General features: G+C 33.2%; 3 protein-coding genes and 17 non-coding genes across 21 annotated transcripts; 1 reads left to right on the top strand and 19 right to left on the bottom strand.

Annotated features, from left to right (window-relative positions):
* Positions 1 to 63,150: 63,150 nt before the first annotated feature.
* Positions 63,151 to 198,344, bottom strand: LOC129220630 (adenosine receptor A1-like). The gene is made up of 2 exons (XM_054855059.1): positions 197,760 to 198,344; positions 63,151 to 63,738 (listed from the first exon to the last, which is right to left on the bottom strand). The coding sequence occupies exons 1-2, from the start codon at positions 198,342 to 198,344 to the stop codon at positions 63,151 to 63,153; spliced, it is 1,173 nt and encodes a 390-aa protein (XP_054711034.1).
* Positions 198,345 to 202,567: 4,223 nt separating this feature from the next.
* Positions 202,568 to 202,640, bottom strand: Trnar-acg (transfer RNA arginine (anticodon ACG)). The gene has a single exon. It is a non-coding gene; the product is annotated as a tRNA-Arg (tRNA).
* A 616-nt stretch (positions 202,641 to 203,256) lies between these two features.
* On the bottom strand, positions 203,257 to 203,329 carry Trnar-acg (transfer RNA arginine (anticodon ACG)). Its single transcript has one exon. It is a non-coding gene; the product is annotated as a tRNA-Arg (tRNA).
* Positions 203,330 to 203,608: 279 nt separating this feature from the next.
* On the bottom strand, positions 203,609 to 203,681 carry Trnar-acg (transfer RNA arginine (anticodon ACG)). The gene has a single exon. It is a non-coding gene; the product is annotated as a tRNA-Arg (tRNA).
* Positions 203,682 to 204,303: 622 nt separating this feature from the next.
* Positions 204,304 to 204,376, bottom strand: Trnar-acg (transfer RNA arginine (anticodon ACG)). The gene has a single exon. It is a non-coding gene; the product is annotated as a tRNA-Arg (tRNA).
* A 594-nt stretch (positions 204,377 to 204,970) lies between these two features.
* Trnar-acg (transfer RNA arginine (anticodon ACG)) lies at positions 204,971 to 205,043 on the bottom strand. Its single transcript has one exon. It is a non-coding gene; the product is annotated as a tRNA-Arg (tRNA).
* A 616-nt stretch (positions 205,044 to 205,659) lies between these two features.
* Trnar-acg (transfer RNA arginine (anticodon ACG)) lies at positions 205,660 to 205,732 on the bottom strand. Its single transcript has one exon. It is a non-coding gene; the product is annotated as a tRNA-Arg (tRNA).
* Positions 205,733 to 206,016: 284 nt separating this feature from the next.
* Trnar-acg (transfer RNA arginine (anticodon ACG)) lies at positions 206,017 to 206,089 on the bottom strand. The gene has a single exon. It is a non-coding gene; the product is annotated as a tRNA-Arg (tRNA).
* Positions 206,090 to 206,711: 622 nt separating this feature from the next.
* Positions 206,712 to 206,784, bottom strand: Trnar-acg (transfer RNA arginine (anticodon ACG)). The gene has a single exon. It is a non-coding gene; the product is annotated as a tRNA-Arg (tRNA).
* A 3,598-nt stretch (positions 206,785 to 210,382) lies between these two features.
* On the bottom strand, positions 210,383 to 210,455 carry Trnar-acg (transfer RNA arginine (anticodon ACG)). The gene has a single exon. It is a non-coding gene; the product is annotated as a tRNA-Arg (tRNA).
* A 285-nt stretch (positions 210,456 to 210,740) lies between these two features.
* On the bottom strand, positions 210,741 to 210,813 carry Trnar-acg (transfer RNA arginine (anticodon ACG)). Its single transcript has one exon. It is a non-coding gene; the product is annotated as a tRNA-Arg (tRNA).
* Positions 210,814 to 211,428: 615 nt separating this feature from the next.
* On the bottom strand, positions 211,429 to 211,501 carry Trnar-acg (transfer RNA arginine (anticodon ACG)). Its single transcript has one exon. It is a non-coding gene; the product is annotated as a tRNA-Arg (tRNA).
* Positions 211,502 to 211,786: 285 nt separating this feature from the next.
* Trnar-acg (transfer RNA arginine (anticodon ACG)) lies at positions 211,787 to 211,859 on the bottom strand. The gene has a single exon. It is a non-coding gene; the product is annotated as a tRNA-Arg (tRNA).
* Positions 211,860 to 212,814: 955 nt separating this feature from the next.
* On the bottom strand, positions 212,815 to 212,887 carry Trnar-acg (transfer RNA arginine (anticodon ACG)). Its single transcript has one exon. It is a non-coding gene; the product is annotated as a tRNA-Arg (tRNA).
* Positions 212,888 to 213,867: 980 nt separating this feature from the next.
* Positions 213,868 to 213,940, bottom strand: Trnar-acg (transfer RNA arginine (anticodon ACG)). Its single transcript has one exon. It is a non-coding gene; the product is annotated as a tRNA-Arg (tRNA).
* A 2,006-nt stretch (positions 213,941 to 215,946) lies between these two features.
* On the bottom strand, positions 215,947 to 216,019 carry Trnar-acg (transfer RNA arginine (anticodon ACG)). Its single transcript has one exon. It is a non-coding gene; the product is annotated as a tRNA-Arg (tRNA).
* A 1,290-nt stretch (positions 216,020 to 217,309) lies between these two features.
* On the bottom strand, positions 217,310 to 217,382 carry Trnar-acg (transfer RNA arginine (anticodon ACG)). The gene has a single exon. It is a non-coding gene; the product is annotated as a tRNA-Arg (tRNA).
* A 287-nt stretch (positions 217,383 to 217,669) lies between these two features.
* On the bottom strand, positions 217,670 to 217,742 carry Trnar-gcg (transfer RNA arginine (anticodon GCG)). The gene has a single exon. It is a non-coding gene; the product is annotated as a tRNA-Arg (tRNA).
* Positions 217,743 to 222,841: 5,099 nt separating this feature from the next.
* LOC129220629 (serine/threonine-protein phosphatase PGAM5, mitochondrial-like) lies at positions 222,842 to 235,194 on the bottom strand. The gene is made up of 5 exons (XM_054855058.1): positions 235,037 to 235,194; positions 233,941 to 234,122; positions 229,925 to 230,138; positions 226,381 to 226,515; positions 222,842 to 222,989 (listed from the first exon to the last, which is right to left on the bottom strand). The coding sequence occupies exons 1-5, from the start codon at positions 235,192 to 235,194 to the stop codon at positions 222,842 to 222,844; spliced, it is 837 nt and encodes a 278-aa protein (XP_054711033.1).
* A 3,458-nt stretch (positions 235,195 to 238,652) lies between these two features.
* LOC129220332 (ketohexokinase-like) lies at positions 238,653 to 279,174 on the top strand. 2 transcript variants are annotated; one of them, XM_054854734.1, is made up of 7 exons: positions 238,653 to 238,917; positions 240,953 to 241,069; positions 243,287 to 243,421; positions 255,246 to 255,318; positions 258,550 to 258,785; positions 266,506 to 266,720; positions 279,062 to 279,174. In XM_054854734.1, the coding sequence occupies exons 1-7, from the start codon at positions 238,820 to 238,822 to the stop codon at positions 279,073 to 279,075; spliced, it is 888 nt and encodes a 295-aa protein (XP_054710709.1). In that variant the 5' UTR covers positions 238,653 to 238,819; the 3' UTR covers positions 279,076 to 279,174. The 2 variants fall into 2 exon arrangements, with proteins under 2 accessions (XP_054710709.1, XP_054710708.1); XM_054854733.1 differs by lacking the exon at positions 279,062 to 279,174 and having other exon boundaries at positions 266,506 to 266,842.
* The last annotated feature ends 9,184 nt before the right edge of the window (positions 279,175 to 288,358 follow it).

The raw sequence follows: 288,358 nt of genomic DNA, 5'->3' as shown, positions 1-288,358 counted from the left end.
AATAACGCGAAACTGAATTCGAACATGAAGTTCAATATTTTTTCACATCATTCCTATGCCATTCTAAACAAAACCCTAGGGGTTTTTTTTTTTTTTTTTTTTCAAAATATTGACGGATCTTCTTTTTAAAATGGGTCAAAAAACGAAGAGACAGAGAAATAACACGCCACAAAAATGATTGTTCACTTCAAATATTTTCGAAGAAATTCATAATTAAAATTATCATATGTCTTTTTTTTTATTATTATTTTTGCATTGTGTTGAGCCTTTAAAGTCATTTAGCTTTAATTTTTTTTATTATTTATTCCCTAACATTTTGCTTATTACTTTAAAATGGCTGGTATTCGTAAAAAAAAGCACAAACACCATTCAAAATTTGAATTTTTTCCTAACAGTAGCGGTAAACTGGTTTGAAATGTCTCTAAGTTAGTAAATTTATTCTATTCTATAGTAAAGTGCTTGATAAAATGCTTTAAAGAAAAGAAGTGGACCGAAAACAAGGTAAGAAAAAGTCAACCGGAGTAGGGGAAAAAGGACAGTTCTGCGACAGCCGGCGCAGCCCGCAGCCAGCTGCGCCGTCCATCTCCCCGATGCCGCCTCCACCGCCTCCTCCACTTCCTCCCCACCCCCTCCCGACCTTGGGGTTGACCCTCCCCACGACCGGGGGCCGCCGCGAGAACCCGTAGAAGGTGACGAGGGTTTTTCCCCGCGTTTTAGATATTTTTCCCGCGTTTTCGGACTTAGAATATTTTGAACTTGTTGTCATGGTATCCACAAAGTTTTTACTTTTTGGATGGCAACACTTGTTTGAGTTTCGGTTTTGGAATGGCAACACTTGTTGTCATGACAACCAGAGTTTTTAGTTTTCGGTTGGCAACACTTGTTGCTATGTTTTAACTTATGCTATGTTTAACGTCGGTGGCGCCATCTATTGAGAGGTTTATTTTTTTTATTTCTACGAATTTAATTATTTTTATTTTTACAGAGTGTTGAAGTTGGGAATCGAACACCCAAACTTTGAGTTAGCAAAAACGTATGCTAACCACTATGCTATATTTTTCATTGCTCTTTCAGTCTTAATGTGAATCTGTACCATGACAACGAATATTACAATTAAATTAATTTTAAAACCATCAGTTAATTCACTCTTTAGTACTAATCATGGCATATCATTAACTGTATTTCAGCTCATAATTGAAACTATCATCATTATTATTATTTTTCATAATAACAAAGTTTTCACTTAAGTAAAGATTTATTTAAATACAACCCATTCGAGATTTTAGATTTGGTTCAATGCTTTGTGGACTTGAAATATATTTTAAACTTTGATTTTCTTTTTCATGCATTTCAAACTTTATCATTTTTATTTTTTCTAACTTGTTAAATTTTCTTAACTAATTTCATTTTTCTTTGTCAAATTTACAAATATTTTTTCTAACTTGTAAAAATTTCGAAGAAATAATTTTCTTAACTAATTTTTTTTTTTGACTTTCATACAACAAAATATTTTTTCTTACTTGTTAAATTTTCAAAGAAATAATTAACTTAAATATTCTTTCACACATTTTGAACTTTAACGTTTTTTCCTGTCATTTAGCACTTTGATTTTTTTTTTCACTATTTTAGCGTTTTTCAATTATTTTCAGTCTTTAACTATTTTCTTAACTTTTTAGTCTTTAACTAATTTCAAGCATTTCAGACTTAGATTATTTTTTCGTGATTTCGATTTTTTTTTTTAGTATATTTTAGAGTTTGATCATTTTCTCGCTTGTTTTTACTTTATCGTTTTTTTTTTTTTTTCCCGATATTTTTAAACTTAGAAATTTTTCACAAGTAGTGACAGGAATCGAACCTTCAAATTTTTCAAAACGTTATCATGTCTTCAATTTTTGCAATCATGTCAAACTTGCAATCAATTTACTCGTAGTAGTAATTAACACTTATCATTAACAAATTTTCTCAGATTTTAAAAAAATCAACTTAATTAATTTTTTCCAGTAAGCAAATTGCGCACTCAAGTTACATTCCAACACTGCATATATGTTTCAAGAGTTTCATTGAATTTATCACATTCCATTTAATTAACTCTAATAATTACTTTTTCATTAATACTTAACTTAATCATTTTATCATACATTTATTCCAGTTACAAAATTATGCTTAAAAGTTATTTATTTTTCTTAGCACAAGAGATTTTAACATGTTCCTACTAAAATGCTTTTCACTCTAGTTTGAGTTTACTAAAATAGCAACTCATTTACGATTTAGATTCATTTAATCGTCTTTGATTCTTTTTTCATTGTTAATATTTTAAATTATCACATACGTTATTATTTTTATACATTTATCCATTTAATTTTCGAAAATCTTCAATCAATTTACTTTTCGTATTAATTAACACTTATCACTATCAAATATTTTCATGAATTTTAAAAAATTATCTTCTTAAATAATTTTTTACTGTAACCAAATTTCCCACTCAAGTTATATTTTATCATTACATATGCTTTTCATGAGTTTCACTTAATTTATCGCATTTCATTTAATTAACTCTAATAATTATTTTTTATCATCGATATTTAAGTTAATCATATTTTCCTTTCTTTATTTATTTTTTTTTTTTTTTTCATGCAAACACTCTTGATGGAATAAAACAAAATTTTCAACTTTCATGAATTAAATCCCCTCTGAATATTTTATTTTACTTTACCATACTTTACTATTTTACTTACTGCGTTTTACTATTTATCATTCATTACAGCTTTTCCAAAATATTACTTTACAACCAACCAATTTCATTAACAGAATTTTCATTACAATTTATAAATTTCACTTTTATTTAATTATTTTTACCTACGGTAAAATAAAACACATAACACAAAAATGTTAAACATCAATGAAGTACCCAAGAAATGTTAAAATTATAAGTCGAGTATCAAAACTTCATGTCAGCAAATTTTAAAAATAGACTTACCGAAAAATAACTTCTACTGAAATTCATTTCAAAACTTGGAATCAATTTACTCTTAGCATTAATAAACACTTATCATTAAGAAATTTTCATGGATTTTAAAAATCAACTTATTTAATTTTTTTCCAGTAAGCAAATTTCGCACTCAAGTTACATTTCATCACTTTATATGCTTTTCAAGAGTTTCATTTAATTTATCACATTTTATTTAATCAACTCTATTAATTATTTTTTTTGATTAGTATTTAACTTAGTCATTTTATCGCATAGTGTTTTACTTTATTATTATTTTTTTTTTCATACAAGCACTCTTGTTAGAATAAAACAAAATTTTCAACCTTCATGAATTAGAATCACTTTGGCTATTTCATTTTCCCAATAATATTTTACTTTAACAACTAATTTCTTTAACAAAATCGATATCATTTATTTTAGTCTTTATCCTTTTCGAACGATACATTCAAATGGACAGCTATACGTTAAATTAAGAAACTTAATCTAAATTTTGACAAATTAAGTTATAGCTAAATACTGACTAAAATTAAGTACAAAAGACTAACCTTTTTGGGGTGAAATCCCTCAAGTACCAGCTATCGCGAAGTTATTTAAAAACAGTGAATGAAATTGTAATAAGTGGATTGTTAATTATAACTCAATCTCACAAAATTACAATTACATGCATGTTTTATTTGAAATCGCTGCATACGGCTGGCTGCCCATCGTCGATTTGCAGAACGCATGCCGTGATATCGCAAATCAACTCGGCTGTTGAAAGAAACTACCGTAATCCCACAGCACTTCGGATCGTCCACACACACACGTCGAGGCGAATTGAGAAAATGACTTTATCAATATTGCTATCTACCCCTTTACCGATAACAGATAACAAACCCCACGTGCTAGTATTATTCACCACCTGGCCTACGTCTTTCAAGTGATGTCACTGTTTCTGACCAATTAAAATTAGTTCACGTTTCTCAAATATCAAGCACATAGATCGGCAATAGCCTGATGTCAGGTTTTCCAAACAAAATTTTAGATTTTAATTCGTAGTTTCGAATTAATTTCTTTTTCATTTCAAACTTATAAAAAAAAAAAAATTTCCAGCTTGTAAGAATATTTCTTTCAAAAACAGATTTTTGATTCAAAACAGTATTTTTTCAAACTTGTAATATTTTTCTACTTAGAAAATGAAATCAAAAATTTTTGTTTTCTTTAATCATATAAAATGTTTTTAAGAAATAATTTCTCAAACTTGTAATATTTTTCCACTAATTAAAAAAAAAATCAATTTTTTTTTTCAATCATATAAAAATAAATTTTTAATCTTACAACAGTAAATTTTTCCGCAAAAATATTTTTTTCAAATCAAAATAATAATAATATTTTTGTAACATATTGTTTTTTTTCCTTTCAATCTTTTTTTTTTTTCAAAAATTTTCAAACTTACAAAATAAAATTTTTTCAACTGAATCTTCAAACGAAATGCTTTAATTAAATTTAAAACTCAATATCACTTTACTCTTAGTATTAATAACCAATAGCACTTAACCATTTACTCTTTGCACTCTAAGTATTAATTAACACACACGCATTAGAAATAATAATAATAATGTTTAAGATACTTACAAATCATTTACTCAAGCTTTCAAATATCCATCTAGCATGTTATTGTTCATTCGTGTGAGGGAACTTGTAATAAAACTTTACTTATCAACCGAAATTATAAGCGAAAATATCGCATTTTTTAGCACTTAATATAATCCTACAATTAACAAATTGGTTTTAACTTTGAATTTAAGAAAAATAAAAACTATTACACACTTAGTAACATATCTATCGATGTATATTATTTCATGACAAATCACAAATAGGTGAGGATCTTTTTATCGATCATGTGACCAACTAAGTTAAGAAAGAGCGTTCTTATCTCATATGAGAATTTATAAGTCTTTAATATTTCTCTTTAATGTAAGTGTATTGATACGTACGAGTTTGTGTATGTGAATATAACTGTGTATTGTTTTCAAACCATTGTCATGTTTAAGCTTTACGGTTCTAATTTTGACTTTCCACTTAGCATTATTTGAAGTCCTTCGCATGCATTAAACTATAGAAATATTACAAAAATTATATTTTCATTCAGTCTTAATTACAAAACCATACAATAAGATGAAGACAACACCGATAGTATAAAGATTACTTACAATAAAGTGCATATAAAAAATATATGTAAGAGTGATTTCAAAGTATAATCCATCAACCATATTCAACAACTCAATCAAAACACAAGTCTCTTTTAAAATGATAAACACAATTTATTCACACACACAGTAAAAGACAATTTAAAAAACTTTCATCTTTAAGTAAAACTCTTCAAAACTTTCAAGCGTATTTTTAACATCGATTGCATCAAATAAATCAGACACATGACATTTTAAACATGGACTATCAACATTCAAAGTAACGAAGTCACGAGTCAAGTTTTCCCAATTAACATTAAAAAGAGCCCGTTCGAAAAAAAGTGTCGAACTTTCGACCCCTTGTTAATGATTCACATTCATGCACTCTCATGTAAAAAATGAATCCATTTTTACAATCCACACATTCTTTTTTAGAAAGGTAGTTTATGTTGCATATGAGCTCATCAAATAGTCACTTACGTAGAGAATCAGCCAGTTTACGAACTTCTTGTGATGTATATGTGCTGATTTTATCACATCGACAATCACAGGGATATTTTTTCTCAATTTCCGAAAGGATGTACTCTTTTAGAGTATAAGTCATAAGTTTGTCTTCGACACTACGTGAGATACAAGGGGATGCGTAGCACAATTTGTCAATCTGGCTTTCCAAAAGTAGAACTCTATCAGGCATCAACTGGAACACTTCTCGTTTCAGTTTGAACAATCTTTGCACACTAACACAGATGTTACCATTCGCACTCGACTCTCCTTTTTTATAACAAAAGCGAAATCACGGTCTTCGATTAATTTTTGATTTACATTTTTACATAGGCTTGAAATAAGTGATCTCCACACATCTGGTTCTAAGGAAATACCATCCATAGTTGGTCGAAAAATACCATCTTTCCCACACGTATATCTTCTAATATGCACGCGTGTACGTTTCCGAAAAGTATTCACCTAAAGTGAAAATACAATCACCCAAGTGTATCATATCATCAGGCTGTGGAGAAGCCTCAATGTTCATTTTCATGTTCGTTGCATCCCATCTGTTCATCTTCAGGCTTCAAAGTTTCAGAATGATTTTCACCAGCGTTAGTCATTCTTAACTCTCATAGGATTAGGAGTCACAATACTAAAACAACTTCCTGTGAACTTAAAAAATAAATCAAACTAGGTTTTAACACTAGCTGGTGAAGAAAAATCCTAAGTACATAGAATAAAATTTCACGATCTCTTTCAAAGCTCAGAATCACCCTGAAAATGATTCTCCAAACATCCACTATAAACCAATGAATATTCACTTTAACCAATGAGAAGTGTACATAAATCTCTTGCTACTGACGTCATAGAATATCACATGAACTTTTGAGCAGAATTGAGTTGTTTTACACAGTATTCAGATTTTTAGAAAATGCCAACACTTTGACTTCCAAATTCATCATGACCTACTACGAGTAATTTTAAGATGGTAGCAGGTTTTCACATCACATCGAATGCCGATGACGGTTTCACATCTCATGCAAATTGACATGATCAATTACACGTGATTGATCATGTCATGCGTGAGATGCGAAACCGTCATCGGCATTCGATGTGATGTGAAAACCTGCTACCATCTTAAAATTACTCGTAGTAGGTCATGATGAATTTGGAAGTCAAAGTGTTGGCATTTTCTAAAAATCTGAATACTGTGTAAAACAACTCAATTCTGCTCAAAAGTTCATGTGATATTCTATGACGTCAGTAGCAAGAGATTTATGTACACTTCTCATTGGTTAAAGTGAATATTCATTGGTTTATAGTGGATGTTTGGAGAATCATTTTCAGGGTGATTCTGAGCTTTGAAAGAGATCGTGAAATTTTATTCTATGTACTTAGGATTTTTCTTCACCAGCTAGTGTTAAAACCTAGTTTGATTTATTTTTTAAGTTCACAGGAAGTTGTTTTAGTATTGTGACTCCTAATCCTATGAGAGTTAAGAATGACTAACGCTGGTGAAAATCATTCTGAAACTTTGAAGCCTGAAGATGAACAGATGGGATGCAACGAACATGAAAATGAACATTGAGGCTTCTCCACAGCCTGATGATATGATACACTTGGGTGATTGTATTTTCACTTTAGGTGAATACTTTTCGGAAACGTACACGCGTGCATATTAGAAGATATACGTGTGGGAAAGATGGTATTTTTCGACCAACTATGGATGGTATTTCCTTAGAACCAGATGTGTGGAGATCACTTATTTCAAGCCTATGTAAAAATGTAAATCAAAAATTAATCGAAGACCGTGATTTCGCTTTTGTTATAAAAAAGGAGAGTCGAGTGCGAATGGTAACATCTGTGTTAGTGTGCAAAGATTGTTCAAACTGAAACGAGAAGTGTTCCAGTTGATGCCTGATAGAGTTCTACTTTTGGAAAGCCAGATTGACAAATTGTGCTACGCATCCCCTTGTATCTCACGTAGTGTCGAAGACAAACTTATGACTTATATTCTAAAAGAGTACATCCTTTCGGAAATTGAGAAAAAATATCCCTGTGATTGTCGATGTGATAAAATCAGCACATATACATCACAAGAAGTTCGTAAACTGGCTGATTCTCTACGTAAGTGACTATTTGATGAGCTCATATGCAACATAAACTACCTTTCTAAAAAAGAATGTGTGGATTGTAAAAATGGATTCATTTTTTACATGAGAGTGCATGAATGTGAATCATTAACAAGGGGTCGAAAGTTCGACACTTTTTTTCGAACGGGCTCTTTTTAATGTTAATTGGGAAAACTTGACTCGTGACTTCGTTACTTTGAATGTTGATAGTCCATGTTTAAAATGTCATGTGTCTGATTTATTTGATGCAATCGATGTTAAAAATACGCTTGAAAGTTTTGAAGAGTTTTACTTAAAGATGAAAGTTTTTTTAATTGTCTTTTACTGTGTGTGTGAATAAATTGTGTTTATCATTTTAAAAGAGACTTGTGTTTTGATTGAGTTGTTGAATATGGTTGATGGATTATACTTTGAAATCACTCTTACATATATTTTTTATATGCACTTTATTGTAAGTAATCTTTATACTATCGGTGTTGTCTTCATCTTATTGTATGGTTTTGTAATTAAGACTGAATGAAAATATAATTTTTGTAATATTTCTATAGTTTAATGCATGCGAAGGACTTCAAATAATGCTAAGTGGAAAGTCAAAATTAGAACCGTAAAGCTTAAACATGACAATGGTTTGAAAACAATACACAGTTATATTCACATACACAAACTCGTACGTATCAATACACTTACATTAAAGAGAAATATTAAAGACTTATAAATTCTCATATGAGATAAGAACGCTCTTTCTTAACTTAGTTGGTCACATGATCGATAAAAAGATCCTCACCTATTTGTGATTTGTCATGAAATAATATACATCGATAGATATGTTACTAAGTGTGTAATAGTTTTTATTTTTCTTAAATTCAAAGTTAAAACCAATTTGTTAATTGTAGGATTATATTAAGTGCTAAAAAATGCGATATTTTCGCTTATAATTTCGGTTGATAAGTAAAGTTTTATTACAAGTTCCCTCACACGAATGAACAATAACATGCTAGATGGATATTTGAAAGCTTGAGTAAATGATTTGTAAGTATCTTAAACATTATTATTATTATTTCTAATGCGTGTGTGTTAATTAATACTTAGAGTGCAAAGAGTAAATGGTTAAGTGCTATTGGTTATTAATACTAAGAGTAAAGTGATATTGAGTTTTAAATTTAATTAAAGCATTTCGTTTGAAGATTCAGTTGAAAAAATTTTATTTTGTAAGTTTGAAAATTTTTGAAAAAAAAAAAAAAAGATTGAAAGGAAAAAAAACAATATGTTACAAAAATATTATTATTATTTTGATTTGAAAAAAATATTTTTGCGGAAAAATTTACTGTTGTAAGATTAAAAATTTATTTTTATATGATTGAAAAAAAAAATTGATTTTTTTTTTTAATTAGTGGAAAAATATTACAAGTTTGAGAAATTATTTCTTAAAAACATTTTATATGATTAAAGAAAACAAAAATTTTTGATTTCATTTTCTAAGTAGAAAAATATTACAAGTTTGAAAAAATACTGTTTTGAATCAAAAATCTGTTTTTGAAAGAAATATTCTTACAAGCTGGAAATTTTTTTTTATAAGTTTGAAATGAAAAAGAAATTAATTCGAAACTACGAATTAAAATCTAAAATTTTGTTTGGAAAACCTGACATCAGGCTATTGCCGATCTATGTGCTTGATATTTGAGAAACGTGAACTAATTTTAATTGGTCAGAAACAGTGACATCACTTGAAAGACGTAGGCCAGGTGGTGAATAATACTAGCACGTGGGGTTTGTTATCTGTTATCGGTAAAGGGGTAGATAGCAATATTGATAAAGTCATTTTCTCAATTCGCCTCGACGTGTGTGTGTGGACGATCCGAAGTGCTGTGGGATTACGGTAGTTTCTTTCAACAGCCGAGTTGATTTGCGATATCACGGCATGCGTTCTGCAAATCGACGATGGGCAGCCAGCCGTATGCAGCGATTTCAAATAAAACATGCATGTAATTGTAATTTTGTGAGATTGAGTTATAATTAACAATCCACTTATTACAATTTCATTCACTGTTTTTAAATAACTTCGCGATAGCTGGTACTTGAGGGATTTCACCCCAAAAAGGTTAGTCTTTTGTACTTAATTTTAGTCAGTATTTAGCTATAACTTAATTTGTCAAAATTTAGATTAAGTTTCTTAATTTAACGTATAGCTGTCCATTTGAATGTATCGTTCGAAAAGGATAAAGACTAAAATAAATGATATCGATTTTGTTAAAGAAATTAGTTGTTAAAGTAAAATATTATTGGGAAAATGAAATAGCCAAAGTGATTCTAATTCATGAAGGTTGAAAATTTTGTTTTATTCTAACAAGAGTGCTTGTATGAAAAAAAAAAAAATAATAAAGTAAAACACTATGCGATAAAATGACTAAGTTAAATACTAATCAAAAAAAATAATTAATAGAGTTGATTAAATAAAATGTGATAAATTAAATGAAACTCTTGAAAAGCATATAAAGTGATGAAATGTAACTTGAGTGCGAAATTTGCTTACTGGAAAAAAATTAAATAAGTTGATTTTTAAAATCCATGAAAATTTCTTAATGATAAGTGTTTATTAATGCTAAGAGTAAATTGATTCCAAGTTTTGAAATGAATTTCAGTAGAAGTTATTTTTCGGTAAGTCTATTTTTAAAATTTGCTGACATGAAGTTTTGATACTCGACTTATAATTTTAACATTTCTTGGGTACTTCATTGATGTTTAACATTTTTGTGTTATGTGTTTTATTTTACCGTAGGTAAAAATAATTAAATAAAAGTGAAATTTATAAATTGTAATGAAAATTCTGTTAATGAAATTGGTTGGTTGTAAAGTAATATTTTGGAAAAGCTGTAATGAATGATAAATAGTAAAACGCAGTAAGTAAAATAGTAAAGTATGGTAAAGTAAAATAAAATATTCAGAGGGGATTTAATTCATGAAAGTTGAAAATTTTGTTTTATTCCATCAAGAGTGTTTGCATGAAAAAAAAAAAAATAAAGAAAGGAAAATATGATTAACTTAAATATCGATGATAAAAAATAATTATTAGAGTTAATTAAATGAAATGCGATAAATTAAGTGAAACTCATGAAAAGCATATGTAATGATAAAATATAACTTGAGTGGGAAATTTGGTTACAGTAAAAAATTATTTAAGAAGATAATTTTTTAAAATTCATGAAAATATTTGATAGTGATAAGTGTTAATTAATACGAAAAGTAAATTGATTGAAGATTTTCGAAAATTAAATGGATAAATGTATAAAAATAATAACGTATGTGATAATTTAAAATATTAACAATGAAAAAAGAATCAAAGACGATTAAATGAATCTAAATCGTAAATGAGTTGCTATTTTAGTAAACTCAAACTAGAGTGAAAAGCATTTTAGTAGGAACATGTTAAAATCTCTTGTGCTAAGAAAAATAAATAACTTTTAAGCATAATTTTGTAACTGGAATAAATATATGATAAAATGATTAAGTTAAGTATTAATGAAAAAGTAATTATTAGAGTTAATTAAATGGAATGTGATAAATTCAATGAAACTCTTGAAACATATATGCAGTGTTGGAATGTAACTTGAGTGCGCAATTTGCTTACTGGAAAAAATTAATTAAGTTGATTTTTTTAAAATCTGAGAAAATTTGTTAATGATAAGTGTTAATTACTACTACGAGTAAATTGATTGCAAGTTTGACATGATTGCAAAAATTGAAGACATGATAACGTTTTGAAAAATTTGAAGGTTCGATTCCTGTCACTACTTGTGAAAAATTTCTAAGTTTAAAAATATCGGGAAAAAAAAAAAAACGATAAAGTAAAAACAAGCGAGAAAATGATCAAACTCTAAAATATACTAAAAAAAAAAATCGAAATCACGAAAAAATAATCTAAGTCTGAAATGCTTGAAATTAGTTAAAGACTAAAAAGTTAAGAAAATAGTTAAAGACTGAAAATAATTGAAAAACGCTAAAATAGTGAAAAAAAAAAATCAAAGTGCTAAATGACAGGAAAAAACGTTAAAGTTCAAAATGTGTGAAAGAATATTTAAGTTAATTATTTCTTTGAAAATTTAACAAGTAAGAAAAAATATTTTGTTGTATGAAAGTCAAAAAAAATTAGTTAAGAAAATTATTTCTTCGAAATTTTTTACAAGTTAGAAAAAATATTTGTAAATTTGACAAAGAAAAATGAAATTAGTTAAGAAAATTTAACAAGTTAGAAAAAAATAAAAATGATAAAGTTTGAAATGCATGAAAAAGAAAATCAAAGTTTAAAATATATTTCAAGTCCACAAAGCATTGAACCAAATCTAAAATCTCGAATGGGTTGTATTTAAATAAATCTTTACTTAAGTGAAAACTTTGTTATTATGAAAAATAATAATAATGATGATAGTTTCAATTATGAGCTGAAATACAGTTAATGATATGCCATGATTAGTACTAAAGAGTAAATTAACTGATGGTTTTAAAATTAATTTAATTGTAATATTCGTTGTCATGGTACAGATTCACATTAAGACTGAAGGAGTAATGAAAAATATAGCATAGTGGTTAGCATACGTTTTTGCTAACTCAAAGTTTGGGTGTTCGATTCCCAACTTCAACACTCTGTAAAAATAAAAATAATTAAATTCGTAGAAATAAAAAAAAATAAAAATAAACCTCTCAATAGATGGCGCCACCGACGTTAAACATAGCATAAGTTAAAGCATAGCAACAGGTGTTGCCAACCGAAAACTAAAAACTCTGGTTGTCATGACAACAAGTGTTGCCATTCCAAAACCGAAACTCAAACAAGTGTTGCCATCCAAAAAGTAAAAAATTTGTGGATACCATGACAACAAGTTCAAAATATTCTAAGTCCGAAAACGCGGGAAAAATATCTAAAACGCGGGAAAAACCCTCGTCACCTTCTACGGGTTCTCGCGGCGGCCCCGGTCGTGGGGAGGGTCAACCCCAAGGTCGGGAGGGGGTGGGGAGGAAGTGGAGGAGGCGGTGGAGGCGGCATCAGGGAAGCGGAGGGATTGGGAGGCGGTGGAGGCGGCATCAGGGAGGCGGAGGGATTGGGAGGCGGCTCATAGCCGCAGAGCCGCCTCTTGGGGCAGAACTCTCCTTTCTACCCTACTTTTCTGCACAAAGGACCCTGGAAAAGCTATCTCTCAGAACCTGCAAGTGTAGCTGACCCGTTTATTGAATGAGAGAAAACACAGAAAACTATCAATCGATTCAATGAGTGCGTTATTGAACAAGTCGCAGACTGCAAGGTCGAGATTAGAACCTGCGAGCTCCAGATTAGTAGCCAAATACGTCAGCGTTGAACCGCAAGATGGGAAACATCAACTGCAATTGAATAAATGTTACAATGCTCAAAATAGCGCACTAATTTTAAAACCGTAATATTATCTTTCAACACATTTGCATCATTCGAAAATGTGAATCATTGGCAGAAATTACCAAAACTTTTACAGATAGTATATCAAAACGAAAAAGAAAAAAGCAATCTAAAATAGCAAATTGAAAGAGTTATCAGGATCTGCTCAGATAGAAATGTGACTTATTTCATAAAAATCGCTTATTCTTGAAAATTATTTACAAAATACAAAAACTTAAATCGACATTCTATAATTGACGCACCTTGAATTGATTGACAGAATGAAAAGATATTTTGCATACGTGAGGATAGTATTGATATAAGAAAATGATTAAAAAATAAAAGCTAAAGGATCATTAAAAATGGGAAGAATCTCAAATGAATGGAGGTTTAATTACCCTGTTGAGCCACCTCAAATGTGAAGGTGTATGAGACGATGCAGAGAGAGAGGCTAGCATTGAGGCATAACAGGCTCGCACGATGTCCTACGTCATCTTGTTCCAAAGTTTCTGTAAATTAACTCGAAAATTGCTTAACTTAAAGTCCCAAGTGAATCCAGATATGCACTAGTTGTGATAAATCAGAAGCTCAAGCAGTCCAGAGGAGTCGACAATGTGGAAGAGGAATTCTTCTGACAATTTTGCTGTGAGTGACCAATTATTGTTTAAGAAATATCTCCCGGGAACATTGCCATGAGTGACTCTACACATGTGACTGAAGCATGGCACAAACTTACCGCTGGGCTGTCATGGCGCTGCGGATTAATATTAGGGATGACCATGTATCTTATGCTTTGGCACTCAGTTGTATCCCCAAAGTTATAGGTACTGTATGTCGCTGAGAACAAGGAGGGATTCATAGGTCTGGGACATTCTTAGTCACAAGGGTATCGGGACTTCCCTTTCCACATTAACTCATCTTTCTGGCTTGCTCCATCCTCTGATTTGTCACAGATCGAGCATTCTAGGATCAATTTTGACGGTAAGTTGGACAGGCTACAAGTTTGATCGAATGGGAGGCGCCTTTACAGTAAATGTGGAACGAGATGACGTAGGATATCTTACGATACTTTTAAGCCTCAATAATCACCTCGTGCGTGCATACTAAGGAGAGTTAAACAAGGTATTAAAGCCTCACCTCATTTGAGGTTTTCCTAGTAATAAATGATCATTTTGCTTTCATTTTGTAATCACTTTCATATATCAGTGTTGTCCTCACGTATGTAAATTTTCAAATTAGTTTAATTAATCCTTCTTGCTGAGTGTCAATTTTTTATTTTTAACTATATTTCCAAATAGCTTCCTCCCTGAATACACATACCTTTGTGATGAATTCTTTCCCCCACTGAGGCCAACTTTGAAATATTCAATTAGAAAGCGATCGAGTTCATAACGTCCAATGAATTTTTTTTTTTGCAAGTTCTCTTGATTGTCCAAATGATGACGTTTTAAGCTGAATTTTAACCGAGTTTACAGAAATAAGTCGCCGATGGCATATTGGTGCTGTACTTGCGACAGTGGGCTTTACACAGGCGAAGAAGGCTTGATTGAGTAAATCGAATACGAAGACAGGGTCGGATCTTCGATTTTACCAAGCTGTGGCAAATCTTGAAAATACCATCCTTACCCATCTTTCTTCCAGTTTTTTTCAAGTTTTTGTATCGAGTTCCAACTAAAAAAGCACAGAAAAAGGGTAAATTTGAGCAAGGGCCAAGGGCTGCGGCTTGCCGCCCCCTCCCCTTCAGAACGGTACTGTCCGAAGACCATGCTCATTGCCTTCTATACGATACCAAGGGAATATAAGAGTGCATTCTATCCGGACAAACAGCTAATGCTATTGAGCTAAATGAGACATTTCTTATCTTAATGGTCAATGCATGGTCGTATGCAATGGTTGTATTGCTATATGGTCTTTGAACGTTGTATTTCACTTAATATTTCAAATTAAAGTGAAAGATACACTTGCGCAAAAAGCACTTTTTTTGTGCTAGCGAAGGTAACTTTGTTTTGGAAACAAAGATAAAATAAAGGTACGCTTTTTCTTGAGCTTTGGTCTACTAATCCTTTTGATTTTTCCTCCGTCTCTTTATATTTCTTTTGTTGATGCAATTACAGTTGCTGATAATCCAGCAGGAAATACACTGCAGCGTGATTATGTTGATGATTAAAACGGTCTAAACCTTTTAAGTCACTCTAGACATTAAAAAAAAAAAATACTATCAACTTAACTATACTATAAATATCTTCTCTTTGAAAAAAAATGAAGTCATGGGAAAAGAAGCATTTGATGTTCTGTTTAAGGCAATCTGTTTTGTAAATCTTAACTGAACTATTTTGAAACAATTGAAAATAATGAACCCAATTAAAATGCTTATACTTTGAAAGGAAACGTTTAGAAAATTTTACGGTATTTCACCATAACAAATAAAGACACCTGTAGATTTATTTGTAAAAAGTTCTTTCTTTCGTCTGCGCTTGACAAGGAAAATATAATTACTCCTCGTCTCCAGGGCAAGGGTGCGGCCGAATCCTAAATGAAAGGGAGAATAACCGGAAACCATGGCACGAGAATTTTGTTCTGAATGTTACCCTCGCTTCTTTTATTACTGTATTTATATCGCCTCTCTCAGAACAAGGATATCCTTTATAACATAGTTCGAGGAATGCGGAATTATGTCTCTCAGATGAGGAGTTGATAAACAAAAGATTAAAAACAGTCGCTTCAACCGGATCAGGTAATGCGTCTTTTTATGCAGCGTGGAAAAAAATGGCCGGCTGTGTTAAATCCAAAATTTATACTCAAGAGGATAAGTAGTTCGTGTTTCGGTTTTTTGGATAGTCACGCTCTTTCTGCGGCGAAATTACGGCAAGATGCAGCAGCAAAACAACTCTAAACGACCTTGATTTCGAAGGGACTTTTTGCTTTGGTCATTCATTATTTTATTTTCGGCGTGCTTGTTGATGAAACCTAACCACAAGAGCGGATTCAGAAATTTTTCAAGGAGAAATCCAGAACTGCTTTTTTACCTTATCCCTTACTACGTAAGATTTACACCTGATGGGGGGTGGGAGGGGTGCTACATCATTTTTATTGAAAACAACAAAAACACAGTGATTCAGTCAACGAGGTTCTTTCCTTTTCCGTTGATAGAGCTATTCTAAAATTGCGTTTTAGAAAATCAATTTGGTAATGTTTCCGAAGGAGTTTTTTGATACCCCCTCCTGCTGACATCATTGAAAGTCGTCTAAAATAGTGCTTTTTTGAACTTCAGTTTCCAAAATATACCGGAAGAAAATTTCTGAATCAATTCCTTCTTCTAACACTACATGACATGTCTATAATTAACGCCTTTAAGACACAAAATTTGAAAAATGCCCGGATAAGACCTACTCCTCCTCCTAACAACATTACAGATCGTCTAAAGTTTTGCCTTTTTGAAATTTCAATTCCAAAACGTTTCAGGGAGGGAGGGAGATTCGAACACGATTTCTTTCCTTTTCGTCATATCAAAGATGGCTTCACACTTTCGTTTTAGGACTTCAATTTGTAAAACAATCGCCGAGACAGGGTCCCTCAAAGGCGGGATGATCACCTCCCATCGCCCCTTCCTTGTATTCGTTTTTACCTGACTATCTTTTTAAGCGTAATGTAAAATGAGAATCAGATCTTCATTATGTCGAGTGGAGTGAAGTTTCTCATAAACAGGAACGCTTATACGGAACACCTTAAAAGGTTTCGTAAATAAAACGATAAAAAAAATAGATGATTGTTTTGATCTCCACTTGAAGTATTCATTTTGAAACGGACATACCTTTTTTGAGCATTATTTGAATTATTACTACTATAGTAAACGAATAGAAAGGTATTCTCAAAATTTTTTATTTGTTCTCGGAGTTGGATGCTTAGTTAATTTCAGAAAACGTAGTTTCGTTTCAATATTAACACTTCAAAGATATATCAAAATAATTCTTCCTTTTTTTTTTCTTTTATAATCATTTTATTTACAGAACCTTTTCAAGAAACTCTGGCGTACTCTACACCATTTTCGCAGGTTCTAATTTTCTTTTGCACATCGTCTCCTAGCGTCGGTAGAAAAATACCAGATGTTCCATCAACAAAGTTCCAGAAAAAAGATATTTTCCATACTGCTAATAGAATAAGTATCCTCCAGTACCCATATTTGTGGTGAAAACAAACCTTCGAATGAATAGTGATTACGTTCGCTAATCCAAATCTGATTGCAATGAGGATTTTAACCAATCATTTAAAACTTGCTTGACATCTTAAAATTTATTTTCGTCTGATAAATATTTTCAAAGTTCCCAAAACGACGGTTATCTCGGAAAGAAATTTTCTACACATTACATTTCTGCGCGTCAGTGTTAAGTTTACGATGTTAGTTAAATTTATGAGCACACAAATAAACTTTAATGTCGGTGTAAATCTTTTGATTAATAAATATTTACTGATACACGAAAAGTCGTTGCATAGTTATAATCTTTCATGTCGTTACGAGGTATGCATAAAAAATGCCGTATATGGGAGAAGAAAAATAACTAGACGTTTGCGGATGTTTGATAGCAGATTATCATCAATATCGCCATTTAAGATAAAATTATAGCATGATCGATTCCACACTACAAAAATATACATCAGTATCTTTTTGCGTACAAAAATTGCCAGGAATATGAAAAGTTTGGGAGCGCTTCTAATCAGGGTTGGCCGGATTGGACCCAATTGGGTTGGACCCAATGGGTTTTTTTGAAAAAACCCATTTAAAAAAACAAATTATTTAACCCACTTTTGGGTTTTTTTTAATTTTCTGAGAAGTTTTTAAAAAAAATTAATTTAAATACTTTCACAATTTAAACTTTTTTATTTGTTTTTACCACAGACAATGGACATAAAAAATGAATTTTGAGCTTGAATAGTATTTCTTAACTCTTAACGGCATTAAAAAATAATTCAAAGATTTTAAACAAATATATTTAACTTTTTTTCTTTAACTGGTCAATAAATAACTCAAATTATCTTGACTAAGTCCTGTCACGTCTGATTTTCTGAATATTTGTAGATGGTACAGAGGAAACTACTGTAGCTGAAAGGCTTTCATGTGAATTATTTTCTGCAAACCAACACGTCACAAATCTCGAATAAACAAGGTATATTTTTTAGACATTTACAGGTTTTACAAACGGCAGGACAGAAAACAGAATAAGATGTACAGTATTTTCTTTATCTTACGACGAAAAAATTCAATATTTCTCTCTATACACAGAAATAGAAAAACGGGCAACATAAAATTCAAAGAAATGTCTTGATTAAGCTGGAATTCAGTAAAAAAGGGATTTAAACTACTTGAGGTTCTACAGTAGTTTTGCATGACAAAATGAAATACAATAAAGTAAAATGCAAAAAAAAAAAAAAGAAAAGAAAAATGTAATTAAAACGAACAAACGAACAATAGATTTTATCACTCGAAGAGTAACTTTTCCCTAACTGTTGGCAATCATGGAAACTAAAAAATCTGAAACTTCACCATTCTTGGGTTTCGTCCTCTTTTTTACTTTTCTTCAGAAAACGCTGGATTTTAAAGCTTTTTTACCCCAAAACAATTTTTGTGCTTTGTCCATAAACTTACGCTACAGTATGCTCAATCACCCCACATTTTCCATAAAAAAAGACAAAAAAAAAAACCCACATTTCTTTTAAAAAACCCAGCTTTAGTTGGGTTTTTTTGGGTTTTATTTAAAAAAATCCAAAAAACCCTGGGTCCATGGGCTTTTTAAAAAAAACCCGGGTTTTTGCCAACCCTGCTTCTAATAAATTGAAAAGAAGGACCCATATACAACTAATTTATGCTGTGCCATTCCCACGGAAAATAGGACATTTTGTCTAGCACATGACAGCTCATAAATTTCATTAAAAACAATAATTTAAAACGGCAATGAACAAAATTTTATTGCTTAAGAAATCACAAGGTAATGTAGGGTTTTTTTTATAAAAAATGTTGTTCATTTACTTTTTAAAGTATTACTTATGTGTGGAACAAAATCAGGAGCGGATACAGACAAGAGGAGGGTCACATCATAATCCCCCCTCCCCCCCCCCCCAAAAAAAAACATCGACGACAGTATCCTTCCACATTGTGTTCAAACTCATTAATTATTTTTGAAAGGAAATATGAAATACTACTTCTTTTCATTGCTTATGAAATTAATTTTGAACGTGCGCTTATTGTCTTATTCCCAGCCGATTTAGTGCTTTTTATTGACACACAAGCACTTTCAGAAATTTTTCGTACTAAAACTTTTCGTACTTTCGTTCGTTTAGGGGGGGAAGCTCATTTTTCAGCATGACATCCCCCTCCCCTATAATGGTAGTATGCATCTTCCCTTGGACAAAATGGCGACTTTTTTGTTGGATTACCCTGTTGAAATCGCATATAGTTAAAAATCAAAATACTAATAAGAATGTAACTGTTCTTAACAAAAGCCTTTTTGTTAACGACGTAAACTTCCTTTCAGCTGCAGAAAACGAAATCGCAGTTAGTTTTGCTTCACCGAAGTAGTAGGCTGATTTTATCATCTTCGGGGTTTCCCCTTTTCACCATTAGCTAAAAAATGTGTTATGACACGATAACAGATAGGTAACTGCAAGAGCTTTGTTGGGAACAAAAAAATGTCACGCAAACAAGATTATTAAATAATGAAGTAGATTTTTTTGTTAACACAATGTTTTCTCCCCCCCCCCCATTATTTTCTGGAGTTATTATTGAAATGGTTTGTTAGTGATCTTTGATTTGGAACAATTATGAAAATAATGTCGCCAAAGAAGTTTTTTATGTAGGTTCTGTGAGAAACAAACATTGAATAGCACAATCGAGAAAGTGAGAAACAAACGGATTTTTGAGTATAAATTCTTAAGTTCCTTGGTAGGTTTTCATTGAAAAGTTAGCAGAACATACAATGGGTTGCAAAACGACATGACCACCTATAGTTGGGACAAAACTAACCTGGCAGCATATAAACAACCTTTACTCAGCTAAAGACCTTGTAATATTTTGGGACCCCTGATTGGCCACTGACGCTAGTGCGTCGGCCGTGTTTATTTTTCTCCATCCAGCGCATTTGAACAAATTTTTTTTCTTCAAAAGTTTAAAATTCACTTTTTTATGTTATAATCCCTCCCTCAACCCCATGTCTAGATCTTGTTTAGAGCATGCTAGACAAGCTGTAATAAAACAGATGGTTGGCGTTTTTACGTGTTAGCCATTTATCATTTTTACGTGGTCTCTAAAAAAGGAAAGGTTCTTTACATGCAACCTAGATGCGTGGAAACGCTGTGATCTGCATTGAACTCACAATGCTGCCCTTCCTGCAACTATAATAATTTCGGTGCATCAAAACAAAAATTTAAATATAACTAGCTTTCTACCCGTTCCTGCCGGATCTTATTAATACCACATACCTTTTAGATCCTTAATGGGATGAATTCTATCTGTATGGACGTAAAAAATTGCATCAAAATAAGTAATGAAAGGGGTCGTAATTACATAAAAGAATTGCACAAATTATATTTATAACTCAAATTACGTTCAAAGACTATAAATATTTATTTTCACTTGAAATACATCCTAAGTACACATTTAAAGTAAAATTATAGTTTTTTTTTTAAATCAACGCAGACGACAATAATATAGGTTTAAATCTATCTTCAGAGGAAAAAAAATAGTTAAAAAAAAGCTCATTTTTGTATTGAGGAAACCTTTTGAAACATCCAATATTCCTTTTATCAATGCGCTGGGAAAAAAAGGGATTGTTAACTTTTCTGCAATACAACTGTATTTATATACATCTGTACTTTTCTGCATACATCTATAGACAACTGACAATAGAAAAATTTCCGATGCAATAGACCTCGCAATAACTAATTAATAATAAAGCTTTCAAAAAAACTGCAAACATATTCACATATTTTAGGATATTTTTGGTGAATACAAAACATCGAACCCAAAGCATCTGTGCTAATTCTATATTAGCTACCAGTTTGTTTGGCTCTCTTGGTTCCTTAAAGAGGTTTTCCGTCTCCAGCTCAGTTACTTCCTATTCCGGACTGGTGAGTGCTAAAAAGCAAGAAACTGCAGTCCTCGGATGGAATAACTGAGCTGGAGGTGTATTTTATGTAAAAGATTGATGTTGGAAAAAGCATCTACACTTAAACGTCTTTTAACGTGGAGAATTGTTGATGCATTAAAAACCATATTATAATTAAAAAAAAAAAAATCAAACATAAATATTTTAAACATTATATTTTCCCTCGATGATACACTATTATTAAAAATGCAAGAAGTGAAAAGGTGAAAACACGCTTGCCTACACTTTTGAGGCGTATTTCCGACTTTCAATACGTGAAATACGCTTATTGAGGTGTAAAAGAATCCCTGATCATAACTATAAACTATTCCTACTCGTTTGAATAAACATTCCTGTACACAAGCGTGGCATAAATGAATCGTGTTTCATACAGTACAACCTCGTTTATCCAGACTAACTAGCTAGGACCAAAGGCAGTCAGGATAATCCGGGTAATGTGGGTAATAAGTAAAACACATTTGTAAATAAGCGGACGTATCTTTTAATACAGTGGCCGCCGTTTATATGAATCACGTTTGTTGTGAACAGTTTCGATTCCATAAAGAGGCAGATTTAAAAAGGCTGGATTTTGTTTTGTTTTTGATGATTTGCTTCATTAAAGGGAGTGATTAAATTAACCACTGATTAAATTAACCAGCGTCCACTGTACAACAAAAAACGATGCTTTGAGACAAAATTACATAGGATTGCTATCGCAAACCCTTAATCATTTATAGTTTAGCTGCAATGGGTATCGGTTAAACACTCCAAATACCCTATATTGTTTTGATGACTATGATAAAAGAGATTCTACAGTGTTTTAAACACTGTACTCGTAACTATAGAAATATCGTTTTTATTTTTTTTTTTCGAATGCCAAGATAAACGCAGGGTTGCCAACTGCTCCGCAAAAATAGTGAAACTCAGCAGCTCCGCAAAAAAGTTAATTTGCTCCGCATTTTCCGGCCAAGCGTTTAAAGCAGTTTAGACATAGTTTTAGGCACTGCTGACATATAGTGTTAAAAGCTGTTTTTTTTTTTAATGCTAGTGTTTAAAATGATTGTAAAAGTTCAAAAACAATTTGATAAGTGGTTTCAGTTTTTTTATTAAATGTTATGCAAAATACCGAGCTGCTCCGCAAAATTTCAAAATGCTCCTCAAAATCACCACAGTTGCTCCTCAAATTGTTCCTCCAAGGTTGGCAACCCTGTAACGGTATTAAAGTTAGTATACACTTAAACAAATCTTAGTTTTAGGAAGAACTTTGCAATTCAAAACAATTCAACTTTAAAAAGTTATTTTTTACCTGGAAGTAAATAATGTCAATTACATGACTTTTAACTACTTAAGCATAGCATGAACGAAAGAGTTCTCTTCTTATATGTGAAAAACATTACTCAGGGCCCCAAGAGAAAAATTCCAGACCTCTACCTAAAATCTGACGTGCGACTTGAGAAAAAATACGGCTGTACAACTATAAGGATGTTTGTAAATGTCTGAAATTAATGCATTTATGATATAGTTTAAACAATCAAAGTCTGTTTTTCAGTTTATTTTGATCAAATTTCATCAAACCTATTTTCTGTTCAATTAGTTACGCTTCTCAGGAGCCCTAGGCTCACATTCAATTTCCTCCTCCGTCCCCTCTGACGTTATTGTTCAAAAATGAACAATTTGTTCCATTGGTGAGCAGATCATTTATTCAGAGGGAAAAAAAAGTAAAAGAAAAACCCCCCCACCCATATGCTAATTATGTGCGTGTTTTAACTATTGCTCATTTTATTATTAACACAAGATCTGTATTTTATGATTATTTTCTTAAAAATATTTAAAACGGAGTAAAAATATTTACAGCAGGCACAAACAATAAATAGTTTTCCAGACGTCAATGTGAAACTTCAAAGAAAAATTGATTGTTTGTATTTTGATTGATGAACAATTTTAGTGAAAAAAGCAATTATTTTCCGAATTCTACATAACAAAAGTATCAAATGAAATTAACTTCTTAAATAAACCCAAATTCAGCATAAACAAGTTTAAATTTTGCATGCAAAATTACCAAAACATTGAAATAAAGAATATTACTATTACCACTTATTTTCGATAACTCGAATTTCAATCCAGAAATGAAAACTTGGAAATATTTCATATTTGTTACAGTAATTCCAATGTCTTACATTTTTTTTTTTTTTACTAACAGAAATACAGTCGTCCCTCGCTACTTCGCGCTTCGACTTTCGCGGCTTCACTACATCGCGGTTTTTTCTAGGTTTTTTTTTTCTTTTCAAATATAGTAATTAGCCTTTTTTATGCGCTCGTGTAAAATTTTTTCTATAAAAAAATAACAAAGTATATGTCTTTTAAGTACGGTAAGCTTTTAAGTAAGGTCTGAGGGGCTAGTTGTACTAGTTGAGGGAGTGGAGGTATAAAATCGCCGAAGAAAGTGTAGGGAATCGCTATCTCACTTTAACCGTTAAGCACTAACTGGAAAGTATAAATCACTATATTATTACCAGGGTCTAAATACAACTGTAAATGGTGTTTAACAATGTACTAGCTTTTTAAGTTGTATACTTAATGTAGACGAAGAACGGGTGCTCCTACGGTGACTAACGGACAATTGATTCATCATCGAACAAGCTGAGGTTTTTTCATATTAGTAGTATTGTGTAAGAACTGCGTGTGTGGGTAGTTTATTTCCCAATAATTTACAGTTAGATATCTATTACGTGTAACATACCTAATTTTCTCATATTTTGTGCAATATATTAAGTAATGCAAATGTAATGGTGGCTAAGGGTGCTTTTTCATGTCTAGGGGGCTCTAACAATGATAAAAACCTATTTAAATTGCCGTAAGTAAGTTTTATGCGCTCTAATTACAAAAATATATACAGAATCCTACTTCGCGGAAATTCAGCTATCGCGGTAAAGTCTGGAACGAATTAACCGCCATAAACGAGGGCTGACTGTACTTAAGTCATTTGTGTGATACATTTGCAGTCACTCTACGGAAGAAGAAACATTGAGTAAAAACAACTTATGCTGGACCCATTTGTAATTTTTCTATTGTAACAGGAATACTTTAACGGAACATTCAATTTTTAAATTTGTTTTACAAGAATGCTAAATAAACATCTCAAGTACTTACGGGAGTACTTTTAACTGCTTCAATTCTTGGTTTGGTTTATTGACAACATACGTTTCGAGTTCGTTTACTTGGTCTGGTCACACAGGACCCGTTTATAAACTCACGTCCAATATGACAAATAGCACAATACAGGCACATAGCTTGGTTCGACGAACCTCTCCGGTCGACCGTTGAGTACCCTGTTGCTAACCGCAGCGTTCTTGGGAGTTACCGGTTAAGTGGTTGCTTCCGATGTCGTTCAATGAGCCTCACCGGTCGATCTACCGGTCAACCGCAACTTAAGCTGGTTGATTTGTTGATGGAACCACGTGACATTTTTGACCAGTTATAAGTATTTTTAACATGCGTGTTATTCGTCTGCGCCATGTCTGCGCAGGTAACCAGTGATCAACCGAAAGCGTTCGATGAAGCATTGCTTCGTGAACAAACGGTTAGTAACTGCTGACGTCATTGTTGTCACGTGATTAACCAACTGGTCGCTACCGGTCGTGCTCGTTGAACGAAAGCATAGTGTAGGATATAATTTACAGCACAGAGAAGAAAGTTACAACCAGGGCAATGGGCGGAAATCGAACCCACCACCTCGAGATAACTACAATGACGGGCGAACCAACTGCGCTACCGAGGCCCCTTCAATTCTTTGCTGTTTCAAGTTCAATGATTACAAACATTTTCAAGTTAGTGCACTACATGTCTTTAAAACCGCTTGTATGTTGTTGTTAAAGTTGAGGATTTCAGATTGAAGTTTCAGAGAGTGTGCCTGATCTGAGAAGGATGGCTTACATATCGGCAGTAATAATTAAGACGTCTTTTTTTTTTCAAAGTTTATTAACGTATAAAACAAGACAAGAAAGGTTTATAGCATGAAAAATGGAAATCGCACCCAGGGCACCGGTGGGAATCGAACCCAGCACCTCTTTGGCCATTTGCTGAAACACTTGGCCCAGAGGCCCTAAAAGTTGCAGTTGGTATATGATAGGTTTACAACATGCGTAGAAATAAATATTTTCCTGGGTTTACACGGATCGTTTGCAAATAATCTGTTTTTATCACGAATTATACTGAGCAATTGCAAGCAAATGTTGTGAACGATCCCTAACGAGTTGTCGCCTATCCAAGATCTATTCAAATTCGGCTCATTATATCACTTATAACTTTCTGAAATTTTAAGATATTGAACTAGAATTTTATTATGAGTTGGAGAATCTATGTAGGGTTTGGATTATGTAAGGTATAAATTGCTATCTTTCGCGCATGCGCAGAGAAAAATTAATATATCTTCATGAATATAAGTGGTCTTTTCTCGAAAGTATGTAAAATGATTGTACATAGTAAGGTAACTAATTTCTGAAATTTACAGCTTATTCTCAGCTATTTACGATGAACGATGATCAAAAAAAATTTTTGTTTTCCTCAATTTGTTGCTGGTCCCCTAAATGCATGAGTGACATAACTTTTAATGGGAAATGATAGCTGGAACATATTTTTTATGTGACAAAAGTTACAAAGCAATTAGTCTTTTATTTCTTGAGAAATCCTTAAAATGTGAATTTTTGAAAGTGTCCCATTATTTTCGGTCATATAGTCTAGCTTCTTGCCTCCGTAAACAGCACAGGAAAGATAAAATCACAAAGAGAAGGAAACTACATCTGGGCGAAAGCTAGAGTCGAACCATCCACTTCCAAACTGCACGCATGCAGGTACCGGAGCCCGGTGCTTATCACCTCTCAACCACTGAGGATCCAGAAATCAAAGGTAAAAGAATGACTCCCCTCCCACCCCCAAGACATCGTGCATCGTCCAGAGACCACAATGGCAAGGCAAAATTAAATGTCAACTTTTGTTTGCTGTGCGCCAGAAACAGTTAAATGATCTGATGGATCGGTTTTCCTTTATGCAAACATTCAATGAAAAAAAAAGAAAAAAAATGAAGATTTTATCTTTTTGTAATTTAATGTTTCCCAAAGACTAATTACTAGAACTGTACAAGAAGCGTATATACATTTAGACGATTGCTGACAAAGCGACTTGCCTCTGAGCAAATGCACAGGACAGCTTAACATGACAAGGACAACGAAAAACACCCTATGCGCGGGTGGGAATAGAACCTATGGCCTTCTTTACTGCACTCATGTAGCTGTCAGAGCTACTGAAAGAGAGAGAGAGCAGTCAGAGTCCGAATTAGAACAGGATTAATAAATGTGCAATATAGTTTTAGTTTAACATCAAAACTTTCCAAAAAAAAAAAAAAAAAGCCAACGGCGAATTTTTATCCCCATCTTAAAAAGCTAATTACCCAACTGTCAAATCATGTGAGTTATCATGCATGCGAGTTTTTTTTTTTTTTTAATCAACATTATCTCTATTTCACACACACTATTGATATGCAACGCAATATTAAAAACAAAATTTAAAAAATAAAACATCTTTCTCATTTAAAAATTACGTTTTGTTTTGAAGTCATAGATAGGAAATTCGTAAATAATGAAAACATTAGTTCTACGATAGAAGGTTTACCTAGTTTCTTTATTTATGTTTTTTCTTTTTTGGTTTCCTGTTTGGCTTATCATTGTTTATGTCAGCGGTTCCCAACCTTTTTCTCTTTGCGAACCCCTTGAAACAGGCAAAAAAGTTCGCGAACCCCCTGATGTTAAAATTAGTAACATGTAAAACAGCATGTTTGCTTTCCATTTTTTGCAGCATTTGATTGCAATAAACAAAAATATAATTGTAACATATCATTACGTGCAAACATTAATAAAAAGTTAAAACTACATCTACAAGAAAAATTATAAACAAGAAGTTTTATAAACCAACTATTTTTTTTAAGCATACTTTAAATTGGGGAAAAAATCCTTAATGCGATATTTGTGGCTGTTTGACGGAACAAAGAAACTGAAAGTTTGGTTCAATGTCTGACAGTTTGAGTCTTAAATCAGGCTCTGCATTCAATCTGCTTCGGTATTTATTTTTGAGATAAGTATAGGAGGAAAATCCTTTCTTGCACAGATATGTTGTACAAAATGGTAATAAAATTCGAATTGCTTTTTTGGACAAAACGGTATAGTCATTTCTTACACTGAGCCAGAAGTCAATTAACGAGAGCTCTTTAAAGGTAGTTTTCAATGAATTATCACAGGATAACTCGATGAGCATTGCCTTTTCAGGTAATGTCAGGGTGTTCTCTAAGCATGGATTTCCTTCAAAAGGATTGCGTATCCAGTTGTTTGAGAGAGGGACGTTACGCCTATTAGGAAAATACTCGTCAAAAGTTAGTTCAAGATGTTGCAGATGTCCACATACATTTCTTTTACCGCTTTCATCAAGTTTCATTGAGTTTTCTGATAAAAAACTACTAAGAGAAGTGAAACAAGAAAACTCACCCATTTCCAGGCATTGGATCCAGAAATTCAATTTTTTTTTACCATAGCTTCAATTTTATCATATACAACGAAAATATTAACAACTGCATCTTGCAAGGATAGATTTAATTCATTTAATTTTGAAAAGATGTCAGCTAAATATGCAAGCCTTTGCATCCAAAGAGGATCGAATATGCAAGTGGACAAGTGAAATGGATGATCAACAAAAAATGCTTGGACTTCTGACTTCAATTCAAATAAGCGTGTCAAAATTTTGCCACGGGAAAGCCATCTAACTTCTGTGTGAAGAAGTAAAGTAACATGAAGGCTTCTCAATTCCTCACAAAGCGCGTGAAATAGACGGCAGTTTGTGGCACGTGATTTTATGAAATTTACAATTTTTACCGCATCATTCAAAGTAGCGGATAATTCTGCGGGAATACGCTTACATGCTAATGCTTGTCTATGAATGCAGCAATGAGTCCATTCAATTTTCTCGTTGATCTTCTTTACTCGCACCACAAAGCCAACAAATTTTCCTGTCATTGATTTTGCACCATCCGTGCACACACCCACACACAAAGACCAATCTATTCCATTTTCTTCAAAGTAACTGTTGACCAGTTCGAAAATTGCTTCTCCAGTTGTGTTGGTTTTCAAAGGTTTTGTAAATAGTACATCTTCTTTAATTGTATCGTTAAAAATATACCTAACATAGACAAGTAATATTGCAGCGTTTGCTACATCAGTCGACTCATCAAGCTGGATCGCAAAATTATTCTCTTTTATTCTATTCACAAGTTCTTTCTCCACATTACTTGCCAAATCAGTAATTCTGCGTGATACTGTGTTGTTTGATAGCGGAACCAGGTCAATTTTTTTTGCTGACTTTTCTCCCAGCATACACTTAGCAATATCTTTAGCACACGGTCCAATTAAATTTTCTGCAATTGTATGTGGCTGTCCAGATCTTGCAATTCTATAACTGACTCGATATGAAGCTTCAAGGGCCATTTTACTATCTTCGTTGGATTCTAACAGGAACGTAGAGACGCTACACTTTTTATTATATTCCAATTTTCTTTTAAAATATTCGATAGGTTTGTCCTTGTGTGTCGGATGCTTTGCTTCGAGGTGTCTTCTCAGAAGTGACGGTTTCAAACTGCTGTTCGCTAGAACTTCGTTGCAGAGAAGACAAAGCGGTCTAGGTTCAGACTCTTCTCCAGTAAAATAATAGCCCATTTGTAAATAGTCACTGTCATATTTTCGCTTTTTTCCTTTTTTCTCCCCTAGTTCACTTTTCTGTTTAGTCGGGGGAGGCGGCAGTTCATTACAGCTATCTATTTCAATATCCTGTGTTGATTCGAAAGTTACTGCTGATGTTGAGGGTTGATCGATTGACTGCTTGTCCATTTGTCGCTCAACCAAACTATCAGTTTTCAACCATCGATCCATAACAGCAGAAAGTTATTAAATCATAAAAATTACCAACACGATTATAACTTCACAAACAGAGTAGCAAGTTCACGTAGCAAAACCAATTGCAAACAAAATCACTTGTTTTCAAGCATCTCTAAAGTATCTCTAAATACGTCTGTTAACAACTATTTCCCCAGAACTATGAGCATGCTGATGTTATATATTTTTGAAAACGAACAGATGGGTAAAATCTAGTAATAAGTTTTAAGTTTGCAGCCTTTTGCTGTCATGTCTGCTATTCGATGACTGAATTCGACGGAAATTCCCGAGTTATATTTCAACCAGATTAGAAATAATACCACTATGAAGCATTGTTTGAGAATTCTTTATTTTTTTCGACATATGTATATTATGTATATTGTTTGATTGACTCCATGCGATGGCGCCTTTTTAAGGTCATCGTGATCCCCGCCACAGCTTAATACAACGTTTCTGCATGGCGCCTCGCAATAAAGAAGGAAGGATATCTCTTTTTGTTGTCTATCGAAAAAAAAATGAGAAAATTTCTTTTTAACCAAGATTATAAAACCGCTGAAAGGATTTTTTTTTTTTTTTTTTTTTTTTTTTTTTTTTTTTTGAGCTTAATACAAGAGTCTGGCGCGTTTTCAAATTAAAAAAAAAATTTAGTAACTATGTGTGCAAATTGAATATTTTATAATTTTTTACCAAACTAGGAAAAATCCGCCATTGCACCGAAATTTTCGCGAACCCCCTTCCTGCACCTCGCGAACCCCTGGGGGTTCGCGAACCACCGGTTGGGAACCTCTGGTTTATGTGTTTTAGTTGAAACATAAAATGTGTGTGTTTTTTTTTTTTTAAATTTAGCGTGCTCTTTAATTAAATGAATGAATTTCCCTTATTTCATGATTTCAGAATGCGTTTACTTGATACCACTGAGGCCGTGCTTGATTTAAGTCAGGCTTCCAATGCATATGAACTTTTCTACTAATTGGTTACTGTCGGCGGAAAATGTTCAGTTTTGCTGAGTGATATTGATCAAAAAAAAAATAATAATGCCATTAATATGAAAAGAAATTCTCAGTGTGTATTAATGCAAGCTAAAGTAGACTTTATTTAAATTTTCCTCACGAGTAACGCGTGTTGGGAATATTTTTTGTACGTATTTTAATTAGATAAATGAAACATAAAGTGCTTTTTTTTTTTGTAATTTTTATTTTAGTTTTATAAAATGGCCGTAAGTGACTCTTTTTAAAATTTTTGACGTTTGTATCACGCGCAACGCTAATGGGAAGACTTTTGTGTGTGTTTCGAGTAGATAATTAAACCTCAGGGTTTTGTTTTTTTTTTTTTAAAGCGAACTTTAAATTTCGCTGGGGGAGGGGATTTAGTTAGGTGATTCTTTCAGCTGCTTGTCTGTCGTCGGCTGAGAATAAGAGTGCACATTAGGGGAGAAATAGCGTTCTTCTCTTTTGCTTAAACCTTTTGTGTGGAAGAAGACATAAAAATTTAGAAATTTTACTTCAATAACATTTTAATTCAGTAAAATTTCGTTTTCCCCGATCCTGGGACAAATTTGTAGATTAATGAAATGTAATTATATGAAAATATAATTATATTTATTAAATGAAATTTTAAAGGAGAAGCGTTTGAAGTTGAACTCTTCAGGCAATTTGCATTTAAGAAGAGTAAGTTTGCTGTGCTCTCCAGTGGTGTACATTCGAACAAAAAATCCGTCATTATTTTCCAAGGAAGATAACACACGTCCTTTAAAGGCCTTCAAGTGAAAAAAAATTTAAAATTTCGTATTGTGGCACTCTTCTTCCAAACGAGCGATATACTTTTAATGTCGAGCTCGCTTAAATGCTTAAATTGGCCCTAATTTAACGAAAACTCGAATTTAGTGTGAAAGTCGTAAATACTTGGTTGGTATAACGTTAAATCTACGGAAGCATAGTTTGCTTTTTACGAGCAGACCCCGCTTAAAGCGAGCAATATTTTTGTGATTCATAAAATTTCTACTGACTTAGCTTTTCCTTTCTTGGAAAATTTCCTTTCACATTCCGAAGTCAACCTAAAGTAATTAATCAATTATAAATCCTAAGAACTAGTAAAAACAGCCCATTTTTCAAAGTTTATTTGTATAGAAGCACTTGAAAATTATGTATTTATTGAAGTCAACGTTATCGCTTCCGAGTATACTGTAACTCAAATTCAAGCAGGGATGAATCCAGAAAGTACTCAAGGAGGGGGCGATCGACTTCGGAAATTTACCATTTCATAAATTTTCAAACTTCCGCCCCCTGACATCATAAAAGATCCTCTGAAATAAAGTTTTTTTTTTTTTTTTGGAATTTCCATTTCTAAAAAATTTTGGAGGAGTTTATACTGAACCCCATCCTTTACTTAAATGTCATCAAAGGTGTCCTATAATTACTGCTTTTGGCCTTCAATTAAAAAAAAAAACTTTACAAATGAAAGCTCCTGAATCCCATCTAAGATCGCTTAAAATTGAGCTTTGGAAACTTTGAAAAACTTCCAGTACAAAGTACCGATCCTTGAGTGTTAAGAAATTGTTAAAAAATTACGCTTTTAAGACTACAATTCCGAAAAATTTCCGAGGGAGAGCACTCTTTTTCGCAACATTATTAAAGATCGTCTAAAATTACGTGTTTGTAACTTCAGTTATCGAAAATAAGCCGTAGGAGAATTCCTACATCTCGGCTCAAAAGAGGGGGCGATCGCCCCTCCCTTGTATCCGTCCTTGAATTCAAGCTAATGAAGATGGAGAGAAAAAAAGAACGAAAGTAACGGTGATAATGACGAATGTGAAGTATTTGAAACTGAACTACCCTCTATAATTTCGATGTGCAGATAAACTTATAACTTTTTCGTAGAATATGTTGCAAATGACAATGTTCGTTGGGCCATGAGTAATCCTCAAAAAAGATTAAAACAAGAAAGAGACAATATGACCGATCAAAGCAAATTAACTAACTTCTTATGTAGTTTACAGAAAAAAAAGCAAATATGTATAAGTGTTCTGGATTTTTTTCTTCACAAACCCGATTTTTGCGAGCACTCGGTTATAACGAGAAAATTTCGCGATCCCTTCATGCTAGTTATAAGTGAGTTCGACTGCATAATAATTCTAAATTACGATAGCAAGAACAGTACTATAAATAGCGCCAAATATTCGCTTTTTATTCTCATTAAATGTAAAACTCCTGCGTAGGTCGTGCAGTAAATTATAGTAATCTAGTAAACAGAATGGAGTATTAAATGATTCAGTTTGACACTACTGCAGCTGACCTATAAATGATAAACCACAGAGTGTCCCGAAAAAACCTGACTGTTTTCAAAAATTTATAACAGGAAAATAGTTAATGATAAAAAAAACGATTTTTGCAGCAAATTCATGTGGTGGGTCCTAAGTTTCGTCCCCCAGATCTCCAAATTTTATTTCAAGAATTTTCCAATAGACGGCGTTGCAGATTGTAGGAACGTAAATCAAAGAAAGTCAGATAATTACATCATAGTTTTTCGAAAAATGTTATTAATACACAAAATTACACAACAATATTTTCAAAATAACTGCAGTCGGCTTCAACCACCGGTCGCAATCGGAGGAAAAAATCGATGAATTTCAATTAATTCTTTTTTTTTTTTTGAGTTAGAGGCTTACTATCTGCAGCGCCATCTATTGAAATATTTTTGAACTAAAACGTGGAACTCTGGGGGAGAAAATTTACGGCCCACCACATGAATTTTCGCAAGAATTTTTTTTCATCATTTACCTTATATGTGTACCGCATAAATTTTTGAAAACAGTCAGTCTTTTTCAGCCAACTGTACTTGCGAGTAACAATCTTATGTAATTTTGTTACAAAACATCTTTTTTTGCTGTAATAAAAGATAAGTGCTTATTTACGAATGTGTTTTACTTATTATCCACACTACCCGGATTACCTTTAGCCCCAGCAGTTTGTCCATATAAACGAGACTTGTATTGCAATCACAGTTACCACTGCCTTAAAGATTTGTTCTTTAACTATCAGTATTTTTGTTAAAGAACCAATATCTCCTTGTAACTGAAAGACAATGTAATATAATTTAAAATTATGCGCCTATTAATAACGTAGCGTGAGACAATAATCTCTTGAAGTGCTCAAAATTTTGCTGGACTGAGGCATAAAAGTTAGATAGACCCAGAAAATACAGTAGAACCCTATTTATCCGGACTAACTGAGACCAAAGGCAATCCGGATAAACAAAAATCTGGGAAATATAGGTAATAATAAGAATAAAACACATTCACATAAATAAGAAGACTTATCTTTTATTTCGACAAAAAAACGATGTTTTGTAACAAAATTACATAGGATTGTTACTCACAAACCATTCATTGTTCAGCTGCAGTAGTGTTGGACAGACACACCAAATACGCCATTTTGTTTATTAGATGTCTATAACTATTTATTGCACTGCCTATGCACCTATGCAGGAGTTGTTTATTTAATCAAAAAAAGAGCGGTGAGATTTGGTGCATTTATAGTTCTGCTCTAGCTGTCGTAACTTAGAATTGTTATTTTAGTAAATATGAATTATTTCAAACTCTACAAATTTGATCCGGGTAAACAAGAGATCCCGATAAAGATGAAAAACGAGGTTGTACTGCAATTAAGTTTACAGCCACTTTTTGAAAAACTGGTATTCTTGAAGCTGGGTGTTGTTGCTCAAGAGGCAGAATTATTAATGATAATTGAAATCTCGTTTATTGCAAAATTTATGGTTCTCAGAAAGTAAAAATAGAAAGAACGGTCATACTTTTGTTAAAATTGCAATGTTTGGTCATGGCGAAAGACATCGAAAGATATTGCGAAGTAAATTATTTAGTTTACTTCATAGGATTAGATTTTACAACAAATCGTCGAGCAATCAATTTATCGAAAAGCTTCGCTTTTAAAGTAGGAATTTGTAAAGGCATAAAAACCAAAAGAAGTATAAAAGTTTGTTATGCACAGAATATTAAGAATAATCTATCTTTACTTTCTTTACTTTTTATGCCTTTGTTATCACTTTCCTTAGTAATTTCGATTTTTATTGTATATCCTCAAAGTTTAATGCGGCTTTGTTAGTAACATTTTTTAGTACTAAGTAACTAAAACTACAACTTTTGGTGCATGCAAAGAATATATTGCAGTAATAAATTTCTAGACGTCGTTCAATCGATGTGTTTCTCTGAATAATAAATGAAGACTAACAACCATTGTGTTTCATTTACGGGTGTGGAAAATGTATTCAACAAATCGATTTATTAGAGATGTGATAGGAATGAAATAGTATTTTCGATCGCCTAATAACAGTTTAGTAGTTTCCATCCTCGGCGATCATAAATTGGCTTTTATATTCATGTTTTGCTCGATAATAAAATTTCGTTGCAGCTGTATTCTCTGGAAAAGAAGAAACAACTTAGTGGTAAAGGTTCGACTTAATGCGGAAATTAAATGAGGTATAACAACGGAATAAATTTAAAAAATATTGTCTTAAGGAAGCGAGGACTATGCTTCTGGCACAACGCTAAGTCCTGCAGCTTTTTTGATGAGTTTGCTGTCCCTTTGAGGCAACCTGTAGCCTTTTTAAAGATAGTCTGAGTAAAAACTTTAAAGCCAGTAAACTTCTATGAGAAAATGGACATACCTTTAACTGAGGTTCAAAACATAATTTGAGTGATAATTATTAACCTTAAATACAAGTAAAAAGGACAAAAAAGTCATTTGTAATTATTTCGTTATGAGAAAATATTGCAGATCAGCATTTGAGCCTGAGTAAAATCTTTAAGGCCAGGATAGAAAAAATCATTGGAAGAAAAAATAGAAACATTTAGAAGCTTATGTAGGAGCCACTCCTTCGAATGACTTCAAAAATTCTTGTTTTCAAGATAAAACAAGTTTTTGGCTAAGTTCGAGATCTGTTTTATACCATTCATCTTCTACAGTAGATTTCAGCTCTATTGATGAAGTAAAATGTCTCCCATTTGCATAAATTCGTCTTGCTAAGATAAAGATAAGATCTCGATTGGTTTGAGATCTGTAGACTTAGCTGACCGTTTCAAAATTTCAACACAGTTTACTTGGAACCAATTTTTCGTACTCTTACTCGAATGGATAGATACATTGTCTTGCTGATATGTTCAATTTTTTCCAGCAATAAACTCAGCATTTGTTTGTTTGAAACTTTTAGTTTTAAAAACGCAATTTTAGCCTTAAGAACGCGATTGTAGGCCATGTTTATTGACGTTAGGGTAAGGGCTTAGAGACTGTTTCCGATTGATTTTTTATAAAATTAGATCAGGATTAATTCTTTCTCTTCCCTGTAAGTTTTCGTAATTGAAGTTTCAAAAACGCAACTTTAGACAAACTTTGAAGATTTTATGGGTAAGAGGATCTGAAGCATTTCCCTGGAAAATTTTTCAAAATTATGGTGCAAAAAATTTAAGCAATAATGTTTTACATTCAGGGTCTATTCCACTTAATTTTTTTGTAGCTCGTATCTTTTCTTAAACTCAAGTCTTAAAATGCAGTTGTAAGACCACATTTTGTAATATTAGGGCCAGTAATTTTTTGAAATTGATGCTCCAAAATCGCAGTTCTGAGAGATTTTCGATGTTGTTGAGTATTTGTATGCTTTCCCCTAACACTTACAAATATTTGATGCAAAAAGATAACATCTTTGTTTTTATCATATATGAAAGCTGGTATTAAGTTGGTACAAGTAAAACCAAAAAACTCTTGAAAAGAATTATTGGATGAGTCCAGATCGAAATTTAATTTTGATGTAATTTACTTCGATAAATACATTTTCTATTTATAACCAGCAAATTATTTATTCCTGTTTTTAGTTTGATCAATATGAATAACTAAGTTTTAAATGTTTGTTTTTTATCTAGTGGGAAAACATTTTACTAGATAAATATTTGGATTTTTAACGTTTCCATTTTTCGAAAATTTTTGGGTATTAATGTTTCACAAATAATGGAAACAGATTAATTGCTTGCATTTTAATTTGCATTATGCATAGCCTTCTGATTGTTCTGTATATTAATATGTAAAAAATCAAGTTTGACGTGTTCACGCGTATTATGCACTGATGTTATAACTACATTTTTCTGTGTGTATAAGGGGGCGGGGGGTGCCAGGAAAATTTCGCCCCGGCCGCCGTCAGCTCTTCCGACGGCCCTGGATACAATTCAACAATGCCATACACTTGCTTTGATGACACATGAAGGGAAAAGTGGTACAATCAACACTTTTCGTCATAACGCTGTACTCTTTCATTTAGCATCTGGTTTGCTGCTAGAATTTAGGATTGAAGCTTTAAATAGTTCATTTTTCACAATTTATAACTAATGAGAAAAACATATTTCAAGATATTTTTCAATGATCATGTATATGACAGTCATGATGAACTTGAAAAATCAGCTTTAAACTTCTCGGTGATATTTTTTGGCCCAACGATCGACCCACGTCCGTCGCTTCGTGAAGCTGTGCCCCATTTCCGTGTTCTTGCGAATTATGATTGTTAATGTAAACACTTTCATCGTCTTGGAATCTCACAATTGTCTTTTTTGTGACATTACAGAGCACGTAAATAGTAATGTTCACCTCCATTGATATATACTTCACTGAATTCTAACCCTTAAATGTCACTGAACTAGCAATAAGCAAACCAGAGCAGAGGACTTTTGAGGCAATGACTTCGGTTGGACTTTTTTTTTTTTTGAGTGTGTGTGTTTTCCCTCTCATGTTTCTTTTATTTCTGGATAATTATTTGTTGGTACTTCAGGTTCACTTCCTTTTAATTTGCCCTGTGTTGGGGAATAATATTGGAAATCTTTACTTATAATATCTCTGTCCGGATGTCTGTGACGCGCATAGCGCCTAGACCGTTCGGCTGATTTTCATGAAATTTGGCACACAATTAGTTTGTAGCATGGGGATGTGCACCTCGAAGTGATTTTGCGAAAATTCGATTTTTTTCTTTTTCTATTCCAATTTTAAGAACATTTTACCGAGAAAATTATCATAACATGGACGAGCAAATTACCATAACGTGGACGAGCAAACTACCACAACATGGACGAGCAAATTAACATTGCATACTGGCGAGAAATTCACATCATCCATTATTTGCAAATATATAGGCGAACCAAATGACATTTTAATTTTTTACTACGGTCAAAGCCGTCCGGGTACCGCGCGATAGTCAAGAAATAAAGCTTTGGAATGCTATTTTGTTGCTCTTAGACAAGTCACCGAGTTGTTAATGCATACCTTAGGTAGCCGACACTTTGGTTTACTGCATTATGGTACATATACTGCCGAAAACTTATTTTTCTAAAAAGCAGAGACGAGGCCAGGGGCGCCTCGATGGGAGGTCACTGTGACCTTCCGAAAAATTCCTTGTTTGGCAAATTTTATCTGGCGGTTCGGCAAATTAGGAGATATAATTGCAATATTTCAATTTTTAAATGCCCGGATGTCGCTTTTCATTAAATGTACGTGTGTGGTGCATACCCGTATTTTATCATTCGCCAAAATTTAGGTGTTCTATTCAGCAAATTGCGAATTTCTCCCCTTTGAAAAATCTAAGTTCGGGGCGCCTCTAGACAGGGTATAGGGGAGACCGGGGGTAGTATGCGAAGGGGTAAGTGTGAGAATGTTAAATAATTTTCTCGTTTTTGGGTTTGACAGCTCTGAGTGAGCTATCCCGTAACCACATAGAAGCCTCGCTACTGTCAGTGTATTTTCAGTGAAATCTGCCAAACCAAACGTGATGCACGAGAGAACGTCTTTTTTTTCGCAGTGTTAAGTAAGTTTTTTCATCCTTAGATATTTTCTTATAAAACGTATAATGGTAGAGTAATTTATCAAAACTTATTAATATTGAACAGCCCATGCTTCTACGCAACAAATGACATCTTATTTGGATTATTTTATGAAACCATTTTTGAATTAGTGTACTAATTTGATTTCAATACGGCGAGTTGGGGCTAGTAGGCGAATTTTTTTCGGGGTAAGTGTGCGAATTCGCATATTTGCCCCGATTTATGTTTTTAGAGTCAAAACGTTAAACAGTTGAAATTTAAATTCTGTAAATTGTCAATTTAATGAAATAATTGCATTAGTTACACTATTCTTGGGCTTATCATTTCTTATAGACATGCTTATACAATTGCCAAAACATACGTGCTCTTCTTTTCGGAAATGAGAAAATACAAGAGAACATACAACGGGAAAACCGAACCAGATGTAATACTGCTTGTATGCTGCATTCCCTAGTGGGTTGATGACAGCTGAAATGTTTCCAAATTTCTTAACTGGTTTCGCTAAAAACACTAGATTTTCAAAGAAAAACCTCTGATTCTCTTACTAGACATTTACGACTCCCACGTCAATAGAAGGGTTTGATTTTTGTAAGGAAACTATTACACTATTAAAAATAATGTTAACACTAATCTCTTTCCCACTACATTGTAACCATAAGTTGCTGCCTCATGATAAGAGTAACCACGGCCCATTGAAATATTATGTTAATTCCGCCTGTGATACTTGGATGGTGAATAATCCAGGAAAGCCTATGACGATTTACGACGTGCCAAAGGCGGTAACAGTTGCTTTTTCACAAGAAGCAAGCCCCATAAATATAATGAATGGTTTCAAAAGAACTAGTGTGTTTCCCTGCAATTCAAACATTTTTCAAGACTGACTTCATGCGAAGTTATATCACTGATTGATCAGACGCCCAATATCCTGGATCTACGAGTGAAACTGTTAATCCCTGCAGCAACCATGTTGAAAGAATGTAATAAAACTGGGTGTACCTGTCCTAGAGCAGATTCAGTTGCTACTTCATCTAATAATTGAGATTTCGAGTTTCTTACTGAAGATAGCACTATGTCTCAGCTTCACCCACATACGTCTCTGAGCATTACTCCAACTCATATACGACCTTATCCTAAAACTGGAGAGGAACAGATCAAAAAAGGATGGAAACGAAAGAGGTCTACACAGCAATACTCTTTAACACTCCAGTCAAAAAAAATTTTTGAAAAAAAAAAAAAAAAAAAATAGAACCGACTTCAAAATTGCTCTAAAAGGTGAAAAATAATTTTATTCTTTAAACACCATCGATAATACTTTTAAACATAATTTTTGAAGTTGGCGCAAAAACAAAAAGTAAAATCCATTGTAACCATGCTTCGTTCATATTGTTATCAAAAAATCATCCAAAGTTAGGAACGAAACATTTATATCGTTACTCAAATATGCTGTCATCAATGCGTAATGCATGTGGTTTTGAAGAAACTGGGCCTGATTTAATTTATAGTTGTAACTGAGTTATGGCTGTGAATGATTTTATCGATCGTTTTTGCGCCAACTTCAAAAATTATGTTTAAAAGTATTATCGATGGTGTTTAAAGAATAAAATTATTTTTCACTTTTTAGAGCAATTTTGAAGTCGGTTCTATTTTTTTTTTTTCAAAATTTTTTTATTTTATTCTTTTTAGTGTAAATTTATTTCAGAAATATTAAGAAGTTACTATAACGAAACTTTACCTTTTTTTTTCATAAAAATGCTCCATACTAAAAAAATAAAAACACGCCTTAAACTTTAAGCGATTGACAATAAAAATTTATCTTTGTTCCTCGCTGGAATTCATTTGTGTGTTAATTTGATTATAACTATTTAAATATTACGTTTTCCCTAACTAATTTACATTTCACAGCATAGCTGCTTTTTGTGCAATCCTGTATCTCCATACTCAGCCCAAATCATCTGTTATTGGCATACTTGATAACGATAAAAATACTACTATAGTTGAAGCAAACCTAACCTAGTAGCATTGTGAAGGCTAAGCAGATCCTAATCACTGCATAAACCTCGCTTCCACGTTAGGTTTACCCCCACTATAGAGCAATGACACTGAAGAAACTTGATGCTTGCTTCAGAGAAGTCTCCATTCAAAATTATCACCACAATTACTATTAATATTATTGTTGTATGGCACCAAATTGTTGAAATGATGGGTTTTATGTTTAATCATTTAATAGAGAAATTGCATGAAATTTACTGTTTTTTGTCCATAACTTTTTTTCTAACGAACAAATATGGTCAAACAAAGTAATGGGACCTAAGTTGAGCCATCCCCTATCCATTAAAAGAAGAATCATCAAAATCGGTCCACTAGGTGAGACGCTGTGAGTGGACGAAAAAAAAAAAAAGAACATACATACGGTATGAACTGATAACCGCCTCCTTTTTGAAGTTGGTTAAAAAGGCTCTTCAAGAAGAAAGAATCGTAGCAGAAAAACGCAAATCATCACAAAAAGTCCCCAAAACATACAAGAAATCTGTGAATCAAAAAAAAAAAAAAAAAAGGGAAAATAAATGCAAAAGAAACATAAAACAGCAGAACGGAGGCAAATAAAATATTTCATTTCAAATAATGTTCGCATTTTTCAGCATTTACTTCTAAAATCAGTTAAATCTTTTATATGGCGTAACATATCTAATTTTAAAGCAATTACGATACTAATTTCTTTTTCTTTCTTTCATTCATTGGTAAGTTTTACTTGCGTATTTAAAGCATCATTGAGGCTTTATGTGAAATATTCTGTGTCTACTATAAGTTTTTTTCAATTCGCTAACTTACCCCATACGGCTCGCCAACTTATCCCGTGACGAGACAAGTGTGCGAACTCTGCAAAAGTTCACAAAAAATTATGTGAGAAATAGATAAAGCATAGTACTGTTAAAACAAAAATACGACATTATTGCTTATACCATACAGATTATCCAAGCAATAAAAGAATTATTTACAATCTTTAAAAAAATGAAGTTTAAAAAGTTCGCCAATTATCCCCGGTCTCCCCACTCGACGTTAAATCCCGGTTATCACAAATTTGCCATTTCAACTGCGCTTGCGCGCGGACTTAGCTGATTTCAAAAATCTTGCTAAAATTAATTACAAACATTTAAAATTTGGTAATAAATATGAGATAGCAACAGTTAAAAATTAGAAATCACAAAGTTTTCTCTGATTTAGTTTTTAGGCCTCGGTAACGATTGAATTTTTAGTCTTAATTATTAATGGATTTGGTGTCTGATTTGTATGTCCTTTCTCAGGACCATTTTTAACCTCAGAAGAGCGTACTACAATTACAGCATCATTTCAACTAAAAAGTCGAACTCTCAACCTAAATAAATGTATAATACTAAGTTGTTTACACCTAATGTAAAATATCCGCAAAAAGCGGATTTCTGTACTAATATTGCAATCATTTTTGAAGTAAACAACGTGTTTTACATTTATGTTAAATAAATATTTCCAAACTAATAAATATTGAAGTGTCATTTTTTTCTTAAGATTATCAGTTATTCATATCCGTAGTTTCATATAATATCTCACGAAATCACTGTGAAAATATTCTAATCGCATTCATTAATTTGGTGGGACTCTCGCTCAGCCTAAAAATAAACAAACAACACGAAATCTTAAAACAGAAATCCCAAAAAGCATTCATTAATTTGGTGGGACTCTCGCTCAGCCTAAAAATAAACAAACAACACGAAATCTTAAAACAGAAATCCCAAAAAGCTAAGTCCGCGCGCAAGCGCAGTTGAAATGGCAAATTTGTGATAACCGGGATTTAACGTCTAGTATAGCTTGACCACGAAAAGAAGGCGGATGATCTTGAAGCAAAAACATCATTTGTATCACTTGAAATAGGTTTTTTGGTATTATTTTGGAATAGATAGGATTAACGAGACCGTACGTCTTACCATTTGATACTTTCTGGCAGATTCTACCCATTACGAATGATACAAATGATGTTTTGCTTCAAGGTCATCCGCTTTCTTTTCGTGGTCAAGCTTTAGTCTCCCCTACTTTAACCGTACGCTTGATGCAAAATAAAATAATCGTAATTAAAAAAAACTTTGTTTCGAAGTAAGAATTTTCGCAGCCTCTGGCTCGATTAATTGCAGTCTTTATTCGATAACAAATTTTCAACTAATGGCTAAAACAAAATGTATGTGCAAGAAGAAGAAAAAAGCTTCGCGCAAAGTATTACAGATAGCAAATATAAACGAACAAAAAGCTTCAACGGAAACATTATGGTGAAAAAAATTACCCTTGCTTCACGGCAATACTAATGGTCTCGAAGACATCGGGTGTGAAGCTGTGAAGCGCAATAATGCATTCGGAAAGCCATCAATTTATTCCGTCAGACATTGACTTTAATTAGAGTGGCATTACTGCCTGCTATTTATCTTACGTGCGTCGTGGTAGAGAAACATTTATAAAATATCTACGCAATTTCTGCTTTCAGAGATTTAGTTAGCGGTATAAATGAGCTTATATATATCGAAAATAGTGCAGCTTTCGCCATCAAATAAAACCTGTTCAGGAGAAATTGTATAGATACATCGTCGGTCAAGAACTACAACGAGGTAACAGCAAAGTTGGGATAAATAGAATGTTTCACTATTGTTTAAAATGTTCGTTCGAAAAAAGATCTAAAGCAAAAAAAGCTGCTTCCAACAAAATAAAATTTAGAAATGCTAGTTTAATAACGTTTAAATTCAATCTTGTCATTCGCCAAAAATTGTGAGTAAAACATTAATTTGTTACGTTTCCTCGCAGCAGTATGAAACAAGCTGAATCATACCTACTTGTAGCACTCACCACACGATATGTGCCACAAGTAATCGTGTAAAAGAATCAGAACTTTCCAAGGAACTCATTCATCTCGGTTCCATTTTTACAATACTAATTAATACAGGTACTAATTATAAAGAGCAATTTCTATTCTTTCACAAATTTCTATGACTTGCATGTTCAAAATAACAGTCGAAAGAACGGGCCCTGAATAAGATTGAATTTATTTGGAGTTTCTTTCTAAGTTAGTTGGAACTAGAGCTATGAGTGTTTTGGTTGGAATTCGAAAACTTTCCTCAATTCCAATCATTAACTGGATTTATTTTAAATATGTTTTATGAGCGTTTAGTTGAAGTTTATAAACTATTAAACAGCGATATTTGATGCTACTCATAATTAATGTTATTAATTATTACTTTAAAGTAAAAATTTCACAATATTTTGACTATATGTTTAATTTAATATTACATATGTGTACATTTCGTGCTGCATGAAATTTATTTCAATGATTACTTTATGTATTATGAATAACTTTTGAAATATTCTGATTTATTAGTGTTCTTTTCGTAAGATATTTAGTATAAATAAAATATCTGAGAGGATAGACGGAAAAAGTACGCACAATTTTAAGTTTTAGAAACATAAAGTACCAAACTGAATTCGAGACAAAAAAAAAGTTCCGAGGAAAAACACACACACACACACACACACACTGTTTCAAAAACTGGCTGCAATCTTTAATGATGAAAACTTGAATTTTTCAGAAACAAAATAACTAAATTACCAAAACAATTAAATTAAATTAATTAAGAAGCCTGACTTCGGTTGAAAGATGTTCTAGTTAAAACAATTTAAGATTCTCATATCATACTCCAGCAAGCATCCAAACATATTATTTTGTATTTATCGATTGTTGGGAACAAAAAGCATTAAGAAAAATATTAAGTAATTATTTAGTGTTAGTTAATAAAAGAAACTTATTAGTTACAAATACTTAATTAAAATACCAGAAAGCGCAAGAATGAAAGTATTTATTTTTCTAGTGATTCAAAATAAAAACAGAGACCCAAAATCATCAGTATAGAACAATTAATGTTCACATACAGTTCGATTTTGCAGGAGAAGAAAAAGAGCAAATAAATTTAATTTTTTCATTTATCAAATCTGAAATTATTGTTACTTTTGCTTGGAATCAGCTTACGTACTACATACATAACATTTTAGTCAATGAAAAAAAAATAAGGGTGATGTGAGGGGTTCGGAAAACCTGGACCCTCCTCTTCTGTGTGCCACTGACTGCAGTTAAACTGTTCATTGTTAAAGCAAGGCAAACAACGTTAAAAAAAGCACAAATTTGCCAATTACAGCAGACATGTGTTTCGGCGTTACAGGGAACGCCTTTTTTCAATGCAAAAAGTAATGAGCTTATGGATGAAAAGACATCCGACAAAAGCATCCGACAAGCACTCGCTTTTGTCGGATGTCTTTTCATCCATAAGCTCATTACTTTTTGCATTGAAAAAAGGCGTTCCCTGTAACGCCGAAACACATGTCTGCTGTAATTGGCAAATTTGTGCTTTTTTTAACGTTGTTTGTCTTACTTTACTGTTCAGCACAAAGGTATTTATTTATCTTGTTCAATGTTAGATCAATTGTTTTTCCTACGATTCAAGTTTTTTTCCCTCGCAAAATCTTATATAATTAACAAGAAGTTCTGTCTAGAACTAAACGAGCCTACTTTCCCATATACCCATACAACTTTCTAGTACCTGATCAATATTCTCAAAAATAGCTGAAATCGCAAATTGTTTCAAAAATATTTTTTAAATATTTTAAGCTGATTTCAAGGAATAAAATATTCCTCACTCATCTTTAAAAAAAAAAAATAGCAGCACCTTTTAAACAAAGCAGCTTATACACTTTTTTTCGATTAAAAAAATTCTTTAATAGCTTTACAAAACGAAAAAATAATAATTAAAATTAATAAGTTTATTAAAATAAATACAACATATCAAAAAAAAATTCGTTTCTTTTTCTTTTGTTGCCAAAAATAATTTTTTAAATGAATTAATGCAATTACCAAAATAAATAAAAACAATAAAATGTCAACTCAAAGAAATAATTTTCATTGTCAAAAAAAAAAAAAAAAAAATCGTCTGCGCATACAACATGAATGACTTCGAGTTTATTCGCCGAAAACTGAATGCCTAAATTAAAACTTCAGCGTGAAAATAAAAACAAGTCATATCAACAATAATTATTTCATAGTTAAAACCATAGCTGCGGAGTCGGAGTCGAAGTCAATCTCATTTTGGGATAAAGGAGTCGGAGTCGAATATCCAAGAATCGGAGTCAGTCATCTGTCCTCCGTGTATAAATTTTTGCCAAAGCTAAGAAGTCAGAGTCGAAGTCGGGGAGTCGGAGTCCGATTAATTATCGGGCACAGGAGTCGGAGTTAGGTGCCCCTAAATTCTCGGAATCGGAGTTTGGAGTTTGGCGTCAAGAGCTATTTCCAACAAAATTTGTTTGAAGTAAATCCGCCTTCAAGTACAGAATATACATTGACTTTCAGTTTCCCCGTAGGCGCTAATGTTAAGGGATTTGAACTGTTCAAAATTGAACGGAAAATTGTTCAAATGAAAAAGATATTTTATCTACAAATTTTTCATCAAAAGTTTTTTCCCACAAAGTTTGTTTGAAGCAAATTCGCCTCACAGTTCGGAATTGCCTTGAATTTCCCCGTAGGCGCTAATGTTAAGTTTTTTTGAACCGTTCAAAATTGAACAAAAAATAGTTCAAATCAAAAAGTGAAATATGGGAATGAGGTGTCCTCGCCGAGATCTTTCGAACAAAAAAAAGTTTGTTCGAATCGGACTCATTCAAAAGTTACTAGGGGGGACAGACAGACAGACCGACAGACATTTTTCCCCATCTCAATACCCTACTTTCCAATTTTTAATTTTTCAATATTTATCCAACTATTTTATTTATTTTTGACTTTTTTTTTGTTTTTCGGGATATTTTTAAGATGCATTAAGCCTTCTTTCATGCTTTTTTCTTCTTTTTCTGACTTTTACTGGGAAAGTAGGCTAAAAATTGAGCTATGTACCTATGTATCTATGTATGTCCAAGCATCTTCTCCCGAAAGACAGTGAACTGACCATCGAACCAGGTATGGATGGATTCGTAATCTTCCCGTCTTCATATTTGGCTATTTAACATAGTCCTCTGATAATAATTAGCAGAGATAACACTTAAAAACTATTAATTACCACACTTAAATTTCGACATAAAATCCCTATTTTTCGAAGGCTTTCCTCCATTCAAATTATGATTCAGTGCTTCATCTCAACTTTCCGCAACAATGCTTTTATTAAAATGTATAGCGTGAACAAAATCATTGAGATAAAAGATCTGTTGCCATTTTTTTTCTCGAATACGAACAGGTAAAATTCTTGTTTTTGTTTTGAGGCTTTTCCTGTAATCACACTAGTGGATTTAAAATGTTTACTTTTTGGGTTTTTTTCCACAATCTGCCGCAAAATTTCACTGACTTTTTATTTTATTTTGGTTCAAGCCTGAGTGTTGAACTCGATTTTCGAGGTGGACCGTGCAAAGCCGGGCGACGCAGCTAGTTTCATTTAAAATTTTTACACACAAAATGTCACGTGCATAAACAACTGCAAGTTTAATCTGCGAAAGCACCACTTCTTTATTAACGACAAAGAGCACCAGGCTGTTGCTCAGAGTCGGAATGTCCTCACCCTTTCACTAATGTACAGCCCCACCCTCACTCTGGGGAGATTTTCCATCCTCAGCCGCTACGTTTTCACAATGAAAGGGACACAAGAGATCGTGAAGGATTCTCCGTGAATCCACAAGTGTGTGTTCGTGAGAGGAAAGGCCGAAAAGAATGATTCGGAACGAATTATGGTAAAACAATTTATCTCTATCACGAAGATTAAGAAAAAGTGTACAAAGCGGAAACTGCAAAATGACGGTGAGAAATCTCATTTACTAAACAAAAAGGTCCTCCAGAACTAAGCTTACATGCTCTCAGTCTTTAATTTTGAACTGCAGTCAGTGGCACACAGAAGGGAAGGGTCCAGGGGGTCCGAACCCCTCTCTTTGCCCTTTTTTTTTTTTTTTAAATTGACTAAAACTCTATGTATGTAGTATGTAAGCCGATTCCAAACAAAAGTAACAATAATTTCAGATTTAATAAATGAAAAAATTAAATTTATTTGCTCTCCTTCTTCCCTGCAAAATCGAACTGTATGTGAACATAAATAAGCGCAGCCAGAAACATCTTCTGAAGGGGGGGGGGGGGGTGATCAAAAATACCTTCTGGAGAGAGTTTTGTTTTGATAAAAAATACCTACTGGAGGGTTTTTTGATCAAAAACATTGATCAAAAATACTTTCTAAAGGAGTTTTTTGATAAAAAATACCTTCTGAAGGGGGGTTTTGGATCAAAATAGCCCTTTTATATGCATAAACTACTGTGTTAGAATTTGCATTTATGCCAAAATCAATGCATACCTGCCAACATCCAAAGAAAAAAATCCAGTAGATTTTTTCAATGTAGCGCAATATCGCTTTTTTCCATGTTATTGAGGGGAATATGGGGATTTTTTATTATCTCTTAGGAACTACTTTGATATACTCCCCCCAAATCGGAAATTTGGCCACTTTTTTTCTCACTTATGGTACAAAATACAAGAAAATACTAAATTTGGCAACAGCAAAAACCTAAAAGCTGAAAAAACCTAAATGTGCAACACAAAAATAAGAAACAGCAACCCTAAAAAGTCCGTAGGGAGTGCCAGATTTTGCGCGTAATTTTTTTTTTTGGGGGGGGGGGTATATCAAAGTTATACCATCTCTTAAAGTACAATCATATGCAAGTTCCTTGAGTCATATACAGAGTTTAATTAATGAAATTATTAAATGGAAGAATAAAAGTTAAAGTAATACTTTTTCAATGAAAAGTTATTTAGGGAAAAAAAGAATTTCAATTATCTGTAAAAATTCAATCATAGACAGGTTTTTTTTCAGGTCTTCAACAAGATTTAATCTACTTTTTTCGGCCGCAAAGTGCCCGATAATAGCGGTCGTTTTGTGTACAGGAAGAAATGTTGTAATTAAGCAACATAGGCTTAGCGATGAGTGCGCGAAGCGAGATCGCAAATGTAAACAAGAACTGATGTTGCCAAATTCCAATGTGCTAAAGTTTGAAATTGAGTGGGAAACTTTCAAACCATGGAGTAAAAGCGCTAAAATGATGTAAAAATTTATTTTAAAGGGGTTTGGTGTTTTCATTTTCAAGAAAATTCCTAAATGGAAGGATTTTTTTTAGAGATTAATAAAAACCGGGAGATTTTCAATAAAAATCGGGAGACCTGGAGAAATGTCAAAAATCCGGGAGTCTCCCGGAAAATCCAGTAGAGTTGGCAGGTATGTCAATGGCTCTGGGGGTGTTTTCACCCCCCAAAACCCTAACTTTGCTGCGCCACTGCTACTTGGACTGTATGGTAATATAGTAATGAAAAACTTGAAACAACTAACAATTGAAAGAGCCAAGTAAAATATGTTTTTGGACGCATAAATTATTTGGTCTCGCAACCCCGTTATCGAAATATGAAGACTGCAAGTCTGTCAAAAACAAAGAAAAGTCGCTAAATTTAGCGAGTTCCAACGAATAATGGAAGTCATCTTCCACAAGCTTTGCAGATGGATGTTTTGCCATATACAGACCGTGAAATCACTCGGTATCTTCAAATTATCGCCAAACCTTGAAATTTGGTGCTTTTCTAAAAATGACAGCTGAATTTAAGATATATCTCGGTAACAGGGGCACGACAGCAAATACTTTTTGTGCCAAAAAAATGTCTGAATATGCACTTTCAAATGCTACTTATTTGAATTTTTTTCATTGTTGCACTATTAGCGTGGTTTCCTAGTTTTGTGTTAGAACTTAGACTACTTCCTGTTGTTCGTGAACGTACTTGTCTAAATGACAGACTCTTTAAAATGAACAGTGCAGTTTGATTTCTTAAAAATGAACGGTCGTTCTTTTCGACAATTATTTACTTTACAGGTTTCTCTCTTTCAATTTCCAAATTATTTTTAAATGTCTTTTGATATTACTTTCATTTAATACACATTGAAAATCATTTTTTGTTTTGTTTACATCTGTGACCACATAACACTTACAGAGAAAGAATGTTCAAATTTGTAGGATTAATGCGCTATTACATATAAGTTCACATTTTGCTTATTATTATTCTTCTTTTTGATAATGAAATTGTTTTATTTGGACGGTATTCGGTGATTTTTTTAAGATCGATTAATCATTTTTTTCTGACGTCACGTAAATTTTATTTATATATTTTTCATCAAATCAAATTTAAGTAGCTAATTTTGTACCATGCTGTAATCAAATAACGACTTTTAGAACAGAAAACAGAAGTCTCACCACTCGTTCACCGAAAAATAGCTTTCATTATACGTATTCTATATTTGCTTTACATATCTTAACCTACATAAAATATTTTTTTTATTGAATTTTATGAGCATATTTTCTTACTGTTAGGTAATTGCAATTTTTCCTTAAAAGAATATTACTGGCCCAACGAAACATTTTCATTGTACGTGAGTAAACCGCGCAGATAGATCACATGCAACTTTTTTAAACAAACGAAGTCGTTCAAATGGACGAGTTCAGTGTTCAGTTAAAAAAAAAAAAAAAAGAACGATTCTCTGATGAATAAGTGTGTGGAATAAGTATGGTTTAGCTTCGATAACTTGAACTCCGATGGACTCTAATTCATTGCAATCTTCTCTGAAGATTTCTAAAGAAACAAAGAATCAAAAACTTGACAATTAACAACCATTGACTAGACGCTTTGACCCTCGGTCAAACACCCAAACAGCCTTCTTCAACCAATTAGAAAGCTTCGACCTGCAGTTCAGGTGTCTGACCAAAAAAATCGAGTAGTCGGATGAAAACGGACGTGTCAAAGTGCTTTGGAGTGATTGTGTGGTTTAGCCTTGATAACTGAACTCCGATGAAAGAAGGATTAAAAAATTACAATGGGGTCGTTTCCAAAATTTTAAAAGTATTTTTTTTTTTTTTGCTGAAAGAGCATGCTTAAAAACATAGGATCTGACCATTTTTTAAATAATTTATTTAAGTTTAATAATTAAAAAAAATTACTTAAATTGTTTCGCTTTCATTGTTTACACTTCTGTCGTGTGACTTCACAAATGATGAAATGCCATTCAATGTTGCCATTCACAGAACAAAATATTTAATTCGCATCTTTACTCACGTGTATTGGCAACGATATGGTTCATAGCAAGCGTAGAAGGCAATTTTAGTTCGCTGCGTGATTATAACAACGTGGAAACGTAGTAGAAAGATGCAGCAAAGTACATCATTGTGACGTCATGAAGACCACGCCTTGTTTGAAAAATCGGACATTTAAAAAAATTAATAAAAAAAATAAGTGTTGAGAAAATAAAAGTATTTTCTAAGTCCATGTTATTATTATTATTATTCTTTTTTTTTTTTTTGCTTATTCTATAAAAAAACGAAACACCATTTGTACCTTGGATTTTATTTACAACATTGTATTTACAAGTTATTTCAAAACGTTTATTAACAGTAAAATCACAAAAAATGATAGATGAAGTCATAGAATTTGAGAAGACCAAGATAACCAAGATACACCTAAGATATCTTTCATTTTTTAAAGATGTAAAAGTTCCGTTTTATGCACGTTATCTTTTTAAATAAACCCTTTAAAACGATTTTTTTAAATCAAAGTCATTAAATCTAGCGAACTTACTATTATTTTTCATTGTGGTTGGCAACAATCAAAATCAGAAATATTATAACTTTATAATTACGATCATTTTTCATTGTTTTTGGAAACAATTAAAACACAACAACGTCACCTCCGTCACTAAAAAAAAAAGGAAGAAAGAAAGAAAGAAAGAAAAAAATAATAATAATAAAAAAAAAATCAAAGTCTCCGCACAAAAATATTTTGCTTCAAAAAAAAAAAAAAATACTGTTCCACAAATTTATTTATAGTTATTAAAATAAATAAATAAATAAAAAAACAGATAAAAAGATATGATAGAAATACCCATGGATAATTCGTGTCTGCAGTAGAAACAGCTGATTCTGGTGACTTTGAACTGGTGTTGTTTACTTACCAAAAATAAACAAATAAAATTTAACAAACCTACTTCGGTCAAACGAGTTTTCGGTTAATAAAGTTTCGGAAAACCAAGGTTCTACCGTATTTAAGGAAGCACATAACAGTGTTAGTCAACAAGTCGAGCAGTTTTTAGACTGTACGTACGTTATTGGACAACGGTCTTACAGCTCGTTCACGTGGATCTGCCTTTTCTTTTCTAAAAGTAACATGGAATCATAGAGGAAAGAAATTTATATAGAGCGGCCCTATCTATGGTAAAAGGGAGATGAAATTGAAGCCAGAATTTTGGGATACAGCGGTGCAATGATGAGCGGGGTTATGATAACATGATCGCTGCGCGAGAATAGTTTTCACCAATCTCGCAAAGACACCGGATAAAATAGCTGGCGGATTGGTTTGCATTTTAATTCATGTGTTAATGCAATTTCAAAAACGTGCTTCATAAACTTGCAACAGTATCTAAATTTAAATTAACAACCAATTGAGATTGTGTAATTGAATGCTTTGAATCAAAATGTATCTTAAGATATTTAGCAAGAAGCTAAGGATCTTGGGATGCAGCGGTGCAACTTCCGGCTTCAATTTCTTAGTATAACGGGGCCTCTCTATGTAATTTCTTTACTCTATGCATGGAATAAACATCGTTCTTCTTTGACAGACTTACAAACTGAAGGGTTTTTTAAGGTTATCTTTTGCAGAAATTCCACTATCAACCCTCTATAATGAAAAAGGCTCCAACTTCAGAAACGTCTCTCATGATCATGAAAAAATTTTTGGAGGAAGATAACGACACATTGTTCACATAATCGTAAACATTCGATCTCAAAGACGTTCAAGTCAGTCACCCGAGGTCTCGTCTATGGCAAATATTTCAGGAATTTAACCCTAATTACCAATCACTAAGAAAACAAAAAGATATTTTTTCACAGATTTCGTCAAGGAAGTGCTGGGACAAAGCTCTTCCCCGGTATCAAAATCCTGCTTCTTTTCAAGTTGCAAATAACAGGAATTACATACGTAATTTTTTCAAAACATTCTTAAGAACATGGATCAATCACTCCCTAAGTAAAGTAGGTTATTTAATCCTTTTGTTACCGACTTCAAACTACATATTTATATCCATTCTAAAGGTATCAATCTAACATATCATAAGCATTTGACAAATCCCCAACTACTTTAATATTAATAATCAAATATCAACCAGGATAGTTTTATGTAAAATGGAAACCTAGCTGTTTCGTTACAGTAAGTGTGATGAAAGCTCAGTACACATATAAAACTTCTTCAATTTTCAGATTCTGTTCAACCTACAGGAGTTGAATCGCTTATGTTGAATTTGACAAAACCGATGATACATTGATCGCATTTGATTCAAAGAATTTTGTACGTGCCCCCCGATGTTGTTTATTTATTTTTTTTTTATTTTTTCAAATTTGCTCCAGAAGCAGATGACGACACGCAGTTGATCACAAAAATACAGCAACAAATTTTCTCATGACAATTTTGATTTTATTTTTAATTCAGCAAAGCGGCATGATGCGTATTACTGGGCAGGAGCTTTTTTTCTGAGGCAAATATTAGAAGTAATTATAATAGGTAGGAGCTTAAACGATTTTTGAAAAGAAACTACTATTGCTTCAAAACGTTCTTCTTAGTGTGGTTTATTTATCAGTAACTGCAGTTAGTATAATTAAAGGGATTACTTAAAAAACATTGCAGTACTGGGAAAACTGCCGTGTACAGTTTTGAAACCTGTTTTGCTTAGTAACACTTATAACTGGCGACTAAATATTTGACGAGATTTATAATTTCGCCAAAATTTTCAATGGCCAAAAAACATCCCATTATTGGTAACACATTTCAAACTTATGTCTCCAGCATGACGTGCCAGCGATCATCGACATTAATCCCTGACGAAAACGTCATTAAAAGTAAAAGATGTCAGTTTGCATGTGCAATTGGAGTTGATGGATGTCCTGTTAGAGAAATCAAGGAACCTGGGCAATGAAGTACCTGGACGGACATCATGACTGGTAAGTGGATTAGCTGTCAAAAAGGACTGCAAACTTGTCTTACTAAAAAAAAAAAAATGCGGTGATATTTTCTCATTGCATGTAAAAGAACTCTTTTCTAATTGAATTACCTAAAATGTAGTAAAATGTGTCTCCAGCGGAGACAGAAGAGCTTTACTGCAAACAGCCGAGTTTTACCATACACAAAGCAACTGAATGGACAACGTGATTTTGCAAGTTCAGTAAATAGCCACCGCAACTGCAAAACAATTCTAAAGAACTAACTTGTGAAACTCAGTATTTTAGTGCAGTTAGTCTTAACTAAATGAGTACTGTAAACTGGACAAATCTTGTTCGCAAAAGTCAAATAAAGCTAAGCTAGTTTTAATCTGGACTCGGAGTATAAAACCTTTGAATTTTAAAGAGATAATCTGAATAAATTCACACAGCCAGTTCATTATTTTTCTATTTTCATAATACAGACTAAAATGAACCAAGAAGATAACATTAACCATTCAAATTTTAGTCATTGCGTTTAATTAATGGAAGTTACTTTGCTATTTGTAAGTTGTGTGATACAAATCTGCAAGAACACTTATCTAAAAACAAGAGCTTGCTTGAACGGAAATTTTTGAAATAAAGTTGAAGTACCATGAGCAAATGACTGTTTAATTAGTACGAATTAGCACCATAGTAGGATGTAGTTACTATTTTACTTATTGACTAACAATGAGAGCCGTTAAATATAGTCATGATTCTTCACAAGAAATTTTTTCATTGGATAATTGGAGCTCTCATTCATTAAAGCGTTTTTGAATTCCTGAGAATATGATGGCAACAAAAAAGTGAAGTTGTACATATGTTCAAGCATTTTACATAAATATGACATCAATAAAAATTTTTTAAGCAATTTATCAGAGAAAAAACAGCATAGATGGAAAAGAAGCTTGAACGTAGGGGCGGGCTCCCCGATAGGAAGTTACTATGACTTTTCAAAAATATCCCTATTCGGCAAATTTTGTCAAACGATTCGGCAAAATTATCATCATTCTGCGAAATTTAGAGCTCCATTCGGCAAAATTATCATTATTCGGTGAAATTTGGAGTGCCGTTTGGCAAAATTATTATTATTCGGTAAAATTTGAGGTCCATTCGACAAACTGAAAAATTCCGCCCTCCCAAAAATTTAAGTTCAGGGCGTCCCTGCTTGAACGCACCTCATTACATATTTATGATAGAAATCAAGTTTTACAAGCATACTAAAACAGATGCCTACTATCAATATGCCTACAATCTGTGCACTAAAGCAGTGTTTCCAACTTTTTCCCACCTACGAACCCCTTCCAAATTCCGAAGAAGTTGGCAAACCCCTCGTGTTGTAAGTAATAAGTTAGCAAGCAAACACACACCCACGCACAAAAGCACACTATAAAATTTGGAAGATTTTTTTTTTTTCAGTTTGATGTTGCTTAATAGCTCATAACAAGACAAAAAACATAAAACATTGCTAAAAACTAAAATAACATCTAGAAAATGACTGCAAAACAAATACTTTGTTGAGCATCAGTCAACTTTGAAAACACTAACATACTAAACATTTGGTTCAAATATCTGACATTTTAGTCATTCATTTGGTTCATCAATTTATTTGCTTCAGCCAACTTTAAAAACACAAAGATACTGAACGTTTGGCTCAAATACCTGACATTATGGTCATACATTAGATTCATCAGTTTATTTGCTTCTGTATTTGCCTCTTTATGTGTTTAAAATCCTCCTTTAAGTAGAAACGTTGTCCGAAAAGAGAATAACGTTTAAAATTTCTTTTTCTGGCGCAACAGTACATGTATCTCACATTAAATCAGAACTCAATTAAAGAACGATCTCTAAACAATACTTTTCGGAGAACTCTTAGATTGAATAATGATAGTTTTTCCAGTAAAATCACATAGATCTCAATATTTATGTCTTCCTGAAAATGACTAAGTTTTCAATTGTTTGATAAGCTTACATTTATCGTTTGCGTGCTAAAACATTTTCTTGTCCTCATACTAAAAGTGGGGAATAAGAGCACAAAATTCATGAATTCCTTTTTTAAACAAAGAATTTATTATTTTTTGTCACTTTCTCTGGCATTGTTTGGGTTGCAGCCATTCATTCTTATTTTTAGAAACAAAGTTCAAATAAATTATACTCAATATGTAGTGTGAAAATTTAGCAACAAATAGCAGTGCGATCGCATAGCTACACCTTTTCGACACACCCCAACAGCTCCATCAAGTTTAATCGAATTATCCGTTCAAATGCTACTGAGAAAATTAAAGGATTCATATTATTTTATCGAATACAGTGTGTTCGATTAAACGTGTTGTTGTTGTATTCAACCCCCCCCCCCCCCCACCCGTGTAACCTTTTCGACATGGCTTCAGTTCTATCATTATCAATGAATGCGGTAAAACCCACGGCTTGTTATGACAGACTTAATTGTTTAAATGTAAAATATGTAAGCAAGTATGTGTGTGTGCTAACATTTTCATGCTAGCATCGAATGTGCGAGAGACAAATGAATAAATGTATTTAAATAAACCTGTTGAAGTATAAATATATATTTTTTTAAGTGAAAATGCTTATGGATGTATTCATATCCTGAGTTGAAAAATAGTTTCTATGGAAATACGAAATCAAACTAAGTATTCTTTTAAATTCATAAAATAACCGCCAGCTCAATCATTCCATCCGAGGACTGCAGTTTCGTGCTTTTAGCACTCATCAGCCCGGTATAGGAAGTGACTGAGCTGGAGGTGGAAAACGTCTTAAGGAAGCCGAGAGTGCCAAAAAACTGGTAGCTAATATAGAATTAGCACTAACCAGACGAGTGACCGAAGCAATGGTTCGGTTCAACTTGAAGATTGAAGTCAAGGCATGGTATTTTCAGTAAGTTACCGCCCTACAGTCAAGGCTTAGGCAGAAATGCATTAAATACACCGCCAGCTCAGTCATTCCAGCCGAGGATTACAGTTTCGTGCTTTTTAGCACTCATCAGCCCGGAATAGGAAGTAACTGAGCTGGAAGCGAAAAACCTCTTAAATAAGCCAAGAGAGCCAAACAAACTGGTAGCTAATGTTCAATTAGCACACCAGACGAGTGACCGCAGCAATGGTGCGTTCAACTCAAAGAATGATGGTTCAACTCAAAGAATGGCAAAGCTAGGGATTTTGCAGTAAGTTATTGCTCTTAGCTACCAGTTTGTTTCGCTCTCTTGGCCTCCAGCTTAGGTACTTCCTATTCCGGGATGATTCTGTATTAGCTACCACTTTTTTTTGGCACTCTAGGCTTCCTTAATAGGTTTTTCATCTCCAGCTCAGGCACTCCTACGCCGGGCTGATGAGTGCTAAAAAGGAGGAAACTGCAGTCCTCGGATGGAATGACTGAACTTGCGGTGTACTTTATGTATTTCTGCCTTAGCCCTGGCTTAGGGCGGTCACTTTCTGCAAAAAATTATATTAAATTGTTTACCCTTTATTTCAAGACTGAAGTAATCGGAACATTTTACATATGGTTTAATTTTTGTTAATGAATGATTTTCTATTTCAAAGAAATAAAAAAGAAAATTAAAATATTAATTTTTTATATTTTTGTTTAGAGTATGATTTTTGACTGAAGAAATTTGTGCGAAAGCACCAACCTTGAAGTTATTTTACAAAGAGATCTTTGATTCAAAACCTTTGGACGAGTAACAGTAAATAACCAGGCGTGAACAATTCAACCAACTTTTAATTTCTCCACTTAAGAGAAGACGTTTATGTCAAGTACCTAACACGATCCTATCAGTCGACTTCACTGATCATAACAAAACATAATTTTGAGACAAAGTCGATTCCAAAAATGAAAACATTTAGAGAAGACTGAAAATGTTTACATCAAGCACCAAGTAATCACACACAAATTGTACAAAAATGCATTGTATAATGGGCATAATAGTAAAAAATAATATGTTTTTCATTTTAGTTCGTTATTTCTTAATTAACAAAATCTACTCTTTTTAATTTTCGCAACTAATGAATGTCTTTTTTAACATAACCTTGAAACAAAATAGCTAAAAATCAATAATGCAAATACAATTTACGCTTAAAACATACCGTATACACCACTCAAAAGATTTACTCGTGTATAACTAGAACCAATAATTTCTTGAGTATGTGATTTTGGAAAACATTGAATTTTCATGTTCAAGTGTCAAGTTGCACTTTCCTGATTTCCTCTTTATTTTTCAAATTCTGGTGAATCGTCCTTATAAGCTGATAATGTTATACAATCCGAAGACACGTATAATAAAGGTGCAGAAGAAATATTGGATTTGCAATCAACTGAGCATTGCAAATACAAATTCCAAACAACATTCTATATTTTAACAACAGGTTTCATTAATAAATTTTAACTTTCAAGTAAAAGCAGTATATTTTTTAGAACTTGTGAGTTTTGCATATTATTATTTGTTTTCTTTAAAGAACATGAATATCAACAACTTGATGAGTAATATTTTGAATAACCTACACATAAGTTGGTTCAGCCTTTTCAATTTCCAAATTTTTTCAACGATCCCTCACCTTATACGCGAGTGTATACGGTGAATAGTACAAAAAGAAAACTACTCATCCCTTTTATGTCAAACAATACTAAATACAAAAAAAGAACGACCAAGCTGCTATTAATTGACGTTGCCACCCAAATCATTAAATTTTGTGTTTATATGGATTAAAACCATATGGGTTTAGTTCCCAAATAACTCTTATATTATTAGGTACGTATAATCACATTCACCAGGCGATTCGAACCTTCGTCAGATCCTGGAATCGGCGATTAGATACCTTCTGATTGGTTGAAAATTTCAACGGCAGCTTGGGTATCTTAAAGCCCTAATCGTAGCTTAAGAGGTGACACGTCCGCCATCTTGGGGTTAACTGCCTATTTTTCCTTATGTGTACTTCGATGAAGTAGAGATAGTAGTTTGCTTCTTGATGATGTCATTTTTATTTAGTCCATATTCTACAACCAAGAAGGAGCATCACAATCGAGAAGCAAAACGTGCTACTTCACCATAGCCAGTGGTTGGAAACAGTACATTTTCTTTGTAGTGAACTAAAAATACTTTCTTACAAATGTGGTTAAATACAACTACTTTTGTTTTAAATGCAGCGACTACAAACTACTTTTGAAACGTTGTCACTACTTTGCGACGTTTAAAAAAAATAAATAAATAAAAAGCAGACACACACACCGTTGATTGAACGAAAAAATTCGAAAAGTTGCTCAGATTAATAAATTAATTAATTCAAATTAACCTCATTTGAACAAGAAATATTACTTAGAATTATCATTTTTTCTTTTTCTTTTTTAAACCATTTTTACAAATAATCGCAAAAGGAAAAGATTAAAAAGTTGAAAGATTCATTTTTGCCATTCGGCTATTTGAGAAATGTAAATAGAAGCAGTCACATAATTTGATTTACATTTTACATCGACATTGATGTACATAAAATTGATTAGATGAGGAAAACATCTTTTAAAAAGAAATATAAATTTGAATTTTTATACTGGAATTAATTTTATAGGAACTTATATTTTGCGGGATTTAATTAATTAATTTTGAACTTCAAGCTGGGGGGTCTGGATCTGGACACCATCTCCTTTCTTACGCTAGTGATAAAATGTTTTTAAAGTAATTTCCAGAAATCGCTATAAACTATTTTTTTGTGTCGAACTACTCGCTACTCTACTTTTTTTTAAAAAAAGGAGTGCGCTACACTACAAACTCCTAAAAAATGTAGCTACTTCCGACCTCTGATCATAGTAGACATAGGAAGAAAGCGGAGTTTAGCCCCAAAATGGCGGGCGTGTAGCTTTAGGGTATCTGACTGAGGAACGAATCAATTGATAAATACGACCATTAAAATACTTATCTAAAACCAGTAGATCTGTGGGCAGTGCAGTTTGACACTAAAGCTACGAACTATCAAACTAAATTTATAAAATAGAATCAATAGCTGTTTTATATTAAATGTGGGTATGTTCAACATACTTATAATTTTTTCACCAATATAAAGCGTATAAATACAATATGTTACTTTTTCCTGCAGTGACATGAACGATTATAATACCATAATGTTACATGATTTTTTAGCTACATTTTAAAATGAAAATGGTTAAACACAATAACTTACAATGACATAAGCTCACAATACATCTGTTCAAAAATATATCACATAATATTCATAAATAAATTACGTGGACACCTATTTAGAACGTCGTAACAATAAATTATTTCATATTTCAACAAAGGAATAAAGAGATGATATTGTTTGATCAGGATTTCCGTTATTATATGATCCACTTTAAATACACCTTGTTTAAAAGTATTGTGCCGTTGCAGTGCAACAAGAGATAGGTTTTTTTTAAAGAAAGGTAAACCAGTTGATATCGGTCAGATTGAATTCTACTCACTGACACAAGTTGTCACATCATTTTAGTTTGAATTCGTGCAATTATTGTTATATTTCTCACTCCACATTTCACTGAGCATTGTTCATTTGCTCGCGTGAAAACAAAATAACAATATATGAACGAATTAGTTCAACATACTGATGATTATTGATTCACGTCAGTGTCAAATTACGCATGAGATCTTCAAACTCATTAATTGCAAAACGATACATCTTCCTTTGACTTACGTTCTTATGAAAGACAGAAAATGATAAAGGAACAAAACTAGGATCAACGCTTCGATTTGATATACAGGGTGTTTCAAAGAATGGCAGGGTTTCAGAACACTTTCAATTTCGGAATATTGTCCTTACAGCCTAGTGGTGCGACATCGATGGCAAAACATCGATGTTTCAGAACATCGATGTTGGAAATTAAAACATCGATGGTATTGATACATCGATCAAAAAACATCGATGTTTCCGAACATCGATGTAGTAAAACATCGATCTTTTTGTCAATATTTGATATACATTTTTCAATATACTACACTACAAACTTACATAGATGATAATCTCTAACAAAGTTTTTATTAATGGATCAGGGAATTCTTTTGGCATTGCGTCTAATTTAAGCAATACAAAAGAATACGAACCCCACGAATATATTGAAACTACTGAACCGCAAATCATGAATACAATTTAATAGGAATAATTTCGCAACATTTTGGTACTATAATAAGACAAAAAATGATAGTAAGACATGCAACAATTAATACAAACTAGTTAAATCTACAAAAAATATATCATAGCACTTACAGTCAGTTGTATGATGAGAAAGAGTTGTGTAAATTATATTAAAAGTACAAAATTAATTCTGACAATTATTATTAAGAGCAAGAAATATGTTTTGCACTGTTAGTGCTATATAATTAAACACAAATCGTGAGTAATTGAGGGACGGCTTGTTGGGGGGTAGACGCAGTGGCGGATACAAGTTAGGGGGTCACAACATCCCCCCCCTCCCAACCCGCAACAGTATTTGAATGTTTGCTCGAAAAAATAAAAAACTTGATCGAAACCGCAAGAAGTGTATACGAGGAAAGGGGGGTCATGACCCCCTCCTCCCATCAAAATCTGCGACAATACTTTGTAATCTGTTTCAATGTTCATTGCATTTGAGTATGAAAATGACTGCTTGAAAAAAAAAAAAAAAAAAGCCGGACCGAAACCATAATAGGAAACAGTAAATAGTTCTCGATTTTTTAGGGGGGGGGGGGTATTAACTGTTACTTTTCTATTTATAGCATATGTATTTAAAATATGTAGACAATAAAAATAGCTGTTCTTGAGACAGTTCGTCTGCGGCGCTGGGTTCAGGAGCCAGTATAATGAAAGGTAACAAAGAAGTGTCTGACACCCGTTTGCTTTTTATAAGCAACAACTTTAATCAACGATAGTTTTTGTAAAACCATATCCAAAGCTTCAGGCATCGCTTCAATCGATAAAACATTTGAGTCCGTAAATGTTTTTTTTTTTTTTTTTAATGTAAAGTCTCTATAGAATATAATTTCTTTCTGTTGTAATTTTTAGATAGTTCAGTTTTTAGTCGTGCTGAGTTTATTTTTAAATGTGCTGTAAATAGTTAATTAGTTTAAATCAGTGTTTAGGATTTATTATCGTGCAAGAAATGTAAAATTTGAGTCGTGTTAGCGCAAAACCTCATTATATGTAGGTTCTCGCAAGGTTGTCCACCTAGGCAGTGGCGGATACAAGGGGAGGGTCATAGGGGTCATGATCCCCCCTAAAACGTCGACAATATTATCCGTTCGCATTGTATTCAAACACTTTATGGATAAAATGTAAATGATTTCAGTTTTCGTTTCAGTTTTTGAAGCATTTTTAAAAGTAAATACTTGAAATACTACTTCTTTTAATTGTTTATAAAATTTATTCGTGAGGTTTTTGTCCCATTAGGTGCCATATTCCTGACCGATGTGGTATTTTTTAAACACCTAAGCAGTTTCAGAAATTTTTCATACCAAAAATCATAAGTTTATTAATGGAGGAGGGGGAAGGTCACTTTTTAGCATGAACCCCCAAAAATGTTTGTCTGTATCCGCTCTTGCTGGGTAGACGATAAGTAACCCCCAATATTTGGTGTTTAAGCGCATTTCTCTTCTCGCTGACTATTCCACCAGGCAGAGAAAAAAACTCTTTCCGATGAAACAAAAGTCGCCATCACTATCAAATACTTCGTCACAACTTTTAACAGTTCTGAATTTTTACAGTTATATAATATTCACCGTAGTAATATATAGGATTCTCCTTTAGTTTAAGATTGGAGCCTTAGAATTGACTGTAAGTTCTGGCAACAGACTACCAGTGTCGAGTTTTTCCAATAACTTTGACCTCTTCCTCATTCTCCAGTTATCTTTAACCATCTTGAAGTGATCTTTCCAAAAATCATCCTTTACACAGAAAAATCAATCTTTTTAAATGTGTGCAAATAAATGAAATTTTTGGAGCAATTTCATAAGTAAACTTAATTACCTAGCGAGAAAGTTGGAGCAAATTTTACTATAATTTTCAATTATAATACAAAAACATCAACATCGAAAAAACATCGAAACCAAAGTATCGATGTTCCGAAAACATCGAAAGTAAAACATCGATGTTTTAACAAAAACATCGATGTTTTAACAAAAACATCGATGTTTCCAAAACATCGTCATCGATGTCGCACCCCTATTACAACCCTCTGTTGGAGTTTGAGTGAAAGAGCGAGTAGTTAAGTTTCAACTAGCTACCGCGGGATGTCTCTGCGTGTTGTCGTATGTGTCTAACTTGTTATTTATCGTTTAGTAAGTCGAAATAGCGATTAAAGGAGAGGTGATTTAGCTCTTTATAACTGCAACCAATACGCCAGAACGAACACCATGTGATTTTTTTTTCCTGTTGAGACATATAAAAGATACAGTTGGCTCTCCGTTTAACGACGGTCTATTTAACGACTTTCTCTATTTATAGACGAATTTTCACAGTCCCAGATGCTCCACTGTAGCTTTAAAAGCATTCTATTTAAGGACGCTTTCTACTTAAGGACAATTTTTTGCAGTCCCTTGAAAGTCGTTAAATAGAGAGCCAACTGTACCTTGTTTATACCCCCTTACCTTCTAATCTTGATGAACTGAAAAAAAAAAGGATTACTGCAGCAATTGCTTCTGTGACTGCGTACATGCTACACCATGTATGGTAGGAGTTGGAGAACATGTGTCACATTGTTTAAGTATCAAGAGGAAGGCACATAGAACATCTTTAGAACGATTTAAGTACGTAAAAAATTCATATTAGTAACAGTTTTACTCTTAGAACTATACACATTTGAAACTTTGCCATTCTTTTTGAATCACCTTGTACAGTCTAGCACTTGAAAAACCACACAACTAATTGAGATCTGTGAACTTTGTCCTGGATTCCTGGTTCTTCTCCATCATTTGAGCAGCCAACTTTGACAATGCTGGAGCGGACAGAGACTCCATTTCGACAGATCTCGATTTCATCCTCAGATTACACCTACCTTCTAACCGACCCCCGCACAAGAAGTGCTGCTTCAAAGCGTTCCGAAAGTCACTCATGTGGTACGCGTATAGGAAGGGGTTGAGAGCAGAATTGACGTGTGAGAGAACAATGAAAGTGTCCAACAGCCACGAGGGCACTTGGCACCGACTGCAGAAGGCCTGGACACAGTTGACAGTGTACAACGGCATCCAGCAGATCATGAAGAAGACGACTATGATGGCCAAGTTCTTGGCAGTTCGGACCTCCCTCTTGCTGGCCTGGTGAGGGCGTGCTTGAGGTGTTTCGTTTGGAGACTGCACGCGATTCAGATGACGGTTCATTTGGAGGCTTCGCTCCGAGCTGGAAGTGGACGCGTTGCCTCTGTTGCTATGACGACTAGAATCACGGTGACGATTTTCACGACCAGAGTCCTCCCTTGGCAACTGTTGTTCCAAAGCCGTAATTTGACGTAGCTGTAAAAAACATAAAAATCTTTCAGACACTTTTAAATAAAAAAATAGCATAGGAGACAAAATCATTCTTTTCAATTTCATTACATACAAAAAATTTGATAAGCAAGCACAAGCTAGAGCAACAAAATTCGTCTTTCATTTAGTTTTTCGTTTAGCATTTCAAAAATATTATGAAAGAAAATAAAAGTAATTAAACAACTAAATGCTGCTAGTAGGTGGAGTTGATACTGATGGTACACAAATAAATCAGTTGCAAGCGAGACCAGAAAATGTCCCTGTCATAACTAGCAAGTGGGAAGAGAGCTAATAGTTCTTTTCTATCAAAGACGATTGGTCAAAGTTGATAAGTTTTTGTCACGTGATCCAGATATTCTAGGTCATTTGTAGGATTGAAAAAGGGATCATGATTCATCGAGTGAAGTCTGGGGGAAGAACAAATGCATACTTTAAAAAAAAAATAAACTATTTGAGTAATTTTAGCTTTTACGCTTTCATGAAAAGCGGCGATAGAATGAACACAAACAATAAACTTTTGCTGTTGGACAAAACAGGTATATTTCTCAATTTATGACAAATGTCTACATGTGATAAGATATTCACACAACAATCCATAACTATGCCGTTACGTTTAAAAACATTACACCTCAAAATAGCATGATAATCGCGTAAAAAATGATTTTTTGTCACAAAGAAATCCTTGAGCAAGCTTAAATTTTCTCATTTGAATGGTCGAATTATATAAACCTTCAGTTATTAATTCTGTTAACATCCGAAATTTGAATAGATCTTTCTACCGGAATTAATTCAACATTATTTTTCTTAATGTGATCGAAAACTAAAAGACACAGAAGTAATACCATGGACTCAGACCAACGGCTATCTCGGAGTTGACCGGCAGAGCTTGAGCCAGAGCAACATGCAGTGGCGTACCTAGCATAGCTATGTAAACATGAAAACATGAAATCCATACAATTTTCAGGAAATTGCATTTGTGAAAAACGGAATTTTAAGTGGGTTAAAGCACAAAATACAAATAAAAACTATGAATGCTTTTTACATAACATGCCCAAGACGCAAATGTGCTGGCCGTCGAGAGGTCAAAAACGTAAGGAGGTGTATGAAATTGATCGCACCTTAATTATTTAATACGTATCTCAAACACTGAGAAAGATAATGGGGTTCAGTTTTTTTTTATATAAAAGGAAATCACTACTAGGTCTAAGTGTTGGCAATATGAACATAATCCTGAGTATAGTATTCACTCTATGATGTCGGGTGGGAAGGGAGGGGGGGGTCCAGGAGTTTTCCCCCCGGAAAATTTTTAGCTATAAAAATGAATTTCAGTTTCATATTTTTCAAAAACTTAGTGTGTAATTTGGGTGTAGTGACACTCGAAGAGGACCACCCCCCCCCCCCCCCGTTAGTGACGCCACTGGCAACTTGGTATCAGGTGCGTGCCAGTTTCCCTTTCCTCTAATAACAGTTAGCAGAAATTAATAATCCAAGGTTTCGTTATCTTTTGTTTAATTCTTTAAGTTTTAATTACGTTTCAATGAACCGAAGATGTATGATAATGAAAAGGGAGCTTTTGCGGAAACACAATTTTCAAATGAATTTTGAATAAAACTTTGGTTTATCTCTTGTGAACACATTTATATATTTTTTAAGAAAAATACCGAAGTGATAGAAGATATTTCAGGGAAAATTCAAAACAAATCTTGCAGAAAATAGGGGAAACAGGGATCAAATTTTGAAAAAAAAAAGGATTTTAAATTAAAAAAGGTAACAGTCGGGAACCCAAGTGTCGCGCACTGAGAAACTGTCAAATAAATACCTAAAAGGTAAAGTGATTTTTTTTAAAAAACAGATATGCTTGTAGGGTAATCTGATCAAATTAGCAACATGTCCCAGCAAAATAATAGCACGTATTTTTTTTTAAAAGTCATTTCTTTCAGGATAAAATGGCAACAGTTACTTCTTTCTGTAATTGAATTCCAAAAAGGAAAGAATGCACGGATAGAGAGAGGGTTGATGCGGGCGGTCGCTCTCTTCCTTGAGGGATTATCCGATGGTAGTTTTGTTATTGAAGTGGAAAAAACGAAATTTTAGATGATCTTTGATGTTGTTTGGGGAATGCGATTTCGAGGGCTCCCCAGAAATTATTCAGAATTGAAGCTCGAAGCATTTATAAACCAATGTGACTAAGGAGTAAATGGTAAGAAATAAATATCAAAATCGCCTCTCCCTTGAAAAATTTCCGGATCCACGTTTGAAGAAAAGAGTAAAGAAAAATAATCTATGAAAGAAAAAAATTGAAATAAGTCAACCGGAAAGCAATGGGAACAAAAATTTAATAATAGAGAGTATGAAACAAAGGATACGTGGAAAAAAAGGCGCCTTAAAAAAGCAAAAAACAAAATTCCCATATATTCATTGACTAGAAAATGTTGCTATTGTTCACTGGTTATGCATGTTCATTTGTGGGTTGCTACCAACAAACTTTATTTAAACCCTTAAAAACTGAAGAAGAAAAATTAAAGTTCTATCAGTTTTTATTTTTTAATTAGTTTTTACAAAAAAAAAAGTCATTACTGTCATGTATCAAATGCTACATTTTAAATGATATTGGGAATTTCTGAAAGAAAATAAAAGTGCTCAAGCTAACGCCCACTTCTCTTATGAGAGGACTGGATTGTGTCAAAATTTAATTGCCTTCACCTGGCACCAATTCAAAAGCATAGCAATTTAGGTAGAACTTTTCTCAATTATATTTTTTCTTTTATAAAACACAATATCGGAAAGTTCCGAGCATTGCAAAAGCTTAATATCAGCGCCTAGTTTCTAATGTGGATTGAAAAACTTAAAAAACTAAGCATTTTTTTTCTTTTTCGTCAACAGATATTTCTAAGATTTGCTGAAATCTTTAAATCACTTTTCTCTTATCATTGGAAATTGGATGAGGAGTTTATTTTTTTTAGCCTAAGTTCAACAGTGATTTTTTGTGAAACGCAACATAAAAGTTAACTACAGTCGACTCCTGCTACAACGCGATTCGACTTACGCGAAATGGCTATAACGCGATTTTTTCACGAGTAACGAATTTATAGCTAACGCGAATTCCTAGTCCACAACACGTCAACACGAATTGTTTTTGAAGGAAGTATCGAATTCGTTATTGGCTACTAAATACTGATTTCGTGAATCTTATTATATCCCTTCAGCACCACTGACACCAAAAGTTCCCACACCAAACTAGTTTACACATCATGTTGTTAGTGCATCAAATAACCACTCAGTATCTTTCATTCATGTGTTTTTCATTCTAAATATAAAAATTGATGAAATTGTATGCAAATGTAATTTTCTGACAAAAAAAAAAAATTTTAAGACTCTTGTTATGCTCGAACAACTACAAAACGTTGACGGTAGCACGACAACAAGTATGAGTGAATGTACCGCACATACAATTAAAAAGTCAAAACAAAAAGATATCCGTAAAAGTTCAGAACTTAGTTTCAATATTGAAGCTTGCAGAGTAACGTCTAAGTAAAGTAAATATTATGAAAAGTGAAGCTGTTCTTGTATTGTGGATTGAAGGGATTAAAAAGAGGGGCTGTTGCCATAAATGAAAAGGTTATAAAAGAAAAGGCATAGCAACCGCATTTGAAAAATGTATTAGATAACGATCTAATCATAGAGCATAAATCATCATCATCTTCATTTTTTAACCCATAAATATTATTACTGTATCTACTGTACAGTACTGTTATAGTGCAGCATTTTATTACTACTACATACTGTGCGTACCGTGCTGTTTTATTTAAGTCTTTCCCTCCCCTTGATCATTCATTTTGTGCATCTTAAAGTACTTCATGTTGAATAAAAAAGCTTTATTTTTTTTTCAAATACAGTAAAAGTACAGTTTTTATGTAAGAAACTGTAATGTACAGTTCAGGAATACTTTAAAGCAGTTTGAGGAGTGTTTATAAGTGCCTAAAAGAATTTGGTATGTTCCTGAAAAAATTGTATAAGTACATTTTTCCACACCGCGAAATTTTGACTTACACGAGGAGTCTTGGAACGTTTCCCTCGCGTAATGCAACATTCACATTACGTCCGCACATCCGTTACCGACGCATACTTTTCTCCCTAAAACCAGTTTTCGGCCGGCTTTGCCATGACAGCAAGCCGTGTTGTGCGGGACCCGTCAACGGCATAGAAGCCAGATATCTGACGGCTCTGACGTTCGTAGAGTTAGGAGTCGCATTTCAATGGTCTCCACGAGATGAGCGCGCTCTCGCTATTGGGTGAGAGTATCGACATGTGTTTTACGGCCGTTCGAATGTATGAATGCGGTATGAATGCCCGTTCGAATGTCAAGCGGACACACTTATGTTCGGAAAACATAAGTGTGTCCGCTTGACGTGGCGAACGTGATTGCACGGACGGACGCTGTTTTAAGTCGACTCGACTGCTTTCGGACAGCTTTTCCGAATTGAAGGATGTCCCACAACTGAGCGTTAACTATTTTTATAACGAGCTTTAAGTGATAAGAATAACATTTAATCATCTAAATATTAATTTGTTTGCAAAAAGAAAAAAGTAGCAGGACAGCTGCATGAGTAGTTGTTTTTTTTCTTTCTTTCTTTCTTTTTTTTTTTGAAGGAATGGATGTTCTACAGTTAAGCGCAAATTATTATTTTTTAATAAGATTAAAATAATAGGAACAACTCTATTCACCAAAAAGTTAATTTTAATGCAAAAAAATACAAATAAATAAAAATCGGGGTATTCTCTCTTGCTACAACACATATCAAGTTTCAAATCAGTCCGAGCGCGTGGGTAAAATTTTAATTGCAATTCAAACACCACACGTGCATATAAGTTGATAAAATTTGCTCTTGCAATTTTTGAGCTTCGCGTGGCACTTTTTCCACATTATTTAAATTTTAAAAGAATACAACCCTTTCCCCAATCTAGGGCGCCTTTTCTCTTTAAAAAAAATGCCTTTAGGTTTTTGCTTATTAATAACTTTTTTTTAACAGCACAGTCACTAATTTTATGTCTATTATTATTATTTTTTTTAATGTCAAATCATAATTTTTTTTTCATCGCATACCTGCCGACTTGCTCTACGCCAGAACTTTGGCTCTGCCTAATTGATAACTAAGCTCTCGAGTTGCCTGACCCGTAGTGATTGGCCCTCATTTATTCCATCATTAAAAATTACTTTTGCACAGAGGACCAAGATTTGTTGACTGTGTAGTGCGCAGTGACAGGATGTTCCATTACATACGATGACTCATTCTCCCAGCCAGAAACAGAAAATGTTACTGTTAATTAAAGACCGTAACTACAACAAAATTTGAGTAATATCATGTGATTCTACATAAAACAAAAATATTGCAGCACTTTGGTGGTTGACTTCTGAACTGGTATTTGAAAAAAACTCACACACACACACACACACAAAGTAATAATTAATAAATAAACAGACATTGTTGTATCGTAAACTCCAAAAGGTGCTTACAACAACTTGTAAGGAAAAGAATTTTCGAATTTAACCTATCTCAACAGCAGGAATAGAAACAAGCTTTATATTTTGAGGATTTCTATACTGTATTCGACGAAATTGGAACAGTCACGAACTTTGTAAATGAAAACAAGCTCAGCGACTCCATTATTCCCTAAGATGATCTTATTTTTATCTCTGATTATTAAAAAATTCGGAACAAAATGTTGATTTAATAATATAATTCGTGATTCGTGTTTTCAACGAATTTAACACCTTTTAATAAAACTTAAGTGTTTTCGTTGGGGGTTTACATAGTTAATGATACACAAAATCGGAAACTATTATTATAGAAAGTTAGGCCAGAACGCAGGGCGTAAGTGAGATACAAAAGTCATTCTTTTTTTGTGTGCATTGAACATAAATAAATATTTTTCAGTGCAACAGTTTAAAAGCCTTCATTTTATTCGAAAGTTTCAGAATGCAGATTACAGAAGAGCATCCGAGTAAAGAATGATTTTGATCAAACCGCTCACAGCTCTGAGCATGGATAAATGGGTTCTTTGTAACTCCAAAACACGTGCGTAGGATTTAAATTTCACAGCTGGTGCTTTAAAAAGGTTGTTTTTCTACATCTAAAAGACGTAGTTCAGGGCAAGATCTCATTTTTTGCGAAAACTTGAAAATTCGTTTAAATAAGTAGAATATTTTTGTTTGAAATAATTTATACAATTGCTAAATATCTTCTGCTTATAACAGTCTCAACTTTTAAAATAAAAATAAATAAGCCAAGGATTTTCGACTAAATTCATACTTAGAAATAAAAAACACAAAAAGATTACGGAAATACTTCACAAAATTATTTTAACGCAGCAATGTAAAAAAATTTAGAAAGATAAAATGACAAACGTTTGATTGTTGAAAAACTAGGAGGAAATAAATTCTGAAAACTTACTTCGCCACAAAAATAATAGAATTCCTTTTAAAGCTATTCCATTACGCACTTAACAATAATAAGCCTTATCGTCGTTTCTTTTTTCCTGGGGAAAAAATCTCTACCACAAGTTAAAAATAGGTTTTCATTATAAAACACTCTTTTTTTTTGGAAACTTTTAAGACTTTTTGAAGAATGACGATTCTTATTCATTTCTTATTATCTCTGCAACTCCACAAATCATTTTTTAAAGATCGGGAGTAAAGGAAAATGCATTGTTTAGGGTGTGTCTTAAAAATCTTTCTTGGAGTGATGGTGTCTGGAAAATTCACCACTATCGAAAAAGGGGAGTCCAAAAGATTTTTATTAGTAGAAATAAAAGATAATGTAAAGCGATTAGATTATTGTAGGACTAAAAACTACTATTCTTTAAAATTTTTTTTATTTAATTTTCTGCATTTGAAAAAAGAAATGATTTCAAGCGAATTGGAAAAAAAATAAAATGAAATTAAACCCTTAAAAGGACCATGGGGCATATGCACCCCATGAGGTCAAAAATTATTTTAGATTATCGAATTCAAATAATTTCTAAATTGTATTTTTTCAATGTTTCTGAGTCATGAAAATCTTAATATTAGAGAAAAAAAATCTTGTTTAAAGATACTCTAATTTTATTTTGAAAAAAATCGCTAGTAGTTTCATAAAAATGTGTTGATTACTCTTTTTTTTTGTAAATTAACGCAAGGACATTTTGCATTTACTTACTACTAAATCAAACAGGAAGATTTGCTGTGCCATACACAAGCGATACACTAATGTTCTCTAAAAAATAAAATAATAAGGCATTGATAAACTAAGATCACACAACAAGCAAACTAGTTTTCGCATAATTCTCGGCTTTCCTTTACTTTCACGATATTTAGTGGAGCATCTCTCCCAAAGCTAAAGTAGTCCTTTCTCAACATATTTGCTGAGTAAAAGACCAGTACCAGGAAAGCAAAACTTAAAACGCCCAGAGCAAACCCATTAAATTGGCTTTCACAAAGCAAACATCTGTTCTCGTGCTCAAAAGGGTTTCTTAAGCTCTTTGTGATTTTAATTTTATTGCCGAAACTGGATGCAAAAGTGGAGTATAAAAGCATAAGCTTATATCTGTTTTGTAGAAATTCTAGCAGAATATGTATGTACTTATGTTAGTATGACGAGTTGAATATTCTTTCTCAAATGCAAGGTTTATCGACATCCGAGCTATTCGGAGAGAAAGAGAGTGAAAAAAAAAAGAGAAAGAGGTTTTTTTTTAAGAGTAGGAAAAAAAGTGGTCGACGAATATGCTTTGAAAGATGAGAGATATATAATTATTTTGCCGAGGGAAGGTAAAGTACAGTATCTCCAAATTTTACATTTTTCTTTTTTTGCATTTTTGTACTATAGCTTTGTTGAACAATCTGCTTATTCGGTTTCCGCCAAAAATGAAGCACATATTAAAAATAAGTAAATTAATAAATAAAAAAGCCTAAAGTCTTTTCGAAAATGAAGCACACATTAAAAATAAGTAAATTAATAAATAAAAAAGCCTAATTCCAACATTTCACTATTATTACTATGGAATCCAAAATGGATTTCTTTAAATATCTAAGAAACTTATTTCTAGAGAGACTGCGCTTTACCTACCCACGGCAGTCTAGTACTCAAAAATAAACACGTGTTTCGGAGTTAGAAGGAATCTCTGTTCAATGCAAAAGAAGTGAGCTAATGAATGAAAAAAAATTCCGCCAAAATCCAATTTACGTTGAACTCATTCATTTTAAGAAGGTATTATTATCTTTAAAGTGCTCAATTGTGTACTTAAACTCAGGCCCGTTATTTGGATAATGAGGAAGCGGATTGGAATTCAAAAATATAATAAAATATATTAAAAAAAGAAGAGTTAGAAATTGAGAAAAGGATTTTGAGATGGTGTAAATGAGTGTGTTTTGGCCTCCCCCCCCCTCCTTCCCCCGCCAATAACTTTTGAATGAACAGACCGATTTGAATCAACTCTTTTTTGTTCGAACGTTCCCGGCAAGGGCACCTCATTCCTTGATGCATATTTTCTTGATTTAGTTATTTTAAGGGTATTTTTGAACAATGAAAAAATTTTGAACAAAAACAACAACATGAAAAATAATTTTTATTTTGGCATCGAAAATTGCAAATTTCGCACATTTTGAATTTTTGGTTTTAAGATAAAAAAGTTATTAATAAGGAATGAAGTATCATATCATGTTAGGGCTGGGCGATGTAGGAATTTCTACAACGTGATGCATCACGATGTTAGCTTTTTTTAAACATTTTTTTTTAAAACTAAACTTGCTTAAGTTTTACAAAATATATACTAGGCAGAAAAATTATATATCATTCATAGATGGGTCATTCCATGCGAAATCAGCAAAATTCGCAAAAAAGTGGTGGCCGCATGGTAACAGATTTTTATGAAATTTGGTATACAGGTTCCTTTTATGCCTACATAAAAATATCTAAAATATTTTTGCTTAAAATTTTTTATTTAAATAGTTACATGCGATTGAAAATTAGTCAAATTGAACAGCATTCTCATAAATGCTAAATGTTGCACTTTTGAAGGCTTGTATCTTGTTAACTATTAAATGAAAACATAAAAGTTATATGTTTTTGCAATCTATGGAGTAGGGTAATCAATCTGATATCAGTAAAATTTTCAAAGTTATTATAATTAACTTTTAACCGAGTCTCTAAAACTGAAAATATTTCAATTTTCTCATAATTAAGCATTTTATTTTTTAATCTCAATCTTTAAGGAATGCATTAGCTTTGATGAAATTAATACCCAATAATGTGCTAAGTATCATAAAAGAAATACCTTACTTTTGAAGTTGTATTTTAACTCATTTGTCTTCAAAATCAGTTTTAAACTTAGTGACATTTTGTAAAATGATGATTTTCCCCTTCACGTACACACAAAAATTCAAATGAGGGAAAATTCAGACAACCTTAAAATTTTTCAAGAATATAGAGCTGTGTTTCTACTATTTACTTGAAGAAATTCGAAATTGGTTTTTGATTTCCAAACGTAAAATAAAATTCAGAAAAATAGCATTTTCTTTCTGTTTTATGGGTCAATCCATACAGGTTCGACGGATGGTTGCGCTCGACCATTTTAAATTTTTTTGAAATTCATATCCCTAAAAGCTGCACATGAAAGATGTTTAAAACCTTTTTTATTTTTTCTCTCAACTTTGATTTTTTGGAGGTCATCAAAAGTGATTTTCGTAGTCAAAAATGGGACTTTTAGACCTTTGCATTTTGGCCAAAATCTATTTGAATTACATTTATGACAGTTAATTTAATGCTTTGATGTTAAAGTGCATAAGTTGATAGTCTTACATGCTGAGTTACGTAGCTGTACGTTAATAATTAAAATAATGGCAACAGGTTAGTTCAAGATCAAATGTAAAAATTTTACTCATTTCAAAGGGGGATAACTCACGTAGGGGACGGAAACACAAAACGAAATACGGCAAAAACTAATCACTTGAACCATGCTAAAAAGAGTATGTAACTGTTTCTGTGTGTTTGTGTACCCTTTATAGATTACAGCCCCTAAAAATTCGGAAAAATGACAAAAATGACATTTTTAGACCCCTATAAACCGAAAGAGGATTGAATTAAAAATAAAATTTCTTGGCCAATTGAATATTCCATTCAAGTACTACACATGTTATACATAGTTTTTTTATTTGGTTTGTAAAAAAGATACAGGTCTTTGAAATTAAGCAATTTCGCTAGTCAATTCACACACTAAAACAGAAATAAAAAGTGTAAAAACTTCATGGCACCTTCTTAAATTACGTATATTGTGCCCTATATAATACATTATACTGAAAAAACATATTATAATTTTCAAAATAATTATTTTAATTTGATAACTTGGAAATATTTGGACATGAATGAGAAGTTTATACTGTGTGGAACTTGTATGGATTGACCCTTATGTGAAATAACGAGAATTCAAAGAACTTGATAAACGACTAAATGATACAAAAGCAAGTAAAATTGACATTTATTTCAATTTAAAAAAAAATGTACATTTCAGCATGTACTCCATAAACATGCTTTTGAGAAAATGAAACACGAAAAAAATGGTTAGTTTTGCTAAACTTACAAAACAAAAAGAAATAACTAATGAAATTTTACCTTAGTTCAAGTTACTCTAGTAACAAAAATACGCTGATACCAATGACTAAATTTTAGTAGCATCTAAAAGACACTTCAATATATTATGCAAAAAAAATTGAGCAAATTTAGAGCATTCCCTCATTTTCAAAAAAACATCTGAAATAGAGGAAAAAATGAAATGTTTGGAAATTTTCGATTTTTTTAAGTACAATTTCGTCATCAAGAAATTCATAAACAGTTACTAAATTAGAGCAGATAGTTACTTATAGATGGTTTTTCAATCTGAATCATTTTTACTGTTATTTTTTCATTAAAAGAGCTAGAAGAGTGATTTAAAATCTGAAGTAAATTGGCAAAATTTCAATCTTTGTTAATATCTCAGATTCAAAAAAAGATCCGAGTAAATTTTACTTTGCTCTTTCTCAATAGAGATTTGTTTATAGAATGCGGAAATATTTATTTTTTAAGTGTACGTTTATAACGTATGGAGTTATTGAGTCACAAACTGGCAGCAATGAACTCTTAGCGTAATTTAGGCTTAGCGTAAACATCAACTTCTAATTTCAATAACAAAGCAACAAACAGTTTTTAAACTTTCATACTTTGCATTTCCTCATAGATATGCATGGTTTACCTAAATAAAAATTTTTATTGAAATCTGTGACATGTCAGCCACAGCTGATTTGCTCATTTCGCATGGAATGACCCAGATATGAACTAACAGATTTCAGCTCGAGAAAGAAATTTATTATACTATAAAGCAGTGCGCAAAGCGCAAGTTACTAAAAAATATGGGAGACAAGTTTTGAAATTACAATGAGTTTTTTTTTTCAATGCAAAAATATGTAAGTAAATGGACGCAAAGTTATGCATTCCATTCAAAAGCTCACATATTCTTGCATTAAAAAGAATAAAAAAAAAAACTCATTGTAATCAGTAGCTGGAGAGAGGGGCCGCACCGGGTAACACTCAAAGCGGATTTCTTAGTTTATAAAAAATGTAAATATTTTAATTCTGAAAATGTTCACCATTTGGTACATTAGGGTTTAGTTGGATTAAATTACATTTAATCCAACAAATTTGACAAAAATGAAGTGCCCAATATTACAGGGAGAGGGGAAGGTTACACATATCATCTAGGACAAATTTTGCATAAAATGGATTCGCAGTAAAAATTTGTCTTCCAACCTTTTGTTATGCAACAAAAATATAACTGAGTCGTCTTAAAACATTTATAAAGTTTTTGAATCTTGGGGTTAGGGGTCGGTGACAATACGAGTTACCGATCCGTATGACATCTGTGCTAGGATGTCACACGGTATCCTAGCACAGAACTCCACTTCTTGTAACCCCAAAATACATGTTGCAGTTTTTGTTGCTATTTTGCTCTTTACATTTTGCTTTTTTTTTTCTGGCAAGTGACAAACTTACTAGTTCATCAACACATCTTTCGCCTATAACTAAGAACACAAGGGCAGTTCTTACATGTTTTAAGAGAAATGAAGGTCCAACTCTTCGCACCTTCATCGTTAAACCAGATTGGATTGACACTGCTAATTAACATTAGTGTGAAAAAATTAAAGATTAAAACGGCATCAACCCTGCACCGGTGTCTGTACATCGGAGCAGTATCGACGCATCGGTTTAGAGAAAAATTCTAAACCGATTTAACGATGTAGGATGCACACCAGTTTTTGGCGATGTATCGATGCATCGTCCAGCCCTATATCACGTAGACTTAACATTGACGGTAAGTTAGAGATAAATATGACTGAATCAAAATGAAATGAATGTAAACGCAAATGTTTTTCCCCAAGGCTTCGTAGTCGGTTGAAAAATGACCAACTCCGACCCTGACTAAGAGTCCGGCAATTTTAGAGCCTCCGATTCCGACTCCGCAGCCCTGATTGATCGTTGTTGAGATAATGTTTTTTTTTTTTCATTTTCAAGTTTTAATTAATTATTTTTATTTTTTAGCAATGGGAAAAGCAATTAAAAGAAATTCGGAGTACATTATTTTTTAACAGACAAAAAGAGCAGTGCAGACGATGTCATTTATAAAGAAAAAGTTTCATTTAAGAGGACATTTCATTACATATTTATTTTTTATTGCTGGCAATGAGGGATATAAAAAATTTGAAGTGCTTTATTTTTAACCAAAAGAAAGCGCAACAAGTATTTCTTTTCCTTTTCATAAAATTACTTAATTTAATATGGTTTTTGATTATCTATTTATTTTTTGCTTTATTTGTTGAAAACGATTAACGAATTTTTAAGGGAAAAAATACATTAGTTGCATTGCGTAAAAGATCCTACTACTTTATTTGTTCGTTTATATATTTCTTGAACATCTGTTTCCGCAGATAAGAGAGGTATATTTTGTTTCATGAAGTTAGCTATAAAGGCTAAAAAGGTATGTTTAATATCATTTGTTTTCTTACGACCAAACGGCACGTCGCGGATTTGGACAAAATTCTAGCCATAGGTCCTTTTCCACTAGATATGAGCGCAGATAAAGCGGTTTGAATGCATAGGCCCTAGTTTCTACGCAACGAGGGTTCAAAGGTGCTAGTTTGGCCTCAGAAATGCAATTCCGTTTCCATTGGAATTTCAGAATTCGACACTATGTTCGATCATCCAACACCTTTGGCATCTTTTGTTAGTAAATTGAGTACAAGAGAGAGCACGTGCTTACTTATGGGCATTATCTAAGTTATTTGAAAATTCGAAACGATCTTTTATTTTTGTTCTTTTGTGTGCTCTGTGCAATAAATCAGAGCTTTTCTCCTCCCCCATTTTTTGCTTATTTATGTTGAATATCTTTGAAAGCAGACTATAAATACCCAGTTAAAGTAAATGCTTTTGTTAGAAAATGATAAATAATTTTTACTAGCAGACGATTAATATAAATGGAACAGTTTCATTTGCAAACTGTAATTAGTTTCATTTGCAAACGATAAATATCCTGTAACTCTGTTATTTTGGCATTCAAGTTATTGAAATTAAAAGTAGTATCCAATTTGAATTTGAGAACCGCTTAATAAAAATTAGTATTCAACGTAATTAATTCAAAGGTAGGCATGCAAATGGCGGATACTGCAGTACAATAGCAGAAAAAGTGATAAAAATGGTCATTTTAAAGGAAATGCCATTGCATTTCTGTGTTCAAATTATCAACTTTAGAACCTCGTTACAGCCGAACTAGGGCCTATGCAGTCAAACTGCTATACCTGGGCTCATATCTAGTTGAAATCGACCTATATCTAGAATTTTGTCCAAATCCGTGACCTTCAAGGTCGTGCCGTTTTGTAGTTAGCTAATTAAGAGAATATTGATCAGATGCTAGATATTCGATGATGGTGTATGAGAAAGTACGCTCGTATAGTTCTGGGTGGAACTTCTTGTTTTAAAGCCATTTAAAGAAACTTTTAAACATTACATTACGCTTATTTAAGGCTTGCTTTTTTTATTATGTATCAGATCATGCGCAGTACTTTAAGGGCACGGTAATGAAAACGGTTTCTTTGGTAAACAGTTTAAATAAGTAGATACATTTATGTTTACTATTATGAAAGGATTTATAAAAAAGAAATGTCATGCAATTTAAATTATTATAATTGCATTGGGAAAGACAAAAACAATTGTACATAGAATAGGTAATTTCTGGAGGTCATGTGAACAAGGGTATTAAAATACTACAGCATAATAGTGACCTCTATATTAACGCAACTTTTCCTCCAAATCAAAATTAATCTGATTTTAGGTTTCCTTGATTTTATCAAACCTGCAATCATTCTAAGACGTTTTCTCAGAAAAAGTACTATGTTTCGATTTAAAAAAACAGGTTTTGACACCCTGTTACCTGAAAAATCTTTTGAGTGAAGTATGAAAGAAACATACGCAGTGACACTAAAATCTTCGCAAGAATTTGCAAGTCTGTTATTACAGCCTGTTTTAATGTCATATTTTTGTTTTAATGTCATTTTTTCTTCTTAAAAGGATGTGCAGACATGAAGTAATGTGTAATTTACAATAAGCATTGCAAGCAAGTAATAGGACGTAGAATTCCAGATATGTTGGTCAACGCAATGGAGGGTTGAGACTTTTTTAATTTCCGTCAAATATGAACGTTACATGAACAACATATGCATTTTCGTTCCAAGAATACGATCAGTCTCGTCTACAGGCACTCCCATATTACATGACAGATGTTGCATGCTAGAACTACAACAAGTAGGTACAAGTTTAAATTTCAATCCCATAAGAGCATCATGTGAACAACACGAGCATTTTTACTTCCTTTTACAAAAAAGGAAGTATTGTATTTGCCAAAAAAAATTTCACTCAAAATTCGGCCTTAATTTCCATTTTTCTCACCCCCGAATGAATGTTGAGTTTTTTTTCCGACCCGACCACACGTGGATATATGCCTAGGAACGTACAGATACCAGAAATATCCATTTTGACGACCCCCGAGTTAATTACAACGAATTTTCTCGTGACATCCGTATGTCTGTGCGTATGTGTGTATGTATCTCGCATAATTCAAAAACGGTATGTCCTAGAAAGTTGAAATTTAGTACGTGGACTCCTAGTGGGGTCTAGTTGTGCACCTTTAATTTTGGTTGCATTCGGATGTTCCTAAGGAAGTCTTTTGCCCTTTTTTGGGGAGAAATCATTGTTAATTTCGATGTAAACTCAAGTTGTGTTATACTTTTTCGGACACTTGGCGATATATCGCCAGTCTTTTGGTTGCCAAGTTTTGTCGCCAACTTGGCGACAAATTTGGAATTTTTTTTTATTTATTTTTTTTTAAATTTGGTTTTAGTTTGGCCACTGTTGGTGATATTTAGTGAGTAAACAATTGAATCACATTAAAATTGCCAATAATGGGGAAATGACATTAAATTGGAGTAAATGGAAGTCATGTGATGCACACATCAGCTCGTTGTATAAGCAATATGAACACTCTCGTTTACGAACACTTACATATTGCATGATGCATGTTGCATGCTATAACCGCAAAAGCTTCGAATTTTTTCACGAAAAAACCCAAACCCGAGTTTTAAAGCCCTGGATGCCAATTACTATTTCCAGCAAATCAAACTTGTAATCTTCTTTCTAAACCAACAAGGAACTTCTCATGTTTCAACTTTTTAACTGAAACTTTCGGCAATAAAGTTGCTTCTAAAAGCGTAAACAAGACAACTAATGACATTTTCTTAGCGGGGAAATTTTTTTTTATTTTCCTTAGCTCATCAATTTGACGCCGGGATTTTACAATTAACAGTGGATAAGAGCATCGTAGTAACGCTTCGCGTCTTAAATTACAATGCGGAAGTAATTGAGTCATTTTCTCGTCACTGTCAACTGCAGTCATTTGACTGAGCTTTTGCTTTTATAATATTTGCCGCAGAATTAATTCCAAAGCCAATTTTTATGCCGGGGGCAGCTGAAAGGCAGTGTCTGCAAATTTTTCAGTTTTTATTTTCTTTTGAATTTTTGTCACCTATTATACGTTAGTTTCATTGTACAAGCTTGCTTATTTAGCTTCCGCTGAAAAAAAAAGCGCGAAAAAAAATAAATAAAAGAACCCCGCCTAATTCCAAGATTTCCCAATGGTTTAGAATTGAATTCAAAACGCTTTTCTTCTAAAGTGTTCGTAAACGAGAGTGGTCATATTGCTTATACAACGAGCTGATGTGTGCATCACATGACTTCCTTTTACTCCAATTTAATGTCAGTTCCCCATTGTTGGATTTCTTCAAATATCTCGAAAATTCATTTCTGCAGATACTGCTGTTATCACATAAGATTTCTTCATGCTGAAAAATTATTTAACTATAATTTACACACCATATCAATCAAGTTAATTAAACTTTAAATTAATGAATTTAATTAAAATTAATTTATAAATTGTCTAATATATTTATATGTTATGCTGCAAAAACAGTTTTGGATTTTTAAAATTGTTAACCCAAGTTTTCAAACTTTCGTTGCATTTTTTCAATAACTAAAACAATTAGTAACAAGTAATTTTATTAATCTAAATATAATTCTATGTAAGGATTTCTGTCATCTTTTTTTCTTTTGAGGAAAAGAAAAACTAAGTTTAACAACACTCAATGACCAATTTTGAATTATCTATATAATTTTGATGATACAGTTTTTTCTATTGTGATTAAATAAAATAATATAAATAGATCAACTCGCAATAACTCGAAGCATGATCCTTTATCTTAAAGTTTTTATTAAAACCCAAACTCTTGAAAAGACTTTAGGAACTTCCCATTACTCAAACTATTAATAACTCCTAGGTTTCAGCTGTATCCTTGGGACTTGAAGGTATCAAGAGTTGACTGTATTCTCTGTTCATAAATGCGCTAAAATTTGCTTGAAACGATCAAATTCGTGTTAGTTTCTAATAGCTTTTGAAGCAGAAACTGGACCATAACTTGGGTGTAGGATCTCAGTTCAGGATGTCGTAGCAAACGAATGATGGAAAGTTTTTAGAAAAACCAATAAAGCTCATGTATTTCAGCGTTGATTGAGAGAATCATCTCCAGTTTTGGATTGACCCTTTCCAAACTTAGAAATAAACTTGGTGTACAGTAGTCTTCAAAATTGGTTACTGCATGACTTAAAAAAAAAAAAATAATAATAATCGGCCGAACCGATTTAAATGAAAATCGGCCGAAACGGTTTAGGCGCAACGCGCGTCACGGAGATCCAGACAGAGAGACTAACAGCTTTACTATTAGTAGAGATAATAATAGCTCTTTATGTGTCTTTAATTCCACAGATAAGCAACTTGATGAATGAAATTACGCTTCGGATTTTTTTTTATAGCAAATCGTTATAAATCTAAAATCGTCACGAAATTTATTTTAGTGTATGAAATCAAAAGGATCACTTGTTACGGTAATTTTGTTGCCAATACTGCAGTTTTAGACAAGTTTTGAACAAAATTTTACGGTTTTGACCGTTATGTCAAACCATGTCAAAAAGGGTTTTTTCCATGACAGTAAAAACCATGGTTAAAACCGGGTAAAACCACCAACTGTCAAAAACTTGACAACCCCAGATTAATCGAATTTTTGGACAACCGAAATTCGGACAAAAGGGACTCCACTGTATTTGCATTGAAATTTCAAGCCATTAAGATTTGAAGATCCATTATATATTCTTTCGAATAATATTCTTTCGTTTTTATCACTTATTTAATGCTTAAAGCAAATAATTCGTAATTCATCTATTATCATCTATTACGTACCATATCATTATTTCTTTTAATGATCAAGAAAATTTAACTTTAGTTTTTAAAATATTTTTGGGAATTATTTATGAAGATTTTTAGTTATGCTTAAAAATAATAATTCGCAATGCTTAATTTCCAACAAAATTAAGTGCTGGATTTAACACAAAATTTAGTGCAAAATTAAGTCCTCTAGTCTCCAGAGCTGTCTTTAATGTACAACTATTCTAAAATACGTTTACATGTAAAATTCCACTGAAAAAAAAAAGTTGATGCACCAGGGGGAGGGATATTTAGGTATATATGTCCATTCCCGAAACAAAAATTTTCCTCGTTTGACCAAAGAAAATTACTGAAATTAATCAACCATATCTCCCTTCGAAATTTAACCATATACATCTCCAAATGTCTTATTACACCAATTCCGCGAACTCCAATGAAAATACGACCTGGATCAAGTAAATGCATTAATATCTTAGCAGTAGTACTTTTAATGAAGGAGATAATTAAAGCATTGATATTCTTAAAAATACAAAGAAAAAAGTATTAAAGCCTTTAATTTCGATTTTCTTTATCAGTAAATGAGAAATTAAATTGAAGGACTCGGGGTAGAAATGTGACAACCACAAAGAGCGATTTTTCGTTGAAAACTTTTGTTTATCATAATTAAAATTGAAATAAGCATGACAATGGTTTATGTCCAACATATCTGGTTTTAGTATTGCAGAATATTGAATGTAAAGTGGCGGCAAAAAAATATTTACATTTGGTTGGCAATTAAAAACTTTAAATGTAAACTTCTTGACATGATTTTACTTGGCATGTTACTAAGTGATTTGACCAAATACTGAATATTCGGCCAGATTGTAGCCGAATTCGATTGAAATCTAAATTTAAATTCAATTCATTTCATTTTAATTAAAGTTTTAAAATTACTTGCCCAGTCATTTTCTACCAAATATTTGATATTTCTTTCAACAATATGAAATTTTTCCTTTATACTCAATATTGGCAAAGGTAGTTCAGCCGACAAGCATTACTTTCCAATATTCTCTTGAAAAGCGTCTATAAAATAGCTAGTCTGAAACCGTTCCTTTTACATCACTTTCGCAAAAAGAAACAAAAACGTGCATTACTGAAAGAATCAACTTTCCTGCTTTCTAACATCAATCAAATCATTTTAAAATATCTTTCGAACAGTTAAAACAATGTTTCAAAGACAAAATATATCTTTTATGCGAGAAAAAAAAAGAACAATCATTTGCGTTAAAAACTGCCTGCAATTTATTTTCTCAAACTGTTAGTCATTATTTCTTCGTACATTCCAGTTATTAAAGGGTTCGTTAGTAAGAGCATTTTGACTTAAATAAATAAATAAATTAGATTTTATCATGAACGAGACATAAAGTGTGAAATAGTTATGTCTGTTTGGAATTCTTCGTATGATTAATTCATAAAACAGAATTTTTCATTTCTTAAAGAAAAAAAATTGAAGCAAAGGATGCGAGTCTTTTGGAATTGTACTTTATATTTGTTTTGAGTGCAGAGACAGATCTCCACCATTTATTTTGTCTGTTGTTATTAAACCGGCTGTTTTGTTACATTCGGTTTTAAAACGCACAGTGTTGTAATTTTATTCGTTCGTTGTAATTTTATTCGTTGAATAATTAACGAATAAAATTACATCATTCACGTGTTGTAATTTTATTCGTTAATTATTCTTGATCTAAAGAACACGAAAGATGAAAAAACGTACAAGAATAACTGCCAAACAAGGGGTGGAACTTCAAATTTTGAAAAAGGTAAGCCAAATAAGTCAGAAATAAAATTCTAATTTGAGTGAAACGTTAAGTATTTTTTTAAAAAGTCGGAGTATTCTTTAGAAAGAATAATTAAATATTTTTGGAAACCGTTAAAGAATTCTTTAGACAGAATAATCAAATACCTATTCTTAAAAAAAGTCAAAGTATTCTTTAGAAAGGAAAATTGAATATTCTTTAAAAAGTGTCTATGTATTCTATAGAAAATGCAATTAAATATTCTCTAAAAATCGTCAAAGTATTCTTTAGAAAGACAAAAAGTCCGTCCCCAGACGGAAGGGGAGCAAATTAGGATTTAAACATGCCTTCCAATTCCAAGAGTTAACTTAAGATGGATGAGATCGCTAGGAAACCTTCAGAGGAATTTTACTCTACTAGCACTAAATTTTTTTACATAACTGATGTGTGATGGTGTAAAAGCAATATAATTACCAGTGGCACAGCATACAATTTCACAGTTTACCGAATAACTTTTTAAACCATAACCAAACAAGGCTACAAAAATCAGTCAGTAAACGTATCACTAATATTTTGCTTATATTGTGGTATTTGAGGTTAAAAGTGATCGTACGTAAAACCTTAACTTTCTCCAATACTGTTTTATTTTTTATTTATTTATTTATTTATTTTTAGATGTGTCATTTTTTTTCACCGGTGAGCGATATGTCGACTAAAAACATGCAAAGGATGGTACGAACCAGCACATCAGTTGGGATGAAATTTTTATCCCAAAGAAAGTTTCTCATAGCGCTAACTGGAAATAAATCAAAATTTTAAATTATATTCTGCATATTAAGTTTAGTTTTAGAGACTACATTAAACGCAATGTTTGAAATTTCATATTTTAAGCGAATTCCGCGGCGTTGCATGTCATTGCGGATTTTTCACTTGTTTTAAACTTGTTAGGCCATAAAAAGAACTCAATGTTTTTCTACTTAATACATAATTTCTGACGCTTAGTTATCGTATTTCAAGTCATTATCAATCATATTTAATGAAACTGTTGCGAGAGAATTATGGCACTCGAGAAATTTGAATCTCGAAAACATTCGATACTTCACCCTAAAAAGTGGTTTAGCGCAGTTTTTTTTTTCTTTTTTAATTAGTTGATTATTATGTTGTTTCAGAATGTCTCAATACGTTTATTTCATTTTTCTGCAGAAAAATTCTCTTCACACGAAAATATCTCGATTTATGGATGTCGTAATTTCACAAAAGATTTTTTTCTACCTCTTGTTATTTTTGTTCCTATATGTTGAAGTATATTTTACATAAATTAACTATCTTATGTATGGTCATAAAATATGTTACCTAACAAATAAATCCAACAAATAAATCGTTGAAAACTGTTGTGTTCATTTAAGTTATGAAAAACATATTTTTGATTCTCATTCAAATTCCTAGCATTCTACTAAATATTTTTTTTTTTTTTTGTTAATAGAAAAATTGCTACGCAATTGCTCATAGCAACTTTTCGACAATTTTAACAGCACCAATCTAAAACAAATTTCATATGGCATTTCAATAAAACACCCCCATAGTTACACTACTAAATCTCTCTTAATGGCACAGGATGTCGCTATTTATGTGACCGTTTTCTGCGACATATACTGCACAGACCTCAATAATGAAAAGTTAAGTATTATTTATTTGCAAAAAAGAACTTTCGGGAATTTAATTATGATAGTTCTGATAACTAATAAGAATTAACTGTTTTGTTAAACTAATTTCGACATCGCTAAATTAAGCGTCAGCAGTTCAATATAACGGCAGTAAAAACATTTTACATGACCGATTGCAGTGAATTTTCTTTATTTTACACAGCTATTTTCTTAAAAGAAAAACTTTATTAAATATGCTCGACCCTATCAAGACGCATAAAATCCTAGGCATTAAAAAAGAAGACAAATACTGTCAAAAACGAAAAATAATGTTTCAATGCTAGTTTTATTATAAAATACAATGCTCTTTCTTTATGTACAGTAATTTTCAGAACAATTTTCCGATTTATTCATTTTGAAAAAACTTAGTCATCTCAACTTAGGCACAGGGGTTCTAATCTCAACCATTTCACTTTGCTTCACAGTCCCCTACTTGGTGTGTGTGGAAACTATATCCATCAAAATTTTTTGGTTCCCTCTGAATGCAAAATGGCGTTGAGAGCAAGTGAAATAATGACTTCTTGGCATTCTTTGTTATTGCTTCGTGTAAGAATAATGTTGATCTGATCGGGTCTATTTTAATCAGCTATGAATTTACAGAGTATCATTGATCAAATATTTTCTTCATTGTTAACTGAGTATTTACTCGTATTTAGTGTCGGTGTCTTTTACTGGAGCCATTTTGGATTTAGTTTTTATCTGCCTATTTTCAGGGTTCGACGAATCCCAGACGCCAGGTCACCCGAGGAACTAAAAATTATATAATATATCTTAATATATAAAAATCAATGTCCTGAGATAACATATGTACATATATATATACACACACACACACATATATATATATATATATATATATATCAACGCACAGCCGAAACCGCTGAAGCTTCAGACTTGAAATTTGGCAGGCATGTCCGCATGATCACGAAAGTAACCACTAAGAAAGGATTTTTCGAAATCTCAATTAGTTCGGGAGAAATTAATTAAAACCTCTTAATTTCTGCGAAATTAAAACCTGTCATTGAATTCAAATCACTTATTTTCGAAGGCTTTCCTCCATTCAAATCATTATTCAGTACTTCATCTCAACTTTTGGTCGATAGCGAACTATAAATTTGATATTGTTTTTGTTTCTCACGTGGTTAATGTTTCGAGGCTTTTCTCAAGTCAAATCATAATGTTTCTGTCTATTGCTTTCATTTTTTTCAAAACTAAAAACGAAGTTTTTAAGAACATCATCACAGGCGGACTATCCTTTTGAATTTAGAAGAGTGCAGTTTCCTGTTAAAGTTTGCTTTGCAATAACCATTAATAAGTCACGAGGACAGACATTAAAAGTAGCAGGGACCGATTTAAGAGAAGACTTTTTTTTCACACGGCCAATGTTATGTAGCTTGCTCCAAAGTCAATCAAGCAGCTTAATAATTTTAGCACCAGAGAAAAAAAATATAAAAATGTTGTAAACAAAGAAGTTCTTGCTTAAACATAGGTATATCAATAAAATGTGGATGGCCTATGTTAGCAAAGATAATCAATACTTTAAAAGGATCGTTAATAACAGTTAAAGATCGGTTAAGGACAAAGGCATATATGTAAGGAGTCCAGGGGCACCGAGATCCTCCCAAATTAGAAAAAGTTATAGGTAATAAGTAATTATTATAGGGGATTTTCGAAACTAGGTGCACCAAGCACTGTTAACCCCTGCTAATTCTGTTACCCGAGCAATACCGGGTACGGGAATGCTAGTAGAATATAAAATTATATAAGGTATATAATTTTAATATGTGTAATATACATTAAAAATTATTAATTGGCGACTAGACCTTTCAAAAGTAATGCTTCATTGCATTTTCCAATTAAACTGTGGGAAACAACTTACCAGGCGTATTTTTTCCTACCGGTGAAGATTACGCAGTTTTTGTCGGTCTCTGCCTTTTTTTCTTTAGCATGTAACATTTAACAACTAAAGCTGATACGATTCTAAAACTCCTGCCAAAATCTACCTTGCACGGAAGTTTTCTCTAAGCCTGGATATCTAAAGTATTTTTGAAGATCGCTCAGCCAAACACTTTACTAAGACACACGATGAGGACCTTGGCAATGCAAAATTATTAAAAGTAAAACATTTGTACTAATTTAAGTTCAATTTCAGAATTTCTTTGTGCCGCTTTCTACAACGTTTTCCTTGGGATTTTTTTTTTTTTTTTTGAGCAATCACGATTGCTTATTGTCCTCACTTGATCGTCTTTGGCGTCTGGTTCCTTTTTCAGCTTGGACTAGCAGCACCACCGCCCACCATCCTCTGCAGGCGCGGCTCCTCCGGTCCCGAGCTATCCGCTCTCCTGTTCAGAGGCGTCCATGTCCTACACACACACACACACTCACACATATACACACAAACGACTTCACACACATACACTCACACATATACACACACGACTTCCCACACATACACTCACACACACCTACGTGCATACGCACAGGTCTACGCACACACCCAAACCTACACACACACATAACTATGCACACGTATCCGCCTAGGAGGAGGGGCAGGAGCCGTTTCTAGAAACAATAACTCCAATGAGTAGAGTCCTGTCGCAGTTCGTGATTGCGAAAAACATAATTTGAATTCAAAATTTCAGAATTTAAATTGATTTTCTTTCTTTTTTTTTTTTTAGCGAAACGTAATTTTATTTGAAAACATCCTAACGATTTCAGTTAAATAGAACAGAAGTAAACGAATGGCTTTTGATGCTTGTTTCAGACAAGAATTAAGCATTAAAATAGTAGCAGAATTCACATAGGTTGATGGAAACTCCTGCAGCAAAGATAGTTTTACAGATATTCATAAGAAATATCAACAATGTTTAACATTGTTTCTCTGGAAATCTCCTAAATATTTACCATTTTACAAATGTATTCGTAATTTATACTTATCTTTTGAGTTTAAACTGTCGTTACACCATAAAAATAAAAAAGATCTCTAAAGATCGTCCGAACTTCGTGTTTACCTAAAGCATTAAAAGGTGTGATACTTTTTGGTGGAGGATGGGGAATGGGGGTGACATTCGTGCCGGGAGCGTAACAGGCCAAAACATTGCTTCTTTTCAAAATGCTCTATTTTTCTGTAAAATATCTACTCCAGAGAAAAATGACATGACCATTCCCGAAAGAACCCATTTCATCGTCAAATACCAAATGAGTTCAGAGAGATAAATCAACTAGTTGGATTTTAGTAGGAATACTTAGAAGTTTTTACTGGGATATCTTTTGCCTTTGTAGAGCTTATTTTGTTGATTGCTTTCCTCACTCCAAGCTTTCAAGTGCTGTCATCTTCTCGGCAGAAATGTTTTTGCTCTTAACAAAGCTGAGTCTTGAAATTTTATAGTGGACATTTATCACTTAAAACACAGTCGAGTAAGTTTTTTTTTTTCATCTGTTCCCATTTTCTTTCTTAGTTGCTTTCGATGCTATCAGTACTCCATTTTTGTTGACATGAAGGAATGGATCGAAGATAAGCTTCTGATTTCAAATATTGTAATTGGAAACTTACAATATTTGAATACTACGCAGTAGAAATATTAAAAATCTTCTTTAAAAATGTGTTAACCCATCTATGCATGCATCAAATTATTTTCTAGTCAGAAAAATATTACTATGGTTAAGATTAATTAGTAAGAGAAGTAATTTCTCACAATAAACGTAATTAATTCATCATTAATTGCTATTCAATGCATTAGTAGCTGGTTTTTGTAGTTATTCTAGCAATAAAGAATTTAAAAAGCAATAAGAATTTTGAAATTAAGAACTGTGGATATTTTAAAAATAATTACTAATTATTCCAATCGTTCGGTGTTTCTGCAGATTTCAAGGTGCAAATTAAAGGGAAATTTCGCGACGATTAATGCAGTTATCAGCAACGCTTTCTGCATTAATTTTATCTGCTCACATTGAAAATGCCGCAAAGAAACAGTCGCGAAGCGATATGATTGATTTCCAAAATTTATAGTATCAAAATTAAGGTAAATTTTTAAAAATATGAAAGCAATGAACTTTAAAGCGGGAGATTCGGAGAAACAGCTAAAAAACGGGATGCTTCGGCCCAAACCAGGAAGGGTGGCCAGACCGTCATTTCGAATATTTCCTGGGGGGGGGAGGGGTCAAAGGGTGCATACTCATTACAAATTGTACCGAAAAACAACCAAAACCACACCCACTTATATAAAAATACATTGATTTTTTAAAGCCGCGGGGGGGGGGGGCAATTACCTTTCCTGACTCTCTTAAATAACACTTGTAATTAAAAAAAAAGTGGGAAACAATTTATTAATTTTTGACAGCGTTGTTAAAAATTGTAAGATTTCAGAAACTAATTTGACTGTTTTTTGACGATGAAACTTCCGGGGTATTTTTCCGGCTGTAGACCGAACAAAATCTGCAAATTTCAGTTTGAGAGAAAAAAGTAGAAACCTTTGTATCCTATGCGCGACTTTAATGAGATTTGTAAAACGAAATTTTTATATTTTCGGTGCAGGAAGGCACAAAATCGGCTAATTTCCCAGCTTTTGGAGCAGTAAGCAGCATGGGTTCAAAATCGGAGCGATTCGGCACAATTAGAGCAGATTTTTCGCCCTTGTTATGTATAGTTTCGTCACAGCTTAAAATTCATGTGAACAAAATTTTCCTGATTTATCTAAAATTTAAGAAATGCACAATTTCGCTTCAAATATCATCATTGCATCTTATTTTAATACAGAACTAACCAGTCCACCCATTGTCTTTAGGAAAACTACGTCGTCAGAATGACGATTCAATAAACTGTCATGAGTACCTGTTTCAATCAACCTTCTCAGACAAGTGTGTAAAAAAAATAACGGCCCTCTCGAGCAAAACACTCAAGTACATTTCTCACTTTCCCGGAGCTTTACATAGCCGATATTAATAGACCAGCGGATGTTGTACACAACGAAAGCCATTAAAAGTGTCTTTATGCACCCACTCTTTCATGAAATAAGTAAAGGTAGTGGGAGGACTCATCATATCTGTCGAGGGAATTATGACATCCATTAAAGTATCGCCATGTTGCGAATTCCGACTAATAGGTAAATGGCCGTTTGCAGAATAATGAGGTTTTTTTTTCTGCTTAGGTCGCGTTATTTGTCGTCAAATGATTATTCAAATGCAGAGATACAATTTTTCTTCATTGATTCATAATAGAAAATATGGGAAACATACTGTCCACCGCTGGCAAGTTGAGCGACGCTGCCCAACCGATTAAACGATTTTATTTTTGTAATAAGGGTGAGGAAAAACGGCTTAAAAACTTGCGGATTTAGTTTGCTGTGTTATTGCCCATTTGGCGAACAATATTACTATTCGGGTAAGAAGTAGCAAGTGGCACAGGATTTTTTCGCTAATAAAAGGGTTATAATGGTAGCCCAACTCTGCGCGTAACAACTCCTCTTCTTACTGATTGCTCTCCCTTGAAAGAAATGGATATGTTCAAGGCCATAGCTCAACATCTCGGGGTGGACAGTACATAGTCGTTAATGATCACAATAAATAAATAAAAAACTCTTGAAAATGAAAGATGTGTTGTCTCAAACAAATGCTTCAAAACTTGTTGCGGTCAATGACCGCTGCTCCTGTGTGGTTTCTAAATCATATATTTTATCTTCTAATGAGTTGCAAAAATGCGGTGTCTCTGCATGTACTTACAATGAAGGCAGTGCAGATACAAGGGGAGGGTCAGGAGGTTTTGAACCCCCCCCCCACCTCTAAAACCGTCGACAGTACTATCCGTTCACATTATTTTCAAGCACTTTATGAATAAAATGTAAACAACTTCAGTAATCTGTTCAATTTATTAGTTTTTTAAAGTACATATATTTAAAATATAGTACAACTTATTACTTCTTTTCATTGCTTATGAAATTAATTAGAGATGTTTCTACTCAACTGAGGGCCTTATTCCTGGCCGATTTGGTGCTTTTTATTGACCTCCAAGCAGTAACAGAAATTATTTATGCCCAAAATCATAAGGTCGTCCGAGGGAGGGGGGGAGGTGTCATTCTTCAGCATGACCGCCTCTAAGATAGTAGTCTGTATCCACCCCTGAATGAAGGAAAATGGCTCTTTATGTTGATAACATTTTGTTATGGGCACGTCCATGAAACTAGGGATATCACAATAAAAAAAAACTTCATTGTATCAACAATTGTTTTCTTTCATATGAGGTAAAAAAGACTGCATTTTTACAAAGTTATGCGAAAAAAGTTACACAAACACATTTTTTGTAGGTTTTATAGGCAAGTTTTGACAACACTATTCAGTGCCCATGTGTAGTTGTATAAGAGGTTCTAAAAGTTAATCTTTTTCTTCACTTAGGAAATTAATTGTTATGTCTACAATCTTATTTTTTATTGAAATTTAGTTTACATAGGAAGATATTAGATCAACAAAGAAACTTTAAGCTGTTGTAATTGTCTTGTAACAATTGTTTTTAAACTAGGCCTCATACTACTGTAACATCAGTGAAAAAATTGTATAGAAGTTTGCATTGCTTAAACAAAAACAAACCCAAGTTTATAAAAATTCATATTCTCTTGATTTATGATGACATCATTAATATTAATCCCTTAAATATTTAGAAATAGTTCAATTTAATTATTTAAAACTTATTTAAAATATATAACATCAGTCTCATTTCTCTTTTCGTTAATAACCTCAAACAAATTGAACAAAAGACACTGACTGCGGCAGAAGCAAAAAAGGAGGTGAGATAAATAAAGAAATAAAGGAAAACATGAAAATTACAAAAAGTAAAACAAAATAGAAGCTAAAAAGAGCGGATAATAAAAAATAAATAAAATAATTTTTAAAAACGTAGCATAATTACCAAAGTTAGTTCAGAATCAAATTAAAAAGAGAAATTATGTGAAGAAGTAGAACAAGAGTAGAACAAACTTAACGTATTGAAGTCTCAGGTTTAAATTAGCAGCTGCATTACCCCTCGTTAAAATACTGAAACCTTGGTAAAATCTGTTAGTCTTTCAAAGCGCTCTTTATTATAGCTTCACAAGAGAAAACTGCAACTGTAAAAAAATTTTCCAGCATGAAATTTGACAAACAGGCACTCCTATTTCTTCATGTATTACTTTTGAATAAACATCATCTATAAAGAAATATTTCTAAATGTCACAGCATCATCAAATTTTAGAGCTAGCATCATCCGACTTGCAGTCATGTTATAAAAAGTTATATTTAAGTTATACTTTTCTTTAAATTCAGAAGCTGTAGCAGGTGTTTTGTTTAGCAACAACCTTTTTTTAAAGTAAAAAAGGGAATCACTTTCAGCAGAACATGTTCCAAAGTTGTTGGGGTTCTTGAAGAATGTAACAAAATAATTGTATCACGAGAAGTTAGATGCAATGAAATTGAAAACAAAGAGTATTTAATAACTGTTAAGATTCAAGCAGTAAAGCTTTGGAAATAGCCTGTCAATATGGATGAAATTTATTATTCACATGAGAAAGGAATAAAATATTAAGCGCACTAGATGTGCAGTAAATGCAATAGGACATCTTATGAAATACATCAAAAATATAACTTTTAAAACTTTATAAATGCATTTTTCTTGTAATTTAAATACAATTTTAAACAAAACATATGCTAATTTTATTTTCCAGGAGAAATAATTTATAATTGCAGCAATTTATTGTAAATGTAATATCAATCACAAAATCATTGTATCATCAGTCCCAGGTGTTAAATAATTTTTATATTTTCAAGTTTTTAAGTTTTTCAAATAAAACAAAGTGTTTTCATCAAGTCTAAAATCTCTATTTTAATGAGGGAAAATCTGTTTAGATTTTACGTTAATAGTTTGAAGAGAATTTCAAATTATATATAAATCCCTTTTCTCAATGTGTCTCCTTCTGCGTAACATCAGTCACGTTTTTTTATTCCCCTTAATTTCATACAAAAAATTTTTCCTCGAGTCTAAAAACAAGTGTCGGAGCAGTGATGTACCATATCATGATATTTTAGATCAATTTCAGAAGAAACAAAATTTAATTTCAAGACAGTGCTGAATTTATAAGTTAAAAATCGAGTAACGTCAGTCACCATGGACAGACCCTTATTCTAAATATCCATAATAATAGAATAAAAACTAGGGGACAAAAATTCATCTCACGGTTCACCGATCTTTTTTTTTCTTTTTACGTCTTTTTTTGTTAAGCATTTTACAATGAAAGAATGAAACTACAATTCGCAAATTCGTCAAGGATTAGAAAAATATTCGGTAAATTCAAAAGACATTAATGAGATCAATCATTACCGATTCACAGAAACACATAAATAATTAAAAAGAATATTAGAGAAAATAAGTTTTATTATTTATCGCAGAAGTGAGTCAAAATTATGAAAGTAATAAACTTTTATAAATGTTCAATAGAGAAACATTGCAAACGATCTAAAATACTTCTTGATTTCCCAAGCGTGTAGGGGTTTACTCAGAGATATCGCTCGAGGTTTTTTTTTTTTAATTATTATTATTTTTAAATCAAAGCGTGAAAATGCTTCTTGACATTTTTACCAGAGTTAAATTATTTTTAAAAGAGTGAAATACAAGAAACAGTAAACAAACTTAACAGTGATTCATTCATTTAAAAAAAAAGGTTTTGAGGATAAAATGGAAAGTTACAGGAAAAAGACAGTCGATTTTTTGATTTATTCAGAATGTTTGAAATTTCAATAAATAAATAAATAAATAAAAATAAATGAATGAAAACCATTCAAACCTTATATTTTTTTAATTCCAATTGGTTGTCCTCCATCTTTAACGACGCTAAAATTTTATTTCAAATTATAATGTGTGAAAATGTGTTTGACTACATTTGTGAGACGTATTTCCTATTTCCAAAGTGTGAAATACGCTTGTGGTACAGTTCAAATATATACCTGGGTGTACTACTGACTCATTTTGAGGCAAACTTGGAAAATCTCAAAAACGTGCTAACAACCATAGGCGCCCCATGAGAGGTCATGGAGGTCACTGTGACCTTCCAAAAATTTCCTTATTCGCGAAATTTTGTGTGACGATTGGGCAAAATTACCATCATTCGGTAAAATTATCATCGTCTGGTAAAATTTGAAGTTGTATTTGGCAAATTGAGAATTATCGCCCTGCCAAAAATTCGGGGGCACCCCGACTAACAACTTGCAACTTTGAAATTAAACACAATTTGTAGCAACACAAAAGACAACATAACCTGACATTAAAGCTATACCGTCTGCCATTAAATTTCGCAGACGCTTTAAACAAGCCCTAAAGAGACTCTTTCAAAGCTCTCAAAGAAAATAAAAATATTTTTCACTTCAACACTCGCCACAATGGTACGCTTGTCCATCTATGTGTTTCCCATCTGTCCCGATAAGAGATTTCATTGCCGTGGGATTAAGTCAAGGAAAAAAGAAAAAAATAACAGAAACAGTAGTAATAAAGCTGTGCGTCACATCCGAACACAGTATCCGATTTAGAAGGCGGAAGGGAAGGGATTTGGTTGCGGACACAGATGGCGAGGAAGAGAAGTCTTGGCGGCTCTCTATATCCGATCGGAAAGCTATTTACAGTAATAGTGTGTGATGAGATTGTTCCGCTGTGGTTGAAAATTAAACCAGAGCTACTGTGCTATTTCATTCAATTTGGATCGCTGCACTATGAATCCCTATGAACCAGTAGGAATTTCTGCAAAGGATTACCAAATTTCTCAATTCAGTAACAGCTCGATTTTGCTAAATTGTTCTACCCATAACTCTCTGTTAACAACACTGAAAGGCCGTTGGTTTTACAGTGAGGTATAGAAAATTCCCCGAAATATTTTTCATTTCATTGTAAAAATAATGAAAATGTAATGTGAAATGTAATGAGCGCCCCCCCCCCCAACCTCAATGTGAGTTCCCCCAAAAAATATTTTTCCAATTACAGCACTGTTTGTACTAATATCATTGAGCTAGCGATATTACTAAGATGCAATGACCATGGTCGAAAACATATTTTCATATTTTCGGGGGGGGGGGGGAGAGAAGATTTCTCGATATTTCCTTAGTTTCGCAACAGTATCAATTAAAACTATTGACCTACTGACAAGAAGTAATTATAGCTCCTACTATACTTACCTCTGATTAGGATTTAAAAAATAACTAAGCATCTTTTTTCGCTGTATGCTGGACGCTTGAGTTTCCGACTATCCCCCTCCCTCCCTTTTTTCTGGGTGGTCCTTCGCTCTGCCGCAGGGACAAAAACTGAAACTATGCTACATCCCTTTTTTCCCTCTTCCTCGTAAGGTCTGTATCTTGCTCTCATCTATACAACAGTTATTGTTTAAATACCTTTCTCTACAATGTCAGCAGGTATTATAACTGCAAAAAAAAAAAAAAAAAAAACATTAACTCAAAACAGGTGGTTTATACTACAATAGTTTAAACATTTTGATTATTTTTCTATAAAAGTGGTTGCGGGGTTTAGGTTGACCATCAGTGGTTTACGTCTTTTTATTAATCTGTCCCGGTCCTCAAATCAACATAATGCATTTTAAACTAAAGTTACCAAACGTCCTGATTTTGACGAAATTGTCCTATTTTTTTTAACATTTACAGTCTCGCTGGTCGAAATGTTCTGCTAAAGTATCCCGCTTTTCTGTTAAAGTACCGCTTTTCTGTCAAAGTTTCTCTAAATGAGGAAAAATATAAATAAACTCGATATTTCAACGCGTTTGTGGGTGCTCATTATTAACTTTAAAATCTATTGTTACAACCAAGATTAACTTTCGTATTTATGCATGAATTTCTATATTTTTTAAGAAACAAAATTGCTAATGAATGATTGACTTTATCAGTGAGTTTGCCTGACATCTTTGTAGATGCAATTCAAAGTGTATTGTGCGCTGTAAGATTCTGTGGTTGACAATTTAGTTTTCAAAGGGTCCATATGAACTATTATAGTAACGCTCTTATTTTATAATTTAAAAACAATTGCAATTATTTCAGATTTTTTTTTTTTTTTTCAGATCTGAAATCTTCACCTCAGTCACACATATTGAACCTCTGAAAAAAATCGCACTGCCCGATGGCATGTCTCGATTTTTGGTGCTACAAATCTGGTCACATTATTCAAAATGAAACAGCTAATGTAAAACAAAAAGGATTATATTAAAAGACGAACAGTGACAATAAATAATTGAAGGTTGTTACTATAAATGTATGCTTTTTATATATAACAGGCAATTGTAAAATAAAAATATTTAAGAAAAGTGTTAAATGAAGTTAATAAAAAATTATTAAATAAAAACAAAAAACCTAACTGCGTAAAAACCAAAAAAAAAAAAAAAAAAAACTAAAAAGAAAAATGTATAAGCCCAGTAGTTTAAAATGTTATTAAGTACTACTGAATAACTACACCGTTGAAGTAGTTTTATAACCGTACACAGATAAGACAAATCATAAATTCAAAAGCAGAAAAAAAGGATCAACAGTCGGGGCCATTCCTTTCTAATTCAAGGAACCCCGTAAAATTCGAATGATCCCCGACTGTTGATCCTTCTATTCTGCTATTGAATTTATAATTTGTCTTATCTGTGTACGATTATAAAACTATTTCAACGGTGTAGTTATTCAGTAGTACTTAATAACATTCTAAACTACTGGGCTTATACATTTTTCTTTTTAGTTTTTTTGGTTTTTACGCAGCCGGGTGTTTTGTTTTTATTTAATATTTTTTTATTTGACACTTTTTAGTTAATTTTCATTAACTTAGTTATTATGATTATGATACAGTACATTTCGCAATCTTGTCATTTCATTGAGAGAGTTTGTTTGTATCGTGAGGTCTATTAAGTAACTTGCTGTGCTCTAAACTACCGAGAATTAGTCCCTCTAGGGACCTAACTCCGCTTAAAGTTACATGTGCTTGACCTTCGGCCAAAATGCGCAAACTTAAGTCAACCACAGCACAGCTATATAAACAGCCTGTATAACTCATGATGACGCGAAATCGGAAACGTCCCATCAGTCAAATCTTTCTCGTAAAACTAAAAAAGCCTGTCAAGAAAGTACACGTCGCGAAACTCAGTCCCTTGAATCAAGGCAAAAACAAATGCAACATGTTAGAGATGAAAATCGAATTAGACTTTCTTCCTTTTGGTGCTTATTGCACGGGTTTATTTTGATGAGGACTACAATCTGAGTGTCTTGCCTTCGTTACGGATAATATACTTTTTATTACAGTACAGAATATAAATAAAGAACACATGAAAGAATTTACATCAGAAAGAGAGGAAAGTACATCCAGAGAGAGGGTGTCTTGACCCACCGCCTCAAGTGGGAGAAGCAATCGCTTAGACCACTCGGCCACTGAGATCCCAATTAGTAGACTTAGTAAACAAAAAAATTCAGGCAGCGAAAACTCCCTGCATTTGCCGCACGCAGGTAGCGTGCGACAAAGTGTGCTACACCAAATATACACCAAATATGCGCCAAAATATGGCAACTGGTTGTTGATATGGTGAATTTTGATTACTGTCACGTGTTTAGTGACACTCCCAAGGTTAAGACAAATCGATTGACGTAAGAATTTCCAAAATTGACCAGAGGCGTTTAGCCCCTAGAACGCCACATAGGAACAGACATACATACATAGACTGATAAACATATTACCCTCCTTTGCGTCGGGCACGCGCAGTCGGGTAAAAATAGCGGCTCACTTTGTTTTTCTCTAATAGAACTCTTTCGTCATTTTTGCAATTAACATTATTATTTGAAAACAGTCAAAATTTTGTAACATTGAACTCCTTATTAAAATGAAAAACTTAATGTTAAAAAGGAATATTTCATTTTATAATTTTTTTTTCTGTATAAAATCCCATACGAAATGACTGCAGGTAAAAGACCTATATTTGAAAGTTCATGATACACAGAAAAATTGTATTTAATTTACTCCTAAACAGGTACATTTAGTTCAACAAGCACCACATTTTTTAATTTTCAGATGTATGAGGACATAAAGATGTCAATTGCTGCTAAATCAAAAATAAATGTGCATACTTTTTATCATAATTTTAAGTAAAATTGTACAGCACAAAGCGCAAGAAAATATAAATAAATGAATTGAATAATTAAAAAAAAAATAGAATGGGGTGGTTTCCTTCAGTCAAAAGTACTACTTTTAGTCATTAAAATGGATAGAATAAGCAAAAAAAAAAAAAATTAATTTGAATTTTGACATCTTGAATTCAAATTATGTTTTTCGCAATCACGAGTGTGTGTTTGTGTGTGGGGCTATGTATTTGTGTGTAGGGGTTATGTGTATGTGTGTGTAGGCATGTGTGTTTGTGAAATACACCGCCAGCTCAGTCATTTCCAGCCGAGGACTGCAGTTTCATGCTTATTAGCACTCATCAGCCCGGCATAGGGAAGTGACTGAGCTGGAGATGGAAAACCTCTTAAGGAAGCCAAGAGTGCGAAACAAACTGGTACCTAGTGACTGGCGGTGTATTTCACGTATTTCTGCTTTAGCCCTGGCTAATGGGCGGTAATTTACTGAATATACCTTGCCTTGCATTCAATCTTCGAGTTGAACCGAACCATTGCTTCGGTCACTCGTCTGGTCTGCTAATTCTGTATTAGCTACCAGTTTGTTTCGCACTCTTGGCTTCCTTAAGAGGTTTTCCATCTCCAGCTCAGTCACTTTCGTATGCCGGGCTGATGAGTGCTAATAAGCATGAAACTGCAGTCCTCGGCTGGAAATGACGGAGCTGGCGGTGTATTTCACGTATTTCTGCTTTAGCCCTGGCTAATGGGCGGTAATTTACTGAATATGTGTGTTTGTGTGTGTGCTGGCATAAGTGTGTGGGTAGTTGTGTGTATGAATGTGTGTGTGGGGGGGGGGTATGTGTATGTATGTGTAGGCACATGTGTTTGTGTCTGTGTGCAGGCATGAATCTGTGGGTAGTTGTGTGTACGTGTGGGTGTCAGTATGTATGCGTGTGTGTATGTGTTTGTATGTGTGTATGTGTTTGTGTGCGTATGTTTATGTGTGTGTGTGTGAGTGTGTGTAGTTGTGTACGTATGAGCGTGTGTAGTTGTGTATGTATGCGCGTGTGTGTAGGACATGGATGCAACCTGGAGACGGCTTTCGCTATAAGAGCAACATCGTGAGGAGCCCGTCGACGGTGATAATGCGGAGGGTGGCGGTGGGAAAAATCAAAAGACGCCAAAAACAGCCAATCGTGATTGCTCAAAAAATAATAATAATAACATGGACCCAGAAAATACTTTCATTTTCCACACAGTTTTGTTTTTTAATTATACGATTTTTCTAACAAGGTGTGGTCTTGATGACCACAGATGGTGCACTTTGCCACATCTTTCTACCACGTTTCCACGTTATGATAATAAAGAAGGGAATTAAATGTTGCGCTCTACGCTTGTTATCAACCATATCGTTGCCAATACACGTGAGTAAAGATGCGAATTAAATATTTTGCACTGTGAATGGCAACACAGAATTGCATTTCATCATTTGTGATGTCATAGGCAGAAGCCGTAAACAAAAAAAGCGCTCCGATTTAAGTATTTTAAAAAATGTATTAAACTTAAACAAATTATTTAAAAAAATGGTCAGATTCTATGTTTTTAAGCATGCTCTTTCAGAAAAAATACTTTTAAAATTTTGGAAACGACACCATTAAGAAAACATCACTCAAATAGTGTAGCTTAAAACTATGTTTTACACGAAATTAGTCAGTTTTTAAAAAAATACATAAAACAAATGGTAAAATAAATGAATAATCATTTGATAAATGTTAAAACTTCGCATTACAACAAACCAATTTAGAAACTTAGAATAAGTTTCTGTTTCTGTGAAATATTTTTTGAAAGTTATGAGTTTGCACTTTCCATTAGCTAGTGTTATTTAATATTTAATTATATTTTGAAGATTTATCCAATAGATGTTTTTAAAAATATAAAAATACATAGCTAAGTAAACACAGATCCAGTACAAAATGTCCTGTGCTGAGAAAATATTCATTTTAAATTATTAAAAATGCCTAGAGCAGCATAATTAGTAACCATAAATTAATTTCTCATGAATACTTTCATTTGCATTCCATTACGGTTTGAAAACAACCAATTACATACGCCATCATTTCCTTTTCTTAACTGAATAATTGCATCACCTGAAAAGATCATTAGGGGCAACTAGAGAACGATTAATATTAACCACAACTCAACGCGGTTGAATCAACAACATATTGTCGCCTCAGAGAAACAGTAAGATATCTAATCCCAGAAATAACACTAAGATGTCTTACTGTTGCTCTGAGGCGACGATATGACCCAGGAGGGGTATAGGTATTATTATGTTTTAAATTAGCTTCAAAGGTATTGGATTGTCGACACTTTCCTTCACAGTAGTATAATGAAAACAAAAACCGAAAACATTTTCATATTGTTTTTCATATATAATATTTATACTATACGAAATTTGCAGCAGGGCTAACGGGAGCCAAGGCGGGCTCCTTGTCAGTTTGGACACCGGGAACCCTTTCCTTGGTGAAGTATGACATTTTATGGGAAAACGTGGTGAGGGGGCAAAAAAACTGGAAAAATGGAGGGGAATCATTTATGGACTGCCCCTTTGAGCACAGCAATGGACTTTTTAGATTTTATGAAACATTTCCCTAAGTAAAAGCAAATGCACAATGGTGCATGGAATAAAATTACAAATAATTTCACAAGTTTAAACACACCCGGTTATTTATAAACAATTTAACTACTTCTCGCTATCAACACGCCGAAATGTCGAAAGTCACACAGAGACCTCTAGCATGCAATTGTTACAAGTCACAAAAGCCCCGCCACCCACGTACTTCACATGACCTTGTTCCTACCAATAAAGATATGAATTCTATACTCATTCCAAATGCAGATCGCGTTCGGAAGTTCTGGCATATCCAAGGATTATTTTGTTCCCCACAATTAATATTACAGAATTTCTCGCTTGCGTGTATCAGAGAGAACGAACAGGTAGTAAGACAGCTTTTGTTGTCAAGGGTACGCGATAGAAAAAAAAGTAACAAAAGAAGGAAGTCTGTACGCACTGCCAGTTGCTTACTTCGTCGTTGCTAAACGTTTCATGAAAAATATAATTAGATCTATTAACGTGCTGATATCCTTAATCTACGATGGCTAATTGTTTTTAAGAAGGTGTGGAATTGATTTAAAGAATTCTATTGATAAACTGCATTAACGTTTTCGGTTTTTCTTTATTCTCGTTGAATGTTTGAAAAATTCGTTGCAAGTGGAAAAAATTGAGATTGAATTGAAAGTACATTACAGCTCTTTAGAACGCCCTCAGCTACTTTACAAATTCGAGTGCGAAATAAAAAAAAAAAAAATTGAAAACAACAACGCTTTGTTGCACAAAATTTGCAGATTACTGCAGACACGTGTTTCAGCGGAACAAAAGTCAAACAAATATCCAAGAGACATTTTACAGGCCACATAATCATACGACATGGGCGCTGGCGATTTTCTGTGTCTCGAAAATACACCGATTGGCACAGCGGGTCAGATCCAGGGGCTACGAAGGCCTTACTACCACGACACCCAGCCAACGAATAAATAATTCCAAATTGCTAAGGAAGAAAGTAACAGAAAAATACTAAAATTCGTAATGAATCGAATATCTGATTTCTTATTTGGTTCACCAGCCTAGAAAAATACCATTAACTATCTCTGTATGTTATGCGATGTCTTCTTGCATTTCAGGAATTATGGGTTCGAACAGACAGTAGTGAACCAATGTTTGTTGTATTATTTTCTCAGTACTAATTACCTTGCTAACAGCTATCTTTCCGGAAGATTTCTATGAGCATTTGGGTATAATAAATACAAGAATTTCAAGAAAACCACGTTCAGACAACTGGAGAACTAGACAACGATCACACACAAACATATCTCTACTCTCTCTCCCTCACTTCCAGAATCAGAACTCAGGACTTCCCCCAGGCCAAACACGCTATCGCTGGATTGTGGACCAAAGCCTTCTAGGATCAAAGCAAAGACTGAAAACAATAACAAAACCAGCATTCTTATCCACCATCGACAACGAAGGCATGTAATCCATGTTTAGAAGGATGGTCAACTCAGTTCTTCTCTTAAGAGCTTCGGGCAGCTACACCCTGAATACCTAAATATAAAAATTAAGGCCTGCATCTGAAATTTATAAGAATCGCAGGAAGAGAAAGAGAAAAATTAAAGACTACTCCCCGCTCTGAATACTTACTGAATGTAATTGCGTCAAACGAGTCAAATAAATCTATTTTTCAGCAGAAGCTCAGGCGGAAAATAAGAGTCATTAACCTCCGTAATGATGACCAGTAGAAAATATGTTCAACTGCTGCCAACACATCGATTAATAATTCATCTATTTTCACTTACGATGATACGCTCGAGTGATCACGTCTCCGTGTTACTGTTTTCATTAAGAAGAAATATAATGTGGTGTTGTCGTTAGATTATAAACAGAGAGAGACGAACTGAATGGAATGTTCCATTAGAGTAAACGTTCGAGATTAACAACATACTTTAGCTACAGACTCTCTCCACTAAAAGAGTGAATGAAAGGAACTGTAAGTAATAAATAAATGAAATAAAATGAAATAGACGTTGTTTTGCCAATGGCAAATATTAAATAGTTCAAATTTTTTTTCTTTTTATTTCCCAAGGAGTTTGCTTTACAAATTTTAGCTTAGTTTCCGGCGTAAAAACAGATGGTCCTCACTCCTATTATCCCTCATGTGCAAAATACTCTCACATTGTAAGATTATTTTTAAAAAAATATTGGAAGCATAGCATGTTGCGTACTCACGAGTCGCATTGCAGATTTTCAGTTAAAAACCTTCCCGTGATGTTCAATAATATGGGAACCTTCCCGTGTTGTTCAATAATATGGGAACCTTCCCGTGTTGTTTAATAATATAGGACGGTTCTTTACTGAAAATCTGCGATGAAGTTCTGACTCCCATCTAAACTCTGTGCTCTCACTATGCAACTTACGATGCTTCCTAAGTTTATTTATTTATTTTCTTGCAACGTGGAAATTTTTTCAGACATGGGGCTCATAGAAGTGAGTCCTATAATCTTGTTTTATACCAAAAAATAAGTGAAATAACTGTAACACAAACCCAGTGAAAAAAAAGGGGGGGGGGTTGATGACTTAAAAAACATTTTTTGGGAGGAATACTCCCATGAGTTTTTCAAATGGGGTCGTTTCCAAAATTTTAAAAGTATTTTTTTTTTCTGAAAGTGCATGCTTAAAAACATAGAATCTGACCACTTTTTATATAATTTCTTTAAGTTTAATATTTTTAAAAAATTACTTAAATCGGTGCTCTTTCATCGTTTAACGCTTCTGCCGATGACATTACAAATGATGAAATGCCATTCAGTGTTGCCATTCACGGTCCAAAATGTTTAATTCGCATCTTTACTCACGTGTATTGGCAACGATATGGTTGATAGCAAGAGTAGAGCGCAATTTTAATTCGCTGCTTGATTATCATAACGTGGAAACGTAGTAGAAAGATACGCCAAATTGCATCATTTGTGACGTCATAAAGACCATGGCTTGTTTGAAAAATCGGACATTTTAAAATATTAATTCAAAAAAAAAAAACTGTTGAGAAAATCAAAGTATTTTCTGGGTCCATGTAATTTCTTTTGCTCATGCTTTCCATTTCAATGAATAAAAGTAGTACTTTTGACTGAAGGAAACCACCCCATTGCTCCAAATGTTCATGCTTTTTAACTTTGCACCTTGGTTGATACAATGCTCTCTTCTACTCCAAATAAAAGAAGAAACAGCTATGAAACTGTCGAAAACTGAAAAAAAAAAAATCGGGGTTCGTCGTTTCTAAAAAATGAGACGAGATGTGGGAAAACGGTGATCATATTTGGATCGGGGGGGGGGGGGCATTTCACATAAAAATCAGCAACACTGGAGTCCGAACACTTTGAAGGGATTTTTTTGCCACGCAGTGTTATTCATCCTTGTACTTTTAGTATCATTTTTTTCAAAAAAATAATTATCAGACGACTGCATTGTGCTCTTCCGTTATATTTTAACACGATAAATAATAGTTATAGTTTTCTTTTATGTTTTATCAGCAACACATTGCCCCATTGCCTAATTTAACGTATACTGTCAGAAACATACTGTACTAATCTTTTAGAAAGCATATTGAATATCAGCTGAACTGTCAGTGTGGAAGATGGATAAGTTAGCGACATTTTGTATGATTATCGGAGGTTGCCGACTTTCCATGTCACTCTTGTTGTTATAAATTCAAGTAGTATGATAACGGATTCGAATCAATTATCTGTATTTCTTTTTCATAGAAATTTTTTACTTATTTTTTCATTTATTTTATTATTTTTCTGCTCAGTTTTTATTATTTGGTTTTATATGTATTACAGTAAACTCCCGATTATCCGCGGAATCGAGTGGCACGGTAACCGCGGATAAGTGAAAACCGTGAATAATCCGAACCATGAGTGGTAGTTTTTAGTTCTTATCGTCTGCAGCTGATCCTAAGACTGATTTAATTATTATTATTTTCAGTGCTTGCGTGCGTGGCAACATCTAAAAAATTGTTTTTTCTTGATGGAACAAAAGATGCCGTGAGTAGCGATAAGTCAAGCAGCGTTGCTGCGTCACATTCCATTCTTTCCTAAATATCTCCTACATTCCTAAGTTATATTTATTCTGAATTCTTGTTGTAAATGTTATTTTTTCGTGTGTTGTAATAAATGTTCAGTAGAGTTATACAAGCATCTTTATTACGAACTCACACCAAAGAGCAAACGGCTCTGCAAATTCTTAAAGCCACGTAGCCCGCCAAGCTTAACCAGTGGGTAAAAAACGATACTACTGTATACAATATATAAAAATATGAATAAAACTCAAACATACATTTAAGTTATAGCTAAAAACATTACTACATTGCATTTACTAACATTGAATGTAAAAAAATATACGCATATAAAAGCTAAAAACGAAAAAAAATACAATCATAAGGTTAAAAAATATTTAATGACCGTTAAAAAAATAATAAAATAAATCGTGAAAAGACCCGCGGATAACCCGAATCGTTGGATAATCCGACCGCCGATAATCAGGAGTTAACTGTATTTAATATTTGATTTGATTACTACATATTGGTCATTTGATTAGACATTACTTTTACTTTATATTTAATATCAGCTGTATGACTTGTAGTTATGCTCATTGATAATTTTAAAATTGCGTTTGATAAGAATTGAATAAATACCTTTGTCCTTGAAAAGTAAAAGAAAATAAAACAGCGTAAAAAGGCACGAACTTTGCAGCAAAACTGCAAACATGTGTTTTGAGTTTTCAAATAAACCCCGTTTCCATGCTTTTTTTGCATTGATAACGGATTTGATTATGATTTGTGAATTTTTAGTTGTAAAGATATCCGATAAAAGCAACAGCTTATAAAGTAAAGGTAACAAATTAACAAACACGCAAGACAAAATGAAACTGAGAGTCGAAATTTATTACATGCTTCCCTGCAAGAAAAAATGCCGTTTAACAATAAGCTTCAGAAGAAATCCCGTAATAATAAATTTTGCAGCCCTACTGAAACCACTAACAAATAAATTAGTAGTGAAATTCCAGGTAGAAATAATTTTATAACGAACTAGCTGTACCCGACGCGCTTTGCTACGCCAACAAAAAAAATTCATCATTATACTGATTTTCATGACAATCGGTTGAACAGGGCAGAAGTTGCTACTCTGCAGTGCCACCTGGTGGCGAGTGGCTTCAATGAACATATTATGCACCTTCTCCGTGGAAAAATGCATATATATAGCAATTTTCATAATAATCGGTCCAGGTATCAAGTGAAGCCGTGACTATACTCAAATTTTGTACTCACGCAGTTTGCAAAATCAATCAATCGCTAAAAATATCAAATAGAAAAAGTTTTAAATCCCCCCGTTGCATGAAAAGCCATAAAACAATAAAGAAAGAATTTATTTGTTCAAACTCAAGAAAAATGGCAACAGCTAACTTCTTCTCAATGAGATCTTTCACGCGAATTAATTTCTGCAGCCGATCATTTTATTCGTATTTATCCAATGGATTGTGACTTAAATTGGAATAAAAAAGGAACTATCGATCGGATTTTTTTCGAACTGGTCTATAAACATTTCCAGTACCAAAAATAACATACGGTGAAAGTTTCAGCCAAATCTGCCGGGTAGTTTTTGAGTTCATGGATGACATACAGACAAACATTCATTTTTATATATATAGATAATAATTTGAAACATTTTGGAAAAGGAAAAAAAAACACATACTACAGGGAAAAAATAGAAACTTGTTGGGAAAATTCACGAGGCAAGTGCAGCTCAAGTTCAAGCTAAAGCAGATGAAAAAAAAAAAAAAGTGAAAACGAATGACAAATAAGGAGAACTTGAAGCTGAACCTCCCTCAACATAGATAATGTTTTTTAATGGGCAGACAAACTTTAAAGAATTTTTTAAGCCTGGGGGACAAATGCCGATGCTTTGGGGGGGGGGGGCATGAGTATTCCTCTTAGAACAGAAATTGTTAGTTGGAAGGAACAAGTTCAATCATTAGCTTAGAAAATGCTGAGGCACAGATTTCAAGTCACATGGTTCAACTTCGACGAATGGAAGACTTGTTTTCGTGAAACGAGTGGAAAAAATCTGTTTTCTTCCAATACTTTACTATAAAATAGATCACATAACTTGGGATCTTTGCTTCAAGAATTGAAGTCTTCACTCTCTTCACCTTTTATTCCTTCTTAATGGTATTCCTCGAAAAACAACACAAGGAAAAGACAATAAAAGACAATTTGCGAGCAAATATAGCGGCCTTCATGCACTCGTGAGTTTGAATGTATTTTTTCATTTAACTTGGGGTAAACGAAGGGGCTCTATCAATTCGAATTTGTTTGATTTAATCTAATTATCTACAGGAGTATGATGAGAGGTCACGAGAGGTCATTGTGACCTTCTAAAAATATCCTTTTTCGGCCAGTTTTGCAGACGATTCGACAATAAGCCTCTAAGTTTGTTTTATAATAACGAATACAAGTAAGCACATTTTTCGTGGTTTTACATGTGAATATTTTCGTATCAACGCAAGAATTTCAAAGCTGCTTCTGTTGTGGTGTGATGTTGCCATTTTTTAAGTCGCAACTACTTTTAAAAGAAAGAAGCTAAAAAATTAGGAAAGCTCAAAAGAAAAATCTAAAAAAAGGGGGTGAGGGAGGGGGGTCTTTTCTTTTTTAAAAATACGTTTTTTTTTTCTGTTGATTGACAATAATAAATAAATTTTTGATCAGAATTGAGCTTTAGTTAAAAATAAAATATCTGCAAACACAAACACCACATTTGCTGTGTTTTTCTCGTCAATATTTAAATCACACAGACCTCTCACAGAACAAATATTGACACTTCATTCATTCATCAAAACAATTTCAAGTGCAACCGCCAGGCAGACTTTATTCAGCCTGGACATCGGTCAAGGACGCATTGTTTGGCGACAAATATCCCCGCCCGATTTTCCGGCTATTTCACCCCTACTGGCCTTTATTCAAATAAAGGAGTCAACTATCGCACGTCGCAGAGCGTTTTCCGGAGCGGAAGAGCGGCATCGATTTTTCTTTTAAAATCCCATTCTGCTGTGTTTGTTCCAATTTCGAAGCATTCGTTGAGTTTCTGGAAAGAAAAAATCTTCTGATTTTATGAACCTCCCACGCAATTTATTCGTTTAAAGAACGATTAATTAATTATTTTTGTGCACTCGCAATCTGCGCAGTTCAATGGGGTTGTTTCCTTCAGTCGAAAGTACTACTTTCAGTCAATGAAATTGATAGAATAAGGAAAAAAAATAACATGAACCCAGAAAATACTTTCATTTTGACAACAGTAATTTTTAATTGCTTTTTTAAAATGTCCGATTTTTCAAACAAAGCGTGGTCTTCATGACGTCTCAAATGATGCACTTTCGCGCATTATTCTGCCGAGTTTTCACTTTATGATAATCAAGAAGTGAATTAAAAATTGCGCTCTACGCTTGCTGTCAACCATTTCGTTGCCAATACACGTGAGTAAAGATGCGAATTAAATATTTTGCTCTGTGAATGGCATCATTTGTGATATCATTGGCAGAAGCGTAAACAATAAAAGCACACCGATTAAAGTATTTTTTTTAAAAATTTAAACTTAAACAAAATTATTTAAAAAATGGTTAGATCCTATGTTTTTAAGCATGCTCTTTCAGAAAAAAAAATTACTTTTAAAATTTTGGAAAGGACCCCATTACGAACTCCTAGTTTTATAGTAACGCTTTGTTCTATTTTAGAATTTGTTACAACCACCTTTTAGTACTCGTGAATTGTTTTATGTTGATAATGGGGTTGTTTCCTTCAGTCAAAAGTACTACTTTTAGTCACTGAAATTGATAGAATGAGCAAAAAAAAAAAACACATAGACCCAGAAAATATTTTCATTTTCCCAACAGTTAATTTTAATTAATTTTTAAAATGTCCAATTTTTCAAACAAGGCGTGGTCTTGATGATGTCACAAATGATGCACTTTGGCACATCTTTCTACCACGTTTCCACGTCATGATAATCAAAAAGCGAATCAAATATTGCGCTCTACGCTTGCTATCAACCATATCGTTGCCAATACACGTGAGTAAAGATGCTCACAAATTAAATAATGGCATTTCATTATCTGTGATGTCATCGGGCAGAAGCGTAATCAATGAAAGCGCACCGATTTAAGTATTTTTTTTTAAATATTAAACGTAAACAAATTATTTAAATATGGTCAGATTCCATGTTTTTAAGCATGCTCTTTCAGAAAAAAATACTTTTAAAATTTTGGAAACTATCCCATTGGAGGATCAACGAAAATCTTCACCAGAGTTCCCGATTTGGCGCTGTCCATTTGGCGAAATGTCAGCTCCTAAAAATCTATGTAAGAAGTAAACTTGTTTCTTACGTAAGATTTTTTTGCATTCTCGATAACCTTGTTCATATACATTCACTCATCATTTTGATAGTTGAAACTTACAAAGATTTTCCATCATTTGAATTCACGGAGGCTGCAAAAACAACTCAGGCCTGTTTTATTTTATCCAAGTTTAATAATTTATCTCTCACACATTCCGCTTTAGATAGACTTGCCAGATTTCTGAAACGTTAAAATGGGACACCAAAATGCCCCTCCCCCTTCTGTCGCTAGTATTCAAAAGGGTATACATCTGTGGCTAATTTTTGCAGTGTTTTATTGGGCAGTTTTTACTCTATGCTATGAATAAATGGTTGATAAGTATGAACCTAAAACAGGGGTAATAAAAAATGACATAAGCAGAAAAAAATTGAACATTTCACTCTTTTGATGTAAATATTTACAATTTATTTTAGTTAAAAAAACACTTTGAATGCGGAATGAAAAATTTAACAATATTTAGATAGATTTTTCATTTTTAGGACTTTTTTAGACAGTCCTCCCCCCCCCCCTTTCTTTTCGTTTTTAATCTTGCTGAAAAAATTCTCACAAGTTAATCCGGTATTAATTTTACGAATCAAATTTGCAAATGATAAAGTAATTATCCTATCCGTCTCAGTTAATTATTTTTAGACCATTTTGGTCATTTGTAATCAAATTTATCTTTTTCCGGGACGTGAAGTAAACTGACCGGGACACCGGGATTTTGTCTGAAAACCGGGGTTGTCCCAGTCAAACCGGGAAGTCTGGCGAGCCCAGCTTTAAAGATGAAAGAAATTCCCGGTCATTCCAATATTAATTTTTAATTTACCAGGAAAATAATTAAATTCAAGGATTTCGCTCGGATAGAAAATATCGTCGCCTCAGAGCAACAGTAAGACATCTAATCCCAGGAATAAGAGAACGATATCCTACATTGCATTGCAGCATTGAGGATACGATGTAAGCGTTTTATCTTCAAATTAAAAAGAACGCGTCTCATAAATTTCATGAAATTTTTATGCAGTTTATAAACATAGTATCTGCTCACAGATTAATGCATGTAACTATATTACTGGCCGAGAAATCTTTATCAATACGATGGCAGGGGTACCCACCTGGGGGAGGGGTCATAGCGCAACTGCGCCATTAAAATGGGGAGGGGTGTTTTGAGGGATATTTTTCTTATTTTTAGGGGATCTGCTGCTTATGGGGGGGGGGGGGTCTTCGCGAAATTTAGAGGGGGGGTGCCCTTGGTTTAAGGGGCACCCCTGACTATGGAACTTGAAAAGTAATTTTGTTTTCAGCATCGCTTCCGTAATTTTTATCTGAAACTGTGTTTCATTTTAAATATTAAAAGTAAAGCATAGAACATTAAAGTGATGGAAAAGCGCATTGCGAAAAGTAAGAAACCTCCTTTGCAAATTTTGTGTAAAGCTCAAGTATACAGTAGTTTCAGTATATATGCTCTGTGCATTTTGAGAATGCCATGCGGTGTAATTCTTCCACAATTAATTTTACCATACAAATAATTGACATTGAAGTTCCCTCCAGCATAATCTGAATGAAAGAAACGAAACGGTATGTCACTGGAATTCGAACCTAGGCAAGCGAAGTTTCAAAAATGTCTTCTTCAGAGGCTGCCAACTGAAATGTTAATCCTACTCAAAATAAACCCATGCAAAACAGATTTTGCGAGTCTTAAAACTAACCTAAAACAGCTGTTAGATCCAAACAACAGCACAAATCGTTGCACTTTTATACCAAATACCCATACCACATGTATTTATGTGCCTGGTTACAAAGCTAAGGAAATACAGTGCTGGTAAAAAAAAATTGCATCACCCTCGCATTTTCACAACAATGGAGAAGTTTTGGTCGAACCTTTTAAGGAATGTGAGAAGTTTTGGTCGACCGATTGACGATGAATGTATGTGGAATTCTGCAAAACTTATGAAATAAACATTTAACAGCAGGAATCCGATAATTGTTTACGTAGATTGGGCTGTTTCCGGGCCAAGGCAAACTGCTGACCCCATGCTCATTTTTCCATTTCTGAACCTGCGCGTGAGTTTAGAGAAAACAAATTACTTAACCCCATGTCAATTTAAGACTAATGGCAGGATAAAGGTTTTGAAATTGTTACTTACCAGTTTTGCCCTATGGCACGGAGCAAAATCATCCTGGAAAATGCCGTTTGGAACTGAAGTAAAGTGATCCCGGATAGTAGGAAGCAATTTCTCCTCCAAAATGCCAATATACACCTGAGCGTTTACTGTTCCTTGCTCAAAGTGAAGCTCACCAACTCCTTGATCAGAAATACATCCCCAAATCATCTGGGATACGGGATGCTTGACTGTGTGTTGAATGCAGTCGGAATGATATTCCTATCCTTTGCGGCGCAATTTTTTTTTTACCACCACTGTATTATGGATCCATCGACGAAAGCGCTCAACCACGCTTGACTATCTTTTAAAAGCTTAACAAAACAAAAACTATGAAAACGGACATTTTTACTTTCATCATCTTTTTTTTTTTTTTTTCCTATTAAAAAAAAACTTTGCAATTTTTGAAAAACTTTCCAAATATTTTTTTAAAAAATGTTTCAAATTTTGGAGCAAAAAAAAAATATTTCGAAAGAATTAAATAGGAAATAGAAAAAAGAACGAAGGCAATCGAACGAAAGTACGGATAGTAGTACTGACAGCAAATTTTGCATTCTAATCAGTTGGTTCAATTATTTTATGCGTCTTACGTGAAGTACTTATTACGTGCGCTCAGATAAATTAGTGCATAATCTTTGATTTCATCAGCTGTGCATTACTTCCTCCATTAAGTTCCAACTGAACTGAAACAAAAAATGAAAATAAAGGTGACGTCGTTCGTGAAAATCATGACCAAGCTCGAATGACAGAAACAAGTCACTGTCATCTGTGTTACACAAAAAGGCTTTCGAGCTTTCTCATATAATAAATCACTCCACATCTTACACTCACAATCTGGAATTCTGCCAAGCACTTGCTGATTGATTAATGACAGAGCTGTTAATAAAACGATGCGGAACTATCTGTTGATTTCCCACTTTGGGTTACTGATCGAATTATCGTTTTCAAACAAAAAATAAACATTTTATTTAACATATAAAATAGTTTTGAAGGAATTTAAGTGATTTAAAGTATTTATTACTACTTTGTTTACAAAGTAGTTATTTAAACTACTTTGGTACTAATTTAAGGATAGGAAGAATTAGGGAATGCATAAAAAGTAGTCGAAAACTTTGTACTGCATAGTGAATAAAATATAACAACGTATATAAAGTACAAATTCAAAATAGAAAAAGGTTAAAAAACCAGCAAACAGCTGTTTCGGCACTCTAAAATACAAATGCCATCAGCAGTGCAATTAAAAACGAAGACAGGTTCAACCCGACTAAAACACAGTCGAGCCTCGACTGTGTTTAATAAATAAATAAATAAACGCATAAAAAATGGAGCATAGTCTTTGTAATTAACTAAAATGGGAAGAGAGTACTCATTCTTTGAAAAAGAAAAGGCCTAATTGTTACAAAACCAAAGTTGAAAAGAAAACTTTTTAATTGATTTAACCGAAGAAAAACTGAATTCGTAAATGTACAAATCAAAGATAGTCATTTCAAATCTTATCTCTTACAAAGTGTTATTTTTACTTACGTGTTGAAGTTAATACATTTTTTAAAGTCAAACTTGTTCAATATTTAAAAAATCTGTAGTTTTCCAAAAAAATCTAGAAAATTAAAAAAAAAAAAAAATAAATAAATAAAATTCGGTAATAGAACAAGAGGAGAATGTGATCGACTCTAGACAAGAATTAGTCCAGTACTTTCGTATGCAAATATTCGGATACAAAAAATTTGTTTTTTATAAATGTTAAGAAAAAAAATCTCCTCTCGAGCCCTGGATGATAATTCTCTTTTTTCGTTGAATAGCTTTTCTGCCTACCTTACAGTCAATTTGCAATAACTCGAAGTTCAATAACTCGAATATTACTATAACTCGAAGTTTTTATCAAGTCCCGACCCCTTTGCCCTTAATTCCATGCTAATTATTATCAATATTTCGACTTTAACTTCTTTAACTCGAAGTTTTTCCAAGATGACTCAAAATTTATTTCTAAAGAACGAAAAAAAAAAGTGAGAGAAAGAAAAAGGTGACTATGAGAGAAATATTAATTCACCTTCACTTGCAATTCCTGCACAATAGACTTCTAAAGCAAGAAGAGCATCTGTTGAGCCAACGTACTATAAAGGAGTTATAGGTGCAGTGAATAAGCTTATTTTCTTTTGCTGTACTGTACTGTTTACACTTTGACAAGTTGCTGGACTACAAATTTGCTTTTAAACTGTCAAGTTAACTGATTGTACCTTTATTCAAAGGTTGACCTAAGATAATATGCGTTCCCCTTCATTCTTTAGTTCGATTATTTGCTGATAAGTACCTGAGAGACAGAGTGAGTTTTCTTTACTATTGAAGATGTCTAAGCAACTCTAAGCCAATGATACTAAAAGAAAAATAGAAACTTCGAAAGCGGTAGAATCTATGAATCCGAATTTGAAACGAATAAAGATGTGCACCTTTCCTGAAGTACACTCAGCTCCATTCAAGTGGTCCCAGCAGTATCGAAATCAAAACCATGATTTTGATTTGTTTTCTCTCAATATTTTTGATTAAACTGTGCATATTGTGCCTAAAATCTTTTTAAGTTTTGTAATTTTTTTTGTAAAATGTACATGTTAATTAAAATATTCGATGTTTTTTAATATTAAAATGTCAAAAACCAAAACTAGCGGTAAATCAAACTTCCGATAAGTCGAAGGTTTTCGTCGGTCCCTTTAAATTCGAGTTATCGAAATTGACTGTAATTGTATCAAGTCAAGACAGAAAAAAAAAACTTATTTTACATTTCTTTCCTTTTTCTTTTTTTCTTTCTTTTTTTTTTTTTTTTTTGCTTTGACGATTTCTTCACTATTTTTTCAGAAATTGTTCCAAAGAACCAACTATTGAGAGATCAATCTCCGTATTTAATAAATTACAATTTCTCATTTCATCATTTTTTAGACAAAAAGTTGACCAACTACAATAGAAGCAGTTACATAAAAGTGAGTTAGAATTTGAATTTACATGATCTCTGATTTTTTTTCTCGATCTTGGTAATTTTGTGAAATCAATCTGGGGTTTTGGAAAAAAACTTAATGACAGCCCTGGTGCTGACACTGAGTAAAAGGAGAAAAATAGAGTTTGGCCATGGCAATGCATGAACCAGGGGCGGCATTTCAGCATTTCATTTGGGAGGTCGAGTTTCTTAAACATGTATTACTATAGTGTGGTACCAAACACACATCAGCTAGCAGGAAGTGCTCATAAAATCGGTTTAATATGAATAAAAATTAGTGTTTAGAAACAATTAAAATTTTAAATTCGTTTTCTAATAAGTTATCATACAAAACATCTCGATACTATATACCTTTTGGAAAAATTTTAATGCATGATTTTTGGAAAAATGGAAGAGCAGGGAATCGTGTTACTAATCTATCTGTGCCCAGTGTCGAGCTGTTTTGCCAGTACAGCTAAATAGAAAAGTTTTTTTTTTCTGCCCATTGTACTTCGAAAATATAATTCTCTAACCTCCTGAGACATAAAAAATCTTTCTCTACTAGGAGCTGATTGGAATAGTTAAAAATAATTAAAGTAACAAAGTTATGTATGAAAACACTTTTTATATCTTGTTCTTGAAAGCAGCAACTTCAAACACTGTGAGGGGCTTAATTTCTCATCATTGAATGATCTAGTCTCGTTGACACTCTCAGCTTCAATAAGATGTCATCTACTCCAGCTCTGTTATTCACTATTCCAGACTGATGAGTCCATAACAATGACGAAACTGCAGTCTCTGATGTGATAACTGGTCTGTCGGTATATTGCTTGTAATTTTTCTTGCCTCATGCTAAAAATTTTATTCATAATTGAAACATTTTATTTTTCGTTTTCAAAATCCAATCCAGATTTTTTTCTTTCTTTTTTTTTTAATTGGCTGGGAGGAAGAATTTTTTTGAAAAGTTTCACGATTGATGGAAATACAACAAATACATTTATATAAAATCTATTTTCAGTTTCAATTGTAGATTGAACTATGGTAGTACGAACGCACAGATCAATTGTAGGTTGAACTGTGGCTTGAATAGTCCGAAAATTAGAGGTAGCGGATTGAAGATGTTTTGATCGAGTAAAGCATTTTTCAAAAACTTTCCTCAATACAAACAAATTTAATAAAAATCCAAAGAAGTCATACATGCTAAAGGCCATGTCACACGTAGCGAAATTCGTTCAACCTGACGATCAACTTCGGTTCGACTCAACCGCGAGAGCTAATTCCGACCGGAAAATCCCCGTGTGCTATGCTTTCCGAGGTTGAACGTATTCCATTCAACTTTTTATCTTCTCGACAAAAAAGTTGAATCAACCTCAACTTTCAGCCAATCAGGAGGAAGCAATCCTCTGATTTTAAGTTTGTTTAGTTGCCGTTTTTTGGACCATAAACAAGTTTTACGTAAATGCATCTAACTCGGTTAATTTTACAGCTATCAAGACAAAACAAAATCCTACATCACCAGAAGGATGCTCTAGATACGATTTGCTTGCAAAATATTATTTAAATGTTGAGAAAGGTGAAGCAAAAAATTAACAATTACAAACTGAAAATTATCATTAAATACGAGTTTTAATGTTACAAAATTAGTAAAAGGAGGAGAGTCGCAGCTCTATTTTTTTTCATTGTTTAGATATAATATAGGACTACTTGTTGTAGAAATTTTAAACTTGAGAACTTCGTCCTTTTTTTTTTGCAAACTTTACTTTTTCAAAAATGGAAAAAATCGAATTTTGGCAAAGTTTAAAGTCAAATATCTCAAAAGGGACTGAGTGAAAAATTATGAAACTGATACAGGTAACACTTTTGACATGAAAATATGATTACAGTTTGATGACTGAGACTGAACTGGTACTAGAGTTACAGGGCATTAAAGTTGGTCAAATATTGCATTTTCGCAAAGTTTAAAGCGAAATATTTCAAGAGGGACCGAGTGGGAAAAAAATGAAATTAATACAGGTAGCACCTTTTTATGATATGAACCTGTGATTACAATTTGGTGACTGAGATTCAACTGAGTTACAGTGCTACAGTGAGAGTTACAGTGCATCAAAGTTGATATATTGCATTGCACATACACAAAGTTAAAAATTAATTCATAGATAAGCTTCACTTTCCAAACATTTAACAGCAACAAAAGTTCCTCTTCTTTAATAAATCAAATTCATGCAATAGAAATATGCACAAAAAACAAACAAATGAATAAATGAAATAAATGTTTAGCTCCTGTGTCCGAAACATTTAAGTATATAAACATCATAGATCAATTCTTATTAATAATAACACAATTTTTGTGCTACAATTTATCATTTTTTGCTTAAGTTTTCTTCTGCATGTAAAATACCAAACACCCGGTTATCACATCCAGAGATTGGAGGCAGATGTTATCGTTGAGATGACATCTGCCTCCAGCTCGGTTATTCGCTCTTCCGGACTGATGAGTTCTTATAAGAACGAAACTGCAGTCTCTGGATATGATAACCGGGCTGTCTGGTAGATTACATGTGGTTCTGACTTAGCTCTGGGTTAAGGGGCGGGGTAACTTACTACTGATAAGTTTTCTTCTGACTTGAAATGTTTACTTGATTTTACTTGATGTTCCTAAGAACAGTAATCAGAGAAGAGACTTTTAGTTGAAATTGGTTGAATAGCTACTTATGCTTGAAACAAAACCTTTAAAAAAGCTTTTCAACTAATGTAATACATCTGCATTAATGCTTGTTCTTTAAAATGTAGCTTTTTTTTACTTGAAGTTATTTCTTTATATCGCAGACACAGTGAGGTGTTATTGCAAATCATCTTTAGAATATTACTTTAAATATTAATTTAGTACATACATTTGCCTCCCCTGCCCCTAGAAGAGGTAAACGCATATTGTATGCATATTTCATCAAAATGAATAAATAAAATGAAAAATTGCATTTTGACATATTGAATTCAAATTATGCTTTTCGCAAAGACGAGCTGTGTTAGGACCCTACTCGTTGGGTTTTTTACTTCTACTACTGGTTCCCGAAATCAACTTTATTTATATCCGACCCTCTCTATTTTACATAATTAACCTCTGCGAGCATGTTCCTCCTCCTGGGCGGTGGCGTGAACTCACATGATCCTGGGTCGGAAAATCAAAACATCCATCAACTGCGTTCAAGTGAAGCAATTGGTTGATTGTTTAAAAACAGCACACATACCATGCCTATACTTTTTTACGGTAATACATTGATTTCATAAAAGCTAGGGGTACTTTGCTTGTCCTCCTCCCTGTATAATATTCATGTTATATATACTTGTCTAATTTGTTTTCATAATTTTAGATTATGAGAGAAAGAATTTCATGTTATTGTGTACAGATGCAGTTATAGAGGTTGCAGTCAAAAACTGTTTGTACCAGGCCGAAGTTAATTATTGTTGAACTTTGAAATGTAATTGAAATTATATATTAATACATATGAGTTTATGTGTATGTAACTTATTGTAAATAAAGTTTATGTATAAATTTTATGTGTCAGTTTCTCTAAAGAATTGAATACTAAGAAAAATGAACTATTTTTTTTCCTTTCTTGGTATAGATTATAAAAGATAATGTTTTTTCAGTATGCTCTGTAAAAACATCTATGAAGATTGTTCTTCTCAGAGAACAAAAATAAAACAACTCACAATTTCTTACTTAATTGAATGTACCTGCATGACTCAATTTAATCAATAGAACTATTTTAAGTCCAATGTTTCAAACTATGAAAAGTAGCACAAACCTGCCTAAATCAGTAGAAAAGTTAGTATTCTTACGTTCTATGTAACTTATAAACTATGCAATAAGTAATTTATACTCTTCACTATTTAAAAATTTAAGTTTTGATATTTTTAAAGTAATAAATTTCATGTGCATGTGTTGGAAAGATAAAATAGAATGGGTCATGTACAGAGGTTTCACATAAAAACAATAGCATGTATATATAAAAGTAGAAAATTTTGTTGTTTCACTTTTTGTGCATTGCTTAAATGATTTCTATTTTAACAACTACACTTGGTCTACATTCAATAGCAAAATAATAATACTTAGACGAGGTTGAGTTTTTGACAAAAAAAAAAAAAAAAACCTGTGTTTGACATGACATTTGTTACACTGTAAAAGTAGTTATAGATATTAAAACTGTTACATCTTGTTTTCAACGTAGTTTTGTTTTAAACTTTTTAATAACTTAATTTATTTGTAACAATTAGATACAATTAATTTTATTAATCAACTGTCTTACTGGGAAAGGATTTATGAAATGTCTCTTTTCTTTTGAGTAAAAGTGAAACTAAGTTGATCATCACTCAATAGTTAAGTATATTAATATCTAAATATTTAGAATAGTGCTATTTACATTTTTTTATGTTCTTAATTTTTTCTCTAATATAAATATTCTCTGTTTATAGAGGAACTAATAGTTGCTTGATACAACCAAAGACATAAGTGTCAAAAACTTAAATACCAACTCTAATAGCTTTTGTAGCGGTTATCTCTAAATTCAGGATGTCTCAGAAAAAGTATGACGGGAAAGTTTTAGACAAAACAATATACCCCTGTTCAGCATCAATAGAGAGGATATTCTCCAGTTTTGAATTGATCCATTCCAAACTTAGAAATGGACAAGGTGTGCAAAAGGGTTTGAAATTAGTATTTTCACACTGTATGCATTGAGGAGAAAAGATTTAGAGTGGAAATAAATGTAAATGTTGAATAAAGATGCAAATTTTATTAAAATTTGCAAATTAAACTAGAAAAATGTATGCATTGCCTTGCACTTTCAGCTTTAAAAACTTTAAGGAATAAATAGTCATTATTATTGTTACTATTCAATATACTGCTATTTCCAAAACTTTTTATCCTATACTAATAGTAGCTCTTTTATTCATCTCTCTCATTCTACAGACACGCAGCTTGTTGAATCAACATTCAGTTTGTTATTTTTTACTAAACATATATTTTTTTATCTAAAACAGTCGAAAATTTTCCTTTAGTGTATGAAATCAAAGTATTTTAAACTGAGAATCATTTGTTGTAGTAATTATATAGTAAATACAATTTTTTTAGTCAGGTTTTTCGGCAGATAAGTGTTTAAAAGTAATAACTTAGAAATGTCCATTTACTTGATCTATAATTGCTGTTATTAAATTTTTGTCACATATTTTAAAGTGGTAGACAAGTTTAATGGTTTAAAAATCACAACTTTTACATTAATAGAGAAGTTATTTATAAATATCGACTCTTACTCAGGTCCAGATCTGCATGCTCGCAGGTGGGGGGGGGGGCAAGGACCCAAGAAATTGGAAAACTTTTTAAATAAACGAATACACTTAAACCTTCAACGTTGCAAACACATTTGGGACATTTCTGTAAAGTATCAGGATAATTAAAAAAAAATTTATTTTGGAAAATCAGCAAATGTGAAATAATACATAGAATTACCTTAACATGAGCCACGAAAATGTTCGTTTCAAATAAAATTATTCAAAAACACCTTTAAATACATTATGAAAAGCAGCAAGACTAATCAAAGTGTAAAAAACGTAATAATCACATTAGAGTTACCTACATTTGCAAAAAAAAAAAAAAAAACCTTACTATTGGATCCAGAAAGATGAATAAAACATATCCATCTTTCTGTATCTTTACATTTTTTTCACATCTTTACATTTTTTAATGTATTTTTTTTTTTTATAATCCATTGATTTTGTAATGAACTTATAGGGTCTGGTGCCGTAAAGTGGTCATAAAATCGTAGGTTTTCAACTTAGGTGGATAATAAATGCAACACATTCTTTAAACACTTCAACTTTTTTTGTTGTTAATTTACATTGCATTAGTAAAGAACACGGTACAGTGAATTTTAGGAAGAAAAATATTGATTTTAGTAGTTTTATAGAACTTTCTTTTCCCTATGTTTTTATGACCGCTTTACCCCATGGGGTGGGGGAAAGTGGTCATAGCATGGGGTAAAGTGGTCATAGTTAAAAATAGATGCAAAACCATTATAAAGAACCATAATACTTGTATATTTCACTTGTTTTTATAGCTACAAGTATATTCACGAGTACATGCGTGTATACACGAATATATACGTGTCGTGTTATACACGAGTAAACAAGTTCCTATATAAGTAGATACATGTATACATCAGATACATGCATTCACATGCCTACTCAAGTATATACATGTGTATACGAGTATATAAGCATGTATACGTGATTACCTACAGGAGTGTATACGTGTCTACATGAGTACATACGTATCATGTATATACGTGTCTCGTATATGTGCATACTTGAGTACTGTATAGTAGACGTATATACGCATATATAAGTGTACATACATACATATACGAGTATACATGAGTTAATTCGTGGATACATCCAGTGCGTCTTTGTACATGTCTACTCACGTATGTATAATATGGAAGCACGAGTAAATAGACATGTATGCGTGTAAACACGATTATATACCTGTATAGACGTATATACGTACATTTACATGTATACACCAGTACATGTATGTATACACTATAATATACGCTTATATACATGTCGGCCTACAGAGTGAATCTTAGCTCTTGGGCAAAAATCAAAGGGGTGTGAGAGGGGAGGGTAAGAAGCAAAGAATCATAAGAAAGTTATAATCACTGACGCGCTGCATGTACACAAAGACAGAAACTGATGGATGCAAAGCAAGGCAGAAATTTGTTGCACAAAGATGATTTTACCTAACGTTTTAGTTTTTAAGAAATATTTAGAGCAGTTGTTGAAAGTTACGGTCTGTAGCAGCTCTAATACACGAATCGCAACAAAGACGCAGCGGCTGATGATATATATATATAGATTTATATATATAGATTTTGCTCACACATGAATGAAGACATTTTTTACTTAAATGTCAACATTACCCCCAAACGGCCTCAGTATATGGGCCAGTGGCGCAACGGATAACGCGCCTGACTACGGATCAGGAGATTCCAGGTTCTAATCCTGGCTCGCTCGTGCTGCTTAACTTTCAAAAAAAATTAGAAAAAAAAAACCGAAATCTGACAATTTAGTTGATCCTGCTATTACTTAAGCTGCCCATAAGGGAAGAGAAGAGTCGGTACACATTTTTTTTCAAAGAAAAATTAACGAAGGAAAGTCTGCGTGACGCATATTAAGTAATAATTTACTCTTAACATAGCTTTGGCATATCTTTTTGTTTTTGTTGTTAATGTCAAACAAGCGTCAAAATGAAGATATTAATTATTTAAATGAAATTATTTTCCTAATTGCTACAGTATGCGGGGTTGGTTACGTTATGTAGTAGTTTATTAACCGACTTCAAAAAGGAGGCGGTTATCAGTTCATACCGTATGTATGTTTTTTTTTGTTTGTCCACTCATAGCGTCTCACTAGTGAACCGATTTTGATGATTCTTTTTTTAATGGATAGGGGATGGCTCATCTTAGGTCCCATTACTTTGTTTGACCATATTTGTTCTTTAGAAAAAAAGTTATGGGCAAAAAACAGTAAATTTTATGCAATTTCCCTATTAAATGATATTGTAGCGAAGTTCGCACTTTTCATCCGTGGATAACGGTGGCTCAGTTGTAGAATTCTCGCCCTTCACACGAGCGACCCGGGTTCAAATCCCGACTAGGACAAAGTGAATTTTACTAAAATTTCGTTTCTACTGTTTCCCGTATTTTCTCGAATGTTCTATTAAATTTCTGTATCTTTCCAAGTCTGGAAAGTTCCAGCACTTTCTCAAGTTGTATATGAGGAGATGTAACGTTCATTCGTGGTTCTGAATTAAGATCTCGAGTTGAGACTAACGAATATTCGCTTCATTTGGCTTTCACATTGTCTTCGCTATCTTCATCTTCGCGACAATATGAAACTCATTGTTATAAAAGTTTGGTGCCATATAACAGTAACATTAATAGTAATTGTAATGATAATTTTGAATAAAGGCTTTTCTAAAGCAATACAGTGAAATAGAGCCGAACTTCTTACTAGGTAACTTCTTACTTTTACTGAAATATCTACATTTACACTAAAAAGAATGAAATAAAAAAAATTTGAAAAAAAAAATAAAAATAGAACCGACTTCAAAATTGCTCTAAAAAGTGAAAAATAATTTTATTCTTTAAACACCATCGATAATGCTTTTAAACATAATTTTTGAAGTTGGCGCAAAAACGATAGATAAAATCATTCACAGTCATAACTCAACTACAACTATAAATTTAACCAGGCCCCGTTTCTTCGCTATCACATAAATTATGTATTGATGACAACATATTTGAATAACGATATAAATGTTTCGTTCGTAACTTTGGATGCTTTTCTGAAAAAAATATGAACAAAGCATGGTTATACTGGATTTTACGTTTTGTTTTTGCGCCAACTTCAAAAATTATGTTTAAAAGCATTATCGATGGTGTTTAAAGAATAAAATTATTTTTCACTTTTTAGAGCAATTTTGAAGTCGGTTCTATTTTTTTTTCTTCAAAATTTTTTTATTATGGTTTAAACACTTGAAGACCATCTTGTGTCACTCCGAGATTGCATAATTATAGAGCTCCATAAAAGGTATTTATGTTTTTTTTAATTTTATTTGATAAGCACATGCATTTTTAAGAAGTTACTATGAAAGCATATAATGAATTAAACACCTGAAACGTGTTTCTAGCAAAAGAAAACGATAAACACTCATTAAATAAATATACACTAAAAAAATGAGCGCAAAAGTGAATGTAAAATATCAAGGAATTTTCTTGTGAAAACCATGCAGCCACATCACTTTGCACGGGCCTCTCTTATTGGACATACCGTCGTTACACTGGGCGCACAAGTATGAAAGATTTAGCCTATATTAGGAAATGTCTGCTTTCGATGAAATTAACCACGCTTCTCTATCAATTTTCAATGTTCTGAAAAGGCCGGAAAATACTTCATGAATTTCTAAGTCATCATCCAAGTAACGAAAAACGCTCTTTCTAGTCTGGGAATGTGTCGAGTTTCATCAAATAGTTACTGAGAACCAGTTAGATTTTTTTTTAATGAGCATTGATTTCCGACTTACATCAATTAAATTCACCCATTTTCTATCCTTCTGCTCAAAAATTTTGGGGAGCGACCGCCCCCTCTTGACCCCCCTATTTGCCGCCCCTGCACTTACCTGAGCTCCTATTTGGTACTATCTCTTGTTCCAAAACAGAAGAGAGTTTCTCCTACTATTTGTACTAGTTATCTCCAGATTTTTAATTTGGCACTTACATCCCTTTGCGTCTAGGTGCTTCATATCATTCCGAAAGTGGCTATGCAGTAAGACACACCGACTCAGCTTTCAGGGCAAAAATATATAAGTACAGTCAACTACAATTGAAACTGAAATTAGATTTTATATAAATGTATTTGTTGTATTTCCATCAATCATAAAACTTTTCAAAAAAATTCTTCCTCCCAGCCAATTAAAAAAAAAAAAAAAGAAAAAAATCTGGATTGGATTTTGAAAACGAAAAATAAAATGTTTCAATTATGAATAAAATTTTTAGCATGAGGCAAGAAAAATTACAAGCAATATACCGACAGACCAGTTATCACATCCAGAGACTGCAGTTTCATCATTGTTATGGACTCATCAGTCTGGAATAGTGAATAACAGAGCTGGAGTAGATGACATCTTATTGAAGCTGAGAGTGACAACAAGACTAGATCATTCAATGATGAGAAATTAAGCCCCTCACAGTTTTTGAAGTTGCTGCTTTCAAGAACAAGATATAAAAAGTGTTTTCATACATAACTTTGTTACTTTAATTATTTTTAACTATTCCAATCAGCTCCTAGTAGAGAAAGATTTTTTATGTCTCAGGAGGTTAGAGAATTATATTTTCGAAGTACAATGGGCAGAAAAAAAATATTTAAAACTTTTCTATTTAGCTGTACTGGCAAAACAGCTCGACACTGGGCACAGATAGATTAGTAACACGATTCCCTGCTCTTCCATTTTTCCAAAAATCATGCATTAAAATTTTTCCCAAAGGTATATAGTATCGAGATGTTTTGTATGATAACTTATTAGAAAGCGAATTTAAAATTTTAATTGTTTCTAAACACTAATTTTTATTCATATTAAACCGATTTTATGAGCTCTTCCTGTTAGCTGATGTGTGTTTGGTACCACACTATAGTAGTACATGTTTAAGAAACTCGACCCCCCAAATGAAATGCTGAAATGCCGCCCCTGGAGACTGGTTGTTGATATTGTGAATTTTGATTACTGCCATGTGTTTAGTGACACGCCCAAGGTTAAGACAAATCGATTGACATTAGATATAACAAAATCGGCCAAGGGGTTTAGCTTGTACAACGCCACTTAGGAACAAACATACATACATACATAGACTCATAAACACATTACCCTCCTTTGCGTCGCGCACGCGCAGTCGGGTAATAAATACCTTCATGGAAAGAAATTCCTCACACAATATAGAAACCATTTGGTAAAAAAATCCCAATAGCAATTTTCATTGATTTCACATGAAGTTATATTCACGAAAAATGCAGTTTAAGAAACCAATTGCACGATAAATGTTGGGAGAAGAAATCCACTCTTTATTTTTATTGCAAGCAGAGATGAAACATGTACGAAGTAACAAACATCTAAGGTTAAATCTACGGACACATTTATTTTCACTCCTTTACACCTCCTGTAGCGTCGAAGATTTTTTTGTCCACCAAGTAACCCAAGGGGAATGAATTATTCATTGTCACTCACCAACTCCGATTAATGGATTTACGTAAGCAACAACCTTCGAAAAGATTGATCAATACTTTAATAGATCTTGCTAAGAAACACAAGTAATAAATAGTATGACACAAACTGAAATAGACATTGAGGCGCTTGGAAAAAGATAATGAAATGTTGAAACTATTTTTACTTTCAAACAACAAAAATATTACTACTTAAAGCTGTGTGAGAGGGGAAAAAAAAACAAAATGTACTCCAAAAATTTTTATTGCACGAGTGATTTTTTTTTGGATAAGTAAATCGATTGCCTTTAGTATGAAAATAACCACGTTCAGAATACACGTATATTGAGAGTTTAGAAGGCAATAACAGCAGATTCTGAAATAAATGTTAACTCAAGAAATGTCTACCTCATTGAGAAATATCTACGAACAAAACATAAACCAGTTTACCGTCATACTGGTCTTCGTGTCCTTGACTTTTTCAAAATGAATAAAATGGAAATTTGTTTTCAAAATTACAGTTTTCGTTAAGAAAATTACATTGAAATATTATTTTTTTATTTTTGGTGTTAAAGTTGCACCTTCAGAAAAGAACGAAGTAAAAATTTCTTTACTTTTTTACATTAAAATAAGTTTGATCAAATGAATGAGCAAATAAAAAAATGAGTGAATTCATTATAAAACAATGAACGAACAATTAACTCAGTAAATAAACTAGTGAATGAGTAACAAAATATGTTTATGAATTTTTAAAAAATGAATTATTAAAGGAGGGAATGCAAATGAATGTATTTAAAAAATGAATCCGTAAGTGAAGCAATAAATAATTAAATGAGAAACAAAGTGAACTATTTCACTTTCCCCAGAATTAGGGCTCGACCGATGGCACTTTTTGGCCGATGGGCCGATGCCGATTGTTGGCCGATTGTTCAAAGAGGGCCGATGGCCGATTGTTTTCCTCCAAATGGCCGATTGCCGATGGCCGATGGCCGATGCCGTTGGCCGATGGCAAAAAAAAAAAAATAATCAAGCAGAAATAAATTGATAACGAATAAGGAATTGTAAATTACAAAAAAAAAATCGAACTAAATTTTTATTTTACGATCATCCAATTTATACTTCTCAAGTTTTTTTCGGCACATCTGTACATGCATATGTACCTAAGAACATATAGATGACCGAAATATCCATTTTGAACGCCTCCTCAGTTAATTATCGCAAATTCTTTTGTGATGTCTCCATGCTAGTGGTGCGACATCGATGGCAAAACATCGATGTTTCAGAACATCGATGTTGGAAATTAAAACATCGATAGTATTGATATATCGACCAAAAAACATCGATGTTTCTGAACATCGATGTTTTAAAACATCGATCGTTTTGTCAATATTTAACATACATTTTTTAGTATACTACACTACAAACTTACATAGATGATAATCTCTAACAAATGTATAATAGTATCTTAATGGATCAGGGCATTGCGTCTAATTTAAGCAATACAAAAGAATACGAACCCCACGAATATATTGAAACTACTGAACTGCAAATCATAAATACAATTTAATAGGAATAATTTCGCAACATTTTGGTACTATAATAAGACAAAAAATGATAAGACATGCAACAATTAATACAAACTAGTTAAATCTGCGAAAAAATATATCATAGCACTTACAGTCAGTTGTATGATGAGAAAGAGTTGTGCAAATTATATTAAAAGTACAAAAATTAATTCTGACAATTATTATTAAAAGCAAGAAATATGTTTTGAACTGTTAGTGCAAAAAAGTTAAACACAAATTGTCAGTAATTGGTGGACGGCTTATTGAGGGTAGACGCAGTGGCGGATACGAGTGAGGGGGTCATAACCCCCCCCCCCCAACCCGCAACAGCATTTGAATGTTTGCTCGAAAAAATTAAAAACTTGATCGAAACCGTAAGAAGTGTATACAAGGAGGAGGGGGGGGGGATCATGACCCCCTCCTCCCATCAAAATCTGCGACAGTACTTTGTAATCTGTTTCAAGGTTCATTGCATTTGAGTAGTAAAAATGACTGCTTGAAAAAAAAAAAAAAAAAAAGCCGGACCAAAACCATAATAAGAAACAGTAAATAGTTCTCTATTTTTTTTTTTTTTTGGGGGGGGGGTATTAACTGTCACTTTTCTATTTATAGCATATGTAATTAAAATATGTAGACAGTAAAAATAGCTTTTCTCGAGACAGTTAGTCTGCGGCGCTGAATTCAGGAGCCAGTATAATGAGAAGTAATAAAGAAGTGTCTGACGCCCGTTTGCTTTTATAAGCAACAAATTTAATCAACGATAGTTTTTGTAAAACCATATCCAAAGCTTCAGGCATCGCTTCAATCGATAAAACATTTGAGTCCATAAATGTTTTTTTTTCTGTAAAGTCTCTATAGATTAGAATTTTTTTCTGTTATAATTTTTAGATAGTTCAGTTTTTAGTCGTGCTGAGTTTATTTTTAAATGTGCTGTAAATAGTTTATTAGTTTAAATCAGCGTTTAGGATTTATTATCGTGCAAGAAATGTAAACTTTGAGTGCCGTGTTAGCGCAAAACCTCATTATACATAGGTTCTCGCAGTGGTGCCCACCTAGGCAGTGGCGGATACAAGGAGAGGGTCATAGGGGTCATGACCCCCTCCCTAAAACGTCGACAATATTATCCGATCGCATTGTATTCAAGCACTTTATGGATAAAATGTAAATAATTTCCGTTTTTGTTTCAGTTTTTGAATTAATTTTACAAGCAAATACTTGAAATACTACTTCTTATTTTAATCGTTTATAAAATTTATTCGTGAGGTTTTTGTCCTATTAGGTGCCATATCCCTGACCGATGTGGTATTTTTTAAACACCTAAGCAGTTTCAGAAATTTTTCTTACCAAAAACCATAAGTTTATTCGTGGAGGAGGGGTGAAGGTCACTCTTTAGCATGAGCCCCCTAAAATGTTAGTCTGTATCCGCCCCTGGGTAGACGATAAGTAACCCCCAATATTTAGTGTTTAAGCGCATTTCTCTTTTCGCTGACTATTCCACCAGGCAGAGAAAAAACTCCTTCCGATGAAACATAAGTCGCCATCACTATCAAATACTTCGACACAACTTTTAACAGTTCTGAATTAGTACAGTTATAATATTCACCACAGTAATATATAGGATTTTCCTTTAGTTTAAGAATTGGAGTCTTAGAATCGACAGCAAGAACTGACAACAGACTACCATTGTCGAGTTCTTCCAATAGCTTTGACCTCTTCCTCACCCTCCAGTTATCTTTTACCATCTTGTAGTGATCTTTCCAAAAATCATCCTTTACACAGAAAAAACGATATTTTTAAATGTGCACAAATAAATGACATTTTTGAAGCAATTCCATACATAAATTTAATTACCTAGCAAGAAAATTGGAGCAAATTTTACTATAATTTTTAATTATAATACAAAAACATCAACATCGAAAAAACATCGAAACCAAAACATCGATGTTCCGAAAACATCGAAAGTAAAACATCGATGTTTTAGCAAAAACATCGATGTTTTCAAAACATCGACATCGATGTCGCACCCCTAAGCCTTCATGCGCGTAAACTTGCGTCACTCAAAAACGTTATGAAATAGTAAGTTGAAAACTCATTCGTACTAGTATGATCTAAAAGTTCGAGGACAAGTTGCATAAAACCTTACCCTGAATAGTTCACATTATCGAAGCACATCTATCTACAAAATAGTCAACTTGAACGACTATGCACTTCTGCCAACGTTTGTATAGCTTTTACAAGCACTCCTGGAAGAAATTTTTCGCAAACTCCTGTAAGGCCTCTTGCGTTGCTGCTTTGACTTCATCGTGGGTAAGAAGGCGACTTTCATGTTGAGGATGCACGGTTCGATTGGTCAATACTCTGGTATGACAAACAAATAACATAACGTTTCCTCGAACTTAGCTCCGTTTGACTTTTACCTGTTCCCAGCAAAAAACCATTTCCATGGACGCCGCTTTCTTCCGTCAGGAGAAAATAAAGCTGCATCATAGAAGGTAGCGAAAAATGGCTTCCAGGAGTGTTTCCAAAAGTTATATGAACACTGGCAGAAGTACGTAGCCCCTCAAGCTGACCTTTTGAAGGTGAATGTGCTTCGGTAATGTAAACTATTCTGGGTAAGGTTTTATACAGCTTGTCCCCAAACTTTTGGATCGTACTACGTATCATCTGTATAGGGTTAAGCTTCTCCTTTTTTAACTGCTGTATGATGAAAGAGAAAGAACAACAGACAAAAATAAAAATGAAAAAGGAAGAAAAACAAAGAGACTGTTTAATAACCAATTGATTTGTTGTTTTTTTTTAATTGAACATATAACTAAGATTTCAGTAATATTGTAATGATGTATGGATTTAGGTACATTAAACATAGTTAAAAAACATTAAATTATGTTGTTTAATCATTCAAATAAATAAATAAATAATAAAACTATGAAACCGTCAACAAATTACGCAATTGAAGTGGAAAGATTGCACGTAGACATTTTTTAGTCATCAAACTAAACAAAAAAGCTAACATAAATTACAATATTAAATCAAAACAGGAATATTTTTATATTTATTTAAAATTTATGAATAGAAAAGTTTGCATTTTTCATAAATGCTATAACGGTGACATAGATTTTGCTGAAAAAAGACATAGCCATGAAAAGAGGGAGGTTCTTAAAACGCAGCTACAGTAAACAAACTCAATATTTACACCAAGTTAATAACTGAATACATATACTACTTGATCTAATGTTTGCACACATAATATTGAAGAATTTGATTGTTTAATCTTTTATGAAGCTTTACAAACAAGTTCAAATTATTTTTTTCAATTAAGCAATAATTTTCTGAAATTTAAAAACTGCATAATAGAAAATCCTTGAAACTTTTCCATAACAAACAAAAGTAACTTATTCATTGATTTTATATAAATACATAAAAATACTTACTTACAACAGAAAAAAAATCGATCGCTATTAAAGATCCAAAAAAGATGGCGCATTACGAAATATAGGTGAAACAAGTATGAGAAATACGCAAAATGACATTTTTTGACCGAAATAAATTATCGCTAAATATTTAAGAAATGCTTGAAACGACGAGGGAGGGTTAGGGGGGGGGTCACCCCCCGATTTCGGCGTAACTCACACTTCGGCCCCAACCTCGGCCTCGTTTTTTTTAGTACAGAACCGCTACCACCAACGCCTCGGAAAAGTTTCTGAATCTACTTCAGCACTTCCGAAGAAAAAATTCAAAAGTCCCATTGATTTCCGAATTATGCCACCATTTGAAACGTCTTTAATCAATTTCTTACATTAATGCTCTAAATTCTTTCTAAACAATAGATAAAGTTTGAAAAAAAAATCTCTAATTTTATGAATGGTGTTAATTTTAAAGAACTCAGAAGTGCAACTAGAGTTTAATTTCAAAAATTGAGGAAGTGGGAGGAGAGGCCTCGCAGTGTTCTTGGAAATTCAAAAAACAGTCGTAAAAAATAGAGTTCAAAATAATCATAAATATTCAGCAGAAAAACCCTTTCAAAACTTGCACCCGAGTTTGTTTTGACGTGCAGTGGCGGATTTAAAATATAGCAAATGTTGCAATTGCGCGAGAGGCCCCATAAACATAGAGGCACAGTAGGAGTTACAAAAATGCTTATGATAAATGTTCTACAACTTCTGTGATAGTGAAATAGGGCCCCAAAATATATTTCGACGGGCCCAAAACTTGTAACTCCGCCGAAGCGATACAGAAAACACTGCATTACTGTGATTCATATGACAAATATCGAAAAATTAAAAAATACCGTCAGTTCTACGGGAATCTAATAAAATGATACAAAAACCGGTTTTGCCATTCCATATTTGTTTCCATAGTCTCCATTTCGGCAATATATCACCAAATGATCGTCAGTCTGAGACGCTATTTTAGTTTTGCATTGAAATAAGTGATTAATGACTTAAAAAAATGCGTAAACAGGCTTTTCAGAACACCCGATCGAAAACAAAAAGGGAAGTGCACAACTGGAACGTACGCACACCTCACATGCGAAATTTATCCTTCTACAGCTTACCATTTTTGAGTTATGACTTCTAAGAAATACGTACATTCAGCTGCAAGAAACAACGCAATAATTAACTTGTTTGGTAACTGAATGCAGTATGAAAAACTCTTTCAGGGGTGACTAAAATGGAAATTCATACTGAAATTTAATTAAACAATTTTATATGAAAACAATAACTCCCTTTACTTTGTATTAAAAAGTATAACAGCAAAGGTCCTTTTTTCTATTTTTGTCAAAAACATCGGCCAATTCCATCGGCTTTTGGATGCTTTTAAGGCCGATGGGCCGATGTTTCCTGCAAACTAGCATCGGCCGCCGATGCCGATGGCTAAATTGTTGAACCATCGGCGCCGATGCATCGGCCAGGCCGATGCATCGGTCGAGTCCTACCCAGAATACACTCTCTGAATTGTACAAAACATTTGTAATCAAACTATGTCTTTAAATAAATACTGCACCGCGCGCAGGACATCAGTAGATCTCAAAAGAAAAAAAATTTAAATGAAAATTGTAAAAATATTATTATTTTATTAGAGTAAAATTATTTTTTGTTAAAATGTAAAATATTATAATATGTTAAACTTCTAGAACTGCGGTTAAGTGTATCATCTCATCACAATTCTCACTAATGAGAAAAGTGACTTTCTTGAAATTTTCCAAATGTCTTTGCAAGTGTACCGTACCAACTTCCAATAAAACTTGAATTATAACTATAAATTACAACCGAGTATTTAAATAACTCGGTTCCAGCATTCAAATTGAGAATATATATTTATTTATTCTTGTTTTGCACATATTAGTGCTCGAGTGGTCAACTACTGGCGATATTACCCAAAATAAGTACTGCATCGGACAACAGTAGAACTCAAAAAAAAAGAGAAAGAAAAGAAAGAAAATTTTTTACAATTAACATTTTAAGGTTTATCATTTTATTAGAACAAAATTATAATTTTGATAAAATACAAAATATTACAATATGTTCATCCAATTTCGGAAATGGCCTATATTATTATTTTCTTTCATCTTTTGCGTTATTATCATTATTATTATTTATTAACTTATTTTGACTAGCATCAACCGTATGTTTGAGAAATTAGTTTAAATAGATAGGTCGAAATGCTAACTGAAAATATTTTGCTATCTCACTTTGCCCCACTCTTTATTTTGCAGCACCCTCCCCAACAATGCATTTGAAGAAACAGGATCTGTTACAGGATATTCTGTAGGAAATCACATCTTCAAAAACTTGATTGTATTTTTTCTTTTGTTGCCAGAATTTTTTTATGCCACATTTTTAAAGATATATTTTAAGTAGCGGACAATATATGTAGCTGTCGTTCTGTTTATTTATTTATTTATTTTGTAAATAAGCTATTTTCTGCATTAAAAGCGAAAAAATAAAAACATAATAGAGTTCAAACATAAATGGAATTAGAACATAGGAAATCATAAAAGACGAATTCAAAAATGAAAACCCACAAAAAGAAGAAACATTGCGAAGCAAAGGAATTTTATTTATTTTTTTCTTTTTTTGAGTAAAACATGCGTCAGTTCAAACCGTGTAGGCTTTCCCTGATTTAAAAAAAAACCATACCGTATAACTGAACCTACCAGGGCTGCTATTACCATCTCCTGTTCAAAATCTAAAAGATTTTTTCCTACCATTTGATTTAGTTATTCCCAAATTTTCACTTTTAGCACGAACAACCCTTTGTTTCTAGGTTTTTCAAACTAACTCAATGAAATTTGCAGCGGTAATCATTGGATCAGTTTCAATTTTCAAAAACAATATATTTAAGACACAAATTTTTTTTGGCAGTTACATTTATTAAGGGAAACATCATGTACGTCTCCAAATAAAGCTAATAACTTTGTATGGAGACCATGGTAACGGAGCTTGGAAATTCAGTGTCTTAGCTGAAAACAAAAAATATTTAGAAAAAATTAAGAAATCATTGCATAAGAATTATTTCAGAAAAAAAAAAGAAAGGAAAACGAGACTATTGATATGACATATTTTTCTTACCATAAAAATGTTGAATAGAAAATTAAGTTCATAACAGTTTTGTCATTTTTTTTGTCAGTAAACTAATGTAGAGTTGGAAATAATTAGACTGCTTCAGAATGATTTCATTAGGGCTTAGCAAATTGGCAAAATTACTCCTCCTAATTATTTTTGGAGTATGAGGAAATATAAACCCGATATGATCCTTTCGTAAAACATTGAAAATTATGTTCAACACAATGAATTTCCATTTATTGTAATCATTGCATCCCCATTATAATTCTGACATGATAAATTTTTTAACCGAGTTTTTTTTACAGAAATGAGCAAGAAATTTTGTGATGTACGCTAAGAAGCACTAAAACTAGGAAGTAAGAAGGTGATCGATTGTATTAGTTTTATTTGGAACCCAATTTCCATTTCGGAAATGAATTCATTTGCACGATTTTAGAAAATGCTGTAATTTGCCGCGTTGAAAAAAATATTTTTAAATCGGCAACACAAATTCAAATCAGGTTTATTACAGCCATTATCAAACTCTTTTGTAGTTTAACTCATAAAGAATATGCAGTTCGAAAAGACAACAAGTATGCTAATTCTCATATGTATAAAAGCCAATGATCGAGTAACGCTGACTTTATTCACAATGAAACTCGAGCCACGACATGATAATTTGATAAAAATTTTCGGTAATATTTGACATGTTGGGAAATGCTTTACTTTGACAGGTCTGAACTGAATCCAACAAATCAACTCTATTATAGGTAAGGATGTGCTATCAGGGGAATGAAGAAACGAAAAAGTGATCAACAATGAACGCTCTCTACTTAACTACTACTACTACTGAACTACTACTTTAGGGTTCATCCACTGGAGTTAAGGTTAACATTTCAACTATCAAAATATCACCAAACAGGCAATGGCTTCGTTCAAATATAAAGCAACATTCACCCGTCATACCTTGAAGAGCGACTTTCTAGTATAATAATCTACTGGTTTTGGGGCTATTCCACCGTGCAGTACAATCCGACTCTATAATTTCACGAACAGTTAGTTATAGATCTAATATTTTAATTCAATAGGAATAAGCACATCTTTTATCCTTTGCAGTTGATACAAAGATGCTCCTGACGCAGTATTATTTTTATTACATAAAATTGTTAGAGTCTGGTGGGGGAAAGTGGTCAATGGGGTAAAGTGGTCAGTCGTCAAATAAATGGCTATAGCTTGGAAATAAATGTTCGAATGAATGTGAAAATTTTATTATAGAGTAGGGTAGTTAGAAACTACATTTTGAGTACAAAATTTTACAACTGGCAAAATGTTATTCGGTAAAAAAAAATATTTTGCGTCAATATGAAAAGTTTTTAAATTTAAAGACCTCTTTTAACTTCCTTGGGAAATTTTGTTTGTTAGAATTATGAACAGATTGACTGCATAGGAAGCTTCCTACATGTCTCAAGAACTCTTACTCGTTAGCAGTTAGCTGAATCTATTTTAGATAATTTTTTAGAACAATTTTAGTAAGATGGGGTAAAGTGGTCATAATATTAGCCTTAACGAATATTGTTCTTCTAATGTCACTTAATCATTAAGTATAAGGCAGATATAAATTAAATATTAATTTCACTTAATATGTATTGTTTTTTCCATAAATGGTGTTAAATATACGAGTATATGCTTAAGTATACGCATATACTCGTGTAGGCACGTATATAGACGTATTCACATAAATGCACCAATAAATACATATATGGGTATCTGCAAGTATTTTTAATCTATACAGATATATTCGACTATAACGTATATACTCGCTTATATATATATAAACACTTATATACTCAGATAGACACTCATATACGCGTACGTACTCGAGTAGACACTTACATACAAGCATATGATATACAAGTATGCAGGATGAGTTTAAACTTTTAAGCAAATTATTAAAAGGTGTTAGAGGGATGGATAAGAAGTAAGAATCACATAAGGAAACAAACACAATACTGACGTGCTACATGCACGCAAAGTCAGAAACTGATGGATGCAAAACTGATCAAAAATTTATTACACAAAGACAACTTTGCACAACATTTTAGGTTTCAAGAAAATTGTAAAGCGATTGATGAAATTTGCGACCTGCAGCTGTGATATATGTGCGTCACAATCACAAAGCACGCTCTGTTACAATAACGAAACTTTTGAAAAACTTTCATCAGCCGATGCGCCTTTGTTGCGATGCTTGTATTACAGCTACAGGCCGTAACTTTTAACAACTGCTCTAAATATTTCTTAAAAACTAAAATCTTGGGCAAAATCATCTTTGTGTTGGTGATTTGTTTTGCATCCATCAGTTTCTGGCATTGTGTGCATGTAGCGCGTCAGCGAACGTAAGTTCTTTATAATTCTTTACTTCGTATCCTCCCCTCTCACACCCCTTAGATTTTTGCCCAAGATCTTGTTTTCACTCTGTAGTCACACATGTATTTAAGCTTATATACTCGTGTATACATACATGTACTTGTGTATACACGTAAATGTACGTATATACGTCCATACAGGTATATAACCATGTTTGCACGTATACATACGTATACGCGTGCTTCACAATGTGAGTAGACACGTACCCCCAAACATACACTGGATGTATCCACGAATTAACTCGAGTATACCCGTATATTTGTGTATGTACACTTATATATGCGTGTATACGTCTACTGTACACGTATATACTCATGTATGCACGTATATACTCAAGATACAAGTGCATACACTCATATGATCGTTTACACACATATATACCCGTACATACACGTGACACGCATATACTCGTGTATACACGCATACACTCCTGTAGCTTATCACGTACACATGCTTATATACACGTATATGCTTGAGTAGGCACGTGCATGCATGTATCTGATGCATACATGTATCTACTCATATATGAACGCGTTTACTAATGTTTACACGACACGTATATACTCGTGTATACTTACATATGCTTGTGCATATACTTGTAACTATAAAAATAAGCGAAATATACAAATATTAGGGTTGTTTATAATGGTTTTGCATCTATTTTTAACTATGACCACTTTACCCCATGCTATGACCACTTTCCCCCACCCCATGGGGTAAAGTGGTCATAAATACAAAGGGAAAAGAAGGGGTTATAATGCTACTTAAATCAATATTTATTTTCCTAAAACTCAATGTACCGTGTTCTTTAATAATGCAATGTAAAATAAAAACAAAAAAAGTTTAAGTGTTTAAAGAATTTATTGTATTTATTATTCACCTAAGTTGAAAACCTACGATTTTATGACCACTTTACCCCACCAGACCCTTTTTAACATTCAATTTATTTGCATGCGTCACGTGCGGGACATCCAGAGTCAAACTCTTGTAGATTGTTATATGCATTTCTTAATACTTTCGCTCTACCAATATAGCAATCACGAAAGAAATTGTAGGTTTTAAAAGCTGTGGTTCCAACGCAAAGAAGCATATTACATTCGTTGAGAAATAAGTTAAACCGTTGATGTATGAAGCCAGTCCACTGAAAATGGTCATTTTATCTTGCACGTGACGGTTCCTATGTCTCATAGAAAAGAAATACAGCCCGCTTAATGAAATAGCCAATTTTCCACAGAAAAGTATTCTAATAAGCGGAATATTTCATCAAACGGGATTAAAATAATAAAGATCAACGGTTTGGTACATTGCAAAAGTATTACATTATGCGGGATATTCTTTTAACAGATAAGCGCGCTTGACTCTAATTTTAAAAGGTAATGACAAAACTTAATGCTTAAGGGATCACACAGGCGTTTGTGATTTCTTAAGCAACCAAGTTTTGATCATTATCTATTTAAATTACTATTTTTAATAAAATGTATGAAGCGTCGCATGCGAGACGAAATGACCGTTTTTCTCCGTAGAATGGCCCTTTAAATATTTTCTTCTCATCAAAATGTGCTGTCTTATTTTTTGTTACTCCATCCCCTTTTGTAACCAACTTACAATTTCAGGACGCTCGCCCTCTCTCAATCCATGCCATCATTTAATCATTTTTTACAGCCCCAAAGCATTTAATCTTTTTTTTTTTTTTTCTACGATGAAAATAAGCAGACAAATAGAATCTTATTCAGCGCTTTAACAACATTTCTTATTTTCTCAATTCATCCATACTTTCTGCCAGGGCTGTGGAGTCGGAGTCGGACTGATTTAGGTACAAAGGAGTCGGAGTAGGAGTCGTTAGAAAACATGCCGACTCCGACTCCGACTCCGGGCTTCTTTTTTTCTTTCCTTTTCACTGACTCTCCTTGCATTTTTTAAAAACTGATTACCAATTGGTTCGATTACATGTATAAAAAGATACTAATGAGAAAATAATTGCCATTATGGCAATTAGCTAGCTTGAATGCTTACAGAACTTTCTGTGGCCGTCCCCTAGTTTGCTTGCTTTTTAACTTAACTAATAGCAACTGTCAGCAAACGGTTTTGTTACGTTTTCAAGTAATCACTTTCAAATAAAAATGAAATATAGTGTTTTGTTCGATCTCACTTATAAAATAGTAAAAGAAACGTAACAAATTAGTAAGTCGACACCCGTAGCTAAGGTTGAAACGTTTTAGTGTGATAGGCAAATTCAAAGAAGTTCTGGCGCGAAAGCACGAATCCAAAAGATTCGATGAAATAATCTAATGTTTTTTTCTTTATTAAGACTATTTCTGTAAGCTTGGTTCTCACTAAAAAGTATGGAACAAAATAAGTAAATGATTTCTTGATTACAACACTCAAGAATTGCAGTTAATCTTAAAATCTTCATATTTAGGTTAATTCTAAAGCAGCCAATAAAATTTAAATTAAAAATTTAGCGAAGAAGAAATATAGGTATAGTAAAAGTTATTCGTACAAATTTGTATACCGCCGCGTTTTATGTAAAATTAGCTCCTGACGTATATGTGCCCTATTTTCGTTGAAATTTTTTTGATGAAATATAATTTAAAATATATTCGCAAAAATTTTCAGAATTAAATTATTCATATTTTTTTATAAACTCTGAAATTAACTTTGTATGTCATCTACCAGATGGGTGTCACCCGGGTCAAACCACCCCCTCTCAAGAACTTGGATTTAGAAAAAAAGGTTTTTTTTCTCTCAAGTTACAGCTTTCAAAAATTGAAAGCACACGATTTGATCAATATCTATTTGTTAAACATTAAAGGGGGGAAAATTACAGATAATCCTTTTTAAAATATTTAAAAGGGATTTTTAAGTCATCTCACTTTTTAACTCGTAACTACTGGAAAGTTTGATTTTTAAATTGAATTTCTAACGTTGTATGGCGTCTTGGGTTTACAATAAAACACAAAATGCGAAATTTTCATAAAAAGGAATTAATATTTCAATCTGTGTTAAGAGATTTTCCCCCTTCCCTTGAATGGAGAGAAGGAGTTGAAAAAATACAATTAAAAAAATTAAAAAAAAATCGGAGTCGGAGTCGGAGTTGGAGTCGGGCGTTTCAAAATCCAGGAGTCGGAGTCGGCCATTTTCTTTCCGACTCCGCAGCCCTGCTTTCTGCTGAACATAAAAGACATGGGAGGAAGTATTACTTATAGAGCAGATTCTTCGGAGAGGACCTTTATCAGCAAAGGAAGTCAGCAGTAAACCGGGAAATAATTACAAGCACTTAACTTGGTGCTATGCACTGTTATCTCATTCGGAGCGGGTGTTGTCTAAAGAACAAGCTAGAATTAATGAAGGAACCGTACAACGTTTTGTCTGAAATTTTGTACTGTTGAGATGTTCCGTAGCTGATAAATAGTAGAGTATTAAAATGACAGTGGTTTGTCGTTTGTTAAACCCGATCTGAGAATTTTTTTTTTTTTTTTTTCAACGATAAGCGTAGATAGTTACAAAAAAGTTTGAAATCCAGGCAGTAATTGGTAGGAAGTTAATCATTCATTTACCCGAGATTGCTTCCACGACCAAAACGAACGGGAAAGCTCGCGCAGGGTATCTCATACGGGGGTTTTTCGTATTTTTGAGTTCAATTTTTTTTCAAAAAGGTTAAAAACGCAAATAAGAAAGAAGAGTATAATTATATAAAATACATTTTTAAAAGATGAACATTCAATTTTGGCATTTTTTGCAAATGCATGCCATATGCTCCATACAAATGTGTTTGTCACATTTTCCGCACACAAATTTGGTTTTTCTGTCTTTTTTATTGGGGCATTCAGTACATCCTTTGTACGTTGATTTTGCTCATTTAGCAGGGGGGTGTAATGTCTTCACTAGAACCTAGTTTTAATTTTAGTTCTCTTGGAAGCATTGATAGCTGGCAGTTCAGAACTGTAGCAGAAATACTCGCGCAGGGATTGACATACCCGTAGAAGACGATACCTAAGAAACAACTTTTAGAAAAAGTCCCGGCCGCTTCTACCCCTTAAAGGTTAAGGCCTTTGGGTCAGCTACTCAAGGAATCGTCCACTTCCAATAAAAGGTGGGAGAGAAATGTCATACCCTGCGCGAGCAATTTCGGGTTAGGTCATTTTTAAAAGTTGTTCTTTAAAAACTCTCAGCATACTTATCTTCAAATATGAATGACAGAGATTAGTAACTAAAAAAAAATTATTAAATAAAAACAAAAAACCCGACTGCGTAAAAACAAAAACAAAACAAAACAAAAAAAAAAAAAACTAAAAAGAAAAACATATAAGCCCAGAAGTTTGGAATGATATAAAGTATTACTGAGTAATTACACCAGTGAAATAGTTTTATAATCGATATACACACATAAGACAAATCATAAATTCAAAAACAGAATAGAAGGATCAACAGTCGGGGCCCATTCCTTTTTAAATCAAGGAACCCTGTAAAATTTGAATGGACCCCGATTGTTGATCCTTCTATTCTGCTTTTGATTTATAATTTGTCTTATGTGCGTATCGATTACAAAACGATTTCAATGGTGTAATTACTCAGCAATACTTAATAACATTCTAAACTACTGGACTTATATGTTTTTCTTTTTAGTTTTTTTGGTTTTTACGCAGTCGGGATTTTTGTTTTTATTTAATACTTGTTTTTAACTTTACTCTTTTTAGTTAATTTTCATTGAATTAGTTATTATTGCTAACGATGGTAAATTTTGCAATCTTGTCATTTCATTGAGAAAGTTTATTAAGTAACTTGCGGTGGTCTAAACTGCCGATTATTAGTCGCTCTAGGTCCCTAACTCGGCTTAAAGCGACGTGTGCTTGACCTTTAGCAAAAATGCGCGAGCTTAAGTCAACCACAGCTATATAAACAGCCTGTATAACTCACGATGACGCGAAATCGGAAACTCCCCCCCCCCCGTCAGTCAAATATTTTTCGCAAAACTAAAAAAGCTCGTTAAGAAAGTACACGTCGCGTAATTCAGTCCCCTGAATCACTACAAAAACAAATGCAACATGTTAGAGATGAAAATCGAATTAGTAGACTTAGTAAACAAAAAATTCAGGCAGTGTGGACACGATCTCGAAATGACAAAATAGCAACTGGTCATTTATATGGTGAATTTTAACCACTGTCATGTGTTTAGTGACACTCCCAAGGTTAAGACAAGTTGATTGACGCAAGAATTATCAAAATTGGCCAAGGCGTTTAGCCTCTACAACGCCACATAGGAACAAACATACACACATAGACTCATAAACACACTACTCTCCTTTGCGTCTTGCACGCGCAGTCGGGTAAAAAGAAATACTTGTGTGATAATTTCTAGCAGTTTCAGCTATCATATACTTTTTTTATGAAGTGTTTTATGCGCAGAAATGCATTTTAAAGAACGTATTTTACGAAAGTTTTAATATATATATATACATATATCTATATATATATCGCGTAAGTCGGATCCCGACTTACGCGAGGGATGCGTTCCAAGACTCCTCTCCTCGCGTAAGTTGAAATTTCGCGTTGTGGAAAAATGTTGTGTGCATGATTTTTTATTAACATTCCCAATCATTTTAGACATTTTTTAAAGACCTTTTAAACTGTTTCAGACCATTTTTTCACTATATATTACCGTTTCTTACATAAAGAGCTGAATTTTTACTGTATTTTAAAAAAAAGCTGCATTATTCAACATAAAATGCTGTTACGATGCAAAAAATCAATGATCAATGGGAGAGAGAGACATAAAAATGAAACAGTACGGTACGTACAGTAGTAATAATAAATCACTGCACTGTAAGATTACTATGCAGTAGATACGATAAGTTACATTTATAACTTAAAAATTCAAGATGATGATTTATGTTGCGCAATCTCTGATCGTCATTCTAATATATTTTTAAATACAGTAGCTTCGCATTTACTTTTATAACATTTGCATCTATGGTAACACCCCTCTTTCAAGGTTTCTATAATCTATGAGTAGATTCCAATTTCATATTGTTCGTATTTTGCTTAAACACTTCTCAGCGAGCTTCATATTAAAACTAAGGTCTGTACTTATACGGATTGCTTTCTCTTGACTTTTAATTATATGTATGAAAGATTCACTCATACCTAATTGTCGTGGTACCTTCGACCCACTTTCTAGTTGCTCAAGCGTATCAAAAATCTTTACATTTAATTAAATTGTCGCAAACTTTTGCTTTTTGTTTCCGTCTTCAAACTTTAGATGAAACAGCGTCCTATGTACGACATCATCTTTCATATTTAGAATAAATAAGTGAAAATGACGAGTGGTGATATATACACACTAATAAAGCTATGTTTATAGTGCAGTGGGTTGGGAACTTGCACAGGCAGTGATGCTGTAAGGATGAAAGTACATTCACGAAGTCAATGTTTAGGAGTCAATAACAAAGCCGAAACTTAACATCACGATTCCTTTTCAAATACAGTGGCTCCCAAAAGTGTTCGTACACTTTGAAATTTTTTAGTAAAACCAAAATAACTCGAAACTGAATTCGAATATGGAGTCCAATATTTTTTCACATCATTCCTATGTCATTCGAAATACAACCCATTGGTTTTTTTCAAAATATTAACGGATCTACTTTTTGAAATGGGTCAGAAAACGAAGAGACAGAGAAATAACACGCCACAAAAGTCATCGTACACTCAAATATTTTCGAATAAATTCATGATTAAAATTATCATATGCCATTTTATTAATATTTTTGCATTGTGTTGACCCTTATAAGTCATTTGGCTTTAATTTTTTGTTTATTTATTTCTTAATATTGTGCTTATTGCTATAAAATCGCTGGTATTCGTAAAAAACCGCAAACACCATTAAAAATTCGAATTTGTTTCCCACAGTTGCGGTAAATTGGTTTGAAATGACTCTGAATTAGTTAATTTATTTGTTTGTTTAGTAGAGTTCTTGATAAAATGCTTTAAACAAAGGAATCGGACCGAAAACAAGGTAAGAAAACGTCAACCGGCAAAATTGACGAAACGTGATCGGAGATTTAAAGTTGAAAAAATTATAAAAATACACATTTAAGTGCTGTAAAGGTTTCTACAGAGTTAAAAGAAACGTTTTACGTTTAATTTACACCTAAAATTTTTCGCCAAGTTCCCTGATTAGCTGGATTAAATGGGGCCTCTTCCCGCAGAAATTTTCTTGTTAGCACGAAAAACACAAAGCTTACTCTTTTCGTCGCAAAATCAAGGATAAATAAGCTAAAAACGTTTTAGAATTACGTCTTATTTACAGATAAAAATGAATTCAACATTTTTAGTTAAGTTGTTGCATAATTGTAAGTAGAAGAAAAAATTAGGAACTTAATCTTAAGAACTTAGTTGGATCAGTTAATCACGACGGTGGAGGTGTTCTAGCGTGAGGGTGCATATCAGCATCAGGACTTGGTAGTTTGGAATTTTTGATGAAATAATGAATCATACTGTTCCTTCAAATATTTTAAAAACCAGTTTTGAACTCTTAACCAAAAATTTGGTTATTGGAAACAACTTTGTTTTTTTTATCAAGATAACGATATGAAGCACTCGGTTTTCAACGTTTGCGTCTAGTGCCTCAAAAATCGTACTAAAATTCAGAAAATATCCTCTCAATCTCCAGATTTGAACTTAATGTAAAGTATTTAGAAATATTTATAGGCTAGATTACAAAAATACGGCTTTAAAACGAAAATAGAGCTAGAAACAGTAAGACTCGAAGTGTGGTTGAACACTTACTCAGAAATTACGCAAAAAAAAAAAGAAAGAAAAAGAATGAAATCTATTCCCAGACGTTTAAACGGTGTCATGAATACTGTATGATATTCTACTAATTATTAACATAATAAAAAATTAAATTATTCAATAATATATAGACATTTTATTAAGTGTACGAAGACTTTTGTGACATAGAATTTCCGGCACTGTTTGGTTTTTGATTTTTTAAAAATTAATTTTTAATATTTTTTAAACACTTTTCATATAGTTTTGCTAAAAAATAATCATAGATCTTATAATTAAATACCTATTCCGAAATATTAATTCTAACCAATGGATTGGGGCCTATTTCGTTGAAAGTCGTAGGTGTACGAAGACTTTTGGGAGCCACTGTATTTTCGTGTTGAGAGCGAGAAATTCTCTTTAGCTCTGAAATTCATTGCTCCTGAAAAATTCGCGTTATAGCCATTTCGCGTAAGTCGGATCGCGTTGTAGCGGGAGTCGACTGTATAGATATATATATACGTATATTTGTGCTTATTCTATCAATTTTAGTCTAAAAGTAATACTTTTGACTGAAGGGAACAACCCCATTCAATTTTAACAGAGCAATTATGTTTACCAGCACAAAAATATAGTTTAAACTGGCTTGGAATTTTTGAAGCTAAGTAAAGCAAGACAATGTAATGTAAATGAGGAACAAGTAAACAAATACGTACTACACTGATAATCTATCTTTCTACAGCATTAACTTCCTTACACATATTTTTGCAAGGAATGAAAGAGCACAGCTTTAAATCGCATTGTGCCCTTCTAACAAAATTACAGAGACTCTTGATACTTTCTCCTTCATTGATCTCATTTACGCTTAAGCTAAGCCTTTGAATTCTGCTCAGAATGCCTGCTCAAAAACTTTTTTCTTTTTTTTTTTTAATATCGTCTGCAATACTTTTCCCCATGTTTTCCTTCTTTGCCTATGGTTTTAATACGAGTTATGGATTGCTAGTTAGAAAATAATAAACTTTCAGTGTTAAACTATAAATAGAACGGCATTGTAAATAAGTTATTATTTTTATTTTTGAAATAAAAATAACTATATCGGTCACCTTCTTTACTACAGAAAATCCTCATAATTGTGTAAATCACGAAGTAAGTAATATTTAGTACAGCTAATTATTTGTTCTTGGCTAAATGCGATTATGGCACTGATTTCCGAAATTTTTATAGTTTCTCCCCCCCCCCTTCTCAAACAAAAAGTGATCAGCCCATAGACTAATAATAAGAGTAGACCGAGCTTTCCCAAACTTGCTACTGAAAAAATTGGCTCATGGATACATCATGTGACTGGTGGAAGGCTTGGCGAAAACTTTGGCGGCATGGTTGCTAGATGGCAACATTATCTATAGTTTGGCACTCGACATGTATTTTAAGACGTAATGTATTTGCATTATAATTTTTTTTTCCAGGTGCAGAGATTGAACTGTTTTTCTTTTAGTTAAGCATTATTTTGACATTGGTAATTAGTTTTTGATCACAGTTTTCAGTAACTTTTATTTCATTCGGAACTGCTACGTCAGCGTTGGCGTGAACGTAATGACGTAAACGTTTTGCGTTAACGCAAAAATGAACTAATCGGTATCTTAAATTGAAATTGTAGGTAAAAATCTTACCGTTTGCCGATTCTTTTTGGGCGCTTGTATCTTTAACTGCTTAGAGAGTTATTGAAATTGACTAAAGAAAATGCACAGTACGATCTAAACGAAAAACTCACTATTTTAACAAAATATTTACAAATTAGAATAACAAATTTACAAATCGCACTCCATAAAAGATCATTCTTCCGTGTTCCATCAATTTTATTTATTTTGTTTCTCGCGGGCGTTGATCGTCTGCTGCGATCAACGCCCGCTGTTGCTAGGATATCCACCAGTCACATGGTTTGGTTTATGAGCAGCAAAAGGGTTGCCATAGCTCAGTCTACTCTTATTATTAGTCTATGGATCAGCCATTTCAATTTTCGAAATTATCTGATTTCATTAATGCCATCGTTGTGCTAACAATACCATGTCCTTATGCAGCTAAATAAATTTTGTTATTTTTATATTGAAAATGAGTACTGAAACTTTTATTACATTTAACAAGTCAACACGAAATTAACAAGGGGTAATAGAAAAAGAAACAAAAATACAAGACCATAAACATGAAATAAGTGTCATTTTAAGGACCAACAATGCTAACTTCGGATAATTTTAATTATATAGGAAGTTGGATTAATGTTATGAGTCAACGTATCAGTACAAACACACGAAGAAAGTTAAGCAAAACAGAGGAACATTGCATAAAATTCAATAGAAATAAATGCGTAAAGTATTAAACAGAGAAAGTTGGGACTTGTTCAACTTAGAGATTCATTGAACCAGAGTCCATTATTCTTTTATGTTAATATTTTTTACTTCATTTTATAACCAACTAGTTGTACCCGCACGGCTTTGCCCGTAGTAAAAAAATTAAAAGTCAGTTGGTTTGCCTGTATATTTACAAATAATACATGATGATTTCTCGCCAATTTGCTGTGTTCATTTGCTCGCCCACGTTATGGTAATTTGCACGCGCACATTATGATAATTTACTCGACCATATTATGATAATTTATTCGCCCATTTTATGATAATTTGCTCTGTAGAGTGTTCTTAAAATTGGAATAGAAAAAGAACAAAATCGTATTTTCGAAAAATCACTTCGAGGTGCTCAGCTCTATGCTACGAACTAATTCTACACCAAATGCCACATTTTTATGAAAATTGGTCGAACTGTCTAAGGCGCTATGAGCGTAACAGACATCCAGAGATCCAGAGAGACAGAGATCCGGACATCCAGAGACACAGACTTGAAGCTTTATTATTAGTAAAGGTAAAGATAGTTGGACACTTTGTTCTTCGAATTCTATAATCATTCTACAGTGGTATTAAACAGTTAATATTCTGGAAAGTAAAATTTCAACACTGCTGAGTAATTTTTTAAAAGTTTGCAAGTTAATTTTTAAAACTGTTTTCATTGAGATAGGAGCAGTGGATGGAATTTCTGCCATAAAGTGAGTTCCATTATTTGCAGTTTATTTAACTTTACTGATAAAGAAAAATGAAAAGAAGAAAAATTAGTATAACTACTTTTTTTTTTTAAATCCAAAATCATGGGGTACGTTGGTGGTCTTTTTTAATGGCTGCGGAAGTTACTTTGGAAAATAAATCATCCTACCTAAAGTAATTTTCAAAAACAATTTTACTCCATGTTTTGCTCTTACTATAATTATACCTTGAACCTAATTATTTATTTTTGTGCATTGATTTATGATACTCGTTTCAAGTTACACATGCATAAAATCAGAACAATTAAACTCCGAAAGAAATGCAGTAACATTTAATACAAAATATACAAAAAAAAGCTTATGTTAAAGTATTTTTTATCACAAAGTCTAATATATAGGGTTAGCATAAAAGAATATCCTGTTTTAAAAATTTATATTTCATAAACTATTACACTTAGCACTACACTGTAACAAATTTTGGAAACGTTTCTGGATATATCGGAAACGTTTCCGAAATAGTAGGAATCCTTAATCTAATAGCGAACTCCTCAATATTCAGAAAGCTTTTTGTTATTTCAAGATGTCTAAAAGCGGAAGTGATGACGCAACGTTTCGAAACCTATTTCATCCTTCCAACACAGGCGCCAATGAGTCGGAAATAACGAGAACTTCTTTTTTTTCTTATCTATGGTTGCTATAGTCAGCAACTGTTTAGCATTGGATTGCTTGTTATTTCATGTCTGGAGAGCAGTAAAATGTGTCGAAACTAATTTTACGCCTTTGCATTTTGGACTGCCGTTGATTTTTTAGACGATGTACGCAGCTATTAAGTTAGTTAATAACCATTTGCTTCTTTACAATTTCCAATGCGACCATAATTAGATATATATTGTGTGTTCAAGCGTGAATAGTTTCAACACCCGTGTTTATACTTAATGAAACAAAACCCTTTGGATTACTTATTCAGTTGTAATGGAGGTACTTAGATTTTCTTCCGCTCATGTTCACTTGTAAGTATTAATGAATATTTTAAAACATGTTGTTATATACATTTATATTTTTGTTGATTTGCATTTGATGAGGCTCCAATTGTAACTGTTTTCGGGTTTATCGCATTAATTTAAAGTTATCCTACATACCTATGTGCGCGGTGTACTATTTGTTGTAACTAACTGAAACTGATTAATTACGCAAAAGAAGTAAGATTTATATTTGAGAAGCAATCACAGAAAAGTTATTTCGAAATACTTGGATGTACATGCATTTTGGTTCAAAAAGAAAAAAAAATCAATTGTTTAATTCATTAGAAATATGGTAATGCAAATATTTTTTAGTATTGTAATATGCTTCACAAAAAATGTGCCGGTATAATTTATTTTTTTTATTATAATTTATTCATTCATTTAAAAATATTTATACCATTAGAAAATGACCATGTTATCTATTAGTAAGAACATAGTTATGAAATTAATTCATCTGCTTATTCATTTTGTTAAATGTGGTTAACAATAAAAAAATTCCTTGACATTAGTTCCGAAAATAACATTTCCTTCGTGGATATACTAGTTTAATGTAGGACAGTCAGGAGGAATGAGTCAGTGGCAAAAATGGAACAGCTGCATTTACATGCTGAAATAAAAAGTAATATTATTTCATGTCATCGTTTTAAAAGTGATCAGTTTTTAAATACTATGTTACTAATATGCAATGCACATATGGTGAGAAGACGAGGGTCGTTCACCACGCAGACTGTGCCATTGACATTTTCAAGGGGTTGCTTTTTTTAAGGTGGGGGGCGCTTTATATCATTTTATGGGTGCACCATCACTCTTACGGTGTGGGGGGGGAACTCTCGTATATATGAAATGGAATAATCATGTAATAGAGTTCAATGTTTTAATAAATAAAATATATAATGCATTTTGCGCACACTCTAAATCAGTAACCTATTTTGATTAAGTATCTATATTTGTGATAAACTGGAAAATGGCAAGAACAGAGGAATAAACCCGAATGGTTCCAGCAGGGGGACTTTGGTGTCATATTTAAATTCATCAATTTCTCTGTTGGTACTTTTCGGTACACTTTGTTCGTCAAAGAAATTGACTTGACGTGAACGAATTTCGGAACGCAAAGTGTAGGTAAGTTCTGTCAAATTTTATCCGAAAATAAAAGCTATCAAGTTTGATACAAGATATGTTTTTAAGTTCTGCATTAAAAATACAATATGTTGATAATTTTGTCTTGAAAAAATTGAGAGAAAAACTAAAGTTTAATATTGTTTAACAAACAATCCCACTTTTGAGAAAGTACTCCCCTTCCCTCCCCTGATGATTTTGTGATTATGAATGAAACTACTATATTATTTCATAAATTTTCAAAAATTTATAACTGTGCATATGTTATGCTGTTAACCATGCTATTTGTCATTAGAAATTCAGAAAAAAAAATCCACGAATGATTCTAAAATTGCTTGTTTCATTGCTCTTAGATGAAAGAATTGAAACTGATATGGCATGCAATACTATTAAAAAAGAATTATTTTTTAGAAAAAATCACGGAAAAAGGATTCCGAAATTCTCAGAAACGTTTTTGAAAATTGTTTGGAGAATTCGGAAATACTCGGAAACGTTTTCGAAACTTTCATGAACCACAGCTGCACAGAATACTCAGAAACATTTCTAGAAATTACGGAAAGAGGATTCCGAAATACTCAGAAACGTTTCTGAAAATTACAGAAAGAGGATTCCAAAATACTCAGAAACATTTCTGGAGATTATAGAAAGAGGATTCCGAAATACTCAGACACGTTTCTGGACATTACAGAAAGAGGATTCCGAAATACTCAGACACGTTTCCGGACATTATAGAAAGAGAATTCCGAAATACTCAGAAACGTTTTTGAAAATTTCATGAACCGCAGCTGCACGATATACTCAGAAACGTTTCCGATTTTTTTTTACAGTGTATAAATGACACATAAAAATAAAGATAAACTGTGAAAGTTTTTTCTTTCACTTACAAATGTTAGATTCGTAACGCGACACACATCTAACATACATTTTGGAGTATGTTCTGCTGTCTATTAGTTTTACTGTCAATTTTTCATAATGCTACACATATGCGATCTCTCGGTTCTTGAAATGTTGTAGGCAATGGTGGTGGTGTATAAACGACTGTCTTTGACGAAACCGCATAAAAATATCACATGGGGTTAGTAAAGTGAGAAATAACAACGTCAAAAAGCAAAGTGCAGATTACTGCAGACACGTGCTTTGGTGTTACAACTAACGCCTTTTCTAATGCAAAAAGTAATGAGCTTATGGATAAAAAGACTTCCGACAAAGGAAATTTCATCCATAAACTCATTACTTTTTGTATTGAAAAAGGCGTTCCTTGTAACACCAAAACACGTGCCTGCAGTAATCTGCAATTTGTGCTTTTTGACATTGTTATTTCTTAATTTACTTTTCAGCACAAAGGTATTCATTTACCTTCGTTAGGTTTGGGGATCTGGATGGCCAACGCATAAACGGGAAATCACCATCACCGGCACTGCCAGTCCTGCATTGCGGAACGATAGTGACGCAGCGAAGTGGGGGGGGGGAGATATAAACACCCCCTAAATGTCTTGGTTTTGACGTTGTTGCCAATCCTAATACAGTAGTCAATTCACGTTTAAGGGTTTTTGTGACCAAAAACCTCTTCCAGAAGGAATTTCTCGCTTCGTTAGTGCGGAAAGTGCACGTTTAAGTAGTTACGTGCGTTCAAAAAAACCTTTAACAGGTTATCTTTATTTTTATGTATCATTTATAGTGATAAGTGTAATGGTAGTTTATGAGACATATTTTTTTAAAATCGAGATATTCTTTTACGTTAACCCTGTACTTTCGCAACATTCTTATCATTCATTGTTTTAAAAATCAACTTCCTGTTTTTCGATCCAATATGTAATACATGCTATAAAGAAATTTAATGAAAATTAAATGCATGGAATTAGTTTCTCACATTTTTTTTCTTTCAATGTTAAAACTAGCGGACTGAAAGTAGTAGGCTAAAAAATCATTTGAATTTTGGCGCCTTGAATTCGAATTATGTTTTTCACAATCACGAATTGCGATAGGACCCTAGTTGTTCGGTTCCTTGTTTTTACTAATAGAATGGAATAAAATTACCCGAAAATTTGCTCCCGTAATTATGACTAGTGATTTCTAGAATAAGTAATACGAGGCATATCCATGAAAAAAGGAGAGTAAGATGTAGTAATCTTAATGGTAATTTTCAATCTTAAATGATGAGAAATAGTAATCTGAAAATTTTGTATTTAGATGAAGTTTTGCTGTTTAGGTTCATCTATTTTTTTTCCTGAAAAAACGTAATTTTACATTAAAAAAACGTTTTTTTTTTAAATGTAAAGTCTGTTTGAGTTAAGTCCTGAAAAAAAGTATGTGAGTAAAATCAAGCCACCGACTATTTGTAACTAGGGCGACGCTCTTTAAATAAATCTTAAAAGCCAATTATGGGGATCTGAAAAATCAGGGTAGCATCAACTTTGGTCAAGTGTGGATTAATTCGCAGTTCGTGATTGCTCAGTAACATACTGGGTAAGAGACAATTTAAATGGCGAAATATTATACTACACCTGAAAATAAATCACTGACCATTTTCAATATAAGCAAACGAAAAAAAATCTTGTCAGAAACAAGGTCACTTTTTTGAAGTATTCACTAATAAATCACGTTATGAGACTCATAACATGAAATAGAGAAAAAAAAAATCTCCCTCAACAACACTTTAATGAGGCAACAGCATATAAAAGTGACATAATACTTTTTCTACCGAAACGCAGCCTGCTCAGCAAATTGACATCTCACAAATTTTCATTAAATAGTCTTTGCTAACTTAAATGTGCCATAAAAATTAATGAAAAAAAAAGGATACGAACACATTTTTATTAAACCTTGGATGATGAGAAATAAATAATTAATATTATGATAAAAAAATAGATAATTATTATTATTATTTTGTGTTTTGATGGAAATTGAAAATTAGATAAGCGAACCAAAGTCTCGTGTCCAAATTCCTGCGACATCCCTTTGATGTCAATTGGTGGATTAAAATAAATAAAGTTCGGAGAGTTATATTTTTTAGAAGAAATTAAGTAAGCCAAAAGGCATCTAATTCAGTAGCATATTTTAAAGGAAGAGATGAAGAAATAAAGCTTAAACTATATGTTTTCTTATAAGATTTAAAGACCAATGACGAAAAGAAAAGATTTATAAATTTAGATGAAATGGAACTCCCTTTCTATTCAGTTAGTATAATTTGTACGTCACGTTCGATTTTTTGCAAGTGGCTGCCTTGAAAAATGTGAATTCTGACCTAGAAAAGTTCAATACATTTTCGCCTGCACATTTCCCGACTCACGTGTTAAATTAAACGCAGTGGTGGATTTATGCCATTTGGGAAGGGGGGGGGGGGGTGTACCGTAATGTATTTTAGCGCGCCCTTTCGTCTCGGTCGGTTGGAATCCTGCTTGGACGCCCTGAATTTTATCCTGAGATGTAAACAGAAGAAAATATTCAGAGAAAATAATTTGATTTAAATTTATTGATTGAGAATAATTAACTTTTTGAAATCGTTTTCCAGATCATTAGCTGCGACAGATGCTTTTAAGAAAAAAGTTAATGTGTAATGAATAGCCTAATTAGATATTTTTAATTACTTCAAGACCTTAAATGAAGTTTGATGATATTATAAGTCACAAAATTGACTTTTATTTCATCCTTAATTCAAGTTTTAAATTTGAAATGTTTGGGTTTTTAAATAACAAACTTTTTCATGTTCCGACCATAATTCCAACTTGAAAATTTTCTTTGTTGTATATATAAAAGATCAAAAAAAAAAAAAAAAAATCAAAGCATCACTGCTGAAGATTTTATATTCTCAGTTTAAAAAAATATTTTTACTCTATACTGCCCAGTACAAGTATGTATCTTAGAAGATAAGGTTTAGTAATTAAGGCCTACTTTTGCGAAGACATTACAAAAATAATAGAGCAAAAATAATCTTAAAACTTTTTTTTTTTTTTTTTTGCTTTCCAAAGGAGCTACAACTATACTGTCGTGGGCAGGTAAAGGAAAGTAACAACAAACCATTTCATTTCTCTCTCTCTCTCTCTTTTTTTTTTTTTTTTTTTTTTTTTTTTTGTCAGCGAGTGTGCGTAAATTTGATTGTACGAGCTTGCTTATTTACTTTCCGATGGAAAAGAAAAGCCAGGGTGGCGACAGGAACTGTGAAAAAAAGTTCCCTGACTTTTCCCTGATTTCCCTGATTAAGTTCACCAAATTTCTCTGATTTATGTTACCAATGATAATGGTTTCCTTTCTTTGCTCTACTTGAAATCCATTGTATGTTTGTATAAAATGAAGTATTTTAAACGTTTTCAGTTGTGTACAGTTGATGAACTAAAGATATATTTTAAAAAGATGCTACTTTTTTAACAAAGTAGTAAAAAAAACATATCAAGTCAATTTTTTTGGGAAAAAAAAACTACAAAACAGTATATTAATTTTTTCTACATGGAAAGATTATAGAAAATTTTTAAAAAAGTACTTTAGTTCTAGAAACCACTTTGCATAGAATTTTACGAAACTATTAAAATCACTCTTAAAAACATATGTGTATTTATGGTAGAACTAAAAAGTAATTGAAATTATTTTGAACTAAATTTTCAAACAGTATCATAATTGTTGCAAGAATAACAAGTAATAGTGAAAGAATGGAAGTAATGTAGTTATTCTTATATAAGTAATTGACATATTTATGCGAAACAGATGAAACCTTTTTGACATCCATTCATAGGGAGCTTTCCTCTAATCAAGAACATAGGTTTTATTGAATGAATACAGCATTTTAATAATAAAAAATAAAGATATTTACTTAAGTATACAAGTTAACTCTATTTCAAATGATTTAAGTGTGTAACGAAAAAAATCTTAGATTGCTTTTGTAAGAAACAACTTTGAAATGCAAGAAAAAAAAAAGCAATTAGTCAATTTCAAAACATATTAAAGAAGAATACAATTTGGTAATAAAATAAAAGAATCATTTAAGTCTGAAGAAAAGAAAGCCTTTATAATCTGCAGCATTTTAATAATAAAAAATAAAGATATTTACTTAAGTATACAAGTTAACTCTATTTCAAATGATTTAAGTGTGTAACGAAAAAAATCTTAGATTGCTTTTGTAAGAAACAACTTTGAAATGCAAGAAAAAAAAAGCAATTAGTCAATTTCAAAACATATTAAAGAAGAATACAATTTGGTAATAAAATAAAAGAATCATTTAAGTCTGAAGAAAAGAAAGCCTTTATAATCTGCGGCGACAGCAAATTGTATAACGGCAAAAAACAAAGTTTTTTTGATTGAAAGTTCAATTTTAGCAATTAAATTAAAAACGCGAAGAAGTAATAGCTTTTAAGCTTTTATCAGTATTAATTTAAAAACCAAGATTTCTTCTTGAAATCGTGATTACTGTACGCTAATCACTTCTAAACAATGGAATAAAGGCAAAGGAGCTAAGGCATCAATGAAGGCTTCCTCTTTGCCTGTATGGTTGTTTATCTTACATCGCATTGAAAGCGTGAAAGGAAATTGTAAGCTAGGTAAAATAAACAACCTAACAGACACAGAAGCAATCTTAGGAAGTTCATCTTGCGGTTAATAAGTAATATTCAATACATAGACGTTGAAGAAAAAAGATTTAAAATTATGCGGCAGTGTATAATCGCACCTCATCAATTTTATTTATTTAATTTTTGAACAGATAATTGGCAGAAAATGCATAGGAAATTTGAATACTTAATTTTGTAAGCAAAAAAAAAGTTTTCTTCATAAAATCAATTTTCCCTGATGTTTTGTTATTTTTTCGAAATTCCCTGATATATCCCTGACTTTTCCCTGATTAATAAAGTTACCAGACTTTTCCCTGATCTCCCTGATCTGTCGCCACCCTGAAAGCGCAAAAAAGTCTAATTCCAAATATTTCCTATTGTTAGTACTGAATCCGAAACACGTTTCTTCAAATATCTTAAAAACCTATTTCTGCAGATGCTGCCGTTTAAATGCCAGAAATGAGTAGTCTGGACAAGAAATGAGTTACAAAACTCGAATATAATGATGTCCATTTTTTCACACATAATTTTCATTTTCGTATCCTCATATATAAAATAGCCAATATCACTGATCGAGTAACGCTGACGTCACGAACAATGAAACTCGCGGCATAGCATTCGTGACAGTATTATTTCATTGCACCAAAAATTCAGTAAGTTATTAAAATTTGAAAAAAAAAATGGCAATATTTGACATGCAGGGAAAGGCTTTATTTTGACAAGGCTGAACTGGATTTGGTAACTTAATTGTTTTACTGGTAAGACTGTCATTTCAAGGAAATGAAGAAACGAACAAGAAGTTCTATCTAGAACTAGACGAGCCTACTTTCCCTTATACCCATACTACTTTCTAGTACCTGATCAATATTCTCAAAAATAGCTAAAGTTGCAAATTTTTTGAAACATTTTTAAAATACTTTAAGCTGATTTCTAGGAATAAAATATATTCCTCACTCATCTAAAAAAATTAGATGCGTAAAAAAAAAGAAAAAAAAAAAACCGAACAAATAAAATAGCAGCAACTTTTAAACAAAGCAGCTAATACACTTTTTTTCCATTAAAAAAAAAAAATCTTTAACAGCTTTCTAAACGAAAAAATAGTAATTAAAATTAATAAGCTCATTAAAATAAATACATCATATAAAAAAAATCGTCTTTTTCCCCTGTTGCCAAAAACTTTTTTTAAATGAATTAATGCACTTACCAAAACAAAAAAACAAAAAAAAACAATAAAATGTCAACTTAAAGAAATAATTTTCATTGTCAAAAAAAAAAAAAAAAAAAAAAAAAAAATCGTCTGCGCATATCTATCGTCATGCAGAAACATAAATGACTTCGAATTTATTCGCCAAAAACTGAGTACCTAAATTGAAACTTTAGCGTAAAAATAAGAACAAGTCATATCAACAATAATTATTTCACAGTTAAAACCATAGCTGCGGAGTCGGAGTCAATCTCATTTTGAGATAAAGGAGTCGGAGTCGAATATTAGGGAATCGGAGTCAGTGATTTGTCCTCCGTGTGTAAATTTTTGCCAAAGCTACGAAGTCAGAGCCGAAGTCGGGGAGTCGGAGTCAAGTGCGCCTAAATTCTCGGAGTCGAACTCTGGAGTTTGGCGTTAAGAGTTATTTCCAACAAAATTTGTTTGAAGTAAATCCGTCTTCAAGTACAGAATCTACATTGACTTTCAGTTTCCCCGTAAGCGATATTGGTAAGGGTTTTGAACTGTTCAAAATTGAACGGAAAATTGTTCAAATCAAAAAGATATCCTTATACAGTGGCTCCCAAAAGTGTTCGTACACCTACGACTTTCAATGAAATTGGCCATTATCCATTGGTTAGAATTAATATTTTGGAATAATTATTTTATTATAAGATCTATGCTCTATTTTTAACAAAACAACATGAAAATTTTTAATAAAACATTAAAACATAATTTTTAAAAAATCAAAAACCAAAAATCGCCGGAAATTTTATCTCACAAAAGTCTTCGTACACTTTGAAAAAATGTCAAAAAATTGGTAAATAATCTAACTTTTTACAAAGTTTTTATTTAGTAGAATATCATGCAGTATCAACAACAGCTTTTAAATGTCAGGGAATAAATTTCATTGTTTTTTCTTTCTTTTTTTATGCAATTTCTGAGTAAGTGTTCAGCCGCTCTTCGAGTCTTACTGTTTCTAGTTCGTTTTTCGTTTCAATGGTGTATTTTCGTAATCTAGCTGCCAGATATCTCCAAATATGTTCCATTAAGATGAAATCTGGCGATTGAGGAGATATTTCTAAGTTTAAGGACAATTTTTGAGGCACCAAACGCAAACGTGTACTTCTTATCGTTATATTGATAAAAAATAAAGTTGTTTCCGATTACCAAATTTTAGGCTAATAGTTTAAAATTGTTTTTTAAAATATTTAAATGAACAGCATAATTCATTATTTCTTCTAAAAATTCCAAATTTCCAAGTCCTGATGCAGTTATGCACCCTCACACAAGAACACCTTCACCGTCCTGATTAACTGATCCAACTAAGTTCTTAAGATTAAATTCCTCATTTTTTCTTCTATTGACAGATATACAACAATTTAACCCAAAATATTAAATTTATTTTCATCTATAAGTAAGACGTTGTTCCAAAACGTTTTGAGCTTATTTATCATTGATTTTACGACGGATAGCGTATAGTCCGGTCAATTTAGACAATGGAAATAACAAAAATTCCGGGAAAGCTAAATTTTTGTAGAGACCTTGGGTTTAGCATTACAAATAAAATGCCCAAAGTCCCCATCGATCCCATGTGCGCTAAAAAAGTTATTTGAGGTCAAAGGTCAAGATTTTAGGTTTTTTGGATTTTTCTCAAAAACGGTGAGTTTTATCGAAAAGTACCTCAGACCAAAGTTGTAGATCTCAAAATTCTCTATAAAAATGGTCCTCATGATTTTTTTCTCCAAGACCAAACCATTTCCCAATATTGCCTACTCTCAAAAGACAGCCAGTCATTTACAGAATCCCCTCTACTCGCATGTCCTTGAATAACATCTGGCTATTCTAGTCCGTGTGACGTCATTCACATACCCAGGAGTGCCCAACCCACTAAGGGCAAAGGTACACCCCCCTCATCATCGCAGAGATCCCCCCAAAAGCAAGCCTCCCCCCCAAATGAAAAAATACCCCTCAAAACAATCTCCCTAAAATTTTTGATGTCGCAATCTGGGCCATGACCCCTCCTAGGTGGGCACCCCTGATGTACCTGCTTCTTTTTGAGTTAAACGTGCAGTTCGAGTGAATAAACGTATTTATTACAAGCGTCTACTGTTTGTGCTGATCAATATTTAAGAAAAATGTCACAATTTTGCTTTATTTGCAATAAACGTTGAACTGAAGGTGAAACTGTTGTGCTGCGCAGTCGTGGAATGCCAACTTTAATCGATGCAAGTGTCGGGTGAAGTTATAAGAATGCTGATTATTTAAGAAGTCAAAATTCCGTTACAAGTCGCGTCGATTGCAGAAAACCATACACCCGGAAAAGTTCAATCTCTGCAGCAACGTGAGGATGAACAGGCCAGTACTTCAAAAGTAAGTCCTCCTCGTACTGTAGCGCGATTAAGTGAATTTGAATCCAGCTTTTGTTTTTAAAAACACTGCTTATTTTGTGGCTGTGAAGTGGATGAGGAGGCTGAGAAGAAGAAAGCGCAGAATTATCGCAGAAAAATTCATAAAGCATTGACTAAATCATACTCAAAATTAAAACGTGCAAGGGCAGCTTTTGACACACCTCAGAACGATCTTTAGCTAATTGCAAAAGGGATTCTTTGAATGCAAGTGTAGAAAATTTATGAATTTTACTGCGATAATTCTGCGTTTTGTTCTTCTCAGCCTCTACATCCGCTTTCTCGCCACAAAATAAGCATTGTTTTTTACAACAAAAGCTGGATTCAGATTCACTTAATCCCGCTCTAGTACGAGGTAGACTTACTTTTGAAGTACTGGCCATGTTCATTAGGGTGGATTGAAGAAAATCAAAACCTGATAAACGCTAAGTAATAGCCCGAAAAAGTTACCTTTTATAGAGATATTTGGTTATGCAAAAGGATTTTGACAGCAAAAATATCTTGAGGTGTCGCTCGCGCCTTGAAGTTGACCATAAATACTTAAAAACTGGAAAAAGTTACAATAATTTCATCAAATGTCGAAATTTGACGTTATCGCTCTTAAGAGCAGACTTTTTGGATAGATTACACATTGCATAAGATCATTTTAATAATAAACTGTATTTTAAAGTTCCACACATGTGTTGAATCTTGAATTTGACCAATATAGTGTCAGAATTGAATAACATCGTGTTGCTCCGTACTTAGAGAAAAAATATTAGAAGTTATGATTTGTAAAAGTTTGCTTTCATATTAATTAATTCTTACATGGATATGGAAAAAATAAGTAATAAAAGCATTTCTTATATAGTAAAAAAAAAATGTTAATTCTCCACTTAGCCCATAACTTTGGCTCAAAATGTCAAATTTACCTATGATAGAGAACAAAGGTTAAGTATAAAATTTTTTAAAAAATATGGCTTGCAACAGCCCACATAAGTCACCCTTTGAAACAAAAGACGTTAAGAAATTTTAATGGGTTTTGAACCCTCAAACTGTAACCACATTGATTACAATAAAACATAAGTTTGGCGTGCGAGTTAAACTATAACACTTCTCATAATTTTCATTCTTGATTGAAATTGTGGCTTGATGGTATTGTGGCTTAATATTTCTAGATTCTAATCGGACTCGAATAAATTCATCCCTTTTGGTTAGACAACAAACTGTACTTGACACTTCTTTCTCTTATTTTACCTATCGTCTCACTGCTTTAGTATGACATGTGAGGTTTTGAAAACCATACTACTCAGTAGGTACACCATCAAGCAATTTCTTTCAAAGTTTTATCGGAAACCCCCTTTTTGAAAGAGGGAGCTGCCGTGTTTTACCAGTTCTGCTTATCGATGAGCTTCAAAATTGAAATCTGAAATTATAAATGTTCATTGTCCATCTTCGAACTGGTCGTTGTAATCCGTCTCAAAACAAGTTCTCTGATGATGGTCATCCGCAATGCCTAGTGTTATATTTTTTAGATTCTCAAAGTAACCAATTTGCAGAACGAGAGCTGATGATCGAAAAATAGTACGATGGCAAGTTTGAAGAATTCGATTGTACAGCGAAAATTTACAATTCCAGATTTCAACTTGAGTTCTTTGATAAACAGAAGTGGAAAAACTCGGATCATCTTCTTAAAAAAGGAATATCAGATAAAACTTTAAAAGAAATGGTGCTTGAGGGCATAACTACTGAATTATTTGATTTCCAATACCTCACGTTATACTAAAGCAGTGAGATGATGCGCAAAATTAGATGAAGAAGCGTCAACCACGGTTTGTTGTCTTATAAAGAGAGATAGATTGCTTAGAGTCATATTAGAATCCAGAAATCTTACCCACAATGGGTAAGATTTCTGGGCTATATCACTAAAGCCAAACATTGTCAGGAGTCAAGATAATAATGCGACTCACCAGTCAAACTATGTTTTATTGTATGAAATGTGGTTACAGTTTGAGAGCTCAAAAAACATTTAAAGGGGGGCTGTTTTGAGGGGTATTTTTCTCAGTTTTTGGAGCGGGCTGTTTCTTTTGAAGGGGGGGGGGGGCTCCAAGATATTGAGGGGTGCTCCCATGCCCTTAGTGGGTTGGGCATCCCTGGATATGTGAACGACGCCACACGGACTAGAATAGCCAGATGTTGTTCAAGTCCATGCGAGTAGAGGGGATTCTGTAAATGACTGGCTGTCTTTTGAGAGTAGGCAATATCTGGGAAATGGTTTGGTCTTGGAGAAAAATCATGAGGACTATTTTTATAGAGAATTTTGAGATCTACAACTTTGGTCTGAGGTACTTTTCGATAAAACTTACCGTTTTTGAGAAAAATCCAAAAAACCTAAAATCTTGACCTTTGACCTCAAATAACTTTTTTAGCGCACATGGGATCGATGGGGACTTTTGGCATTTTATTTGTAATGCTAAACCCAAGGTCTCTACAAAAATTTAGCTTTCCCGGAATTTTTGTTATTTGATCACTATTTTTATGTCTAAATTGACCGGGCTAGTAAGCTTACTGTTTTTCGCAGGAACAAGAAAATTTCTGCGTGAAGAGGTCCCCTTTAATCCAGCTAATCTGAGAACTTGGCGAACATTTTTAGGTGAAAATTAAACATAAAATGTTTCATTCAATTCTGCAGAAACTTTTTCAGCACTCAAATGTGTATTTTTCATATTTTTTTTAATTGTAAACCTCCGATCACGCTTTGTTAAGTTTGCCAGTTGACCTTTTCTTACCTTGTTTTCGATCCGATTCTTGTATTTAAATCATTTTATCAAGCACTTCACTATAGAATGGTATAAATTAACTAATTTAGAGACATTTTAAACCAATTTATGTCTACTGTGATGAGAAAAAATCAAATTTCGAATCGTGTTTGTTGTTTTCTACGCATACCTGCTATTTAAAAATAATAAGCAGAATATTAGGGAATAAATAAACAAAAAATTAAAGGCAAATGACATTACAGTGTCATTACAATGCAAAAACAATAAAAAAACCACATATGATAATTCTAATCATGAGTTTATTCGAAAATACTTCAGTGTACGATGACTTTTGTGGCGTATTTTTTCTGTGTCCCTTCGTTTTTTGACAAATTTCAAAAATAAAATCTGGCAATATTTTGAAAAAAACTGTTGGGTTTTATTCAGAATGGCATAGGAATGATGTGTAAAAAAATTGGACTTCATACTCGAAATTCCGTTTTGCGTTATTTTGGTTTTACTATAAAATTTCAAGGTGTACGAACACTTTTGGGAGCCACTGTATATTATTTCTGTAGCCTGTTTTTGGTTTCTACACGAGATCTTCTTCAATAATTGATCGATTTCCTTGATTTACACCTTATGTTAAAGCTTATCGTACAGGCTTCTGACGAAAAATAGACCCACGGTCTAAAAATTGTTTTTTTTTCTGTCAAAAAACCTGTTTTAAAGAACCAGAATGAGGTTTCCGGTTAAATTTATAACTTTAACTTGCACTGTGACCGACAGAGCTGAATAGCTTGATCGGCAGAGCGTTCGACTGGTAACCAGGAAAATGCGTGTTCGGGCCTATGTCTGGACAATCTGCATCAAAAAGTTAGAGAAATATCGCGTATTACATGAAAACTGAATAACAAAGAATAATAATTATGAGGCGATAGAATAGATGAGGTAGAAACGCTCCTTGCTGTTATGAAAACTTGATGCAACATGAAGCTAAATTGATTCTTAATTGTAAGGCTTTTTTTTTTTTTTTTTTAAGCTTTGGCTCCGATTCCAAATATTAAAGCATGATGTAAGCGAAAATATAAGTATCAGGTTTAAGACTTCAGACTACAATTGAATTGTTTTTTTGTTCAGAAAAAAATAATAAATCGTATATTGAAATATAGATTCTTCTAATGAGTTTTTGACTCTTTGTACAAATAAAAAAATTACCTCAATTTTAAGGGTAAAATATACATTTTTCCTTCTTTTTGCAAAAAAAAAATAGCCTATCACATTTTTAATGCATTCGAAAAGTTACGCTTAAAAAAGAACTTAATTCAAATTATTTTGTATTTTAATCGTGCTGTTAAATGATGAATACGTGCTGCCATCTAAGAAATAACGGTTCAAGCAGCCTGCGATAACAAGTTGTAAAAATTTTCAAAAACAAAAGCACTTCTCTTGAATATCTTATCTTATATATTATTTCTGTGGATTATTTTTCTGTCAGTATGTGAGATCTTTCTCATCTCTTGAAGAAATCCTCACACCCCCCCCCCTCATTTTAAAACTTATCAGGCCGCAGAATGACAAAAAATGGACTTACGGTCTAAAAATCAAGTTTTCGGAAACGCCCCTTGCTGTAGCAAAACCTTGGTGCTGCCTGTAGTTCTTATGCAATTTTTTTTAAAGCAAAGTTCTAATACAATTTTCCAATTTTTTACGTCGCTTTCGGCAAGAAAAAAAATTTTAAATTAACCTGCGCGCGCGCGCGTGTGTGTGCGTCTTTTTAAATAAAGCTTAAAAGCACTAGACTTAGTTCTTCGGTTAAATTGATAAGTTTTCTTCGGTAGAGCGTTCGGCTATAAGCTATCTGAACTTTGGGCAAGCTCGGGCTGTCCGACATAATAGCAAATTTACATTAATATTGCGCATTACGTGTACTCATTACATGCAACAGATAACACATGTAATAAAATAAATGCAGTGGGAATGCTACTTGGTGTTTCGGCTCCTTTTATGCAGGCTTCAGTTATCATTCAGATAAGTTGACTGTTAATCAAAAGGTGTTCTTCTTTTTTTTTTTTTTTTTTTTTTTTTTTTTAAGTTTTGACCCCGTCCAGATCACTAAGCGTAATGTAAGCATAAAAAAAAGTATTAGATTTACCTCAAGGGAATCCTGTTTGTGAGAAAAACATTTTCATTGTATGCTGAAATGTAGAATTTTCTAATAGCAGTGATTGACCTTTCGTACAAATGAAAAAATACTACGCCAAATTGAAACTACGAGTTTCAGTAAACCTATAATATTTATTCGAATACGATATAAAACTTTAAAATTATTATCAACTTCGTTAGTAAGAAATCATTTTCTACTCATCTGCTTTCGACTGAAAAAAAAAAAAAAAAAAAACTCTAATTTGAATTCCGAAACTTTGAATTCAAATTATGTTTTTCGCAATCACGAGTTGCGACAAGACTCTACTGGTTAGAGTTATTGTTTCTAGAAATGGCTCCCCCGCCCAAGCATGTCCCTCCTCCTGGGTGCTTACGTGTATATAGTTGTGTGCGTGTGTGTGTAGGCTTACGTGCGTGCACGTAGGCGTGTGTATGTGTGTAAAGGCGTGCGCACGTAGGGGAGTGTATATGACCATGCGTGTGTAGGACATGGACGCCACCGCCCAGCAAAAGTGGATTCCGGGGGACAGTGCTCAGGATCAGCCGCGCCGCGCCGCCGGTGGACGGTGGTGCTGCAGGCCTGGTCCAAGCTGAAAAAGGAACCGGAACATCAAGGAATGTCAAGTGAGAACAATAAGCAATCGTGATTGCTCAAAAATACATTTTGTCTACTTTCCAAAATATACACTTAAAAAACGGACTCAGTTCAACTGGTTTTGGTTTTGAATTTTAAGTGTTCGATTAAAGGAAAACATGTGCCGGCATTTAAGCCGTAACGGTTACAGTAGCCTGCTATTTGAAATTGTTCAATATTCAAAAACACTTATTTGCAATCGAATTTATTACTTCTCTATAATGTTTGTTTCAATCGATACGTCAGATCTTCCTCATTCTTTAATCGAATCCCATATTTTAAGAATTATTTTAAATCGTATCATGCCGACTAACGATAAAACATAGACGCATGATTTTTTTTCTCGGCAAAAAGCTTTTTTGCTGTTTTTTTATTACGCATTACTTCAATAAATAGCATTCGAAAAGGAAGGCGCAATTGCTAGATTTGTTGGAGTGTCGTGCTGTAATCAGAATGGCGCCAGTTTGAATCCGTGTCAATAAATATATCTTTAATGTTTCTTTTTTCCGTCAGATGCTTACATGGGCAGGACTGGATTTGCCACAACCTGGTTTTCACATGCAAAATTACTGCTTTTTCACGAGTCACTCAGCCACACTTTTAATGATATTTTTGTTTGCATTAAAAATACGTACAAGCGAAAGTGAGCGATGATCAAATTATCACAACGATGTATTTAACGAGGTTTTGTTACTGATGTCTTCAAATTACATGCCTTCTCTTGTGCGCTTACTTTTTTCGGTTCTTCTTTATAATGTTCTTTCTTTGAAATTTTTAAAGAGCGAAATGCCTTATGAAACGATTCTAAGCTCAGTGCGGATTTCCGCACGGGTCGACTAGTTTTAAATACAAGTTTTTCATCAAAAGCTTTTTCCTACAAAGTTTGTTTGAAGCAAATTCGCCTCACAGTTCGGAATTGCCTTGAATTTCCCCGTAGACGCTAATGTTAAGTTTTTTGAACTGTTCAAAATTGAACAAAAAATAGTTCAAATCAAAAATTAAAATATGGGAATAAGATGTTCTCGCCGAGATCTTTCGAACAAAAAAAAAGTTTTTTCGGATCGGACTATTCATTCAAAAGTTATTAGGGGGGGACAGACAGACAGACCGACGGACCGACAGACATTTTTTCCCCATCTCAATACCCTCTTTCCAATTTTTAATTTTTCGATATTTATTTAATTATTTTAATTTTTTTTTGACATTTTTTTGTTTTTCGCGATATTTTTAAGATGCATTGAGCCTTCTTTCATGCTTTTTTCTTCTTTTTCTGACTTTTACTGGGAAAGTAGGCTAAAAAGGGTGTCAACAATGAACGCTATCTACTGGAGTTTCAATTTATGTATTCTATTTTTGGCAAAGCCAAATCAGACCAAAGTCAGACTTCTTTATGTTTTAACATAACAAGCTGCGCAGACGATTTTTTTTCTTTTGAAGATAAAAATTACTTCATTAAATAAGAATTTTTTATTTATTTTTTAAATACATTTATTAATTTATTTTGTGCCAACAGGAGAAAATTAAAATCTGAGGTGCTTTATTTTTACCCGGAAGAAACAACTTAAGAAACGATATTTTCTTTTTCTTTTTTTTAACATAATGTATTTATTTTAATGAGCTTATTCGCAACTCCAGCGCTCGAATACGCTACCTTGAGGTGATTTACTAAACTGCCGAAAAAACTAAAACATTGCCACATTGCGTTCCACGTGTGTCTGTTGACGTAAACGCAGGCAGTTTGTTCTGAGTGTTTATTAACGCAATCGATGTGTCTTAGATTGCTTTCAGCTACAGAAATTGTTTCGTCCCTTAATAGTATTCTCAAGCTTCTGAAAATAATGTTAGTTTTCCTTATTTCCTTCTAAAAAGTGAGTTGATTGAGAAATGGTGAAAGCATTAACACAAGAAAACTCTGGATTAACAAACTTGGATAACGTTAAACCAGGTAAAATTTTTTTATTGTTTTGTGTGAATTTGTAAGAATATGTTTTTTTTTTAATCTTAAATTTATTTAACTAACCATATTTTACAGCAGCATTTAGTTGAAATAGACAGTATGCAAAATATTTTCATAAATATATTATCGCAGAACGAAATGAAAAATGTTTAACCAAAAAAGAATTTACTTTATTGCTTTTATTCTCAGCTGAAAGGTTTCGCCAAATTTCTTTAGGGTTATAGTTTTAGTATTGTGTGAGCAAAGTACCCTTGGCGAGATTCCACATGTTAGTTAAACCATTTTTAATTTTTATTATGAGTGGAATAAAATGGTAGAAAGATTACAGAATTCGATAAGTAAAAAGAAATAATGGTAGATCAACTGAAAAGAAAACTACCACCATATATCCGTGAGAATTTTGTAATGAGTTGCATAGCGTGACATAATTAAATCATAACACAGAAATTAGAAACATTCGAAACAGAAAATTTTTAAATTAACCGATTCGGGAATTTGAGAAAAATAACTCAGCTACAAATGCAAAACAATAAGCGCTAGCCAAGCAAGGCAAAGAAGTATCATCTTCTTTTGATAATAATTCGTAATGGCATTTAATCAAATTATCTAGCATAAATTGTTATTCTTGTCAGGCCACAATTATTATTTAGTTTTATCTAGAATTGATAAATATCGAATTCAACATCGTGGAAATGGCTGCTTAGAACTACGAACTGCGTAATTTGCATTAATTTCTAACGTTTAGTAATGCTTCTTGAATTCTCATTTCTTTCTACGTGAGCCAGAATATCAAAAATACTTTGAAAGTTAATTTAAAAAGAATAAAGCGAAAAAATCATGCATGCGAACAAAATTTACTAGGCTTATTAGCATTTTCTTCGTTACCACGTGCGTTTGTTTTATCTTTTTCGTCCGCCATTAGAAAGTGGCTGCAATGCCCCTATAGTTCGTTGGAGTTGCGAATTATTTTTTATTTTTATTTATTTATTTATTTTTCGAAAGCGATTAAAGTTATTTTTTTCCTCTCTCTCTCTCTCTCTTTTTTGTCATATTTTTAATGGAAAAAAATAATTAGCTGCTTTGTTTAAAAAGTGTTACTACTTTATTTGTTCGTTTATTTTTTTGCGTATCTATTTCATCAGATGGGCGAGGCATATTTTGTTTCTAGAAATCAACATAAAATGTTAAAATGGTATGTTTGACATAATTTGCGGTCTCAGCTAATTCAGAGTATATTGATAATATACTAGAAGGTCGATATTGTTATACGGAGGTGGGCTCGTTTATATTTTGAACATAACTTTGTGTTAATGTTATGATTTACTTTAATGCTTTACGAACATTTCTGGACGGGACTTATATAATTTTTCATATAAATTCCTACATAATTTGTTATATAAACATGTTCTAATTTGTTTTAATGCGTTACTTACATTTCATGAAAAAGGCCGTTACCAGTTTTACTTATGCTTCGAAAATTGGAATACATTTTTCAACTAACATCCGTTATTAAATGTCCTATTCTTCCTCGTTAAACATCAAAACTTTAATCTAACTCATGAAAAGTCATTTTATTACACTCTAAAAGCTTTTGTCCAAGCGAAACATCATTAACCTACCTCGATCCATGTTACGAAAAGCGTGTGACATAAGAATTTAAAGCCCTTTTCTGGGAACACACACCAACCTCTTAATCCTTCTAAAACACGTAACTGAACTTCTAAGTATTTGAAAATTTCAAAAGTTATAAAGAAACTCGAGGAAGGATGTGACATTACGCTAAGGAATTTTGTAATCTATCTGGGGAACGTCACGAAAATTTCCACCTTCAAACCCTTTTTTATTTATACGATATTTTGATGGTGCAAAGCAATTTCAAAAACCTCTCTTGGAGTCATATAACTTGACAGGATAGTTTAATATTTCAACTTTTTTGTTCCCCAAGAGAAAACGTTATCGTCTCAAATTTATTTCACACAGCTTAGAAAAAATATTTCTTGTAAAACGATAAATGCGAATTTTCTAACGGAAATAAAGTAAAGATATTGAAACCTGATGATTATTCTAGGAAGGTTATTTATCTTTGCGTCAATTTGAACCTACAAGCTGCGATTAGGTATTGAAAAAAAGGCATTTTTTAATATTTTAAACAGCACAAATATTATAATGCTGGGAAATTTTTTTTTGCTTGTTCCGACAGAATATATTAGCTTCACTGTTATGAGTGACTTGATTAAATTGGAAATTGGTTCTCCACTATTTGCTTTGAAAAAGAGAGTAAAAAATTTTTATTTTGTGTGTGTGTGGTGGCTGTCGCACACTCTTATCTTTCTTTCAATTAAGATTATTTCTGTATCTCAAAGAAAGGTAAGAAACTTGTGGGTATGTTGTGAAAAAATTATAGTTCGGAACGAAGTCCATGTGTAGAGTATGGAGTATGCTTTAAACTACAAGCTATTATGCATAAAAAACAGTTAAAATGAATTATTAGCCTAGTTCAAAGTTATATCGTGTGACTTTGAATTAGGGGAGGTAAGTGATGTTTTTCTTTTCTTTTTATTTTTCTTTTAAACTTTTTTTAATATATATATATATATATATATATATATATATATATATATATATATATATATATATATATATATATATATATATATATATATATGTGTGTGTGTGTGTGTGTGTGTGTGTGTGTGTGTGTGTGTATAAGTAGTGCTATTTTGAGCCTTAAAAGTTCTTCATGTTTAAAAAATCGCCATTTTTATTTCACAGGATTGCTAATTTGTTATTTCGCATAGAGAATATCAACGAAAGACGTTATCAATTTCAAACCAGCGTGCGTGAGTAGTTTTCAAACTGTATCTTCGAGAGCGCATAACGCAGGGCTGCGGAGTACGAGTCAAATTGATTTTGGGGTCAAGTTGTCGGGAGTCGTTTTTCCTCAGAGTTCGCAACTCTGCCAGTGTTGCGGAGTGAGAGTCGGAGTGATTTTGGGCTAAAGGAGCTTTTCAATATCGTCGAGGAGTCGAAGGCTTTAATATGCGGACATTTTCCTTCCGACTATGCAGCCATAGTATAAAGTGTTTCCGACTTATTTCGCAAAATAAAAAGTAGAAAACTCATATTGCAATCTTGTCGGCAAAGTGCAGTACTATGACTTTCAAAACTTCTATTGAAGTCAAATATACTAAAAAAATGAGCTACAATGTTTACCCACATGGTTCAGATTACCCTAAATGACTCTGTATTGGTAAAAGTATATCTATATACCATTTTAAAAAATAGCTACCTAACTTAACTCTGTGTAGAGAAAAGATGAACCGAAAGTAAACAAATGGGTTGGCAAAAGGTGTGCCACTTTCGTGGTTTTCTCCGGAATAAAAAAAACTTAACCAATATTAACCAACTGCTTAGTATCGATTAGGACTGGGCGATATCAGAATTTTAATACAGCGATATATCGCTCTCCAAATATCGATATTTTTGATATATCGATATATTCTTGGGGGGGGGGGGGGTGCAAAGGTAGTAGTTTAGAGTATAACATATCGAAAAACAACAAAAAACATTTCCAAATATAACAAATACAATTATTTCTCTAATTCACAACTTTCCTGGGGGAGGGGTGCAAATGTTATATCTCAATGCATGACAAAAGTGCTTCGAAAAAGTTTTAAATATTCAATTCAATATTTTGTTCATATCTTTCAATTTGTGCAGTCTCAATAATTTGAATGTACTCTGAACTAGATTTCGTATTGACGTATTAAATAGTTCATTTTTAGTCATTTAATAGCTCTTGCTTCAAGACTTTTACTTCTTAGTTGAGTAACATTAAGTAAAATACTAATAATAAATCTTTAAAGAATGCAGCTATAAATTTTTGAAACTATCACACCATACACCCATTATGCCTACAGAACTATGAAATATACTTTTGATTTATGTGTCACTAGCTGCATTACCCGACGTTGCACGCTCTACCTTGAAAATAAAAGTTTCGTCTAGTGACACATGTTTAACAATCAGGTTTAAAAAAGAAGAAAAAAATAGCATAAACACTTCCCATTAATGTGTAGAAAGCGCAATTTTATGACTCAAAATTAAAATTTAAACATCATTGGATTTTTTTGTAATTATTCTGGATTTTCTGGCGAAACCCCCCAAAATGGTCCCCATACACCCATTTTTGATTAAAAAGAAAAACTTATATGAATTCCTGAGTATCAAAGGACCGCTGCGTCATGTTTGGAAAAAAATCCGATGAAAACTGGATTTTCATAAGGAAAACCTCTCGTGGGGTATATTCGAACCCTCCCCCCTTTCGTCATAGGTCCTATGCAAATTCTTGTCCATCAAAGAACCGCTGTGACAAATTTGGCAAAGATCCGACGAAAACTGCGGATCTGTGTAAAGAAATCCACTGTGAGAGAAAGGTGGCCCCCATTGCGAACGAAAACTACCCTAAGTAAATTGTTGAGCATCAAAGGACCTGCCTGCAAATATTTTGCAAATATCCGACGTAAACTGGATTTCACAAAGAAAACCTCCGTGGGGTGTTTTCGTCCCCACCCCCCTTCCACATCGGTAGGCGAAAAACTCCCTATGAAAATTCCTAAGAATCAAAGAATCGCTGATACAAATTTGGTAAAGATCCGAGGAAAACTGGATTCGTAAAAGGAAACCCCCAGTGGGAGCAGACCCCGAAGTGGTTTTTATTGGGGGGGGGAGTAGGAAATAAGGAATCAAAAATTAAAAAAGTAGGAAAAGTAGGAAAAAACACTTAAAAAAAGTAGGAAGAGATAGGATTACACACACATCAAGAGGAAATAAATTTGGCGTAAATTTTATTTCTATTGTAAAATAAACTAATAGTACTTTTGATTTAAAACTGTTCCAAAAATAAACTAACAGTACTTTTGAAGTATTAAAGGGATTTAATGAAAGACCGAGTCGCAAAAACAAAACGAAAGAAACAAGCTGACAATCATCAGTATTAAAAATAAACTGGTGGAAAGAAAGATGTTAATTACAAAAATATGAAAATAAAATTCAAACAAAGAAGCACCTTTAAACAATACAGTAATTAAATTTTTAAGTGTGAAAGAGTAAAATCCAATATAGCGATTGCAAAATAATAATAATAATCTGTACTAATAATAAAGCTGAATGTCCCTCTGTCTGTCCGGATGTCTGTCAGGATCTCTGTGACGCGCATTGCGCCTAGACCGTTCGGCCGATTTTCATGAAATTTGGCACAAAGTTAGTTTGTAGCGTGGGGGTGTGCACCTCGAAGCGATTTTTCGAAAATTCAATGTGGTTCTTTTTCTATTCGAATTTTAAGAACAAAATTTTCGTAAGATGGACGAGTAAATTACGAAATTATCATAACGTGGAACCGTAACATGCGCACAAGCCAATTGGCAAGATACGAAATTATCATAACGTGGAACCGTAACATGGGTACAAGATACGATACAAGATACGATATTGGCGAGAAAATTCATCATACATTATTTGTAAATATACAGGCGAACCAAAAGACCTTTCAATTTTTCTATTACGGGCAAAGCCGTGCGGGTACCACTAGTAATAAATAAAACTCATATTTTGGTGCAATAAAACCATTTTTGTTAAAGATTTGTTTTGTCAAAAACGGAAACATTCCTTCGAGAGCATCCATTTATCCTTTGAAAATACCAACACTTTCAGCTCCTGTTGTTATAAACTATGATACAAAAAGCAAAGCAAATATTAAATTAGTTTTAGTTAAAAATAATCAGCATAGCCCAGTAAATAAAGGTTTCGTGTCGCAACTAATTTAAGGAAAGCTGAATTTTTGCAGGAGGTTAGTACATAAAGCAAACACTGAAAAAACAAAGTCCCGACCCCCACCCCTCTTGTCTTTTTCCCCACCCTCTCCGAAACTTTGCAAGCGCAGCACTATGATTATACGTTTTTTGCGTCGCAACTAATTGAGGGAATTCTGAATTTTTGCCGGATGTTAGCGTACAAAGTATACACTAAAAAAAACACAAAGTCCCGAGTTCCTACCCTCTTTTCTTTTTCCCCACCCCCTCCGAAACTTTGCAAGCGCAGTACTATGATTATACACATTTAGTGTAGCAACTAATTAAGATAAAGCTGATTTTTTGCAGGATGTTAGTACTTAAATTACACACTAAGAAACACAAAGTCCCGACCCCTACCCCTCCCACCCCCAACTCTTCCGAAACACTATGATTATACGCTTACATCTCAAAAATTAATGATGTTACCGAGGTGTTCCTTTTTTTATCCACTCCTAACAATATGAGACACCAGTGGTGCCCAATCTACGGCCCGCGAGGCTAATCCGCGTGGTCCGCTGTTTTGTGAAATGTTACAACTCGAAGAGTACGATTGATGACAATGTTCTAAATTTGGAGCCAAATATTTAGAAATTGGGTTATGGAAACAGGTTGCATTTAACAAAAGAAGCATCAAGTAATGATAAGAAAAATTTGTTTGCAATTTTCCTTCCTTTTTCATATTTTCCCATGTCATTTAGAAAAAAGTAAAACATTTAGAAATTTTATGTGTGCTCACGCCCGCGAAAACGATTTTAGTATGATCTTCGGCCCTTATGGGAAGAAAAAGATAGGGAACCACTGTTATAAACAAATTACGTTACATACACTTTTTTATGTAGATAACTCAGTTTCACTGTATTACTAACTTAATCACATACCGAAAACTCACTATATAGTCCGGTCAATTTAGACAATGGAAATAACAAAAATTCCGGGAAAGCTAAATTTTTGTAGAGACCTTGGGTTTAGCATTACAAATAAAATGCTAAAAGTCCCCGCCGATTCCATGTGCGCTAAAAAAGTTATTCGGGGTCAAAGATCAAAATTTTAGGTTTTTTGGATTTTTCTCAAAAACGGTAAATTTTATCGAAACGTACCTCAGACCAAAGTTGTAGATCTCAAAATTCTCTATAAAAATGGTCCTTATGGTTTTTATCTCCAAGACCAAACTATTTCCCAGATATTGGGTACTCTCAAAAGACAGCCAGTCACTTACAGAATCCCCTCTACTCGCATGTCCTTGAATAACATCTAGCTATTCTAGTCCGTGTGGCGTCGTTCACATACCCGGAGGTGCCCAACCCACTAAGGGCATGGGCGCACCCCTCAATATCGTGGAGCCTCCCTCAAAAACAAGAGCCTTCTCCAAAAAACTGAGAAAAATACCTCTCAAAACAATACCCCTAAAAATTTTGATGGCGCAGTCTGGGCCATGACCCCTTTTAGGTGGGCTGACGTACATGCTTCTTTTAGAGTTAAACGTGCAATTCGAGTGAATAAACGTATTTATTGCAAGCGTCTATTGTTTGTGCTGATCAATATTTAAGAAAAATGTCACAATTTTGCTTTATTTGCAACAAACTTTTGACTGAAGGTGAAACTGTTGTGCTGGGCAGTCGTGGAATGCCAACTTTAATCGATGCAAGTGTCGGGAGAAGTTATAAGAATACTGATTATTTAAGAAGTTAAAAGTCCGTTACAATTCGCGTGGATTGCAGAAAATCATACACCCGGAAAAGTTCTATCTCTGCAGCAACGTGAGGATTTAATGCCAAGACCAAATACTTCAAAAGTAAGTCCTCCTCGTACTGTAGCGCGATTAAGTGAATTTGAATCCCGCTTTTGTTTTCAAAAACACTGCTTATTTTGTGGCTGTTAAGCGGATGAGGAGACTGAGAAAAAGAAAGCGCAGAATTATCGCAGAAATATTCATAAAGCAGCGACTAAATCATATTCAACATTAAAACGTGCAAGGGCAGCTTCTTGGTACACCTCCGAACGATCTTTAGCTAATTTTAAAAGAGATTCTTTGAATGCAAGTGTAGAAAATTTAAGAATTTTTCTGCGATAATTCTGCGTTTTGTTCTTCTCAGCCTCTTCATCCGCTTCCTCGCCACAACATAAGCAGTGTTTTTTACAACAAAAGCTGGATTCATATTCACTTAATACCGCTCTAGTACGAGGTGGACTTACTTTTGAAGTACTGGATATGTTCATTAGGGAGGATTGAAAAAAAATCAAAATCTGATAAACGCTAAGTAATAACTCGGAAAAGTTGCTTTTTGTAGAGATATTTGGTTGTGGCAAAAAGATTTCGACCGCAAAAAATATCTTGAGGTGTCGCTCCGCCTTGAAGTTGATCATAAATGCATAAAAACTGGAAAAAGTTACAATAATTTCATCAAGTATCAAAATTTGATAAATTTGATGTTATCGCTCTTAAGAGCAGGCTTTTTGTGGATTACACATTGCATAAGATCATTTTAATAATAAACTGTATTTTAAAGTTCCACACATGCGTTGAATCTTGAATTTGACCAATATAGTGTCAGAATTCATTAACACAGTGTTGCTCCGTACCTAGAGAAAAAACATTAGAAGTTATAATTTGTAAAAGTTTGCTTTCATATTAATTAATTCTTACATAGATAAGGAAAAAAGAGCAATAAAAGCATTTTTTATCTAATAAAAAAAAATGTTAATTCTCCACTTAGCCCATAACTTTGGCTCAAAATGTCAAATTTACCTATAATAGAGAACAAAGGTTAAGTATAAAAATTTTAAAATATAAATGTGACTTGCAACAGCCTACATAAGTCACCCTTTAAAACAAAAGACGTTACTAAAGAAACTTTAATGGGTTTTGAGCCCTCAAACTGTAACCACATTGATTACAATAAAACATAAGTTTGGCGTGCGAGTTGAACTATTTTGCTTCTCATAATTTTCAGTCTTGATTGAAATTGTGGCTTGATGGTATTATGGCTTAATATTTCTAGATTCTAATCTGAATCGAATAAATCCATCCATTTTGGTTAGACGACAAACTGTACCTGACACTTCTTTCTCTTATTTTACCTTTCGTCTCGTTGCTTTAGTATGACATGTGAGGATTTGAAAGCCATACTACTCAGTAGGTACGCCATCAAGCAATTTCTTTCAAAGTTTTATCGAAAGTCCCCTTTTTGAAAAAGGGAGCTGCCGAGTTTAACCAGTTCTGCTCATCAATGAGCTCATAGTACTCTCTCAGCTTCAATATTGAAATCTGGAATTATAAATGTTCTTTGTCCGTCTTCGAACTGGTCGTCGTAATCCGTCTCGAAACAAGTTCTCTGATGGTCATTCGCAATACCTAGTGTTATATTTTTTAGATTCTCAAAGTAACCAGTTTGCAGAACAAGAGCTGATGATCCAAACATAATAAGATGACAAGTTTGAAGAATTCGATTGTACAGCGAAAATTTACAATTCCAGATTTCAACTTGAGTTCTTTGATAAGCCGAAGTGGGAAAACTCGGATCATCTTCTTAAAAAGGAATATCAGATAAAACTTTAAAAGAACTGGGGCTTGATTGCGTAACTATTGAATTATATGATTTTCAATATCTCACGTTATACTAAAGCAGTGAGACGAGGCGCAAAAATAGATGAAGAAACGTCAACCACAGTTTGTTGTCTAACCAAGAGAGAATGATTTTAGAATCTAGAAATCTTAACAACAATGTATCACTAAGGTCAAACATTGTCAGGAGTCAAGATAATAATGCGACTCGCCATCAGCCAAACTATGTTTTATTGTATGAAATGTGGTTACAGTTTGAGAGCTCAAAAAACATTTAAAGGGGGGGGGGTGTTTAGAGGGTTATTTTTCTCAGTTTTTTGAAGAAGGCTCTTGTTTTTGAGGAAGGCTTTACGATATTGAGGGGTGCGCCCATGCCCTTAATGGGTTGGGCACCTCCGGGTACGTGAACGATGCCACACGGATTAGAATAGCCAGATGTTATTCAAGGCCATGCGAGTAGAGGGGATTCTGTAAGTGACTGTCTTTTGAGAGTACGCAATGTCTGGGAAATGGTTTGGTCTTGGAGATAAAAATCATGAGGACCATTTTTATAGAGAATTTTGAGATCTACAACTTTGGTCTGAGGTACTTTTCGATAAAACTTACCGTTTTTGAGAAAAATCCAAAAAAACCCTAAAATTTTGACCTTTGACCCCGAATAACTTTTTTAGCGCACATGGGATCGACGGGGACTTTTGGCACTTTATTTGTAATGCTAAACCCAAGGTCTCTACAAAAATTTAGCTTTCCCGGATTTTTTGTTATTTGATCACTATTTTCATGTCTAAATTGACCGCGCTAACAAAAAGCAAAAAATAAATTCAACAAACAACTTTTTATCATTACGTCATTTGAAGAAATGTTTGAACAAAACTTATAGATAATAATACAATGATGATCTGCAATAGTCATTTAGTTGAAATGGCGCATCAACGTAATTATGTTCACTTTAAGGTTTTACAACGAAAATGCACTATTTTGTTACAAAAGTTTATAGTTTGTTTGTGTCGCTGATAGTCTACAAAATCAGCAACTTGCGGTGCACTATTTTAGTGGTCAACTTAAACAGGTGGTCAACTTATAGATGACCACCTGTTTAATAGACTTAATTTATATGATATAGGACTAATTCTGTACCTGAAAAAAGCAGTCAACTTAGACAGGTGGTTAACTTACAAGGGTGGTGAACTTGACAGGTTTTACTGTATTCTTGATTTATTTAATGCAAGACTTAAATAGTTAGCCAAACATTGACCATTATTTTGTAGACTATTATCGGCGACACAAACGAACTATAAACTTTTGTGACAAAAAATTGTACAATGGTAGTAAAACTTAGTGAACATCATTATATTGTTGCTCCATTTCAACTAAACGGCTGTCATTACATTATTAACTATAAATTTTGTCCAAACATTTCTTCCCAAGACATATATATATAAAGCTATAATTTGTTGAAGTTACTTTTTGTAGTGAGTTTTCTGTATATGATTAAGTTGTTAAAATAGTGAAACTGAGCTATCTACATAAAAAGTGTATGTAATATAATTTGTTTATAAGAGTGGTCCCCAACACTTTCTTCCCGAGGGCCGCAGATCATACTAAAATCGTTCTCGCGGGCTAGAGCACATATAATTTCAAAATATTTTACTCCTTTCTAAATGAAATGAAAAAATACGGAAAAGAAAAAAAAATGAAAATCAATTATTGTTGTTATCATTACTTGATGCTTATTTTGTTAAATGCAACATGTTTATCAGAAACTAATTTCTAAATATTTGGCTCCTAATTTGTAACATTGTCATTAATCGCACTCTTCGAGTTGTAACATTTTAAAACAACGGGCCACACGGATCAGCTTCGCGGACCGGATGTGTCCCGCGTATCGTAGGCTGGGCACCACTAGTTTATAATATTGTTAGAAATTAAATGAAAAAAGGAACTCCCCGGCAATATCATTAATTTTTGAGCTGTAAGCGTATAATCATAGTACTGCTCTTGCAATGTTTCTGAAGGGTTGGCGGTCGGGACTTTGTGTTTCTTAGTATGTAATTTAAGTATTAACATCCTGCAAAAAATGAGCTTTCTCTTGATTGGTTGCTACACTAAAAGTGTATAATCATAGCACTGCTCTTGCAATGTTTCGGAGAAGGGTGGGGAGGAAAGCAAGAGGGGTGTGGGTCGGGACTTTGTGGTTTTTTAGTGTATACTTGGTCTGCTAACATCCTGCAAAAATTCAGCTTTCCCTAAATTAGTTGCGACAAAGCCTATTTTTTTACCTTTATTGACTGGGCTAGCAGCTAGCAGCTGACATGCATTCTTGCAAAAGCAGGGGCAGATGTTTGAATTTGAAAAAAAAGGGAAAAAGACTGAAAATGCATAATTAAAATAAATTCGTTCTTAAATATGAGACATAAAATTTATAATAAAATAATTAAACAAAATAAATAACAAAATAAGTAAACTAAACGTTTTGTATTATGTTATGTATTTTTAGCATTCAACATAAATTTTTGTTCCAGGCATGTCATTTATGGGCGTCAGTGGGGGCAATTTCTCCCCTTCCTGGCTTTGGAAAATTAATGCTTCACTATACAAGTTTGTGCGGTTTTCGTTGTTTTCAGATAAAATTTGCGTTCAGTATACATCCTTCGCTAGGCCCTCCCCCTTTTCGGGGGGGGGGAACCAAACTGAGGGGCCAGTTTTAATTTAAATCAAGCAATAAAAACGAATATTGTTTCATTGAAGTAAGACAAAACAACGTTAGAAGAAGCACAAATTTGTAAATTACAAATGTTGTAATTTACAAATTTGTGCTTCTTCTAACGTTGTTTTGTCTTACTTTACTGTTCAGCACAAAGGTATTTATTTATCTTATTGTTTCATTGGTTTGACGATTTTTTACCTCCTTTGTTGTTCCAAAATTTTTGTCACCAAAAACAAAGATCAGACTAATGTTTCTCTATGCATGAAAGTAAACTCATGTAGTTTCTCTCAATCTTCACCATGCAATAAAAATATTTATTCGGAAATTGTTCACGAAATTGACAGTGAGGGGGGAGCACAGCTGACATCAAATGACTGCATATATCTCTTTCGCCCCCCCCCCCCTTTAATCAGATGCTCTGAGTACAATAACTTATAGTAGATACGCCGCATCGGTATAATTGCTGCACCCCGAAAAGAGTAAGAGTCTGTCAATAAATTTTAAATGTTCAGAAATGCCGCATTGCCATAAACGCAGAACATAAAAATGATGAGCAACTCCTCGATATTGATGACATACCAGAGTAGAAAAACCCATTTAAAAGAAAAAAAAATACAGTACATATTTGCTTGTGACTCTATCCCCCAACTTTTAAAAATGTGAAGAAATAAAAACGGAATTTCGCATTTAAATTGATTTCCTATTTTTCTCCAAAAATCGAGAACGTTTTGCCCATCTAGGTTTTGCCGAGGTTTTTTTTTTTTTTTTTTTTTTTTTTTTTTTTTTTTTTCCGCAAATACACTCTTTGCAAGGAAAGAAAATGAAATTTTTTGTTATGTATACGATTTAGAATGAACAATAATCATATTTATGTATGAAAAAAGTTAGTTTTCGCGATTATTTTTGAAGTTCTTAGTTTTTTGCGAATTTCTGTTATGTGTCGCTTTTTTTTTTTTTTTTTTTGAAATAATATCAATAAAATATGTACGGTTTCAGATTTTTCATTTTTTGCTTTCTTGCGTTCTTTTTAAGGTTGTACATAGCCTTTCTGTTTAAATAGAGCTCCATTTCACTTGTAATCAACTATACGAAAAATTGGCGAATAGGAAATTCGGCTTTTCCCGCACTTTTTGAACAGTCGGCCGTTTGCTTTAATTAAAGCTTCTTATTGACGACTAAATAATATATAATTGCATCAGAATGTGCCAGTACCTATTTCTTTATTGTTTCGTTAAAACAGTAGACTTGAAGTCGGGGCGATAAAAAGAAAAGTCGACCATAAACGCCGCAACGGCAAAAAAGTCACTTACGAAAATTTAACTTTTAAACCAGAGGTGGGTAATGTTCTTTTCTATGATCCGTTCATCAGAGGATCGTTCATTCTTTTGATCCGTTCATTCAACTCGTTCATTTGAACGACTTCGTTCATTTAAAAAAGTTGCAGGTAATCTCTCTGCTCGAAATACTCACGTACATTCGAAATGCTTCCCAGTAATATTTTTTGTAGTATTTTTTGATTTCAGTAATATTTTTTGAAGGAAAAATGAGTAAAAAAAAATCATTCAGGTTTAGATGTGCAGAAAAATTATGGTTCATTTTGTAAGATATTTCTCAGTAGCCGAATGGGAAGACAGGTTTTCCAATCCGAAAATCTCCGGTTCCATTTGTCATTCCATGTCACAAAATTAAATTTTTCCATATAAAAAAATAACATTGTTTGTGTCTCCAGAAAATTTGCAAAATTGAACTCACGTGAAATATTGCTTAATTCTAAATAGAAATATATCTCCAAGTGTAATATGGTCACAGGTGAAAATAAAACAAAAAAGTTGCCGAAACTGACCTTTTTTTTTTTTTTTTTGACCCCAAAACAACCATAGGTCCATTGATAGGAATGTTATCGGTGATAAAAGGATTACCAAGAAAAGTGATAAAAGGTATTTTTTAACCGACTTCAAAAAGGAGGCGGTTATCAGTTCATACCGTATGTATGTTTTTTTTTTTTTTTTTGTTTGTCCACTCACAGCGTCTCACCTAGTGAACCGATTTTGATGATTCTTTCTTTAATGGATAGGGGATGGCTCAACTTAGGTCCCATTACTTTGTTTGACCATATTTGTCCTTTAGAAAAAAAGTTATGGGCAAAAAACCATAAATTTCATGCAATTTCCCTATTAAATGATTAAATATTGTAACGAAGTTCGCGCTTACCTTCCGTGGATAACGGGGGCTCAGTGGTAGAATTCTCGCCTTCCACGCGAGCAACCCTGGTTCATTTTTGAACCCGGGGACAAAGACCCACTAGGACAAAGTGAATTTTACTGACTAGGACAAAGTGAATTTTACTGACTAGGACAAAGTGAATTTTACTGACTAGGACAAAGTGAATTTTACTAAGATTTCGCTTCTACTGGTTCTCGTATTTTCTCGAATGGTCTATTGATTTCTGTATCTTTCCGATTCTGGAAAATTCCGGCATTTTCTCAAGTGGTAAAATACATTTTTAGTGTCAATCGCTTAAAGTTTAAGATGTGCTTATAGTTTTTTTTTTAGTATGTAGCATTTTTTAGGAAAAAAAAGGGTAAAGTTTCATGATGGTAACTTCTGACTTTTACAGAAATATATACATTTACACTAAAAAGGATGAAAAAAAAATTTTTTTTGGAAAAAAATAGAACCGACTTCAAAATTGCTCTAAAAAGGGAAAAATAATTTTATTCTTCAAACACCATCGAAAAACTTTTAAACATAATTTTTGAAGTTGGCGCAAAAACGATAGAACAGATCATTCGCCGCCATAATTCAACTACAACTATAAATTTTACCAGGCCTAGTTCCTTTACTACCACATACATTATGCATTGATAACAGCATCTTTGAGTAACGATATAAATGTTTCGTTTCTAACTTTGGATGATTTTCTGAAAAAAATATGAACGAAGCATGGTTACACTGGATTTTACTTTTTGTTTTTGCGCCAACTTCAAAAATTATGTTTAAAAGTATTTTCGATGGTGTTTAAAGAATAAAATTATTTTTCCCTTTTTAGAGCAATTTTGAAGTCAGTTCTATTTTTTTCCAAAAAAATTTTTAGAAATTATTTTGGCTGCAGAAAGGGTGAGAAGGATTTTAGCGAGGGCGTGGGACAGGAAGTAGAAAGTTCAAACATTTTGTTATTAGTCTTAAAAAGTTACATAAAGCATTACTAATGGATACATTAGAAAACTGCAAATGAATTGCAACGGCTAAAGAAAAATTATGAATAAAGCAAATAGTAAAAAGTTTCGAAATGAATTTGTTTTAGGGGAACATGGGGCAAAGTGTACTATCGGGCAAAGTGAAAAGGTGAAATATTTACTCTGGTTTAGTTCCACCTATCTGGTATTATTTTAACTATATAGTACCATATGTAGTCTCTTCCATTCAGCAGAAATACCGCCGAAATCGATACTCATATTGCAATATTTTGTTGTTAGTCAAAAATTATTTTTGTTACCATAAAATGATAACGTTCTTGTTATTAACATTTTAATTATTAATTGAGACTTCCTAATATTTAATGCAGTGTTAATTTAGTTTGTTAATATTAAGCTTATTTGTATTTTAAATAAATTGTACAATTAGTGAAGTGCATACGGGGCAAAGTGGATGGGGTAAAGTGAAATAGTTCGTTTCATTTACTGACTCAATCAATATAAATCACTTCCGTTTTCATTTATCAATTAGTTCATTTACATTCTTTCATTTAGTAATTCACTTATTTATTCATTCATTTATTTTCTTATTCATTCATTCTTTCACTAGCTCTTTTTATTTCTACGTATATTAATTGATTTATTAATTTAATTACTCGTTTATTGTTTCATCATATTTTAATTTATTCATTCAACCTTTTATTTACTGATTTTTTTGATCAAAAATATGTTTTATAATCGAATAAAAATGATTTCGTTAGAAAAATAATTTATTCCTCATTTTGCCCCATGAAAAAAAGTAAAAATTGTCCACTTTATTTTTTTGAGCAATCACGATTGCTTATTGTTCTCATTTGACTGTTTTGATGTCCTTTGATTTTATTATCCCACCGCCACCCTCTGCAGTATCACCGTCGACCAGGTCCTCACGATGCTGCTCCTATAGCGAAAGCCGTGTCCAGGTTGCATACATGTCTTACACACGCGCATACATACACAACTACACACACAGGCACGCACACACACACATACACAAACACATACACACAACTACCCACACAGACACAAACACATATGCCTACACACACATTCATATACACAACTACCCACACTTATGCCAGCACACAGACACAAACACACACGCCTACATACATACACACACTCGTGATTGCGAAAAACATAATTTGAATTCAAAATGTCAAAATTCAAGTTAATTTTTTTTTCTTTCTTGAAGACTCAAATTTACTGCCAAAAATTAAAAATACTGTTTCAATGCAAGTTTTATTATAAAATGTAGTGTTCTTTATGTACTGTAATTTTCAAAACAAGTTTCTGATTTGTTCATTTTGAAAAAAAACTCAGTCCTCTTAACCGTTTAACTTTGCCCCACATTCCTCTACTTTGCTGATAGAAAGGAAATTTGATATTGATTGAGAGTTAAAAACTTGAAGATAAATGTGAAGAAAAAAAAGCGATTTATCACAACTGCATCAAAACAATGTTCCAAACTGCTCACAGTTCAAAAGAACGGTCGTTCATTTTTTAGGTGAACGAACGGAGCCGTTCATTTCAAAGTTTCGTTCTTTTTCAAAATGTTCGTTTATAAACGACACATCCCTAGTTTAAACACGCAAACGTCGAGGCGTTTCTTCCAGAAATTACTGTAGTCAGTCAATGAAAAGCTCAGGATCATCTTGTTTTTTTTTTTTTTTTTTTTTTTTTTACTTTTCAAAATTGAAACATACAGAAAATTACACAGGCATACATTTTTTCTTCATGAAAAAGTGTTTAAATTGCAATAGGTGCCCTATAGTAAATGAGGTGTGCTGATCACGAATCTGAGCGTAGTTTCTTTCCAGCACGTCAGGTTTTCAAGAAAAGTGTGTTTAAAATTTTTATAGAAACTACCAAAAATACTGAGAGAATAATTATTAAAACTATATTTAACAGAAAATTCCTGCAAAATTGAGTTGTTCTTGAATAAAACAATATAGTTTATAGGACTCGACCGATGGCATTTTTTGGCCGATGGGCCGATGCCGATTGTTGGCCGATTGTTCAAAGATGGCCGATGGCCGATTGTTTTCCTCCAAATGGCCGATTGCCGATGCCGATGGCCGATGGCAAAAAAAAAAAAAAAAAAAAATCAAACAGAAATAAATTGATAAGATTGTCAGGGATTTAAAGGATGATTGATTCATTTCACTTTACTTACTTTCTACGAATAAGAAATTGTAATCACAAAAAAAAAAATCTGATTTCAACCTAAATTTCTATTTTACGATTACCCAATTTAAACTTCACAAGTTTTACCGGCACATCTGTATATGCATATGTACCTAAGAACATATAGATGACCGAAATAGCCATTTTGAACGCCTCCTCAGTTAATTATCGCAAATTCTCTTGTGATGTCTTCATGCGCGTAAACTTGCATCACTCAAAAACGTTATGAAATAGTAAGTTGAAAACTCATACGTACGTAGTATGATTTAAAAGTTCGAGGACAAGTTGTATAAAACCTTATCCTAATAGTTCACATTACTGAAGCACATCTATCTACAAAATAGTCACTTTGAACGACTATGCACCAGGCCAACGTTCGTATAGCCTTAGAAGCACTCCTGGAAGACATTTTTCGCAACCTCCTGTAAGCACCTCCTGTCTTGTACTGCTGCTTTAACTTCATCGTGAGGAAGAAGGAAACTTTCATGTTGAGGAAGCAAGGTTGATTTGTCAGTACTCTGATATGACAAAGAAATAACATAACGTTTCGTCGGACTTAGCTCCGTGTGACTTTTACCTGTTCCCAGCAAAAAAAGACATTTGCATGGACACCGCTTTCTTCCTTCAGGAGAAGATAAAGCTGCATCGTAGAAGGTAGCGAAAAATGGCTTCCAGGAGTGTTTCCAAACGTTATATGAACACTGGCAGAAGTACATAGTCCCTCAAAGTGACCTTTTGAAGGTGGATGTGCTTCGGTAATGCGAACTATTCTGGGTAAAGTTTTATACAGCTTGTCCCCGAACTTTTGGGTCGTACTGCGTTCAATCTGTATAGGGTGTAGTTATGCTTCTCCTTTTTTGACTGCTGTCTGATGAAAGAAAAAGAACAACAGCCAAAAAAAAAAAAAGAAAGAAAAAAAAAGAAAGAAAAGGAAGAAAAACAAAGAGACTGTTTAATAACCAATTGATTTTTTTTTTTAAATTGAACATATAACTAAGATTTCAGTAATATTGTAATAATGCATGGATTTAGGTACACTAAACATAGTTAAAAAACATTAAACTGTGTTGTTTAATCATTCAAAAAAAAAAAACATTAAGAATAAAACTATGAAACCGTCCACAAATTATGCAATTAAAGTGGAAGGATTGCACGTAGACATTTTTAGTCATCAAATTAAACAAAAAAGGTAACAGATAAATTGCAATATTAAATCATAATAGGAATATTTTTATACTTATTTAAAATTTAAGAATAGAAAAGTTTCCATTTTTCCTAAAAGCTATAACAGTGACATAAATTTTGCTGAAGAAAGAAATAGTTATTAAAAGAGTGAAGTTCTTAAAACGCAGCTACAACAAACAAACTCAATATTTACATCAAGTTAATAACTGAACACATATACTACTTGATCTGATGTTTGCACACATAATATTGAACCATTTGATTGTTTGATCTTTTATGAAGCTTTACAAAAAAGTTCAAATTATTATTTTTTTTTAATTTAACAATAATTTTCTGAAATTTAAAAAATTGCATAATAGAAAATCCTTGAAACTTTTCTATAAAAACGAAAAACCTTATTCATTGATTTTATATAAATACATCAAAATCGTATTACTTACAACAGAAAAAAAATCGATCGCTATTAATAATGCAAAAAAGATGCCGCATTACGAAATATAGATGAAACAAATATGAGAAATACGCAAAATTACATTTCTTGACCAAAATAAATAATCGCTTTTTTTAGTACAGATCCGCGACCACCAACGCCTCGGAAGAATTTCTGAATCTACTTCAGCACTTCTGAAAAAAAATTCAAAAATCTCTTTGATTTCCGAATTATGTCACCATTCAAAACGCCTTTAATCAATTTCTTACGTTAATGCTCTAAATTCTTTCTAAACAATAGATAAAGTTTGAAAGAAAAAATCTCTAATTTTATGAATGGTGTTAGTTTTAAACAACTCAGAAGTATAACTAGAGTTTAATTTTAGAAATTGAGGGAGTGGGAGGAAAGGCATGCAAGTGTTCTCGGAAGTTCAAGAAATAGTCGTAAAAAATAGAGTTCAAAATCATTACAAACATTGAGCAGAAAAAAAACCTTTCAAAACTTGCACCCGAGTTTGTTTTGACGTGCAGTGGCGGATTTAAAATATAGCAAATGTTACAATTGCGCGAGAGGCCGTAGGAGTTACAAAAATGCTTATGATAAATGTTTTACAACTTCTGTGATAGAGAAATAGGGCCCCAAACTTGTAACTCCGCCGAAGCGATACAGAAAAGACTGCATTACTGTGATTCATATTACAAATATCGAAAAATTAAAAATTACCGTCGGTTCAACGGGAATGTAACAAAATGACACCAAAACCGGTTGCGCCATCTCATATTTGTTTGCATAGTCTCCAATTCGGCAATATATCACCAAATGATCGTCAATATGAGACGCTATATTAGTTTTGCATTGAAATAAGTAATTAATAGTCAAAAAAATGAGTAAACAGGCTTTTCAGAACACCCGATTGAAAACAAAAAGGGAAGTGCACAACTAGAACGTACGCACACCCCACATGCAAAACTTGATCCTTCTACAGCTTACCATTTTTGAGTTATTACTTATGAGAGATACATACGTACATCCAGCTGCTTGAAACAACGCAATAATTAACTTGTTTGGTACCTGAATGCAGTATTAAAAACTCATTCAGGGTTGACTAAAATAGAAATTCATACTGAAACTTAAATAAACAATTTTATATGAAAACAATAACTCCCTTTACTTTGTATTAAAAAATAAAACAGCAAAGCTCCTTTATTTTCAAAAACATCGGTCAATTCCATCGGCTTTTCGATGTTTTTTAAGGCCGATGGGCCGATGTTTCCTGCAAATTAGCATCGGCCGCCGATGCCGATGGCTAAATTGTTGAACCATCGGCGCCGATGTATCGGCCAGGTCGATGCATCGGTCGAGTCCTAATAGTTTATCAACGGTAGACAATCGTTGGTTTAATTTTTTTTTTTTTTTTTTTTTTCGCTTTTTCTTCATCGGTTTTGTCGCTGGAACTTTCATCTGATGATTGCTGTTGGATGGTTGGAAAAGGTAGCAGAATGGGAGCAGAGCAGGTCGTGGAGCAGACGGTAAATCAGGATACTGAGGGATATTTCGATAATTGGGAATCTGGCGATCTTTCTTCATTGGCGTCAATTTTTGGCTCCAGCGCCTGCGCGAGAGGTATTTTTCTTTGCAAATCAAAACAAAGAGATCGGAAACATCTATTCACATAAATTAGCAGGGTTACCAAAATAAAATTATTTACGCCACAAATGAGACGACCACGCCAGATTCCCAATTATCGAACTATCCCCGGATACTGAATTGTACTTTTCGAATTGAAGCCCTTGACATCGCAGGAGCAAAAGTAACAGCCGTCTTCATGGTTTTTTGGTTCTCTATACGAGTATACTATAGAAATGCTAAAAGGGGTAAAGAGCTACATGTACCTTTTGTCAATTTTCTCAGTAACTAAGCACACTTTGTGTGGAGCCCAACGTTTGTCCTGATCACTAAGCTTTACACCGAAGTAAGCGTGATAAGCTTTCTTGATAAATACTGTTACGTTTCGTTGAGCTTTGTTATCGTTAAAACACCACACACGTAACAAAATGTATTAGGACTGTTTTTACTTTCTTTATGACATTATAACGCACTAAACACTGATAAAACAAAACACAAACCGGTGATACGAACAACTGACGCTAACTATTTCGTAAACTACTGATGCCGTCAGGTGACTTTGACAGATGCGAAAATGAGAGGGTGTTGCCTCTGAAATGAAATAAACATAACATTATACCAAAATATTTTTAATTGGTGTATCAAGGCTTCATCAGGGGTCACTAGAGATTGAGCTTGCCAAAAATCAACTCTGGGGTACTTCATGGGGGGAAGAATACAGAGGGGTGAAAAACCCTATGTTCTATCATGTAAACTTTCCTTAGTCGCGTGTTTATTTTCTTTAAACTTTCTTGTTGATGTAATATTTGGCTTTGCTGATGGCCGACATTTGGTTTTTTGACGGTGGGACATTTTAAAGAAATAATTTCAATGTAATTCAGGAAATATCAAGAGCGTACTTTTTTGCTTTATTACAAAATATTTCATAAGGTTTTTTTTATTTGTGAAAAATCTGGACGTGATGGGCACAAACCAAATTTATACTTAGATTCAGCATACTCGCATTAGCTAAAGGCACTTATCAAATTCAAAACACCAAAAAGCAAGTAGGCCTGTGTTATCGGTGCGGTATTGTAAAAATAAGAATCAATGCACAACTAGAAGTGCTACACTAAAGAAAGAAAAAGTAGGAAAAAAAAGGAAAATAAGGAGAGAGCTCTAAAAAGTAGGAAAATAGGAACTCTTCGGGGTCTGTGGGAGGGGGGGGGAGGTTCAATTGCGAACGAAAGCTGCCCTATGTGTGAATTCTTGAGTATCAAGGGACCTCTATGTAAAATTTTGTAAAAATCAGACGTAAACTGGATTTGCATAAAGAAAACCTCCGTGGGGTGGTTTCGCACCCCACTCCCTCCCTCATAGGTAGGTGAAATACTCCCTAAGAAAATTCCTAATATCAAAGAACCGCTGTGCCAGATTTGGCAAAAATCTGACGTAAACTGTGAATTTGCATTAATAAAATCAGTATTTGGTTAATTAAAATATATAATACATTGAAAACTATTGTTTTTTAACTATACACACACATTTTAATATTGATTTTAAAACTGCAATTAATTTTTCTTCAGCAGATATAATCCTAAATCCGTATTATTAGGTAAATCAATTATCTCATCAATGTCATTATTTCACCAAGCAATTAAACCGAAAAACAAATACGAAAATTTCTTCACTAATTCATTTCCGGTAGTTGATGACGACTCTTAAATTGAACCAAAAAAATACCAAACATAAGAGCTGCAATGAACTGCCGAATTAGCATAAAACCGTAAGTATGCTCGAATTCGCTTTGCTATAATAATTACGGCTTCAAATCCATTAATGCGTAGAACTCACGTAAAAACCCTATTTTCGAGCATGTAAAGGATCTTCCGTTAACGGCGTATGTGCCGCTTATCTGGTGTAATTAGCAAATTCAGTTTCGTTCTATTCGGGGTTGCCAGCAAAGCGAGATTTCGTCAGATCGTTTCAATGGTGCCGGGCGTTATGAAGGGCGTTAATATTTTTCCCCTTAAATTCAGAATTAAAGTTATATTCGTTCAGAACTGAAAAAGATGAGTTGCGCTCCCCCTCTAGTGAGATAAATGTGCGATAAGTATTCTTATTAGGATTTTTTTTTTTTTTTTTTTTTTTTTTTTTTTTTAATAAAAATAATTCTGTTCACTATTTTTCTTAAACATTTTATTCAGTGCAGTATGAATGGTTTATTTTATTTTGAACTATGAATCGTGTTGATACCTCAAATGGTTAATTTTTAACTGTTGCTTTAATATGCTTTCTTAATCAATACAAGTTCACTTTTATGGGCCCACGAGAGGCCATGTCAGCTTTGTGAGAAAGAGAGCGGGGATCCTTGGAAGGACCCCGCTCTGAATGATAGTAGTAAAAGTTTTGTAAAACTTTTTAGGGGGAGCGGATCCTGAGACCAAACTGACAAAAGGTCCCGCATTTACCTTCGGCGGCCTTGTGAATTTTTCCCTTTTACTATAATTCAAAATTAAATATCTGTTTGAAGAATGTAGAAAATATCTTGAAATTTCAAACACTCACCCATCCCACAGAGCTATGAAAAATTATGTATTTTTAAGTCAGTATTTCAATTTCTGCGTATTTTCTTTTCAAACGATATATCGAACGGACAGACATATAAATATCGTTATCGCGGTAGTAGATATCTATCGATATATCGGTATATCACCCAGTCCTAGTATCGATTTGTTATTATTCAAGCCGAACACGTGCTAGACGCTACACTGTAACGAATTCCGGAAACGTTTCTGGATATATCGGAAACGTTTCCGAAATAGTAGGAACCCTTCCTCTAATAGCGACCTCCTCATTATTCAGAAAGCTTTTTGTTATTTCAAGAAATCTAGACGCGGAAGCGATGACGCAACGCTTTGAAACGTATTTCATCTTTCCAACATGGGCGCCAATGAGTCGGAAATAACGAGAACTTATTTTTTTCTTATCTATGGTTGCTGCAGTCAGCAACTCTTTAGCGTTGGATTGCTTGTTATTTCATGTCTAGAGAGTAGTAAAATGTGTCGAAACTAATTTTACGCCTTTGCATTTTGGACTACCCTTGATTTTTTGGACGATGTACGCAGCTATTAAATTAGTTAACAACCATTTGCTTTCCAGTGCGACTATAATTAGATATATATTGTGTGTTCAAGCGTGAATAGTTTCAACACCCGTGTTTATACTTAATGAAACGAAACCCTTTGGATTACTTATTCAGTTGTAATGGTTTTTCTTAGATTTTCTTCCGCTCATGTTCACTTGTAAGTATTAATGAAGATTTTAAAACATGTTGTTATATACATTTATATTTTTGTTCGTTTGCATTTGATGAGGCTCCAATTGTAACTGTTTTTGGGTTTATCGAATTAATTTAAAGTTATCTTACATACCTATGTGCGCGGTGTATTATTTGTTGTAACCAACTGAAACTGATTAATTACGCAAAAGAAATTAGATTTATATTTGAGAAGCAATCACAGAAAAGTTATTTCGAAATACTTGGATGTACATACATTTTGGTTCAAAAAGAAAAAAAAATCAATTGTTTAATTCATTAAAAATATGGTAATGCAAATATTTTCTAGTATTGTTATATGCTTCACAAAAAATGTGCCAGTATTATTTACCATTTTTTATTATAATTTATTCATTCATTTAAAATATTTTTTTACCATTAGAAAATGACCATGTTATCTATTAGTAAGAACATAGTTATGCAATTAATTCATCTGCTTTTTCATTTTGTTAAATGTGGTTAACAATAAAAAAATTCCTTGACACTAGTTGTTCCGAAAATAACATTTCCTTCGTGGATATACTAGTTTAATGTAGGACAGTCAGGAGGAATGAGTCAGTGGCAAAAATGGAACAGCTGTATTTACATGCCGAAATAAAAAGTAATATTATTTCATGTCATCGTTTTAAAAGTGATCATTTTTTAAATACTATGTTATTAACATGCAATGCACATATGGGGAGAAGACGAGGGGCGTTCACCACGCAGACTGTGCCATTGACATTTTCAAGGGGTTGCTTTTTTAAAGGGGGGGGGCGCTTTATATCATTTTATGGGTGCACCATCACTCTTATGGTGTGGGGGGGGGGACTCTCGTACATATGAAATGGAATAATCATGTAATAGAGTTCAATGTTTTAACAAATAAAATATATAATGCATTTTGCGCACACTCTAAAAATAAAATCAGTAACCTATTTTGATTACGTATCTATATTTGTGATAAACTGGAAAAGGGCAGAACAGAAGAATAAACCTGAATGGTTCCAGCAGGGGGACTTTGGTGTCATATTTAAATTCATCAATTTCTCTGTTGGTACTTTTCGGTACACTTTGTTCGTCAAAGAAATTGACTTGACGTGAACGAATTTCGGAACGCAAAGTGTAGGTAAGTTCTGTCAAATTTTATCCGAAAATAAAAGCTATCAAGTTTGATACAAGATATGTTTTTAAGTTCTGCATTAAAAATACAATATGTTGATAATTTTGTCTTGAAAATATTGAGAGAAAAACTGAAGTTTAATATTGTTTTTGAAGCAATCCCACTTTTGAGAAAGTACTCCCCTTCCCTCCCCCGACGATTTTGTGATTATGAATGAAACTACTATATTATTTCATAAATTTTCAAAAATTTATAACTGTGCATATGTTATGCTGTTAACCATGCTATTTGTCATTAGAAATTCAGAAAAAAAAAATCCACGAATGATTCTAAAATTGCTTGTATTTTTGCTCTTAGATATGAAAGAATTGAAACTGATATGGCATGCAATACTATAGTAAAGAATTATTTTTTAGAAAAAATCACGGAAAAAGGATTCCGAAATTCTCAGAAACGTTTTTGAAAATTGTTTGGAGAATTCCGAAACACTCGGAAACGTTTTGGAAACTTTCATGAACCACAGCTGCACAGAATACTCAGAAACATTTCTGAAAATTACGGAAGGAGGATTCCGAAATACTCAGAAACGTTTCTGAAAATTACAGAAAGAGGATTCCAAAATATTCAGAAACATTTCTGGAAGTTATAGAAAGAGGATTCCGAAATACTCAGACATGTTTCTGGACATTACAGAAAGAGGATTCGGAAATACTCAGACACGTTTCCGGACATTATAGAAAGAGAATTCCGAAATACTCAGAAACGTTTTTGAAAATTTCATGAACCGCAGCTGCACGATATACTCAGAAACGTTTCCGAATTTTTTTTACAGTGTACCAAATGGTGTATTATTTTTTTTTCTTTACATCTAGTCGATCTTGCTCGTGAACACAGTATAGCAGAGAAAACACACACACAAACATTTTATGTCCGACCGGGCATACAAAGTTTGGGCAAGAAACTTGAGAAATTACGCCTTATGCCGCCTCTAATAGCCGTAGACAAGCACGGATCAGCTACATCTGCATTTTATGGAATTATATTTGAAAAAAAAAAAAAAGTTTCTGACTTTACTCGAATTTCCCTTTCCTAAAATGACTCCTACAAAAGGATCCGCTCTTGAACCTAGACGATTAGTAATTGAGCTGTTCTCTTTAAGGATTCTTCTCTCTGTAATGTTCGCTTTCTTGATTTGAGTCTTTATCGCTGTTAAAAGTTTAAATAAAAGTATTGCTACAAGTCCGGCACACTTCAAGAAATTCTTTAAATGATGACACAGTTCCTATGAAGCATTTTCTATTCAGAAATATTCTAGTACTTTCTACTCAAGAATATTCCACTGCACTCTGGAGGTTAAAAGGTGCTTTAAAGGGCGGGGATCAATTTACATGTGAGGTTCGTAATGTAGCCAAGCTTTGCGACACTTGGCAAATTTGGTGCAAAAATGATGTTAACTTGGCGATATCTTTCAAATTTCTCGCCAATCCTATAAGCAAAATGGTAAATGGTGCACAGCAGGCAAAGTCAACATGCAGGTAAAGTTTCAAGACCTAAGGTAATTTTGTGCGTCGTTAAAGGAATAAATGCCAAATGTAGCAGATTACAACAAAATAAGCATATATAAACATAAAAATAATTACTAGTTACAAAATTAGTAACAGTATAAACATAAAAATTACGTTTGTTTAATCACAAATATTATTTCTCAAAAGGTCATAAATTCCTTTAGTTTATCGAACTTCACAAGTAAGGAAACATTTTTCAAATATTTTTTTCACCGTTTTCGACAAAAAATAAACAGACAATTCACATATTGGCTGATTTTTCGAAAAAACATTGTTTTATTTTTATCATGCATTGCTTTAATGTATTGCTTTCCAAAAATGATGCCCATTGCCCCAGTTGGTTAGAGCGTCTTGCGAATGACGTGAGTTCGAATCTTCATGGGCAACAAATGTCTTATTTTCTTCAGTAGAGTTCGGATTCGAATTTGCATGAATAGAATATACAATTCAAACGCATTGCAGGTTTCTGAACTACACTTTTGCTGCTGTTAAAATCAGGAAGAAAAACATTATGAAACATAGCAGTATAACTTTTCAAAAATATTTTAACTAAATAGAGGTATAGATTTCAACTTATTTAGTAACTTTATTACGCATTGCTTTAGTGTTTAGCATCCCGAGATGGAGGCCTGTTAACTCAGTAAGAGTGTCGTGCTAATAACGGGAAGGTCATGAGATTGGTCCTCCTATCGGCCAGAAGTAGTAGTAATGACTAACTTTAATCCTGATCCAAATTTTCACGAACATTATGATATTAACTCATTTAGCGCAGAATTCTGAACTAAAGTTGAGTTCTTGCATTGAAATCAGAAACGAAAACATTTTATTTTAACATTGCATCACAGTATCATATACATTATTTCTCAAAAGAAGTTTGGATGAATTCGAAACAGCTTCCTTAATACTTAGTCAAACTTCATAAGCAAGACATAAATTTAATATTTTTATCACTGCTATCTGCGAAAAAATAATAAAATAAAAAGATAATTAATTTGAATTCTGAAATTTGGAATTCAAATTATGTTTTCGCAATCACGAGTTGCGACAGGACCCTACTCATTGGAGTTATTGTTTACTAGAAACGGCTCCTGTCCCCCCAAGTCGGCCCCTCCTCATGGGTGGTTACGTGTGTATAGTTGTGTAAGTGTAGGCTAGTGTGTGTGCTTCGACCTGTGTGTCAATGTATGCACGCCAACGCGCATACGTTGGCGTGTTTGTAAAGGAGTGTGTGTGAGTGTGTATGTGTATAAGCGTGTATGTGTATGATCATGCGTGTGTTTAGGACATGGATTCCACCGACCTGGAGAAGCGGATTCAGGAGGACAGTACGCAGGACCAGGAGAGCCGCGTCTGCAGAGTGCGGTGGCGGGCCCTGGTCCAAATTGAAAAAGGAACCACAACATCAAAGACAGTCAAATGAAAACAATTAGCAATCATGATTGCTCAAAAAAAGTCGTATTTCGGCTCCTTAGCGGAAAATTGCACTTGAAAAAAAAATCCGGAGTTTCTATTCCTGCTGTTAAGCGCGAACACTTCGCATAAGTCAGCGAGTATTTCAAAATTTAACTTAACTTGTCTCGAAACTGTCAAAGGTACAAAACGAGAGGTGCTAAATACTGCACTCAATTTCTTCCTTTCAACCTGCAAATATTAAAGGTCTAGTTGATCATGTAGACGTGACACGCAAAATGTCCATTGCGTTTTTTCGTTCGAAAATTAATTTCGTGATGGGATGAAGCAAGGAAGAAATGAACACAAGCTTTTTATTCTTGCAGCATTGCCGGAGATTTACGAAACTCATTACTGACAGCAAAGTAATATTTATTGAGCTATTTGCTGATCATTGTTCAGAGGTCTATGTAAACAACCGAAGAAAAAAAATAAATGAAAAACACGAAGTGGCTATTCGTCCATCCCGACAAAGCGAGGTTTATAAATACTGGTTAGGTGCAGGGGCGGCAAATAGGGGGCTCAAGGGGGGGGGGCGGTTGCACCCCCAAATTTTATGAGCAGAATGATAGAAAATGGGTGAATTCAATTTATGTAAATCGGAAATCAATGTTCATTTTAAAAAATCTCGCTGGTTCTCAGTAACTATTTGATGAAACTCGACGCATTCCCAGACTAGAAAAAGTGTTTTTCGTTATTTGGATGATGACTTCAATTCATGAAGTATTTTCCGGCCTTTTCAGAACATAGAAAACTGATAGAGAACCATGGTTAATTTTAACTAAAGAAGACAGTTCCTCATTTTGGCTAAATACTTCATACTTGTGTGCCCAGTGTAACGATGGTATGTCCAATATGAGAGGCTCGAGCAAAGTGGTGTGGCTGTATGGTTTTCACAAGAACATTCCTTGATATTTTACAATCACTTTTACGCTCATTTTTTAAGTGTATATTTATTTGATGAGTGTTTATCGCTTTATTCTGCTAGAAACACGTTTCAGCTGCTCAATGCATTACAGTGAAACCTGTGTAAGTTGACCACTTGCGGTGCACTACTTTAGTGGTCAACTTAAATAGGTGGTCAACTTACAGAGGTTGAATTACATGATATAGATATAATTCTGTGCCTGAAAATAGCGGTCAACTTAGGCTGGGGGTCAACTTACAAAGGTGGTCAACTTTACAGGTTTTACTGTATATGCTTTCATAGAAACTTCTTAAAAATGCATGTGATTATTAAATTTAAAAAAAACATATCAACAAATACCTTTTATGGGGCTCTAAAATTATGCGATTTCGGCGTGACAGAAGATGGTCTTCAAGAGTTAAAACCATAAAATTATTTCTCTATATAACTTCAAAGCAGTGATTTGACGACTGTAAGAATTATTGCAAAACAATTCTTTTAATGGTGAAAAAGCTCATGCCCTTTACCATGTATGACTTCGTTTGAATTTTTATTAAATTTATATTGAGGAAAGTTTTTGAAAAATGCTTTACTCTATCAAAACATCTTCAATCCGCTACCCTTAGTTTTCGGAATATTCAAACCACAGTTCAGTCTACAATTGATCTGTGCAGCATACTACAATAGTTCAATCTACAATTGAAACTGAAACTAGATTTTATATAGATGCATATTTCAATCAATCGTGAAACCTTTCAAAAGACCGGTTATCACATCCAGAGATTGCAGTTTCGTCCTTGTTATGGACTCATCAGTCTGGAATAGTGAATAACAGAGCTGGATGCAGATGACATCTCATTGAAGCTGAGAACGCCGACGAGACTAGATTATTCAATGATGAAAACTTAAGCCCCTCACAATTTTTGAAATTGCCTGGGTGATTTTGAAGAGCATGATATAAAAAGTGTTTTTATACATAACTTTGTTACTTTAATTATTTTTTAACTATTCTAATCAGCTCAGCTAGTAGAGAAAGATTTGTTTTGTCTCAGGAGGTTAGAGAATTACTTTCGAAACACAATGGGCGGGAAAAAAAATTCTATTTAGTTGTACCTGCAAAACAGCACGACACTAGGCACTGACAGATTAGTACTAACACGATTTCCTGCTCTTCCGAATTCCAAAAATCATGCATTAAAACTTTTCCAAGAGGGATAAAAACTTTAGTATCAAGATGTTTTGTATGATAACTTATTAGAAATGAATCAAAATTTTAAGTTTCCAAACACAAATTTTTATTCATAGTAAACCGATTTTATGACCACTCCCTGTTACCTAATGTGTGTTTTGTACCGCACTGTAGTAATACATATTTAAGAAACTCGATCCCCCAAATGAAATGCTTAAATGCCGCCCCTGCATGCCCATAACAAAATGTTATCAACATAAAATGCTATCAAAATGGCGCACATATCAAACAGTGTTGCCAACTTAAAGTTCTATATCTCTAAAAAACACCCTTTACAAGCTTGCTTATTTGGTTTCCTATGCAAAAAAGGCGCGAAAAAAAAGGCCAATTTCCAACATTTCCCTATTGTTCGTATGGAATGCAAAACACTTTTCTTCAAATTTCTCGAAAACTAATATCTACAGATACTGCCGATTACCTACCCACGGCAGTATACTTAGTACTCTTCATCAGAACTTGTTTTGATATGTAAATAGTCTCAATCCCTGCGTTCTCGTAAGATCCCATGAAGGTTAAACACGAGAGTCGAAGCAGGACCATCATTTAGTGGGGGAGGGAGCCAAAGAGGTTAATCCCCCCTTCCCTACACTTAAAAGTTAATGTTTTTACAAAAACGTAGGCGTGGCTTTTGTTGATTTCCGGAAAAAATAACATTGAGAACACCGACACGTTGTCTCTCTAGTTTCGCCGACACGAAATCCCCCCCCCCCCCCACCTGCCAAAAACTTTTTTAAGTTAAAGTTTAGTAGTAAAATATGACCATCGGCATGAGGACAGGAGTGACCTAGGGTGTACCGTGCTTCATAATAGCGAACGCTGATAATTTAAGTGTTTTAGGTTCAATCGGTTCATCCCTCAGATTCTTTAAAAGTGCTTCTTCATGCTTAATTCTTCAAAAATTTTCGAGGTGGAAAACCTGGAATTCCTACATTTTGGACGTTATCTAAACTTCTAGCTTCCTCTCCCCCTCTTCCTTCTGCGATATGAAAGTACCTCCAATGTTCAAATCTGTGTAACAATATAAGAATATGATTGACAAAAATATTTTTTTCATTATTTAGGCTCAGGAAATTTTGGCTTTCTTTGACCTTTTTTTGTTTTAATCAGATTTTGTGCAACGACAACAAATTAAACATTAACAATTATTGAATATTTCTCAATTCATCTGAAGGGGGCCCAAGATTAAAAAATGAGGGGTGAAATATGTAGGGACATAAAAGTAAACAGTATGGAGGTAATCTGGAAAAGTCATTTGTGACGGGCCCCAAAATTTCTGTGCGCGCCCCTGCCTACCGGTACTATATCGTCGCCTAAAGTAAAGACTTTTTTGTCTAAATGAGAAAAGAATAGTCGATCAACATTCAAATAAAATATCAATTGGAAAAATTACACATAAATTTTCTTAAAATGTTTTACAAACCATTTCATCTATCATTCTGTATTTTTTTTTAACCCGTAACAGCCTAAACAAAGTGTTTGTAAGTAACAAGTAAATCTATACCTGACATTTTAAATTTGCGCAAGGGAGGGGGGGGGTATAGCATGTACTCTATGTAAATGATACCAGACACCCCCAAGAACCACCCCTACTTACATGAAAAAACTTAAATCTTCCAAAGCCAGCATGGTCGATTGAGCCCTCTAAATGCATGCCCATCATTTCAAAAATTTCCGAGGAGTGATGGGGGGGGGGGGTATGTATTTAACACATTTTTTAAGGGAAAAACAATAAAATGTCATACAAAGATGTGTAACTACCTTATGTTTGTAAAATCAGGAAAGGTCAACTTACCCCACTGATCGGCCAAATTACGGGAATGAGCAAATCACGTATTTTTTCGAATACGGCCGAGTCAGTGTTTGTAAGAAAGAGTGTTTTAAAAAAATAATACAAATTTTTTTCACTAGTGGTGAATATTATGGAATCTTTACAACACTTGAAATATTCTTTTAGTCTTTCTTAATAGCTTAAATGACCAGCAGTGGTCATAACTTGCTGCTGAATAGTAATAAAATATAGTTTTAAAAAAGAAAGCATTTGACTTACTTGTTTCAAAACAACAGCATATATTCTTCCATAGCAGAAAGCCATCAGGAGTGCTGGATATACGATGGTTGCAAAAAATATGAGGACTAGAAAATCATAGTGCATGACAGGAATAAAGAGACACCTCCCATGCTCTTCAGGGCCGTTATTCCAGCCGAAGAGGGGCAACAGTCCCACCAGGGAACCCACGACCCAGCATCCCAGGATCACAAAACCAGCGGCTCTCCTGTTCATAGTCCTCTTGTAGCAGAACGGGTGCAAGATTGCCCAGTACCGATCCAATGTCACCGCCACCAAGTTCAGTATCGACACAGTACACAGCAGTACTAGTACAGATAACATGAGCAGGCACACTCTGAAAGCGTGTCGCGGCAGGCCCACGCGGGCCATGACAGCTGATGGCACGCCGACCAGCCCCACTAGAAAGTCAGACGTGGCCAGACTGATGATGTATAAGTTCGTGACCCTTCGTAATTTTTTCTCGAGCGCAAAAGTGGCCACCACTAAAGAATTCCCGGCGATTGCGAAGACGGCCACAGCGACTTCGCACACGGCGTACGTCAGCGGCAGCTCATCGTAGCCCATGCCGCCGGGAAAATTCAAAGGAAAAAAAAAATCCTAGTTCTCACTTGTGAGTTTTTATTTGTTTATCTCGATCGTAAACACGAAGAAATTTGGCGCGCTGTCACGCATTCGTTGGCGCGAAAGCGATGCGATCTGTTTTGTTCGCGTTGGCTCAAGAAATGCGCTCCGGTGAATTGTATTTCTTCCGCGGGAAAACCAAGCGCACGGTTGCGGAACTGTTGTGTCGCAGTGACTGCCATCTAGCAGGCAAAAGGGGAAATATTTTCAATCAGATTGAACTTTTTGAAAGTAATATAATGTTATAGGACTAACTGAATTCAGATAATAGAAAACCAGAGTTGATCATTGAACTGACGAGAAATTTTACATGTTCAGGGAAGAGAGAAATGTATTTAAAAAATGAAACACTGTGTGTGTTCCGGTTTTTTCTTCAGTTCATAGGTTTCCAGCCGGTAGAGGTATAAGGGGAGTTAGCGAAAATTGTATTGTAATGGCGGAATTTTAACATTTTTGTTTGAGATGAAATCTCAAGTTCAAGCGTTTTTTATTCTTCTTTTGTTCATTTGTCTCTTGCACATTCGACATTCGATATTCTTTGGACGCAAACAGTAGCGTACCAAGGGGTTGGCAGGCGTTGTTCTCGCCAGGGGCAATGCAGATAGGAAGGGGGGCGGCATTTCCACTGATTAAAAAAAGTTTATTATTATTATTTTTTATTTTTTTTTAAAAATTGATCGTACAAGTAAAAATGTGCTTTTACAAAAAAAAAATGAATAAATAAAATGAAATTGAAATAAAAAGAGCTAGCAAAAAAAAAAAATATTTCACCCGTGAAATTCTTTTCTGATTCATTGAGTTAGCTAAAGACTTATTCACACAATTTGTACAGCAGGGAGCGGTTGTTTGAGGACGTTCTATGCCGGATGATTCCTTTTTTCTTCCGGGGAGGGGGCGACATTTTGTCGTCTATAGTTTCAAGTGTACAGTTTTTCTTAGACTAAGTATTTATTCTCATTACAATAAATAATATAAGCATAAAAGGTCTTATTTAAAAAAAATATTGGGAGGCCTTTATTAGTGAATATACATATAATACTTTTATTTTGCATGTATGTAAATGGTCGTGTTTTTTAGTCATTTTCAGATTAGCAATATTTTTTATATTTGCTTTGTTTTCCTAATTATAATAGAATTTTTTAAATGCTTTGATTTTTATTAAAAAACAATTAAAGTTCCTTTCTTTCTTTTAAAAAATGTGTAAATTATTCTTATTATACATTCTCCAAGTGGTTTGAAACAAATTCCATTGAAAATTAAAGCTGCTTTGAAAAAATAATAATAAATACATTGCTATGAACGGAGATAAAACATGTTTATTCTCATTTGGTTCAAGAACGTACATTATTTATGTTTATTAACGAATCGCAAAATATTACTGGTTTTATTGAATTTATGTGAAATGTGGGGGAAGAACTAAAATTTTTTTGAGAAGTAAAAAATTTTCAGTGAGCGTAATGAAATCCCAATTTTACCGAATGATACAATTCGAGCATGCACAGATATACATACATATCATTTACTGCGAAAGAACATTGGGTCTCATTGAAAACAATTAAAAAAAAGAAAATAAGAATATTAATGTTGCAATGCTGTCTCCTAATTTGTCGAATCAAATAGTCAAATACCCCCTTCCTCCCCCAATTTAAAAAAAATAGGAGGTCACAGAGACTTCCGGTAACTTCCCATCATGGGGCCCCTGGGGGAGGGGCGCAATTTCTTAAGTTTGCCAGGGGCGGCAGACCCCGTAGGTACGCAACTGTGCGCAAATGTTAACATGCTTGCTTACATATTTTGAAATTTTCAGGAATTAAGTATGTTGTTACAAGGAGCGAGTTTTTACCGTTTTCATTGAGCATATGATTCTGTCTGACCATCAAAGATATGAAAAGGATAATATCCGGTTTATAGGTGGAAATGGACGTATCTATTAGTTTATAGGGATGTTGGTTGGTTTGTTTCAGATGTGCACTTTTGTCTCTCTATTATTTAGCCTTAGTTTTGTAAAAATGAAAATTTGCTCACAGCAACATTTTTTAAATCTAAAGTATATTCGATCTATATTCTCAGGGCAAAAATTAATTGATTTATGTATTCACAACAAAGTTTTGAGCTTAATATTTTGCTTTTATGTTCCTAAACGAAATGAAAATATTTTATTTTATTTTTGTTGTTTCCATGGTAACTATTTTTGTTTTGTCTTATTTTATTTTTGAGAATGCAATAAATGAAGAAGGCACTAGTGACATTATAAAACGCGTGCATAAAAATACCATCGTTATTTCCCCTTCTCCCCTGCTAGATTCATTCAGATGGAATCGTCTTTAGTTGGCAGATTGCCAAATTAAAAGAAATTCGTGGTCAAAAAGTAGAATTGAATCCATTTTGAAAAGGTTCAAGTTTTGAACGCAATGAAAGCATACGAAAGCTTTGGTTTTCTCTGTAGCTTTTTATCAGAAAACTCGATTAAATTTGATGGAAATATTTCAAGGAGCATATGCGTACGTTTAAAACATTTATACTAGTTAATTTTCAACATTTAGTTTCCTTACCTTAATGAAATTACATCTTGAATTTTCTCCGTATGTAAAAAAGGAATTTATGAAATTTGTGCAGAAAAATTCTCTTATAATAAGTAAACATATTTTTTTTAGTAAAAATTACCTTTTATGCAGTATTGGACTTCATTATAGGCGTTTTTATGGTTTATAAAAAATAAATTTATTTTCAAATAAAAAAAGAACCGACTGCAAAAACAAAGGGAAACTAAAAGGTAAAATATAATTGGTCATACTACCATACGATTTCCTACACAAACGTATAAATTAAGCTTATTTTACACTTCCAGTTCAAAAATCAACTAAACTAAACACCCAGTTATAAAATAAACACTAATTTTAATTACTATACGATTAATTATTTTAATTCTTAACTAATTATATAAAATATCTTAATTATAAACAACCATTTGAAGTCGTGACCTCCTATAAACTACTACATAACGTAACTAAGTAGGTTTAGTTTTAAAAGCTTTCGCATTTGGTTAAATTAGTGTTTAACTCAGGATTTGGTGGGTTGTCAGTTACATTAAGGTTGTGGTTTATAGGAGGCCCCAACATGGGACCATCTGCAAAGTTTACCCTTGCAAATAAAAAAAGAATTTTTTGAATCGGTCCAGTATTCTTGGAGTAATACGAAAACATACATAAAAAACCGCAGATGAAATCATACCCTCCGTTTTAGAAGTCGGTTAATAATAAACATCTTCATCGACGCTTGAAAGGCATGAGCAATAAACTAAAATTTATGCTAAAGCTGAGTTCAAGAGTAAATTGCTACTTAAAATGTGTCATGCAGACGGTGCTTCATTAAATTTTATTTAAGAAAGAATATTCGGCTCTTCTCCTCATTTTACAGTGGCTGAAGTAGTAGCAGAAAAAACTTACTAACATTATTGGTCTTTGACTTGCTTGTGATTATCTTTAAAAGTTAAGAAGCACGAGCCAGCCAGGATTCGAACCGGGAATCTCCTGATCCGTAGTCAGGCGCGTTATCCGTTGCGCAACTGGCCGTCTAACTGAGGCCGTTTGTGGGAAATGTTCACATTTAAGTAACAAATGTCTTCATTCATGCGTGAGCAAAATGACACATAAAAACCAAAAATTATGCAAAAGAAGAATCAAAAAGTAAATCGTTATCTGCGAGACAATGATGGTCCTTCGTTAATTATTTCTTTTAAAAATACATATTGTATCTCTTTTCCTCATTTCCACTTGAGGCTAATGCAGGAGCTTTGACTGATTTTCTTGTGATCACTTTTAATACATAAGCTGCACGAACCATTTAATACATAAGCGTTATCCGATGCGTCACTGGCCCTCATACCGTACAAATTAGAGGAAAACCTCAGTATTTAAATAATAAATGTCTTCATTGACGCTTGAACGGCATGATCTATAAAAACTAAAATTTATGCAAAAGCTGAGTAAAAGAGTAAAGTGCTACTTAAAATGTGTCAGCCAAACGGTGCTCCATTAAATTTTATTTAAAAAAGCATATTGCGGCTCTTCTCCTCAATTTACAGTGGCTGAAGGAGTAGCAGTGAAAGCTTACTAACATTATTTATCTTTGATTTGCTTGTGATTATCTTTAAAAGTTAAGAAGCACGAGCCAGCCAGGATTCGAACCTGGAATCTCCTGATCCGTAGTCAGGCGCGTTATCCGTTGTGCCACTGGCCCATATACTGAGCACGTTTGTGGGTAATGTTGACAACAAATGTCTTCATTCATGTGTGAGCAAAATGACACATAAAAACCAAAAATTATGCAAGAGCAGAATCAAATGGTAAATCTTTATCTGCGAGACAATGATGATCCTTCGTTAATTATTTCTTTTAAAAATACATATTTTATCTCTTTTCTTCATTTCCACTTGAGGCTAAAGTAGGAGCTTTGACTGATTTTCTTGTGATCACTTTTTAATACATAAGCTGCACGAACCTGCCAGGTTTCGAATCTGGAATCTCCTAAATTGTTGTCGGGCGCGTTATCCGATGCGTCACTGGCCCTCATACCGTACAAATTAGAGGAAAACCTCAGTATTTAAATAATAAATGTCTTCATTGACGCTTGAACGGCATAATCTATAGAAACTAAAATTTATGCAAAAGCTGAGTTAAAGAGTAAATTGCTACTTAAAATGTGTCAGGCAAACGGTGCTCCATTAAATTTCATTTAAAAAAGCATATTGCGGCTCTTCTCCTCATTTTACAGTGGCTGAAGTAGTAGCAGTGAAAGCTTACTAACATTATTGATCTTTGATTTGCTTGTGATTATCTTTAAAAATTAAGAAGCACGAGTCAGCCAGGATTCGAACCTGGAATCTCCTGATCCGTAGTCAGGCGCGTTATCCGTTGCGCCACTGGCCCACGTACTGTAGCAATTATGAACAAAATTTCATTTAAATAATTAATATCTTCATTTTTTGTCGCTTGTTTGACACTAACAACAAAAACAAAAAGATATGCCAAAGCTATGTTAAGAGTAAATTATTACTTAATATGTATCACATAGACTGTCCTTCGCCAAATTTTCTTTGAAAAAATTTATACCGACTCTTCTCTTATGGGCAGCTTAAGTAGTAGCAGAACCAACTGAATTGTTAGATCTTTGCTTTTCTTGTAATTTCTTTTGAAACTTAAGCAGCACGAGCCAGCCAGGATTTGAACCTGAAGTCTCCAGATCCGTAGTCAGGCGCGTTATCCGTTGCGCCACTGGCCCATATACTGAGCACGTTTGGGGGTAATGTTGATATTTACGTAACAAATGTCTTCAGTCATGTGTGAGCAAAATGACACATAAAAAGCAAAAATTATGCAAGAGCAGAATCAAATAGTAAATCTTTATCTGCGAGACAATGATGGTCCTTCGTTAATTATTTCTTTTAAGAATACATATTGTATCTCTTTTCCTCATTTCCACTTGAGGCTAAAGTAGGAGCTTTGACTGATTTTCTTGTGATCAATTTTAATACATAAGCTGCACGAGCCTGCCAGGATTCGAATTTGGAATCTCCTAAGTTTTGGTCGGGCGCGTTATCCGATGCGTCACTGGCCCTCATACGGTACAAATTAGAGGAAAACCTCAGTATTAAAATAATAAATGTCTTCATTGACGCTTGAACGGCATGATCTATAAAAACTAAAATTTATGCAAAAGCTGAGTTAAAGAGTAAATTGCTACTTAAAATGTGTCATGCGGACGGTGCTCCATTAAATTTTATTTAAGAAAGAATATTGCGGCTCTTCTCTTCATTTTACAGTGGCTGAAGTAGTAGCAGCAGTAAAAGCTTACTAACATTATTGATCTTTGATTTGCTTGTGATTATCTAAGTTAAGGAGCACGAGCCAGCCAGGATTCGAACCTGGAATCTCCTGATCCGTAGTCAGGCGCGTTATCCGTTGCGCCACTGGCCCATTTACAGAAGCCGTTTGTGGGTAATGTTCACATTTAAGTAACAAATGTCTTCATTCATGTGTGAGCAAAATGACACATAAAAACCAAAAATTATGCAAAAGAAGAATCAAAAAGTAAATCGTTATCTGCGAGACAATGATGGTCCTTCGTTAATTATTTCTTTTAAAAATACATATTGTATCTCTTTTCCTCATTTCCACTTGAGGCTAATGCAGGAGCTTTGACTGATTTTCTTGTGATCACTTTTAATACATAAGCTGCACGAACCATTTAATACATAAGCGTTATCCGATGCGTCACTGGCCCTCATACCGTACAAATTAGAGGAAAACCTCAGTATTTAAATAATAAATGTCTTCATTGACGCTTGAACGGCATGATCTATAAAAACTAAAATTTATGCAAAAGCTGAGTAAAAGAGTAAAGTGCTACTTAAAATGTGTCAGCCAAACGGTGCTCCATTAAATTTTATTTAAAAAAGCATATTGCGGCTCTTCTCCTCAATTTACAGTGGCTGAAGGAGTAGCAGTGAAAGCTTACTAACATTATTTATCTTTGATTTGCTTGTGATTATCTTTAAAAGTTAAGAAGCACGAGCCAGCCAGGATTCGAACCTGGAATCTCCTGATCCGTAGTCAGGCGCGTTATCCGTTGTGCCACTGGCCCATATACTGAGCACGTTTGTGGGTAATGTTGACAACAAATGTCTTCATTCATGTGTGAGCAAAATGACACATAAAAACCAAAAATTATGCAAGAGCAGAATCAAATGGTAAATCTTTATCTGCGAGACAATGATGATCCTTCGTTAATTATTTCTTTTAAAAATACATATTTTATCTCTTTTCTTCATTTCCACTTGAGGCTAAAGTAGGAGCTTTGACTGATTTTCTTGTGATCACTTTTTAATACATAAGCTGCACGAACCTGCCAGGTTTCGAATCTGGAATCTCCAAAATTGTTGTCGGGCGCGTTATCCGATGCGTCACTGGCCCTCATACCGTACAAATTAGAGGAAAACCTCAGTATTTAAATAATAAATGTCTTCATTGACGCTTGAACGGCATAATCTATAAAAACTAAAATTTATGCAAAAGCTGAGTTAAAGAGTAAATTGCTACTTAAAATGTGTCAGGCAAACGGTGCTCCATTAAATTTCATTTAAAAAAGCATATTGCGGCTCTTCTCCTCATTTTACAGTGGCTGAAGTAGTAGCAGTGAAAGCTTTCTAACATTATTGATCTTTGATTTGCTTGTGATTATCTTTAAAAATTAAGAAGCACGAGCCAGCCAGGATTCGAACCTGGAATCTCCTGATCCGTAGTCAGGCGCGTTATCCGTTGCGCCACTGGCCCACGTACTGTAGCAATTATGAACAAAATTTCATTTAAATAATTAATATCTTCATTTTTTGTCGCTTGTTTGACACTAACAACAAAAACAAAAAGATATGCCAAAGCTATGTTAAGAGTAAATTATTACTTAATATGTATCACATAGACTGTCCTTCGCCAAATTTTCTTTGAAAAAATTTATACCGACTCTTCTCTTCCCTTATGGGCAGCTTAAGTAGTAGCAGAACCAACTGAATTGTTAGATCTTTGCTTTTCTTGTAATTTCTTTTGAAACTTAAGCAGCACGAGCCAGCCAGGATTTGAACCTGAAGTCTCCAGATCCGTAGTCAGGCGCGTTATCCGTTGCGCCACTGGCCCATATACTGAGCACGTTTGGGGGTAATGTTGATATTTACGTAACAAATGTCTTCAGTCATGTGTGAGCAAAATGACACATAAAAAGCAAAAATTATGCAAGAGCAGAATCAAATAGTAAATCTTTATCTGCGAGACAATGATGGTCCTTCGTTAATTATTTCTTTTAAGAATACATATTGTATCTCTTTTCCTCATTTCCACTTGAGGCTAAAGTAGGAGCTTTGACTGATTTTCTTGTGATCAATTTTAATACATAAGCTGCACGAGCCTGCCAGGATTCGAATTTGGAATCTCCTAAGTTTTGGTCGGGCGCGTTATCCGATGCGTCACTGGCCCTCATACGGTACAAATTAGAGGAAAACCTCAGTATTAAAATAATAAATGTCTTCATTGACGCTTGAACGGCATGATCTATAAAAACTAAAATTTATGCAAAAGCTGAGTTAAAGAGTAAATTGCTACTTAAAATGTGTCATGCGGACGGTGCTCCATTAAATTTTATTTAAGAAAGAATATTGCGGCTCTTCTCTTCATTTTACAGTGGCTGAAGTAGTAGCAGCAGTAAAAGCTTACTAACATTATTGATCTTTGATTTGCTTGTGATTATCTAAGTTAAGGAGCACGAGCCAGCCAGGATTCGAACCTGGAATCTCCTGATCCGTAGTCAGGCGCGTTATCCGTTGCGCCACTGGCCCATTTACAGAAGCCGTTTGTGGGTAATGTTCACATTTAAGTAACAAATGTCTTCATTCATGTGTGAGCAAAATGACACATAAAAACCAAAAATTATGCAAGAGCAGAATCAAAAAGTAAATCGTTATCTGCGAGACAATGATGCTCCTTCGTTAATTATTTGTTTAAAAAATACATATTGTATCTCTTTTCCTCATTTCCACTTGAGGTTAATGCAGGAGCTTTGACTAATTTTCTTGTGATCACTTTTAATACATAAGCTGCACGAACCTGCCAGGATTCGAATCTGGAATCTCCTAAGTTGTGGTCGGGCGCATTATCCGATGCGTCACTGGCCCTCATACCGCACAAATTAGAGGAAAACCTCAGTATTTAAATAATAAATGTCTTCATTGACGCTAGAACAGCATGATCTATAAAAACTAAAATTTATGCAAAAGCTGAGTTAAAGAGTAAATTGCTACACTGTAACAAATTTCGGAAACGTTTCTGGATATATCGGAAACGTTTCCGAAATAGTAGGAATCCTTCGTCCAATAGCGAACTCCTCAATATTCAGAAAGCTTTTTGTTATTTCAAGATATCTAGAAGCGGAAGTGATGACGCAACGCTTCGAAACCTATTTCATCCTTCCAACACAGGCGCCAATGAGTCGGAAATAACGAGAACTTCTTTTTTTCTTATCTATGGTTGCTGCAGTCAGCAACTGTTTAGCATTGGATTGCTTGTTATTTCATGTCTAGAGAGTAGTAAAATTGTCGAAACTAATTTTACGCCTTTGCATTGGGCTGCCCTTGATTTTTTAGACGATGTACGCAGCTATTAAGTTAGTTAATAACCATTTGCTTCTTTACAATTTCCAATGCGACCATAATTAGATATATATTGTGTGTTCAAGCGTGAATAGTTTCAACACCCGTGTTTATGCTTAATGAAACGAAACCCTTTGGATTACTTACTCAGTTGTAATGGAGGTACTTAGATTTTCTTCCGCTCATGTTCACTTGTAAGTATTAATGAATATTTTAAAACATGTTGTTATATACATTTATATTTTTGTTGATTTGCATTTGATGAGGCTCTAATTGTAACTGTTTTTGGGTTTATCGAATTAATTTAAAGTTATCCTACATATGTGCGCGGTGTACTATTTGTTGTAACTAACTGAAACTGATTAATTACGCAAAAGAAGTAAGATTTATATTTGAGAAGCAATCACAGAAAAGTTATTTCGAAATACTTGGATGTACATACATTTTGGTTCAAAAAGAAAAAAAAATCAACTGTTTAATTCATTAGAAATATGGTAATGCAAATATTTTCTAGTATTGTAATATGCTTCACAAAAAATGTGCCGGTATAATTTATCTTTTTTCATTATAATTTATTCATCCATTTAAAAATATTTATACCATTAGAAAATGACCATGTTATCTATTAGTAAGAACATAGTTATGAAATTAATTCATCTGCTTATTCATTTTGTTAAATGTGGTTAACAATAAAAAAATTCCTTGATATTAGTTCCGAAAATAACATTTCCTTCGTGGATATACTAGTTTAATGTAGGACAGTCAGGAGGAATGAGTCAGTGGCAAAAATGGAACAGCTGCATTTACATGCTGAAATAAAAAGTAATATTATTTCATGTCATCGTTTTAAAAGTGATCAGTTTTTAAATACTATGTTATTAATATGCAATGCACATATGGTGAGAGACTGTGCCATTGACATTTTCAAGGGGTTGCTTTTTTTAAGGTGGGGGGCGCTTTATATCATTTTATGGGTGCACCATCACTCTTGTGGTGTGAGGGGGGGGGACTCTCGTATATATGAAATGGAATAATCATGTAATAGAGTTCAATGTTTTAATAAATAAAATATATAATGCATTTAGCGCACACTCTAAAAATAAAATCAGTAACCTATTTTGATTAAGTATCTATATTTAAGATAAACTGGAAAAGGGCAAGAACAGAAGAATAAACCCGAATGGTTCCAGCAGGGGGACTTTGGTGCCATATTTAAATTCATCAATTTCTCTGTTGGTACTTTTCGGTACACTTTGTTCGTCAAAGAAATTGACTTGACGTGAACGAATTTCGGAACGCAAAGTGTAGGTAAGTTCTGTCAAATTTTATCCGAAAATAAAAGCTATCAAGTTTGATACAAGATATGTTTTTAAGTTCTGCATTAAAAATACAATATGTTGATAATTTTGTCTTGAAAGTATTGAGAGAAAAACTGAAGTTTAATATTGTTTAACAAACAATCCCACTTTTGAGAAAGTACTCCCCTTCCCTCCCCCGACGATTTTGTGATTATGAATGAAACTACTATATTATTTCATAAATTTTCAAAAATTTATAACTGTGCATATGTTATGCTGTTAACCATGCTATTTGTCATTAGAAATTCAGAAAAAGAAAAAAAAAAAAAACCACGAATGATTCTAAAATTGCTTGTTTCATTGCTCTTAGATATGAAAGAATTGAAACTGATATGGCATGCAATACTATAGTAAAGAATTATTTTTTAGAAAAAATAACAGAAAAAATATTCCGAAATTCTCAAAAACGTTTTTGAAAATTGTTTCGAGAATTCCGAAATACTCGGAAACGTTTTCGAAACTTTCATGAACCACAGCTGCACAGAATACTCAGAAATATTTCTGGAAATTACGGAAAGAGGATTCCGAAATACTCAGAAACGTTTCGGAAAATTACAGAAAGAGGATTCCAAAATACTCAGAAACATTTCTGGAAATTATAGAAAGCGGATTCCGAAATACTCAGACACGTTTCTGGACATTACAGAAAGAAGATTCCGAAATACTCAGACACGTTTCCGGACATTACAGAAAGAGAATTCCGAAATACTCAGAAACGTTTTTGAAAATTTCATGAACCGCAGCTGCACGATATACTCAGAAACGTTTCCGAATTTTTTTTACAGTGTACTTAAAATGTGTCATGCAGACGGTGCTCCATTAAATTTTATTTAAGAAAGAATATTGCGGCTCTTCTCTTCATTTTACAGTGGCTGAAGTAGTAGCAGTAGAAGCTTACTAACATTATTACAGAATCAAATAGTAAATCTTTATCTGCGAGACAATGATGGTCCTTCGTTAATTATTTCCTTTAAAAATACATATTGTATCTCTTTTCCTCATTTCCACTTGAGGCTAAAGTAGGAGCTTTGACTGATTTTCTTGTGATCACTTTTAATACATAAGCTGCACGAAACTGCCAGGATTCGAATCTGGAATCTCCTAAGTTGTGGTCGGGCGCGTTATCCGATGCGTCACTGGCCCTCATACCGTACAAATTAGAGGAAAACCTCAGTATTTAAAAAATAAATGTCTTCATTGACGCTTGAGCGGCATGATCTATAAAAACTAAAATTTATGCAAAAGCTGAGTTAAAGAGTAAATTGCTACTTAAAATGTGTCAGGCAAACGGTGCTCCATTAAATTTTATTTAAAAAAGCATATTGCGGCTCTTCTCCTCATTTTACAGTGGCTGAAGTAGTAGCAGTGAAAGCTTACTAACATTATTGATCTTTGATTTGCTTGTGATTATCTTTAAAAGTTCAGAAGCACGAGCCAGCCAGGATTCGAACCTGGAATCTCCTGATCCGTAGTCAGGCGCGTTATCCGTTGCGCCACTGGCCCACGTACTGTAGCAATTACGAACAAAATTTCATTTAAATTATTAATATCTTAATTTTTTGTCGCTTGTTTGACACTAACAGCAAAAACAAAAAGATATTCCAAAGCTATGTTAAGAGTAAATTATTACTTAATATGTATCACGCAGACTGTCCTCCGCCAAATTTTCTTTGAAATAAATGTATACCGACTCTTCTCTTCCCTTATGGGCAGCTTAAGTAGTAGCAGAACCAACTGAATTGTCAGATCTTTGCTTTCTTTGTAATTTCTTTTAAAACATAAGCAGCACGGGCCAGCCGGGATTCGAACCTGGAGTCTCCTGATCCGTAGTCAGGCGCGTTTTCCGTTGCGCCACTGGCCCATATACTGAGCATGTTTGGGGGTAATGTTGACAACAAATGTCTTCATTCATGTGTGAGCGAAATGACACATAAAAACAAAAAATTATGCAAGAGCAGAATCAAATAGTAAATCTTTATCTGCGAGACAATGATGGTCCTTCGTTAATTATTTCCTTTAAAAATACATAGTGTATCTCTTTTCCTCATTTCCACTTGAGGCTAAAGTAGGAGCTTTGACTGATTTTCTTGTGATCACTTTTAATACATAAGCTGCACGAAACTGCCAGGATTCGAATCTGGAATCTCCTAAGTTGTGGTCGGGCGCGTTATCCGATGCGTCACTGGCCCTCATACCGTACAAATTAGAGGAAAACCTCAGTATTTAAAAAATAAATGTCTTCATTGACGCTTGAACGGCATGATCTATAAAAACTAAAATTTATGCAAAAGCTTAGTTAAAGAGTAAATTGCTACTTAAAATGTGTCAGGCAAACGGTGCTCCATTAAATTTTATTTAAAAAAGCATATTGCGGCTCTTCTCCTCATTTTACAGTGGCTGAAGTAGTAGCAGTGAAAGCTTACTAACATTATTGATCTTTTATTTGCTTGTGATTATCTTTAAAAGTTAAGAAGCACGAGCCAGCCAGGATTCGAACCTGGAATCTCCTGATCCGTAGTCAGGCGCGTTATCCGTTGCGCCACTGGCCCACGTACTGTAGCAATTACGAACAAAATTTCATTTAAATAATTAATATCTTCATTTTTTGTCGCTTGTTTGACACTAACAACAAAAACAAAAAGATATTCCAAAGCTATGTTAAGAGTAAATTATTACTTTATATGTATCACGCAGACTGTCCCCCGCCAAATTTTCTTTGAAAAAAATGTACACCGACTCTTCTCTTCCCTTATGGGCAGCTTAAGTAGTAGCAGAACCAACTGAATTGTAAGATCTTTGCTTTCTTTGTAATTTCTTTTAAATCATAAGCAGCACGGGCCAGCCGGGATTCGAACCTGGAGTCTCCTGATCCGTAGTCGGGCGCGTTTTCCGTTGCGCCACTGGCCCATATACTGAGCATGTTTGGGGGTAATGTTGACAACAAATGTCTTCATTCATGTGTGAGCGAAATGACACATAAAAACCAAAAATTTTGCAAGAGCAGAATCAAATAGTAAATCTTTATCTGCGAGACAATGATGGTCCTTCGTTAATTATTTCTTTTAAAAATACATATTGTATCTCTTTTCCTCATTTCCACTTGAGGCTAAAGTAGGAGCTTTGACTGATTTTCTTGTGATCAATTTTAATACATAAGCTGCACGAACCTTCCAGGATTCAAATTTGGAATCTCCTAAGTTTTGGTCGAGCGCGTTATCCGATGCGTCACTGGCCCTCATACCGTACAAATTAGAGGAACACCTCAGTATTAAAATAATAAATGTCTTCATTGACGCTTGAACGGCATGATCTATAAAAACTAAAATTTATGCAAAAGCTGAGTTAAAGAGTAAATTGCTACTTAAAATGTTTCACGCAGACGGTGCTCCATTAAATTTTATTTAAAAAAGAATATTGCGGCTCTTCTCTTCATTTTACAGTGGCTGAAGTAGTAGCAGTAAAAGCTTACTAGGGGCCGTGGTAGCCCGATCGGTAGAGTGTCGGATTCGGAGGGCCTCGGGTTCGAACCTCGATGGTCGAAGACCCACCGTCGTCATTAAAAGGGACTGGGCGACGTTAAATATGCTCGTGGTCTCAATGTCCTCCAAGTGAAACGATACCTCTGCGGGTGCTAATTTCATTTAGCTATTAGCTCCTGGATTAGTTCCAAATTCTCATTAACTTTTGTATCCGGTGGTGGTGCTGCCATGTATCGGTATAAAAAATAATGGAGGCAAGGCACTTAGTATGCAGATCCCTCGACATAATACAAATGTAGTCAGTTATGACTCGGAATCGGAAAAGCTTACTAACATTATTGATCTTTAATTTGCTTGTGATTATCTTTAGAAGTTACGAAGCACGAGCCAGCCAGGATTCGAACCTGGAATCTCCTGATCCGTAGACAGGCGCGTTATCCGTTGCGCCACTGCCCCGCGTACTGTAGCAATTATGAACAAAATTTCATTTAAATAATTAGTATCTTCATTTTTTGACGCTTGTTTGACATTAACAACAAAAACAAAAAGATATGCCAAAGCTATGTTAAGAGTAAATTATTACTTAATATGCATCACGCAGACTGTCCTTCGCCAAATTTTCTTTGAAAAAAATGTATACCGACTCTTCTCTTCCCTTATGGGCAGCTTAAGTAGTAGCAGAACCAACTGAATTGTCAGATCTTTGTTTTCTTGTAATTTCTTTTAAAACAGAAGCAACACGAACCAGCCAGGATTCAAACCTGGAGTCTCCTGACCCGTAGTCAGGCACGTTATCCGTTGCGCCACTGGCCCATATACTGAGCAGGTTTGGGGGTAATGTTGACATTTACGTAACAAATGTCTTCATTCATGTGTGAGCAAAATGACGCATAAAAACCAAAAATTATGCAAGAGCAGAATCAAATAGTAAATCTTTATCTGCGAGACAATGATGGTCCTTCGTTAATTATTTCTTCTAAAAATACATATTGTATCTCTTTTCCTCATTTCCACTTGAGGCTAAAGTAGGAGCTTTGACTGATTTTCTTGCGATCACTTTTAATACATAAGCTGCACGAACCTGCCAAGATTCGAATCTGGAATCTCCTAAGTTGTGGTCGGGCGCGTTATCTGATGCGTCACTGGGCCTCATACCGTACAAATTAGAGGAAAACCTCAGTATTAAAATAATAAATGTCTTCATTGACGCTTGAACGGCATGATCTATAAAAACTAAAATTTATGCAAAAGCTGAGTTAAAAAGTAAATTGCTACTTAAAATGTGTCAGGCAGACGGTGCTCCATTACATTTTATTTAAGAAAACATGTCGCGACTCTTCTCCTCATTTTATAGTGGCTGAAGTAGTAGCAGTGAAAGCTTACTAAAATTATTGATCTTTGATTTGCTTGTGATTATCTTTAAAAGTTAAGAAGCACGAGCCAGCCAGGATTCGAACCTGGAATCTCCTGATCCGTAGTCAGGCGCGTTATCCGTTGCGCCACTGGCCCGCGTACTGTAGCAATTATGAACAAAATTTCATTTAAATAATTAATATCTTCATTTTTTGACGCTTGTTTGACATTAACAACAAAAACAAAAAGATATGCCAAAGCTATGTTAAGAGTAAATTATTACTTAATATGCATCACGCAGACTGTCCTTCGCCAAATTTTCTTTGAAAAAAATGTATACCGACTCCTCTCTTCTCTTATGGGCAGCTTAAGTAGTAGCAGAACCAACTGAATTGTCAGATCTTTGCTTTTCTTGTAATTTCTTTTAAAACATAAGCAACACGACCCAGACAGGATTCAAACCTGGAGACTCCTGATCCGCAGTCAGGCGCGTTATCCGTTGCGCCACTGGCCCATATACTGAGCACTTTTGGGGATAATGTTGACATTTACGTAACAAATGTCTTCATTCATGTGTGAGCAAAATGACACATAAAAAATAAAAATTATGCAAGAGCAGAATGAAATAGTAAATCTTTATCTGCGAGACAATGATGGTCCTTCGTTAATTATTTCTTTTAAAAATACATATTGTATCTCTTTTCCTCATTTCCACTTGAGACTAATGCAGGAGCTTTGACTGATTTTCTTGTGATCACTTTTATTACATAAGCTGCACGAACCATTTAATACATAAGCGTTATCCGATGCGTCACTGGCCCTCATACCGTACAAATTAGAGAAAAACCTCAGTATTAAAATAATAAATTTCTTCATTGACGCTTGAACGGCATAATCTATAAAAACTAAAATTTTTGCAAAAGCTGAGCTAAAGAGTGAATTGCTACTTAAAATGTTTCAGGCAGACGGTGCTCCATTAAATTTTATTTAAGAAAGAATATTGCGGCTCTTCTCTTCATTTTACAGTGGCTGAAGTAGTAGCAGTGAAAGTTTACTAACATTATTGCTCTTTGATTTGCTTGTGATCATCTTTGAAAGTTAAGAAGCAAGAGCCAGCCAGGATTCGAACCTGGAATCTCCTGATCCGTAGACAGGCGTGTTATCCGTTGCGCCACTGGCCCATATACTAAGGCCGTTTGGGGGTGATGTTCACATTTAAGTAACAAATGTCTTCATTCATGTGTGAGCAAAATGACACATAAAAACCAAAAATTATGCAAGAGCAGAATCAAAAAGTAAATCGTTATCTGCGAGACAATGATGGTCCTTCGTTAATTATTTGTTTAAAAAATACCTATTGTATCTCTTTTCCTCATATCCACTTGAGGTTAATGCAGGAGCTTAGACTAATTTTCTTGTGATCACTTTTAATACATAAGCTGCACGAACCTGCCAGGATTCGAATCTGGAATCTCCTAAGTTGTGGTCGGGCGCATTATCCGATACGTCACTGACCCTCATACCGTACAAATTAGAGGAAAACCTCAGTATTTAAATAATAAATGTCTTCATTGACGCTTGAACGGCATGATCTATAAAAACTAAAATTAATGCAAAAGCTGAGTTAAAGAGTAAACTGCTACTTAAAAAGTGTCAGGCAGAAGGTGCTCCATTAAATGTTATTCAAGAAAGAATATTGCGGCTCTTCTCTTCATTTTACAGTGGCTGAAGTAGTAGCAGTAAAAGCTTACTAACTTTATTGATCTTTGATTTGCTTGTGATTATCTTTAAAAATTAAGAAGCACGAGCCAGCCAGGATTCGAACCTGGAATCTCCTGATCCATAGTCAGGCGCGTTATCCGTTGCGCCACTTCCCCGCGTACTGTAGCAATTATGAACAAAATTTCATTTAAATAATTAATATCTTCATTTTTTGACGCTTGTTTGACATTAACAACAAAAACAAAAAGATATGCCAAAGCTATGTTAAGAGTAAATTATTATTTAATATGCATCACGCAGACTGTCCTTCGCCAAATTTTCTTTGAAAAAAATGTATACCGACTCATCTCTTCCCTTATGGGCAGCTTAAGTAGTAGCAGAACCAACTGAATTGTCAGATCTTTGCTTTTCTTGTAATTTCTTTTAAAACACAAGCAACACGAACCAGCCAGGATTCAAACCTGGAGTCTCCTGATCCGTAGTCAGGCACGTTATCCGTTGCGCCACTGACCCATATACTGAGCACGTTTGGGGGTAATGTTGACATTTACGTAACCAATGTCTTCATTCATGTGTGAGCAAAATGACACATAAAAAATAAAAATTATGCAAGAGCAGAATGAAATAGTAAATCTTTATCTGCGAGACAATGATGGTCCTTCGTTAATTATTTCTTTTAAAAATACATATTGTATCTCTTTTCCTCATTTCCACTTGAGACTAATGCAGGAGCTTTGACTGATTTTCTCGTGATCACTTTTATTACATAAGCTGCACGAACCATTTAATACATTAGCGTTATCCGATGCGTCACTGGCCCTCATACCGAACAAATTAGAGGAAAACCTCAGTATTAAAATAATAAATGTCTTCATTGACGCTTGAACGGCATAATCTATAAAAACTAAAATTTTTGCAAAAGCTGAGCTAAAGAGTGAATTGCTACTTAAAATGTTTCAGGCAGACGGTGCTCCATTAAATTTTATTTAAGAAAGAATATTGCGGCTCTTCTCTTCATTTTACAGTGACTGAAGTAGTAGCAGTGAAAGCTTACTAACATTATTGATCTTTGATTTGCTTGTGATTATCTTTGAAAGTTAAGAAGCAAGAGCCAGCCAGGATTCGAACCTGGAATCTCCTGATCCGTAGACAGGCGTGTTATCCGTTGCGCCACTGGCCCATATACTAAGGCCGTTTGGGGGTGATGTTCACATTTAAGTAACAAATGTCTTCATTCATGTGTGAGCAAAATGACACATAAAAACCAAAAATTATGCAAGAGCAGAATCAAAAAGTAAATCGTTATCTGCGAGACAATGATGGTCCTTCGTTAATTATTTGTTTAAAAAATACATATTGTATCTCTTTTCCTCATATCCACTTGAGGTTAATGCAGGAGCTTAGACTAATTTTCTTGTGATCACTTTTAATACATAAGCTGCACGAACCTGCCAGGATTCGAATCTGGAATCTCCTAAGTTGTGGTCGGGCGCATTATCCGATACGTCACTGACCCTCATACCGTACAAATTAGAGGAAAACCTCAGTATTTAAATAATAAATGTCTTCATTGACGCTTGAACGGCATGATCTATAAAAACTAAAATTAATGCGAAAGCTGAGTTAAAGAGTAAATTGCTACTTAAAAAGTGTCAGGCAGACGGTGCTCCATTAAATGTTATTTAAGAAAGAATATTGCGGCTCTTCTCTTCATTTTACAGTGGCTGAAGTAGTAGCAGTAAAAGCTTAATAACTTTATTGATCTTTGATTTGTTTGTGATTATCTTTAAAAGTTAAGAAGCACGAGCCAGCCAGGATTCGAACCTGGAATCTCCTAATCCGTAGTCAGGCGCGTTATCCGTTGCGCCACTGGCCCGCGTACTGTAGCAATTATGAACAAAATTTCATTTAAATAATTATTATCTTCATTTTTTTTCGCTTGTTTGACACTAACATCAAAAACAAAAAGATATGCCAAAGCTATGTTAAGAGTAAATTATTACTTAATGTGCGTCACTCTGACTGTCCTTCGCCAAATTTTCTTTGAAAAAAAAATGTATACCGACTCTTCTCTTCCCTTATGGGCAGCTTAAGTAGTTGCAGAACCACCTGAATTGTCAGTTCTTTGCTTTTCTTGTAATTTCTTTTAAAACATAAGCAGCACGAGCCAGCCAGGATTCGAACCTGGAGACTCCTGATCCGCAGTCAGGCGCGTTATCCGTTGCGCCACTGGCCCATATACTGAGCACTTTTGGGGATAATGTTGACATTTACGTAACAAATGTCTTCATTCATGTGTGAGCAAAATGACGCATAAAAACCAAAAATTATGCAGAGCAGAATCTAATAGTAAATCTTCATCTGCGAGACAATGATGGTCCTTCGTTAATTATTTCTTCTAAAAATACATATTGTATCTCTTTTCCTCATTTCCACTTGAGGCTAAAGTAGGAGCTTTGACTGATTTTCTTGCGATCATTTTTAATACATAAGCTGCACGAACCTGCCAGGATTCGAATCTGGAATCTCCTAAGTTGTGGTCGGGCGCGTTATCCGATGCGTCACTGGCCCTCATGCCGTACAAATTGGAGGAAAACCTCAGTATTTAAATAATAAATGTTTTCATTGACGCTTGAACGGCATGATCTATAAAAACTAAAATTTATGCAAAAGCTGAATTAAAGAGTAAATTGCTACTTAAAAAGTTTGAGGCAGACGGTGCTCCGTTAAATTTTATTTAAGAAAGAATATTGCGGCTCTTCTTTTCATTTTACAGTGGCTAAACTAGTAGCAGTAAAAGCTTACTAACATTATTGATCTTTGATTTGCTTGTGATTATCTTTAAAAGTTACGAAGCAGGAGCCAGCCAGGATTCGAACCTGGAATCTCCTGATAAGTAGTCAGGCGCGTTATCCGTTGCGCCACTGCCCCGCGTACTGTAGCAATTATGAACAAAATTTCATTTAAATAATTAATATCTTCATTTTTTGACGCTTGTTTGACATTAACAACAAAAACAAAAAGATATGCCAAAGCTATGTTAAGAGTAAATTATTACTTAATATGCATCACGCAGACTGTCCTTCGCCAAATTTTCTTTGAAAAAAAATTTTTACCGACTCTTCTCTTATGGGCAGCTTAAGTAGTAGCAGAACCAACTGAATTGTCAGATCTTTGCTTTTCTTGTAATTTCTTTTAAAAGATAAGCAGCACGCGCCAGCCAGGATTCGAACCTGGAGTCTCCTGATCCGTAGTCAGGCGCATTATCCGTTGCGCCACTGGGCCATATACTGAGTACGTTTGGAGGTAATGTTGACATTTGCGTAACAAATGTCTTCATTCATGTATGAGCAAAATGACACATAAAAACCAAAAATTATGCAAGAACAGAATCAAATAGTAAATCTTTATCTGCGAGACAATGATGGGCCTTCGTTAATTATTTCTTTAAAAAATACATATTGTATCTCTTTTCCTCATTTCCACTTGGGGCTAAAGTAGGAGCTTTGACTGATTTTCTTGTGATCACTTGTAATACATAAGCTGCACGAACCTGCCAGGATTCGAATCTGGAATCTCCTAAGTTGTGGTCGGTCGCGTTATCCGATGCGTCACTCGCCCTCATACCGTAAAAATTAGAAGAAAACTTCAGTATTTAAATAATAAATGTCTTCATTGACGCTTGAACGGCATGATCTATAAAAACTAAAATTTATGCAAAAGCTGAGTTAAAGAGTAAATTGCTACTTAAAATGTGTCAGGCAGACGGTGCTCCATTAAATGTTCTTTAAGAAAACTTATTGCGACTCTTCTCCTCATTTTTCAAAAGCTGAAGTAGTAGCAGTGAAAACTTACTAACATTATTGATCTTTTATTTGCTTGTTGCGCCACTGGCCCATATACTGTGGACGTTTGAGGGCAATGTTGTCATTTAAGTAACAAATATCTTTATTCATGTGCTAGCAAAATGACACATAAAAACCAAAAGTTATGCAAAAGCAGAATGGAATAGTAAATCGTTATCTGCGGGACAAAGATGGTCCTTCGTTAATTTTTTCTTTGAAACTATTAGTAAGTATGAGCTTTTGAATTATTTTTGTTCAGAGTTAATGACTTTCTAAAATCCAGGAAAATGTTTTGCTAGTGTCTTTTTTTAAGACTTTGCATGCATGCCACACAAATTCATAAAAATACTAGAACGTATTGACAATTAAAAGTACTTTAAGCTTATAAAATTTCAGACTTCCAGTGTGATAAAACTGTCCACAACCTCTGCTTCAACATGGCAATTTGTTATGACAGACAGAATTTCAAGCCAATTTTTTCATCCTCATTTGAAAAAACACCATCCAAGAAAAAACTTATTTTGATAAGAAAAAATGTTCTTTCTAATGAAATAAACGAAAAGAAGATGCACATGTTACTCATTAAAAACAAGTGTTTTTATAGTATAGTCACGAAGTACAAGCCTTTGAATTATTTTCGTTCAGATTTTATGACAACCTAAAATCCAGGAAAAAATTTCTCCACTGCGCTTTTTCACTAGTTTATATGCATGCTATAAAAAATCTAATACGTTCAAAGTCACAAAAATGCCCAAGTGTATTAACAGCCAATTGTACTTACTTCAAGCTGCTAAAATTTCACGCTTCCAGTATGATAACTTTTTCTGAAACCTTAGGCTAATGGCAATGTGTAAGCAGGCCTGATGGCAATGTGTCGCAAAAAGCTAAAACGCCATTTTCGTTTTTTTTTTATCCTATATCCTCAGGATTTGGATCTCGGAAGTTGAAAATTAGCATATTTTAATTTCAAAGACATCTTTACATTTCCAGAAAATTTCATCCAAATTGGAGATGGTTGAGTGGGGACCGCTAGGTTACTTGACATGGAATGACTCTAGTGTGAAGGAAATGTAAAACAAAACCAACAAACTTTAAAATTGACGATTTTTTGAAAAAATTTGTCGTTTGTGTTTGTATTTTGCACTTGCGGATATTTGGGAGTCGACAGTGAAAGTGAATCAGATAGTTACGACTCTAGTGATGGGTCTGAAGTTAAATCTTAAGAAAGGTACAATATTACTTCTCCTTCCAGGTACACTGAATAATCTACGGATGAAGTTTTTAAATCAAAACCAAGTGAAACTAAAATCCCAGTACAAGTTTAAGGAGGGTTATCTGGGAGCGAGAAGCAAAACCTGGATCAGAAGGAGCACATACTGATATAAATTACTATGAGCATGGTAAAAGCAAAAGATTAAGATCACATAAAGATGTCGAGTCCCGTAGCAGGCTGAATAATATCTTGTATGAAAAAGAGCTTTCTCGTAAAATGGCATTGTATCTTATACCAAGTAAGAGTGATGTGTTCAGAATTTTTTAAAAAGTAGCAAGAGCAGAAAGGCATAAAAAATCAATTATAAAATTTATTTATTCATACATTAAAACAGTTGGCACAAAATTGTCACACACAATTTCTGATAACACGTGAATCTTAAAATAAATGTAAAATCATAATTCAAAACACAGAAAGACAGTGAACGCCCGACTATTCGGCCTAAGTGCTTTCTGGTCTAATAAAGAAATAAGGAATGCTGGGAATGGTCATGTGCTACATGTCTTGGACTTAAGTTTTGCACTTGGCAAAACAAAATAAGAATTTCAGGCATGAAATATGAATTTTTAGAAATGCGAAATCAACTCACATGGAGTCATTTCAGTAATTTAATAACAGGGGTTAAATTATATTATTTATAACAGGGGTGATGGTAGATTCAAGTAAGATCTTCTGAAGACGGGGTGAAATTTTCGAAAACTCTGAGGAAGTTCGGCCCCTTCCCCCCTCTCAATAACAAAACCTCTAAACCTTTTCAAATATGCATACAAAAATCATTGAAAGAAAAACATTTTCAAAGGTTTTTTTTTTCTTAAATAATTTTTCAGTTTTAAAATGTGTTGTGGGCTCAAATTTTTGGAAACGGCAACCCAATATACTCAGAATTTTTGGATCACAAACATCTCTGTAATAAACATTAAAATACAATTTGCTTTATTTGTTCTACAATCAGGCCTATGTTATACATAAATATTGTGCAACTGTTATATACTGTCTATATCTATATAAAAATATTGTAAAATATGTTTTTAATACCGTGTAAAGGGGCAGGAAATGAGTAAATATTTTTAGAAAACTAGCTTATACAGAGTCTTGGTTCTCTGGTCTATCTTTCAGCCACACTAGGGCGGATAGTCGGGAGTTTACTGCGTACATATAAAAATAGTACAGCAATTTCTCTAGGATAATCAGATCTGAAAAAAGTATATCATAACAGTTTCTTCTACAAGGAATCTTTATTGTATGAAAATGAAATTAATTTCAAAAAGAATAGCAATATTTTCAACAATAATAACAATATTTCTGATTGATTCCCATTAAATTGTAAATGCTGAGGAAATAAGTAAGTATGAAGTGTTAACATATTGCACTTTGGACTTAAATGGCGGTCATTTACCCCAGTTTCCATAATGATGCAATGATAAAAATGCTCAAAGAATATTCAGTCAAGGTTGCTAACACTTAGAACTGATAAGAAGTTTGCGAAAAATATGAGATGGCAAGAAAATGTTAACCTATATATAGGCTGGCTAGACATCCTGGTTTTCAGATTAAATCCTATTGTTGGTTTACTTCATGCCACGGTAAAAGATAAATTTGACTATTGCTGACCAAATAGGTCTAAAAATAACGAACTGTGAAAAGTTATTTAGGATATTTACTTTGTTATTTGCAACATTGGTATATTAAATTAATATTGGATTAGTGTGTGAAGAGTTTAACTACAAGATTAAAACTGAAAAAACTTTCAAAATCCTAGTCAATGAAGAGTACATGTAAACATTGTTCAAATTTTTATTCCTTATTCAAAGTGTATCTTCTTATTTAAGTGACTTATAAATTTTAACCTGTAAGAAATAAAATGTTCAAATTTATCTGTTTGTGTCCTTTATTATTAGTTTAGGTTCATAATTAGTAACCATTTATTCATAGCATTGAGAATGAACTACCCTTTAAAATACTATAAAAACCAACCAGGGGTGTGTACCCTTTTGAATACTCACTGCGCTGGTGGAGGGGGGGTATTCCGGTGTCCCGTTTGAACATTTCAAAAATATAGCAAGCCTACCTATGTACAAATCTCATGAATGAGTTTTTGACAAAATGATAGAATCTTGAAGATTCCCGTGACCCCTCTACAATGTGTTAAGTATGTAAAAGAACAACAGCCAAAGACAAAAAAAAAAAAAAAAAACACTTTAGAGAAATAGATAAATTTCAGTACGTAATTTTATCTTTAGATAGATATCCAGACTCTCCAAGAGATACTACTCCACATGTGCCATTAGGAAGAATAACAATCCATGTTATGCTGCAGTTGGGTAATGAAAATCTCAACCATGCTTCAGGTGGAACTTGAAGTACTCTAAATATGAAAAGGGCAAAATAATTAGGAGATAAAATTTCTCTACATTTGAGCTTAAAAATCATGAACTTTTTTCTATATTTCAGATACCAAAATAGTTTGTACAACAAAAGGAATAAAAAACAGCTAGTAAAATAATGCTTCAGATGCAATCATTACAAAGTTTGTGAATGGTCTGACCTCTTTGAATCAAGTTCCCAATTATTGCATGAAAATAATAAGTAACATGCTTTGGCATTTTAGTAAGAGTATATCAGTGATGCAGCAGAAGGAGGGGGCATAGCTGCCAACCTCAAGATAAAAAAAATAGGAGCACTTAAGGGAAAAAATAGGAGCAATGAGGGCTAAAATAGGAGCACCAAATCGTGGCCTGTGCTAAACCTTCCTTCTGTACCGTAAGCTTCTACAAGTTCTAAGCACCCTTACAATGCATTTCTGAATTTTCATGTTAGATTTTCAACAAAACTACAACCAAGTATAAGATAAAAATATTTTACATTAAAAAAGCATCATTACGTAGGTACATATTGAAAATTTAAAAAAAAAAAACATGATTACTGTTTGATTTAATAAAACTGCAATCCTTTTTAAAAATATTCCTTTATACATATCCTACATGTATTGAAAATGCATTGCATAAGAACATATTGAAGATTAAAAAAAAAAAAAAAACACACACACACACACACACAATTACTTCTTATACTTGGAAGTAAATCAACTTCATAGTAAAGGTCAAGACTTGGAAATCTTCTAAGTCTGGCCACTAGACTTCAAAAACTTAGTGGCCACAACTGTCACCAAGTTTTGAAACACAAACTGGAGGGGAGATGGGGCAGTTTTTTCAACTTTCATGAAAAAAAATAGATGAATAGGACTTCACACATTTTAAAATAGAGTCATTCAATACTTTTTTTGTACATGGAAAATTCAAGTTAAAATAGATTTCTGATTTATTTAAAAAAATAAATAAATAAATGAGAAATCAGCAGGAACCTTCATTTTAGATGAAATGGTTTCAGCTTATAACAAAGCCTCCGAGGCAATAAGGATCAAATACAGATAAAATTTCTCTTTCAAAAAATAATTAAAAAAAAAAAAAAAACATAACTTTTTGCCATTTGTTATTTTTAATAGTTTGCATTGAGACAAACAACCAATTCTGTTTTCGGAAACTTAGGCTATTAATAATCTTGTCTACTTCCATGTTGCAAATGACCAAACATGGCAACAATGCAAAAAATTTAAGATGATAGATTTTTGAATTTGTTGCATTAAAAGTAATTATAAATAATTAATAATCCTTAAAAAAACTAAAATTTAGATGAAATAGACAGTTTTTAGCACATTAGCATCCAAACAAATTAGGATAACATAATATTCTGAAGAAAATTTTTTTTCATTTTTCAAGAAAAAAATTAAGAATTTTCCGAAAAAAAAAAAAAAAGCCCATTTTGCATTATTTTCAATAGTTTGCATTGCAATAAACATCTAATTCCGATTTTGAAAACTTGGCCACTTTAAGAGTTTTGTGTACTTAAATCTCGCAAATGACCAAATATGGCGACTAAGTAAAAAATTCAGATATAAAATTTTGAATTTGTTGCATGAAAATAATTTGAAAATAAAAAATCCCCATGAAACTACAATTTAATTGAGAATCTTTAGCACATTCGTGTCCAAAGCAATAGGGATAAGATGAAATTTTAAATAGTATACTTGTTTTCATTTCTCAATAAAATTACTTAAAATAACCAAAAAACAAACATTTTGCAACACATTTTGCTGATTTTCATTAGTTTGCAGTTAAAAGAAACCCCCAATTCTGCTTTGTCTTTGAAAACGAAAGCACTTAAGCATCGTCTACTTCCATCTTCTGAACGACCAAACATGGCGGCTACGTTTTGCACGTAGCTGAAATGCTCAATGAAAAAACGATGTTCTCCGATCGATTAGCGCTCCCACTCAGTGTTTATCTTGACAGTAATGCTTCCAGGGCATTAAATTGCCTCCTCTTTTGTTGAGTTCCTCAACCTTGTTGAGTTCCTTCTTTTCCTCAGAAATCGAAAAGTGTACAAGCAAAGTCAAAAAACGGAGTTTTTTGGAATAAATCGGATTTTCGGAGTACGCAATAAAAATCGGAGAAACTCCGGGAAAAACGGAGCACTTGGCAGCTATGAGGGGGTAACCCCCCTTCCTTCCAAAGGCCTTGGTGTTAACATTATTGCCAATTCTAATTAAAATCCCTCCAAAAGATAATTCTGGTTGTATTTGTGGAATATATCATACAGGTGTGCTCCAGATTAGCGGTCGACAGTTGCCAAAGGGTGACCATTTCATTGAAAATGGCTACCAAAAAATCAAGTCTTAGTTTCCAAAAAGTGAAGACCATATGTTTTTTTATTTGTAAAAATTGTGTCGAAAATCGTGGTACGACAACACGCTTTAAATCCTGAGACAGCGCATGAGTCGATACTACCTTGGCATAATAATGCAGAGTAACTTAAACAGAGCAACTCCCTTAAAGTTATTTATTTTTCGTGCTGAATATGTTCTTTAAAAAAAGTCTACCAGCAGTCAGAAGTGGCTACCATTTTTTGTGACTCTGGTAGCCAGTGGCTACTGTTTCGAATTCCTAGTCTAGAGCTTTGATGTGATGATCTCTACTGTTCTCTAAATTTCAAATCACAAATGGACAAATAAAAATGATTTGGTCCACCACAAAATAAAACTCATTAGCTTGATGTGTTGTCAGCTTTAAGCCATTTATATATTTATTCTTTGCAATTTTTTTTTTTACATTTACAGTAAACTTTATGGAAAATAAACAATTTTTAAGTAAAATGCAAAAAACGTCTGCAGAAACATAAATTTGATGGAAGGATAACAATATCAATGCAGTTGTGCCATGGAATTTTATTGTCATCGAAAAAAAATGAAGAAGATTAAGTATTTCCAATGCAATATCCGGTCTTGGTATTTATTTTCTTAACAGAAGTCAAACACATTTCCATAACTAACGCTGATAAATGACAATTAATTTTGCAAGATCTATTAGATTGGTACATCAATACATTTGTAATGAAAATAGCAAGATTCTAAACCCCCAAAAAATTAAGACCTTCTTTATATTGACTACCGCATAAAAACCCTGATCTTGATTAGTAAAATCAAACCAAGTTGGTAATCTTTTTTCTTTTTTCTATTTTTGAAAAGTCATGTTCATTAATTTTTTAAGTGACTAATTTGAACCTTAGGGAAAGAAGAAAAAAATGATTTTCAGGGAACCCTTGATTGATCTAAACGGAACTCTGAGGTTCTGTGAAACGCAATTTAAAAAAGTCAAGTGTTATGTTTAGAGCTAAATCTTAGTTTACAAAGATATACTAACCTGCAAACAAAATATCGAATAACATTTGCATGACATACAATGATTTCATAACTGTGAGACTCCTGCTCTGTATCTGCACGGTGAAAATATTTTCTGAAAGCAGCTTCTATACGAGCACCAGCTTCAAAATACTGCAAAAAAATTTTAAAGTAGAATTAATGTACACAAACACAACTCTGAAAACAAATGAACAATGCTTTCAATCACAAAAGATTTGAAAAATAGTTATTGACAAATAGCGAGGATCCCCCCCCCCCACCCCCACCCCCAAAGTTGGCAAGTGGGCATTTTGACATAAAAAACCGGTTTTGGACGTGACAAGTGTCAAAAACTGGTTCCAATGATCCTGAAAAAATTAAATTGAAAGGCAAATTTTACATGAAAAGTATCTTTTCAAGTATGATATTAATACCCATTAAATGTGTGCCATTAACTGCAGTTAAAGGTTGTGATTCATAAAGTACCCTTTTGCTAATCGGCTTCCTCAATATTAAATTAATTGTAATTACTTAATTAGTTGAATACCATATAACTTGCATTTTTACTTTATCGAAACAAGTGTTAGCAAACATAAAATACATTAAATATTTTATGATTTCATGACATAACTTTAATTGCAAGGACATGAAGAATGAAATAGCTCATATGAATTATTCAAGGTTTATGTGAAATCAACTCAAAGAACTTGAATTGTTCCCCTAAAAAACTAAAAATTATTTAGTATTTTAAACACAACTAAAATAGATGTATGTTTGCAGCAAAAAATTTGCACGTTACAATTAGTAAGAGACCCACAATGATTGGAAGTATTTTCAAAAGTTAAAACATTTAAAACTTTTATTTGTTTTTTATTTATTTATTTTATTTTATTTTTTTTATTTTTTATTTTTTTTTTCTATTTTCATTACACTTTATACTGTAAGTATACTATAGTTCATTAAACAAAAAGTAAAAGAGTGGTACAGTGAATGCCGGTTAATTGAATCAGTGATAAATTGAATCAACTGCTTTATTGGATCAAATCTTCATAAACAGAACAAAATTAAGCTTTATTCAATTATCCACTTAATTGAATCAGCCACTTTACTGAGTCAAAACAGTTTAGAGCAAACATAATTCATACAAATAGCAGCCACTGTACACTGATGCAACACAGGTAATAAAGAATTGAAATGAAATTTCGCAATTTTAAGTTTGTATGTTACAATCAAAGTCTGGAATTAACAATCATCTAATACATGCACTATTTCAGATGTCAACAATAAAAATTAAGTTTTTTACATAACAGATTAAACCAGAGTTAAAACTCAAAAACTATCATGCATCAAAACTTTCGAACCCAGTTTTTTGCTATACATTTTTTCACTTGATCAAAATGCAACAATGATAACAATAAATAAGTTTCCATTTTAAATAATATATGGTGATACTTCTACAACCCAGAGTTTTATGAATTTCACCCAGGCTTAGATTTTACCATTGATAAAACCAGCCTCGGAACTGATTTGATATACCCCACCCTTGGCGACTTTTTCCTGTTGGCGCCAAGAAAGCGATGTATGACGACATATGTCATACATCCTTTTTAGCTATGCTTTTTTTAGTGCCAACAGGAAAAAATCAGTTAAAAAAAACATCATCAAAGCCCTTCAGAACACAATATATATAAAAACAACATAAAACTACAACAAAAAACATCACGAATATACGCTTCAAAAATACCAGAAACTAGAAAGGTTTTGTACACAAAGAACAATTACTAGAAAGTATTTAAAATGCTTAAATTTACAAATTACTATAACAGCTCACCAATGAAATATGTACCAATAGAAATAAAAGCTATTTTCCAACATGCATTTCATCGAACAAAAACTTTTCTCATACTCTGCTAAAAAAAGAGCAAAGCGATTCAAATCGCGATGTTTAAAGCAGAAAACATCCCTAATATCCATAACTATTTCAGCCAAAAAAGCGCTTAGTTACTCAAATTTCGATGTATGAAAAGTAGAAATGTCTTAAAACATCCTAAACATAAACAATACAAAAATACCACACATTTATTTGCTATACAGACATGCTCTCAAAAGACCTATTATATTTTACATAAAATAACACCTTTATATTTTCTATAAAATGCTGGAGTCAATTTATTTTCAGATATTCAGTACCTAAAGGTGGCATGTTAATAGAATATGTCTAAATAATTCGTGGCATCGATAAGAATTAACTTTTAGAACAAAATAACTGTACTATTTTTGCAAAATTAATTTACATACAGTAAAAATAAAATTAAACACTATAAGAACCCATCAAGGATTTGTAAAAAAACAAAGAATTTCGGAAGGAGAGTTTTTTTTTTTTTTTTTTTTGAATTCTAAAATAAAGAACTTACCTTTTTATGGTATAAATGCTCACACTCAGTCCAAAACAAAACATTATATGACAATGGCACGTTACAGATACACATCACGTTGGAGTTAACTTTTAATTAGCGTTCAAGTTTGAAGAAACTGGCATTTTCTAATGTTTTTACTTCAAAACACAACTACTGAATTTAAACTAACACAAAATAAGCTTTCCTGTAAGGTATATTGCACGAAACAACAGGTATCTCTCCTACGTAAAACCGAGTAAACAACCCAAGTAAACAAGTTTGAACAAGATTGCCTTCGTGTTGCCAAACACAGGTTAGTTTCACCAGGGATGCCATGCTTAAAAAATTGTCGCCTCATTAAATATTTCAATTTTGTGCGAAAAATCCGATGTCGCCGAATGGGGGGTGGTATATCACATCTGTACCCCAGCCTCGATAAAAATAGTTTTGTTGAGCTTCGGCCACTGGGTGTGAATGCAAAAAATACTCATGTTTAAAATGAAAATATCTGACTAAATTCTCAAAAGCAATGTAAAAATAATTCCACACGTTCATTAATCAAGTAGAATTAATTTTTCTATTTTGTAATTATTAAATTGCTGTATGCATGGAAAGATAAGGAAACATGAGAAATATCAAAAAATTTTGTCATTACCCTTTCAAAATATTACTTTTTAATGAAATATATGAACTGTCATGAGTGGGATAAAGGGTTGACTTTTTCGTGGAATGGCCCTTCAGAGATGCAACTTTATTCAAAACGAGTGGTACCCACACGGCTCTGCCCGTAGTAGAAAATTAAAAGGTCTTTTGGTTCCCCTGTATATTTATAAGTAATGAATGGTGAATTTCTCAACAATTGGCTTGCCCATGTTATGGTTCCACGTTATGATAACTTGGTAATTTACTCGTCCATCTTATGATAATTTTGCTTGGGAAAATGTTCTTAAAATTGGAATAGAAAAAGAACAAAATCGAATTTTCAAAAAATCACTTCAAGGTGAACACCCCCATGCTACAAAACAACTTCATGCCAAATAACATGAAAATTGGGCGAACGGTCTAGGTGCTATGCGCGTCAGAGAGATCCAGACAGAGACTTTCAGTTTTATTACTAGTAAAGACTAAATATTATAAAAAAGTTAACGAAAATATATTATCAAACTTGCTTTGTATTCAGGCTGGTAAGATCCCACACGAGGCTCAGGAGGAATTGGTCTCCCTTCTCTAAGAAGATCATCAGTTTCAACAGATAAATCAGGAAAATATTTGAGAATGATATTAGACGTTTCTACTGCTCGAGTCATTGATGATCTAACAAGTGATGTGTAGTTAAATTTCAAATCCAATAACCTCTGTCCCACTGCTTGAGCTTGTTTTATACCTAAAAAGTGTAGTTAAAGAAAAGTTAGGAAATAATGTGAGATCATATACATATTTAAAGGAAAAAAATATTGAAAATTCAATGGAACCTTGATTTAATGCTGAAAAGAACTAATGTTTCGTGTAAATTGTTACAAAAGCGACAGTGCCGCACCAAGTAGCACTTTAGCAAAGAACCAAGCACCGAGTACTTGGACACTTACTATCCAGCTGAGTACTGAGTATCAACTTTAAAAAGAGAACCACACTGCCCTGAGCAGGTCAGTAGTATTTAAAGTTTTTCTTTTTCTTTTTTTTTTACATTTTCGTCACATATTTTCTCATAGCTTTAATATTCCAACTTATTATTGGGTTTCTGGTGGAAAAAGGCATGAAAAAATCACAACTTTAAGAATTTTCTATAGTTAGTAAGGAATCAAAGGTACTTTTCTTCAAACATCTCAAAAACTTATTTTTGTAGATACTGCCGTTTACCTGTTTATGGCAGTAAAGACAAATAGACATACACACAAAACTTTTTTTACATATTAAAATACAGTAGAGTCTCGATAATCCGAGTCTCAAAAGTTTGAGGTTCCGCTTAATTTGAGGCGCTTACTTCATATTTTCATTTACATTTTTTAGTTCCAAAAAAATGATTTTCATAAAAATCTGAAAGTATTTTTTTCCTGCTGTTACACTTATTAACTAGATACAGTGATTAATAAAAGAAGGCATTGAGAGGTTGTTAACAACAGCACTCCTAAAGTGGCACGACTGCACAATATGAATTACGAAATGCCTTGAAGATGTATAACTTGATGCGTGAAAGTAACAATTGATTTGTAGCAAAGAACATGTAAACATGCCTTTTGGAATATTAGAATACCTGATGATAGTAAAAAAGGGATGTTCAAAACTTGACGCCTCATGAGCAATGTATACGAAAGACAAAACAGATACCTTTCTACAACTAACCGTTTTTGTGGTATGCGACATAGATATGCTCACAAGCACACAGATACATACGTTATGACAAAACTCATTGAAATGGATTCAGGCAACGATTTGGTCAAAATATATGTTTGGTTGCCTACAAATTTGCTCGGGTAAATACGTACATACAGACTTCGTAGAAAAAAGTCCAAATTCGTTTAGAGGTAGTTAAAAACAAAATTTATGTTGAAATTTCAGTGATAATTTTTCACGACAACAACACTGCCTTTCTTTGTATAAGGAAGTAAAAGGTGCTACTCCTTATGTCATCGGAAAAAGTAAAAAATTAATCTGAAGAATTTTCCAGATAATTCGAGTTTTCAGTAATCCGAGTCAGCATGAGCCCCAATTACCTCGGATTTTCGAGACTCTACTGCATCTATAAGGATCTTCAGCATAAACTCTTTTTTATCAACTAAATCTAATTTGAAATATAATTTTATGCCAAAAAGCTTAAAGATTTTATGCCAAAAAGTTACCAATTCAAAAAAATTTAACCAATTTCATAGTCATGATCTAAAAGTGAATGATCGACTTGAAAAGCTTTAGGGCCAAATATCTTTTGTTAAAGAACCAACAAATAGCAATAGCATTACATGAAAATTTTGGAACTGAAAAGGGATTAAATAAAATTCTGTATTTTAACGGAGGGGATAAAATATGATCATGTAATAGGTGGTGGAGACAAATACAGTGAAATCCCGTTACAACGAGCTCCAAGAGACAAATAAAAAAAATTTTGTCGTAACAGAATATTCATTGTAACGGAATTGTCGAAAAACTTTTATTTTTATGAAAGTGTTAATTTTTCAAATCTGTACTTGATTATAATTAAATCTGCAACATTTACTGTTACTTATGATCTAAAAAAAATTAAAACTTATTATTTATTCTGAAAAAACAGTGAGAAAATACTGAGCACTGAGCTTTTATTCATTGGTCATGTTCACAAAAAGTGTTAATTTGTACGAGAGATTTGGTCTCAGAGATTATTATAAAAGATTCTGATTTGTAAATGTCATTTACACCACAAGACAAGTTGAAAACTTGCTGACCCCTTTGCGAATTTGCAAGGCGCCTTACATTTAGTGCACAGAATTCGACTGCGCTTGGTGAGACACTGGCATTTGTTGTCACCAGGGCTGTGGAGTCGGAGTCGGACTGGTTTTGGGGTAAAGGAGTAGGAGTCGTTCAAAAACATGCCAACTCTGAATCCGGACTTCTTTTTTTTCTTTAGTTTTCAGACACTCCTTGCATTTTTTCAAAAACTGACTACCAATTAGTTTGATTACATGTATAAAGGCCTAATAATAAGAAAATAACTGTCATTGTGGCAACCAAATGGCTTGATTGTTTATCGAAATTTCTGCAACAGCAACTTACACCTTCCCGAAGTTTGCTTGTTTTTTAACTTTATTTAACTGGATAGGAACTGTCAGCAAACCGTTTTGTTGCCCAACATTTTCTAAGTAATTACTTTCAAATAAGAAAACATATATATATATACCTCAATCTCAGTTATAAAATAGTAAAAGGACGCATGTGTTGCTTGAGCAAATCGGGAAACTTCTGACGGTGCTTTGTAAATTCAAATAAGTGTCGGGACGAAAGCCCAAATCTAAAACAGCCGACAAAATATAGATTTTTTTTTAAATCTAAAGACTATATCAATAAACTTGGTGCTCACTAAAAAGTACAAAATAAAATCAGTATATGAGTAATTGGTTACAACACTCTATAACTGCAGTTAATCTTAAAACCTTCATATTTTAAAATTAATTCTAAAGCTGCAAATAAAAATAAAATTAAAAATTGAGCCAAGAAATGTAGGTATACCTAGTTAAAAGCTATTCGCACCACCGCATTTGGTGTAAAATTTTCTCCAGACATACATGTACCCGGGCCCGCAATATTTTGGTTGAAATTTTTGAGATGAAATTAAAGATTTATTATTTGGGAATTTTTTTAGAATTGAAATCCATACATTTTTAAAAACTCTGAAATTAAGTTGAGGTGTCACCCACCAGATGGCTGTCACTTGGGAGGGGAGGAGGAAGACCGCCCCCTCTCAAGAAAAGTCTTTGAGTTAGCAAAAAAGTGTTTTTTTTCTCTCAAAGTACAGCTTTAACAAATAAAAAGCACAGGATTAGACTAACATCAATTTGTTAAACATTAAAGGGGAGCAAATTAATCTTTTTCATTTTTTTAAAAAAATGGAATTTTTAAGTAATCTTACTTTTAAAATTGCAACTACTGGATAGTTTGATTTTCAAATTGAATTTCTAAATTGTATGCATCTTAGGTTTACAATAAAATACAACGTGAAAATTTCACAAAAAGGAATTAATATTTCAATATTTGTTTTGAGGAATTTCCCCCTTCCCATGAAGAAGGATTTGAAAAAATTAATTAATAAAAAAGCCAGAGTTGGAGTTGGAGTCAGAATCGGACGTTACAAAATCCAGGAGTCGGAGTCGGAAATTTTTCTTCCGACTCCGCAGCACTGGTTGTCACACAGCAACTTATGTTTCAGCATGAACATATTTTCACCTTGAATAGTTCTGTTTCGAAAGTACAAACTGAGTTTTTACTTTGCCACATGTCAAAGTTTTTAGTTTCCGAAAACATCCTTTAAGAAAAAACATTCTAACTGACATTGAGAAAAACATTTTGTTGTAAAAAAAATTTTTAAATTATTCGTTAAAACAAGATTTTTTATTCATTATCTTAATGTATTTTTAAACGGAACCGAACGTTCACAATCAATTCAGAAATTTGTTACTTGCAAGTAATAGCAAGACCTTTTTAAACTTTAAAAAGCACTTTACCTAATTCAGTGAGACGTCTGTCTGAATCCTTCTCTGCAGATTCATCATACTGTCCATGACGTATAAGAAAAATATGCCTTATTGCAGTTGGTGTAACTCTGACTTTCTCTTCATTCATTCTGTTTTGTTCAATTGGATCATTTTCCTTTTCAGCAGGTTTTATCACACTTAAGGGTTCACGCCTAAAATATATTTTATAGACAAATAAATAACATTAAAATAACATACATATACTTTCAAACAAAATTGCAAAAGCAAGGTAAAAGGTTCTACTACCCGCAGGATTCATACTCTCTGATTTCCATGACTTTTTTGTGACATCATAAAAATTTTCATGGCCTTGTTTCACGAAACAAATCGTACTATTTGATCTCAAATTTGCTAATTTTTGAAAATGAGCACTAGCAAAGCTTTTGTGAGTGCCACTCACCTAAAGCTTGTGCTCACTGAAGCACAAACTTGTGACTGAAAAAATATCAGTGCACAGCACACTGCAGAAATTAAACTATTTTTATTTTTCTTTATCGTACAAGTAAAGTAAAAATACAGTGAATGCAACATAAATAAAGATGCTTACATGTCTAATAAATATTTAATAAATAGGGCAGAATGATAATTTAAATTTGCAGTTGCATTTTTGGAACTGCAAATTTAAAAGTTGGAGAGGGAAGACGGAATCGATTTCTACTTATTTTTTAAAAAAAGAAAAAAAAATGTTAGGTGAGAGTTAGGCTCGGAGCTCCCTCACTTCCCTAACGTCAGTAAATATGGCCTATAACCGTGTTTTAAGGCTTCAATTTATAAATTTCCGTGGAGTCGCACCTTGCACCGTGGGGCAAGGAAAACATCGGTTGTTTGATCCAGATCAAACAAGCTGATGCAGCACCCCCAGAGGTGTTGATTTGAAATGGGAACATGAAAGACTTTGACCAAAACATATTTAACATACTCCAGTCATCATTAGAGAAGAATCGAGGCTCTGCAACCAGCTGGTATTGAACCCGGGACACTCCAGTCACGAGTTCAATGTCTTACCTATCAAGCCACAACAGCCCCTAAGATAAACCTTTCCAGCATTTTAAAATATCATGCATACCTGTCCCAATTGTAGTCCCATTTTGCAGAGGGCTCAAAGTTTGTAGTCCAGGATATCTGTTCACCTTCTTTCTCCGATTGAAAATAGTTGAATATACTATACATGACACCACCTCCAGCGAGGGCATAAAGCCATTTTGCATTCCGAGCCCAAAACATTTTCATGCAACGAATAAAAACATAGGCTGAAAATAACAAAATAATATATGAGCCATAATCCTTTATAAGTAATCATGAATTTATTATGCATGGTGGGGTTGGAAAATATCATGATATTTTCTAAAATATCTTATATTTTCAATCAGAGCAAACTAAAGTCATCAAATAGTAACTGCATCCTCAAATCACTGCTGTTTATTGTATTACATTATTATTGAAATTTTTCGACTTAAAATTAATGTTTCTTTCATTATTTTTATATAAATATACATTTTATGTAAAAATATATATTTTTTAATAGTATTAAATATGAGTGGTATCAACAATAATTTGAAATGTGATAATTTAATTTAATATTTTTAAGAATAAAATAAAAGTTGACACTGGCTATTATTGGTTATTGACTATTATATGCATGTATACTCTGTAAAACTGTATACAAAAAAAATAAATAAATAAAAGCCTTATAAAAAATCACAGAAATACATTACAGTACACAAATATAAAATTTTGTATAAAATTTAACACATGAAAAACTTATTAAAATCATGGGGTTTTTTTAGCATAGTTGTTAATTGATTATTGTAATATGTAATGTAAGAATTATGTGTGGATTTTGGGATTGATATTTCACATAAAAATGTTATCAATTTTAGTGGAGTTACTTTAGCATTTAGCTGCTTCACTCCAATGGCGGATCCAGCCGATTGTTTTGGGAGGAGCCATCCGAAATTTTTTAACAAACTCCGAACTCCCCAGAAATTTTATTAAAATGAAGTTTTAAAAACTCAATTTTTGGGGTATTGAGACATTAGGTGAAGGGGTGAATTTGGGAATCTCCCTCAAAAATGTTTCAAAATTTTAATTTCAGAGTAAATTTTTAAAATTAGGAAACTAAAAACGTATTTTGTCTATTTTTGATTATGTACAGAGAAAGGTCAGGTTTCGGGCGTTGGCCCCAAAATACTTTTTGAAAATAAAACTTAGAAACCAAAATATTCTGTCATTATACATTGAGAAGTTAGAAGAGGAGGGGTGCTATTCTCTAACTCTTCAGCTGTCCAGCCTAAAAATGCACCTTTAGGTAATGTTTGCTTACATTAAAGGAAATGTGAAGGTGCTTAGAATCCTTCCTTTAGGGAAATATTTTGCCTTTGAGACTCTAAAAATTCGATTTTTAACTATATTTATGCATATTTTAGAAAGGGATGGAAGATTGGTTAGCTCCTACAAAAACCTCCTTTGAAAGCTATCATCACAATATAAACTAGGGAGGGAGGGGGTCCTATCAAAAATCGTTTGTAATTGAAGTCCCAAAAAAATTCATTTAAGTTGCTTTTAAGCAAGTTAAGTGATAAGGGCTGGATAAGCTAGTTTCCGTTGACGTTTTCCAAATAAAAGACTTAAAATGCAATTTTTTGCTGTATATCAAGGCATTTGTAAAAACGCATGGGAAAGGGGGGTTCTCCCCCTAGTTTCGAAATTAAAGCCATAAAAACGAAAATTTAGGCTCTCTTTGGTCTTGTGAACAATAGGTATACTATGAGAACAGCAGCATTTAGAGATCGTCCAAGTGTCTGTAGTTGGAATCAAGAAATGATATAAAAGATGGAGAAAAATTTTGGAAATTAAAGTTTTGTTTTGAGAATAGGGACATAATTTATCTCCCAATTAAGGCCTATACTTTTTCAGTAAAACACATGTGTTACATTTTGATATCTTCTCATATTTTTTTTCTATTTTTTTTTTTAAATTCCTACAATCACAAGGCTTTGTGAGGAGCCATGGCCCCCCTCTAGATCCGCCCCTGCTTCACTCAATTTTCCTTTGTTAGCTACTTTTACAAAATTATATAATTCAGAAATAAAAAAGATGCATTAGTCAGTGCACAGTCATAAAACATTTTCCTTAATAACTATTATTTTTTAAAAAAAATGGGCTTTAGGAGTAATCTCAATTCAAAAATTATGTATTTTTGAAAAATTTTTATTTTAATTCTACAGCTGTATGCATCAGAGGTTTAAAGTAAAATATGATATGACACTGTCACATAAGGCAGGTATTCCCAAAATGGGTGCTTCCAGCTTTGTGCCGCAAAGTGACCACAGTAACAATGCATAAAAAAGAGATGGAATAAGGAGCCGCAAGAAAATTCTAATTCTACAAAGGGTAACGTGAATCAGAAAAATTTGGGGACCCCTGATATAAGTGTTTTAGACTGCCATCTCCTTTTTGTAAAAACATCTCGATTTTTCATGTGGGAAAGAATCATAATTTGGTAAAAGTGCAGTTTTTTCATGTCACAAAAATATTTATTTTTTCTTTATAAATAAAACCAAGTAAATTTTTAAAAACGTTGTCCAGATAATAAATAGGTCCTTATTTATTTTTCATAAAAAATAATTATTCAAGTATGTAAAATACTAATGAAATAATGTCCATTTCATCGAGTGTTTTGCTGTTTTTTTTTTTTTTTTTCAAAATGGCCGATTTTGTGTAAAATTTTAGTAGACTATAACTGAGGGGAAAAAAAGCTTTTATTGCAAAATCCTTTTGGGAGATTTCATATGCCCCTTATTTCTAACTACCGTATTTTCAAAAAAAAAAAAAATTGATGATGCTCATACGACTTTTCATACCTGCCTGCCTGATTTGAAATGGAATGACTATAGATAAGTCTATGATCAACAATGTCTGAATTTAAATCTAAAAAGCCCCCCCCCCCCCAAAAAATGATTTTTAATTGCATTGAAGTACTGTACTTTTCTACCGAAGTAAGGGGGCAAATGAGAATGTTTCTTGGGCAATGCAACAACAAACTATCTCTTTCTGCACCCAACTCATGTCACAAAAAGTTGATATTGATCAAAACTAAATCTTACCGATTTCGAAGAATATTATAAATAAAATTTAGGATCAGATTCAAAGTGTATTTTGTCAACAAACTATTCGAGGAATTTCAAAATCTATCCTTGTTTCATTTGACTACCATGAGGAATTTTCAGGCGCTATTTTTTTTTTTCGCTAGCGTGCACCAAACTGTCACACTTAAACTCATTCAAACTTCATTTCGAAAGAGTCTTATTTTTATTTTTGTTCTCTCTGTGATGTCATAATTCATAAATCTATAAGCTGGTGGTGGCGCCTAAAATCAAAATAACGTTATAGTTATATTGCATTTGGTGTAGTTGCGCAAATAATTCTAAAGATATAATTCTTTAGTCTCTCCTCTTTGATGCGTATTAAAAAAACGAAACATACTCTCTCATCATGACGATTATGACGATTGAGCAAAAATTTGAATATTATATAAATATAATCTTCAATATGTTTTTGAAAAAGCGAAATATACGTTCCTATTTCAACCGTTTGCTTGGGAAAGCATAAAATACGGTACTGATTTTTTTAACAGCAACAACAACACGCTCAGACGGTCGCTGTTTGTTTACATTTACATCTTCGCTCAACGCCTTCGCTTCAGAGCTCCTATCACTACGAAGTGTTTCACATATCTTCTTGATTATGCTTTGATTATAGTGTTATGCAAGAAAAAAGTATGATAATGTTGTGAACAAAGACACTAGCATCTATTTTTTGTTAATAAGAAATTCGGTAATTTTCAAAAATGGGAACAAACTCGGAAAGAGTACTGTGTGTAGGTTTATGTAATTTGGATATAGTAATGGTTTGCCCGTCTTATCCCTTAGAAGATAGTGATCAGAGGTATAAAACAAGCTGCTTCATTTGGCATACATTCTTAAACATTTTTGGATTCGTGAAAATTCTCGAATATTGAAGTTTGATGTTGCTCACTAGCTAAATCCATTTTGACTATTTTCACAAAATATCTGTGTGCAACCCATTTTTGTCGCTATTCCTATTTTGGACTCCCAGGAAACCGATTCCACAGTAAACCCCGAAAAATACTTTCCTCCCCATCATCAAAGGTCGTCTAAAATTTCGTTTTTTGGACTTTAATTTCAAAAGATTTCTGAGGGAGACTCTCTGAATCCCCTTCCCTCATAACGCATTGGGGATCATCTGCGATCGAGTTTCTAGGATTTCATTTTCGAAAAATTACCTGGAGGTCTACAAACCTCTCCTCCTACCAACTTTACCAAAGATTGTCTAAAACTGCATTTTAAAGTTATAACTTCAAAAAATAATTGCACAGCCGATCCTAGGGTGTTGACCGGCAGACAGGGGTAGACTGGTCATGTGGAATATGGAAAATTCCACATGAGCTGTACAATAGTTGGATTATTTCCTAAATTTGTTGGCATAAAACTGATTTCCTTTGTTATATTTTAAGCAAAGCAAAAAACATTTTCCGTTAAGTGGATTCAACTTAATTTGTGTGAATTATATGTAAGCCATGACATCATCAAGGGAAAAGGTGTACTTACCCCAGTTTTTCAGAATTTTTTTAAATTTTTTTATTTTGTAAAATTTAAAATAAAAATATTTTTAAATATTTGTTTAGAATATCCAAAAATGTAGGGAAGCTTCATAAGAACTACCAAGATATTGATATATATTTTTTAAAAAAATCAACAGAATTACAAAAATCACAGCAAAATGAAGAAAAATACATTGATTGCCTAAATATATTTCAAAAAGAAGAAATTTAAACTAGAGATCAAAAGAGATTTGAAATATTATGATGAAATGTCACAACTAACTGATGTAAGTCTAATAACTCAATTGTGAGAAATGAACATGAAACAAAATTTTACATTTTGACGTTTTAGATCTTAAATGGGTTTCTTTTATGAAATAAAGTGAAAAACTACTGAACTTTCTGCAAATCACTACCTCCTTCCAATATTTTAAAAATTTTACTGGGGCCTCCCACTTTGTATTTCAATCAAATCAAAATATTAGACTGAAAATTCTAAATTTGATGCACCAAAACAGTCAAATGTTTCTGAAATAAACAGCCGGGGGGACAGGGGCGTATACAGCTCAAAAGGGTAAGAAGGACAAGCCGGCCTGTCATTTAGCTGATTGGGGGATATTTATTTTCCATCTAAGTTGAAAAAAACTCAATTTAAGACCACTATACCTCCAGTAGAACTAGCTTAATATAGCAGTTTTTTTTCTTTTGCATAATATATATATATATATATATATATATATATATATATATATATATATTTTTTTTTTTTTTTTTTGAAAATTTTAGTGTAATTTTTTAAGCAATCATAAATTGCTTATTACTCTTATTATGCCAAAATCAATTTTCCTTTGATTTCATTTTCTTTGCTTATAAAGCAAACTCCTTTGGTTCATGAACCTCCATGATGAGTATGTCCCTCCTTCTAAGCTTCCTTCCCATGCCCCACGAATCAAATTTATTTATACTCAACTTTATACAATCCTCTTTAGACAAAAACAGCATCCAGCACACAAGATCCAGTAGCCATTCCCTAGCATTCATTGGAGTTTTGCCATCTGGAATTCAAATTATGTTTCTCCCAATTATGATTGAGAGAGGAGCTATTTGTAGAAACAAGAAACCAGCAAATAGAGTCCTATCAATATTTGTGCTTGTGAAAAACATAATTTGAATTCAAATTCAAATGTGTGTCAGAGGCTGGATTCTTCTTTTTGTTCTTTTTTTTTAAGAGTATTATTTTCTTCTCAAAATAAAAAATCAGCAGTTGTTAAAAATTTCTGTATTTCTATTCTGAACTGCTTAATAAAAAATTTAGTTCAAAGCATTATTACTTATTTATAACTACAGATAAACTTACAGGTGCATATCTCATCGATGGCAGCGTGGTGGTAATGCTTCAAACTCGGCTACTATTTTTGCTGAATACGGAGTGAAATGTGAATTTTTAGGAACAGTGAGTCTTGATATTGGTGGTCAGTAAGTAATTTTGCCTTGCAGAGCTCTCAGCCAATTCTCTACTGACTTGAAATCTTGATTTTAGAAATAATCAGGGTTGGTATAAAAACCGGTTTTTTGAAAAAAAAAAAAAAAAACAGGGTTTTTTGGTTTAAATCAGGTTTTTTTTTTTTTGGCTTAACCTGGGTTTACTTGGTTTTTATTACTGTTTGTAAGAAAAACAATTTAATTTTAGTGAAATCATGAAGATTTTATGAAATAATTGTTAAGGAATGTTTAATATTCATATTCGTGCCTAATTTCATTGTAATTAATTAAATATTTAAGAGTAAAATCTTGTAATTTCATTTCCTCATACTTAGAGATTTCTATAGCAGAATATTGTTTGAAAATCTTTAACTATTATAAAAAATTCAATGCGTAATAAGATCTTGGTATAAATAATCAAATAAATAATTTACTATGATAGTTCAGACATTATTAATTACAAATAAGCAAGAATAAGTTCTTGCAAATTAATTTTATCATAATCATAGCTATCTACTATAAATAAAAAAGTAAAATTAAAATCATGCATTTTTAAACATGGGAAAGTATTTTGCTCTATCTGCAAATGAATCATAAATCTGATGTACATTATACAACTTTGAAAATCAAAATATCAATGTATATTTTGTCTAAAAAAATTTTAAAAACTTAAAAATCATGTAATTTATTTACCTAATGTATCAGTGACAACAATTATAGGAACAGGACAAGTTGGTTTTAAGAAAATCATTATGTTTTCCATTGTAGATATTATTTCTCCTTGTTTAATTCATTTAGGAATACAATTTTTTTATCAAAGAAAAAAAATCATTTTAATTAAAAGCCTCAGTACAAACTTAAATGAGAATACTCTTTTAACATATTTTAATAATGAGTCACATTTTAATAATGTCATAGAAAATAATGTTTATTCGATTCTTTTCCACCATTCATGCATGAGACTACTTGGGATAAAAAAAAGTTCTTTGAAAGACGAAAATTTGGCATTATTTTTTATTATTATTTTTATTATTATTATTATTTTAAGAGCTCAGAGTTACATAAATGTTTTCTGTTTTCATAATTTTATACATTTTCTTTTCTTGCTCTGATTGCATCGTTTATCAGGGATACAAAAAGTGTGCAGGTATAAGCACAATTTTATGCCTACCTTAAAAGTTCTTGGACTTTTTTAGTTATTTTTTTTCTCTTGTCATTTTTAAATATTCTAGTGTTAAGATATTTTCACCCTATGCATAACTTCAATGGTACATAATCTGTCTCAATAAATCTTAAGTAATCAAGCAAATTAGGCAGGACATGAAGCTTTGGTTGAAATATGCTTTTTGGACTATATTTTAAAATGTAAAAGACTGAAAAATAATGATAATTAAAAATTATAAAAGAGCTACTTCGATTTTTTTTTCCATATAATTTTAGAAAAACTTAGTTGGTCTGCCTTGTATATTTATGTACCTAATAGAAAAGCTGCTTAGATTTTTAAAACAGAAAAAAAAATATTAAAAAATTTTTTTTTTGCTAACTTGCATTACCCTAACAATTATAAGTTTCAAAATTTATTGAATCTGTAATTTATGTATAAAGCTTTGCTAGTTACTTTTGCATCAATTATATTTTATTTTTTGCAATAATATGCAAAATTTATGAAAACATTTGGGAGGAAATCAATGAAATTTTTAAAAAAAAATTTTTTTTGAGAAAACCACATTTTTTTAACCACTTGGTTTAAACCATGGTTTAAACCAACATGGTTTAAACCAAACAACACTGGAAGCAACTATAAATAAGAATCTTCAATATCCACTACTTGCAACAAGTACATTTCTCCACCTTTTTCCTACACTGAAGATTGATGCCTTACTAGTACCATGTTGAAACTGGTATGGTGGAGGAGATTTACAACAGGTTGTTAAATTGTTAACAAAATTACAAATTGGTTTGTACTTTCAAAAAAGAAGGAAAAGTATCATGTTATTGGAATAGGTACATAAGATTTCTGCGAATTGGAAATGTATGGGTTTTTTTTTCTGCATGGTCATTTTAGTGACATTTGATTGTAATAATTTTTATGACTGTAATTTTAACTTCATAATTATGCATGGGATGGTTGATTCATTGTCTAAGTAAAAATCAATGAAATTTTTCATTGAGTACTAAAACTAAAATGCTTGTATTTTTCCTTTTCTTTAGATTTATGAAAAAAAATTTTGATGAACATAATATCTGCACTGAAAATTGCCATTACTATGAAGAATTTGAAAGTCCTGTGTCAACAATATGGATTAATAGTGAAAATGGCTCTCGAACTATAGTTCATGCTAATAAGTAAGTTTGTGTAGGAGTATATATATATATATATATATATATAAGAAAATGGTACTTAAACTTCAAATGTTGTGAAGTAAAACATGGAATCACATTAATGCAAATCTACCAATTCTGCTGTGTCACTCAATATTCTCTCCAAATTCTATCATTATTCATGGAATGTAACAGACTATCTTGACAAATTTAGAGTGAAAAATCAAGTATTATTGCCATGAAAATTTTGGCTGTATTGATACTAAACATATTCGGTTGGTATTTAGTATACTGCCTTTTTGGCATACGAACCAAATGCAGTCAAACCTCTCTTAACAGACACTCCCAGATAGCGGACACTCCCCGTTAGTGTACAGTTTCTGAATCCCCTTACCCTCAAGATGGGCATATAGTGTATTTCACTCCTCGTTAGCGGACAGTAAATCAGTCGAGTTTTGTTTTATTTTTCTGTGTTGGTAAGCTTTTGCTGAGCACTGCTTTTGTGGCAAGCATTTTTTCTACTCCTTTACGATGTTCTGGGGCTAATGAGTACCGATAAAAGGGTTGACCCCCTTTTTCACCGAAAACAGGAGCCATTCAAGTCGAATTCTTTAGTCAAAGCTTAAGAAAGTTTTGTTTTCATTTCATGCACGAAATTCCAGCAAAAAGCAATAGAAAAAAGTCTTTCTCCTTTTACACAGTACCTTGCTTTATTAGTTTGCATGGGAGAGAACTCTCATGCAACTTAACGGCATCCTCCCTCCTTCCTACTAGAGTTTGGGAGACGAGCATCAGCTCTGCGTCCTTTCTCACCAGACGCTGATGAGGAATCTGCACAGTATGGCCAGATTAAGTCAAAAGTAGACGATTGTGCTACATTTTGATACAATCTAAAACAAAAAAGGTGCTGAAAATCAACGACATTGATTCCATTGTGTTTGACTGGTTTTGTTCAGCTAGAGGAAACAATTTACACAAATGCCTTCTTATTTTATTTTTCCGAAAGATTCAGCTGATTATTTACTTATTAGTTAAGTTCACTAATGTAAGCAATACTCATTAATTTAATTTAGAAACATAAACTGTATGTGTAGGTTTAAAATGCCATCGTAAAATCAGACTACCCAATAGCGGACACTCCCCGTTAACAGACAAGAACTTTGGTTCTGACGGTGTCCGCTATTGGGAGGTTTGACTATATTTGGTTTGGCTGAATACTTTAATATTCAGCTATTGAATAGTAAACAAATTTGAATATTCAACAATTGGTAAACAAACACATATATATGCATAATGTTTTTGGAATACATGAGATTTCTGTGAATTTCAAATATATGTTTCTTTTCTGCTTGGTTATTTTAAGAACAGTTGATTGTAATTATTTTTGAGGCTGTAATTTTAATTTCATAATCATGTGAGTGATGGTTTATTCATTGTATAAGTAAAAATCAATAAATTTTTTTTATAGAGTACTTAAACCAAAATACTTGCATTTTTCCTTTTCTTTAGATTTATGAAAAAAAATTTTTGATGAGCAACATGTATATACAGGGTTCGTACGCTCCGGGAATTCCGGGAAAACCGGGAATTGTCAGGGAAAATGACACTGTCAAAAATGTCAGGGAAAAGTCAGGGAGTTTTCAAATTTTGTCCTCCAAAAATTTTTTTTCCATTTTTTTCCCAAGGAATTAACTACCATGAGATCTAGTCTTCGTTTTTATTGTGATTTCACGAAAAAAATTGTAAATTTTTATCTAAACCGACGCTGGCACTTAAAAACTGCGATCGAGAAATGAACGTTTTTTTTTTTTTTCACAACGAAAAATGCGCCAAAAGATCGAAGATTTTCTTGCATGGAGTCAGTGAGGGGAACGCATTTCTTTCTACTGCCTAAAGTTTTAGATGGGTTGCCACAACATTCTATTCGGTTCAGGGTTCGTACGTTCCGGGAAAACTTGGAATTATCATGGAAAATGACATAGTCAAAAATGTCAGGGAATTTTCCAAATGTGTCCCCAAAATTTTTCTTTTCCCAATTTTTTCCCAGGGAATTTGATTTTATGAGATCTAATCTTCATTTTTATCGATGTATTTAAAAAAAATTGTAACAATTTTAAAGCAATGAAAAAAGTGGCGACCCAAAAAATCTTCAGCAGCCGCCATTTTTGGCTCTCAGTAGTTCCCAAGGGAAAAAAAATCAGGTGAACAGCAATTATGTACAAACTCAAAAGGAGAGAAGACAATTTACTGCTTCGGAAGCACAACCTGTAGATGGGAAGATCGATCGGGGAAAATAGTTTTTTTTTTTTTTGATCGGAAAATCATTTCAGCTACGTGTGAAACGCAGTCGCCATCTTTGGTCATTCACAAGATAGATGTAGATACGATCCTAAAATGCCTAAGTTTCTAAAAACAAAGCAGAATTGGATGTTTTCTTTAATTGAAAACTGATGAAAATAACAAAAAATGGTCTACAAATTGTTTTTCTATTGTTATTTAAAATAATTTTCTTGAGAAATAAAAAATTTTGTTCTTAAAACTTAATCTTATCCTCACTGCCTCGGACGCAAATGATAAAAACTTTTCAATGAATTGTAGTTTCATGAAGATTAATTATTGTTTAATTGTCTTCATGCGACAAATTAAAAAAGTTATTTCTTATTTTTGGGCATAGCCGCCATATTTGGTCATTCCCAAGATGGAAGTACACAAGACTTTTTAAGTGCCTAAGTTCCCGAAAACGGCATTGGATGTTAATTGCAATGCAAACTATTGAAAACAACACAAATTGTGCCTTTTTTTCCGGATAATTTGTAATTATTTTCTGAAAAAATGCAAAATTTAATCTTTATAACATTTTTTTGTTTTAATTGATTTAGACTCTTATGTGCTAAATACTGACTATTTTGCTTTTATTGTATCCTTTTAAGGATTATTAATTATTTATTACTACTTTTATACTACAAATCCAAAAATCTACATATTATTTTAAATTTTTCACTTTGTCGCAATATTTGATCGTTTGCACAATGGAAGTAGACTTAAACTTCCAGAAACAGAATTGGATGTTTATATCAATGAGTAACATTGAAAATAACATTAAAATGTGCAAAAAGTTGTGAATTTTTGAAAATTAACTAATACTTTCTGGAAAAGAAAATTTGAAATTTTAATGTAAGCGTCCTTTAATATGTGAAAAAAAAAAAAAGATTATTGGCATTGGCCTATGATCGGCGGATGTTGATTTTTGTTACTATGCATTACATGGTATGCCAATTGATGCAACAAGTTAACCATATTTATACTAAAATTTAGCTTTGCGTTTTGCTCAATATGTTTTGTGTAACCTACTTATAAGAAAATAAAAAGTATTGTAAACCAAAAGCGGATGCTAAAAGGTTGCTGCAGGACTACAGCAAAACGCTATAATATTACGCGTGACATCAAAAAAACCCTAAAATAAGTTGAAAGTACTCTGTTTTCAACAAATAGTAAACAAATTAAAACAATTTTGAACAAAATGTTTAAAAAAAACTTAAAATTTTGACAGAGAAAACAAAGGAAAAAAAATCTAAGTTTTTTTTTTTTTAAATCTAAGGGGAGAAGTTTTAGTTCTTCTGCATTGCTACTTTAAACAATTTTAATTATTTTGAAAATATTACTATTTAAACTTAAATTTTTAATGAAGCGAGTAACCTGGAATTTTCTAAAAAAACAACCTGGAAAACCTGGAAAAGTCAGGGAACTTTTTTTAACCAAAAGTGTATGAACCCTGTAATATATATATATATATATATATATATATATATATATATATATATATATATATATATATATATATATATATATATATATATTTATTTATATATACAGTTAACCCTCATTTATCGCGGTTAATTCGTTTCAGACTTCACCGCGATAACTGAATTTCCACGAAGTAGGATTCTGTATTTATAAACCGAATATTTTCCTAATTAGAGGGCATAAAACTTACTGACCACAATTTAAATAGGTTTATAACATAGTTAGAGCCCCCTAGATATGAAACAGCACCCTAATCCAACATTACATTTGTATTACTTAATATATTGCACAAAATATGAGAAAACGAGAAGTAATAGACGAAATCGATATCACATTAATTATTGGGAAATAAAGTACACACACACACACGCATGCAGTTCTTACACACTACTACTAACCTATAAAAATAGCTAAACTTCAACTTGTTCAATGATGAATTAATTTCCAGTTAGAGACCGTATGTGCCCCCTTTCTTCCTCTGCATTTATCCTCACCAAAGGTATTACGCATACCGCTTAAAAAGCTAGTAGTACATTGTTGAACACCATTAGAGATGTATTTATCCCCTAGTAATAATACAGTGATTTGTACTTTGCAGTTAGCACTTAAGGTTAAATTGAGATAAACTTTCTTTGGCGATTTTAAACCTCCACTCCCTCAACTAGTACAACTACAGTCCCTAAGAAGAGCTTACCTTACTTGAAAGACATAATTTGTAATTCTCTTGTAAGAAAAAGTTTACACTAGAACATAAAAAAGGCTCATTGCTGTAATTGAAAAAAAAAAAAAAAAAACAGAAAAAACCGCGATGTAGTGAAACTGCGAAAGTTGAAGCGCGAAGTAGCGAGGGACGGCTGTATATCAGGGGTCAAGGCTTTCCAACCTACGGCTCACGGGTCGGATCCGGCCAGCATTGTTTTTAATTACAATCAATTATTTTAATAAAAGTTTTCCGTTAATTTTAATCATTTTTTACTGTTAACTACGAGTGCAGCACCCATCTCTCGAAAAAAAAACTTGATAACAGAAATCAAAAGCCTCCCACAAATAGCTTTGAAGACTTTGAACGTGCATCAGACAAAATTCAACTCTATTTCAAAACAATTTTTAAGTGTGATATTGAGAAAGTACCTTCTGAAAAGCAACTGAAAGTCATTGAGTTAAAAAATAATGACTTACTCAAGACAGCTATCCAGGAATGTCACATTGAAGGTAACCCACTTCTATTTTACAGTTCTCTACCAGAAAAAGACTTAAAGAACTTAAAAAATCATGCTAGAGCTATCTTTTCTCTTTTAGCATTCACTTACAAATGTGAACAGACGTTTTCAAAATTGATGTACATTAAATCAGACGAACATTTAAAATCTCTTAATGATCGGAACTACGAAATTTGTCCCTGAATGGACTGAAATTGTATCAAACAAATGCAATCTTCTAATTATTTTTTTAATTTTTAAAAAACATTTTAAAAGCTTTACTCGTGTTGTGTTCTCATTTATTTCCAAGGTTTTAATCATCATAAATTCAATAAAATAAATTTGTTGTATATTGTAATAATTTTGTCTTGTAGCACTCACTCATTAGCCTTTTGTTTTAAAAAAACTCAGTTTATTTTGTGACAAAAACTACTTTTTATTTCAGTTTTCTGTACTATTCTAAATTTTACAAGATCCCCTATCATTTTGTTATTAGAGATTTACAAGCACTTAAAATATAATTTAATTTAGTTAACAGTAAATATGTATAAGGAAATATAGCAACTTAGAAGCAAGCCCAGAAATTTTCAAAATCACCACTGAACGCTTATTTAAAATACATATCGAAAAATATATTTGCGATGTATGAGTGGATGGGGGGGAGCTAGCACTAAATGGACGATCTAAGCTTAAATATTGATAGAACGGCTCGTCTTGTCTCCAGAAATTTACAATGTGGCCTACGAGTGAAAAAGGTTGGAGACCCCTGACAAAGATTAAACAAATTCCTTTGTTTTTCTTGTTATTATTACAGCACTTTACAAAATGTTGTGTCAATTTAAATGTATTGACTATTGAGTTCAATATAAAAAATTGCTTGAAGTGGCCCACTCAGCGGTTGGCCCAGTCAGGGATCCCCGACTAGCCAACCTGGCCAGTCCACCCCTGTATATATATATATTTATTAGGGTGGTCCTTATTTTTGAAGTTGCAGATATTTTACGCGATGCCCCCTCAATTTGTTCCATTATAGAAATAAATGATCCTTGCAAAATTTTAAGTTGATCTATGAACATTAACACGTGCCCCTAGGGCCCCCTTCTGTGATTTTTGAAGAAAAAATTGCGGATTTTATCATTTTTATGTAAAAATATTCTAACGTTTTATACTTAAAGTAATTTTGAACCTCAATAGTTGCTTCTACTTCCAGAATGACCATTCTCTCACTTTCATTCTGTAAAATTTAACATGTTACAGAGGGTACATGTACACCAATGGCCTGGGGGCAAGCGTACCGCTTTTCTGCGCTTGTTCCAACCAAGCGGCAGTGGAACGTTTCCTCCCACCAAGATGAATACAAGGGATTCTATAGGCCATTAATGAATGATCTTTGACAACAACAATGTGCCTCCTCCAGACTTTGGGGGTGTTGATTTACAAAATTCCCTGTGTATGTAATAGGTGCGGCAAATAGAGTCGCAAGGTTTCAATGCTATAAGTATAAGTAATTGCAATTATATTTTACTTCGCTGTTCTTTAGTTATAAACATGCCTAAATGCTTATGCAATTTAAAATTTTTAAAATATAAATTTCGAAAAATCCTCGATTACTCCTATCATAAAAATATACTGTATTTTACATAGCTAAAAATATAAATTTAAAAAAAATTTCAGATCGGAATAGTGTAGAAATCTATAAATTAATTTTCTTCTATTTCAGAACATAGTCCTTTATTATCATCAAATTCTTGCGATTCACAAGATTTAGAAACCGAAATGGGTATCTATCGTAACCTGTTGAACTTTTGTTTTCTACAGCTGGTCTACCACAATGAAAAAAAGCTTGCCAACTATTGATATCATCTCGCCTTTCATCACTGTTAGACAAAAGCCATATTAGGAATAAAGATGTTGTTCATTTATTTACAGCCTATGTAGATGCAGTAAATTTAAATCCAAATGACCTAGTGATCAATCGTACATTCCTTAAGAGAGCAAGAGAAAATCTTCGAGAGGTAAAATTAAATTTCATGAATTTAAATTTATATTTTGTAGTTATTCACTGGGATACAAAGCTACATCTAGATGTAAACAGAAAAAGAACGCCGACAGGATTACCGTGATAGCTTCAGATCCTAATATTGAACAGCTATTCGGAATTCCTTTGATATTTCTTCAGTTGTATATGGTATCTTAGATGATAGCTCTTTATTGCTAACTGCTCTAGCTGTAGTGTTTGATACAACGACTTGCAATACCAACCGTATAAATTGTGCATGCAATTTTTTAGAGCTAAAACTGAACGGTGATATATTACAGTTGGATTGCCATCATCATGCATTTGAAATCGTACTGCAGAGTGTGTCCTTAAAGAAGTTCTCCTTTCTTAGTTCTAGATCAGATATTCAATGATTTATGTGCTTCAAAATTTTGTGGAAAGATCTCCATCATTCAGAACTTATAACATTTCAATCAAGTACACCTACCACTTAAATTCTAAAAGACGAAGTTGACGACATGTTATTGTTCGTAAAAAGGGGAATTGAGAAAGATTACAGAGAATTCTCGTAACTTGTAATAATATTTCCTGGTGAATTTCCTCCTACAGGGATATGTTTTCGGCAACCTGGAGCTTATCCCTGAGTCACATGAGTGGCAAAAGGAATTTTTGTTTTGAAACTTTTTATATTTAGAAAACTATTTAAATTGACTTTACATGAAAAGAAAGCCCTTCAATGCTGTTTTACAAAGCTGTTTTACAATTAAATGCTATATGAAGATATGGTTTTTCGCAGCAACCCAATCGAGGCTCCTTTGAATAATATATAATGTCTGAAAAACTAGCAGCGTACAAAATGATGACAGACATGCAGCAGAAGCAGTGATTGGAAAATTCATAAATCACTTATAATATTTAGGGGATAAACTAGTAGCTTTGTCGCTAATATATGAAGGAATTAACTTTGAAGTTAGGAAATGACTAGTCTAAAAAAAGCTTTGATAAGAAAGACGTGCCTGATGACTGTTTAACAAATTTCAGATAATAGTAGATGATTTTAGTAAAGATCATCCTCTTTATAGAATCAATTACGAGTCAATAAAACTGTTTGATGAGTTACAAATACTAAAAGATTTTTTCCTATTTGATCCTGATTCACGCAAAATGAAGGAAGCTATTTAAAGGGAAGAGAGACGATAAAATACTGAAAATTGTGAATGATACAATTGAAAGAGGAGCACAATTAATCGAAGAATTCCACAACTAATATACCAAATATGACTCACAAAAACAATTGATTTTACAGACCGTCCAAGACTATTGGAAAAAAATACACACTATCGAGATACATTGAGAAAAGCGTATGATTAAGGAACGTTTCTAAAGCATTATTTCATTCTTATTCAACGTAAAATCTTTAAATGATATAAAGTAATTAAAAAGATTAATTTTAGTACTACCTCACTGTAAAAATATTTTGCAAACCTAGGAGAAACGATGTACTGGGTCTGAAGTAAAAACTCGAAGATTTGTGAGAAAATTATCAAAAGTGTTAAAGTTCAACGGCATAGGGGCACGTGTTATTATTGACGGATCGAGTTCAAATTTTGTACACGTTAATTTTTATTATAGTGTCACAAAACTAGGGTGCGTCACTTGTTGAATTCCGAAAAAAAAAAAATTTCCCATATAAATAAGGACCACCCTAATATATATATATATATATATATATATATATATATATATATATATATATATATATATATATATATATATATATATACATACATATATGATTAAAATGAAAAACCAATGTAAATAAAGCACAAATGATCCCAAAAATACAGCAAATAGCTATATCAAGGCTACAAAAGAGCCTCTTCATCAGTGCAAAAAAACTCAACACACAACCAGAAAGTCACGAGAGAACTGACGTCACCCAGGTTGACAACGGTAGTATTTACTGGTTGGCCGATTTGGTAGAAATATCGGTGTCAATCAACGTGGTTTTTGCACTGATGAATAGGCTCCATTGTAGACTTAAAATAGCTATTTGCTGTATTTTCGGGTTCGTTTGTGCTTTATTTATGTTGGTTTTCCAATTTAATCACATTGTATCACAAAGCTTATTTGATCATTTGTCATTTATGTATATACTAGCAAAAACACCCAGCGTTGCATGGGTCAGTACTAATTGTGAGAAACAATTGCTACTTTCATTCGTTTTCTGTTTTAATCGAAGGAACTCAAAACACACCTCTTTGACATGATTAAAAATTGAGCTTCTTCCTTACCCGTAAAAATAAAACAGCAATAAATATAAAGAACAAAATAGTATTCAGTTAGAAATGAAAGCACGATATTTAAGCATATAAAAATTTGAAGAATTTATAAAATAGGAAATTTTACTTGTTTAAAAAGATTTATCTTTTTTTTTTTTTTTTTTTTTTTTTTTGAACATAGAATAAAACTTTTTCTATATAGCTTTTGAAATACAAACTGTTTTAAAAAATGTTAAGTTATTAAGTTAATTAGTTATTTTCAGAAATTTCTATTATTGTTGGTTCATGGTGCGATTTAAAATGTTACTAAATTTGTAGTAATTGTTTTGAGATACCTTGGATAATACTCCCCTTCCCTTCTTTGTAAAACTGTCTGTTACTAATTTTCGTCAATGAGATATTCTCACCAAATACTGAGATATTTTCACTGACCATAAAATGATGCTAAACATTTTCATCTGAAATGTTTCCAAAATGAGTACTTATACTTGGCGAGTGTTTGAAAATGTGCACAAAGACAAATTAATGGAAGATTTTATGCTGTCAATAGATTTGCCTAATTTAGTTAGCGGATTATTTTGCATTTTAACAAAAGTTTTAACGATTCTTTTAATAATGATATTTTGGTGGCACGATGAAAGCCGAGAGACATTATTATGTAGTCTTTGGTTGCAAAAAACAGCTCCATTTGAAAAAATTGCCTTACTTTATAATTGAATCATTATAATTAATTATCGCTATGTTATTATATGCTTATTTCTATGAAATTAACAGACATATTTAGTAACTGATTTCCAATTGTATGTTTGATGCATAAACTCGTTTGAAAGTAATAAACTTACGGAAATTTTAAAAAGACTCTTTCTCCCATAATAAGAAAAAATAGGCTTTTCTGTCCATATGTTAATGCCCAATTAGTGAGTATCTCTTATGTTATTGTGAAAAATGGATGTCATATTTGAAATCAGCGCACCGAATAGAATAAAATTCACTCATTACCATGCAATCACTTTTTCATGACCCGAATTTTGCAAGGCTGTGTAATTTTAGACAATAAACACTTTCTATTTTCCCACTGTTGTATAAATCAATTGCTTTTTTTTTTAGTTCCAATATTGATTATTGGCATAGATGAGGATAAGAATCCTAAGAAAGCTAAATATTCCATGCTTGCTCCAGAGAAGCCTTGATTCAAAATTTTCATTATGATTACTATTAATATTGCTGTTGTACGACAACAATTTCTTGTAACAATGGGCTTTGTATTTAATCCTTTAATGGGAAATTACATGAAAGTTACAATTTTCCATCATAACTTTTTTAAACTAAGTTTTTTAGAAATAAATTATAGCCTATGTTGTTTCCTGATAATGTAGCAATCTATGGTGAAAAGTGGTTAAAATCGGTCCAGTAGTTTTGAAGCTTACCCCCGACATGCTTCCACACATACAGAAGTAGCCATTTATGTAAATAGATACATTTTTTTTACAATGAGTGTTGTAGTCCAGTATTATAGTACAACTAATATTATCACATTCAATGTAATTTTAATGTAAGAGAAAACACCCCAATGTTAAATTAAATTTTGTTGTGTATCATCTTTTCTTAAATCTTATGACATACTACAGTAACCTAGCTGTTACAAGCTCTTTTGAATATGAAAAAAGAATCAGAAAAAACCTTATAATATTACTTACTCATAAATATGTAAAATTGCAACTCAGTTTTAGTTTAGAATGTGGAAATTAAATTAATCATTGTAGTAATCAAAGTAAATGGTGAATTATGGTGCAAGAACATTGATCATTCTACAAGATTCTTTATTTGTAACATGTGAACATGATTATGAGTTGTCAAATCATGTATCAGTATAAACAAAGAAATTAGTTATCAAATTATGCGGAATTTCATATAAATATTAACCAAATTAGTCTATAACTCGCTTTTCTTTTAGAATGATCTATTTTATTTATTTATTTTATTTTTTTTTCAATTTATTATAATACCTTTAATGTAGATAAATTTAGGATGTTGTATGGAAGTGCATTTTCATCTCAAAAGACACAAAATAGCTAAACTTTTTTAAATTGGCATAAAATAAAAAAGCAAGTATTGCAAAAGAAAATTAATCAGATGTTGGCCGATATTTGATTGGCATTTTAATCTCATATTCGGTCTTCGGTGCATCTCTAATTGAAAGAATTATGTAGATAAAATTTAAAACCATTTTCAGTATGAAAAATATAGCATATTTTTTGGACTGCAATGGTACAGGGTCATTTCACGGTATTTTTGATATTTATGTTAAGTCCTCAATGTGACCTTTTTTGCCATAACTTTTTTATTTACTGTTTAATTAAAAAGTTATGGCTAAAAAAGGTAACGTTATGGGCTCTACATAAATATCTAAATTACCGTGAAATGACCCTACATCATTTAAACAGACTCTGTCTCACGCAGATATATAGGGATTTTTTCATAATTGTTTTGATTTGTAGTTGCAGAACATTTTGTGATTTATTATATTTAAAGGTATTTTAAACTTTAATCTTTTTTCATTTCAGAAATATGCCTGAAATTTCTTATGAAGATTTTTCTGCTTTAAATTTAAAGGATTATAGTTGGATCCATTTTGAAGTAAGTCTAATCCAATAAAATTTTGACATTGTGATTAATAATCTGTAATTCATTTGGAAATTCAATTGTAAAAGACTTTCTGTCATTACTTACTTTTAGGCTCGGATCTGCGTACCCACAGACCTTGCAGTGTGGGGGGCCTACATCGTTAAGGGATCCAACGACCCAAGATATTGAAAAAACTTGTACTAAGCCTTATCAACGTTGCAAACATACACTGCTAGCCTCTGGGGAGAGGCCCTACAAATTTTGCTGCTGGGGCCCAAAATTTATAGATCCGAGCCTGCTTACTTTTACTGATTGAACTGTTATTTTCTGAATTTTTCATATTAACTGACTTATGTCAGTTTTTTTTTTTTTTTTCCTTTCTTTTGATCCTTACTAAGCACTCAATTTTGTGTTCATCATGAATTATATACCTTAAAATTATTGTACTCTCACAAAAGAATGGAAAAACTGTTCTTCAAATTACAGAAATTAATAGCCTTTGTAATGAAGCGTTGACATAGCCTTTTTTGTCTTCAAAAATACCATCATGTATGTTATAGTCACTACTTCTGCTAATTTTTATGCCGATATCCAACTTATAACAACAAGACAGATATTTGTCTTTTCCTACACTGCCATGCTAATAAGCACAAAAGTCATACCTGCACTTTTTAACAAAGTTGAGTTATTGTCACCAGATTGTTCTTTATAACATATTTTACCTAAATACAAATCTCTATGGTCATTTAAGATTGGGAAATATCTTTTTTTAATTTCTGAAAAAGTGACATCTGAATCAAGTATATGATGGCGCAAAACTTTATTTATGAATCCTTCTGTAAATTGTGGTTTAGTACTTTGACATTGAAAGGAAAAAGCATAGATAATTGCAGTAGCATATAATCAGCACCTCATTAATTTTTTTACTTTTTTAGCTGATATTCTGGTTAATGTGCAGAACATCACTAACTTTTGCAAGTCTGCAGCTGCTTTTGGGTGCACATCCATTTAATTTCACTAAAATGATAATAACATTTGTTAACTCTTAATAGAATAATCTGTACTTCTTCTGTAGTGCGTTGCTGATGCAGTTTTGAATGGAGTTGATATTTTTGCTCCAAGCCATTTGCGCTCAAACACCAAGCTTCTTTTTATATTCAGATCCCCTGTCTTGTTAATAGTTTAAAATGCTTGATGTATGTTCATTTCCTTAGACATGCTATGGCTACTTATGTACCACTCTTACTCGATTCTTGCCATTTTTTTTTTTTGAGCAATCACGATTGTTAATTGTTTTTATTTGACCGCCTGTGGCGTTGTGGTTCCTTTTTCAGCTTGGACCAGGATCCTCTGCAGGTTCGGCTCCTCTGGTGCTCCCAGAATCCGCTTCTACTGGGCGGGGGCGTCCATGCCCTACAAACGCACTCACACACGCCTTTACACGCATACACACACACCTATGTGCACACATTCACAGGTCTGTGCACACACACAAGCTTACACATGCACGCACGCCTACACACACACATGCCTGCAGACACAGCTGTACACACTTAATTGCCCAGGAGGAAGGGCAAGCTTGAGGGGACAGGAGTCGTTTCTAGAAACATTTTAGAGTCCTGTCGCAGCTTGTGATTGCGAAACACATAATTTGAATTCAAAATATTAGAATTCAAATAAATCAATTTTTTTTTTGATCAATCAGTTAGAGGAACACTTTGATAACAAAATTTGTATAATAAAATCAACCAATCTTTTGTCCTGCTACATAAGTGTCATAGCTCGAAACTGTATTCATTGTTAGGCCTGACAGCATGGTCCTTTATCAAAGTTAAATTAGAGGGTGCAGCAGTTTTTAGCAGAAATGTAACTAATCTTCAAGGTGCTCTAGATTAAGTCTGAAATGAAAACCATCTATGTTTCTCAGCACAACTTTGAGCCGGCTTTGTCCTTCTTCAGTATCTTTCCCCATGCTCCCCTATATCTCCCAAAGCTTAAGTTAACTACTCTTAATAATTGTTTCTTCATGAGATAAGATGAGGCAGCATGTAGACCAGATGCATGGAGTCTGGAATATAAAGCCACTTCAGGTTTTGAAATCCTGTTTTTTTATATCATGTGTTGCCATTTGTTGGTAAAATATGAAATAAAATTTACACTGTGAGGTTCCAGAGCCTAAGTCAACTTACTGTGAACCAAAACCATTCAAATACTCAACTATCTTTGGTATAAAATATGTTGTTCTAAAGCAGTAAGTCAGCAAGTAATTTCTAATGGAGTACGGCTACTTTTGAAAAAAAAAATGTATTGAAGTCCAGAAAAGAAAGATCATATGAGACAGTATGAAGCAAAAGGATGTAAATGGACATTTTCAAGTATTGAGTTAATCCCATTTAAAGATCCTAGGGCACGTCTTAGGTAAGCTTTCAATGAAAAGTTTTTCTAAATTATGCTGTGTAGGTCAGAACCTACCAGGGCTACTAGTACTATCTCTGGCCCTAAGACAAAGGAGAGTTTCACCTACCATTTGTACTGGTTATCTCCAAATTTTTAATTTTGCCCTTTGCTTCTCACTGCCTCATATGCCTTACAAATTTTTATACTTAAACTTTTTCTCACAAATTAATATTAGTATTACAGATAGACATATTTGTGTTGAAAAATCAGCAGGAGAAATTAAATTTGTGGTCTTGAAATTTTTGTAGTTAGGTTCACACAGAGAACAATTTATGTATAAAGTGTGTTCAAGCTAGAGGGCCGTTAATTTTCAGTGGTATTTGCTATTCAAAAGCTTCCAAAATGTATTTGAACCGTACATAATACTTCCGTGAATGGCTGTAATTATCAATTAATAACTTAAAAATATTAGAAAAAATGATGAGATTGGTGCCAAAGTTATTATCTGCAGAAGAATAATTTTAAACATTTTTGATTAGTGCTAATTCTGTATTAGCTACCAGTTTGGCACTCTAGGCTTCCTTAAGAGGTTTTCCACCTCCAGCTCAGTCATTCCTATGCCGGGCTGATGAGTGCTAATAAGCACGAAACTGCAGTCCTCGGCTGGAATTGACTGAGCTGGCGGTGTATTTTATGTATTTCTGCCTTAGCCCTGGCTATAAGGCAGTAATTTACTGAATAAAATATCCAATGTGTTATGATTAAACCTGTGGTAAGTTTTAAAAATAATAAATTAAAATGCATGTTTATTTTCAACTGTGTGTATAGTTTTATCTTATATTTTAGTGCCGACCTAATTATGAACCGATGAAAGCAAATTTGGAGCACATTAGACGCTGGAATGAAAACAAAGCAAATAATTCCATAACAGTGTCTATTGAAGTTGAGAAGCCAAGTCTGCAGCAAACGGAAGTGTTAAGTCTTGGAGATGTGTTATTTATATCCAAAGATTTTGCTGCAGCTCATGGTTTTTCAAACATGGTAGATGCGGTGGAAACATTATCATGTAAATTAAGAAGAGGGTAAGTTAATACAATTACATTGCAGAATTAGAGCAGTGAATTTACATCTGCTAGCTTTGTAAGATTAAATTTGTGAAATATTGAATTTTTTATAATACAGTGAAACCTTGATATCTCAAACCTCCCTTATCTCAAAACCCTTAATACCTCAAAAAAAGTTTTCCCCCTGCATTTTGCATAAAACTCTCAAGTGTTTTCTATAGATATCTCGAAACTTATTTTTCGGAACCATCACTATGTCGAAATTTTTGCCACAGAAGCAAGGTTCAATTGATGCTTTTGCATTGGAAAATTTTGTAGCAGAACCAGTTATGGCTGCATGTAGCCCTTCACCCTTTTTTCTTGGAAAGTATGAGAATGGAGGATTGGGGTAAAAGAATAGTTGGTATGAGGGGGCTGCTGACGTCTTTTGTCTGTTTTCTCTAAAGATTAGATTCTTTCTCTTTTCTTCTGGTTTAGAACATGCGCTCACTTTTACAACAGGGGGTCAAGTTTTTGTAGCTGACCAGTTTTCCAGCGAAAACGCATTCTTCTTCAGTCTGATTTTTAACTCCTGCAAAATGGCTGGTGAAAAGCATGTGTTATCAATTGAGGATAAAATTAAAATTTTGAAGTTTATTGATGAAAACATACTGATGAAAAAAATTGAAATTGCTGCTAATTTTAAAATCTTTACTCGATATCGAGGTTGTACTGTATTAACAACTACTTGGCAACCTTTACAAACTAATTTGTTTCTTATGCTCTTCAGCTATTTCGAAGCAAAAAGGCATCATATTCATTAAGTAGTTCTAAGTGCAGTAAAAAAAAAAAAACATTTCTGGCAATTTGGCAGTAAGTTACCACCGCTAAACCGGGGCTAAGGCAGAACCGCATGCACCAGTTTGGATACCTTTGCATTGTTGGCTATTGAAAAAGTTATTGATTCCCATGCAAATTCGTTATTGCACGTCGGCTGGGTGTGGGCTGACGCGATTGACGTCATCGCCAATCGGCGATCGGCACGTGCCGAGTCGATGTGCATAAGACACGTGCATTGAGAAGGAATGAGGTGGTGTTTGGAATGAGTGAGTGAGGATGACTATCAAGTTGATAGATGGAGATCGTTTTTGTTTTCAAGCGATTCTGTTTTTATTTTATTATCCTGTAAATGATTGAGTGTTCAAATAAACGACGAGTTTTTAAAAATTAGTTTTTCTTTCAAAAACAACTGCTACATGGGTTTAGAACGTTGGGAAAGTTCAGGAAAGGAATTTTTTTCTTTCAACATGCATAGCCCCACTGATCAACTGGTGACTAACCAGAGCATTTTAATAGAACTACCAGTTAACTTGTTGTTTCCAAAGTCATTAATATAGCTTCACCAGCAGATCCAGTGGTCGATGTCAATTTAAGCTGGTTGATTGAACCATGTGACATTTTTAACCAATAATAAGTATTTTTCAACTGCTCATTATTTGTCTGCGCAAGTAACGACGTATCAACTGAAAGCGTTCGATGAAGCACCAGTTAGTGGACAACCTGTTGATAACCTCTGACATCATTAGATCAACTTTCATGTGATTCAACCGACCATGATTTGACCGGTAGCGCTGCGGGAAAGAAACCTTTGTTTGCCCTCTCAGCTTCAATGAGATGACATCTGCCTCTAGCTCGGTTATTCGCAAATCCAGACTGATAAGTTCTAATAAGAACAAAACTGCAGTCCCTGGATGTGATAACTGGACTGTCTGGTACACTGCATGTGATTTCTAGCAATGTTTGTTAGTTTGAATTGATATAAAAAATTCTTCATTTTTCTGAATAATAACTATAGCCTAGTAGCTAAGTAGTGCGATTAAATTTTTAAGGAAAAAAAAATAATCAGTCATTTCTGCTGAATTTAAGTTTATTCTTATATGTCTACCTTATCTATCCTTGTTGTCTGTGCATTTTTTTAATGTTATATGCATGTAATTTTTCCTTTAAATTTAAAAAAATTGTTGCAGGATCGCGCTTACACCACACTTTATTATGCTATAAAGCCTGAGTGCAGACCACTCATTCAGGACACATCAGATGGCAAGAAAGCATGGGAGATTCTGCAAGCTCAGTTTGAACCAAAAACGCGAGCGAGAGTTATACAATTTTGGATGAATTCTTTAACATCCGTTATAAAGATAACGAAGAAATGGGTCTTTTTATAGCTAGAGTTAAATTAGCAGTGAAGAAATTGTATGACGCGGGCCATAGTTTAGATTCGCTTTTTCAAGGTTTCCAAGTTATTAGGCATCTACCGGCGGAATATACCGGTATAATCCAACTAATTTACCGTTGGAGTGATGAAGATTTTGACATCAACAAGATTGCTGAGGAGCTGGTGAAAGAAGAAAGTAGACTGAAACAGGTAAAAGCTGACAATGAAAAACCTGAGGTGAGTGCTTTCAATATTACTAATAGAAGCAAGAAGACAGGAAAAGTAAACAAAAACAGAGGAAATACTAAATTTGTTAAAAATACGAAGGATAGAAAGTTGATAGGACCGTGTCATAGATGTCATCAATACGGACATTTGATCGCGCAATGTAAAAGTAACGTAAACCGTAATAACTTTTCGAACTTCAATGATAAATATTCGATGTTAGTTGAGAGTTACATTGTGACCTCTGAATCAGGAGCTGGTAAAGATTGTAATAGAAATCAGTTTCACTGGATTTTTGATTGTGCGGTAACAACGAATTTTTGTAATAACAAGAACTTAATGAAAAATTTCGAAGAAATTTCCGATGTAAATATGGCTTTGGCAGTGGGAAATGCTAATAGTAAAGTTTTGGGAAGAGGAACTGTGAGATTCGCTGTAAAAATGAACGGGAAAGTTAATTGGATAGAGTTAACAAACGTTTTATACAACCCAAACATGAGAAGAAATTTAATCTCCGGTGCACGTTTAGAAGCAGCCGGTGCACATTTTGTTGGAAGTAAAGGAAAAATTTGCGTGTTCTTTAATAATTGACGAAAGCTATTTTATGCACGGAGAGAAGAGGGTTTATACTATGTAGAACCGTTTGCGTACGATACTGCAGAAAATAAACAAGTAGAAAGCGGATTCAACGTAAATGCCGGTATTGTTAAACAAACGCAAATTGTAGAAAATAAACAAACGGAAGTTGGATTTAACGTAAATGCTAGAACTGTTAAACAAAATCAACTCTCTAACCTTTGGCATAGGAGATTTTGTCATATAAATTATGATTACATCCGAGATACTAGTAAAAATCAAAGCGTGAATGGTCTTCCAAAAATAGAAAAACCAGACGAAAAATGTGAAGTTTGTATTCTAGCTAAGTCAACTAGGATTTCTTTTAAATCAAATCCTAAGACCTCAAATTCTGCACTACAGTTAGTTTTTATGGACGTTTGTGGTCCTCTACCAACGCCATCAAAAAGTGGGAGTAGATATTTTCTTTCGATAATTGATGATTTTAGTCGTTTTGTGACTGTTTACACTTTAAAACGAAAAGATGAAGTTTTAAGCAAATTCATCCACTATCATAAGAAAATGGAAAGAATAACGGGAAAGAAACTTGTTAGCATTCGTACAGACAACGGGGGTGAATTTTGCAATGAAGAGTTTGAACGGTATTTAAGTTCTTACGGTATTCAAGCCCAAAGAACAAATGCTTATAGACCAGAGGAAAACGGGATTTGCGAACGTTTCAACAAGACAGCTTTAGACGGGATAAAAGCAATGCTAAAAGACGCGAAAATGAACAATGAATGGTGGGCAGAAGCGTTATATTGTTTCACTTTCACTTGGAATCGAATTAGTCATAAAACAACCAAAACCCCTTTTGAAATGTTTTTCGGAAGAAAACCCTCGGTAGTATTCCTAAAAGCTTTCGGAAGTAAAGCTTTCGTTAATGTTCCAAAACAACGGAGAAATAAATTCGAAATGCGTGCAGTTGAGGGAATAATGATAGGATATGCGATAAATACCAGAGGATATAGAATTTGGTTAAATAACGAGCAAAAAGTAATTGAAACTTGTAATGTTAAGTTTAATGAAAATAAGAATGCAGTGGAAGAAGTCCTGGACCCAATAGAAAAACCTAAAAAACGAACTCCATACTCGGAATTCCATTACGAGTTAGATGAGGAAGAAAGCGCGCAAAATCGCGATGAAGGTGGAACATCTAGTGAAGATTCAACTGAGAAAGTTTCCGAAGAAGAAAACGGATCTGAATTTGCGAAAAGCGCGTCTGAATTGAATTGGGTTAGAAATGCAGTGCCGAGACCAGACGGAACGTGAAATGACATTTATTATTTCTTAGAGGGAATGAAACAAAGATTTAGATCATGTAATGATATAGAAAAATATTGCAAAAGTAAAAATTTAAAATTCGAAAAACAGCGGTTTGATTTTAGCGGAAAGAATGTTTTTTCGGGAAAGATTAAATTTGCAAATGATACGGAACGCGAAACTGAAAAAAATGAAGCAAACATTGTTGAAGTGAAAATTCCGACAAGTTTCAAGGACGCTATAGAATCCGGAAATGCTCAAGATTGGATCGAATCCATGAACGACGAGTTAAATACAATGAAAGAAAGAAAAGTTTTTGAGTTAGTTGAGAGACCGCCGCACAAAACTATACTTTTCTCCGCACGCACCCCACCTCTTAGCCGTGGGCCTTAGGTTCCATCTCACGGGGGTCCGCGTAGCGGGGCCCCCGCGGGACTGAGTGCGGCGATCGATAGTCGTCTGTGCTACGGACGGGCTTGGTGCTTATTGCGCCGGGGAAGGTCACCATACTGAGCTTCCGCTCAGCTGGGTGTTTACCCCTTAATGTGTGGGTCTTGCTCACCGTGAGATACGGTATATCTCCCCGTACCTCGTTAGTGTGCCATGACTCCCTCACAAAACTATACTAGGAAATAGATGGGTGTACAGCGTAAAAAGGGATGTAAATAATCAAATTTCAAGATTTAAATCGAGGTTGGTAATTTTAGGTTGTCAACAAAGGAGAGAAGATTTTGACGCTATTTTTTGCCCAGTAGTCAATTTTTCAGTTATTAGACTATTTTTTTGTATTTTGGTTCGTTTTTATAGTTAGAAAAATTGTCAAGTAGACATCAAAAACGCTTATTTATATGCCGAATTAAAGGAAAGTATTTATATGCACCAACCCGTAGGTTTTTGTAAAGATAAAAATCAAGTTTGTCTTCTGAATAAGTCAATCTACGAACTACATCAAAGCGGAAGAAACTGGTATATAGAAATCGAGAAAGCATTAAAAAATATTAATTTCATTAAAGTAGAATGGTGTAATTGCGTTTTTAAAGGACCAAATACCATCCTATTACTCTACGTAGATGATATCGTAATATTCGGAAAAGAAAATCAGTATATAGATGAGGTTAAAAAAAGTCTGCGAAAAATTTTCGATCTGAAAGTCCTCGGAGAAACGAGAAAATTGTTAGGGATCGAATTTTGTCAAGATCATAAAAATTTGTATTTGCATCAACAAAGTTACATAGAAGAAATTTGTGAAAAATTTAAAGAATATAAAATCCCGATAACTTCTTTACCCATAGTAAAAGGAACTGTTATTTCAAAATTAGATTGCCCAAGTTCGAAATGTGAAATAGAAGAAATGGAAAGAATTCCCTATCGAAGTTTGCTCGGGAGTTTAGCATTTTTAGCAAACCGCACTCGCCCCGACATAACCTACGCGGTAAATGTTTTATCGCAAGTGCAGGAAAATCCCGGAATCAAACACTGGGAAATACTACTTAAGCTTCTAGGTTACGTTAGGTCTACTAAAGAATATAAGCTGAACCTGTCCAAAGTGCGAAACATTGAAATGAAAAGTTTTTCAGATGCCGATTACGCTGCAAGTAGGGACGACAGAGTTTCATTGGGAGGAATGATAATTTTTATCGACGAAGTTCCTATCGTGTGGAAAACAACAAAGCAAAAATGTGTGAGTTTGTCCTCGATGGAATCCGAATTATACCGCATTAGCTGACGCGGCGAAAGAGTCTGTGTGGCTGAAAAATGTACTAGCGGATAAAAATTTGAACTTCGGTCTTCGAGATTGTACTTTATTTTGCGACAACAAATGGGCAATTGATTTCACGAAATCAAGTGTAGAAAATGCGCGAACGAAACATATAGACGTTAGATACCATTTTATTCGCAATTTAGTAAATGATGAAATTTTTAGTTTGAAATTTGTTTCTGGGAAAGAAAATGTTGCAGATTTGTTTACGAAGCCACCTACTAAATTGGAGTTAAAGAAATTTTGTGATAAAGTATTTGTTTGAATGTGCTTTCTTTTCGAAAGAATGACTTTTCCGGATTTCAAATTTTGACCAGCGAGATGCTGCGTGATTTTGAGTTGCATGCATGGACTTTGAACTTTTTTGACTTTATTCCAAAGTAAACTTTTTGAACTTTAGTTATGCTGAACTTTTGCTAATTAGATTTTCTTCAAATTTCAAATGTTTTTTTTTTTTTTTTTTTTTTTGATTTAATACTGGTGATATTTATGTATTGTGTTTTTGAAATGTTAGTTAAATTTGCAATTGATGTTTTTGATGTTGTGAAAGTGATAGTATGTTTGAAGAGTGATTTGCACGGGAAGGGGGCCGATGTTGGCTATTGAAAAAGTTATTGATTCCCATGTAAATTCGTTCTTGCACGTCGGCTGGGTGCGGGCTGACGCGATTGACGTCATCGCCAATCGGCGATCGGCACGTGCCGAGTCGATGTGCATAAGACACGTGCATTGAGAAGGAATGAGGTGGTGTTTGGAATGAGTGAGTGAGGGTGACTATCAATTTGATAGATGGAGATCGTTTTTGTTTTCAAGCGATTCTGTTTTTATTTTATTATCCTGTAAATGATTGAGTGTTCAAATAAACGACGAGTTTTTAAAAATTAGTTTTTCTTTCAAAAACAACTGCTACATGGGTTTAGAACGTTGGGAAAGTTCAGGAAAGGAATTTTTTTCTTTCAACATGCATAGCACCACCGATCAACTGGTGACTAACCAGAGCATTTTAATAGAACTACCAGTTAAGTGGTTGTTTCCAAAGTCATTAATATAGCTTCACCAGCAGATCCAGTGGTCGATGTCAATTTAAGCTGGTTGATTGAGCCATGTGACATTTTTAACCAATAATAAGTATTTTTCACTTGCTCATTATTTGTCTGCGCAAGTAACAACGTATCAACTGAAAGCGTTCGATGAAGCACCAGTTAGTGGACAACCTGTTGATAACCGCTGACATCATTAGATCAACTTTCATGTGATTCAACCGACCATGATTTGACCGGTAGCGCTGTGGGAAAGAAACCTTTGTTTGCCCTCTCAGCTTCAATGAGATGACATCTGCCTCTAGCTCGGTTATTCGCAAATCCAGACTGATAAGTTCTAATAAGAACAAAACTGCAGTCCCTGGATGTGATAACTGGACTGTCTGGTACACTGCATGTGATTTCTAGCAATGTTTGTTAGTTTGAATTGATATAAAAAATTCTTCATTTTTCTGAATAATAACTATAGCCTAGTAGCTAAGTAGTGCGATTAAATTTTTAAGGAAAAAAAATAATCAGTCATTTCTGCTGAATTTAAGTTTATTCTTATATGTCTACCTTATCTATCCTTGTTGTCTGTGCATTTTTTTAATGTTATATGCAGGTAATTTTTCCTTTAAATTTAAAAAAATTTATTTTCAGTGCAACTCTTATTTGCTCTTGGGGTGAAAAGGGAGCATGTGCCAAAAGCAGTGATGGTCCTTTGTACGTATCAAAAGCTTTTCCTCCTACAAATGTTGTGAACACTTTAGGTGCTGGTGATACGTTCATAGCTGGCTCAATTATAAGTTTGATGAAAGGGAAAAATATGCAGGATGCTATTATAATGGGCTGCAAAATTGCTGGAACAAAATGTGGTATGCATGATTCCAAAGAATTATCAAAATTATGTCCATTTTCGTAATTAGTTGACTCTGAAATGCAATATTAAATGTAACTAAAATTTATACATTGTTAAATTATACATGATTAAATTTATACATTGTCAAGTACTATAATATGTAGTGAGAAATTTGCCATTTTCTTGTCAAGTGAATTATAACACTCTTTTGGATCGGTGCTTAGTGGTTTATTATCACCACCCTTGAACTTACTGCCCTTTGTCAGACGTTGCTGTCCGTGGCATGGTCCAACTCCCCCTCCCCTCCTCCTCGCCCCCACCTAGATCCAACATGGGATGTGAGAGTGGTGTTAACATGTAGGTGTACCTATCGTACGAAATGTGATTGCGCTTTAAAATATCGTTTTTTAATCACAAAAGATAAATATTGAAACTCAATTTTTCATCAATTTGCCCAATTTAATATTTTTATGCAAGAGCAATAATATTACTTTGCAGAAATTATGAAAGGTAATATCCGTAATTTTGAACGCGAACTCGTAGTATTGTGAATATAAGTTTAAAGCACATGATCCAAAAGTATGATGTTGTGCGCTTGGACACTATCTCGCTGTATCCACAAATGCTCCAAACTTAAATTTTTGTGTTAAGCGATTTTCAATATACCGAATGAAGTTCCAAATTTTACTGAATGATAAAATGTGAGCATGCACACATCTCTACATCTAATAAGAAGAGACTTGAAGTATCTTTATATAATATATATATATATATATATATATATATATATATATACATGCATATATATTTTACTGTTAAAGTATATAATGCAGTTATTTTATAGAATACCTAGTTATTCTATGAAATAACTAGGTATTCTATAAATTAACTAATAAGAGACGGTTAAAGTGTAAAATAAACAATTTATCTAAAATGAAATACATAGGTTTTCTATAAATAAACTAATGATAGACAATGAAAATGAAAAAGAAGCAATTTATCTAATTTATGCAGCGTATAAATGGTATTTATGGAAACGTACCATAAAACCATTTGTTACAACAAGAATTATTAAAATGACACTGGAACTACAAAGAACATTATTTCTAAAACAAAAGCATTTTTTGTTGACATACTGGGTTTTACACGAACATTTTGGGGGTAACACAGGGGTGGAAAGTAAATGTATTTGTCGTGCAAGATATATGATATAGAATTTTTTACATTTTAACGGGCTGCAGATCGTTATTATATGAAATAACTAGTAGAACCATAAATTAAAATAGAGTTTTACACTTTAACAGACACGATCAGTTATTCCATGAAATAACTAGGTATTCTACAAAATAATAGTTTTCATACTTTAACAATAACATATGCAATACATAAAACAAATAAAAGTAGCAAAGAGAAAAAAAAATCGGAATGTGAAAAAAAAAGTGGATGTGTTATAATGGTTTTAAGGATGACCCTGCCTGAATATTGATTCGTTTTACTGGTTTTTTCTTCATGGATGATTTTTTCGCTTTTTTCATTGACCATTAGACTGAAATAGATCAGATGGATATGGATTTGACTTTTGCTTCGAACTTTACAAGTAAGTGTTCTTTCTTGAATGTGAGATGATGTGTGTCCATTGGAAGCTTTGCTACACTTGTCCGTTTGGATGTAGCAAAGCGGACGAAACCCCCACTCACTTTTTTGTTTTTCATTTGTAATGAATATACACAATGCCTTCTGTTTAATTTTTTTTTCGTGAGTTTGTCTTTGGCAGGTGGTAAATGATTATAGTAGAAGACTGTTATAACGCACACCTTGGGACCAGAGCTTTTGCATTATACAGGTTTTTTCGTTATATAGATCATTTCCCAAAGTTTAAAACAAATATTCAGAATATATCCATGTTTGCACTTCAGAATAAGTATTAATTACAGTGAGTATTAAAGCACTAATTATACAATATAATATATATATTGTCAATCACAAATAAATGTGTTTCGTAATCAAAAGAAAACGAATTATCCTGCATTTCTGCTAGTTTCATGGTTTGCATACTAATATCCTTTTTACTGTGGATACTAATTTTCATTTAAGAGCTTTGAATTAAAATGAAAAGATGAGAAATGGTTTTCATAATTTAATTTGCTTAACAAATTTTATGTTTTCAAGGCAAAACAGAGGACTTTTTATAACTGCAAAATTTATTGTTTACTTCTGAAAAGTTATGCAGTTTATAGAGAATTGCGTTATATAGATCGGCGTTATAACAGTATTCTACGGTATTTCCACACCAGGCATTTGTATATTCATTACATTCTCTCCCCATTTTTTATCTTTTCTAAATTTGGCTGCCGCTTCAAAGTATGCATTATTTGGATTTTGTAGTGCGTTTGCCTAACTATCCAGTTGGTTAAGGTGAAAAAACAACGTAAATAAAGCACAAATATTCGAGAAAACACAGCATATAGCTATTTCAAGGCTACAATGGAGCCTCTTCATCAGTGCAAAAAGCTCACCACCACAACCAGAAGTTGCGAGAGAACTGACAAAAAACCAGGTGGACACCGGTATTTATACCAAAGAGAGCCAACCAATAAGAATACAGGAACATGACAACAAACAACCAATCAGCGAACAGCATGTACGCTCCGGGCTCAAAGCAAGGCAAGAGACATCCCAATCAGAAGCCAGGAGACAAAAAGAGTGCGAGACACCAAAGAAACAGGAAAGGCAATTATAGAAATTGCTTCCAAATATCATGAAAAAATGGAGTGCTGGAAAAATCATTGACAAGAGAATGAGAATTTTTCCAAATATGGTAAGCTTCCCAGAAATCGAGGTCATAAACCGAAGAACATTTACAAATAATCTTTGCAGATGAAAAATCAAAACAGTGACCAGAAGTCCAGCAATGCTGAGCGATGGAAGAACGAGCAAGTTCTTTATGTTTAACATAGTTTAAACCATGTTATCCAGTTGGTGTTGCTTTGTATATCTGGTACTTCATACTTTGAGATTTCTAATGCTGCTGAGTTCAATCTCAAAGCAGCCTTTCTTTTTCTTTGGCTTTGTTCATATATTTTTTTTAATCCTACCCCCCCCCCTTTTTTTTAAATTTTTTTTGTTACTATTATATATATATATATATATATATACATTTACATACATACATACATTTATATTGAAACGAAATATAGAGGAAAATTAATAAAAGAATAAACCACAAGCTCAAAGAATCGAAAATACCTATTCACGAAGAGACTAACCTCACAATGTCAGGGGTGCCCACCATTGAAATATTTAGGTAGGGTGTTTTTAGGGCTATTTTTTTCATTTTTTGGGGGGGGGGGTCTTGCTTTTGGGGGATCTCTGATATTGAGGGGATGCACCCTTACTCTTGTGGAGGAGGCACTCCTGCACAATCTGATCTTAAAGCACTCACAGCTATGAGATACTTTTGTAATTTCCAACACAGAATCCGTTTTCCACAACTAGATTATATGATTCTAAAGAAGGGGTCTTCTTCCTTTTTCTAATGATAAGAGTCTGTTAAAATAGTAGATTGTTGCTACAGTTTGTGGTTGAATCATAAATACTTTTTTTTCTTTGTCTACTGGTAATCTGTAAGTACTTCTTTTTTTGCCATCTTTGACGTAGTTAGGTTTTATATAAAATAAGTATTTTAATGCTTTATCCATTTTTGTTTGCAAATTTTATTGATTTTAGTCATAAGTAAAGATGAAAACAATCGGAAAAAACCGAAAACAATATAACAGAAAATATTACAGACATGTGTTTTGAGATTGCAATGAACCTATTTTTCAATGCAAAAAGATGTGAGCTCATGGAAACAGTCTCATCTGCTTGCATTTAAAAAGAGGTTCCTCGAAGCACCAAAATACGTGTGTTTTAGTGAGTGATTATGAGATAAAGCTTTGTTCACACATCAATGAATTCTCCGTCAAGACTTTTAAAAAATTGCATTTTTTGCAAGTTTTGAAAAAAATGGAGGTCTTGGTTTGCTAATGATACTTTCACACACTGAACATTCTTTAGCAAAACCAATATCCTTCTTCATGAAACAAACAAGCATAACGTTAATCACATAACTATGTTTCTGCTGACCAGAACCCTATCTACGGGTGGCAATCCGGGGTTCTTGCCCCGGGTGGCAGCTTCAAGGGGGGCGACAAATTCGAGTGCTGCTTCCAGGCAGGGCGGGATTACTAAATAAGCAAAGTAGGCAGTTGCCTATTGGCTCCGAGGATCTGAGGGGCCTCGGAGACATCGTAAAGTTGAAAATATGTAAGAAAAAACTTCTCTTTTCATCAAAAAAAAAAAAAAAAAAGAAAGAAAGAAAAGAAAAAGTTTAAAAAATTTGGCTTCTCCTTCCTTTTTTATCTCTATCTCACCTTTTACTGTTGTCAAACAGGAACTTTTTTAGACATGTGGGATCCGTTGTACACACAAACAACTATGGGGGAACTATCGGGATGAATTTCTGGAAGTTCCTCCTCGTAACTAACATTATCAGACACACTCTAATCTGCGTTCTTAGGACAACTTCAAAAATTTCTCCGGGGGTGAGCCCCTGAATCTCCCTATCAGGTAGTGGAATTTGTGACAAGGAGGAAGAAAGAATAAGAAGTGTGACATCAAGCATTTTTTAATATGAATATGTTTTTAAAATTATTTTTTGAAAATCACTTTGTGACAAATGAGAAGGGGGTCTAAAATGTTGAAAAAAAGTGTAACATCATTTATATGGACAGCCCCTTACCAAGAAATCGGATAGAGATTTGCAGAACTACGTATATGCAGTATGAATTAGCTCCATAGTCATGGCACTGTTTAACGAAAGTGAACTGAGGAAGTGCATAAAGCCAGTACTTCCTCAGTAAGAAATTTGTTTGAAGTAATTAATAAGTAAACATACTGAAAGTCCCCGACCCTAGGGGGAGGGAGGGAAGTTAAAGGTGGGAAGGGGAAGCCAAATTTTGTGATTTTCGATTCTATCTCGAAAACGGCAGAAAAAATGTGTTCCAAAAAAAAGTGAAAGTTAACTACATTTATTGTGAAATTGTTTTTACACAAAACTGTCCTCAGAGTGTTTGTGCCAAGCAGGCGTTCAAGGGATCTTGTGCAACGATCATGCGACAAGGACTCTGAGGGTTTTCTGTGTCTAGACCGGCTGAACACTTGAACTGCAGATTCTAACCTGATACCAAGGAAATACGAAGCCTATGCCCAATCACCGAAACACCCAGCTGACAAGCGATCAAAAACTGTGAAGTTCTAGCATGTACTCAATTTCGCTATTCGTTTTGAAATGAATATGTGACGCTATAGCATTATAATGAAAATTTTAATTATCGAAATAAGGTAAATGTAGCTGACTGGTAGCACCCTTTTGTAATTTTATTTTTTATTACATTATTAGTAATCATATTTTGAAAGTGTTTATATGGAATAGGGACTGACAGTAATTAGAAAATGAAAATATCATCTTGAAGGTGACATCTTGGTTTTACTCTGAGGCGGAAAAGTCATATCACCAGCAGTGAAAAGTTGTTCTAAGAAATTGGTAATGTATTGATGTCATCCTCGTCCCCTTCGTACTGGATAAATATTTTGATTCCGTTGTTACTACTGCCCTTGCAATGAAAGCTTGCGACAAAATAGTTTAATGAAGATTTTCTACAAGTGACCTTCCGGTCACTTGTAGAAAAGCAATCGATCAAAATCATCTTCAAGATTCCGCAGGAGCAACATCCGAATCCGAGAGTTTCGGCACGAGTTGGTCATTCCTCCTTTCCTAAACCCTAGTCCGGTATTTCGGCATTAAGTTCCTAGCTACAGGTGCACCTGGTGGTACTGCAGGGTTAGAGATCAGTTTTGATGTTGGCAGCTACTTTGATAAATGATCTGTAAGGAACTCGTTGAGGGACTTTTCTGTGACTGGAGCACCATACCATGAGAGATACATATGACCCCAGCAGCCTCAATGGATTCAGCGGAAGAAAAACTGTTGATATGTACCTTAGATACATGTTATATGATTTTAGATTTCTAGTAAATTTTGATAGCAGACTGTGGTGATCAGTTGAGGATTTGGCTATTAAGAGAACAACCAGAAGAACTTCCTCTCCAATGATAGCTTCGCTGATTTTTGCCATCTGATGATAGCCGTCTTCGCAATATCAACGTCAACATCACCTAAAGCTTGGAGCGTGTTTGTCTCGTTTTTCAACAGCTTCATCATTAGCGAATTTGTCAGATGACTGTTATTATGAAAGTTGGACAGAAACCTTGTTTGGCCGTCGTTTCAATTTTCTAACTGACATTGATTTCCATATGGTTTATACAGTCGTCTCTTTTTGCCCAAAAGTCTTGTAGACTAGGTATCCTCAGCAACAACAAATTCAAATTAAATCAAATCAATGTCGTTATCAATTTCCTTAAACGGTATGTATAGTACTGACTATCTGCACTTCCTCAGTCCACCAATTCATACTGCATAAACGTAATTTTGCAAATTGTCCATCCGGATTGTCAATTTCATTGAGGAAAGAGGAAGTACACGATCCTTTCAAGTCAGTTTGAAATTTGTGAATGGCAAGTTTTCCATTTGTTGCCATAAAAGCACGTGTTTGAAATTCTGTAACTTTTGATTAGTTGAATAAAATATAACAAAATAGCATATCAAATTTTTTTCGGAAAATCATCGATTTTCCATAACTTATACCCGGAAAATTATTGGAAATTTGACAAATTTGTGTAGAAACAGTTTCGTAGGAAGTTTATTTAGCTTGAATTTTTATTTTAAACGCATTTTTTCCACCGTTTCCGACATTTTCTCGAAAAACCAAAATTTTCTTCCTCCTCTCTCCCACCTTTAGCTCACCCCCTAGGGGCTGGAACTTTTAGTATGTTCACTTAGTAACTATCCCTAACAATATTCTGAAAAAAAAAAGGAACTTTGAATTGGAAAAGGAAAGTTGGCGGTGGCCATCCGTCCCAATTTTTGAGGCCATATTCCACATTTTTTGGAGGTCATAGAATCATAAATGTTGAAAACCTTTAAGGCAACCCAATTTTACAAAAAAACAAAAGCAGCTTCAGTGGGTCACGTCCTCTAACCACACTTTTGATTGACCCACCATTTTTTGGTGCACCAAATGCCACTCGTGGGAGGGGCCAGAGGGGGCCGGGCCCAATCACTTTTTTTTCAGACAACTTTTTATTTCTTTTCTTTTCTTTTCTTTTTTTTTTTTTTTGTGCGAACGTGTATGAAATTTAAAAAAAAATGTATTGTATTTTTATGCGGATTATCTATTACAAAAGTATGAAATTAATGAGGTGCTGACTGTACGCTGCCGCGGATTATCTGTGTGTGTGAGTTTTTTTTTTTTTTTTTCTTCAACACCAACGCATTGAACCTCAATATTTGCAGCAGGATTCGCCGAGACCGTTACCCTGCCGGTATGTTGTTTATTTTACATAGCTTGAATGTTCTTACTCGATTCAGGTTCTGAAAAATATGCAACATACAGTAAAGGGAGAAGCCTTCATTTGCTCAAGAGAGACCGTTTGCTCCTTTCTTTGCTCTTTGTCTTCAAGTAATTAGCGTACTATAACAACAATTTAGAAAAGAAATAATCATTTTTTAGTTTTTTTTTTATATTAGATTTGAACATACCTTAAAAATTACTACTTCTTCGCATTTTTAATTTAGTTGCTAAAATTGTATGTTAAATCATCGTGATATCTGCGAATTATACGAAGATTTTTTTTTTCCATCAGTCCGATTTTAGGGCTTCAATTTTGAAAAAAATTCCAGGGGAGAGCTTTAGAACCTCTTTCTGTAAAAATCTTGAAAGTTTGTCAACAATTGCAATTTTGGAACTGCAATTTCGAAAAGTTGGAGGGAGGAAAAAAATTGATTTTTATTTATTTATTTTTTTCTTCAAAAAATGAATAAATAAGTAAATAAATAAAATGATCGGGGAGAGTCCTGGAACCTCATCCCTTACTCTAACATCAATAAATATGGATTGTAACAGCGTTTTAAGGCATCAATTTCTACAAATTTCCGTGGAGTCCCCTGTACCCTTCTTTCCCCTAACATCATCAAAAACGGCTAAAATTGCGATTTTAAAACAACTAGTTTCAAAATTGAGAGATTTGATAATCAAATCAAATCAATCAAATTGATGAGATTTCTTTCCTATTGTGCCCCCTCCCTCCATTAAAAGTTATTTTCTAGATGCACCACTGTTGTGTGTTGTGTTGTATGTATGTGTGTGCACATATCGTTACAAGATTTTTTTTTCTTTAATCAAAAAATGTCTTTCCATTGTTACACAGAAATTATTACTTGTTCTAAATTACTGCTCATGTAGTTTCATAAAAAAAAAATGTGACAAGTTATCAATAATTTGGAGAAAATAAAAGGTGTTCGATATTTTTTTTCTTTGCTCGCATAAGAATTCTGAATCTTGTCCATATTCGCTAGCAGTTTCACATACATAAGGGTACACCCGCATGTAAATCGCTGAGAATTTTTTTTACTAGTTTTTTAATTTATTTAGTTTTAGTTTTTTTTTAAATTTAGTTATCTAATTTTATTTTATTTGTTTTAAAGCGAATACTGAGATGTATTTTAGTCTTTGTTGAAGTTAATTAGTTTAAAAATTTTACGTATTTCTCTAATCATAATATTTTTGCCCTTTTGTAATTTGACCTTGCTTAAAATAAAATTAATTTTACTCATTTCAAATAATTAGTTATTAAAAGATTAAAAATAATATTATCATTAAAAATATTAGATTAGAATTGCTTTTTAAAAATTATTTATTTATTTCGAAAAGCCAGTGGGTGAAGTGCCTCCTTTGCAGTCCCGGTGCTGCAAGGGAGACGTTCTACAGCGCCGGAAAGCGTACTGGACATAAACGTGAGATTAATCACTTTCGGGATGTATTTTGTAGCTTTTCCCCCATCTGATTAATTAAAGTTTATTTTTGAAAGTCAGAGGGGAGAAAGTGACGTCAGTAATCCTGTCGGCAATCATGGACATAAACATGATGTTAATATATTTCGTGATTTACTTAGTAGTTTAAGTATTTTGTAGCTTCCCCTGTGTTTAAAATGAATTCAGTTTTATTTATTTAACACACATTATTATTTTCAGAAAGTTTAAATATTTAAAAAAAAAATTATAAATTTCTTTTTTTTAACCGGGGGGGGGGGATGCGAGCGCACCCATAATCTGGCCCCCTCATTTTTTCAAGGCACGAGCCGCCACTGGCCGCCTATGTTTATTCACACCGTAAAATTGATGATCTCTTATAAATTTAACTGACCATGTTCTCTTAAATATTATGGGCCTTAATTTCACTTACGTTATAATAGAGTTTCACTGTATTTACATGCTGAGTATTTGTAATATTTTATGAGATGATATATACAATGCCTTACATGTATTCTACATGCATTTGGAAATAAATATTTTTTACTAAAAGCTGATCTTTGCATAAACCATAAGGAACGATGTTGTTCTTAATGAATTTAAAAAATAAGAATGAAACATATTTTTTTTTTTTAACCTCCTTTTACATAGTAAAGGAAGAATTGTAATTGCGAAAAAAATTTCACTCAGATATCGGCTGAAATTTACATTTTGCTCACCCCCGAATGAAATGTTGAATAGTTTTCTCAGCTCGTTCGCATGTGCATGTGTACCATTATAAATATCCATTTTGACGATCCCCGAATAATCATCCCAACTTTTCTCGTGGCGTCTGTATGTATGTAAGTATCTCTATGAACCTTTTTTGAGAGGTCGAATCAGTTAATTTCAATGCAACTTAAGTGATGTTATGATTTGATGACCACTTCGTGATAAATTGCCAAATTGGGCACAAATTTGGTGATGAAAAATAATTTTTCAAATCTCGTTTCGATTTGACGCTATTAATTTTTCAAATCCCGTTTCGATTTGACGCTATTAAAGACATTTAACTGACATCACCACATTATGAAACCATCACTTTTCTTTTAAAATTTAAAAGTTAAATTCTTGGTACTTCTTCATTTCAGGTACATCACTTGACTTGGCTACTTTCTCTACCTAAAAGCCCCATACAGTTTCAGAATTTCTTATAGATTGTCTGGACAATTTGTAATTATGAGTCTTTAATAGCAATCAAAATACTTGTTAGTTTTAAAAGGGAAAATATTGTACACACACAACATACAATTGGTGCATTTATAATTTAACTAACAATTATTGCTCTGCAAATAGTATAAACTGAGCTGTAAGTTTTTTGATTAATAGCCTTTCTCACCTATCTCTTTCTCTTTATAATAAACTAGCAAAAATACCTGGCGTTGCCTGGGTCAGAAATAATTGTGAGAAATAATCGCTACTTTCTTTCGTTTTCTGTTTTAACTGAAAGAACTCAAAACACACCGCTTTGACGTGATTAAAAATCTAGCTTCTTCCTTACACATAAAAGAAAAATAGAAAAAGTATAAAGAACGAACAAGTATTCATTTAGAAACGAAAGCACGAATTGAAACGTATAAAATTTGAAGAATTTCCAAAAAATGAACTAAGAAAAACAAAGATCAGTAAAAAAAAAACTGTGCTCTTTATTTAATTAAATAGTACAAAAAGACAAAAGACTATAACAAACACACAAAAATATAAGGAAAAAAAGCTCTCTACTTATGTTTCCCTAAGTGTGCAAAATGTAGAGTTTCCAAATGTTTAAATGATTTTAAACTGAACCGAAATTACTTACACCGGACATACACACCAAGTAGTAGCCATTTATGTATATGGATGAGGATACAATTCCTAAGAAAGCAATAAATGATTACTGTTAATCATTATAATTACTGTTAATATTGCTGTTGTGAGGCAACGAATTTTCGTAACAATAGGTTTTATATTTAATCATTTTATAGTGCAATTGCATGACATTTACTGTTTTCGATCATAACGTTTTTAAACTAAGTTTTTTAGGAATGAATTATAGTCTAAGTTGCTCCCTGATAATGTAGCTATCTGTGGCGAAAAAAATGGTTGAAATCTGTCCAGTAGTTTTGAAGTTTACCCCGGACATCCCCACAGAAGTAGCCATTTATGTATGTATACGTAGATAAAGTAAGGTTTCAAAGAAATTCTGAAAGGAAGTTTGTGGCGGGCCTGTGTCCAGGACACCCCGTAGCACCTACAACCTTGAAATTTGTACAAAATTACTTCGAGCCCTGGTGGTTTGCACCGGGGGTTTGTTTTTTAAATTTCGAATTAATTTTTTATAATTAATTTTTTTAGCTCAAATTTCACGTAAATTGCCTATTAAAGGGGTGAAAAATTGCTTGCACATGTTAATATTATATATCGTTGGAAAGGAAAGAATTTTCCGCGCTCTACGCAATTCATTTCAATGCTGTAACTTAAATACGGCGGGAGTTATTTGCGTTTTTAACCTTGACCTTTTTTAGGCTTAACTAAAATTTAGGTACTACTTTCTCATATCAGTGAAAAGCGAAGGAATTGTCCCACAGTTTTCTTTTTGACTCCACTGGAATGAGCGGATTTTTGTTACTCCAGATCTAACTCGACCTATGGTCGAAAAACTAAGCTTCTATCTCCAAAGGAAAAAAAAAGATACAAGCCGTTAAAAGTCAAATTAGAGTAATCTCATCTGCATTAAAATTATTGTTGTTTTATTTGGCGTTGCCATAGTTACGTCTTTTCGATTCGCATGTTTCTTCTTTCTTATTCACAAACTTTAAGGGTTTCGATTTTAACGGAAAATTTTAGGCTCAACTCAATTCAAGCCCCAAACTAAAAAGAGCAAAATATGTGTCTAGAGACCACGAATATGCAAGCGACTTTTCAAATGTACAAAACTGCAGTTTTGCAATGCTTAGGAGCCCCTTAGCCTCTGCAAGTTGGTACAAGTTATTTTGAAACCCTGGGAAGGGGTGCTTTTTGAGCCAAAAGTGTGCTCATAATGCGTTTTTAATCTGTTTCTTTTTAATTGACGATTTAAATCTTTGCGACTCAAATAAGATTTCGAAGCAATCTTTGGGGGTTGGCGAGCAGGAGGCAGAATCCTCTAGTATTTAAAAATTATACATGCGCTCTATGTTTTTCCTTTTAAAGCTTACAAGTATTTTAATAGCTTTTAAAAACTCACAATTACAAATTTTCCAGACAATCTGTAAGAAATTCTGAAATTGTATGGAATTTTAAATCTACATAAAGCTTAGAGAAATTATTTTTACTTTTTAGTTCATGATACTTTAAAAAAAAATTTTAATTAATTTTTTTCTGCTTTTTAGTATTGTGTGTCTGAAATGTTCCATTCAAATTTACGTACTTCGATCAGGTAAGGGCTGAGACGGTTAAATTGACGATGACGGAGTTCTGTAAATTTATCAAGTTAATAAAATAAGCTTAAAAAAAAACTGCACGATAAATAACGTTATAACCCTGAAAAGCATTTTGCTTTATTTAAATTTCTATGTACAACACACGTTCAATGCAAGTAGAAAAAAATATCATACATTTATTTCTCTGCGAATGAACTGGAAACACATAGATGATTACAGAAATGTGTTGGAGATGACCTAAAAGAAATAAAAACACATAAAAAGTAGCAGTTCAGCATAACATTTTATTTATAATTTCCAGCATTTACATTGAAAGTTCGCCACAATTTTCCAATATCCCAACCCTCAGCAACAATGAATTTTCAATTGAATGCTAACCTACATTTTAGCATGATTATAATTCACTCTTCCTAATTACCTTGGAGTGTTGGAGAACAAATTATCTGGTGGAGAAAAATCAGGGGCTTTTATGGATATTTAATTTTAATTTATGCGAGCATTTTTCGGCCTCATATTATAGGATGCATACAAAAGTGTTGATTAAAATTGGAATAAACTAATAATTAATGGTTAATTAATGAATTCGATTATAAAATATTGCATTGTCATCGGATCTGAGGTTACATAACAAAATTACAGAAGAATCTGATCACAGGAAGTGAGTGAAAATTAAGTTGCAAGATTCCACCCGAACAGAGAAGAACCTAATGAAATTGGAATAAACTAATAACTAATGGTTAATTAATTAATTTGATTATAGAATATTGCATTTTCATCAGGTCTGAGGTTACATACAAAATTTCAAAGGAATCTGATCACAGAAAGTGGATGAAAATTGAGTTGCTAGAAAAAAAAACATAAAAATTAAAACAGTAATAATAAATGAAAATTAAACATTCCGGGTTCAGTATTATGATTTATATAACTGAGGGCAGCCGAAATGTACGTTTCAAACATTTTTTAATTAAAAAAGTATTCAGTGCATGGTACAAACCCATAAGCTTCAGTTTAATAAAAAATGAATAGATAAATATAAACACTATAACTTCGTCGGGTGAACTCAGACTACGAATAGGGGCTGTCGATGTTTTTTCATTTCTCTCTCTCTCTCTCTCTCTCTCTTTTCTTTTCTTTTTTTTTTTTTTTTTGATAAAAATATCATCATTAAAATCACAGCTAAGGGAAAAAATACGCATGGGCAACTGAAAAGTGTTTGAAATAGAAAAAAAAAGTTTAAATACATTGAGCGAGATTTTAAATATTGCAATGTCAGTCGTACCAAAGTAAATCGAAACGCATCAAGAGATTCTAATTGCAAGATATTAAAGAAAAAAGGGAAAACAATGAACAAATGTCACTGAAATGTACCTCTCAAGTGCCCGAAACATTCAACATATTTTTATTTTAATGGGGCAGCAAACGTTTGTTTTCAATGGAAAAAAATATCAGACTGGAAGTAAAAATTTTCACTTTTGAAAAAACACTCAAACGGTTCGGAGAAAAAAAAGGGGGGGGGGGATATATATATGTATTCGTAATGTATGGGTAAATGGGGGAGGCTAGCACTAAATAGACCATCTGAGCTAAAATATTGTTGGACCGGCCCGCCTCGTCCCCGAAAATTTACAATGCGGCCCGAGAGTGAAAAAGGTTGGGGACCACTGATCTCTGCCCTCACCAATATCATTGAAGATTACTGCCTTAAGTATCGCTTTTAAATGTTTCAATTTCAAAATGTTTGTGAATGGGAGAACTCCCAAAAACTCCTTCCCTAGCATCATGAAAAGTCAACTAAAATTTGGAACTTCAATTCAAAAAAAATTACTGGTCCCTTTAATGTTACCAAAGGTGACATTCAGTAGCCTTTTTACAATATCGATTTCAGAAAAATTTCTGGGGCATCTCCAAATCTTTCTTACCCCCTCCATCATCGAAGAACGTTTAAAACTGTTTTTACAACTAATAGAATTTCGAAAAAATCAACATCACTCACACCGAATCCCTCTCCTTTAAAGTAATCGCAGATAATAGACAATCCGCTTTTAAGCGTTCACTTTTCGAAAAATGACCGTTACCAAGAACTGTCTGGACTGCATTTTAAGATAACAAACTAGAAATATATAGGGGGGGGGGGGGGCTCTCAAATCTTTTCTGCTCTTGACATCACCAAAGATTGTCTAAAATTGAGTTTTTAGCAATGGCGCAGCCAAGTGAGGGTTTTGGAAGATGAAAACCCTTCCCAGAACTCCAACCAGGGCCTGTTTACCCAAAAGGCTCATTAAGCTTGCGGTTGAGCTTCCCCTCAGAATTAACAGTGGGCATAAAAATGACTTAAAATTTTCAGTTTCTGCTTTTGAATATATTTTTTAAAGTATTCAAATATTAGAACACGCTAAAAAATTTTTTGGAAGAATTTTAAAAAGTGAGGACACAGTTTATAAAATGTGATAGCAAGCTATTTTGATCTGTGGAACTTGCTCCAATGTGCTACAATATACTTTTATTACGCTTGATAAATTTTAGGAAGGGAAAAATCTGAAACAACTAACATCCCTTAATCTGCTGCGAATGGGAGTACCAAAATATGTAATGTACAAAAATTCAATGATGATAGGGATAAACTTTAATTGGAAGTTTGCTTGGTTGTTTTTGGAAATAATACATATAGTATTAGTGAGTTTTGTTTCAATGTGCGTAGAATTTTTATAAAATATATACTGAAAACAAAAAGTAGGGGGAGTGGACTGAAATGAGACTAAGCTTCCCATAACTTCATAGGTTAATCGGACCCTGACTCCAACACATTCATACCTCTCCCCCCCCCCCCCCCCACAAATTAAGGTGCAAATTGTAGGAAGAAAGGGGCACATGTGATTTTTTTTTTTTTTTTTTCACTTCTTCATTCTTTGAAAAATATTGATAGCTCCTCAGAACATCCTAAAAAGATCATCCTACTCACTGTCATTTCTCATTGAGATATTTGTGTTTAAATAGAACTTCAAAAACGGTGTTTTCACACTCACACTCATGTGTATTTTCCGTAAGTGACCAAAATATGTTTTGAAATCTTAATCTCAGTTTAATTTAGGTAAAATTTACAAAAATTAAAATTTTAGCCAATCTACTACTTTCTAACATGTACTTAGTAAATGTCATGTGCTTATTTGTTTAGTCGTGTAGTAATTGGTGTGTTCCAAGTTTTGTCGTTTGATCGCGATTTGCCGTCTTGGTTATGTGTAATATCATTATGTTAAAAAATGATAACATTAAAATTTTCAGGCCGTTACAAGGTTAAAAAAAACGAGAGGTTTGGGGGGGGGGGGCAGGTTTGATTTTAGTCAGGAGTCTGAAACCTACGACCCGCGAATAGATTTTGTTCGCCCCACTGGAAGCTTAGAAGCTAAGTACATTTTTGAATTTTATGTTTCCTTTTTCCAGCTAAACATTTTTTAAGAAACCAGCCCCCTGCTCGCTACCGCTCACCAATCCCCAAAGATTGCTTCGAAATCTTATTGGATTCGCAAGTATTTAAATAGTCAATTAGAAAGAAACAGATATAAAAAATGCATCATGAGTTCCCTTTGGAACAAACAGCACCCCTTCCCTGGTTTTCAAAATAACTTGTTCCTTGGAGAGCCGTAAGGGCTAAGGGGCTCTTGAGCATTGCAAAACTGCAGCTTTGTACGTATAAAAAGTTGTTTTCTTATTCGTGGTCTCTAGTAACATATTTTGGTCTTTAGCCTTAGCTCGGGGCCTGAATTGAGTTGAGCCTAAGATTTTCCGTTAAAATCGAAACCCTTAAAATTTGTGAATAAGAAAGAAGAAACAAACGAATTTATAAAAGACGTAACTATTGCAACGCCAAATAAAACATCAATTTGAATGGCGATGACATTTTTTGAACTTGATTAAAACGGCTTGTAACTTTTTTTCCTTTGGAAATGAGCTTAGTTTTTCGCCCATCGGTCGAGTTAGGTCTGGAGTAAAAAAAGCCGCTCTTTCCAGTGGTACCAAAAAGAAAACTGCGAGACAATTCCTTCACTTTTTACTGACAGATTTAATGACGAAAGTAGTACCTAAATTTCAGCTAAGCCTAAAAAAATACGAGCTAAAGACGCTAATAATTCCTGCCGTAATTAAGTTAGAGTATTGAAACAAATTGCGTAGAACGCGGAAAATTCCACCCTTTTCAACGATACATAATATCGATATGTGCAGGTAATTTTCACCCCGTTAATTGGCAATTTATGCGAAATTTAAACTTAAAAAAATACTTACAAAAAAATTAATTCGAAATTTAAAAAACAAAACCCCCGGTGCAAACCACCAGGGCTCGAAGTAATTTTGTACACAATTTCAAGGCTGTAGGTGCTATGGGGTGTCTTGAACACATGCCCGCCAGATTTCCTTTCAATTTCTTTGACCTTATCTTTTTTTAATATAAAGAGATAAGCCCAGAAAATCTCAAAAACTAACACTGAGCACAAAGTATTTAGCGCTAACTTGAACATCTGAAATGAAAATATCGTTCACTTTCCTCGGCTTAAAAATTTTCAGTATGGTCCTGAAGAAAAAAAGTTGGAGACTCTTGAGTTTTACGATACACTTTTTTTTTCTTTTAAACGTGTATGAATAAATACTACAGAGTTTTACCTTTTCCCTGGTGGGAACCCCTAGGGAGGAGGGGTGCGGGGATTTCGCTCCTGTGAAAAAAAAAAAAAAAAAAAAAAATTAGTTTTAGAAACGTAGTTTTAGACAATCTTTGGTAACTGGGGCGGACAGGAAAAAAAAAAAAAAAAAAAAAAAAAAAAAACAGAATTTAGTTTTAGAAACGTAGTTTTAGACAATCTTTGGTAACTGGGGCGGACAGGGTCCCCCACGAGGGCGCCAACCTTTACTCCTTAAAGGCCTAAAAAAAATCCCGAAGGCGCAAAAAAAAAAAAATTGTATACATAAATGGCTACTTCTGTATATGTGTAAGTATGTCCAAGATGAACTTGAAAACTACTGGACCGATGCCGTCGCAACAGAAGGCCGTAGCGCTGAAATATGACGTCACTCAATCGAGGCAACTGGATTATGTTGACATTTAATCTTGGCACGTTTCGATGAAACTTTTCATTGTTGAGAAAAAAGTTGATTTTATTGAATTCAAAGCTGATTTATAATTGAAAATGCAGTATTTTTTTTTTTTTAATTTATTTTTAATGGCAAAATTTTAAAGCAACTACAGATACAAAAGTACAACTGGATTAAGGATATAAACAAGTGGAGAACAAAGATACAAAAAAATAAATAAATAAATAAAATAATTAAAAAAAAGCAACTGTAGCAAAAGTCTATGAATCCAAAAGGCTCTTGACCTCTCAGTATCGGTCCGCAAGAGAGCAGTTGGAAAGAGCTCATGGGCAAATGACGAGATGGTCAGCATCCATCCATGCAGGGCCTGATTACCGCACAGGCCTGGGCCTGGGGCCCCCTCTTCCTAAGGGACCCCAAATTACTTAAAGAATTACAAAAAAATACACACATTTTTAAAATAATAGTCTTCAGGGGGCCTCAAAATTATTGTGGGCCTTGGGTCTCACTTTTAGTTAGTCGGGCTCTGCATCCATGATCCGTCCCAGATCAGAGACTGCAAGAAAATACATTAAAGTTTTCTATACATATTAATATACGGTTATTCATAATTATTTTTAGAGAAATGTTTGTCTATATCTATACTAATAATATAAAGCAGTAGAGTTTGTTTGAACGCGCTAATCTCAGAAACTACTGGTTCGAATTGAAAAATTCTTTTTATGTTAAGTAGTCCATTTATTGAGGAAGGCTATATCTATACTAATAATATAAAGCAGTAGAGCTTGTTTGTCTGAAAGCGTTAATCTCAAAAACTACTGGTTCGAATTGGGGGGGAGGGACTCTTTTTGTGTTGAATAGTCCATTCATTGAGGAAGGCTATAGGCTATATAACATCACGCTATGACCAATAGAAGTGGGGCAGCAACAAGAAATGTTATGAAAACGGGAAAATGTATATCGTAACATAAAATGCTTGGAACCTGGAATATGCGTAGCCAGGGTGGCTCGATCTGAAAGCGCGGGCTTCATGATCTAGTGGACGTAGGTTCGAATCAGACATGAGATATAACAGCGGGAACTTTTCAGAGGAAATCCTAACCGATACTAAAAATGATTTGTAATAAAATATGTATGGTATTATCCATGTCAATTCAACAAAGGCTAGAACATGATGGTCTCGGTTTTTTTTTTTTTTTTTTGAATTTAACATATGTTAAAATTCATAAAAAATTAAGATATACGCTTTTTTTTCCCCCAAAAAATTCTTTGGCCGAGATACAGGTCGCCAAAGATGGCGCTCCTGTCATGATTTCTCACTTGGGATTTTCATCAAAATTTTTAAAGTCCGTTATCTCAGGAACGGTAGAACATATTTTGTTGCGGTTTGTTTTATTTAAAAGTACATTTTTTCTTGTTTAGAAACATATGCAACATTTTGAAATACGTGCTTTAGGTTTGTTTGTTTTTTTTTTCCAGTCTTTTGAAAAAAAAAAAGTTTAAAACAATTTTTTTGAATTTTCTCAAATATGTCAATTTTAAAAATTTTCATTTTTTTTTTTTACAGTTTATTAGTAATACTGAGCATTACGCTCCCTGAGAAGGAGAGCTTCCACTTTTTCGTTTAACAGATTTTAGAGGCATTTGAAAAAATGAAGGTTTTTAAGGAACTCTTTACAATGGCAGACCTGAAAATTCAAAAAAAAAAAAAAAAAAAATCGCAACAAGTGACCAGAGAACACTTTTAATTAATTTATCTTGCGAAATTTTCATTTTGAGTCTCCATTTTATAGCATTGCGCTTAACTATTCTTTCGGCTCTACGCTGAAGGGGAAATGCAGCGAATCGGCTGGAGGCCGAGTTCTTGTTTTCATAAAAAATAAAAAACTTCTACTTCTATAAAACTTCTTGTAATCATCATGAAAATTTTCTTAATTAAAACCGCTCATTTTTCAGCGTCTCGGTGAAATTATTTCGGGTTTAGTATTTAATTGGCTTGAAATATTAAAGATATTTTACATCCATATTCAAAGTAGAAAAGTGCATAATTTTTATGTACTTAAAAGTAGATTAATTGGCCTTAAGGGATCGCGGGGGAAAAAAAAAGGTCATGAAAACTTTGTTATGAAACATTGAAAATGGGGGGGTGGGGCTTTTCAATTTCTTGGGCCCCCTCCAAAAATAATATCTGTATCCGCCACTGAGAATATCTTTACATCACCGACCTATAATAACCTAGTTCTCTATAAACCGCACAACCTTTTAGAAGTGAACAATAAGTTTTACAGTTAAAAAAGCCCTGTCTTCCGCCTTGCTAACATACACATTGTTAAACAAATTAAAATGGCTGAAAAAGTGACCAGTAAGCTATAAGAGTAAGCTTATAGATTACCCTTATTTCGTTACGATTCTGAAGAAGGAAATTGACTATTGTGAGAGAATGATAATTATAGACTAATAATAAGAGTAGACCGAGCTTTCCCAGACTTGCTGAAAAAGTTGGTTCATGGATACGTCATGTGACTGGTGGGAGGCTTGGCGAAAACTTTGGCAGCATGGTTGCTAGATGGCAGGATTATCTATAGTTTGGCACTCGACATGTATTTTAAGACGTAATGTGTTTTTATTATAATTTTTTTTTCCAGGTGCAGAGATTGAACTGTTTTTCTTTTAGTTATGCATTATTTTGACATTAGTAATTAGTTTTTGATCACAGTTTTCAGTAACTTTTATTTCATTCGGAACTGCTACGTCAGCGTTGGCGTAAACGTAATGGCGTAAACGTTTTGCGTTAGTGCAAAAATGTACTATCGGTATCTTAAATTGAAATTGTAGGTAAAGATCTTACCGTTTGCCGATTCTTTTTGTGCTCTTGCAACTTTAATTGCTTAGAGAGTTATTGAAATTGAATAAAGAAAATGCTCAGTACTATCTAAACGAAAAACTCACTATATTAAATAAATATTTACAACTTAAAATAACAAATTTACAAATCGAACTCCATAAAAGATCATTCTTCCGTGTTCCATCAATTCTATTTATTTTATTTCTCGCGGGCGTTGATCGTCTGCTGCGATCAACGCCCGCTGTTGCTAGGATATCCACCAGTCACATGATTTGGTTTATGAGCAGCAAAAGGGTTGCCATAGCTCGGTCTATTCTTATTATTAGTCTATGATGATAATACCCAATGGGACTAATTAAAAATAAAATTCCGCGAGCTAATTTTTTTATGAAAATTTAATTTTGTGTATTTTTTTCAACTCAAATTATTCAATACTTTGAAATGAAAAACACAAAAATGTGAACTTGTTTCTTTGCTAAGAAATAATTTTGCTTAATTTTTACTTACAGTGGGGACAATTGAGAAAATCACATTTGGGTACTTTAGACATGCATTAAAGATATTTAAAATGAAACATGGAAATTTTGCTTATCTTGTTAAACTATATTCTGAAAAGTATTTAAAGCTGCAAAAATATGTATGAATCATAAACATTAAAATTTACCAGAATTTGGGAAGAAAATATTTTATTTTAAAAAAATATTTTTAAATATAATTGAGTTTTAGATCATAACAATAAAACTTGCCAATTGCCACGAAATATTTGTCAAGTACAATATATGGATTATGTGGATCATACATTACATCATAGACTAACTAAACGGGCGCGATTGTATTATTATGGTAACTTTATTTTTCAAACAGCTATTTTTGAATTAAATATTTTGAAAACAAGTAATTTAAGTGTATTTATTAATTTCTGTGAAAGCAATAAATAATTTTAATTTTAACTTAAATAAAAAATATTTTATTACACACGTCCACAGGGGTCGAAGTAGTCCTATATATCCTATATTTTAAAAAAAAGCATCAAAATCGTCCTATATTTCCTATATTTTTCAAAAATGTCCTATATTTCCTATATTCTCGTTTTATACCATATATATCATTTAAAAAGAACGGTAAATAAACTTTCTGACATCGGATTTTTCGCTGAAAGTACGTGCCCAAACGAATTTCAAATTAAAAAACTCAACTGACTAAATTCTGCAACAGGCATCTTCTCTCATTAGCTACAGCAATGTGACGTCACTCTATAGTGGGTGGAGTTTCGAGAACTAATGCTGAAGTTGGTTTTAGAATTTTGCATTGGGGGGGGGGGG

Source organism: Uloborus diversus, chromosome 4, assembly GCF_026930045.1.
Source record: "Uloborus diversus isolate 005 chromosome 4, Udiv.v.3.1, whole genome shotgun sequence".
NCBI lineage: Eukaryota > Metazoa > Arthropoda > Arachnida > Araneae > Uloboridae > Uloborus > Uloborus diversus.
This window is presented reverse-complemented; position numbering and strand designations above follow the sequence as displayed.

Bases quoted from the DNA above. Each gene is read 5' to 3' on its own strand.
- LOC129220630 (XM_054855059.1), bottom strand. From the start codon at position 198,344: ATGGGCTACGATGAGCTGCCGCTGACGTACGCCGTGTGCGAAGTCGCT. The intron at 63,739-197,759 runs GTAAGTCAAATG...TGTTTTTTACAG, and splicing joins ATGCTGTTGTTTTGAAACAA to CTACGTCAAATTACGGCTTT.
- LOC129220629 (XM_054855058.1), bottom strand. From the start codon at position 235,194: ATGTTTTGGGCTCGGAATGCAAAATGGCTTTATGCCCTCGCTGGAGGT. The intron at 234,123-235,036 runs GTATGCATGATA...AATATATTTTAG, and splicing joins TGGGACTACAATTGGGACAG to GCGTGAACCCTTAAGTGTGA. The intron at 226,516-229,924 runs AGCAAGTTTGAT...TAAAATTTTTTT, and splicing joins TCTTACCAGCCTGAATACAA to GCAGTATTTTGAAGCTGGTG.
- LOC129220332 (XM_054854733.1), top strand. From the start codon at position 238,820: ATGGGAACAAACTCGGAAAGAGTACTGTGTGTAGGTTTATGTAATTTG. The intron at 238,918-240,952 runs GTATAAAACAAG...ATAAACTTACAG, and splicing joins TTAGAAGATAGTGATCAGAG to GTGCATATCTCATCGATGGC. The intron at 258,786-266,505 runs GTAAGTTAATAC...ATTTATTTTCAG, and splicing joins TCATGTAAATTAAGAAGAGG to TGCAACTCTTATTTGCTCTT.